Source organism: Haliotis cracherodii, unplaced genomic scaffold (genome assembly GCF_022045235.1).
Source record: "Haliotis cracherodii isolate W230 unplaced genomic scaffold, xgHalCrac1.p SCAF_3, whole genome shotgun sequence".
NCBI lineage: Eukaryota > Metazoa > Mollusca > Gastropoda > Lepetellida > Haliotidae > Haliotis > Haliotis cracherodii.
This window is the reverse complement of record NW_027266286.1, coordinates 42,339,394-42,627,751: the sequence shown is the minus strand read 5'-3', so window position 1 is coordinate 42,627,751 and position 288,358 is coordinate 42,339,394. Positions and strand designations below refer to the sequence as shown.

General features: G+C 39.8%; 2 protein-coding genes and 1 long non-coding RNA gene across 4 annotated transcripts; all 3 read left to right on the top strand.

Moving 5' to 3' along the window:
* Positions 1-54,616: 54,616 nt before the first annotated feature.
* LOC139474799 (silk gland factor 3-like) lies at positions 54,617-57,418 on the top strand. Its single transcript, XM_071257924.1, has one exon. The coding sequence runs from the start codon at positions 54,715-54,717 to the stop codon at positions 55,978-55,980; it is 1,266 nt and encodes a 421-aa protein (XP_071114025.1). The 5' UTR covers positions 54,617-54,714; the 3' UTR covers positions 55,981-57,418.
* Positions 57,419-72,542: 15,124 nt separating this feature from the next.
* On the top strand, positions 72,543-260,273 carry LOC139474497 (uncharacterized). Of its 2 annotated transcripts, none has more exons than XR_011653984.1 (5): positions 72,543-73,016; positions 121,737-121,787; positions 198,250-198,320; positions 254,391-254,469; positions 259,139-260,273. It is a non-coding gene; the product is annotated as an uncharacterized lncRNA (long non-coding RNA). The 2 variants fall into 2 exon arrangements; XR_011653985.1 differs by lacking the exon at positions 259,139-260,273 and adding an exon at positions 257,124-257,173.
* LOC139474013 (uncharacterized) lies at positions 249,023-250,417 on the top strand. The gene has a single exon (XM_071256870.1). It carries the CDS (start codon positions 249,023-249,025, stop codon positions 250,415-250,417), a length of 1,395 nt encoding a protein of 464 aa, XP_071112971.1.
* Positions 260,274-288,358: the final 28,085 nt, after the last annotated feature.

The following is a 288,358-nucleotide window of genomic DNA, read 5'->3' as shown; positions in this document are numbered from 1 at the left end:
ACATCAATAACATTTTCTGCCGAGCCCCCACCCTTCCTAGAGCTGTATCATAGGGGTTTGGTTTCCTGTGTATCCAGAGATTTCCATGTCTATCCGCCTGTACCTATTGGCTAGACTTTCAAACAACGTTATGACATGGGCTAACTCAGCTCCAGATACCGTTGACTGACAACATGTGGACCTCTGGTTTTCATAGGGCACAGCTTTAAAAGTACAGGGCAAATAAATGCGTATCCCTGTCGGAAATCTGTTTGGGGCTAAACCAATCCCTCGGATCAATTACAACATTCCAAATACGTACATTTCAACTATGTACATTTCAGTGGAGTTTTAATGTGTTCAGAATGTACTCTTTTCACTCGCAATAAATGTGACATGGTGGTTGTCTACACCTTCCATCGTCATACCATAAATACCACTTCCGGCTTCATCATCCAACCCGGGTCTTCGGGAATCGAACCCGGGTCTTCAAAGTAGCAAATGAACGTCTTACCCACTAGGTTAGTCCCTCCCCCAGGGGCATGTTTGAGAAGGTTAAATCTTTAAACATTTGTTTTGTAATAAAATAAAGATATAGATAATGCCTGTTAAGACAACTGTGTTTGGGAACTTTTTCAAGCCATAAAGTTATACCGAGTAAAAAAACAAAACAAAAAACAAGACTGCATTAAATACTCCCCATCAGTATTACTCACATCTAATAATTATTTAAATACTTTTAAATTTATGTAAACACCCATGATGGATTCTACATGAAATGAACGCGAACCGCAACAGATGCACACCAGCAAACACCTGGTGTTCGTATCGTTAACACCATGACACATGTTCGTCACTGTTTCACAAGGATATGAGATAATGCCAAACCTGATGACATTGTCCACATTCCATTATTGTCAGCCAAAATGAAGTAAGTACCAGAATTGTGACAAATGTTCCAATTATAGCGGAGGACCATTAATCACGAACAAGTTAACTGGTAATGTTTAATTACCTACTTGCTTTTACGGCGAAGTAAGCGGCACAATAATACATCATTAACTCTCCGGTGAGTAATATCAAGGAAAGGGTCTCGCAAACTTTGCTACCCCTTCAAAGTTAGAATTCAATTATCTGGGCGACAATTCGCCCATTTTTCACCCCAACCAGTAAATGATATTCTGTATGCAAACTTGAAATGGCTCTGCGTATAAGAAGAGCGAAAATATGTCAAGAAATTTTTCAAATGAAGATGCATCGGACCATTGTTCAAGAGAATGAAAGACAGACTCATGCATATTCACCATTGACAGATAGGGCCCGAAACTTCGTAATCGAATTTTAAAGCCATTTTAGTGTTGATATGACCCCGAAGCGCGACCTCTGGCAGCCATTGCCATTTACCTTCCGGTACTTGTCTCGCGGAATTCTCGCGAGAGTTCGCGATATTGGAATGTCAGTGACACGGGGAAAACTAACACAATTTTGCGAAACCTTTCTTCTGATGGCAATAGAAAGACAATGAATATGAATTAAGAATGTTAGATTTCCCTAAAACAGCGTGACTTTCCGACATCCCAGAAGTCTAAAATGAAAATGTTTTTTACCAGTTGTCACAAAAATTTGAACACTCGGAATTTCAACACTACCCTTCTTTCGTGTGAGAAAATCGTACTTAGATAAGCACAAAATATGTATCTAAATTTCAAATTTTCTAAAGATGTATTTTGCATTAAAGTTTATGCATTTCGCACATCTTAACGAAAGATATTCATACAAGGAAACCTCTTTTTTAAGGAACCTGCAAATCCGACCACATTGCATGGAAGGCTCGATCACACCATAACAATAGCACTATCGATGGTGTAGGAATTCTCTTCAGTTTCACGAGCACCAGGAGCCATCACTGTAACTATTACCACAATTCATAATTGTATATTTATAAACTTCTAATGTGTTATTTTCATTCAATTTATTCGGTCTCCTCACGTGACAAATATATGAGCGAAAACGCCCTTTAAACACTGCGTTTTAATTCCCTTTGTATTCTGAATTCGTCTCTCGGTTAATTTCGATGTATGAATAAGTCATGATGATAAATTATGTAATTTTGAAAATGTGCCACCAAATTCCAATCCTTCCCTGGTGTCTGAACTAGATATATTCAAGGAACTCGGTGTACTTTCATCTATCAGCAAATTGTCTTAGCTATCGTCTTTAGTAGTCATTAAACCGTGGGACACATTTGGCTTTAAAGAGAGACAAAGTATATAAAACGTCTTAACACGGTACTAAAACCTTAACTATCATTTAAACCATAATCTACTATAACAGTCGCTGAGTTGACCGTTCAATGAAATGCGCATGCGTAACGGTGGCTATCGATGGTCAATTAAGCGCCCTTGCTCGTGGGACAACCATTGTAATCCCGTAAAAACATGTTTTATATTTCTTTATATCCTCCAATAAATGATTTATACCCCGTCGATCAGTGTGCATTGTGGTTAAATCGTTTTATGACATCTTCGTGGTGTTAAAATTTGAACTTTGATCTAGAAATTCAGGTTCATTCTGGTTTCATTGCCAATTTAGTACCAACATTTGCAGACAGTCCTGCCCAATATCTCACAGTCTGTCCGGTGCACCAGGTATTTTTTGGCACAAATCTATTGCATGTTTTAAATAAACATTTCTTCTATCAGTGAAATTTATCTGTTGTCATTTAACTTATCTTCAGTCAATATGAAAACATTTCGCGACATCAGCAAACGGTTATTCACATTTTATTATGAAATGTAGAGAATAAGGTTAAATATCAGCATAGTTACTCTCTAGAGTTATTGCGTGTTAAATATTAGATGAAGATAAATGTACACATTTTAGTTTTGATTTGGACTTGCATGGGTAGTCAAAGAGTTTATCAAAATATACCTGTAAAATATACTGTTTCATAATTAATTTTCAACAAGAATGGTATACCTCCCTCTCGCCATCTAAATGTATACATTGAAAACAGTTTCAATCAGCATATATGTTAAATTATTCATTTCCTTTAAGATTTTTCAATTCATTGGTTGGTTGTTTAGTTGGTTGGTATATTGTTTAACGCTGCACTCAGCAATATTCCAGCTATATGACGGCGGTCTGTAAATAATCGAGTCTGGACCAGAAAAACCAGTGATTAATATCATAAGCATCGGTCCACGCAATTGGGATACGTTGATATGCATCAACCAATTCATTGAAGCCATATTTAGTCCTGGTATAGATGTGTTGGCTTTGTTTCTCAAGCTGGACAGTCCACGCCCACTGGAAATAAGGCCAGGGTTTTCTCATCTTGCAAACTACGGAATTTAGTATGGAGGTGAATGAGGTGAGTTGTTTATGTGTAAGACGTATTATGGCCCGATCAGAACCCCTTTGTGTGGAATCCTAGAAGGGCCATTGTCGCGTTGTCGCATTGTCGCCCTCTCTAAAACAAGCAAAAAGCACGCCAATGCAACAACGCGACATTATGGTCATTTGTAGCATTGTCGTGCTGAATAATATCTTTTTATTTTACAAAAGGGCGACAATGCGACAACGCGACAATGCAACAAATGGCCAAAATGTCGCTGGTAGTCCGGGCTTATGTCTGTTTTATAATTCTAGCCCACCGAGATACCATGCCACAGTTTAACATGGATACCCAACTCAGACACAATATGTGATGTCCCTTTAATGCCGACGCCAGGCAGGGCATCAACAAGTACAATCGTAACTAACTTTATTACAAGAAATATGTAATGCATAGTCTGAGGGCTACCAAAATATCTGTAGTATATGCCGAAGTTTTCTTATAAATCTGTCGTGCCTGGCTGCAGGTTTAGCATTGAATCGTGAGTTCAGAGTGAGGCCATTAGATTAACGATCAATTAAAACGTAATAACAAATAAACAGTGTATTCACACATGTGTGTCAAGCAGTCACGTCACTGTTTAACGACACAAAATAGTCACTTGCTGAAAGTCAGCCAGAGAAACTAATTGCCTGTTGTAATATAACTTTGAAATTTAAAGGAAACTCATTAAAATGAAATCTTGCAATACTTAAAATACCACATTATCCATGCCACACAATCATCGCATGACCATGCAGATATATCAGATGAAACTTGCACCTGCTGTCTTATCACGCAATATTAGCTGTACGGAACGGAGTTGTCTCCCTTACTTCATTAAACCCCTTGTAGGCTATACAAGAAACGTACGCCTATGGTATACCTTTCTTAGTTCCATCTTTGTTGGTTAATGGTGTCACCGAAACTCATCGCTGTGTTTTAAACACATGCAAAGAAAGGAAAATGAGAAACCTGCATCTTGAAGCATTTCTACTAAAAGCTCGAAATGGACAACGCGAAGTTAGGACAAAGATGCCTCAATATTCATTGGTATTTCTTGTGACAGTATTACTGAGCATAAAATGTTTCTGAAATGTTTAAATGTTTTAAATATATTCTTTAGGAAATTATAATGTTTATTATTCAAAATTCCCCACAGTATTCAGAAATCGATCTCCTTTTAAGTTTGGTGTTATTCAATACTTAATGAATCTCTAAATTTAAACGTGTTTTTTTGTATAGTGCGCTGTTTATTTAGAAGTATTTCTTTTTAGAGTAACGATAACAAACAAATATGACGGTTTTTTATGTTAGTGTTAATATATAAGTGCATTAAACTTGTTTGATTAGCGACACAGACAGTTGTTTTCGGCATTCAGGTTTTCGAACTAAAATACATAGTAATTACAAGGGATGTTTAAATATAATGTGGATATGAAATCTGTTTCATGTTTCAGATGTGCAGCATCACAGATTTTCTTGATTGACACATTTCTAGGAACAGACATCCCAAGTTTGGTCAGTTATTTTATTGCTAACAAGTACATAAAACATGTGTTGTTTGCCATCTGCTGTATGAACATCAGGAGTAATAAACATCTATTCTTCACCATACAGAGTACAAACAAGTACAATCTTAGTTTTATCTTCAATAATACGTGTTTGTTTTACACTAAATAAATAATCTTTAGTGACCGTCACCTATGTTTTTCGACCTGATATTTTTAGCGAGAGATTTTAGCATGATATTTTTAGCGAGAGATTTTAGCATGATATTTTTAGCGAGAGATTTTAGCATGATAATTTTAGCGAGAGATTTTAGAATGATACGACACTGATTGGGTTTTCTATGCGTGTATATGTGTATGGCGGACGTAATCTACTCCAATATATGACCGCTCTGAACGCACAGAAACCCTGAAATGGAAAGACATAAAAAAATAATGTTTCTCAGACACATTATTTTTACAGTCAGGAGGGTGGAACGCTTTTTATATTTTTCTGGGAATACGTTGACAACTGGGACATGTTGATCACGGCTCTTTAATGCAATGTCAATTGTCAAGCATAAATATATAGTGTCTGCTTCGTATGACTTGCGAAATTTGTATAAAGATTTATCTTAGTTATGTAAACGTTCACCCTCATTCAAGTACGACTAAAAAGTCATTCAAGACATTCAATCTCGTTGAAACAGAAGTTACAGAAAGTCAAAGTAAAACCTGTTGGTTGATTGTAAGCTTCGATTACAAGGAAACTATACCGTAATAAATCCTACACTAATTCTCACATGCCTTTTTCAATGTATACGAACACTCAATAAAATCTGCATTTAAATGTTTCTTGTGTGCATTATTCTGCATAACAGAATTCAATCAGAAATCGTGGTCAATGGAGGCGCCATCTCCTCTACACCCAGCTTGTGTGTTCGCCAGTAATGTCGTTCCCCTGGTACAATGCTGTAGATAAGACTAGGTGACACAAGGATATGCGCTATAATTGTTGTTATACCTGTATACACCACGCATAAGAGCGAGTGAGTGAGTATGGCTTTACGCCGCTTTCAGCAATATTGCATCAATACACGGCGGGGGACACTAGAAATTCACATATTCGACCTCCATGGGAAATCGAACCCGGGTCATCGGCATGAAGAGCAAGTGCTTTAACCACTAGGACACCCCCACCCCCATTCACACACACACACACACACACACACACACACACACACACATACACACACACACATATATGGCACATAGCATCCTTTGCTTTAACGTCGGCAACTTGCCAGCATTCATTAAAATAAGATGGTTAAAAGTTACAGTGTGTACAACATTTACTGTCATGATACAATTAATAACATTACCTGTATGATTTCTGAAGCTATCAATATAAACAACCTTTTCCTGCTTGTCATATCACATTCAAACATGTTTTATAATCTGTACTCTGCTGACGTTGTTGTCTCACTTGGGTGTGAAACCTCAGGTAGTTTAATTGAAGGAAGGATGACAAATTACAGGTATATCACTGATAGGAGGGTATAAACTATTTACACCATTTAAACCTTTACATTTGTATCAGCTTCAAACGTGTTTTTTGGTCATTCCTGGATTCATATTTATCAAGTATAAGCGCCAACCTGATTTTATAAACGAGCATAAGCTGCATTTTAAAGTTATACAATTTCATTTAAAGAATTGGTCTGAAGATAAAAAACATTCATCAATAAATCGATCTGCTGCGACCTTTCAACGCTTGCTTTTATGGCTTTTGCTATTCTTGTCGGATCCCCACACTGTATTCTGGGTAAAGTATGCACCGACATCAACCCTCGGTAAAGTGGCGGAAAATATGCTATTAGGGCAACAAAAACCCCGGTGATCCAAACAGCTTTTTTTATTTCTCGTAACCATTTCCGAAAAGGCCGCACTGATCCCAAACTTTCACTGAGACGAAATTAATGCCGTGTCTAATTAGCCTTTCTGTCGAGGCTATCAATGCAACGAGTAACAACGGCCATTAATACGCCTGCCATATTCGACCTTTCATAAACTCGCATTTGTAGCAGAAAGTTCTGTCATTTCGTTTTGACAAAGGAGAAATCTATCAGCTGATTTATTTTACAATAACTTCCCTGCTGGAGTGATAACAAGACGGCGAGAGTGACATTGATCGAGCGAGTAAACATTACTACGCTTAGGACGTAATGGGTTAAACTTAGACTGTCTCCCTCTGTTTACCCCACCCCTACCACTACCCCCGACACCAATCCAGCCCCCTACCTCACTCACACCCAAACCCTGTTTTATGCTTAACCACAAAAAAAACACTTAAACACTCACCCCAGCAGTATCTTCCTTATGAATATTCTTTATGAAGACGAGCTAAAACAGATTTTCCCCATTTTTTATTACTGTCTTTACAAATCGATAATTAAGCGAATTTGTAACATCAACTACGAAAACAAAGTGCGTGTTGTTTTTGCTCAAGAGAAATTCAAGACAGTTAATTTGTTTGAGTGTGATTGGTGTTTAGTTCTTCTTCTTTTAGCATTATTCCAGCAATTCGGAGGCGGAATCGAACCTGCTTCTTCGGCGTGATGAGCAAACGCTTAACCACTTTACCATTCAACCACTTACTTGTTCATAACGCCGACCTGTCACGTGTTTTTTTTTATCTTGGCTATACTATGAATATATTATTTGAAATAACATCTATCTTCGTTTAACATGTAACGATAGAGAGATATACATCACTCCCCTTCCCCCTTTTCAAGGCCTGACCCCCTCACCAGCCCCATCTCCTCAAGGCCTTACCACCTCACCCATCTCGCTTCCCAAGGCCTTATCTCCTCATAAATCTCTCTCCTCAAGACCTTACCCCCCTCACCCATATCTCACCTCAAGCATTTACCCCACTAACCAATCCATTCTCCCTTAAGCCTTACCCCCTCATAAATCTCTCTCCTCCATGCCTTACTCCCTCACCCATACTCCCTTCTCAAGGCATTGCCCCCCTCACCATCTCTCTCCTCAAAGCCTTAACCCCCCCCCCTTACCTATCCCCCTTAACAAGGCCTAACCCGTCACAATCTCTCTCCTCAAGGCCTTACCCCTCACACATCTCTCTCCTCAAGGCCTTACCCCCTCACCTATCACTCTCCTCAAGGCCTTATCCCCTCACCCACACCCTCACCCTCTCTTCGGGGTTTTACCCCTCTCATCCTTCCCCACTCCTCGGGGTATTACCCCGCCCCCCTCTCCACCCCCTCTCCTCCAGGCCTTACCCCCTTGCCAGACACATCAAACACAGACAACATTAGCTCCAGCTATAAGGTCTTTGCTCGTGACCCCATCTCTTCAATGTGCCCCTCTCTCCATTATTCCTTTAACTCTCCCCACCGACCCCCGTTTCCTGAAATTTACCGGAGACGCGTGACTTTTGAGTTAATTTTTCGAAACGCTTGACACCTCGACCTTCGTTACTTATGCCAGATCAGGCCCCCTGGATATCGTCCACCTAAACCGTGTTCCACATGACAGCTTCCAAATGTCCATCTGGTCAAGAAACCTAATCTCCGGCCGACCAATATGGCGTAAAATGACCACACTGGTCATCCTGTGGTCATCTTCTCGCTGTCCCCTCTCATTGCTCTTTGTTTACAGTGACTGTAGCGAACACTATCAGGTGACGTGGGACAATGAAATTGACATGCGTCGCGTGCTGCTAAAAGACAAGAGAGGTGACATGGACAACCTTTAGAAAACTTCACAGAGAAAGCTGTTGCGGTAAACATTCTCTCCAGTTTCACTGCCGCTGAAATATACCCTTGACCCGAACCAAGCTCTGCCTCTGAAGAGTGTCCCTGACTTTAATTTGAAACTCTACTTAAGTTAATCTAACTATAAATTTCAGATGATCAAACTGGACCGATGGTGTATCTATTCAGCATCGTGACAGATGTTGTCTTCATCGGAAACTGATGCAGGGTATTTCAGATCGCACCGGAATCTATTGTAGTTTGACAATAGGTGATAAATGCTGCCGTGCGTAATTACAGGTACCCCACAACAACTGTGATCAAATGCGTCCCTTAAGAGATCCCTTTGTGCGGAGAAAAAGTGTGAAGATACAGCGATTATCTGTTAAGCCTCATTTATATATAGAGATAACGGGCTGTGGTATCGGTAATGATAGGGGAAGGTCTTCAAATGTGATACGTTGTCATCATTTCCTTTAAGTCGACTGTAAGTTCAAGAAATCAACACATTACAGCTGGTCAAGCGCCATGCATTACAATTTCCATGTACAGTATTTATAAGAAATATACATTGAATCAACGAGATATTTACACTCCATTAACCAGAAATAGGTATATGACCACGAAATATACATTATATCAACAAGAAATGCACATCCACCTTAATATAAATTTGTGTATACATATATATCAAATCAACAAGCAATAGGCACGGTATTAGTTGAAAATGCAATGGTTGTATCAAACAGAAATATTCCGTTTTTACCACTGCGATCTATAGAGATATTTTGCGTTAACAAAAGACATGTGTATCTAAATGAAATAGACATAGTAAATTGTTTGATCTATGTTGACAAATAATTTATAAAATAATTTAATTTCCCAAATTGAGGACATACACTTTTGGAGTACTGAGCTGTTACGGTACTACTCAAAACATGTAGACAGTGTATGCTCATAAACTATTCAGACTTGTTTTTTTCTCGCACTTGCTGTCTATGTGCCATCACATCATTGAAATATATTCCAATGTCAAAATATCCCATTTCACATTTGACTTTACACTGTATGTATAATGACGAGGAAAACAATGTGTTGACTCATATAACTGTAAATAATGTATTGTAATGAAAACAATATGTTAAACTGGTCAAGTAATTTTACTGTATTTGTGAATTTCAAAGTGAAAAATCCCTGGAATAACATTTGCATTATCGACTCCAGTAACATTTGTTTCTTGTAATAAAATTTCGACAGCTTTTCGTAGGCACTGATGTTTAATCAGTCGTGTAATCTATTCTTATATTGCTCCAAGTGGATTTATAAGTGCAAATACATGTACATTTTAAGTTGTTTTTAGTCTTAAAATTACATTAAAAAGATAAAAAGTTCGGATCTAAGCTATTATTGTATATGTAATGACCGTGTGAGTATTTTTTGTAAAAACATTATATGTGTTTTTATCATCAAATGTTCAATGGAGTGAGTTCATCAAAGTGGACATACATCAATTACCATTGTAATGTATTTCATTTATAGTTGTATGTTAAATAAGCCTGAATTATCAGATGTTCGATGACAATTGTATTCAGTGGGCTATAATTTGTGTAGCATCTGAACGCAATTGTCACTCATTGACGCATCGATAATACTCACGGTACCGTCCCTAATGAATGGTAAAGACAGACTCCGAATTAACAATCAACTTTTTTTTATGATTTAATTATTAATTCTTCTTACCATAACCGTCCGGGTAGAGGTGTTTTCAGAATGATGGTGTAGGTACTAACTATACATGTTCAAAATTATATATCTCTAACATAAGCGAAACGAACCTCAGGATGCAATTTCGTAGGCACAGATACGACCAATTAGAACAGAGAAGCTAAGTTAAGCCTTTATCTTTTAAAAAACCCGTACGGGTCCGTACAAGAGCAACCTCGCCCATTTGCTGTAGTTTTCCTACAAGACTATTTACTACACAGATCTGGGCCCACTTGCACAAAGCGATCTCAGCGCTAAGATGATCGTAACGCCCATACTTTAACATAGGCTTACAATAGTCATGTTCCCTCTGTTCAACCACATGTGGCCACTTTCCAACTTGATCAAGTGTTTTGTACTGCTGTAACAATTCTTCCATATAGAACAACAAATATGAAGATATGAGTGTCGTACACTCATGTAAACACACCCCTTTACTTGATCATTAGGACGTTTCTTTAAAAACATATTGACGTGTTTATCAGCAACTCCCATTCAGAATTACAAAATGCTTAAAGTTTGGGGTTTTTTTCAAATGGTGAAGAAACACAAACCATCGAGGCCGAGTTTATCTGTTGAGACAAGGATGTGTGAGGTCAAGTTGAACAGTTCAGACAAGGATAGGCAATGAAGTGTCTGAAGGGTCACATGTAAGTGTTTAGATGGATGGTAGGCTAAGTGTAAGTGTTGAGATGGATGGTAGGTCACATGTAAGTGTGGAGATGGGTGGTAGGCTAAGTGTAAGTGTTGAGATGGGTGGTAGGTCAAGTGTAAGTGTGGTGATAGATGGTAGGTCACATGTGAGTGTGGAGATGGGTGGTAGGCTAAGTGTAAGTGCGGATATGGTTGGTAGGTCACATGTAAGTGTTGGGATGGGTGGTAGGTCACATGTAAGTGTTGAGATGGGTGGTAGGTCACATGTAAGTGTTGAGATGGGTGGTAGGCTAAGTGTAAGCGTTGAGATGGATGGTAGGCTAAGTGTAAGTGCGGAGATGGGTGGTAGGCTAAGTGTAAGTGTGGAGATGGGTGGTAGGTCAAGTGTTAGTGTGGAGATGGATGGTAGGCTAAGTGTAAGTGTGGAGATGGTTGGTAGGCCAGGTGTAAGTGCGGAGATGGATGGTAGGTCAAGTGTAAATGTGGAGATTGATGGAAGGCTAATTGTAACTGTGGAGATGGATGGTAGACCAAGATTTTGTGTTTAGATGGATGGTAGGTCAAGTGTTAGTGTGGTGATAGATGGTAGGCCAAGTATAAGTGTGGAGATAGGTGGTAGGTCACATGTAAGTGTGGAGATGGATGGTAGGCCAAGTGTAAGCGTTGAGATGGTTGGTAGGTCAAGTGTTAGTGTGGTGATAGATGGTAGGCCAAGTATAAGTGTGGAGATAGGTGGTAGGTCACATGTAAGTGTGGAGATGGATGGTAGGTCAAGTGTAAGTGCGGAGATGGATGGTAGGCTAAGTGTCAGTGCGGAGATGGTTGGTAGGTCACATGTAAGTGTGGAGATGGATGGTAGGCTAAGTGTCAGTGCGGAGATGGTTGGTAGGTCACATTTAAGTGTTGGGATGGAGGGTAGACCAAATGTAAATGTGGTGATAGATGGTAGGCCAAGTGCAAGTGTGGAGATGGGCGGTAGGTCACATATAAGTGTGGAGATTGATGGTAGGTCAAGTGTAAGTGTGGAGATGGATGGTAGGCAAAGTGTAAGTGTTGAGATGGTGGGTAGATCACGTGTAAGTGTGGAGATGGATGGTAGGTCAAGTGTAAGTGTGGAGATTGTTGGTAGGTCAAGTGTAAGTGTGGAGATGGGTGGTAGGTCAAGAGTTAGTGTTGAGATGGATGGTAGGCCAAGTGTAAGTGTGGAGAGGAGGGCCATAGATCAAGTGTAAGTGTGCGAGGTGGGTGGCAGTAGGCTTGGGCCCGGGGGAGACGGCATCACAAGCACCCCACTGGGTTTAAGTTAGTATGGAGTGTGTGCGTGTCGTGCTGAGTGTGGAAGGCAGTATGTGAGTGTAGCGCAGTGGGTGGTAAGCAGTGTGTAAGTGTTACCATTACACATATCTTATAACCCACAACTGTACACGTACACATGCCTTACCACCCTCCACGCTACACATACACGTGCCTTACCACCTTCCACGCTACACGTACACATGCCTTACCACCTTCCACGATACACTTACACATGCCTTACAACCCCCCCACGCTACACTTACACATGCCTTACCACCCCCCACGCTACACTTACACATGCCTTACCACCTTCCACTCTACACTTACACATGCCTTACCACCCTCCACGCTACATTTACATATGCCATACCACCCCCCACGCTACACGTACACATGCCTTACCAACCCCCACGCTGCACTTACACATACATTACCACCCCCCACATACCTTACCGATTTCCACGCCACACTTACACATGCCCTACCAACCCCCACGCTACACGTACACATGCTTTAGCACCCCCACGTTACACGTACACATGCCTTACCACCCCCCACGATGCACGTACACATGCCTTACCACCCCCCATGCTACACGTACACATGCCTTACCACCCCCCACGATGCACGTACACATGCCTTACCACCCCCCACGCTACACTTACACATACCTTACCACCCCCCACGCTACACTTACACATACCTTACCGACTTCCACGCTACACTTACACATGCCTTACCACCCCCCCACGCTACACTTACATATGCCATACCACCTTCCACGCTACACTTACACATACCTTACCGACTTCCACGCTGCACTTACACATGCCTTACCGACTTCCACGCTACACTTACACATGCCTTACCACCCTCCACGCTACACTTACACATGCCTTACCACCCCCCCACGCTACACTTACACATGCCTTACCACCACCCCACGCTACACTTACATATGCCATACCACCTTCCACGCTGCACTTACACATACCTTACCGACTTCCACGCTACACTTACACATGCCTTACCACCCTCCACGCTACACTTACACATGCCTTACCACCCCCCACGCTACACTTACACATGCCTTAATTACCACCCCCCACGCTACACTTACACATGCCTTAATTACCACCCCCCACGCTACACTTACACATGCCTTACCACCCCCCACGCTACACTTACACATGCCTTACCACCCCCCACGCTACAAGTACACATGCCTTACCACCCCCCACGCTACAAGTACACATGCTTTACCACCCCCCACGCTACACTTACACATGCCTTACCACCCCCACGCTACAAGTACACATGCCCCACCACCCCCCACGCTACAAGTACACATGCCTTACCACCCCCAACGCTACAAGTACACATGCCTTACCACCCCCCACGCTACAAGTACACATGCCTTACCACCCCCCACACTACACGTACACATGCCTTACCACCCCCCACGCTACACTTACACAAGCCTTACCAAACCCCACGCTACACGTACACATGCCTTACCACCCCCCACGCTACACTTACAAATGCCTTACCAAACCCCAAGCTACACTTACACATGCCTTACCACCCTCCACGCTACATTTACATATGCCATACCACCCCCCACGCTACACGTACACATGCCTTACCACCCCCCATGCTACACTTACACATGCCTTACCACCCCCCACGATACACTTACACATGCCTTACCACCCCCCACGCTACACTTACACATGCCTTACCACCCCCCACGCTACACTTACACATGCCTTACCACCCTCCACGCTACATTTACATATGCCATACCACCCCCCACGCTACACTTACACATGCCTTAATTACCACCCCCCACGCTACACTTACACATGCCTTACCACCCCCCACGCTACACTTACACATGCCTTACCAAACCCCAAGCTACACTTACACATGCCTTACCACCTTCCACTCTACACTTACACATGCCTTACCACCCTCCACGCTACATTTACATATGCCATACCACCCCCCACGCTACACGTACACATGCCTTACCAACCCCCACGCTGCACTTACACATACATTACCACCCCCCACGCTACACGTACACATGCCTTACCAACCCCCACGCCACACGTACACATGCCTTTTCACCCCCCACGCTACACTTACACATACCTTACCACCCCCCATGCTACACTTACACATGCCTTACCACCCCCCACGCTACACTTACACATGCCTTTTCACCCCCCATGCTGCACTTACACATACCTTACCGACTTCCACGCTACACTTACACATGCCTTACCACCCTCCACGCTACATTTACATATGCCATACCACCTTCCACGCTTCACTTACACATGCCTTACCACCCCCACGCTACACTTACACATACTTTACAACCTTCCACCATGTGCAATGTGCAAGTATGGCGTGGAGGGTTATAAGCCATGTATTAGTGTATCGTGGTAAGCCATGTATACGTATAGCGTGCTAAGCCAGTGAAAGTGTAGCGTGCTAAGCCACGTGTAAGTGTTACGTGGTGAGACACGTGTGAGTGTAGCGTGGTAAGCCACGTTCAAGTGTAGCGTGCTAAGCCAAGTGTAAGTGTAGCCTGGTAAGACACGTGTAAGTATAGCATGGAAAGCCACGTGTAAGTGTAGCGTGGTACGCCACGTTTACGTATAGTTTGAAGGGTGATAAGCCAGGTGTAAGTATAACGTGGTAAGCCACGTGTAAGTGTAGCGTGCTAAGCCACGTGCAAGTGTAGCATGGTAAGACACGTGTAAGTAAAGCGTGGTAAGCCACGTGTAACTGTAGCGTGGTACGCCACGTTTAAGTATAGTTTGAAGGGTGATAAGCCAGGTGTAAGTATAGCGTGGTAAGCCACGAGTAAGTGTAGCATGGTAAGCCACGTGTGAGTGTAGTGTGGTAAGCCATATGTAAGTATAGCGTGGAGGGTGGTAGGCCATGTGTAAGTGTAGCGTGGTTAAGGCATGTTTGAGTGTAGCGTGGTCGTGAACCACGTGTGATTGTGGAGAAATGAATCGCCTTTAAAGGTAGAAGGCTGAGGTACAAGCGTTGTAAAGACAAACAAATCAGCCCATTATTTCATGCATCCCTATCATCAATAACCCTCGTGGATAACGACTGTGGCTAGAACCCGTAGTTTCTTCTCATTATAAAATGGTTGTTATAAACCCATCTCGTCGTAATTCATAGCATGTCAATTTCAGAAAAGATATATCGTGTCATTGTCACGTGTAGCACATGTGCTTACTAGCACACAGGCTGCCTTTTGTCATACAGGAGAAGCCATAACTCAACGTCCTTCGTCAGGGTCATTAATTGTAATAGACAATACGGTATGTATTTAACAAAAGTGCGTGTTAAAAAATGTAAAAGGATCTTAAGATACAATTTACAATTAAAACAAAACATGCACTGTATTACTGCTAAGAATGGACATGACTTGATCGTTAATTGTAGAACTGACAAGTCTCGGGATTGGGAGCCACGCCCATAACAAAACTGTTCTTTCTATATCCAAACATGAACGTTTTGTCAAAAATAGAAATAACATCACAGTATGACTGAAAGCAAACAATGCAATTCCTACATGAATCGCTACCGCTGTGGAGGCTCCAATTTAGGTTGAATTAATCCGAATCTAGATTTCAGTGCTCTAAAACAAACAGGCCTGTTCTAGCAGTGAGTTCACTCCGTGGAAAGAGGGTGGCTCCCTGCCGGCGCACATAGGATGGGTAAATAAGGCAAGGGTTCTCGAATTCGGGACAATCTGCTGAGCTTCAGTGACGTCTCTTGAGATGTTCATTTCACATCTAATATGCTCCCTGGATATCGTTAATGAAGGGACACATGTGTTTATTCAAACACCTGTCTGGAAAGTAGATCCCCAGCACCACGTGCCTGTCAATCAACATGTGGGGTACGCGTAATTTATGAATTTAGATTGCTGTGACGTAGGTATCAGCTATCTACAATAAAATATATAGTGTATAGCAATACTATACAACGAGTTTCATTACCTAGTCATGAGATATATGCATGAAGTAATAGAGTAGATATATAAACATGTATATATACAAAAGATGTATATTTCAGAACTTGAAACTGACATCAATTAACATCAATGTATGATTATCGCAACACGTGTGTTTTGTGGAACATCTGCAAAATCCAAAATCTGATTACTATCTATTTGATTTATAAACTCGGTCACTGACTAAGTTCTTAAGTGCAAGAACATGCGTTATGGAAGAGTGTCAGAGATAAACAAATCAAGTATGTTAATATTTTTAATGTCGCTTGTCGTAAGAGGCGATTAACGGGATTGGGTGGTCAGGCTAGCTGACTTGGTTAATGCATGTCATCGATCCCAATTGTGTGGATCGATGCTCATGATATTAATCACTGGATTATCAGGTCCAGACTCGATTATTTACAGACCGCCGTCATATAGCTGGAATATTGCTGAGTGCGGCGTTAAACAACAAACCAACCAACTTTAAATGATCAGTTCCATGTAAAACAGAAATAATAATGAGTTGTTGTGTGATAGACAAATAATAATGTCACTAATTCAACACCAGTATTATTTTAACTGAGTTGATACTACGCATAAAGATTTAGACCGTATTTTACGTTTTGAACATACTTCTCAGAAACAAAAGAGGTTATTTAATCTGTGACACATGGTTCATAAGGATAGCAATGGCTAGATTTCACGTGAAATGTGGGTAACCTTTCTGGCTCGTTGGCATGTGGAGTACATGTGAAGTAGAAACGCCTCTCGTTTCACTGAAAATCTACAAAAAAAATATTTAGCACATGTACGCAAGATGTAGGTGGTTTACGTAGTCGGGTCAGGTATTTATCAGAAAGTATTTGATTGACATTATTGTTTGAAATGGGCAAGGCGTGACTGTTTGGCCTCCCCGAGTCTGGTTCAACTCATTTTTACATTTAAACAGCCGCGTGAAAACAAAACCAATGATTCCAGAGAAATATATTTTAATCCGTTTGTTTCAGCTTAAATGTATCAGAAAACATTATTTCAACTAACGTGATCCGAAATTAACATGAAATATACATCTATAAAGATACAAGTGTCGTAAAACATTTTGAAATTGATTGCAACTGATTATTCTTGTTTAGTTGATATTCTATTGACCTATACAATTAAAAACACTATAGTTAGATAAATGTCTTTGATATTTTGATATATTGTGCTTCTAACGTTTTTATCTTTTTTTTTTATAGTATCCATGTTGTTAAAAACATCTGTGACACGTTGACTTAATCCTTTTGAATGAAAACTGCTCAATCCTGCATACGGCTGTGTGGTGTTTCTGCATGGTTAGGTTAAACGCTTTTGCTACCGACAAAGGCCTCTTTACAAAAGCTTATCATGTGATTCCATGCGTGGACCTTCGTTCATTATCAATCCATCCTGAATATTTAATCGTTTATGGCCAATATGATCACCCAAAAAATGTATATTTGGATAGATGGTTGCGAAAAGATAACGGCCTGATCAGTTATCAAACATGACCAGTATGTTAATATATAATATGGAGTCACAAAATGTAAAAGTCCATAAAAAGTTTTGTTTGTCATAGCTACACATTTTATAGCAATATCAAAGTTTATTTTTCATCATGAACAATAAAATATTAAATCTGATCAGTCACGGAACTCTTGCACTTAATAGTATATTAAATAATAACAAAAAAAATAGCAATGTGTTTAAAAGACTCGTGCGTGTGAGGCGATGAATTTTGCACAAGGAAGCGCATACCATTTTCTATGAGATAAGAAAGTGGTTTAAACTCGCGTTTGTCGCTCGTGTATCTAATAAATCATGCTTTATCATTCAGTAGGAACGTATTGAACATAAATTGATAATGTTAACATTGTGCCCGTTAGTGTATTGATATATACCCCATTGGTTTATTAGAGAAACATAAGCGTCAAGGGGATGCTATGAACGTTTTTGGAAGACGTCTACTCTACTCGTTCGAAGGACAAACGTAAATTGTTCTTTCATATATACGTAAGTTTTATTTATTATTCAATATGCATTTGATCAGACGGGATATGGAATACGTGATTTGTTTATGAATATTAAAATGGAAGGGACTATTAGTAAGTCTCGATGAGCGATTTAGTCAGAATTAACGAAAAAGATTTGCGGTTTACGGGGAAAGTATTGAAATGTTTGTGGGAATTTAGCATTTAATTGTACCAACGAGCTGTTCCGTTTGAATAAATCTAATCAGCTTGTAGTAAAATTAGGGGACTCAAGACGAAAAGATGGGGAGAAATCTGATTTGCATGAAATTGCATCACAAATCATGATTTGCCGATTCATGAACTGTGATTATTCATACATTACCAGTCCCCCAATTATCCTAACTTGAAAATTATGCTGAAGGCACAAACGAATTCGGATTTTTTCGTGTGTACGAAATATTCATGTGCATATCTGCCTGTATTTCGCATTGTTCATTATTGTCTATTTGGATTGCAATTCGTCGCTGTATAAATTCCCAAGCCTACCAAGTTAGAATTTCATTTCTAGTGGGGATAAACGAAGAGAGTGAGAATATGGGGCTCAGAATTTCGGATTATACGTACATTCGCCGAATCTCCCCACGTACACTTGCAGGGAGTGTTCATGTGCGACGCTGGTTTTGTTTGCATAGTAAGTATTGCAAGTTGATTTCTTCATGTCATCGGTGTTTTGTCTCAGCATCGCTACCCTCACCCGGGTTGATGATGACGACTTTTGTAACGTGTATTGAAACTCAGATGTGGATGGTAGCCCCCATTTAAACTGCTACATCTTCACGACTGTTTTCGTTTTTCGTTTCGTAAACGTATGACAGTAAGGTAACTGGCAAAAGTAAGGTGAAGACTAACTCATATAAATAGTATTCCATGCATATCATATAAAATATTATTTGAAGCTAAAACTTGAGTTCTGTCTCGTTTAGAGAGAGGTGTGGTGAGAACTTGTATCTGTCTTGGGAAGACATATAAGGAAATATATTGACATATGTTTTGCAATGAGTGTACATGTGTACATTGTCTGTATAATACACGAAATATACCCTGAAAACATACCTCATAATATTGTACGAAATTAGAGAGAATATTATGTGTAGATTTCTTTGTTCTTCAATAAATGTCCGCATAGTGTGTCTATCAAACTGAAATACACACATATAAATAGCAAACTATTTTTTATACAGATTCAAAGATGACAAGCTTTTGACTGTTCTCTGATGTTCGATACATGGTAATATTGAACTATGTATGATAACTACAGGTTCTCAGTGATAGTTTCTACTGTCACAATGCTTATAATGTATATACCGTTACGTATATGTGTTGAGAATACTGGGAAGAATTAAACAGCAAATTTAATCCTCACGTGATTATGACATCGGCTCGTTGTAATATTACAGCTGAGACGTGATTGAAATCTACAATGAAATAATTGCCATTTAAGTCCTAATTTATTTCTTCAAACAGTTCAAACTTTTTCATTCGCATATAATTAGATATGTTAAATTCGTCTCATAAATTTAATAAATGCTCATGATTATAATGACAACATATGTATCATATACATGTATATCGATAGGTAGAATAGCTTCAGCGGATACCTATAAAGTTCACATGTGTGATGTAATGGTTAACAATGGTCTATTTTAAAAGATTCTATAAAATGCGATCAAAATATTTAAACCTTTTAAAACTGTAAGTATTAGGTTAACAAAAATATTAATAGAAATGAAATAGACATTTGGACTAAAAGGTCAGGTCTGTTATGCAACCGACTCGCAAGTCGACGTAACACATTCCTCTAACTGTAGCAAAGTTTCCGTTGACACTTGTAATGTACAAGTCTTATGCATTGTCATTCGCGGGAATATAAACAATGCAGTTTGGTCGATCCCTTGATTGACCTAGAGGACAAACTACCCTTAGCTAACGGAGAATGTCCGACTGTGACCACGCATACATAATGGGAGCCTTTGTGTGGGGTGGCTGGGGTCAGCAGTTAGCCTCGAGTTTGGCCCACCATCAGCAACACAGATCACTGTTAGATGCATATTCTCATGACATCATAGACACAGGGACTGTGATCTATATATAGGCAAATACATATACCGATATATTGTTTATTTATCCTAATTTACTTTAGTGTTTTGTATAACGCCTGACTTCTATTTTGTAAAATGATTATTTAAATTTTTTCAAAATGCTTAAGATTTTTAATTATTAGAATGTTAAGGGTTGAATATGTGTGATGTTATGCAGAATTTCTGTCTCTATCATTTTGTCAGCCTTTCAATATTATCCATAATAGTTATATTTGTGTTTCATTATTTGGTATCGTGTCCTGTAATGTTATCTGTTATTATCTAAATTAAAATTAAAAGCAAATACAAATTTCATAAACGTGTGGTCATCGTTAATTTTCTTATTTTTTCATTTACACTCAAAGTCCGATGTCAGTCTCAATCACTGTGAGTGTAACCTTGTCCAATTGCACATAAAGTAATATCAAATTTTGTAAACAGCTGTGACGAAATGTACACCATTGTGAAAGAATTTATAGCATGTTTGTTGGCAATTTAGGTGTACGATGCATCACAGACATATGTAAGTTTAAATTAATGTCATATGTAATGAAATACACATGTAAGTTAATAATGTAATTAATATGTATCGACATAAACACGTGTATTCCCTACAAGAACATAACTGTACATTCTCATGCAAAAGGATCAAGCGATATTTCAACCTGAAATAATTTAAACTTGGTATTTCAAAAGCCGTTCATTTTGAAATATATAATGATACTTAAGTCACTCATGGATTATGTTTATACGGCTTTTAAAACATAATGTTTAAACAAAACTATGTATATATAGTTATTGTTATGTGTGTGTGTGTGTGTGTGTGTGTGTGTGTGTGTGTGTGTGTGTGTGTGTGTGTGTGTGTGTGTGTGTGTGTGTGTGCATCATTTATGACAAGATTTCTAAAACATATATCAACGTTGACATTGCTTTGCAACCTATGCATGGTGTTAGCATCAACGGTCGAAAAGAATCAAAGACAGAAAATGGTAATATATGTTAATGCGAAAACGTAACAAGATTAATTTATTCATTCCAGAACTGGCCCTTGAAAACCTTACGTTAATTCCAATATATTATAGGGTAGGGTAAATAAGTGTCAAGTGCACGTTTAACATTGTAGAAATTATCGCGTGTGTGCATCTGGCATGTACACATTAATCCCAAGTGACATTCCCCATACATGCGCATTTCATTCTGCTATATACAAGCATGTGTTATTTGACTGACAGTTGACAATACATGTCTGTAATCCGTGTCATGCTCATGAATATTCATGCATTTTGACAATACCCACATGTTCGCAGATAACGTGTAAGAAGTGGACAACAAATATTTATATTGGTGAAATACTTTGAATTAAATAAAACAGTATACCGTGTTATAAATTCACAATGCCATTTAGAAAGTGGTCATGTGTAACAAATGTTATATTTGGGACAACACTTTTATAGTAAAGTACAGATTTTCGTCCTTTTTGGGGTTGAGTCCCGTCCGGGACTGGGTGCCTTACTCTGGCAGGCGTGGGTTCGAATCCCGGAAGGGACTCAACCCTAAACAAGGACGAGAATCTGTACTTTACTAAGACAGTGTTGTCCCAAACATGATATTTGTTACAGTATACCGTGTTGTTGGGAAATATAAACGTTAACGTGACTTTTGAAAAGTAACTTGGCATTCACTTCACTCTGATGCCTTCAACTCAAATGGGGGCGGTCGGGTAGCCTAGTGGTTAAAGCGTTGGCTCGTCACGCCGAAGACCCGGGTTCGATTCCCGACATGGGTACAATGTGTGAAGCCCATTTCTGGTGACCCCCGCCGTGATATTGCTGGAATATTGCTAAAAGCGGCGTAAAACCATACTCACTCACTCACTCACTTCAACTCAAATGGGTGATAGGAAAAGTGTAATTGCTGCATATTTAAATTCATAGCTATAAATGACGTGTTTAGAAGAGTATATCGGAGCATAATTACAGTTAGGTAATCCCGTCACGGATATTGACAGAAGTGTCTCGTCAAGCTAATTTTATTGCCATATGACAATCACATTTATCAAGCGCCCCCGTGGAGATTCCGTGGTAGAATAGGCCTCCGGCATCCAATTCTTCCATGCATGAGAGCCGACAAAAGGATCGGCTGGTTGAAATGTGTGACTTTGATGATTTATATGCCGCAAGTGGATCTGTGCTCATGCTATCAACCACTGGTTCCCCTGACACGACTTGATTATTTTCACATCTCCGTGTTATAGCTGGAATGTCACTGTATCCGGCGTAAAATAACACTCACTCGCGTATTCAGAAAGGTCAAGGTTACGTTTCTATTACGACATAAACTCCACTCTTTGTCGCTTGTGTGTATATGTGTCACGTGTGTTAATGTCTGTTTTTTGAGGATACATTCGACGAATATATACATCTTTGTGACACAGATGTTTGTTTCACTATATAACGGAAAATTATTACTTTAATCATATATTTAAAAATGTTTGTGGAAGCATTACGTGAAACAATACGTGAGCCAAGCTGAAGTACGTAATACATGACACTGTCAGTTGTCATGGTTGTAGTTGTATTGGTAGTAGTAGGTGTAGTTGCAGGGTCATCGCGTCCATATAAGAAGAAGTAATTCTACAAGTTCTTGACGTAGCTGTACCGACATCTGTAGTTGTCTAAGTGCTAGCAGTAGTAGATATATTGGTACGTGTAGTTATAGCGGCAGTACCGTAATAGTGACAACAACAACAACAATAATGATAATAATAATAATGATAATAATACCAAGTTGTCCGACTCCCCATTGTTTCTCGGTGCCTTAGGTTTGGTACCTCCCAATCTCTTGACTGACATCGGGAGAGTACCCGGGTTTGCAACCAGGAATACAGCCCATCTGACAATCTGGGTAATGAAGAAGGCTGCAGTGTTGGGGAGTCTTCTCATTCTCTGAAAAGTTCAGGGTGGGTTTTACTAGGCGGCGCTTCCTGGGAGAAGATCGCCATTCGCTGTCTGGGCTGCGTGTAGAGAGGGCAAGGGCCCCGAGCTGATGATAAACCTAACCAGCCTGACTGTGCCAGGATCACCCAAACACTCTTTGCTGCATTTATTTATTTTAATCTGTAAATAATAATAATAATAATAATAATAATAATAATAGCAGCATCAATAGTAATAGTCGCCGGAGCAGTTGTAGGTAAGCCTACAGGTTAAGGCGTTCGCTTGTCACGTCGAAGACCAGGGTTCGATTCTCACATTAGACACAACTGTGTTTAATAAGAAGCTCATGAGCGGTGTCACACAAGGTGACATTGTTAGAATATCGTTAAAAGCGCCTTAAAACCCATCGTTCTCACTTGACGTGTATAAGTAGGCTGTGCGTGGTATCCTCAGCCTTGTGACTGAAGCGCTCCAATATGTTTGGACGCGTTAGAACGCGTACACTTCTCGATTAGGTACCGGTTCGAATCCCTTGAGTTGGATAAAATTATTTGTAATGCAATGTGCCCATACTGTCTCATACTCCATCCACCTACCACTCGTTGCCTAGCAACTGTTCTTTCCTGTAACCTTCTGCAAGTATCCCCCTTACATATGCATTGATTTGAACCAAGTACCAAACAGCACTGCACGTGTTCACGAAACTAAACTCCATTACCAACCAGTGTCATGTTACTAGGAGAAAATGTTACACTGTTTATAGAAACAACATCTCTGGCATGGTGTCATGTTCATGACAACTTGTCATGTAGGTTTCAACTAGACATGTTTGTGGGACGAAAGGTTTAGACACTGCCATTGACGACTAGGGGTCTTAAAAGTATATTGAAACAGAGCGATGTGCAAATAATTCGTTGAGGACGTTTTTGTTTCCGCGTTAAAAACAGTTCAAATACCGTGCATTTTTATTCCCGCATTTCTGACGCACCTGATTACCCGGGGTGAAGTGCCATATATCTGTTTATATTATGGCCGAAATAGACATTGTGTAGTTCCTCCACATCCGGACTTTAGTCAACCATCACATCGTTTTATCTCAGAGCTGTTCAGCTTTAAATCGTTCCTTTTTTTCTACCCCATTGTTGATTCCTTAATCCACGTATATAGCGCTTGACTTTGTATCACCTAGAACCCTGGTTAAATGAAAGGTCTAACTAAGTCACGGTCGGGAATGGTAAATATTTAACAGCTGGGGAGAATGTCAATATTTTGACAGGGGTGGGAGCGGACAAGCCATCAACTTAGCTAGAGATTTAGGATACAAGTTGTAAATCGCAGTCGCGAACCTGCGAAAGGTTGTCAATGTCGCTGCTTTTCAATTACATTTCACGTGTCAATCACGGTGCTGTGCCACGGCAATGATTTCAAATATTCCCAATTTGTTTAAATTTCATTAAGCGTAAAATGCTAAGCATGTTTGTGGCGAAGTTGAGGTTGGCAGGCTTGAAACCATGGATACAAAACTAGGGAGGATGGTTAAAGCTCACCAGCGTTTAGTTCTCTCCCTACTGGGGTGTGAGACGGTTTTAGCCTTAATCCACTGCACACAAAACTAAGCCCCGTGCCTTTCTTCTCTAACGTCAGCGAGCCCATAAAACGCCACAGGTTCACCGTCCAACGATAGCCACCCCGTCTCAAACCCAACAGTATAAGATCTGTATAGAATTTCTCTCGGCTACACAGCTATAGCGCCACGACGGGCTTTTTCTCTCCCACCGCAGGAAGCTCTCGAAAAGCTAGACACCAAAGCATACAGGATTCGCTTCAAAGGGTCACATCGCGGGCTGTAGGTACTATCTCAAGTGTGAAAACACATAACACACAAGGGGACACCTAGATATCAGTGAAGTCTTCAACCACGAGCATATAGGGGCTAAAGGGGCATTGCAAATGGTGCGGAAACGAAACTCTATAGGGTTGAAGACGAGACTATAATACGAGGGCTGAATCAGCGGATTAAGGGCAACACTAGGGGATGATTAATGTAACACAGTTATGTAGATAAATCAAATAGGAGAGGTGGATCCGAACACGTATTTTATACAATTTGGATAAAAGACAGATAATTGAATTTGAAAAAAATAAATTTAACTTTTATTGTTGATTGAGGCCGTTATGGGTATCCATTCCAGGATGTAATTTTAGACATTGGGTCTTGCTGGTTATTGTCACAGAAACATGACTGTTTTTGAGCAGCTGCCTACAATTTCATGAAAAGTTAAAAACACAAGACGCGAATAAACAATAATTGTAAAATCATGCCAAGATTTGTAAATGAGTTCTTTTAGAGATCGATTTTAATTTTCAATTTTCTCTTCACATATATTTTTAGTTAATCGGTATTTACTTAGAAAGAAAACAGGTTTCCTTTACTTATATAGGTATCACTGTTTCGACTACATCACATATTTAGCACGAAGCTGTTGTATGAGACCCATACTGAATAGCATTACGATTGGCGTAACACTAAGATCCTTGCTAAGACCATGTGGTGAACACGGGCCACACATAGCTTTAGGATAGCGTATTCTGTTAAACGGGTTACAAACAGCCTTACGACACACGTAGCGCTGGCGTTATCTGTTGAACACTGACCACAAACAGCCTTGCGACAAACGTAGCGCTGGCGTTATCTGTTGAACACTGACCACAAACAGCCTTACGACAAACGTAGCGCTGGGGTCCTCTGTTGAACACTAGCCACAAACAGCCTTACGACAACCGTATCGCTAAGGTCCTCTGTTGAACACTGTACACAAACAGCCTTACGACAACCGTATCGCTAAGGTCCTCTGTTGAACACTGTCCACAAACAGCCTAACGACAACCGTATCTCTAAGGTCCTCTGTTGAACACTGTCCACAAACAGCCTTACGACAACCGTATCTCTAAGGTCCTCTGTTGAACACTGGGCACAAACAGCCTGACGACAAACGTAGCGCTGAGGTAATCTGTTGATTAGAGTCGCGTTCCACAAAGCGATGTCTCATACGTATGCCTCAACTCTCAGACTTAGGACCCTTTGTGGAACGAGATTCGAACCAACAGAAGAACCTAGCCCTTTGCATGCCGCCTTCAGTCAACACCACTGGCCTCTCTGCGTCAAACAAACGTCCCCCAAATACTCCCATGAATGAAACCTGTGTATGCTACCAGTGAGTGTGACAGTTTGTATGAGTATACATACACAAGATTCAGGCATGGTATATCGCGTCCCATTGCCGTGGTGCTTCGTGCCCTGTGTTGAGGAGCTACGATTTGGCCAATGATACATCATATCCTTAACGCGACGGCATCTGTTCGCAATGTTTTCCAGATAGCGCAACCTTGTGATGATTCACATTATACAAGGAATATGTCTTACTTTCAATCGCGGCACTAAGCAGGAACTGAGCTCCCGGATATGAAGTCATGCACTTTTTACTATTTGCGTACGAGGTGGTCTCTCATCCTTCAATGACAAATTTTGTTTCTTGTGTTTTCTTCTTTTGTTTTCTTCTTTTTTTTGTTTAACGCCGCACTCAGCGCACTCAATATTCCAGCTATATTACGGCGGTCTGTAAATAATCGAGTCTGACCAGACAATCCAGTGATTGATATTATGAGGGTCGATCCAGGCAAATGGGATAACGATGACACGCATCAACCAAGCGAGCCTGACCACCCGATCCCGTTAGTCACCTCTAACAACAAGCATAGACGTCTCTTACGACAAGCATGGGTGGCTGAAGACCTTTTCTAACCTGGACCTTCACAGCTCCAATGATAAATGAAAACGTAAACATATGACAACATAAATATATACAGTGTAATTCTTTATTTCATAAATATGCAGACAGTCCATATTCATTCCTAAATTGCTAGTTTGACAATATAACGAATACCAAATTCGCCGACGCCGACAAGACAGCAATCACTCCATTCTCAAAGCATAACGCTGAAATAGGAGCAATCGTCCCTATAAAGCCAATCTGGACAACAAAGCCTGGTTCTTATATATTCTTTATTTGAAGCGCATGCTCATAATGCACACGAGAAGATATAACGGTATCGAGAATACAATGTAGAACAATTAAATGCAACCACTGTACAGCATAGCAGATAGCAATGTCTATGTTTTGCATATGGGGCACAGGAGGTACGGTCGTCTAAGGTGCCCTTGTGTTGAGTTACTTGCCTTGGATAACGCAGAAATCCCGATTCCTATGATTGTGGGTTCGAATCCCGGTTCGCCCCGATTATGTTTCTAATTTTGTCAGCACCACACCCGTGCTCGTGGGTTTCACCAAAATGGTAAACGTCTGAGACCTGCATCGCTTTAGGCTTTCCTCCCACATTAAGCTGACACTGGAACTGGAATAATGTTCAAAGCGGCATTAAACCAACTCACACAGTCACATTTCTGATTCCATCGGGGTACTATAAAAACATAACGATGACTATACGGTTACAGCTGGTTAATAGTATTATGAAATGGTTCAATTAAAAAACTGCGAATTAACATACAAATTCATATTTCTGAAGAATACTGTTAGTCAATATGGTGGCATACCTGAAGGTAGCAATAACAAGTCAACATCTTGGATATTCCAACTAAATATTTCAACATAAATAACAGCTGGTAGGTCACGTTAACACACCATCTTTATCCACTGTTCAGAATGCACTAAAGACATCAATACTTTTTGTATCGGAATAATTGATTCATATGCTCCGATCGAAAAACCGATTTAAACTGATTCCTGAACTTGAATATCCTTTAGCTGCCTCCAGTGTCGATGCTATTACTTCAGATTTCTTTAAAATATCGTGTTGCAATTCTATGATGCTTCCAAAAGGCTTTGCACCCGGTAATCCAAAATCCAATGATTTAATACTGTCTATCAATACTTTGGCAGACGTAGTATTTCTTTCTTACCGACTCTCTGCTCCAACAAACTGGTAGCAGGCAGATTGTATAGACGTGCTCCAGTCGATAGCTCAAGGCCATTGGAGCATTTAGCTCTAACAAAATGACGACCAGTTTCCATATTTTGTCCCCGGCCTTATCCCCGTTTAAGTAAATTTTGATTAGTTTTTTGTGTGACTCGTACAATTACACCCCTAAATCATTTCTCAATGCCCACCATTGATTGGGGGTTATTGGCTAGGATATCGCTTTTGAAATGGCTTGCAAGCCAGTATTGTGCTCGGTCCTAACGCTTTTAAACATAGAATAGGACCCGCGCCTTCATTCGGCTATCAGAAATTCTCTTTATGGCTAAAATATATCACTGGTGAATGGCTCATTGTCGCTGATTAGAGGCAAGAGAAAAACGACCAACGATTTTCCTAACACGGAATTACCGCTATAAAATCCATATAGGCATTTATAGCTGACTCCAATGATCGCTGCGCAACAAATTTCGTTTACGGATTGAAATTGACTACTGTACATTTCATATGACGGTGATATGTACAAGACATGTACATGCTGTTTCCATTTCTCTCCATAGTATCGACTTGTTGTCATTACGTTTCAAATGAAACCCAATATAACTCCAGGAAGTTCATATGCATTGAGGGAGGCCATCGGCCTCGGGAAGTTGTCGATTTCATAACGCGCACGTCGTGATGTCAATGTCTGCGTACATGCAGTCGATCTGACTAAGACCACACACGTGGAACGGCTGATTAATTTCATGTCCTAGCCTGCTCTTAGCAATTCCTAAAGCAAACACGACAAGAACACCGCTGCCTCGTCGCATGACGATAGCGGGCATGCTGTGCAGGACAACAACGACAACAATAGCATAAATTGAGGTAAAGATTGCATGTTAAATGACCAACGTCATGATAACTGGAAAATTATCGATATGATATGTTTCCGTAAAAGATCAAATTGGAAACTTCTTATTGTCAAATTATGCAATGTTCCGGAATTAATAACTGTGAAAACATGTTTGTCCTGTCAGTAATTTGGTGAACGTCGTTTACTTTTCATATTCTTTATAAACTTTGGATCATCTTAACCTTTGCCCTTAAGACTATTTATTTCGAGTAATCGAGATTTCGTAATAAAATGATACTTTCACGTATGTTATAAAATTCCATTCGTGTAAGCGTACAGTTCTACAAAACATAACCCAAATTACGATTTAAGAGGACACAAGTCAATTAAAATTCTTGGCATGTTTAAATCAGTTCATTAAAAAAGCCACTTGACTCTGGTTTTATTACGTTGATCTTACTAACAATACAGACAGGGTGCCTCAGCTTTACATAACACCAGTAATATGTCTGGACCTACGCTGAAACTGGGCCCCAAACAGTGGCCCCTGACTCCATATAGGAAAGGCAAGCCTCGTCTGACTAGCTTGCGTTCTTATCCAAATACGAACGTCATTCACGAGATACGCCTATAGATCCCGAGGTCTTGGGGATCAGCGTGACTCAGTATAGATTGTAACATGGCTCCATGACAAGAAACGGAAAATCCTTTCACGACATTGTCGTTCGTTCGTTCGTGATTGAGTGTGTGAGTGAGTGAGTGAGTGAGTGAGTATGTGTGTGAGTGAGTGAGCGCGTTAATATTTAACGTCATATTGGCAGCATTAATCCCTATAAGACCGAGAACATTATACATATATATGTATTATAATGCTTTCAGCAATTGGGACTAGAACAAATAGCGTTATATCACATCATGAAGGTTAAAAACTGATCCCATCACCAGATTTTCTTCCTTTTTTTATAACGCAGACAACTAATTCATCCTCATCAGCAACCGCTGTATAATTTATATTAGGTCAGGAATGAAAACCTTTCCATTTCAAATCGAGTACATATCAAAAACAGATTTTTACCGGAGAAAAAACAAATACTGATCCCACTGAATGCGATCTTCCAAACAGTATGTTTTAAATAACGAGAAACGTATTTTTTGTATTTGTTTTCTGCAAAACGGGACATTGTGTACATTTTATATCAGTTCGATATATCCGTATTTCGACACAAGTTTATTGAAGTCAACTGTGTCATATTCTCTTATTTGCAATAACTGCAGTACACGACGAATGGCGGGAAAATCCATATATCATATATATTCAGTCGGACTTAAATCATTTCAAAAGTCACCTCACGTTTTACTCAAGGAGCATCGCGATGAGTATTTCATCTTCTAGCGTATGAATTCAGATGGTGCGTGTCTAAATATATATTGAGTAATCCTCTAGAAATTTCATGCTTTCTTTTCCATTTAGTCTGATGCGACTGCACATGAAATCTTACACGAAGAATGTTACATGATTGCATTGGAAATAAAACCTAACTCGGTCAACTCCCCCTAAACAACGAGCGCAGGGGTTCGAGACATGACCGTCTGTTGTATATCCTTCTGCAGCCCGGCCAATCATCTCCGCAATATCTCCCTAACCGTTAGCGATGTATCAGATATAGACAAGGATTACTCTCATAACGAGAGTGACACAATATGGGATAAAAAGTCAATGACAAGCCATCGAACGAAATGAACATCGGCCCGAAATAGAGCAGTTGGACCTGAGTTATGGCAGATGGGGTGATCTGCCGATAAGAGGGGGACAGAAATCGGTAATTGCTTTTCGGAAACAATAGCCAATCGTAGTTATACGTAACTGTACTGTCAATATAATTTGGCCCTTATCATCTAAATTGCCGGATAGATGAAATGAGCTTGAAATGAACACTGTGAAGGGCTGTCCCCTCCTCTTACTGTCGTCCTTTCTGCATGACATATGTCTCATAGCCTGTCATCGCTACTGAAATGCATACCGTGAGCAGGGAAATGTAAAAGATATTGACATTGAGAGCGAATGGCTTGTTGCAATTGCGATCACTTCCTGTAGTCAATGTATGACTGTTATACTGGCGAAGTAGGCACGATATTGACGGAAAGGACGAGGTCCATTTCCAGTGGGGAATCAGTGCATATATGGTTGATGTTAAAACAACATTAAGTCGATCTTATACACTTCAGTTGAAATGTACAAGATATTGACAATTTATGATAGTGAATCAGTGTATATGGTTGATATTGAATAGTTTTCTCGAATTAGAAATGAAATAATTTACAATGCAGTTGAAATGTACAGGATACTGAAACAACGGGCGCCAATTACAATTGTGAATTCGTCTGCAGGGTGTGTGTTAAACAATATCCTCAAAGTGCATCTTTTACACTCATTTGAAATGTACACGCTACTGGGACTCGTCACTTACATTACTGAATCAGTTTATAAGGTAGATTAAGCAAACTGCCTAGAGTCGATCTACAGACTTCAATTGAAATGTACAGGATATTGACAAGGACAAGCGTGACTGACAATAGTGATCGACGTTAGACATTATCTCCAAAGTGAAACTTAAACACCTTTGCTGAAATGAAACGATACTGACAAGACGGACGTGAATAGTATTTCCAGGTTCTGCCAAGAAAAGTACATACACGTGTTTCACATGTACCCCTCCAATGAAATATATTAACCTGTTGTCCATTTATTTCGCAAATTTCCAATGATCTTTCTATGGGTGAGTGAGTTTGGTTTTACGCCGTTTTTAGCAATATTCCAGCAATATCACGGCGGTGGACACCAGAAATGGGCTTCACACATTGTACCCATGTCTTCGGCGTGACGATCGAACGCTTTAACAACTAGGCTACCCGACCGCCCCTATTTCTATGGAAACAAATGAATGTTTTATAACACTTATGTTCAACACTTAAAAGGGATTGCATTGTGAGATTGATGTTGAAATAAATGTCAGCTTAAAGAGAGGCATACAGAAGTTTTGAAAGAGGCAACAGGTTTTTGTCCACAGTGTATATATATCTCTTCGTAATGATCATTTAAAGTGACATAAATGTCTTTTATATTTCATCGAGGCCAATAGTATAGATGGATCGCGTTATTCCGTTTCACGATAATAAATATATATACTACTGATAGGTTTCAATAGCTAGATTGTAATTAAGCGAATAAATAAGACCAATCAGTGAGTGAGTATTGTTTTACGCCGCACCAACAGTCTGGCAGCTGTTCGCGACATGTGTCCACGGTAGCTGGAAACCAACCTATTAAAACAGCATAGTTCTTCATTACACATGGGTTGTGCGTCGCACAGAATCTCAGCAATCACATTCACACATTGCAACTGTGATCTTGTGGGAAATGGCTAAATCACACAGTTTTATCTGCTGAATATTTCATTGTAGAATTTGCATTATGCAACACGTCGCTCGCTCTTCGTCGTAATGATACAATATAAAGTTTCCAGTAATCATTGTATAGCCGAGAAATTGAAACAGAACAAAACTGTTAATAAGTATCCATATTTGCCTTATATTTCATTTTTTGTCCATGTGTTCCGACGGTGAAAGCAGATACATTTAATCATTAATAGATCCAGAGCGATGTCGGTAAAGTATTTTGGCTCTAGGTTTATGCTTCGACAATGATGAACAGTTTTACTACTATTCAAGCATAGAATGTGTTAGAACCATGTTAAACAGCAAGCGTTCAACAGAACAATACACGTGTTAAAGTGAAACCTTGTTAAGTCGAAGTCATCAGTTCGATATATCGTTTGAGCGCTTGTGACATTTTAGTCCCGCGATAGTGCTTATCAACGCTTTGGTTCAATTTTAGCACACAGTTCGTCTTGAACTATTGATAACTCGATATATTTCGATTGTTCGACAACTTGTAGTCAACGAAATGTCACTGTATATAGTGTATGATATTTCCTTATTGCTTTCAATTTGTGAAGATTGCGAAGAATTTGTTCATTATTCTCGTCATTGCAAATTGTGTAAGTCGCGGGTTCCGCCGGTAGGGCAGGGCATGCTTACCCTTTTCGCGAACACCTAGTGTTATCACTAATTTTCAGTGATCCTTTCATATAATTCTACCGCTGTTTTGCCGCCTGCGTACAATGAAATCTGAAGGCCCCGATTTGATTCTTCACATGGGTACAATGTGTGAAGCCTAATTCTGGATTCTCCCGTCGTGATATTGCTTGGATAGTGTTAAAACGGCGTAAAACCATTCTCACTCACTCAAAGTTCGTCGAAGCATTTGCATGAAAATAAATAGCAAGACATCCAGCTGATGGCGTTGATCAGTGTTCACGCTTCCAGACACTGATAGTCTGGTACAGAAAGAATTATTTACAGACTGCCGTTATATAGCTGTAGTGTGGCGGATTGTGGTGCATGTGGTGCATGCTTGTCGTAAGATTCGACTAACGGGATCGGTTGCTCTGGCTCGCTGACTTGGTTGACGCATGTCATCGTATCCCAATTGCCTATATCGATGCTCATGATGTCAATCAGTGGACTGGCTGGTCTGGACTCGATTATTTACAGACCGCCGTCATATAGCTGGAATATTGCTGAGTGCAGCGTTCAACAACAAACAAACAATGTGGTTCCGTCAAATCTTGATAGAAATACTTTAATTTCCCTTCATTACGATATTATCGCGGTTAATATCTAAATATTGAGGTAAGTATGTTATTCGGGCTCGGGGAGCACCAGCTGTGGAATTGAGAACCCCTTTCTATTCCTTCACTGACACATGGCCCGAGAACAGAGGGGAAATATACACATGATTGTATCCACCTGGGTGGGGAATATACACATGATTGTATCAACCTGGGTGGGGAATATACACATGATTGTATCAACCTGGGTGGGAAATATACACATGATTGTATCAACCTGGGTGGGAAATATACACATGATTGTATCAACCTGGGTGGGAAATATATACATGATTGTATCAACCTGGGTGGGGAATATACACATGATTGTATTAACCTGGGTGGGAAATATACACATGATTGTATCAACCTGGGTGGGAAATATACACATGATTGTATCAACCTGGGTGGGAAATATACACATGATTGTATCAACCTGGGTGGGAAATATACACATGATTGTATCAACCTGGGTGGGGAATATACACATGATTGTATCAACCTGGGTGGGGAATATACACATGATTGCATCAACCTGGGTGGGGAATATACACATGATTGTATCAACCTGGGTGGGGAATATACACATGATTGTATCAACCTGGGTGGGGAATATACATATGATTGTATCAACCTGGGTGGGAAATATATACATGATTGTATCAACCTGGGTGGGGAATATACACATGATTGTATCAACCTGGGTGGGAAATATACACATGATTGTATCAACCTGGGTGGGAAATATACACATGATTGTATCAACCTGGGTGGGGAATATACACATGATTGTATCAACCTGGGTGGGGAATATACACATGATTGTATCAACCTGGGTGGGGAATATACACATGATTGTATCAACTTGGGTGGGAAATATACTCATGATTGTATCAACCTTGGTGGGGAATATACACATGATTGTATCAACCTGGGTGGGAAATATACACAAAACCGTTTCCATCATCATACGAAATCTCCACTAAAAGCAGAGTCCGTTGTAAAGCTCCAACTAAATCCTAAGCATGAGTTCACTAACAGACAGTAAGGGTAACAGGTGTTCGCGAAAGGGGGAGCGTATCAAACACAAACACATGCAAAGGCAATTCAATTGTATATACGTATCTGTCAAGAAGTTGTATATGCCATTGAAATTAAAGTACACATTATTATTATATTTCAGACGGCTTCGTAGTAGTCTCAATGTTGACTGTTTAAAGGAGACACGTGGTTCAATGCCACCTTCAGTCTCTTGAATAATATCTACCAAATAAGACGTCATGCTACGAGTAACATTTTTTATCTATATTCATTTTTTCAATCTTTGATAAAAGTACACTTAACATTGTTAAAGTTCATTGGTCTGAAGTGAGACGAAAATGCTTGGTTCGATGGCCCACATAGTGCTGTGAATGTTCTTTGGTGCGTTTCATTGCTTTTGTCTACAACGATATATCCTGGCAGTTTATTGACTTTATGTGAAACACATAGTACTGGCATCAATGGAATCAGGATCGATATGGTAGTTTATGTCCTTGACAAATGGCACCCGCTTGACTTAAGCCGAGAGATATGAACACGAGACAGTGCTGGTTTCTGACATTGTCTTGGAATTGTCTTGGTCTGCTGGTCAAAGATACAGCCCTTGCTTTGACCCGTGATGAAGGACAATTACATACAGTGTGACCTCAATCCGGATGTGGTCAGTATCTTCGCGCTCAGGAAAACTGATGGTAACAAATGGTCTTTGGAGAACCTTGTCTCAGCAATGTATTGTCCATCTTGAACATCTCCAATCCGGGCTACTTTCGATAGACGCTTTCTAGCTTGTGGAGTCCTTCCAGGATGAACTTTCTTTATGAAAGAGACACCTTAATACCTTAATAAACTCTCTCTCTCTCTCTCTCTCTCTCTCTCTCTCTCTCTCTCTCTCTCTCTCTCTCTCTCTCTCTCTCTCTCTCTCTCTCTCTCTCTCGCTCTCTTTCTCTCTCTCTCTCTCTCTCTCTCTCCATGATATTGGCATGGCTTGGATGACAGTCTCACGAAATGGCTGCAATATGATTGTATAATACTGAGTGAGTGAGTATGGTTTTACTCCGCTTTTAGCAATATTCCAGCAGAAATGGCTTCACACATTGTACCCATGTCGGGAATCGAACCCGGGTCTTCGGCGTGACGATCAAACGCTGTAACCACTAGGCTACCTGACCGCCCCTGACTGTATAATAACTGTGAAACAAACGTGACATATCTGTGGAAAGGGCGTGACGTGTCATGGATGTGATATGATTGTATAATAACTGTGACACACGAAAGTGAAATGGGTGTGTGGTGTTCATTCTTAGTGCCCACCAGTACGTGCAATACTGCTCAATAAAACGTCATTCCTTCGCCCACACCTTCACTTACTGTTTCACTCACTCACACGCACTTTCGCTTACTAATTCTCCAACCCACTCCCATTCCTATCAACGCACTCACTCACTCGTAAATTAAAGAATGTTCCTGTTTGTCAGGAAGGTCATTTGCATGTATACAGGTTAATGCAAAGTTAACATCATCTATGCAGCTCGAATGCACATCATTGATCGTATTTAATGCACCACATGCAGGTCACAGTGCAGATGCAACATCTTGTTGCCCTCGCTCTGAACACGGTGCATCCTGCACCCTGCACCATGCACCATGCACCTTGCACCTTGCACCATGCACCATACCCTGCCTCCACAACCATACTTGACAACATCATGTCGACACACACTAGTTCAGACTTGCACAGTACCAGCCGTGGCTGCCTTAAAGGGTCACTCCACTCCACTTTCCGGTACCCAGTTCCAAGCTTGGTCTAGACCTTGTAAAGGGGTAGCCTCGTGGTTAAAGAGATCGTTTGTCACGCCGGAGGTCCGTTTACGATTCCTCAAATGAGCACAATGTGTGAAACCCATTGTCGTGATATTACTGTCATATTGCTAAAAGCGCCGTAAAACTATATTCACTTACTCTGGATGTAATTAAAGCCAACGAAGACAATATATGGTAGCATTTGAGTGAACCAAAATGTTGTTTGTATAACTACAATCAAAATGGCTGGGACTGACATTTTGCCCGAAAATGATACCCTGTTTAAATTAAACTAGAAATTACAAGACAAGAATGATAAGATCATTATTACCAGCTAGGGAATTCATCTTACATCAGAGTAATGCACATACATAAACAAATTAATTATTAATAAGAACACGTTATTAGCCTGGCCATGAACCGGAGGATCGACAAACGGAGAAAAAGTATTGAAGAACGACGTTTACACTCCGGCACTGGTTAAGGTTGATTGGGCACAATTTATCTACCATTCGGCATCTGTCGACGAAGACATTTTTTTCTGGACTGAGTGATATCTATTGGATTTACAGAAGGAAAAGGAACATATTTTTGTAGATTATATGAAAAGGGGGAATTCTGTATATAGATGGATGAGACTGCTTCTTCGTATATCGGGAACATGCGTTCTTCAGTCTTAACTCTGCTTAGTAATGTTGCATTGAACGTATCGACTTTCACAATGATGTGAACAACGACGTCCACAACGATGTACACAATGCCTGAATTGAGTTTGGGGTTGTAAGTTTAGGAGTGACTTAACGCTGAGTCTGTATCTCAAGTTGATGATGGAGAACTGGGCCTTGAGAATTCTCTCTGTTGTGCTGGATGATGGGAGCATTTTAAAGATTAGGAATTCTGATATCCTCCACGAAAACAGGCAGATGACGCGAAATAGAAGATGGTGAAATAATGTATCAAATATTATTTAAAAAATAAAATCTGATCAAAAATGCTAAGTAGAACCCTGAAACGAAAGGTATGTTATTTATTACTTGACACTAACTTAATACAAAACACCAGGGGCGCAAAAACATAACCTTAGATTTCACCGGCTAAAGCATCAGCTATAATGTTATTGTCCGATGTCACAAGAAACTGGTATTAGAGAGTCAATTGGTCTACGGACAGGCACTACATGCTAATTGGTGCATGTCTACAGTTCGGCACTCCGGAGAACAGTGTGTCTATCATCCCCTACATTGGTTCACGAGTTTTGAAGTGTCCACCTTGATGTTTAGCTGGTGGGCTTGGTATACTTTAGTGTCTCGGTGTTCAAAGCGAAAATGACAATTAGTCTATTAATCGGAAACGACACAAAAAAGAACACCACTTCACTTCCAAAGGATAGTGATTGCGCGAGTAGCTGTTTATTAGTTCCGAAATATCTGCAAAATGTTAGTTATCCGTACTCGTTCTCATGACATTGTGTTAAATACCAATATCTTGTCCATTTCACTTTCACCCTTAAGATCAAAGAAAAAAGTCATAATTGTCTTGTCAATTTCAAAAAATGAAATAGACGAAGAAGGGCAAGAAATGTGTTTGTGTGCCCCTTGTTCTGTAATCTCCACACTGTAACTGTAGTGGTAGTTTTCAAGTGATGACAGGTTATGCTCAGTGAAGAATTTGCCTTTCCCGTAACAGTTGTTGATTTCACTGAAATCGACACAAATTGACGAGCCTATCAAGCCGATGAAATGAAACAGACACCGTTAACTACAACATTTACACCACGGTTTTCACTTTGAATTAAAAGTAGAGGCTCAGATTTGGCATTTTTCATGCCGTTCTGCCGGAATTATTGGTCTTTCGTTACCGCCTTTGACAATGCAATTACCACGTGGCAATCCAAACCAGTCGAGTGCGAAAAACGCACCAGTTTCGACTGAAATGAACAACGGGGATCGCGTTGAGTAATAGGTTGGGAAATTAACCAAGCCCCTCATCCTGTTTGTTTTGATCTGTAATTAAGCAATTAGTACACTTAATGTCATCTTAATTATTGACCGAATCTTCAAAAGAAAATTAGTTTGCGGTATTGGTTACAGCTGATTTGGAGGCTGTGAGAAAAAGGGGAAAGGCGTTAGGGAGGCTATGATATCAGCCTTCGTGCTCCTTCTTTGAATCGTTTCCCGGTAATTTGGAAAAGATCGACAAATTACAGGATATATGCTTAAATTGAAGTGTTCAGTGTATCAAGACAAGAGAATATAAGTCAAAGGGCAATGTACTTCAAATATAACATACCCTAACACTCTAATAAGAGAAATTATGTGAATCAATATACAAGAACAACATAATTGCATTTTTGTATTGCTCAACGGGATATTAATCAGTTAGCAGTCGTTATCAAGATAAGCCTCTCATCATAAGGCCTTCGGTATGTGTCCACCCCGCATAAAACTTACTCTGCATTTCGAAACAGAATTGTTAAACCAGATAGTTTGGTCATCACCAAAATATAGATTGGGGTGTTGGGAGGGGGTGGGGACTGCGTGGGGCTGGGGTAATCAGTGTTCTGTGCATCAATCAGGTCCACCCCACGTACTCGGGTGTGTGTGTGTGTGTGGGGGGGGGGGGGGGGGGGGGGGACTGCGTGGGGCTTGGGTAATCAGTGTTTTGTGCATCAATCAGGTCCACCCCATGTACTCGGGTGTGTGTGTGTGGGGGGGGGGGGGGTGGAGGGGGGGGGGGACTGCGTTGGGCTGGGGTAATCAGTGTTTTGTGCATCAATCAGGTCCACCCCACGTGCTCGGTATCACTATCCTACTCCCACAATTTTGTGATTTTAGTGGGAAATGATAATTTTCTTATCATAAAGCGTAGTTCCTGTTGAAATTAAAAGTTATTTGTAATAATGAATATATTAGAATATGTTTGTAACAGTTAAGTGGCACTCCCATAAACACTTTACATTTCAATGATAACTTCCTTCTCCCGAAATCGGAAATATATACAGGAAAGTTAATAATTTGCAACACGTGTTGTTGTCCATTACAAGGAAATATCTTCCGAATGTTTTCAAACACAACTGATAGACAGATAATGTCTGATTAAACTTACAAATGCCATTTTCCCAAAGAAGACCAAAGAACTCCTCGACAGTAAAATCTAAAATTAAACCACAACTCACTTTTCCGTACAATACACCCATCACGCAAGCTAAGACCCAAGACACTTAGTTCGCAAGAACTGTGTTTTAAATCAAATCCTTTCTCTTTGTATTATGTTGTATCTAACACTGCATTGTCAGGCTTCCATGGCGTCCGATTCTTGCACACAAATATGCAGGAATAAAAACCTTAGCCCAATATGAATTTCAATCGCCTCATAAAGAAACCGGGTGCCCCAGTCTATAAACAGTTCTTTGACGAGAGTTCTGTCTGGGTGGAGTGCTTTTGTCATATTTTCCCCGTGCGTTTTACCCACGGTTCACAAGATGTCATGTCGGTTTTAGGAATGAACTTGTGACATAATGTCATCGATTTCGTAATATCACAGACATGGTCTCAGCGCACGTGTTTATTAATAAACAGATTTTTATTCAACTGTTTTTTGTAATCATTTTAAGAAGTATATATACACATGCGACAAAGATCGTGTTGACATTAAACCCAGACATAAATCTATTGTCAATACACTACTATGAATTAACCCGCATCAACATAATGGGATATAAATTTAGATTAACTTTAGCTCATATATATTTTCTTATTTTTTTTAGTTTAATTGCGTAATACAATATGATAAAACGTATCAAAATTATGTTAAATGCATCTTTGATAAACGTGACCGCTCAAATCTAAATCTTAATGACGTCTTTGAGTTCAATTAAATGTTTGTTTGCTGGAATAATTATATAACGTTACAACGCATATCCTGACATTATTGAAACCATTTGTCGGAAACTAAATAGATATTCTTTATTATGGGTTTAAAAATAAATTAGTTCTTTATTGTTTGAATTTTAAATGTTTTCGTTTGAAATAACAGACATGCAGGAATAACAATCTAATTGAAATACAGCAAGAAGCGGGTATATATTTCACGTTTGCTGTGAAAGTAAACTGCGTGCCCCTGTGTGTTTGACGGCTTTCAGAAACATTAGAAATAAAAGTCTCTTTTCATTGTTTTTTAATCGAAATAATATCTGAATATCCCTTATAGGCTAAGTTATTCATGAAACTGTTTCTCTGTGAATAACAAGAAATTCATAGTAATTGTTATAATATATTGAAGAACATTGCAATACGCTGGAGTTGATCAAGTACACCACCTGTTTATATTGTATTCATGTCAAATAAATGCCCATTATTATTAATATTCAATGCAGAGACAAAACAGTCATAAACGGGTTTAAACATACCACCAAGTGAATGCTAAGTGTCCCTCTGTCTGTCATACGAGGCCTGTCTGACACGTATCACTGGTGAAGCAGAGCTAACGGTCCGCCTCTCTCTACCGAAATCCTACAACCAGGATTAGTTGTTTTACGTCTATTGTCTTATAGCTTTAGTTCATTCCAGTAATTGCAACAATACTTTTGCTATGCGTCACTGCAACTACATTGACATGCTTAGATGATCTTTTAGTGAGTGGCTGTGAGTTTTTTGAGAGCATAAATACGTGTGATGGAGAGAAGTGTGTGAGAGATTAATTGACGAAGGGCGAGAAAGAAGGGTGAGCGATTGGGAACGCGTACAAGAGAGCGAATGGAGAGAGAGGGAGAGGGAGAGAAACTGGAGAGAGAGAGAGAGAGAGAGGGGGATTGGAGAGGGGGATTAGAGAGAGACATTGGAGAGAGGGGACAGAGAGACAGAGAGAGGGGGAGGGTAATAGGGGATGTGTATCAACATGACTTTATGTCTACGTATTTCAACATGAAGCCCAATTCATTTCGTTCCCACGTGTACTCCATTCTCACTAAAATCTTTTCAGTTAGTTACTATTTATTTTTTTACACTCGGAGGGGATTAAGAATGGGGATGATGTGGTGTATAGGGGTATGCCGGCATGCGAGTTGGAACTGGTGGGTGTCTCTGGTTCTATGTGGTGGTGGTGGGTCAGGAACAATATGGGGAGGAGGAATATACATCTGAGAGAATGGGAGAGAAAAAAGAGATAATAAGAGAGAGGGAAAAGGGAGAGGGGCGTTTAAGGGAACGAGATGGAGTTTGGGAACATGGATTGGTACATGGGTGTGTTAGGATGGGAAAGGGAGGAGAGACAGTGGGGAGATGGGGAGAGAGCGAGAGGAAGTTGCAGTACCTATTTAAAGATGCAAGTGTGGATATCTGGAGAGGCAAGTAGATCGAGGGGAGAGGAACTGGCAGAGAGAGTTAAAGAGGGAGAGAGAGAGAGGGAGAGAGAGAGGGGGGGAGAGAGAGAGAGAGAGAGAGAGACATACGCCAGAGAGAGACATTTCCAAATACCCCACTGTCGTTATTACATGGTCACTTTCAACCAATTTTTCAATACAATAGCATCCTCTTTAAGGGAATGTTGCGCAAGGTGAATAATCAGCCCCCCACCTGTTGGGATGAAGACAATCGTCGATATTGGGATGAACAGTTTCATAATACTCTCCACAAACTAAATGCATCAACCACCTAGACCAATATAATTACACCTGTTTGTGGTGTTAATGGCCCTATAAAGGGATACATAGTGTACTTCTAATCCATGCGTCCTTACCCTAGTCGGTTCTCTGTGGGTGGGGGTGCCGCAATAAGGGTAGTAAATTATTACAAAGACTCCCATGCTGCGGTCGACCCTCCTTCGACCCACTAAACGTTTTGTTGCTCTCCTTATGCAATGTTTACAGAGTTGTGATATGTTTATAAAGTAGCGAAATTTCTTTGAAATCCGGGTGTTCTTTTAATGGCTACATTGTTATTGTATATCACACTTTTACCATGATGGTTCTCCGTCACACAGTCACGTATTTATCCAAGAATAATATATCAAATGATTCATAAATTTAATCTTAGTTCATATTTCTTTTTTAAACCATTTCCCGAAATACTGATACATGTTGCCAAGTGTGGCCAATGCATGGAAATCGTTATTATTGTCAAAGTGTAATAATTGCTATAAAATTAAATTACAATATCACTGTAACAGTTAGCCAATGTAAGATAGGTGTTTGTTTACGTTTATGTTGTTTTAAATGTCGATGGAGAAATATCAAGTTGATGTTATGTTTTAAGCAATTACTATTTTTAAAAAAGCGACCATCAAGCTGTGTTTTCACTCCCACGGTCCATGACGTCACACTTTCGCGGATCTCTATCCAGCGTCCATCTCTCCAGACGGACTATATTTACCCAGCCTTGCTCTGTACATGGACAGAATATCTAACGCCAAAATCCTACTGCTTTAATAAGGATAAGGAGAAACTGATCGGGAGAGCCAAATATCACGACCTCTTAAGTTTTCAATTAGCATAAACATTGTGTATACTTTGCCGGGGTTCTCGTAAAATATCGCATCTGAATATCTCATCAATCTGTTCCGCGAAACAAACCACACGTGACGTCACATATTTGTCGCATGATCTCACACCGGCCACCCTACAGCATTGTTTTCATGTTGTTCGTGGAAAACATGATAGTCTGGCAAGGAAAACGTCGTTTAACGCTGTTCGTTGCAGATGAAGACTATTTAAGTGTGCCTTCAGCTACAGACTTATTACACATGACTATATTTACATTGTTATTTAGTCATAGTGAATGTTGGCTGTATATAAGCGCGCACGCATACATACACACACGCACGCACGCACGCACGCACGCACACACGCATACACACAAAGATACACATACGCACGCACGAACGTTCGCATTATTAACGTTTTGGTTTGGGTAAACTGTGCTCTGTTGCTACATAGAGGATGGTGATGAATAATGGGATATTTATGTTGATAACAAAACATTAAAAGAGATATACTTTAAAAGATCAGTCAGTTTCCTTTGACAAACACAATAAGATACAAATGAAGATATTCTGTAGCTAGTGAATTTAACATTCGTAAGTAGCTATGGTTAACTGTAATTGAGCGACAAAGAAGGGGTTGGAAAGGAAGAGAGATCAAGACAGGAAGAGGGGAAGACAGGAAGAGACATAGAAGGGACGCAGAAGACGGGAGTAAGAGAGGAGGACAGGAAGAGACATAGAAGGGACGCAGAAGACGGGAGGAAGAGAGGAGGACAGGAAGAGACATAGAAGGGACGCAGAAGACGGGAGGAAGAGAGGAGGACAGGAAGAGACATAGAAGGGACGCAGAAGACGGGAGGAAGAGGGGAAGACAGGAAGAGACATAGAAGGGACGCAGAAGACGGGAGGAAGAGAGGAGGACAGGAAGAGACATAGAAGGGACGCAGAAGACGGGAGGAAGAGAGGAGGACAGGAAGAGACATAGAAGGGACGCAGAAGACGGGAGGAAGAGAGGAGGACAGGAAGAGACATAGAAGGGACGCAGAAGACGGGGGGAAGAGAGGAGGACAGGAAGAGACATAGAAGGGACGCAGAAGACGGGAGGAAGAGAGGAGGACAGGAAGGGACGCAGAAGACGAGAATTAAAGAGAGAGGGGGGACAGGAAGAGACATAGATGGGACGCAGGAGACGGGAGGAAGAGAGGATGACAGGAAGGGACGCAGAAGACGAGAAGAAAAGAGAGAGGGGGGACAGGAAGAGACATAGATGGGACGCAAAACACGGGAGGAAGAGAGGAGGACAGGAAGAGACATAGATGGGACGCAGAAGACGGGAGGAAGGGAGAGGAGGAAAGAGAGGGAGAGAGACACATAGAGAATTGGAGAGAGTGACAAAGGGATCGGCGAGGGAGATTGGAATGAGAGACATTGTAGAGAGAGGGAGAGAAGAGAGAGAGGACAGAGAGAGGGGGAAGTAGGGTAAATAGGGTATGTGTAGGAGCGAGAGGGGAGGATAAGAAAGCGATACCGACCTTCAGATATAGAAAAGTGACGGCACGCAGGGAAATAGAGAAAAAAACAAGGACAAAGAAGAAACAAAATTTATAAACTAAGATAGGGGAGGACGTGACAGACTGGGGGAGGGTGGGGTGAAAGTAACGAGAGGGAGCTGACAGTATAGAAGGGAACGTGCTACCATTGACAGTAACAACGAAAATGCATTACGTATTTCCTATAACAATCGGATACCCCACCCGCTCGTAATCTCGCTGATCAGTGAAGGGGGCACTTCAAATATATCGTCTCCTTTATCTCGAAACATCCTTTAACCCAAACTTGCACACTACACTCACTCCTTTATCTTTTAAGTAGAATTCGGTTAAATTAACCTTAAAATGTTCCAAGTGCAATATGAGAGTGACAACCAGTACACAAAGGCTGCAATTACCGCCTTTCGAAGCACATGTGTGCAGTAAGTCCAGCTAATGACGCTTTCCTCCCGAGTGTATAGTCGAGCTCACCTGTGCACTTTCTTAGCGACAAGCGTAAATGTTGTGCAATTGAATGTCAATGTACATATCATTAAACGTAGCATCTCTCTGCGGAGGTGACTGGTTTTTAGCTTTTCTATTCTTCAAATGTTTCTAAAGCAAAGCGGATTCACTTATCGCCCAGTGGGTGGCATATGTGGGCTATTGATATTTGACATCGTTGTAGATTTCATGTTTATTTCTTTATAGTTGTCAATAGCACCTCGTGCTTCAAAATCTTTAAAGCAATCTGTCCTTTAAAGGACGTTTTGACGCCGTTGTAACAATTTCTCCTTAGTTGTTGATGGTACTTTTTTTTACATGTATGGAAGACTTTTTTAATAAAAATCCTACCAGATTAAAAATGATGCTGAATGGTTTAATGTATTAACGTGTAAATGTTTATGGCAAAATACACCAGTGACGCCAAAGGTTGAACGTTGATGAAACAATCAAATTAATATGAGCATCCGAGTTAAAACGTTTACATTTTCCCTGAATCATCTATGTGTATGTTGCACTGTGTGTTGGGGGTGAGGGTTAGGATAAATATGGCACCACATTTTCATAAAAACTTTGTGTAATTACTTAGTACGTGATGCATTTTACACAACATTTATTTGATTAAATTGTTCTTAGTTACAAATAATACATCCTTGTTTTTATCATGCTTTGATGTAAAAATATTGAGTTAGATCAACAACAACAAAAATCGACAATGTCTGCGGCTAATTACTGTGCCTATAGTTCATTACACATTATTTAGAGATATGCTCGCCATTCAGTGTATGTCACGTGAATATTGCTGATGAGAATTTGGGTAATATAGTATAAGTCAGACACACGAAGAATTCAAACTGAATACGCCAAAGCGTCTCCAACACATATTTACAACGAAATGGAATACTGAGGATTTAATACATTCCATCACTCTTCTTGTCCACTTTTGCAACTCTCATTTCAACTCAGTAACTTGTTCACAAATAGGAATTGTGTCATCCGCATGTCCATTTTTGTCTAAAATGACTCATCTTTCAGTTATAAAGTATATGAATGTACAGGTTTCAAGATACAATTTTTTCGAATACATATTTGATTGGTTAAAATGCTTGGTACGAAAAGTCAAATTATAAAAAAATGTCCATACCTTACACCTTTTCAGTTTTATTTCTTCCCACAATGAATTTATGATATTAATATATTACCGTGTACAACTGTGTATGGTTTATGAAATAAAGAACTTTAGACATAACAGCATAATACTAATGAGCTTAAATGTTTCGCGACAGGAGTCCATTCCGGCCGACACGTTTTAATTAGTGCCTTGTTTGAGACATCGAGTAATAATTAGAGTAATCAGTAACTGTTAGATTCATGTTCTCCTAACAGATTGAGGCAGGCGACAATCAAAATGTTGTTTAGGTCCTTGAATAAAACTTGTTTGCACTGTCAATTCACTCGAGCCTCTCCCCCCTCGAATGTACTTCCATCGAGAACGGACGAGGTGTGATAACAGCCCTTTTGATCTGACCAGTACTTTTAAATATTGAAATTAGGCAATATTTGAAATAATGCATGGACATTATTTTTCATGTTTTTTTGACTTGGCAAAAGTCTCCTGTCTTTCTTCCACTTCCATGACACGATCAAGAGAAGAAGTTTGGTTTTCAACAATATTTATTTCCCCTAGGTACAGTGGAAGGGGATTGATAAACAGGTAGAGCCTATATAAATATATCTCCCTAACAAAGTTCGAACAAGCAGCAGTACTATATATGTTACACAGAAGTATAAAGTTGATCTTAGAATAGAAGTATGAGTATAATACCCAAACCGTTCGATCTTTCAACTTCAAAGGAAAATCTAATAACAAATCAATGAATTACCTAAGACATCATTATAACCATATGTGTTTTTTGTCAATATCTCCAATGAAAATCAACTTTGTTGCAAATACTGCTCATAGGGAGAAGACAGGACACCGTTTAATGAAATCTTTAAAGCTACAATTTGTGGCACATTTTTCCTGGCCTAAAACAAGGATAATTACCATTCTTATGAACAAATCTGATCCCTTTCGCATTGATGTCTTAATCTTTGCCGATTTGTTTAAATAATGCAGATCCTGTGCACCACAAGGGGAGACCATTCCTTGCCCTTTGACTAAATGATTTCCCATTTGCCGAAGGGGAACTTCTTTGTTGACCTCGGCTAACATCTGAAGAATGTTTATTCATACGCTCCAAATACACTTTCATATTTCGACTGAGGCTAATGATTCCGATAAACAATTATTATATGTCACAGATTTCATTCTTACAAAGTGTAACATGTAATTTCTGGATAATCCATAAGATCCTGTAGCGATACTTGAACTTTCTTCGGATATTAACGTACTATCTATTCATTTATTCATGATCATAAACACCTTCAAAAGGTACTGAAGCGTTTTATTACTCCATTCATCATGTGAAAAACTAGCGGTAAATTGACAAGAGTTGTTAATTACACTGACATGTCAATCATTACGATGAGTGACAACTAACAGTCCTAGTGCTGATCAATGACCCGTTATACCTTTCATGCTTCGTTTGTCATTGCAGATCCAGCCTGTAATTAGCCGGCGGTTGATGACGTAACTACCCCCCTCCCAAACCACATGGGGACGCCACCCGCCCGTCCGAAAACAGCATGACATTACACACCATGCCACGTGCCCATTGTCTAGAAGTACGCGCCATTGATGTTGATTGTCACTTTGGGCGATATATACACACTTGCTTGGATGTTTATTTCGCGTGTAATATATCATTACCAAGTATTGCCCTTCGTATAACCTTACATAATAGATTTGTACCGTTATTTTCTTCTTTATGGCGTAATTTGCGAATGACAATGCCTTGTTTAATTTCTGTGTTTATTATGTACATTGCTACTGACGTAACTGAACTTAGAAGAAGAATCTGAAAATAGTCGGTATGCAAGTGAGTTGAATGTTGATACCAACACCTGGAAATTTAATTTCGTGATTACTAATGTCCGCTGCAACACATATGCTTTGTCGTAACAATAAATAGAGCTCTTTATAGCATATACGTATATTCTGTACAATGTCCCTCAGTCAGTCTTGCTTGACAACAGTGTTAGTATATTTCTATATTTTAGCCTTTACAGTATTAAAGAAGTTATTATCCATAAACTGTGTCTACTTTGTTATACGTTAAACACCAAAAACTTAACTGATTATATGTGGACTTCGATTAACTGGTGATGTTAATGATACATATCTATCGTTTCTAACTATTTTAGTATCTAATACATTGGAATATATACTATTTAGAAGAGTCAAAGAACACCTGATGATCACATGTCTATGTTAACGTGCCATGTCATGAAAGATTATAGAATCATAGGAACACATCATGACAGATTAGCAAAAGACATGTGACACAATTGGGTGTTCTTCAACTTCTTTTGAGTAGAATATTTAACATAAGGGTTAAATTTAGTAATAAGATTGTTGTCAAAATTCTTTTCAATGACCGGTCAATCTGAACTCCATCATATATCTATTGAAGCATCCTACCCAGTTTATGAAAAACTCAGAAAACAATCCTCCCTTGAAATAATATCAATGTATCTGATCTGCTGAAAACGTCGGGAAAACTATGAAAATTGTTGACACAAAAACGTGTACAGATAGTTACCCGACTCATCATTTAACTGGGTTGTTGTCTAAACGCTGAAAGTCTATGAAACTAAGAAAAAAGGTCAATGCAAATAGAACTTATAACCTACATGTATCTTTGCACCCTTATGCAATAAACATAATCTTACCTCAATAGAAAAGAAGATTTTGAAAAAAATCACAGAATCATATTGAAAGTAATCGCGGAAAATAGAATCTCTGAGCAACATATGTGCGCTAATTACACTTCATTGTATACAAGGTGCTATTAAATGTACATTTCATTTAATTTCTGTCACAATTAAATTGTAATCACATATACAATCTGTTGTTCTAAAACGCATGTAAATGCTAATACCTTTGACTACATGTCGTTTACTTGGCATTGATTGCTATTATTCCATATTTCATAAGAATCAGTTCGGGTTTATGCATGTATATGTATAACTTATAATGTTTTTATTATTATCCGATACGGGATTTTCACTTCGACCAAAATTACTTCTATAACAAAAAGTAATAAAAGCGCTCCTATTAGCATGTCATCTTCATATATATATTATTAATTCAATTATGCAGCAATCCAAAAGAATAAATGATAATCTGTCTTATGATTTGTCATAAACGAATACCGACGACAGAAAAAAATGTGGATGCCAATCCTTATCTTGCGAATAATTCAAACTCTGAGATATATACTTCGTATTATACCTGGGTTATACATCTTCCTCACAATACACTAAACGCAATGCTATGATTTTTATGTTCGGCGGAAAAAATAAACGAAAGTGTACATTTCCACGATCTGTTCACATCTAAGTAGTCATTAGGCAGTTCCAGATTTTGTTTCACAAAGCTTTATTAGACCAGAAAACTATATTTCGAGTTAATACAAAACTAATACATATTTATGTAACCAGCGTATAGTCTCCTATTTCGCTGCGACGGCACGGGTGACGAACAATGTTAATGACGTAAGGGAAGACGCTCCGAGGATGCTTATTAGATGAAGACAATAAATATACAGGACACAACATAATATCAGTACATATCCGTAGCTTCACAATTTGAAGTTAATGTATAACCGTAAGTCGAGTGTGATGTATATTGCAGTGTTGACTGAAATTAACAACTGTGAACTAGATAGACATGACTGTATGTGACGGGATGTTTGACAAGTATAGGAGGTGCATGAGTCCGGAAAGTGTGTTAGAATCATTCAGTGTACACTGTATCGTGTAAATTTCATTTCTGGAGCCTTTTGAGTGGCAGTCTGTCGTGTACATTGCCAATAAATAATACAGACAAACGTGCGTGGCGGACAATAAGAAATTATTTCCAACTTTATGTGTTAGTAGTTGGGGTAACGGCAGAGTGAGAAAGACGTCTATTGTAACATGTGACTTCTAATACACACTTCATTGTGAGTGGTATTTTTTTTAAAGTTATTCAAAGTCAAATATACCCTTCATTCAAATTTTGAGAATGGTCGTTTCCACTTCTTGACCTGTTTCGATCAGGGAGAAAGTATTTTTTCATAAAGGGTGAAGTGTTTTTTCTATCAAAATGTACATAGTTATATAGATTATTAAATACTAACGTAAATGGATGGTCATTGCGTGAAGAAAATATTATAATGTCGTTTGATTGTTTTAATGAATAAAAAGCTATTTGATGATAACGTTGTATTCTATTTCAAATATCCTTTTGCAATTAAAAAAAATGTCATATTCACACATATCAAATACTATTTATTTGCTATATAATTGGGAAATGGTATAACTTATTGATGTTTATATCTTGCATTATATATCATGATATAACATGCCAAACATTTCCCATACATCTTGAAGAGATTCTTTTCATTTGTGTTTTCTGTTCAACTAAATCTGTAAAAAATTGTTAAATGTATATATACATTCAAAATACGTTGGATACTTATTACGTTGAACAAATGGGTTTGCAAGGAATGTATACAACATCATTATAACTTGTATCCAAACTTTTTTTTAAGTAAACAAAAAAGACAAAACACGTTTCATAATAAAAAAAAGGTTCATTGTACCATTCCGACATGAACACAAGCATGTGTCTCTGAATAACTATCAAATAGTGATGATACCAGGTTGTTTGCGAAAAGGTGACGACCATATTCTGCCCAACCGGTGACACCCGTCACAGACACATGCAAAGGCAAGTCAATTGTTCACATGAACAAGCACGGGGGCATTTGGTTCAACTCAAAGTAGGGAAATGCATCGGACATCATTTTTGAAGATAATAAATTGATTACCTGACGCATAAACATGGGAACATATGTTGGAAGTCAAAATAAGTCAGACATATTTTGTGTCTCTGATGTGTTAAAATTAGATATGTCCTCCACAAGTCTATTACAATTTTTTTAGATAGCTAATCATCGTACTGCTGAATGGAATATAGTATACATTATATTTTCATATTGGCACACATGGAAGAACCGTTTATCCAAACCTGTTAACTCTCATTCCAGAGGTCAACCATGCCTTAGTGGGACACTGAGTCAGTCCAATGAGTATATACTTTCACCTTGCGTTTTACGGTCGTACCAAAACGAAATAAAACAAGGAAATATTGAAATTAAAACTATAATTAAATAGACTGTTAAAAGGTAAAGCTGAAGGGACTTTGAAACAAACAAAACACAGTAACATGTGTTACTTCAAATGACTATTGTATTGATTCCGTTTATCTTTAGCGTGTATTCATAATTATTCATCAACGTAAACCTTACATTGTTGGGAGTATACAAATATATCGATTTTTGTCTGAATGTGCCTGTCGATCGGGAACAGTATAAATAAAATATGACGAGTTCTATCAGTTCTGTACCAAATCGACTGTCACTAAATTCTATGGTATCTTTATCCGATCTTTGACTTGCGTGTTGGGACGAGTTGAGGTATTGTTATGAACTGTTTTAAAGGCACGGCTAAATAGATAAATTCTGTTTGGTTAAAGTTGTTTCAGATATTATTCGTCTAAATGAATGAATATGTGCGATCAATGTAGCCAGTTTATTTCAAGTCGTGATTTATCTAGGATGTGTGCAGGTGAGCCTAGCTATTAGACCATAAAGATAACTAAATCATTTAAATGTGACTCCTCTGACAAGCAATGGTTACGGTCAAATGAAAATAATTACCATATTATGCTCCATGACTCAATGTTTAAACACACACGTTAAATAAATATAGATAGATAGATAGATAGATAGATAGATAGATAGATAGATAGATAGATAGATAGATAACAAAAATGAATTTACAGAAAGGTAATTTTGGTTGTTTATATATGTAATAAACAATTCGTCGCCACCGCCGTGTGTTTGTAAGTAGGAAAACAAGGATTCATAACTATACCTATATATCTATAACATTATGAATCTATAACGCTGAATACGGTCTTCAAGCGGTTCCTTCGCACCATAAGAGAAAATACATGTCATTCGAATTCAGCGTCCTGTTATATACTAGTAATTCTAGTGTGTAGTGAATATTATTTAAAACTGCAGTGAAATATATTTAAAAATGAAACAGAACGCTGAATTCGAATGACATGTATTTTCTCTTATGATGCGAAGGAAACTTCTTGAAGACCGTATTCAGCATTATAGATACATTATGTTATAGATATATTTACGAATCCTTGTTGTCCTGCTTATAAATACACGGCGTAGGCGACGAATTGTTTATTACATATATAAACAACCAAAATTACCTTTCTGTAAATTCATTCTCGTGTGATTTTTACTACCCGAGTTCAGCACACAAATAGCCATCATAGCCAATTCAGACATTTTTCTCATATCATTATTCACTGTCGTAAATAACACGTGTGTATATACCGCTCAACCAAGCGTAATGTATTACAGGACCCAGGGGCTTCATAGTCCCCAAACCATCCAGCATTGTATTGGGAATCGCTTAGCGTGCACCCAACCGAGACCTCATCCTCCCCAAGCATTTAGTGGTAAGTTAGTTTCAGTCCTCATACTCTATTAGGGCTGACGACAGACAGATAGGACACCCGTGGTTAGGGGAGTCGAGTTGCAAAGTAACCTTCACACTTCCCCAACAATGAAAAGCGCCATTGCTTGAATGAAATAACATTCGACGCGAGCTTTTGGAGAGCTATTTTGTTAAGTTTCTATACAACCGTCCTCGCAATATCGAACCCCCAATGAGACATATTTTCAAGGCTTCAGAATCGCCTTGTGGTACAATTTATCCTGATACAGTTAATTTTTAGGTAACCTCTAGTCGCCGACGGGTCATTTAGAAATATCTCCTGCCTGGGACATTAAACACAGGAATCTTTTGAGCTGTTGGTATGACAAGTATGACACCGGTTGATCCCGTTTGATTTGAATCTATTTGTTGGCTTATTGATTGAAATTCGGGCAGGGATTATGGCGATATATATATCTTTTTATTGTTTTAAAATAAATATTATTAAACAGTATTTAATTAGTTGGTAAACACTTTAACTGGAACAGAAATTGAATGCTTTGATTTGGTCACCCCACTTCACATAACCCAGATTGAGAGATGCAAGTGCATTTTCCATTACATGTATATTCCCGCCTTATAAGACACTTCTTGTAAAGGGTGCGAACGATTTTTAAGGTTATATCAATAGGGGTATTAATTCCAAGAGGATAGACACGAGAACATGGTCATACATTATGCGATTGTCCACTCGAGTGGTCAGGTGTCCATTTAGAGGGTGTAAAACCTCTTATTACAAACAGGCGTTCATCCTCTTTTAGTGACCGCGACTTTGCCCTGGTCTATTGAAACTGTATCTCTCAAAACAAAATGTACAATACTTGCCGCGCACGAGTGTCCACTCATATGAGAATAGGCGAGCGGTCCCTCCCGATAGATTTCCCTCCCCTTTGACTGCGGGTTGACGAGCGAGCGGACGAAGAAACGTTTCGCTGGCTTCATCTTGTTTAGAGAATTGACTGGCTTTTTTAACACATATTCAACATTCGTTTTGTGTGAGACACGCAAAAACGAAGACATGATTGCTAATATTTATTTTGTTTACCGCGAAATACCGTTGTTATTCATCCCAACGACTTATGTGTCTAGGAGTCCATGTCCACGGGCAGCGAGTGACAAATCTAATTAATCCACGATCTAAACATTCACCGCCCACTTTTTCAAAGCTAACGCCTCGACTGATCTCAGAACCACGCCTACAAACAATCGCGTCTCAGGCATAAACCTGTATTAAAACTGTGCCGAATCTCGCAAACCTCTCCCACTCCAAACTGACACACATTGTTCGTTTATTTTTCAGTGCAGCTCAGCAAACAAAACCTTGAAGTAGCGTAAGGCTTGTATTAATGCTGTGGATTTCGCTTGATCGAGGCCGAATGTATTGTCAACGGTGCGGTGTTGTCAATGCTAGCGACCAATGAGATGCCACGTGAAATTAACATGATAATTCACTCGACCGTAATGCCTGTCACTCATCCGCGCGGCGTCAGCCAATGAACGCAGAGGACATCCGTCATCGCAAATGATGTCTGGCGCTAAACTATCGTTGTTCACTATACATGAATAACCGACTGTGTGGTAGGCCGGAGTTCTCCTCAGTGATCAGCCTTATGTAGTTTTATTAGTGATAGTGAGTATGGCCGCTACAAGCACTGGACTTTATCTGTCTACAAGTGTTCCGTCTTTGGGCAACCAGAGTGTCGGTAACCACAGCATGAGGGATTTGAGGGAAATGCAAGGGCAAGTCCCAGTCAGCCAACCTACCCAATACTCGCCGAGAGATTTATCGGAGATGAAGTACATGCCACCCCAACATCAAAACGGACACCCTCTAAACCATCACCACAACCCCTGGGCTCTGGACCAGGGATGGCATACGATGGGTGTTATGCATACCCAGGATATTAAACCTTCTCACGGCAATGGACTAGTGGACGGACACACCAGTACTTTACATCACCGTCCACCACAACAAATGCATCCAGCCCACTCCTGGCACTCGCCCGTCTCCCCACCCCATCTCCAGCTTCAGAACGGGTCCCCACAGCTTCAGCACCCGGCGTATATGGGGATGAACGGGATGGGGATGAACCAGATGCACCCGGGTAGTCTCCATGACCCGATGCACGATCATCTGCACGACCCCGAGCCCGAGCTGGATCACCAAACCCAATCGGACGAAGACACTCCTACTTCGGACGACCTGGAGGCTTTCGCCAAGCAATTCAAGCAGCGTCGGATAAAGTTAGGCTTTACACAGGCCGATGTTGGACTCGCTTTGGGGACACTTTACGGTAATGTTTTTAGTCAAACCACAATTTGCCGTTTTGAGGCACTGCAGCTAAGTTTTAAAAACATGTGTAAACTTAAACCTTTGTTGCAAAAATGGTTAGAAGAGGCAGATTCAACTACTGGTTCCCCTACTAGTATCGACAAAATAGCTGCTCAAGGGCGTAAAAGGAAAAAGAGGACGAGTATTGAGGTCACCGTCAAGGGGGCACTAGAAAACCATTTTCTAAAACAACCTAAACCCTCAGCGGCGGAGATAACACAGCTAGCAGATCAGCTGCAACTAGAGAAAGAAGTGGTACGAGTATGGTTTTGTAATCGTCGGCAAAAGGAAAAGCGTATGACACCCCCAGGGCCTCTTGGTCCAAACGGTGAGCTAATGATGTGTGGTGAAGACGGCAGCCCCCCTATGATGCATGGGGGACACGGGAGTCCCCTCCACCACCCAGGGGGCAGTCCCCTGTCTCATAATGGTGGGGGGTCACCTGTGATGAACATGTCCCCCCACGGGCTCACTCAGAGCTCATTACTATCACAATCCCTCTCCCATCAATTTCAGCACTCCCCACCCCAACAGACTCGTGGCCTGACCCACTCTCCGCCGCTTCACTGAGCCCGGGGGGGTCGGGCAGCGTGCCCGCAGGACTGTCATTTCTCAGGCGCAACTATGGGATAGTATTATGATGTATATTGCAGATGTGAAATTGACGCCTCTGAATCAATTACAGAGTCGTTGTCATTGTGCGCTGTTCATTTCGTTGAGTGAATGAAGAAAAGAACGCTACCGGAGAGATACAAACTGGTATAATCAAAACAAAGAAACTCTTTCTCTCTCTCTACCATGCGACTTTGTGAATTTATTCCAAGGATGGGGTGTGTCAGTGCCGGAAGTCGTGGAACTGAAATGGACATCGTTGTGTGCTAATTTCACCTGGACTGCGGTAAATGTTTGACGTTAAACGTCAATCATAGTGTTTAGATATTTCCACAGAAAGGAAAGTCTTCGGTATGTATTACTCGTGCTTTAACTCTTGCCGAACTTTGATAAATATGACACTTTCAAAATGCTGTTAATTTAAAATACAGCTAGCAAAATATACAGCAAAAAATGTGTACGGTACACAGATATGTACCCGAGTTTCGATATGAAAGTGCCATACGTTTCTATGTGACATGCCGAGGTTTTGTACATAATTATAGAGCTCTGCTCAGAACTGATACGTAGTGTTAGACATGTATTTAAATTTATAATATGAGGTCTAGGGTTGATCTCAACTCTCCTGTTTGTGCTGTCAATGTGTCAACTGTTCAGAAACTGTTTTATGAAATAGGTTCTTGAGAATTTGTAGACATGTCAATATCTTCAACGTGATATGATCACTATTATCATTCCATAAGTTAATTATTTCACTGATTTGTTGTAATTTATTTACAAGGTTCAGATAAATTATTCAATTATTAATTATACTTTGTAAATTAAGAAATACAATGATTCACCTTCTTTCTCTTAGCCATTCCGATCAAAATCTGACCTTCAGAACAACTTATACGTGTTTCAGTTTCCGAGTCTTCGAATGGAGACAAAAATGATAATTTATTTCTTGTTGAATTTTTTCCCCAAATTCTGCTCATTACATTCTACCACGAGCTTCCAGTGTATGTTACTGTCAATCATGAAATTGAAAGCTCAGAAATGAACATTTATAACCGATTTTAAACGGTGGTGTATTATGATATTGTGAAATGGATTTGGAAGTAAACATTTGTAATATTGGAGCCTAATAGCTCGTGGACTGTCTCCTGTCGTGGAACACCATTCTAATAAAGATCGTAATGAGTGAAGCACTTGTTGTTTTTCAATTTGGGTTTATTTCACGTTCTTTTGAAATACACATTTTTTTGTCTTTCAACACCCACACCGCTCAAGCGTGGCTATGAAATCTACATATGCCAATATCATTTTCTGAAACAACACCAGCTCAAGCTTGATATTAGAAGTTTATTTTCACTGAACACTTACAAAAATAATAGCTTGTATGAAATATATTCCATTTCTAAGTAAAATAAACGATAGATAACAATGGCTATTTCGTTTATTTATCTTTATTTAACTCTATAATGGACTCAATTAACCTGCACTCATGAAAAGGTGACAGCTTCAAATCCGACAATTTCACAGCTGATAAACCGTATTTTTCAAAGAAATGTGTGAAATTAACAGCTATCTTCTTCAACAAACACCCGAAGAGAGTCATTTGATGTGGTTGTCGCATTAGCGACAGTTTGTTCAATGTTATTAGATTGTGTTCACAAATTTAATAAGCCGACTTTGCTTGTCACTTGCCTAGAGAGTATCCCCGTGGTCGCGGTGATTAAATGATTTGAGTTCGACAGGAATACGTATGAACTTTCCTCAATTATATATATATATTTTTAATGTCCTTTTCTATTTCCTAAATTGTACATACTCTTTACTTATCCAGAAAAAAATCAATAGGTAACATCCAGTGATTGTAAATGTATCACGATAAAAAATGCCATCTTATCAAAATGATGCGCAATTAGTCGTGACTAATTCCAACACTCAATAATTCCACAAATGTGTTAGTATCGACAGTTTGTTATCACCCGGATGGATGAATTATTAATAATTTGCAAATCAATCATTGTTAATTGCTGTTTATTTCCTATCCAGCGTCGCATCACAATAGCGCTAACAATCATATTAACAGATTTTACTTTTATGTGTGTTGGAAAGAATATCACTTAAACTAATTTTATCAAAATTATCCATTTCAGTGAGTTCTGGAAACATTTGACATTTCATGGATTAGAAAAAAATATAATGCCAGCTAAAACTAAACTGTCGACAGCACTGCGTTCGATTCCCCTTTAGCATGGGGGCCTTGTATATGACATAGGTACATTAAGATCTAAAAGACAAATAACAGGTATATGAATATATTTTAGATTCTTTTGCACATTTGCCTGTGGGTTATCTCTATAGTATGTTTGCTAAAGGGTAGCTGATTTATTTGTTCGTATCAGTGTAGAAGATTTTGAAATATGCATGTACCTGTCACGTACAAACGTCCTTGATTAAAACGTGCAGAAAAACTAAAGTATTTCACCGGTTAACCATACTTTATTGCTTCATCCGCTGGCATAAACATACGCAGCGACCGGGTAACTATAAAAGCAGGACTTTCACTGGAGGCAATTTAATTGAAAGCTGTACTCGTTTGAACTTTTTGAGGACAATTTATTTGGAAACTAAATCTGTAATAAGTTAGCAATGAAACAAACAAACCCAGGAATTTACAACATACAAAATGATGATAAAATGAATTTCATATTGTACTCAGTTAAATTGGCTGTATTACGATCTACTTAATTTATTCAAACTTTATATTTTATGAGAACCTAAAGCTGAATTGAAGACATTATTTCACTGTTAGTTTTCAATTTTCTAGCAAATTAAACAAACTCAAAGTTAAGTCTTAAAGTTTGTAGTTTCTCAGCTGTCAAGCAGGGTATTACAAAGGCAATTTAACTCGAAAAACGAACATCTATCGGGACGTCGTTGTGACAGGTATGATTTCCACTTTGTAGAGTGATTGAAATTTCAAGCATGAAATTCGACGAAATTTGTGATTGGGCGTCCATTATTCATGTAAATGAAACTAGTTGATAGTGCATGGGTCTTAATTGTTTGGGATTCCTCTCCTCTTCAGTGTGTTTGTTTTTCACACCAAGCTGAATGTTTATGGAGATTTCATTATAGCTCGCAAAGTGGCGAATATCTGTTGAGGCTGTTTAGTCTAGGAAGTGTTGAACCGTGACAGTGACCACCCTGTCTCCCGGTCCTCTGTTTTGAGGGCGATCAAGCGTAGCCACATGTCGGGCTCAGTGCGAATCGATATAGCAAAGTGTCTGTGGTTTATATTATTTATTAAATAATATATCAAGACGTGATTGACACTCATTCATTGCAAATTAAGATATTTGTCTTTCTCTTGAATATGGATTTCACGGTTCAAACAGCCCATACCGCCATAGGCCCACGTGCGATGAAATAGATGTTAGGTATATTTCACGTTGACTGATATTTACAAGGTGGGATAGGTGCTTATTCGTGAGATTTTGTCCCTTTGTTGTGACGTTCGCCTGCACCCATTGCACAATCGACTTTGTCAATTTCATTTTTAATGTAATATATCATTTTCAGTCTATTTATTGACACTGAAAGTTAAACCCACACTAGAATCTGTGCTGTGATTATACCTTAAGAGTTAGGACAGGGACATTGTGGATATAATGTATTAAGCATAAAGTGGTCAGTCATCTAATTAAATATGTATTTGAAGACACACACACACAGACACACACACACACACACACACACACACACAAAAACACACAAAAAAAACACACACATACAAAAACACACAAAAACACACAAACTCACGTATGAAATGCATTGTAATTGCGATTATTACCTATTCAATGTGTTTGCAATATAACAAAGTTCAGTTTACACAGAAATTCTGCAAGTGTATTCAATAAGCTAACATTGTATCCATCAATACCACGTGACTGACCACTGACCACCACCTACACTGGAAGATACCACAGATATAAATACAAAATAGCATAACACTTTCAAACAAATATATGTGACTCCAGACGGGACAGGGAATGTATTGTTGATAGGTGGCCATGAAATAACATAGATGCCTGTTCTTATGCAAGGTAAACAACATTTATTTGAATATCATGTCACATGCATTACTATATAATCAAATTTGATTTCATGGATATTAAATCATCCAATATGGGAAAATAGTTAAAGTCAATTTTCAGATCCCCATTTCATTAAAAAGGCAACTGTATGAATGATTACAAATCATGGCATTGATAGCCACACTATTTAAAAAACAAACGTGCATTTATTTAAATTAATTCCAAGAGATAGCAGTTAAGAAAATCTAATCATATATAATGGTACTTTTTACGAATAAAACGTAATATATGTTAAACTGTTAATATTATTATGTGTCGGTTTATTTATTTGTTTTCACTTGACAGTATACTTAGTATCAGTGTTGTGTGTTCAGAGCCACCAAGTATTTGTTTTTGAATATATTTGTCTCGAGGCATCTGGTAATAATATAACTGATCCCTTAGGCGCTGGTGAGTTGTACAGACACATTATACAACATTCCCCTCCAGGAGATGTCTTTAATAGTCAACTTACGTAGTCTGTGTTCGAAATAGACATCAAACTACTTGAACATCGCATGTGTTGACAATTTGTTGTTTTTACTCATTCATATTTCATCGGAGTTGTATTACGTGTTATGAACCTTGATACATGAGGACACACTGTCCACGTTAATACACACACGTCATTATAACAGCTATCAACAACTGTCCGTATATCTCTACCTCGAAGATAATCCATACTTGTCAATTTCAATGTAAATAACACCCTTGGAATAATTGGCAGTTAAGAGCAACGTATTGCTCATAACAGCTGTTGATGATCGTATTTAAGCATCATATTACACATGCTTTCAGAATATTAGCAAGTGGGTTTATAATGTCACAAATAGGACTGGGCTTAAAATCATGTTTTCATTTCTGAAATATACATTGCCGACCATGTCTGTTGTGCGTTCTACTTCGTACACATTCAGATCAATTTCATGGTCCTTTTGCAATTCCTTCTCAGATTAACTCAAGACATGATGTAAACCCATAGATTTCAATTACAAGTAGCAGATGTGATCATAAAATAAGCGAATACTTACTTGGAATTTTATCGTGGATTGTATTGTCGAGGTATTTAGAATGACAACGAAGCATAGATCTGGAGAAATATCTGTTCCATGTTCGAATATTGAGCTCAAATCTTTACTAGCTAGCGACCATTTAGGGTCGATCATAAATTGCAATTCGAACCGCCATAAAATTGATTTGCTTGAACTCGACTCGGGTCAAAGATTTATATCTACATATGGATGATTATTTTTTTTATGAATTAAGCTAAAAATGTACATGTAAAATGCCCTGTAACTAATATTCTACAAATTGAACATTTTGTTTTCCACAAAGATCGTAAGAAACTGTCAATGTATTCAGGGACATTATACAATATACGCCAACACAGGCTGGTGAACCAACAACCTATACTAACCATGTGTGGTGCTGAGAAATTGAATATTTGAAACAGCCCAGCTGAGAGGAAATTATTGATGATTATGTCTTAATAATTACCAGCAGCGAAAGGCAATTTGCGGAAAATTGTCATACGTAAGTCACGTGTGGAATCAGGCAAAGCCCTGGTGTGACCAGTGGACTATTACAATTACAGCCATACTCCTTTTTCCTCGTTTAGATGTATATTTTATAAGTATGTTAATCCACACTGTTTCAGTACTTTAACGCATTATTTTACATAAGTGTTTCATTTCAATTATGTTGAAACCCAAGAAAATATTTGAACTGAAATTTCAAATTAAATGGTCCACACATTGAAGGAAATTCGTGAATAGATTTTAATATTGCACACGTGCATAAGAAAAAATCGTATAAATTATCACATTTTCACAAAATGGATGCAGAATGATCGTTTAAAATTGGATAGATTCATGAAACTGCTACCCCACGCCTTTCGAAGTCATGGGTATATTTCTTTACAGATGACTGCATTGCTGATACAATTTCTTTCATTTAAATTTGCAGTTGAATCAAATCATGTAGGTTCTCAAATATAGTCATTCAACTTGAAGTTGCTGCGCACTAATGCATGTCAAATAAGCAAATATTATTGTTATTATTGTGGGGTTCTTTTTAAAAAAGAGTTAAAAAATGTATTATTGCAGTGAACATTATTTTCTGTGAACGTATAGTTCTTAATATTGGATATTTTCGGATGACTAACTATGACTGTAAGATTGATGCCAGTGTCAATTTTGTTTGGCAATATTGCAAATACAACTTATTAGAGTCAAATATACCAATAAGTCGTGTTTATTTCGCATAACAAATATCAATTTCATATTTACTCACACATGTTATTGATAATGTAAATATATTATTTGTAACGTTTAATATTGTCATTACCATATTAACAACAAATATATATAGACACGCAAAAAATGATTTGACACGCTTTACGAATATCCAATATTTAAAGATTCACAACATGTTTACATTATCAGAATAAGTTTTAATTTGATTTCATGCACGTACACCATCCGTATACGTCATTGAATGTCACCAATCTCGGAGAAATAGACAAGTTTAAACAGCTGATTCTGATGTGTTTCGGTTCGCTCGCCACAAAGAGGAAACAGATTCTACCGTGTCCCCGGCTTGATAGGGTCGTATTTGCTGGGTTAATTAACCTCCACTTTATCCAAATTTTGAGTGAAATCGAACTTTGGGGGATCTTCTTGACTTGCTCACTTTGAAGTTCAGAACACCAGTTCGTTTCACGTTGGATGCTGTTTCAAAAAACTGTATTTTTGCTGTATTTGTTTAAAACATGGATTAATCGCATGTGCGTGTTTCTGAAAAGTGATATCAGAGTTTAGTAGGGACGTATCATATGAAAGTATCATGTTATGGGTTAGCTGTACTTATTCAAAAACAGTAAAACGACACATATTGCCGGACTACACTGTATTGCAAGTGTAAACATTTATTAAAGAATGTAAACAAACGTACAGGGAGATAACGGTAATTTCTTTCCTCTGAACGTCATTATCATGACATACATAATATTACTACAACTGTAAACGTACCACAAGCACCTTCTTTAAGTTACCGATGTGTATATAGATACCCAAGTGTCCACATTCTTTGTGAAACGTATGCCTTAGACTTGTCACAACACGTCAACATATTAAGACAACACAAACGCAGATGTCTATTTCAAGATGGCTCGACTCCACATCGGAATTACAGGTGTCAACGACTAGCTTAAATTTGTACACAGAATCAGGAGATCAATGTTATGTATTCCACGTCATAGTGAAATAGATTACTTATCGCTGTATGGTGTCTGTTTCACGTCAGATAGATACTCATGTCCCATGGTACATTCGCAAATGACGTAGAATATAATGTATACCCTCAAAGGTGTTTCTGTCATTCAAGATGAAATACATTTCAAGTGGATATTTGAATAAACCGTTCAAGGTTCAATCATTCGGAACTGACCATAAAGAGTTCCGTGAATCAAAGTATTGATGTTTCAAATAAACTGTTTCGACAAAGTGCTATTATCAAACCGTTTGACATGGTGTGTTTAGAGAATGAGTTACCATGCTTATACAAATCTTCTGGTAATTGTTTTCAAAGCTTTACTGATCATAACAATTCAAATTCGTTAAAAAGAAACGTCGAATACACAACAAATAAAATACATTCGTGAGAAATATCCATCCAATCTATCACACATGACGAAAAGCGTAAGCCTATCATCAATCTTAATTGTGTATATTGAATAAAATAATAGACTGAATGATAGACATTAGTGTCCTTTAGTAGACTTATACAAGATGTTAGTAAAACATGACGAGTTGTTTTTCACCAAAATCCAAGACATGTTGCTTTCATAATTATTATATCACGGAGACATGCATAATTCGTGATACACGATGGATCATGTCTGTTCATGCACGTTATCCTCTAACTATACCATACAAACTGTTCAGACAGACGAACGAAAGGACATATGAATTCAGCATGCACACCAAAGGCTAATAATGCAGCCTTTGCATAGGTTCAGGCATCGCATTTCACAATTCATATAATAGTAATACAAAAACCTGTTCAATATTGTAAAATTTTGTTTGATACACGCTTGAGATGTTTCAAATTTTACTGGAACGAGTTCCTGTCCAAACTCAACATTTACCACTCGGAAGGGATTCCGCGTATTTCAGCTCCGTCAATACCAGTTGCTTCACATATAAATCCGTCTTTTTAATCGCCGATTAATTTCGTCGAACTATCTTCAAAGTAAACGGCACCCAAAGAGATTTTGTATGTGTATATTCCGCCAACTGTGAGTTGCGTTAAATGGTGTTTTATACACTTTGTACCTATCTCTCACATTTTATCTTTTAACACACTGTTGGACTGACGTATGTAACAAATAGCTGATTGGCTCTTACATATGATAACACAATGTATGGAGCCGAATCTAATCAAATGCATTCGTATAATTTAAAAAAAAACAAAACATGATTGAATATTGGTGCTTAATGCCTACATGTATTATCTGAAATTGCAATCTGCAATTTGACAATGATAGCTCATGATAACTGAACGACCTGTACGCAAAGTGATGTGTGACCTGCATGAGTTAAGCTTAGAGTGATACGAAAATAATAACGGTACAGACATGTGTTCTTAAGTCACAGAACCGTTGACTTGTACCAAAGATTTAACAGTAAAGATGTGAAATATACACTAAATGTACAGTTATCATCTCGTCTAGATATCTGCAACCACAAAACTATTTGGAACGTTTTCAATGGTGAACAATAACAGAAATGTTTTAAGTTATGAATGATTAGATTACATTTCCGTTATTAAAGCAAGATATTTTGACTACAGAACACGAGACTCGTGGCAGTAACCCAACCACTGCGTCAGCTGCACAAAATAAAGGTCATTATGTTACACCCTAAATCAGTTTATCTTTTTTCTAAATAAACATGACATTCCTCTGTCAACGTTTGCAGGTGTGGGTTCGTCATCTTGAACTGCATATTCCTATACCCAAACTAAACTTTTGAAAAACACGGTTGTCATTCATTCACCCACGTTGTAAAATGTCATTTTAGCTACATACAATTGTGTATATTTTCGGTATAACGGTTTCTTTTCTTTAGATAGAGGTCAATGTGACAGATGTTAAATGCAGATAAAGTAATTGACAATGGACAGCCTGACAGACGGATGGACAGACATGGACTGATACGCCAATCAATTGGGACTGATTACAAGCACGCGACTTGCTCGCCCCGGACAGTCAACACCCACCAATCAACGATCACAGCTACTAATAGAGAGTCGGGATATGCTGGGCGAAGAGAGTGGTTTATTTCCAAGGAGAAGAGGGAGAAGATTGTTATACTTCTCCATCACTGCCATGGTACAGAGGAACATATGTACATGTATATATGTTCCACGTCTACGTCTACAATATTTGGATACAAGGTACATAAGCATTGATACAGTGATACATATACAGAAGCGGCAAACACAACAAATTACATCACATTAGTAGCGAGAAACATAACGGTACACCGAGAGCCTCAATGTTGGAGACCCGTACACATATTGATAGATATTTGCAGGTATACAGACATCAACAGAGTTATGATAAAGAATTATCTATACATTTACAACTTAATGATAAAGACATAATTATGATAAAGATTCACTTTGATAATGATCAAGAAACAGGCAGATATAGCTATCTCTTTAACATACACACACTAACAGCGTAATACTAAAGACATACCATGTTAAAGATTCACTTCGACAATGATAAACAAAACCGATATAGCTGTGTATATAACATACAAACATTGACAACGTAATGATAAAGACATATCATGAATAAGATTCACATTGATAAAGATAAAAAAGATACAGATATACGCGTCGATGTAACACACAGATATTGACAGCGTAATGATGAAGATATATCATATCATGATAATGATGCACGTATACATTTATAGATACAAACATTAACAGCCTGATGATACAGAAATATATATAAACTAGTGATTTCATCAGGTGTATAAGTATTAAATATACAAAAAAAGAGTCCAGATAGTCGTGCTCTTTTATCCACACAAGATCTTTCGCCGTTCAACGGCTCTTCAGGTGTAAAGAAAACTTTAAGTTTATATATATATATATACATATATATATATATATATATATATAATTGTAAATATGTACATATATAAGTACGTATATACATACATTGAAACCTGTAAACAGTGTTAACCAAACGATATATATATATATATATATATATATATATATATATATATATATGTTTGGTGGTTTTATATATATATATATATATATATATATATATATATATATATATATATATATATATATATATATATATCAAAAGTCCAAAGAGGAGCTGTATAATTATATATATTTGTCGATTTAATAAGACTTACTCTTGTTTACATATTCATATACAAATACAAAAATCAATAAATAAGTCGCATTATCATCTGGAATGGGACGCAGTCCAAAATCCAGAATCCCAGTCAAATCAAGGTGGCAAGTAAAACAATCTACAGAGAGGCAGTGACACCAGATGTTCGCAAAACGAATAAGCGTATTTTGTCTTTTACGCCCAATGGAATCTGTTTCGGGGGATAATCGAGACAGGTTATTCTCTAGGGTTGGCGTTTTATATACCTGTGTCAGGCACGAATAATGGCAATTGTTAAATTGAGTTCTGTACAAGTTTATTCAACGGCCATTTGCCCCTGCGCCGCATTACATCAGCATACACTTATAATTTACGTCGTGTAAGCATTTTACCATGGAGGTTAATGTACACAACAACATACGTTATATTGTAGAGATTTATGATGTCATTTCAATTATTTCCCGTTGGGCATTATAGAAATGGTACGTTAATTCCAGGGAAACACTGGTTTGGATTGTGTTGAACGCAACATTCGGAACACGTGTGTGTCAATGTTTATTAACACATGGACCGCGACGCCAGATATGTATATGAGGGCGAAACTAGTCAATTTCAACCTCTCACACATAAGCACATGTAATTGCACTCTTTCTATGACGAAGAGAGAGAGAGAGAGAGAGAGAGAGAGAGAGAGAGAGAGAGAGAGAGAATGGGAGAAATGTATGTTTTTAAAAACTTATGCGCCACATGTGGAAATACTATAGTTTCATAAATCGTGTTCATTTCCAGTTTCACGTCTTTTCAATTGGTATTTTGTGCAATGTAGATACCCCTCACATGTTGTGATGAATAAAATCGTTAAAAATAGGATGAATAATTTGAAACTAAACGAAAGGCCAATATTATTTCACCTGAAAATGCCTAAACCACATGTTTAGTTTCATAATTTTTCATTCACCAATGTTAATTATGTTCAATCCCACCCCACTCCTTGCACCCATAAGAAAATTAAAGTTCTAGAATGACACACACACCCCACCCCCACCCACCCCACACACACCCCCACCCCCACACACCCCAACCCCCATCTAAAGTGGAATTGGTGAATGCATAATTATACGACTAAATATATGATGTAGGCGATTGCAGGTGTAATTATTAGTGTATTGCACGGGTGTTCAATTAGGCCTTTCGTTAAGTTTCAAATGTATCATCCCACTAACACGTTACCCTTTTTAGAACTGTAGAAGGTACGGATAAACAATTATTTGTTCATCTCTAAACCTCTAATATTCACTCTCGCAGATGTACATAGAAATATATCAGAGTAGACGGTTGAAATAAACAGTCCCTGACAGGAGAATCTAAACAATGGAGAAATGTTCAACTTCGATAATAAGGTTAACACGTAAATGTGTTTGCTGAACACCTTGTATATATCACAATCAACACGATTTCACGGGCCTATTTCACATGTATTTACCGATCTCCCATAGTTATACATGATTGTCAGTTTCACCGCGGAGGGAGGAAGACGGAATGGAAGGGAATCTATAGCAGTTTGATGGACAGGCGGATGATAGGATATCTCTCTTCCCTGCCCGGTTGATATTAACAGATGAACTTTCTCCGGAGACTAGATTTATGCACAGTATTCACAATGGAGTGTTGATACCAGATCAGATTCCTCTATGGAAACGGGTGGGCAAATAACACATCTCGTTTGCATATATTTTAGATATTACAGCACAATAAACCAAGGTGAAATATTACCCGTTTATCATAAAAAGGGTGTGTTAAAAAGGTTTAATTGATTAATGGGTATTTTTTGTAACCATGGAACACATCGATGTGATTATGATAGCCACTAACCACAAACAGTACATTGGGTTTTTTTTAAATCAGCAAACGATCACATTCACATGACAATGTTATATGTAATATTCCAAACTTGAAAATATTTCATTTGGGTTTTACATCATTATTTTGTAAAAAGGGTTATGTATAATATACATGCATAACAAAACACGCTCTCGCCTATAATTTTTTTTTTTTTGCGGACTACAGGATAGTGTTAAATCTGTCGTGATTATTTCATAACTTAAAAAGGTTGCTGATTTTTTTTATTGTTTCCTAACATCACAGATGGTGATAAACATGCTATTCAACGGTATTCTCGAGTGAAATCGACAAGCAAATCCCCATCTAGTGACAGGTGTCAGTCACAGTGGCCAAGTGCCGATTATCACCAAGAGTAACTGTTTGTCGATTTCACTCAAATTCTTGACAGTCATGGGCATAGTTTGCTTTTTTTCACTTGATGATTTTTTACCATCCATGGAGGACATACAACTCACAATCGAACTCTCAAATTATTTCTCACATGAAATTCACAAGTACGTCCCCTTTGTTGTCAATTGCAAATAGACCCAATTGGTACCGATACTCGGTGCCTTAACTTGTGTCAATTTCAACAAGCGACATGGTAGACAGTACTCCGCACGCTTGTATGTTGACAGACCACCCTTGTTAATTACAAGTCCATAGATGGGCAAGTTCGTACAATTACCCCAGGCTATTATTAGCAATCACTGTCTCAATGTTTGAAGTCAAATAGATAAATAAAGTAGTAACAACTTCAGTTAAATTGTCAAACATAGGCATATGGGAGGTTTTAATCACGACTACAGATTGACGGTTTGAAATAAGCAAGGGATTCAATAGATCCATGTCAGTACTCGACGCAAATGTCTCAATGATTTCCTTAATTTGAGATTGTTTGCCCAAAATGGAACTGAAGGACACCAAGCCTGTGCACCACGTGCTGGTCTTTAAGCACCTACTGATTAAGCCCACCCTCCCTGACTGGCCCTTGTTGAACATACACCCTTGATTATCCTCTGATTATCTTTGTCACCCCGTGTATTATCTCCCAAAAGCGTGCAAAGCATGTCAAAAACGGGTATACACGCTCTTTTATTGAGTTTGCCCGGCAGGGAGAACGGCGCAAAATTATGCTAAAGGCGAAAATGAAAGTTTGACAAAATCAAGTACTTTGAACCAAGTAGCTCTATTACATTGAAAGACGGGCAGACAAACAAATGCCTAAGGCCAGTCGTTACATAGCTACTTTGGTTCAAATTTTACAGTGCTCTTCAAGCATTTAGCTCCACGCAGTATGTCTGCTTTAAGCAAACACAACGGACAAATATCGACTCTACAATGCCATAAATCTGAAGAAACGGACCGTTGCTTCATCTGGTTCCTCGTTACTGGAAAGGACACACATAAAGATCTTGGGCTAACGACTGGGGCGCTACGGCCAAAGTGTTTAGCAATCGAACGAGAATAGGAGTGTTGGATGAAGACGTCCGATGCCTCCAACGATCAGTTTGCGACCATATAGTATTTGCCTGCCATCCGCCAATTGCAAACCCTGCGAGCAATTAAAATTGTACGTTTTATCGCTGCCTTAATGGTTTTAATCTTGTTTGTAAGGTTTAGAGAACATGGCTAAGTGCCAAGACACGCTGATTCGGACTTGTGTAGTCCATATTTTGTGTCGATGAGGTCACCCGGGATAAAACCTGTGCATCCTCGATTCCGTTTAGCCTGACCATAAGATATGATTACGTCAAGAGGTTGTTTAACGTTTATGGCAGGCATGTGTAAAAAAACACCCTTTATTGCCAATCTTATCGTATTGGAGGGGAGATGCTACGACCAGATTTTCTGACAATATTTAATCTTCTTCATCATCATCAGGGAGTTTGGTTCGTACGATTCCATGGCCTTGGGGTAGGACCCCTAGAACATCATTGCCACGCTGGGCTTGCGTCGTATGACGAACGTGAAACTTCTTAAGTTTTTCACGCTTTTATTACTTTTGTGTGCGTTATGTTAAACTTCATAACTATTTGATATTTAATAAACGTATGCAGAATATCCTTTAGGGTCTAAATATGACCGAACATTTGATATGCAGGAATAGCATTCTTAACTTTTAGAAAACAATTGTTATTTTCATTGGGTGACTAGGAAACAGTTTCTATTTCATAGAGAAATGAACACGTCAGGACGTCATTAAACAACCTAAAGTCATTGCTATAATGCTAACTTGGTTGAAAAATTGGAGCAACAATCAAACGCTGACTATATTACATCCCTGACGTATTTACAACTCTTGATCGTGAACTCAAATAAAACAACAATGACAGGGCCTTGTCCCACTCACGAACCTTTGTATCAAATATATGCAAGAAGCAAAAATCCCATTACGTGAACTTAGAAGTGTTAAAGAACTTCCACGTGCAAAACCAGGCCTTGATATCGCATGTGATATCTGATGCTGCATTCAACTAGAAATATTAATCAAAATAAATTTGGTGACATAAGACATTTGATAGTATTTCTTTCAGATTATTCACAGATAGTCTTCACATCCTTTAGTCTGTGTACATATATATTTCTGCCACACGAATGTGATATTTTGAAAGCATCTTTAGGGACATGACGTATTATGAGGTGCACATCGGAACACAAACAGTCTATGGACTGTATATCAGAGTAGAATCTCCCATCTCCTTACATTACATATTATGTGACATGTGATCTCGTGTTGCACATTTCAAGCCTTACAGATGACACTTGATAGACAGACATGTGCTAGCTATGTACAGTTGTCCATTTCAGCTCACTTTCTTTATGCAACACCGCACCCGTTCACGATAAAGCAGCATGAATGAACTGTATAATTGACTAAAACCATAAACCATATTAATTTTTGGCGAAACAAGATATGCCAAGTTGCTAAATCCCACTAAATATTTCAGTCATATGGATGTAACTTCGATCTATCTCCCGAATGTTCAATGAAATTTTTCATTTATTTTAATTTGCATGATAATGGCGGCGCGCGAACCGCCAGCATTGTTCCTCGCGACTTGGTAGATAGGATTTCCTGGAAGCACAAAGACTATTAAAGCGAGAGTATTCCTGTTATGCGCATGAAAGACACTTTTAATGAGAATATTAGGCGTCATTTATGTTTTATATTCTATATATGATATTGTTTATATTGTAACCTGCACGTGCCATCTGGTCCTTCATTCAAACAAATGTTGGCGGATTTCACTAACGCTCATTTATTCCCTCAAACACCAGATAGCCCCTATTTCACACTTCGAAGCAACATCATCGCGATAACTGTTTGTGGAAATATATCAACCATACTCTAAAGTGGCATTTGTCGTATAGATTATATACGTATAAATAGTATAAAATTTCATTAAGCATTTCCATAAACTATAATGACATATTGTTTATTCGGACTCCAACCTAAATAGCATTATTTATTATATAAGGTATCCGATCTAGTAACTCGGAACGTATTCCAAAATGAAGAATTTTAGAATTTCATAAAATATGTGGTCGCTAAATACGAGGTCCGGATTGTCAAGGTTCACCTGTAAGAAACTTCGAATTCGAAAATTAATTCTTAACTGGAAATGTCACTACTTCCTACTCTTAATAAAAGTGCTAAATGCTTACGATTGTAAAATAAAAACACACAAAACACAACACTGAAAACGGAACAAATCAGTTTTATTTCCCAATACTCGCAACACCGAGCATGGATGGAGCTACGTCTCGGAGACGGGCAACACCACGCTCTGTTTATATTACCGAGTTTTTTCTAACTCGGCAAATTCCTCAAATAACTGTTATTATAATACCCTCCGTATCCGAATCTAGTTTTGAACACAGTTGCAACTCTGACCTTTCATCCATTCTCAATATTTATCTTTCTGGCTACATACAGGGAGCGAGGAGTGGCCTCTTAGAATAGGGAAAGTGAATCTTTTCGACCGGTTTGTTTACATTTTGTTACGGGAGGGATTCCCGCGTTACCTTTCCCGTGGCAAGCATCCTTATCAAAGGGCGGACCATGTTGAGTTCTGCCATTGATCAGTTTGTGCTGTATAAAATATTAATACAATTGCATGACGAGAGAACCGCGTTGACTTCATTACAATTGCTAATAGGCTTTCAGAACCACTCATACAAACTTTGCATAACAGAATCTGAAGCTCACTGGCGGAGACTGCTCGTTCTATTACAGCTAGAGCTGGTGTTGTTTTGTGGGGCAATTACTACCTCTGTATACTGAAAATGACAGATTTCATCACGATTGTTGTCCAACCTACAAACCGTCTGCATGAAGGTACGCAAATGGCGGCCATGCACGATCAAGAAGAATCTTTAAAAGGCAACAGCACGTGCGCTCGAACGACAGGCGCTCGCCCCACAAGCGGAAATCGTCTGCTCGACGGTTTTCGTCCCGGCGGTATGCAGGTGTGGGCTGTATGAGGTTGGATGGTTTTTGGCGACCGCGGTTCTCTCGTGTCACGTGACCTTCAGATCAATCTGCTTTAAAGGTAAGTTATTAAACATAATTTCCCAATAGTAGTCTTACAGATCTTTGCCCTTGTGACAAGCTAGTGGAGTTGGATATTTGGGTTTCGAGGTGGAACCTGTTACTATTCAATAAGCTAGTTCAGCCTTGTTCTAGCTATATTAAGACCGTGGTGAAATTGTCCGAGACTATGTACGCTCATGCCCCAGAAATCAATTTACCACCGGCCTCACATTTCGACTGTGTGCGTTCTCGACTGGGGTCTAGATGGCTGCATTACGCATGCGCCGCACGTTGGCAAATGAAATATCACCCCCAGGAGAAAGACTAAACTTTACAGGTCTCCTCGTAAATGCCAGGAGCCATTCAAACAGTATTAGTGTAACATTGCTATGTGCCTTTAAGTGATGAAAAGTGTCCCAGAATAACTCAAGGTTCATCCCCGCGATATATAAATTGTTTGTTGATATACAGACAGTTGTTTAATGAATACCTATATTGATATGAAATTCAGATTTAATCAGTTAACCGATGTAGTTAATTGAGAGTACGATGTACCAATTTAGGCATTGTGGTTAGCGAATTAAATATACTGTCTACTTTGAAGTGTTAATTACAATATCGGTACAGTAATATGATCTGCGTGATTGCGTTCAACATCTATTTATGGCGATTTCTTTTGAGTCAATATGGTAGTTTTAAATGACTTCTTGCTTAGTTCAAATGGATGAAAACCACATATCCATGCATTGTGCTGTTTTTTGGGAATTCTCGTGTAGTTCACCACCTGCCTGTTTACACTTTAACAGTAATTTTAATTAGACATATTTTTATGTTTCTTTTCTGTTATTAAACCGAAATGCTGTGCATGTTTTATACCTCCATGCGACACGAATATTACCACATTTATATGATTTATGTGACAACTGAAAATAACCACATCCTGTTTTTAAACTACCGTATCAAAGGTGTTTCTCTTTTCACTGGGATGCATAACACACACAAGGCAAAGTGTTGGTCACGTGACATTTTCCACGAAAATTACCCAAAGCAATCGTTTTACTCAGTGTGACGTAAGTGTGTATTTCATGTAATTGCTGACTTACATACTCATGATTGCATGTATTGTAAAATTTAGAAATGATTTAGGTCAAAGGTGCTTTTCAGTATCTGACGATTTGTACACGGGCATTGTATAGTGGTTCGTTGTCTAATTAATGAAAATATAAATCAGAAGTTAAAGACGGGAGAACGAACCTTTATCGCCTCTGCCAGAACGATGACGATCCGAGTTAGAATTGGTGTTCAGCAACCCATTCTTGCCGCAAGAGGCGACTATGCTTGTCGTATGAGGCGACTATGCTTGCCGCAAGAGGCGACTATGCTTGTCGTATGAGGCGTACAACGGGATCGGGTGGTCAGGCTCGCTGACTTGGTTGATGCATGTCATTGTATCCTAATTGCGTGGATCGATGCTCATGATATCAATCACTGGGTTGTCTGGTTGACTTGATTAGTACAGACCGCCGTCATATAAAAAACAAAACGAAAAAACAACCTCTACCAAAGGGAGATACTCAGTTTTAAATAAAACAATGCCAAGTTTATTGCGCTTATATAACGATTTGAATGCACGTCCGGCCTGACGTATAGGCCGGTAGGTCTAGCCCACTGAGATACCTTGACACAGTTTAACCTGAATACCCCACTCAGACACAGTATACTGACTCCTAGCCGACCAGTTTTATCCTCTTAAGCGCCAGGCAGGGTAACAACAAGTATACAATCCTTAAAGTTCCTTTGATGTGAAACGGATGTGGATCGAACCACTGACTTTCCACTCTCCAAGACATGCCCCGTAACATTTATTCGTTAATCCGGAATTTCCAATTTGGTGTACGTTTCGGATTAACCGAGTTTCTCTGTACGTACATGTAGTTAGGTTAAAACATGTAACGTGAGCACTAAAGATCACAGTTGTTAATAATGATGTAAATCATAGAACTATGGAATAACAGTTATCAAGTAATATAACATACATGTTTACAAATAAGCGCCTCAGGCGCCGCGATTCGCTGTGCAAAGTTGCGTCCCTTGGGCACGCCAGAAACCTATGATTGTGTGTTCGAATCCTGGTTCGCCCCGATTATGTTTCTAGGTTTGTCAGCACCATACCCATGTTCGTGGGTTCACCGAAGTGGTAAACGTCTGAGGCCTGCATCACTTAGGGCTTTCCTCCCACATTAAGCTGACACGCCGTGATATGACTGGAATAATGTTAATAGCGGCGTTAAAACCCAACTCAATCACTCACTCACTCAGTCATCACCACATAATAGAATCACTGGTACTGTGTTGGTTTCGTTAGACAGTCAGATCTACAAAGAACAAATATGTAGGTCACGGTGACATATTTATTACGAATCCTTACAGTGCAGCCACACACACACGTATGTAGGCTAGTAACTATAGAAACTGCGTTGTTTTCTTCCAGTTTACTACCATGCCAAATCTGTTTCGTCATCCCAAAAATATCTGACCCGGATGTCGCCGAGTCATTATTTTAATTCTATATGACCAAGGATTGACGCCACTCGAGGTATAACATTATAGGATGTGCATTTGAGAAGATACACGATCCACTTGGAAGGATTACAAATAACTTGGTTGGTACAATTTAACTTGATTTTGTTGAGTCTCAACAGCTCAGAACGTCCTATGGTGATGTAATTTAGCCCTCGGGGAACCTCAATAGTGGGGATGAATCTTTCAGCGACAAGAATAGTGAGGGTCGGCTTTAAGATACACTGACTGGGTATTCAGCAAGGTGACCTCGCCCGACCTTACTTAAATTGGAAACGAAGGCGTCTAAATGAACAATAATGCTCAACAAAGGCGAGATTTTTTTCAAAGAAAACATGCGATATGTATAGAGTGTGTTTATCTATCCACGGCCGATGTGTATCGCTCAGGTATTCTTGGGGGAGGCACACGGGAGGGGAGACACTCAAGGAAGACGTGGTCTTTTGCGCAACGTCAGTTCTCTTCTCATAACCGTGACAGCTGTTCCCTTGCTTGATATCATCGCCCGGAAAACCCTGCCCCGAGGGTAGTGAGATTCCCGACAACTCCTTTGGACAATGATGCGTCCTGTCCCGACCCAGGACCTCTTCTCTGTGTAGCAGATGAGCTCACATGATTAGAGAAGATTTCCTCAAAGGAAATTGCAGCGCGTTGAAGAAGAACGAAGCGATAAAAAAGACACAAACGATAAAAGTGGGAGACGTTGGCCGGTCACGGCGCCTGCTTTGCGAGAGTGACGGCCTCGTAAAATATCACTCAACTGCTCGGGGTTGATGTCACCAAAATCAAGCCAGCCCTTCCTCAGATCCCGTCACATACCAAGTGGGCTGAGGATTCTAAATGTTGCCAAATCATTGCAACATTGCAACAATAGTACGAACCCCCAGGTTGCTACCGTTCGGCGAGGGAAGAAAAGGATATTTGAGACTGTTATTCAGTTGGGAGGTTGTATAAAGAAACTGTCGGTTTGAATTAAGCGTAAGCTTTCTAACTAATGGGAACTCGGGTTTGTGACTGCGATCAGCTTCGCATGTCTTTTCTATTCATTTAAAAACGACAGCGACACAATTTCGGGGACCCGTGAAAAAAATTCGTGAGAAAATTAGACGGTAGATAGTGAATAGCATGGGAATATTTTGGGCATGCAATTCAACAGGGGTTCGGCGGTCTCATACAAAAAAGCTTCCTCATCAAGGACCTATTCTGTTTTCCACATGCAAAAAATATTGATGGACTCAATTGATGGGAGTGGACCCCATATTAGTTTCGCTCAGAGTCCGGTTGAGTTTGCTGGATCAATTATATAATGCTCTTCATCATTATTATCAGTTCCTTTAATCTTGATTAACAATGCTTACATTACCTTTAAACGTCATTCGAAACCAGAGTATGGCGGATTCACGGTTAGGCGTTATAACGGGGTTGCACTGTAAGCAGGTGAGTATTTATTTAAAGTGCAGTAATTTTTCGGTTAATCTATGCGAACTATTCTGTGTAAATATAAATATTAAAAGTCGTAGACGTATATTATCCACATATTATATTATAGCGTCATTTTCGGTCGTATTAGATGGTACGGTTGGCCCAGTCGTCAAAAGCGCCGCAATTCACTGTACACAGTTGCGTCCCTTGGACATGCCAGAAACCTATGATCGAATCACGGTCCGCCCTGGTTATGTTTCTAGGTTTGTCAGCACCATGCCCACGCTTGTGGGTAAACGTCTGAGACCTGAATCACTTCGGACTTTCCTCTCATATTAAGCTGACACGCCGTGATATAACTGGACTAATGTTCAGGGCGACGCTGACCCCAACACACTCACTTCAGTCACATTACCTTATGGGTACCAGGATCCTATGTCCATGGGTTCGAACCTCGGATCAGCCCTGATGATTTTAGAGTTGTCAGCACATGCTTGTCCTCGTTGGTTCATTGTATCCCAATTGCGTGGATCGATGCTCATGATATCAATCCCTGGATTATCTGGTCCAGACTCGATTATTTACAGACCGCCATCATATAATTGGACTGTTTAACTTCCATCTATATGTCTGTAAATAATCCAATCAGGACCAGACAATCCAGTGATTAACATCACGAGCATCGATCTACGGAGATAAATGCAATACCGTTCAAATCGGTGTTAAATTCAACTCACTCACTCACTCATTAGTCGGTTCTAAGAATGACGGTGGGATAGTATGGAACCAATCTGCCTGTAGATCCTCTGGTGTCACTATTACCTCACTAACCCTGTCATAATTAATTATCTTAGCGATAACCACCCCAAAAATATAATTCGGTTGTTAACTTAACCACTTTTTATTTTATTTTAATTGTCTTTTATAAATTCTCTCAGATAAAAACATTTTAAGGATCGAAATCAGAACATCCCACAACACGATACTAATGCAAAATTAGGTCGTCCTAGTAGCATGCGCTGTCGCAAATTCACCTTACGTAATTAAAATTTGTCATCGGGAGTATACTAACAAGAGGCTCCGCGACAGACATAAAATCAATTGGACCAAAAAGATGCGATTTTTATCATATAAACTACATCTTTTGCCTGTTTTAATCACGATCATCTTTCCCATAGCGAATGCACTCTTTGTTAGCCAGTTTAAGCCAGCCGTAATCAGTCAAGCCTAAAATGTGTAATTTTGGAGGTGTTTTTCTAATGTCTCGCGTCAGTCTTAGCTGGTACCGCGTCTGTGCGGCTGTGGCGAGTAAATGAGGCACATCTCTTAAGCTTGTTCAAGTCGCTACAGGTCCTTGTAAGGATACCTTGCTATCTGCAAAATGAGGGGGTATTTTGTTCTCCTTGCGCCAGCACCGAGTAAGCAATATCACCCTCGGTAGCCACCCATGAAATTAATAACCTATTTTCGTCACCTATTGTTTCGTAGCCAAGCGTAAACAGCGGTTAGCGTCTAGAATATAATATTGTCAACATGCAGTATCGTATAGCACCAATGAAGCACCATCGTGGCAAATCTTCAGAATTCTATCTTTTTGTCCAATTGACTCTGCTTAATAATTCGCCTTGACAAAGTTCAATGAGGCGAAGTCCTCTCAGACCATAAATCACGAACACATCCGCGATGTTAATCTTTACTCTTGGAGTGAAATCTACTGCGGATGGACCCACTGGAGCAAACATCAACAATTATGCTTTATGGTCATTTCAAACAATCCACTTTCGTTTGTGCAATACTATGCCTTTTTTCAAAAAAATAAACGTGGCTTGTACTGCCACAGGATTTTGACAGTAAAGCAGGCTTTATGTAGAGTTTGTCACATCTACAATATCCATGCTCTAAACCAGTGTGATATTGTACCGCAGCCAGGCTTAATGTCAGGTTGTGTCATGCACGAAGGATTACCGGTTTGAAAAGGCAATAGCATTCTTCACAGTTTAAGTATTAGATTCACATAGGCAACGTACATTTGAAGGCTTTAAGCGTTTACTTTTCTAAAGAGTTGCTCATACACATGATTTTAATGGGGTAAATATTTTTGCTTCTCGTGGTATATTTGTACTGGATTGACGTAATTGAAATGATATTAGACATTAGGGTTAATATTCCTCACTGTTGATGGCTGGGGTGGTTTAATTTGTTTTTGACGTGTACGCAGGTCGTATCCTAGGAACATGTTCACATGGGAACAATGGGCGGTTTTTACCAAGGATAATGTTAGAGCCCTGTCGCAATGAGAACCTAACCATCCATGAGGTGCCCGGTCTCAATGAGAACCTCTGATGAGGTGCCCGATCTCAATGTGACACTAACTCCTGGTGAGATATCCGGTCTCAATGAGAACCTGACCACATATGAGGTGCCCGGTTTCAGTGAGAACTTCATCACTGATGAGGTACCTGGTCTCAATGAGAATCTCTCATGAGGTGCCTGGCCTCAATGAGAACCAATGATGAGGTACCTGGTCTCAATGAGAACTTCACCACTGACGAGGTACCCAGTCTCAATGAGAACTTCACCACTGATGAGGTACCCAGTCTCAATGAGAACTTCACCTCTGATGAGGTACCCAGTCTCAATGAAAACTTCACCGCCAATGAGGTACCCGGTCTCATTGAGAACTTCACCACTGACGAGGTACCCGGGATTTCCGATCTGTTCGAACAATACAGACAACTCCGCATATCACGAAGTCGGATATAGCGATATGATCGGTAATAACGATTTATATCGGTGGAATTATTACCAGTAATTCTAATTGAACCTATTGTGTTAGTGCTTCATGCTGAACTGCCACGTTTTCAGTGTGTTCCAATAGCAACGTGATGTCATATCAAAGCATTGTCGCAAATAGTTCAAGATAACGTCATCCATTGTTGATGACGTCACAGGCGGTGTTATGCGACGTCTGTCAAAATCAGGACTGTTAACAATCAGTCACCTTCAGCCAGCTCTTACGACAAGCTTGCTGTAATGGAGGCCTATACTGCCCAAGGGTCCGTTCCACAAAGCTCCAACATTTTGACATAGACTTAGGACTGTCGATGCGCTAAAATGATTGTGGAAAGTCTTGCAATCCATCCATCCAAATCAAAATAACATGCCCCTGAATTCACCGAGAAATAATATAAACTTATATCTGTTTTGTCCACAATCACGTTACTATTTTCTGATACCGAAGCGGCAAGGTTTCTTTTCTACATCAGATGTTGTTGAAGGCAACCTGGTACGAAATCGTCTACAGATGTTGTTAAAGGCAACCCGGTACGAAATCGTCTAAGGCGTTGTATATAACGATATAAATCATAGAACAGTGGAATATCAGTTTTCAAGTAATATAATAAACATGTTTACAAATAAGCAATCATAAGTACTCATAAGCAAATTATCACGGGTGGCCCAGTCGCCTAAGGCGCCGCGATTCGCTGTGCAGAGTTGCGTCCCTTGGGCAGGCCAGAAACCTGATTGTGGGTTCGAATCACTGTTCGCCCCGATAAGGTTTCTAGGTTTGTCAGCACCATACTCGTGCTCATGGGTTTCACCGAAGTGGTAAACGTCTGAGACCTGCATCACTTTGGGCTTTCCTCCCACATTCAGCTGACACGCCGTGATATAACTGGAATACTGTTAAAAGCTGCGTTTAACCGAAATCCGAGAGTGCACCACGTGACCTGTTCATGTCACCAGGGGTGTATTAACACGTGCAACATGTTTTGCACGGAATGTGTGCGGGCACTTATTTCAATCAGGCGAGATATCATAACAACTGTCAATTTTATCCGTCGCTTTCATCGCCTATATACGTCAACCATTTGGGGAACAATGTTGGTTATTGAATACTTTGAATGACGGTTGGTAACACATTTTGGAAAAATAACGGCTAAATAACAGCTGTTTTATTTTGTAAAAAGACGCTCTCTATTTTTTTGTTATGTAACGACAAACATTCTTTCTGCACGTGATTTCCGAGGTATATCACAACATGACTCTAAATTCAGATTATTTGAGAAGCACACCCAAGTGTCTTTTGATGTCAAATATATAAACACGAGTTGATAAAAGTCGAACAGCTTTTCCACTTGTGTCAACGAGTGTTGATATATTTGATATCAAAAGACACGAGGGTGAGATTTTATTTATCATCCAACATCATTCTTCCAACTTTTTTTCAGTTGGTAGTCAGTAATAAGCAGTGTCTTAAGTGTAAAAAAGTACTGCTAAGAGCTTTAGTAGGAGAGCCATTAGATGTCATTTGATTTTGTCGTCATGGTAACATGGTCTTCAAAGCATTGTGATGCACTTACATCTACAATGTAGATAGCACTTGATCTCAACCAAGCCATACCTCCTGTGGGAGCCAGTTTTGGATGATAAAGTGGGTTTATATCCTAATTTCTATATGTGGGTAACATATTAATCCCTATTATGATTATTGATCTGCGAACACTACACACGTGCTCGTGGGTGTTATCGAAGTGGAGTGAGTGAGTATGGTTTTACGCCGCTTTTAAGAATATTTCAGTAATATCACGCCCCGACGCTAGTAATGGGCTTCACATATTGTATCCATGTCTGGAATCGAACCAGTGCATTCGGCGTGACGAGCGAACGCTTTATTTTATTTGTTTGTTTGTTGTTTAACGCCGCATGATAGCGGTCTGTAAAAAATCGCGACTGGACCAGACAATCCAGTGATTGACATCATGAGCATCGATTCACGCAATTGGATGACGAGGACATGCACCATGTCAGCGAGCCTGACCACCCGATCCCGTTAGTCGCCTCTTAGGAGAAGCATAGTCACCTCTTACGGCAGGTACGGGTTTTCTGAAGACCTATTCGACCCCGGATCTTCAAGGGACAGCGAACGCTTTAAACACTAGGCTTCCCGTTTCTCATCAAAGTTAAAACACAGCCTCCATCACTTCGGGCCTCCCTCCCGAGAGAGTAAGTGAGTTAGCAGACAGACAGACAGACAGACAGTCTTATTTATGTCGCGTTACATTTAAAATACATACAACAACAACAGATTATATCATGTGTGATATGTTGTTTTACGTCGCTCAGCAATATTCCAATACTAATGCGGATCGGGACCCCAGAAACGGGCTTCACGAATTATACCCTTCAGGGGAATCGAACCCGGCCTTCGGCGTGACGAGAGAATATTTAACCCACCTCCCTTCCGAAAGAAAGCGTGATATGAAACGTCGAAAACCAAAACTCGCCTTCTGTAAGGATTAACTACAAAGGAGGATTACTATTTAGAAGGCGGGAGGGAGGGAGGTGTCCACTTGACAATAAACATATGCCTTGTGGTCTTAATATTAGGGAGACCCGGGTTCGATTCCCGACATGGGTACAGTGTGTGAAGCCCATTTCTGGTGTCCCCCGCCATTTGCTGAAATATTGCTAAAAGCGGCGTATAACCATACTCACTCACTCACTCTTAATATCAGCATATTTGTGGACGACCATATGACAGATGTATATCAACTGTTTAAATTACCCGGCTCGTCTATTAAGTAGAACGTAAACAGGGAATCATTCTCACAATAGCGAATTAATTGTTTATTTCAATATCACACGTGTCATACAAACCAGGTTTTTGATAATCAACACAGATGCGACACCTTTCCGGTGAGATGACGTCATAATCTCCATAATTTCACTAAAACAAAATAACAAACCTTTAAAACTATGTCATACATATACATAAACAATACGTTCTAAACCCATTAACATATTATTTACCAATGTATAATGCATGTGACATGTTAATATCATGAATATGTAAGTCGTATAATCTAATCACAGGCTCTGATGAATTAATGGTTCTGTGACCTACATCGTCATCACATGTTTACGGAAGTTTCAATGTCAGACTGCAGTGATTCATTTTCTCAGATGGGTAAATTAAAGACACCGCAGTCAGGGCCCCAGATTATGTTTTCGCCATTGAGAATTTACTCACATGTTTTCATTCACATTGGAAATTGATAGTTTTCTTTGAGTATTCAGATTATTTTTACACTCTTTTCTGTTAAATCTGTTGGGTATTATTAAACCAATGAGTGAGCGCCTCTTTGGTCTAGTGGTAGAGCGTCCGCTCGGGTGAGTGAGTGAGTATGGTTTTACGCCGCTTTTAGCAATATTCCAGCAATATCACGGCGGGGGACACCAGAAATGGGCTTTCACATTGTACCCATGTCGGGAATCGAACCCGGGTCTTCGGCGTGACGAGCGATCGCTTTAACCCCTAGGCTACCAGATCGCCCCTTCGTCCGCTCGGAGAGCGGAATGTCGGGGGTTCGATCGGCGGCGTGATACCAAAAGTCGTTAAAAGATGGTACTTGATGTTACCCTGCCTGGCGCTCGGCATTAAGGGGCTAAAACAAGGACTGGTCGGCCTGGAGTCAGTATACTGTGTCTGAGTCGGGTATTCATGTTAAACCATGGCATGGTATATCAGTGGGTTAGCACTGTAAAATCGGCATCAGTCCGGACTAGTACTAGCAGCCAAACACACTTGAATGCACGTCGCTGTAGAAGTTCAGTAATCTACGCGACGTTAAACCCCATTTCTACTCACCTAAACCAATGAGTAGAACTTTTTTTTGTAATGCTTCAAATAGTATATGTTACTATGCTACTCAAAAGAAGTTAAGGACAAGCAGCCACACACACACACACACACACACACACACACACACACACACACACACATCCGTGCATGCACGTCGCTATGTCAATGCAATAATCTCGGAAACAACGTTTAATCCTGTCACATCAACACGGTGTCTCACGGTGTCACAAGATGACGCATTGGCAAATTGCAGTACATACAATGTTAAATAATATAGTTCTTCAAGCTACTGTTCCATATTTGTGACGAGTTCGGAATGACGATGTTACGATGACTGCAAACACTAGCAATATTAGTAAATATAAAACGACAACACCAGAGAATAATCAGTCTCTACAGTGAATGTGAGTATAAACTAGAGCTGTATGTGAGCCTTTAACATTCAATTTGTGTGAGAATTTATTTAAATAATCTCATTGAAATATGTTTGACCAGAATAAACATGATCTGAAACACAGGATTACGTTACCAGGAATGCAGGAAATAGGCTACTATTTCTTACTATCGCGAACCTACCTTTCATGTCATAAACATTGTCCAAGGGTATCATTATTTACAAATAGTATTTCTAAGTGTGCCCCTCAGGCATCTGGTACTTATTGTAACTGTGCCAAAACGATTCTAAATACAAGACATTTCGAACCCACATATGTATGTTTTTATCAGCGACTCAATGGTTATGAGTAGGCATTGACCTCGTTTTGCTGTATCTAAAATATTTGTCCATATGTATGAATTAATACCGAAGGAACATGTCTCCTTGTCTGAAACCAAGCAACCTTGTCTCTCAACGGTGTGATAGGGGTGGAGTTGGGCTAAGGGGGTTTGGGTCGGTAGGATGGATGGATGGACGCAAGAATTGTGACCCCCGCGACATGATGGCCTAAGTTGAGGGCAACTGTCAAAGGAACCGTTATGGCTGTTACTCGTCCCGGCAGATTAGCGGAGAGGTGGGACCAGACAAGGGATCACACATCATCTGTTTATCATACTTCCTGGGCACGGCCCCACCCGATAGTATGGGCCAACTGGTGTGTTGACACTAGTGATTAGCTAAGGTAAACATAAACAAACTCCAGTCGGATCCGTGTTTCAGCACTTTCCGTTATTACGCCATGCGCTGAGAGAGACGTGATTGATCGGTCAGCGTGTACCTTTGTGTTGAAATTTTAGCCTGGTGACATCCATTATGACTTTTTTCATAAATTTGGAAACCAATCTGACATGATATTTATATTAGAGTTATTATATTTGATACCAAAATACACGTTGGTGAGATTATTTTTATCATCCAACGTCATTCTTTAATAGTTGAAGTTTGTGTCTTAGTGTCTTAGTGTATAACCAGCTTCAGTAGTAGAAAGACAAGTGATGTCATTTGATCGCGACGTCGTGGAAACCGTTGACGTCACAATGGTCTGCAAAGCGTTGTGATGCAGTTTCATTGCCGCGATAGGAGAAATCCCGATGTCTTCTGTGAAGACCAGTTGTGGATGATAAAGTGTTACATACCGTCGCCATAAATGTAAGACTGTAGGTCGTGTCTGTTATTTAAAATTGTTTATACCATGGGCGTATTTAATTACTATGTTACATTGTACAAGGACGTTTGGGGATTTGTGGAATGTGATACATAGAGGATGTAACAGACAATCACCCATATCATGTCGATATCACGTAGACTGACTTACATTGCTATGTCTCAAGTATAAAGTAAGGTTTTCCGCGCTTAATCCTGGATTGCATTTCATTTGCTGATGGTTATATTTCAGTAAAAGAATCAACACAAGTGGCTGACTCTTAAGGATGATCTGTTGAATCTATTCCCCATCCCCCACATAACACCTTAAGTTCACAGACATGGTTGTCCCCCTGGAGCCAAGGTACTGTGTGTATTGTTATAAGCGTGTAACGTGTCATGGTCCCTACCTCGTGAGGGTGGGGTGACAAGGGAGTTTAATAACCCCGGCTATGGCTATACGTCACGCCAATAGGGGAACTTTATACATACAGGAATTAACGTCATGCAGCTATAACACTAAAATTGAAATAAGGATTTTTATTCATTGGGCATCCTGCCTGTCAGTCATGTTTATTTCAATAACAAAATATCTTTCAAATTTCCTCGCCTTATATAAAGCAGATCCTGGTATCCCTAAGCTTAAGATCAATGTGTGCCAAGCGTAAGTGTCCCTGTCTCATCACTTTTGTTTTCAATAAAAACATGTTTGTTAAAAATATGTTATTATTCCCGGAATATCGGGGGTTTCGATTCCCGGCCACGTGTTACCAGAAGACGTTATAAGGTTGTACTTGTTGTTACCCTGCCTTGCACTCGGCATTAATGGGGCTAAAACAAGGACTGATCGGCTGAGTCAGTATACTTTGTCTGAGTCCGGTATTCATTCACACACACGCACGCACACGCACGCACGCACGTACGCACGCACGCACGCACGTTCGTGCAATAGTCTTGGACGCGACGTTATTATTATTTATTAGCTTTACCATATGGATCCTTCTATAAAATATGTTACCAATAAAACAAATGTTTTTGCATGTTGTGTTTTGTATAGTACTGACTCGACCTCATTCAAACATTCCAGTTTACAGTTTTTTCGGACCCCGTTATTCCGGAAACCTGGCCTACTGAACACTTTAGAACGTCTATTCATATATACACATGGAGACTATCCTACCCGTACACACGATTCTTTAGCCCGGAATATGTTTCCGTCCGGGCAATATCATATTGACGGTTCTGTCCGGAATAACGAGATTTCGTTGTATAGGCCCTCGTGTTCAAAGCTCATACACATTTGTCGATCACATGGATATTTCATCTGAAACTACCTGATGTTAATGTGTTAAATAGTTGTAATCGGCTTTTAATTATTTTAACATTAGCTTATAATACTGGACAACTAGAAATCATTAATCTATGTCATAACAAGTATTTTTCCCCATGGTTTTGAATTTATCAAACAAATTCAGATACTTTGGTAGTATCTCAATGCCATTTAAGCTTGTTAATGTATTACTTCAAGATAGATGATATGCATGTACAAATTCAACGCTGCATTGCTAGTGTTGCAACCAAATGTGATTGCATATCAATTAAAGCTACGGTATTAGGGCTGAATTGATATAAACACTGATACTATCTCACCAATTGAACAATTTGTTGTGGAATTTTATCATTTATCAGAAACATTTATACTTCATGAATTATTCACAAATTAATCCCTATTTGTATGCTGTTAGATGTGGTGAGTGGTGAAAATACCTTGAGGTGAAGAACGGCTCTAATTTATAAGAAAATGTTCGATAATAAACTATACGTTGTACAATATTTGGGGGGGGGGGGGGTATGACGGCCTATCTTTGATACTAGATTTGGGTTTGGTCATGCAGGAATTTGAATTTATGTGCACGTTGGGGCGCTGCTACCTGTCAAAAACTCATCATTTCTTGACATGTTCCCGTCTAGACGCTGGTCTGTGAGCGACGGAGAAAACATAACCGGCAGGTTTTTATCGACGAAACAGAGCCTGCCTAGCCCATATTTTGACTAGATTAATAACAATGTAGTAAATGTCACATCTTTTAGTTTGTAAGGCATGATAACAGAATGCGCGTCACACAAAAATCTTAAGAACAAAGAGAAGGATACTTGGAACTAGCACATTTGACGTAGAACATTTTAGTTCAGTGGGATGTGCCACGTATGAGGTTAATCCGGTGACCCTGCCCGTATTATGACAGACAAATAACAAAGGAGATAGACCCTCTCCTTGCAGTAGTCCATACCCAACCATTCAGATTTGTGACAAATACCAGACAGACTGATGTGGAGGAGTATTTTTAGGGAATCAAGTAAACGGATGGCTCATCTTTGAAGCCATTTGGACCCATATTCCATATTTTCTTTCAATTTTACCGTGTTTGTTGGGCGCTTGAAACGAATTTAGCTTGGTGGGTTTGGAGAGCCGTTGAAGTATTTTCAAGAGCTTTTATCTTACCTATGTGTTTGAAGACGTGTCCACTTCCAATTTCGTGTTTGCTCTGCCCTGGCTTATCATGATCCCTGCAATGGTGAATGGACACCCCCCTACAGGCCGTTTGTGAGCGTTAAGCTTGTGGATGTTAGTATAATGCATTGACCTTGAATATGTCTCATGAATGATTGATCGGTGTTGAATACGTGGAGATTATGAAATAGTCATCAATCTCCATATCATATTTATTTGTAGTGGTGTACTAAAGCTCCAAACACAGTCATGCAATGTGCATGTAAAGTATACCTCAATATTGCATGTACACACACTTGAGAATAATTCGCCATAGTGGTACTTGTGATAAAAGTTCTGATATTGTTAGATGTTATGCATTCAATCTGTATATATCTGTGCAGCAAATGAGACTAAGGACGTTCGCTTTGACATGTGATAAAGTGCCTGAGACTACACTACTTCGAGATCTTGTTTTTGTTTTTAAATTTTATATTATTACATATATATTTATGGACACGGGAGTACAATCAAATAAGCCCGCGCAAAATACATTTGGTAAGATTCCCACTGTATATTTTTAAGAGAGGAGTAAAACCTTGACAATTGTTTCAGATGAGAGTGAGTGAGTTGTGTTCAACGCCGCCTTTAACAGTATTCACGGCGTTTGAGCTTAATGTGGGAGGAAAACCCGAAGTAATGCAGGTCTAAGACGTTTACCACTTTGGTGAAACCCACGAGCACGGTTATGGTGCTGACAAACCTAGAAACATAATCGGGGAGAACCGGGATTCGAACCCACAAGCGTTCCCAAGGGACGCAACTCTGCACAGCGAAGTGCGGCTCCTCAGACAACTGGACCACCCGTAACCTCGTTTAAGCTGAGAATACTCTCGATTTGTCATATCTAGAACACAATAACACAGGGTTGACTACCGAGCAGAAAAGTTTTGCGGAATTCATCCTTAATAAACTATTGATGAGAGAGTGAGTTTGGTTTAACGCCGCTTTGAACAGTATTTCAGTTATATCAAGTCGTGTCAGCTTAATGTTGGAGGGGAGCCACAGTGATTCAGGCCTTAGACGTTTACTTCTATTATAAAAGCTGCAAACACAGATATTGCGCTGGCAAACCAAACCAGGGCGGATCGAGGATTCGAACCCGCAATCATAACATCCTGACGCATCTACGGGACGCAAACGTCGACTAATGAGGATTGAAAGGTTGCAAGTGATGGTTGTATGCCAGCATATACCGATGGGTAAAGACCCTGTTCTAATATTTGGTTCGATTACTAACAGGTCAAAGTGACATGGATGGATTATTGCTGTGGTATAAGTGAGTGAATGTTGTTTGACACCAAAGTCATTGATGGTCAAACAAAATTTACTTACCCATTCCATATGTTAAATGAAACACATGGGAGTCACACTTCGTTAAACTGAAGAGTTCAATGTTCCAGCCAAAACCTCAATCCTGTTCCGCCATTCAATCTTTGTTTGCGAGTGTAATTACGATACATACAGTTGGTGGGTATATACGTTACCTTCGATATGATTTGACACAAACTACAGGAACATTTTCTTACGTTTCTTCTGGGAAAGACAAAACTGCGGAGCAATGATAATGACAGTTACCTTTAGATCGGAATTTGGATACATCATTGTTGATTTATCTCCCCGAGGCTTACTAATTTCCTTGACAGGCCATCGAGTGCTTGACTTCATCGTATCTTTTGCACGATCAGGATTGTTTTTTTAAGTGTATTGAAAAATAACAGTCTCCCAAATCCCATTAAAGGTTAATGGATGTTTACATATTGACCGTGGATGTATTGTACTTTAGTTATTGTGAAGTACAGCGGAATGTTTGCGATAATCGAGATTGTGAAATATTTCAAGTGATATGACATCTCTGGTGTTGCTACCATTGTAAAGTTTGAGTTAACCGAGTTTTGGGATAACCGAGCTTCCTTAATTTTAGTTTATAATATATATTCTCAACACCAGATAATAACCTGTCTCGATTATCTGTCGAAACAGATTCCATTTGGCATAAAAGGCAAAATAGTGGTGAAAATTATATGAGAGGATCACTGAGGACACCAGGTGTTCCCGAAACGTTTAAGTTCGTTAGTCCTGCTCCACCGGTAACACCCACAATTCAGACAATTTTCAAAATCAAGTACGTGTTTTTAGCCTGACGCCGCACAGCAATACTGCATACGACGTCGGCCTGAAAACAATGTCGTCTTGACCAGACAATCAGTGACACGATGCCGAGTTTACAGATTTTTGTTAAAACTAAAGCCCGTTAAATTTCTCTGATGGTTTGTGGCTATAAAACTGCAACTGCCTTGAATGCATTCCAAAATGTTAGAAGAACCTTCGTCATCCTTCCATTTACAGACCAAGAAGAACATTTTATCAAAAATCCTCTTTAATACTAATACATCGCGTCAAAAAAATTCGATTCACATTGAAGTCATCCGTTTTCTAAATCAAATTATTTTCAGCATTTTGAATGACTACATGGTAAGTGCTGTATCACCTCTCCAAAACCGTGGGATGCTGATCATTACTGATCTATAATCTGTCGACGATTCCATCACGACGCGATAATCTGATACTGTTGAAAGATGATACATCACGTGTCGACGTTCATAAGAAGTTTAGTGAATCAATTACAATCACATATACAGCTCGTGAAATTAACACCTGTCTATAGCATCCCTGGCACAACCAGATCATCTGTCAGCTCTCCAACATGCCGTGAGGCTTGTAATAATTATGTCATTCCCCCATCACTGATCACCTTGACAATTCTGCCATGGGCAATCTATAGTATCCAGCACATGTCTTCATTTGTACCTATCACTGAAATAGACAATGACAGCTTACTTATCATGATTAAAGATTGACGGCCAGACATCCATCGATCTCATTTAACGTCTGAAATCAATTACTTCTGATTGGCTAGGGATCTGGAGCCTTTGATTTTATTGGCTGGAAATGCACTCGAGTCTCTTGATGTTCTTGTGTCCTTCAACCTCATTGGTCCAAAGTAATTTCAATCTTTGTATTCATTGGCTAAATTTATTCTTGATGGTGTTTGATGTTGCTTTGTCTATTAGCCATGATTGGCCTGGGACATTGGGACCTCTTGTTGTCAAGGATATAAACAGTCCTCGACTTCTTATAGTTCCCGCAATTACATTAAGTAATTGTTAAATTTTCTTTCTATGTGACTTATCTTTTATACCGACAGTGCAAGAGATTGGCGCTGCCTTTGGGGACATACGCGTGATGTTTGTACTATATTCGGATCGTAAAAGAGGCTACATGCTACGAGTCCTGATCCAATTTAGTCCCTATTACGACACACAGCCTTCTTGGAGGCACTTTCAAATTGGGGTCATGGGCAAACGTAAACAGCAATCATCAACGCTTACGGTAAGACGGTATGCGTTTAATGCATGCGCACGTAACATCAGCACCGTCTGTCCGGATGCAACAAACTCCCCTTTACGAGGGGTTTAAAATATTATTGTCATTACCACAATGACTTATTTGCATGAATAATAATGTTATTTCTACTGTTGGAAATATAATTGGCGAAGCTTAATCTTTTCGATTTATGAAGTGAATTGAGCTTATGACGCATGCCTCTTTACAGATTAACGATTCAGTAACCGTTTATTTCATCATTTCGATATTATTCATGGTGGGCTTTGGTAGTCCAGACGTTCGGAGTTTCACTAAATGATGTCTTGGAAATGACTTCCGGGTTGACGACAATAATACCACTGAAGGTAGTGAGGTTATACTGTACGCTTTACATTGTACGGTTCGTCGGCCCTCTCCATGGGTGTGTCTTGATTGCAGAACATATTTAACTTTTCACGAATTGTATGATATTTATTCTAGATATTTAATGTAATTTATTTGTGTAACGCAATAAAATTTGGTTTCAACATAGAACACCACCACATTATTCAAATTAAGAGTTGGTTGTGTTGGTTTACTTAAGTTAAGTATTGCGCACGTAATGCACACGCAGCACACATCTGCTCTCGTGGATGGGGATACTGACGTACTTCACGTAACCAATAACCTTTTATTGGTGTTTTAAGGTTAAAATTCAAATGTTTATGAAAGGCCATAGACATGACGTGTATACAATATTATGTATAACGTATATATATTATAATATCCCAATTAATAAAGTGACTGCTAAAGGGTTGCTTTCTCGAAAATTATATCCGGAGGTTATCCAGTTGGTCATCCGGATGCGCCACGGATACTCATCAATACCAGTTAATGCACAGACGTTATCCCCCACATTGAAGTGTTTATTTGAGTTTAGTATACGTGTATGATACAATACAAATTTTGAATCAATCCCATTCGATACGATAATACATGATATCATACTGCTTGTTCCAAATAGGTCGATGACATCGCAACATTGCACAATGGATTACAAACGCTCTTTTAAGCGTTTTAAACATGTTTACTCAATTGATTCCCCAGCAATTTATTTCCAAGAGACTTGAAAGACGTATTTCGCAGGTCAGTGCGTGATGTGTTGTGGTCAGTGCCTCTTTGTTAACACTGTCATGTTAACCGAACCCTAAATTGTTCTCGAAAGTTAGCCTTCTGATGCCCAGCTCACTAGAGTGCCTCGCAATGGATTTTCATGTCGGTGGGCCAATCACTCATGTCGTCTCCACGCCCGTACCAGCCGCAGATTTTGGTAATCTGAGGCAGATGCTATTGACAAAACAGACAAGTTAAAAGGCAGTGTTTTGGGGCATCAGCTAGCTGCCCGAGGCATCACTGGTGCTGATGGTGATGCTGAAGAGCTTGGACAGACGACAGACGACAAAAAAATCCACACGGTGTAAATTAGACGTGTTGTCTTGTGGCCAGAGCTCGCAGACTCTAATTCGTTCGGACTCATACGGAGTAGAACCGGATATGACCTGCTACGTGCTGGGTTATAGCATTCAAAACGAGTTCTGAATAAATGCTGACCAAAAGACGTGATTGTGGACCGGTCAAGATCGGGATTTGCCAATTTTTTATGTCGTCATGTATCTGTTTCAAGAGTATGGATGTATACAGAAGTTTTCAATAAGTGTACTGAAGAAGAAAAGAATCCATACGTCTGATTACTTTATTACGTTTTCATATTGAACAATGTTTTTTTTAAATAAAACATTGGAATGAACATATTTCAAAAACTCGCAATGGGTGTTAATCTTCCTATGTTTTGGTGTGATGAAAAATTAACGGGAGATTAGGCCAGGGGATCCTTTTCAATTTGGGCACATTTGATTCGAGCCATTCAAACACAATTTGGACATCTGCTGAGTGAATATATTTGCTTGTTTGTTTGTTGTTTATCGTCGCACTCAGCAATATTCCAGCTATATGACGGCGGTCTGTAAATATTCGAGTCTGGACCAGACAATCCAGTGAGTAATTGGGATAGGATGATATGCATCAACCAAGTCAAGTAGCCCGACCACCCGATCCCGTTAGCAGCCGTTTATGACAAGCATGGGTTGTTGAAGATCTATTCTAACCAGGATCTTCACCGGTATCAGCCGTTTATTAGAACAATGGGTTGTTGAAGATCAATTCTAACCCGGGTTGAAATGTTATGATTTACACACAGTCAAGTAGTTCATTGTTTCCCCAAGGCCAATGTCCCAGTTTCACACATGTTACTGGTTGCAATGTCGATGCCTGCTCTGAAAATGGCTTCAGACCGTGGGAAATAATCTGCATTAAAAGTTTTGTTTTTTTTAATTGAGCGAGTGAGATTGTAACTCCATCTGTTTTGTGTCAGGATGACGATTGTAATTTACATATTGTACCCATGATGGAAATCGAACCCGGATATTCCTAGGGTGTCAGTCATCCCGCCCAACCATTACTGGGTACAATGATTGGTTCGAATCGAACCCATCGGAACCTGATACGTCCAAGGGAGAGAACTCCACTACACGACGCCACTGAATAACCGCGAATGAATGATATTCCAGCCATATCTCTTCGGAGGCCTCAGAAATAGGTTGTATATCTCACTCACACACCAACGCCACTCACAGCCTAGGAACAACTGCAGGAACAAGCAATTAACTAGTTTTATTTTAGTCGAAAATATTTCGAACGTATATATTATTTATTGGAGGAGTTCAATTGTGTAAATATTTACCTTTGATGATTTTGTCTTTGAGAGCTGTGTGGCAGTGAGTTCGGAATTATTTTGGATTTTTTTTTCGACTTTTAAAGATGGACTTTAAGTGTTTGTCTTATGGTGTGGACTTAACATGGGGCATCACAGAACAGAACACAGTTATAAAGCTACGACGCCTTTTTACCATTAACAAGTGTCATAACCTCAGTGTATCTCACACACATTTTAAGTCAACAAAGAATTCATTTGATAACAATGATAGCATTATTATGGAAACGTCTTAAAGCATTCCACAGGTAAATGCGGAAGAACTCTATGACCTAATGCTATAAAAGAAAATATGCAAATTATGTAAGTTGACCTCCATCGAAGAACTAAGCAACACAATCACTATTGAAACCCATATCACATAATGCATGGTAAGCCGACGTGTATGAGCTATGCACTTAAGAATTTAAGTCTTTAAGTGTTCAAACTTAACTCCCGTGCCTTGGCTCCAAGCCGGCTGACACATTCATCTTGTTCGAGAGGCGCATGCGTATTCAGTTACGAAGCAGCGTAACCAAATTCCGGATCTTCCAATCGAACTAGTAGCGGATGCGGTTGGCTCGCGGTTAGGTGACATAGACGGGTGTGGATACGAAATGGAAAGTCTTTGGGGACAGTGGTATAACAGAACCTTGTCTCGTCACTTCGTTGATCCCCCGATCTTTACCCGCAGGCGTGCCATCTGCGGGTCTTAGGTCTGCAACTGACACCCTCAGAAGAAACCCGGCTAACGTCGTTTCTCCCAACACGTATCTGCTTTCGGCTCATTTTGTCTAAAATCCGATATTTAGCAGCGTGCGCATTGTTAAGAAGCCGGCAACACCGTTTAGGCCATTACAGAACGTTTCAGAGACGTTGTATTGAATAGGACCACTTACTGCTAAAATAGGCTGAAATCATATCAGCTTTTGAAAAGGATAAAACGTTTGAGAAAATGATAGGGTACTTAGACAGGGAGGCCTCCTTCCCCCAGTCATTTTGCCCCGCCTTCCGCCAGTGCCATGTGCCCTCTTACAAAAGCCCGTCTTAGGAACCCATGCCTTAAACACCGCCTTTGCTAGTCTTGGTGTTCATCGACTACAAATTAAAATGGCCTGGATTTAAACCGTTGTGATAGACTGAAAGAAAATTTAATTAGATGATGAAATCGTTTAAACAACAAAGCAGTTACGATAGCCTGTTGGACTTTTCCTAACAGTCTTATGTTACTATCAAAGATGTTATGGTAGTTCTGCTCTACTAAGCAGGTACTCCTAATTGCTACTTTGCTATAACATCACCTGCTGCATTTTGTTAAATGAAATTGAAATGTTCATGTCTTAATATAATACGCAATCACTGGAAAATGACATGATGAAATTTTATATCATAAAGGACAGTAATATATTTCACACATAGAGCGTTTTGGAACAGTGTTCAGTTACAGTGTTAATCACTGTACTCTCATCGAAACGTTCGTTATCCAATTACGCCATCAACCAATTACAACAAAATTCACATTTCCCAAAGAACCATTATATAAAATGTGAAAGAGATTTTTTCTTAATATGAAAATGACCAACCGTACTATTTCCAAATTGAGACTGTTCGTTCAAACAAAACGATTTCCATAATTTAAGAAAATAAAATAATATAAAAATAAACCATTCTGAACGCGAAAGATGTGTTCCAGAATTTCCGATTTGCAATTTATAATTTTGTCCTAAAATGGTGCTTATGCCATTTTACCATTTATTCCCGGACCAGATTGGTGATATTCAAGACACACCCTTCCTCCCTTCCCACACACCTTGTGTACTTTGTGTTTTATAATCGATGGCGAACCAATGGCGACGGAACACGTCATGGTAACCTTTCATTCAACAGCGGAAACGCTGTACCTTGAATACGACAGACGCTGCGCAATGTTTTCATGGGTTTAGGCCTGGGTATTTGGTTTACTCGCTTTGTTACGATGAATTTATACAGTAAACTAAGCGGCAAAAGAAAGTATAGGCAATTGGCAATTTGTAACTTTCCTAAAACAGCGATAACTAGTGTAAAGTGGGTATTGGGAATATGACTGCCCAGGAACAGGTACCAAAAAACATCTAACCCGAACGCGCCACCTTTGACGGCGCTCGTGCGGTGACAAAAAAATGGTGAAACAGGTTTACCGCCTATGGCATAAACTGCACGTGCATGTTAGCTGTATAAATGCGTTCGTCTGCAGGGTATAACCACACGTGATGAAAGCACACAAAAGAAATGCCACGACTGTCACAGGAGCAGAGAGAGAGAGAGAGAGAGCTATCGGTATGGCCGAAATGGGGGCAACACAGGTCCAAATTGCCAGAAGGTTTGGTTGTACACCATTGACAGTAGCCAGGCTGATTCAACGGTACAGGCAGACAGGGGGGACACAGGGCAGGCCTATAACCGGACGACCCCGAGTGACAACACCACTGGAAGACGGTCAGATGTGGCACATTCACCTGCGAAACAGATTCGTAACGGAGACGGCGACGGCAGCAACAGCGTTTGGACGGACATCCCATTACCCAACTACAACGACTTCGTGCTGCTGGAATCCGAGCGTATCGTCCTTTCCGAGGAATGGTACTGACTGCTCAACATCGACGCCTGAGGCTGCGATGGGCGAGGCAGTTTCGACCCTGGCAAGTGTGAAATTGGCGTCGAGTGCTGTTTACTGATGAAAGTCGGTTTAACTTGTTTCGAAATGAGAACGTGTTTATTGACGCAGAGGGGAATGTTTGGCTCCGGTGTGTATTCGAGAGGTCCATCCATTCGGCGGGGGAGGTGTCATGTTGTGGGGCGGTATTTGTGGAGATCAGAAGACTGATTTGGTGATTATACATGGAAACCTGAACGCTATGCAGTACAGAGACCAAGTGTTGCAGCCAGTTGTGCTTCCGTTCTTACAAAACCAACAGCAAGGGACATTGTTTCAACATGACAATGCCAGGCCCCATACTGCAAGACTGACTCGGAACTTTCTAAACCAGCAGAACGTTGACGTTTTGCCCTGGCCTGCCCACTCACCCGATATGAATTCTATTAAACTTGTGTGGGACCATCTTGACAGACAGATTAGAGCACGCCATCAGCCTCATGTCAACAGACAAGAATTGCAGCAGGCCCTGAGAGACGAGTAGCAACGGATTCCGGTCCACGTCATCAGAAGACTGACGTCATCGATGAGGCGGCGTATCACAGCATGCATTGAGGCAGCTGGAGGCCATACACGCTATTGAAGGTAACTGTGTCGACAATGAACTTGTAGTGTGTCTGACAATTTTTTGGTGACATTTCAGACAACTTTTGAAAATGAAATTTCTTACCCCACCATTGTTTACCTTGAGCTTACATTACCTGTGATTGCACAATTTCATTCAAACTGTGGTTGATCAATCATTTGTTACCCCTCCATAGATTATAATATAATTCACAACAAAACCTCTTCTTGTTATTTTTGGGGGGATCATGGGATCATACTTTCTTTTGCCGCCCAGTTTACTAAACAATGAAATGATAATATGTTTTGTAATGTGCTTAAGAAGTTAAGGGCCACTCGAGTCTTCCATGTTATTATTACAGATTGAGACCACAGAAAGAATCGAGTGGTCCTTTACTTCTTTTGAGAATATATATACTCAATTATAGCAGGTATAAATATATTTTTTTCTTCCTTAAACGAAGAGATGTAGATGCAGCATAACGGCGTGTCAGCTTCGTGTGCGAGGAAAGCCCGAAGTGATGCAGGTCTGGAATGTACACCACTCTAGTTGCACTATCGATGTACACTTATTTACATTGTGTGTGTGTGTTTGTGCGTGTGTCTGTGAGCGTTTGTTTGTGCGTGTGTGTTTTTATTTGTAACTGATGCGATATCCTCGTGTATTCAATTCCACAACTAGTTGGAAACAAACACAACCGAGTTTGTTTTAGTGGTAAGAACATTCGCTCGGTCCGCTGAAGGCCTGGGTTTGATTCCCAAAACGACTGCAAAGAGTGAAGACGATCATTTTGTGTACATGAACATTTAACACGACTGACATAGTATATCCATATATATCATGTATCTGTAACGGTACAAATAATATCGCTCACATGTTTCCAAAACGAACTCATGTTGCAATGCACTTTTCAATTTGTTATACAGCCGATTCTGTCATATAGCTGAAAGATCATAAACTGCGGACAAAAGAAAGGATACACTTGAAAACTGGATTTGACCAAAAAATCAAAGCGTTACTGGGCCGAAAACAGTTGCCTAAACACTGCAAACTTTAGATCCAAAACACAAGTATGATACCCAACCTAACATATCACCATCGAATAACCATTATTGTGTTTGGTTCAGTTTTAGCCACAATCAAAAATGGATGTATACTTTCTTTTGCCCGGTTGTTTATTACATAAAAGAGTCCGTATCATCAAGGATCTACTTTCGCATCCGCCTTTGTCAATCTGATACCAACACCTACATACATACCGTTGATGTTCCGCTGATGATACGAACCATATGATTGTTTGTTTGTTTGTTGCTTAACGCCGAACTAAGCAATATTTCCAGCTGTATGACAGCGGTCTGTGAATAATCGAGTCTGGATCAGAAAATCCAGTGATTGACATCATGAGCATCGATCCACGCAGTTGGGATACGCTGAGATGAAAAACATGAGTACAAGAATATACAGCAACACTCCTACCATATCACAGCAGGGGACACTAACTATTGGTTCCACCCATTTTAACCAAGTGGAATCGAACCAGGGTTTTCAGGGTGACGATTTTAACCACATTCCCACCTTCCCAAAACGGGATCTTAAGGTCCCAGGCAAGCATGTTGATCTTAAGATGCGACCAGCTGGATCGGGAGTACAGGGTGGTGCCTGGCTGAAGAGCGTGTCATCATACCCCGATGGCATGGATCGTTGTTCACAATATCAACCACTGGATCATTTGATCCAGATTCGATTATTTACAAACCGCCATGATATGGCTGGGATATTACTGAGGGCGGCGTTAAAAAACAAACAAACAAACCAATATGTCTTCATTGCATAAATGATTACGTATGTCGCTCATGCTTGTCCAACCGCCGTCAGTACATACACCATGGGTTATGGTTAAAAACTGAAACTGATAAGCAATTATACCTCACTGCCTTCATATTCAAACACCAAGTATAGCAACGTTATCCGGTGCAAAAGAGTTGAACCGCCTATTTCAGAAGCCTCCCTGCTGCTAACTGTCGTCATGATTTATCACTGACATTCTGCAACAGATGTAAACAGTCTTTGTTTGTGTCGGCCGAGGTCAGCATGCTATAACAAATGGTATTGATCGGTGTGTGTCTTTCCACAACGTGTTAATTGCTGGTGTATAGAAGTACATTTCAGATTTAGATACAGCTCTGTGCATTTAAGCGCCAAGCCACGCCATGTAAATACGCGTCAATAACTCTGAGTAATTAGCTGATTAACAAATTAATTAAAAATGTTAAAAAAATTTAGTTTCAGTAATAGCAATATTTAAATATGATTTTTATAATGTAAAATGATCTATGTATAACTGTAAAGTGTAGCGATGCAGATTCATCGTTATAAATTGATATTAACATCGATGTAAATTTTATAAAAATGACTTTTCAAGATATGACTCACGCTAATAACTCAACGTCTAATAATGTCAATAACAACCCGAATCAAAATTTATAGGCAATTGTCTTGTTAGTAGAACATGTTTCATGCCTGATTTTCAATGCGGCTAACACCATACAATGACATGTCCTAGTCCCCATCATCATTAAAATGCAATAACGTCATGCGAAGCTCATTCAGCGATATTCTTGGGGGTTTGATTTATGAGATCTTGTTTTCAAATTTTGCTCTCAATGTTCTATGATTTTAAGAGATAATCCATTTTGCCTGAAGGGTGATTATGTGATTATAGTCATTTTGTATACAATTGCACAATCTCCAGGCGTTCCATATGAAAATTTGGTGGTGTAATGATAGTATCTGCAATTCGTTATTCTTCAGGAGTTCATCCTCTGAAAATTATTTGGAAATTAGAATGAGAAGAATATTTCGTTTAAGAACTATTTCGGATTGGGCTGTAATTCTGCTGAATTTTTTCTAATATTTCCTTAATTCTGAAAAAAACTTTCTTTGAAGTGTCTTACGTCATAAAATTGTTTTTTATTGTCATTACTGCGCATACAGCATGACAGATGTATCTTATGACGGGCTGTCAACACAAATGACGTGTCAAGGTGTTGCAACGAAACAAACATCACGACATCAAACGTAAGTATCGTCTTGTAAACAACACACTGTCATTCTCGACATGTATGTAACTTATGTTTTCAAGACGCCATAATCCGCCCATGTGTGATGCTTCATGTACATTACGTTTCTGCGTCACCACCCTCGTTGGAATAAACACGCCACACCCATCACTACAGCATGCATATTGTCGCAAGTAAAGTATCTTTTTGCAAGGAACATGCAGCCTTTAACAATAATAATGGTTCCACTTCCACATAACGAACTGATTCTGAAACCCGATTTTCCCAAATAAATGAGTCCAGTGAATGATCCAGAGAATTAAATGTCACCATACCGAAGGGCGTAAATCGGTACTCATGATGTCAACCACTGGTTTGCTTCGTCCAGACTCGATTGTTGACTGGCCGCCGTCATATAGCTGTGATATTGCTGATTTTCTGCTTAATGTAAAAATGACACACGGAATTAATTGAAACAAAGAATTAGATTCCCATGAACCGAAGGAAGCTGTTATGTGAAGACATTTTTGTACTGTTACTCACGTTAACGCCCACCCGAGTTAACGGTAGATTTCCAACGGTCACGCCCTGTTCCTGTTAGAGGGCACACCACCTGCCGACAGTCAGGGCATCTGACAAGTGCACACACGTGGCTGAAATGAATGACCAGGAACTTAGCAAAAACTCATTTTCAGCCGGTGGGGAAATAATTCTTGCCCTACTTTATAATCTATAGCATCTTTCCTGGTATGTACATACACACACTGAGACCATTTCCTGAAGAATTGAGTTGATGATGGGCCTTTATGCTTTTGATATACACTTTGCTTAATGGAAACCGTCATCTTGACTGACGTCGGGATTAAGAGGGTGACCATGCCACTTGACGTCATGTGCAGGTGCCTTTTCTTCATTTGTAGCAACGGTTCGTCTCGTGTGTATACGTTTTTTCAGTAAACGGTGTTGAGATTTACCCCTTTGTTATGTATACATGTATATGAAAAAACAATCACCCTGAAAGCGGGTTTACAGGTCTTCATGGTTTCACAGAATAGAAATGTTTCGATCTGTGAGAAATAAATGCTAGATGGTACAAGTCTACAGCATACTGATTATTTTCATTTTCCAAAGACGTTTGTATACATGTAGGCAATAAACAATAAGAAAAGCGGGCATCTTGCGTAATATTCCGCGCTCAAAAGTATCAAATGACAAATCTTTATTTATTTTCAAATTCGTATTTCGTTTGTTGGCATTTAAATTTCTTTTCGTCAATAATAACGAGAACTCAAACAGTACCATCCTCCAACAAACTGATCGTGGAAAGGAGATTGAGTTTGACTACCAGTGTGAGGAGTTAGGTTGCCGAAACCCTAATACCTTCCGCTATATCAGTCGCGCTCTGACGCACACGGGTTAATTCAATTTAGTTTTCACCATTAGTGTCGAGACAAAGCGATGAAACTTCTTAACATGATTTCATTTATTTCCCTCTATTTCCTCGACTGTTTCGCCCTCATTCGTGCGGATACGTACCATGCGTACGGTGATGTACGCACAGAACGTATCGTATGCTGTTTTATGTTAACTTTTTCATCCTCACTTATGTAAATGCGTGCTTTGACACATGATTTATTCACATCGTATCTTTCGTTTCCAGAACGCTCTGTGTATATAAATGAACGTTTTCACTTATATTTGTACACGTACGCCCCTTACGTATTCTGGTTTATTCAGAAACAGGGCATATATACGTTTTGTTTCCATTCCTATTTTTAAAGATGCATCCTTTGAGGTTTTGGGCTATCAACATCGTATCCGACGTGTGTAGAGTATAAATGGCTGCACTCTTATTTGTGCTAATGAAGCTACCAATTACTACGGTTAACGTATGTTGTATCTGACGCTCCTTCAATGAGACAGAGTATCTTAAACTCTCATGTGTGAAGACACGTACTCTACGTATTGTGTTTACGTATCATAAACATCCAAAAGAGACTGCATAAAATAGATTTTTACAAACTACTTACCATTTACGTACATCGTATCTTACGTCTCCACACGAAACAAATGAACTTTTTTCCTCTATGTCTTTTGTGCACACATCGTCCAGATGACCAACCATGTCTGGAACTCCTACTGCTCTCCTGGCCCCAGTGATTGCTTATCTTAGCCTGGGAATGACATTAATCGCAATGAGAGCTATCTATATGTTTGATGTGATGTCGATCACACGCCAGTGTCATTAAGGTTCACTGTTTGTTTTTAATAAAGATTATGATTAATAGCTTAATGAGCCTGACACTTACACTGGAAGAGTGCGATCAGTCTGGCGACAAGGGCACCAGGAGTGGTACACGTGTGTTTCAGTGCAGACTCTGTGCCGTACTAAAGTTGCCTCAATTTGTTATGACACGAACATGGATACATGTCATTTAGACGTAGGTTAACAGCTTGCGGCCTATTTCAATTGGTGTGCGCCGTTGCAATGCATTCCCTTGTTTAGCATGTCACGCGTCATTGACGACGTGGGGATTGGTAAATACAAGTACTTACGTTTCTGTTCAATTTGAAAGAAAATGTTGTTTGTAATGTATGACTTGCAACATGTGCAATTACAGTTAACTATGGCCCGACACAAGCAACTATTGTGTGATAGGCATGTGCAGCGGTGTTAGTTGTAGTTAATACACATCACAGTTGGAGGTAGGGCAACACACAGAAGCCTCACACATGGATGGAGAAAATCAAATACTGGACGTTTGGCGCAATAAACTGACGCTGGCCCCATTCGTGTACCAGCCGCTTTAAAATATAATATTTTAATATTTCTGTTTTTAATTGCCTGATAATATATGAGTCAACCTATGATAGAAATACTGACATACCTCATGCTGTGACGTAACACAACAACCTGTTGAACTGTGCATTTATGTTTAATGTGATTTACATGCACGTGCTTCAGGGCCAAGACAAAAAGGAATACTATTCGTTGGACAACATATCTGAGCAGTTAGTCACATCCAGACCCGACATGGGTACTCCCTTTTCCTATCTTAAGTTGTGTGGTATATATCATTGTAAGGAGCCCAGAAATATAATTAAAAAAAATTCCGGAAATTGATTAACACCTTACTTATACATTTGCATCGGTTTGTTCGTATATCGTTGTTTCAGAGATTTACATGGGTGTGTTCGGATATCGTTGTTTCAGGGATTTACATGGGTGTGTTCGGATATCGTTGTTTCAGAGATTTACATGGGTGTGTTCGGATATCGTTGTTTCAGGGATTTACATGGGTGTTTTCGGATATCGTTGTTTCAGGGATTTACATGGGTGTGTTCGGATATCGTTCTTTCAGAGATTTACATGGGTGTTTTCGGATATCGTTGTTTCAGGGATTTACATGGGTGTGTTCGGATATCCTTGTTTCAGAGATTTACATGGGTCTGTTCGGATATCGTTGTTTCAGAGATTTACATGGGTGTGTTCGGATATCGTTCTTTCAGAGATTTACATGGGTTTGTTCGGATATCGTTGTTTCAGAGATTTACATGGGTGTGTTCGGATATCGTTGTTTCAGAGATTTACATGGGTGTGTTCGGATATCTTTGTTTCAGAGATTTACATGGGTGTGTTCGGATATCGTTGTTTCAGAGATTTACATGGGTGTGTTCGGATATCTTTGTTTCAGAGATTTACATGGGTGTGTTCGAATATCGTTCTTTCAGAGATTTACATGGGTGTGCTCGGATATCGTTGTTTCAGAGATTTACATGGGTGTATTCGGATATCTTTGTTTCAGAGTAGGCTCTGTGTATGACGGAAGAGGTAAGGTGAGGTTCGAACCGACAATATGCATGTGTAGATTTGAAAATGTGATTCGAATCTACACCCAGTGCCGCCAGTCAATGGAAAAAGCTTAGAAATTGTAGTCAGTGACATCAGCCATGACGAAAAAAACAACGACCTAATAAATAAGAAATCACTTAGTATTTTGTATCAATTAACTTTAATGGAAACGCATGTCCTTGTGGCATTGTAACACAGTTATTATAAATACATAAATTAGGTATAAATTTCCCCTGGTGTATTGAACTTCGTTGTGTCGAACTCTCTGGGAAATTCGAGTTATCCGGGGTTCGTGACATTAGGGGACAAGTATGCTTAATTTGGATACTTGGGGCTCCCAAATGAGTTCGAGGCAACCAGGAGTTCGACACAACGAGGTTTGACTGTAATATATTGAGTGACGTAATACTGTCAAGATAGACAGACAGGGTAATTCATTATCTCGCAGTCATGGTACAATCAAATCTTTGTCGAGTTATCCGCACTTCCATACAAACGGAGTACTTCTGGTAAACCTTTGAGTTGATCCGTCTTTGTTGCAACAATTAAATAGCATGTATTATTCGATATATCGAGATATTAATTCGAGTTAACGAGTTTTCCCTGTACATGGGTTTCTAACTTTTGTATGTCAAAGGATGTACTATAAATGGTCGAGGGGATATATGCGCGTCCCCAGGGGAGTGTATATTGTTATGTGGGCGTCCTTAGAACTCCCCCGACAACAAGATTTCCGTGCTCGGGCGTTATGCAGCAATGATTCATCCTTTGCAGTAGGGGAGTAGTTTGTGTTTTGTAAAGGCACAGTGGTTTATGTAGTTTGTTGTTCTTTAATCAACTAACTCTCTGCTATCCTCATACATTAGACCCTCTCTAAACTGTATCGTGGTAATTCGACATTCTGTACCCAACGATATTTCAGTTACTACTTTGGCACTTTCTTACCCGAAACCTCTTCAAAACGACACTCTGCATAATTCGACATTTTTTTATATAGTTTCCCCTCTTAACTCTTCTCTTTGTAATCAGACACTCTATACACACCACACAATAATGTTTTCTACACGTTGCCCTTTGCAAACAGGCCTCTCGGCAAACAACATTCTCCATATGCCAGCATTTATTGAATGTACTAAAGGATGCTGTTGCAACGTCCATCGTTATGATACAGAGTTACAGCAAGCTTGCTTACTACTGAAAAAAAGCTAAGGTCAACGCGATTCTTTCATATTACTATTAACAAAGTTGTGGACCAACCGATTCTTTCACATGTCTGTAGTTTTTTTGTCATGCCTTTTTTAGTAGTATATACCAATTAAAGATTAACTGTGGCAATATTCAAAAATTGAGTGGTCCTTAACCATTTTTAGTAGAATGGTAACTTTTTTGCTCCATCTATTTTTCATTTGTCATGACATGACATATCATCTATATTAACTTATATGAAAGAATTGAGTGGTCCTTAACCATTTTAGTGGTATAGTTTACTTGTTTCTCTCCATCTATTTTTCATTTGTCATGACATGACATGACATATCATCTGTATTAACTTATATGAAAGAATTGGGTGGTCCTTAACCATTTTAGTGGTATAGTAACTTCTTTCTCTCCATCTATTTTTCATTTGTCATGACATGACATATTATCTCTATTAACTTATATGAAAGAATTGAGTGGTCCTTAACCATTTTAGTGGTATAGCAACTTCTTTCTCTCCATCTATTTTTCATTTGTCATGACATGACATATTATCTCTATTTACTTATATGAAAGAATTGGGTGGTCCTTAACCATTTTGAGAAGTATAGTAACTTGTTTCTCTCCATCTATTTTTCATTTGTCATGACATGACATATTATCTCTATTTACTTATATGAAAGAATTGGGTGGTCCTTGACCATTTTGGGAAGTATAGTAACTTGTTTCTCGCCATCGCACATGACGGATTAACTTTAGTTATATGAAATAATCGGGTTGCCCTTAACTTTATTTGGTAGTTAAGTAACTTTTGTTTTTCCTCATCTGCATTCTCCATCCTTCCATAATCTAACACTCTGTATTCTGTCTGTGTACGATTTACCCCTCACTACTTTCTACAGAAACACCGGCAACTTATCAGGAATGAAAATATAATAATATTGTTGCCTTATGAAGAAATCTATTATTACGGTATGGATTAGGTAACCTAAATGTACATGTGCTAGCGTTCATGCACCACAAACATCATCGGGTCCCGCGCAGGTGTATTCACGCGGAGTTGTAACGGCTGTTTTGTTGTACAGTTCAATAAGTATTATCATATTTATTTCTAAAATAATACGCTGACATCAGTTGCTAATTAAAACCCGACGAACAAAAGTGGATAAATTTACGTGTGTTTTATTTTATAAATAAAAATCACTAATGTCCAGGTGATCAGATATCTGAATTTGTATTTCTAGGCGCACGTGTCGCTGACACAAATCGACATAAAATAACAATAAACGAAAAGATATGACGATTCATCATCGGGCATAATCGGACATTTCTAGTGAACATGGCGATACTGTCGAAGAAGCGATCGAGACACCTTCCAGCGCAGCTTTCTACCTCACTATGCATTATGAATTCGACGCAACTCCTCTTACGGTAGTTTCGCGACTGTCCCGTTCTCCAACATGTTACGGTGTTTATGACAGGGGACGTTGTCAACATCACCCAAGTTGCCATCATTACCGACAGCGTTGGCGTCACGGCTCACCGCCCTTCTCACTTGAAGCGATGACCCGTGGGCCTTGAATTGTACTGGTACGTCCCATCTCTTTGAAAGCAATGAAAAGGCCCGACAAAACACTATTTAGCGCAAGTTCTGGTGATATGATTTGGGCCGACTATGTGCTATGTTGTGGGTCGGCTTCGCTAAGCGCCTATAAATCCTGTAATAAATAACGCCAGTCTAGAGCTTTGCACCAATGTAGACAAGCAATTATGGCCGTACCACCATGACTAAATTTCTCGGCTGTGGGTTAACTCTGTATATGACGCCATTATATTATTTTTGCTACTGTAAACAATTTGTTTGACGTTTTCGGTTGAATTCCGGCGACTGAGAAATCTACTTACAAGATATTTGTGTCTTGCATCACCGATTGCAACTTTAATTATCCTTTATTATTATTATTATTATTATTATTATTATTATTATTATTATTATTATTATTATTATTATTATTCACGATAATAGTAACAATAATATTAGAAGTTCTAATTGAAGTAGTACTACTAGAAGTTGTAGTAGTAGTAGTAGTAGAAGTTGTAGTAGAAGAAGTGGTAGTAGTGGTAGTAGTAGTAGTAGTAGTAGTAGTAGTAGTAGTAGTAGTAGTAGTTTGTTTGCTATTTAAGTGGTCGTAGTTGTATTAGTAGGTGTGGTAATGGTAGTAGTAGTAGTAGTAGTAGTAGTAGTAGTAGTAGTAGTAGTAGTAGTAGTAGTAGTGGTGGTGGTGGTGGTGGTGGTGGTAGTGGTGTTGTGATGGTGGTGATAGTGGGAGAAGCAGTGATAGTAGGATAAGTGGTGTGGTAGTAGTAGTAGGAACATTGTTAGATGTGGTAGTAGTAGGAGTAGTGGTTGAGGTGGTGGTGGGAGAAGCAGTGGTAGTAGTTGTGTGGTGGTAGTAGTAGTAGTGATCGTAGGAACATTGTTAGTAGTGGCATTAGTAGGAGTAGTAGTTGTTTGTTTGTTGTTTAACACCGCACCCAGCAATGCTTCAGCTATATGATGGCGGCCTTTAATTAATCGAGACTGCACCAGTCACTCCAGTGATTGATATCATGAACATCGCTCCATACATTTAGGATACGATGAAGTACATCAACCAAGCTAGCGAGTCTGACCAACCGATCCTGTTAGTCGCCTCTTACGAATAGCATACTAATAGCTTGCTGGGGACTTATATTCCTACTCATGATCGTAAATGGCGGTGGTTGTAGTAGTAGTAGTAGTAGTAGTAGTAGTAGTAGTAGTAGTAGTAGTAGTAATAATAATGATAATAATAGTAGTAGTAGTAGGAGTAGTAGTAGTGATAATAATATTAATGATAATAATAGTAGTAGTAGTAGTAGGAGTAGTAGTAGTAATAGTAGTAGTAGTAGTAGTTGTAGTAGTAGTAGTAGTAGTAACCGACGTTTTAGAGTGTACGAGTGATAATTGTATCAGTGGTAGTGGATCATGGCAGTCTTGTAACTGTTATATCCTCTCCGTTGTATATGTTGGTGGTAATAGTAGTCGTTGTAGTAGTAGTAGTAGTAGTAGTAGTAGTAGTAGTAGTAGTAGTAGTAGTAGTAGCAGCAGCAGCAGGATCCGTGTTTGGTGTAACGCGTGGTTGGAGAAGTGCAGGTTATAGTGGTAATATTAGTAGAGTATTGTTATTATGAATAGTAGTAGTAGTAGTAGTAGTAGTAGTAGTAGTAGTAGTAGCAGGAGTAGAAGTAGTAGTAGTGGTATCAACAGCAGAAGAACTGGAAGTTGTACGTGGTGGTGATGATAATGGTGGCACTGGAAGAGATGTAGTTATGTCTTTGTCCGAATTAGTAGTTTAGTCAAAACATGAGGATTATGTTATAATATAACCATAGTATACACAAGACGATTATGTTACAACATGATAACTATAGCGTACACACGGATGCTATGTACAGTATTATAACATGATGACTGTAGAGTACACTTGGATGCTATATTATATCATAATGACTGCAGTTACAGCCGGAGGTTATATCATTACATGATGAGTGAAGAGTACAAATGGAGGCTATATTATAACAAAGTGACAGCCGGAGGCTATATTATAACATTGTGAGTGTAGTGTACAAATGGAGGCTATATTATAACATTATGAGTGCAGTGTACAAATGGAGGCTATATTATAGCATAGTGACTGTGGTGTACAAATGGAGGCTATATCATACCATGATGAGTGTATTGTACAAATGGAGGCTATATTATAGCACAGGGACTGTGGTGTACAAATGGAGGCTATATCATACCATGATGAATGTATTGTACAAATGGAGGCTTAATATAACATTGTGGGTGTAGTGTACAAAGGGAGGCTATATTATAACATCATGAGTGTAGTGTACAAATGGGGGCTATATCATAGCATAGGGACTGTGGTGCACAAATGGAGGATATATCATACCATGATGAGTGTAGTGTACAAATGGAGGCTATGTTATAACCTTTGTGAGTGTAGTGTACAAATGGAGGCTATATTATAACTTCATGAGTGTCGTGTACAACTGGAGGCTATATTATAGCATAGGGACTGTGGTATACAAACGGAGGCAATATCATACCATGATGAGTGTAGTGCATAAATGGAGGCTATATTATAACATCATGAGTGTCGTGTACAAATGGAGGCTATATCATAGCATAAGGACTGTGGTGTACAAATGGAGGCTATATCATACCATGATGAGTGTAGTGTACAAATGGAGGCGATGTTATAACATGACTGTAGTGTACAAATTGAGGCTATATTATAACATAGTGACTGTAGCGTACAAATGGAGGCTATATTATAACATTATGAATGTAGTGTACAAATGGGGCCTATATTATATCATAGTGACTGTGGTGTACAAATGGGGGCTGTATTATAGCATAGTTATTGTGGTGTACAAGTGGAGGCTATATTATAACATGTCAGTAGTGTAAAAATGGAGGCTATATTATAACATTGTGAGTGTAGTGTACAAATAGGGACAATATTATAACATGACGACTGTGTTGTTATAAATAGACGTTATATTATAGCATGGTGACTGTAGTGTACTAATGGAGGCTACATAATAGCATGATGAGTGTTGTGTACAAATCGGGGCTATATTATAACATGGTGACCGTAGTGTACAGTTGGGGACTATATTTTAACATGATGAGTGTAGTGTACACATAGAGGCTTTATTATAACATGGTGACTGTAGTCTACCAATATAGGCTATATTATAACATAGTCACTGTAGTTATAGCTGGAGGCACATGATGAGTGTTGTGAGGAAATGGAGGCTATATTATAACATGGTGACTGTACTGTACAAATGGAGGGTATGTCATAACATGATTGTAGTATACAAAAGATATATATAGTGTTATATATATATGTATATATATATATATATATATATATATTTATATATATATATATATATATATATATATATTTATATATATATATATATATATATTTATATATATATATATATATATATAGTGTATAGTGTATAGTGTTATATATATATATAGTACTGCCAACACTGGATGAAATGTAAGAATGTATGACTGTAGAAAAACCAGGTGTATTTCAAAATCCGACTGCATACATATAATGCAATTATCCTGAAATATTCCGCTTTTGTAAATTAGCCATTAATTGTAAATATCAACCAGAAAGCATCGAATTCAGTCAGCAGACTGGAATTCAAGTTAATGATCCAAATGTGCACTCTTTCAAGTTAGCATGACATTTATCAGTTGATTTCAAATATATAATGCACAACGTCTTCATTACGCCATTTATTAAGCAAGTTCCAATCGCGGGAGTTTCAAGTGTTATCCCGATACAGCTCTCAGCATTGTGTGAGACAAGGAGAATTGCAAAAGTCTGACTCCACCATTATTTATCACCAGTGAAGCATATTGAGCATTTCGCACAGGACAGTAGCAAAAGAGGATATCAACACGTTTTCTCAATGCCAATTTAATGCTATTTCACCGTCTGAGAAGTGAAATGAACACAAAAGCAGCTCGTAGTCATCGCCGCTATCAGACTAGTATTAGCACCTTCACGGAATCGACTTATATAGAGCGTCCAAGAATGGTGAATGGCGATCTGGCTGCCGCACGTGTCGACTCCCCCTCTTTACGACTTGGCTTCACAGCCCTTCACAAAACAGTCTCTTTCCCGAGCACAGCACCCCACCTGGGAAGTTGGGACTATAAAGGGGATATTTCTACTCTAACAATACCAGCTCGCCTCCACAATACCCCGCTCTCGTATGAATCGCTGACGCTCGTCCATTCCCTAACAATAGACGATTGTCCGACAGCTCGACACTCGAAATGAAGCTAATGCGCTGCTGTCACCGGCTTTGATGAATGGTGATAAACCTGGCAAATGTTCAGGGAAATGTGATATTTTTTTTTATTTTTATTTATCGCGTCAGTGAGAACGGCCGCGCTGCGCCGGTATTTCTATCTACCTCTTGAAACCTTGCCACCCCTGGTTTACTCGCTACTATGAAAGAACACGGCAGGGTACTCCTTTAAGGGGTGTATGTTTGATTGAATGAAATGTACATGAAATCGATTAGTCACACTCTCTTTAGCAAACTGTCACTTGAAGGTGTGATGGCTTACCATTGGCGTCTCTCTTTCAAGCTTACATATAGGTATAGCACGTAATAGATTTCAATGCGGGTAGCTATCATCGCTTATCAAAAGCAGCTTGATACTCTGCCTATCATATTGTGTACTCTTCTTTCAATGGCCTTCCTCAAACATTTACTCTTTCTATGTAAATGCGGGAGATTTGCAGAAACGCAACCGTTTGAATGGCAGGTAGACGGGAATAAACATTTTCTTATCTTGAAAAGAAAAAAATCTAAAATTTGAACATTGATGCTTTCTAAAAGAAACTCCCATACAATAAAGATATTAACGCTAAAGGAAAATGACGTGACATTGATATTTGGATCTGACATGGAACATAGAATTAAACGGCCGTGTTGGATACGTGTGTAAATAAATGAACTGGTCCATTCATAAATGTCGTTGATAATGCCTTGATCACATTTGAATCACTTTGTACACTCAGTGGACCAAAAGAACTCTCTGCACGGTTTATATATGATTTGCTCTGCAAGATTTCCAAGTCGTCTCGGATATATTGATAAACATTCCATATACAAACAGATGGTCCGAAAGTCCTCCAAGACTAACAGAGGTTTCACTGAACTTCAGCAAACCGCACACGAGTCTCAAGTACGCAGAGCGTAATCTGAAAAAGCTGTCCGTCCACCGCCAACCACTCCGTTAAACACCTTGTTCGTATCCCTCGTGAATACGACCTTTCTAAATCCAATAACACCACGAAAAGTATCTTCGATCGTTGCCTTAACACTATTTCTCTGCACTGCACTCGGAGGCAATAGCCGGGAACCAACTGACCGGGTCAAAACAAAGGCCCCTTCGAACAGCTGGTCAGAAAATGCCTTCGTTAGCGATGTCCTGACGATACTGAGACCAGCGAAGCGTAGTGAAGCAAGTTAACCGTTACCCTGCCAAGGGGCAAGTGAATTAAATCAGCATTAGAAAGACAAATCTCATATTTAGTGTTATGTGTTATGGAAGTTCTTTGAACAGATGAAATGTCTATTTTTAACGAATTGGAACTAATCATATGATGTCATGACCACAGGCATATTGAAGAATAAGGTTTTTAGAAATACATAGAGGAACATATTTGATATTCATGACGGCCACATTGATATTGATAGCATGAACACATTGATACTGATGATATAAACACATTGATACTGATGATATGAACACATTTATATTTGCGATTATAAGGAATTAGATATGTTCGATATTGTTATCATGAACACAGTTCTGTTGTTATCATGAACACATTGGCATTGATATCATGAACACATTGATACTGATGATGTGAACAGATTCATATTAAGGATTTCAACATTAAGTGATACATAGCTCTGTTGAATAATCATTGTAAGTCCGATTTCGTTAAAATGCTATTATGATGACATATTTACTTGATCGCGTCGTGTGTTTATATACAGTCAGTTTTGATGTTGAAATAACAATAAAATCCCTGAAATGTATGCGTATGATATGTATAATGTTATGTTTCATCAGAAACAATGAACCCCGGATACATCAAAATCTCAACCCTAAACAATACCATGTCAAGTCCGGAGCAGTGATGCTTAATGTTGCCAAACGTGTGTACAGTGAAAACTCGTTAATCCAGACCTCGGCCCAAGAGGACTTCTGTTGGAAACATGAATAATAATTCAGAGACAATACCAATGATTCGTCAATCCGGAAATTCGTTAATCCGGATAAATCTACTAGGAACGATCCCGTCTCGATTAACAGGGTCTCACTGTGTATCAATTATATTTGCTTCTTTAAAAGACAAGACACCAATGTGTGTCATCCATTTATTATCAAGCCAAATACTGGTCATATAACACGAAGGGATGCTATGCTAACATGTAACCGAGTGTCTCTGGATTGTCAAATCGAAACTTTAACACTAAAATGGTTAAAATTATAAGATAGGTTTCTTTAGTATAATAGGGCGGGCGTTTCACGGAAGCAGCGAGCCGAGTCAAGATAAAACTTTTTCGTGTTAACCCGTGCGTGAGAGTTGTCAAGCTTCTGTACTATATAGATAAAGATTTTTCACAATTTGGTGGCAGCTGAGTTTGATAGCAAGACGAGTTTTTGTCAAGTCAATATTCGACACCATTCAACTCAATTGGCTCTAGGGTGAATCAAAGTGTGCGGTTTGATTTAATCAAGTATGTCATAGGTGCGGGTAGGTGGCTGGAGTTACAATCATAGGCTGGTGACTATCTGGGACGTGATATCGCCATGGCTTTGTCGTCCCTACCTGTTTCGGACATTTCGAAAGGCTGTAATTAGGAACTGGCGTGACTATTTTCAGTGCCATCTGCCCTGGTTGGTGTATGTTCAGAATTAATGTGGTGTATAACTGATATATGGTAGATAGTGTTTCTATGCGGCCACTCCCGCCATTGTATACAGTGCCACTTGGTTAATACGGGTATCGTTATACCGAAGATATGTCTGTTTGGAAAAAGGTGTCGCGATTACATCAAAACTATAGATTGTAATGTCCGGTCAACCTTGACACCTTTAAATCTGGACGATTGTCTTAACAATCACTATCCGTCCCGATTAACGAGGTTTATAGAGTTTACCTGGATAATATAAAACTTAGGCTCCAATTAATTAATACGTTCATTACTTTTCAAGTGTATTTTATCATCCGTCTTCATGTCAGTGATAAAACGGGGCCATGATGATATGTAATTTGAAAAAGAATTTCTGTCAAGTATATATCGGTCAAGGTAGACACAATTTATGGATTGGCGACGTTGCGGTCTAGCTCTATACCGTTTTCAAGGATCTATACCGAAACGTCGCCTTCACAGTATTAAAGAAGTTGTTAACCATAAATTGTCACTACTTTGTCATCCATCAACTTCTAAGTAATGTCTATCAAACAACTTATATACAGTATATATCGGTCATCAGGGAAAATATTGTTTAAATATGAGTTTCATTGTTATACTCCCAATAGTGTTTTGCTAGTCTAACGTTTAGTATCTGACAGAATATAATTATGATGGAACCAATTACTCCATTTTTATTGAAAAGGAGACACGGTTATATGGGAGATTCCTGAACCTGAGGAAAATCTAGACTTGCTTCATTTGGGTCTTTTGCATTACAGACAGGGCTGGGCGGAAGGGGAAATAATATGGTTCAGAGACTGTCCGACAGACTAATTGTGTACCAACAGTGATGGGTATGACATATCAATGTTGTCTGACATGGCAATACCCGTTCATCGTGTCGTGCACTCGCGGGGTGACCCGTGAAGATGCCGGAGAGAATTGGTCTTCATCAACCCGTGCTTGTCGTAAGAGGCGATCAGGTGGTCAGGTTCGTTGACTTGGTTGATGCATGTCATCGTATCCCTATTGCGTAGATCGGTGCCCGCGATGTCAGTTGCTGGATTGTCTGGTCCAGGCTCGATTATTTACAAATCGCCGTCATATAGTTGTAGTGTGGCGTTAAACAACAAGGAAACCAACGAAACAAAAAAAAACGCAAACCATGGCAGATTAGAGATTCAACCTGTTTCAACTCTCCTGCCTTAGTTCTTTCACACGCTGAGATTATTAAGTAGAAATGCTGCGACAGCGGGTATACTCCCACGCCTAAGAGAGGCACATATTGCACGATTAGTGATAAAATAGAAATAAGGTAGAAGACGAGCCAGCTAGCGTCTAGTGTTCTAAAAGATGTGGTGGCGGTCGGGTAGCCTAGTGGTTAAAGCGTTCGCTCGTCACGCCGAAGACCCGGGTTCGATTCCTGACATGGGTACAATGTGTGAAGCCCATTTCTGGTATCCCCCCGCCGTGATATTACTGGAATATTGCTAAAAGCGGCGTAAAATCAAACTCAATCACTCACTCACTCACTAAAAGATGTTGTTGTCAATAGAGTGAATAGTATAATGAATCAGAGAGCATGGATTACCAAGTCATCTTACACGTCGCTATTTGCAGTGCAGTATGCCAGGATTTGCCGACTGTGGGTTCGAATCTCCGATGCGCGCCATCAGCACCGTCCTGCTCGTGTTTCCGCAGATGGTTGACTTAAAAGATCTGCACCTCTGCGATGTCTCCTCCAATAGTAAGGTGACGCGCCACGAAACACCTGATAATGCTGTTCAAAGCGATGTAAACCCATCATACTTACCTGTAAGATAGGGGAATTCTCATTTCGAAAATTAGCTGCACGATTCCTGATGCGTTTCACCCACAAACCTGGGGCACTGGTTGCCCAGCCATCTATGGCGCCACAATTAGCCGTGCAGAGTTGCGTCCCTTGGGCACGCCAGAAACCTATGATTGTGGGTTTGAATCCCGGTTCGCCCAGATTACGTTTCTAGGTTTGTCAGCACCATACCCGTGCTCGTGGGTTTCACCAAACTGGTAAACTCCTGATACCTGCAAAACCTCGGACTTTCCTCCTGCATTAAGCTGACACGGCGTGATATAACTGGAATACCGTTCACAGCGGCGTTAAACCCAACAAACTCACTCCCTCACTCATTTCGAAAAAGGGACATCGTGGTATGTGTGGAGATCACAATTGTGAAGACTCGTTAATCCGGACGTGCAATGCTTCGTGAAAAGTTCCTCGTTAATTTGTTCTTGGCGAACAAATCACGCAGTTATTTCGCTTTGTATATATGTCGACAGTAGCAAAGCATCTACCGAGGGCGGGTTTCCTGACTAAATGGATCCGGATTAACGAAGTTTCACTTTATTGTGTACAAATATGATTGCTAGTAAGCCTACGTCGCCGTTAGGTGTTGTAGCTTGTTTTATCGTCGAACACAATGGCCAGCTTATCCTCAACTAGCCGCATCCGTGGTCTTGTGGATGGAGCGAGTGCCCGGAGTGTGGACGGTCGATGGTGCGATGCCCTGTCGCGTCATACCAACAGACGTTAAAAGATGGTACTTGTTACCCTGGCGCTTGGCATTAAGGGGCTAAAACAATGACTGGTCTGCTCGGAGTCTGTATAATGTGCCTGAATTGCTGCCCTTGTTAAAGTGTGGGCTGGCACAATAAAAGCGGCAGTAGTCCGGACTAGTTCAGGCAGCCACATAAGTGTTTGCGCGTCCCCAAAGATGTTCAATAATCTTGAATACGGCGTTAAACCCAATTTCACCTCACCTTATCGTTTACGTGACTTTTAAGCTTTGTTATCCTCAACTGAACGTTATCCTCACTCACTTAACCGTAAGCATTTATGAATCTCCTTCAACTTTCTTGTCGTTGACAAACACATTTACAACTCGAGGAGAATATTCACAAAGTCGTAAATTTTGGTGTGTTTATTTGGTTAATTATGAAAATACCCTATGATTAAAATTACATGACAATTAACATATCAGAAAGCATCACAAGCAGCGTTCACAAACATACTACAATGGACTTTACAGAAAAAAACCGGTGTTACCTTCAATCGTAAAAAAAACCCGAAAAATTATGATACGTATACACGTCTTCAAACACTCAGACCTGCATCACAACCAGAAATATCTAACGGTGAATATTCATTTTCACCAAAACACATCATTTTAAATTCCTACCGCATCAACGCCCTTGCTCACACGTGTGACTCCAGGGCAACGCGAGTCGTTGATTCAAAGCATCGTAAAAGAACATCCCCTATAATTTCAGCTAACGAAATGTGTGACTCCAAAGAATGAGATGTTTCCAAAGGCTACACACGGAGTCGGTAGTCATGTGGCAACAGACGTGACAGAACTGAATGGCCAAAACGCATGTCCTTCCTATCAGTTTCATGCAATACTGCGTCCTAAAATCTCCTCTTGTTATTAAGGGGTTGTTTATTACGCTAATGAGCTCCCATAGAAGATAACATCAGTTTGCTTTGCTCCCTGTAGTCGACGCTAGTCGCCCAACCGTGTTCCCGTGGTTCGTCGGAGCGACTTGCGTACACTTCTATTCGGGTAAACTCTTTGTTCACTACAGCGTCAATGCATCATCGACTCAGTGGTTTTAAATCGACGTCACACGACGTGCAAAACATACTGTTGAGTTTTGTACGTGACCATGTGTCCATGGCATTTTCGATTGAAATACCGAGTGCTTAGTTTCAGGACCATACCCTTTTATACGGTAACACATGTTTCTGGCCTTGTGAATTTCAGCTGGAAAAATTCAACGAGGATGTACCGTCTGTTCCAGTCTCACGTGTCATTAGGCCATTTATTCTCAGCACATCTGCACTCAGCGAAACCCTCTTAATCCGGATGGTACCGTTCTCTTTGACCTAGTCGGTTTAACAAATTCCTTTCTGACACAAAAATGTACAGAGTCGTGTTGCTGTAGATATGTATTTGCAATGAAAAGCAAGGTTCCAGAATATCTTGAAATAGTCCGATTTAACAAATGTCCAGTTTAACGAAGACTCTGTACGGACTCGAGTTACTTTACAATGAAAATCGGCGTTCCAGAACCACTCGGCCCGGACTGACGAGATTTCACTGTGGCAGTCATTTGAACATGAAAGTTCATGTTAATGTACTCCTCGAAAGAAGTTAAAGAACACCCGATTCTTTCATATTACTATAGCAAATCTGGCATGTAATATATTTTCGGAAATCCAACACATATATTTGTGACTATCAGTGATCGTTACCTTAACCCTTCCCGTGTTAATGTTCATAAAGTACCTTACGCTACGTACAATAGTCATTAAAACATCGATACCTTTACAGTGAACAACGGCTTGAAGCACGAGTGATCAGTCTAATTAAGGGGGATTAAATGGCGTGAATTTGGATACAATGGACTAACTGTACTTGCTACGAAATAACAGTAATATTCTTCAAGGTTCGTTTGGCAGACGTTTCTTCACAACACAATTATATTCCACAGCTGGTGCGATTGTGTATATCAAATACAGTGGTCTTTGGTACGTTTACTTTTCCTGAACACCCTTTTTCAAACTTATCGACCCCAAGCTTTGCAGGTTGCGCTAATTGTGGGTTCAAATCCAAGATCAACTCAAATTGTAACCGCATTATTTCTCTCCACATACATACCATTACAAACCAACAGGAATACACCATAGAAACAGAAAGTATACACGTGATAATTTGAATTGACAAAAAAATACAAACTCCAACAAACGTTACCAGGCTGACCTGCTGTGAGATATTCATTGATACGCATGTGATATCGTCTGTGATACTCGAATCAAATACATCACCATCAAATAACCAGTTCTTGTTTTCTTTTTCATTTTTACCCACCATCAAAGATAGATGTATACTTTATTTTGCCCGTCAGTATATTTTACAGACGCGAATATCAAAGTATAAAAGTTATCAAGAGGTTTTCTTAACCCGAGAGATTCAATAGTTGCTAGAGGAAGCAAATGATCTCTAGGTGAAAGTGACCGAAGGATTTCTATCAAAGAGGAAATAGTAGTTACTGCAAGAGAAACCGTGTGGAGAAGGAAATATTGTTTCTCAGTAAGAGGAATAAGATAATTCGAAAAAGAGAATCACATAAATTTATAATTTAAGAGGAAACAAGTAGTTTCGAGGGAAAAGGGATCAGATAGGTTAAGAGGGCTCGAAATGCCCAAAGCAAAAAGGAATGATCAAATGTTTTAGGTCACTGTGATCAAATATTTTAGGTCACTGTGATCAAATGTTTTAGGTCATTATGATCAAATGTTTCAGGTGAAAGTTATCAAATGTTTAGGTCATAGTGGTCAAATATTGTTGTTTTAGTTCAAAGTGATCAAATTATTTCTGACGTTAGAATGACCAAATATTTGTGGAGCTTGATCAAAACGTATGATTTCATCTGATTATTGAAATAGTTTCATCGCATTTATTAATGATACTTTGAATCATACATTAGTATCTTAGGCAGTGATTTAAACAATCGAAGGACTATATAACAAGTTTCCTTGTGATTATGGAAAGAACTGGAAGGTTGGGTTTTTTGTTTTTTGTTTAACGCTGCACTCAGCAATATTCCTGCTACTAGTATGTGACGGCGCTCCTACTGACAAGTATATCCGGATATCCGTGATGATGGAGTGAGTGAGTGAGTGAGTATGGTTTAACACCGCTTTTGGCAATATTCCAGCGGGGGACACCAGAAATGGGCTTCACACATTGTAACCATGTCTGGAATCGAACCCGGGTCTTCGGCGTGACGAGCAAATTCTTTAACCCCGAGGCCAACCGACCGCCCCCCCGAGGTGATCGAAGTCTCCTACATTTTAAGTACAGGTTGACAATAGAATTCCAGATGCCAATACAACGAAGCACAGAGGCCATCATCACTTCTTTATTCTCACCACCGAGTGCTTAAATCAGTCACCTGACAGCGCCAGACCATGGTATCTATCTTCAGTTTGTGTCTACTGGAATCCGCAACTCCTAGAAGAATGTCTCGTGAATGTCTCACGGTGAATACTGATATCATGATGTCACGTGGTGGCAAATAGTAACCACAAAATTATTTAAAATGACTTTTAGAAATAATAACTAAATCTGCTCACGGTTCATCCCTGATTTTGAAACACAAAAATACAAAATAATGTCATTTTGATTCGCGGGGAGACTGCAGCATGCACGCTAACCCGTCACAAATTCTCCTTAATCACTTTTTGAAACACTATTCACGCTCCTAAAAGCTTTCCAAATTTTCTCACAAGCGCCATGTAACAGTTTCACACCGGGGTATAATGGCGGCTAAATAGCTTGCATCCGCCCCGCACGCGCATGTCTAAACAGAGCAACGAGCGCGAGCTCAAAATGGCGACTTCAACGGGGAAAATGAATTCCATCATTAGGGTCACAGCATGCTGCGGCAGCTGTCAGATCGCCAGTATCAAAACAATATCAACTAAGCCAAATTTAATTTCCACGTGAATTGCACACTCTGTTTTCGTGACATGCATTTCAAGGCTCTCTGTCCAACGTGGGCTGCTGGAGGCTTAGTCATCCGACATACTCGTCTTAAGAAAGCTCCAGAATGATTATTTTCAAGGAAAACAGAGAAAATCGTTTATACCGAGAGAGGTTTGTGTTAATCTCGACGTAATTGTCTCAGTGATATCGTGATATCTCAGTGATATCGTACAGACAGTCGTGTGATTGTGCTAATCTCTCTGAAGATATAAAGGCGACTGTACAGTAACAGCAATCTTCATTGGCAATAAAAGGATCATTGTCTTTTAACTCTACACCACATCGTCACGGAACATTGCTAATGACGTGGTTACTTACTAATTAATATCAATCATTTCAAGGTTGGTCGTCTTGTTGGATCATGTTTAGTCGTCTCGAATTCGGCTGTTACCCCCAGAGCCATCAGTGTTCCAGATGGTCACGTGACAAGCATGCAATATATGTGTCCAAAATATTAACAAACCAAATAACAAAGGACGGAAGGAAGGAACAAATGTATGTATGAACTAAGGAAAGATTTATTGCATGAATAAAAGAATGAATGAATGGCTAAAAAGTGGACATTGGTATGATGTGATGATATTTGTTTGTTTGTTGTTTAACGTAGCACTCCGCAATATTCCAGCTTATATGACGGCGGTCTGTAAATAATCGAGTCTGGACCAGGCAATCCAGTGATCGACATCATGAGCATCAATCCACGCGGTTGAGATACGATGACATGCATCAACTAAGTTAGCGAATCTGACCACCCCATCACGTTAATCGTCTCTTACGACAAGCATAGTCGCCTTATACGGTAAGCATGGGTTGCTGAAGACCTATTCTAACCCGGATCTTCACGGGTCGTGTGATGTGATGGTGGACTAGTGTAAACAATCTCTTCTCAACGAAAATTATTAACGTAAGCACCTGACCCCGATAAGTATTGAGTGAAAACATCGACAAGTACGTCAGACCTGTCTCAAATGTGTAACAATATTCATTACTGCACCATCTTTTTTTAATAACCCTAAGGAGAGTTTGAATTAGAGTTGCCCCAGCACTCAGTTGCTTTCCGCAAGAGGCGACCAAGCGGATCGGACGGTAAGACTCGGTGACATGATTGATTGCGTGTCATCGCACTATACTATATTCATTATATCAATCACTAGTTTTACTCGATTATTTACAGGCTGCAGTGATACAGCTGGAATATTGCCAAATTTGACATGAAACAAACGCTTTCTTTTAAATGAACCGTTTTGTTGCTACAGATACCAAAAAACAGTCCACACCGACACGAAGACTCAAGGACAGCACAATTGGTGAGTTGCCGTATTTCTTAAAATGGACGTACCGTGGAAGGTGGTGCATTAGCATATAAGATTGTGTTTGTGTTTTGGTAGATTAAAGACACGTGGAGGTGACAAATTACGGCGAATACTAATCGACCAACACTGGAAAAAACCCGGAAAATAACTGAATTAAGTGAATTAGCATTTTCCGATTGAACTACATCCATAAATAAACATCACTTGGTAATGTGTTTTTATTACTTTATCAAAGAAAATATGTTGTTATGGGGAATCTTTTCTCGTTAAAGCGTAATATTGAGTCAATTACTCATGCCAAATGTCAACATGCTAAAAAAGAAGTCTGTATTGATATTTCGAAAACGAGTGATACGTTAAATTATAATGGCGCCGTATTATCACCCATCAACATTATTTAATTATTTCACTTATCTCAAATCTCAAAATGATGCGCATTTCTGAAAACATAAATGGCGCACACAGCCAGTGACGACATTTACCATATGCTACATGTCATTAGCCAGACAACATGTTGTGTTCAGCTATCACAGTCGGCAACAGCTAAAACTATGAAATACTTCTAAAACGCCAGTGTTATGAAAAATCAATATTTATGCTTGTATAACTCCATCACAGTTGTATAAAGTCATGGAATATCCATTTCCAAATAATAGAAAAAAATATCATTAACAGATATACCTAAATGATAGATGACCTACATTTGAGCGTGGTTCGTTATAAAGGGTTTTGTGTCAACTTCGTTTACCAGCGTAATGAGTCAGATGCTATCGTTTGTATTCAGGACTGATCAGTATACGTGCAGTGTACTCAGGCTGTAACGAAGTCTAGGGGACGTTCAGAAACAGTTCGTATTATCCGAAGTTCCTTTTTTGCACGTTGTGCATCATGTAAGGATTTTGAGTGAGAATGGATACCCAGTTGCCATGTTAAAGTGAGTGAGGCTTTCGACTGTTGGTTATGGTGCTGACAATACTAGGTAATGGATATACGTCTGGGAATCGAACCTACGACCGTAGGTTTGGGCTGATTTGGGCACACGTTACTGACACCTTTAGACGTTGCGCACGGCATCGCCACAATTGTGCCTGGTCAAGATTTGATCATTGGCAGGGAAAAGGCAATATTCCTCTGACTGCGGCGTAAAATATCATTCAGCACCCTGTGGTTTTACCACAAGGCAATATGCAGGGTTGTCTCTTCGTTATAACAACGCTGGTTATATAGTCACATCTACAGTGACCCGATGCCTCAGACAAGACCTTGGGGTTCACGAGAGTAAACGCCTGTGGCCCGCGTGACTCTACGTGGGCTGGTACCCACATTCAAGTCACTCTAGTTTTAATACAGCCAACTGCGTTTAAACAGGGTAGCGTTATTTAGGACAAATTGTATGTCTGCTCTAGGCTAGGTATAATTTATATTAGGATATTCATGTTAAACTGCGGGCTAGCACTGTAAAATCGGCATTAGTCCGGACAAGCAGCACAACACACGAGCACTATATATAGTTGAACACAGAAGCGTCGCTTTCTTCCTGCAAATCGAACACATGTAAGCTTGTATATCATTATTAACTAAATAGAGGCAAATAAAGGCATTGATCGCTCTATTTGCCATGTCAGACCAAACAGTGGTAGCGGTTTCAATGGAGAGAATTCTCCTCAATTCACATCAAATCCATGTGTTCCCTCAGTACAAAGTCGCTGTCAACGCTAAGCCATATGCAACATCTGGGGGGCAACTCGTGATTGTTGTCATATTGACGCCGTTTGTGATCTCTGACACATAACATGTCACCATCACGACTAATGACATTTATGTTGATTGGTATCGCAATGATGTTACATACTTTATGGAAACATATATTCTATTTATTTGTTTCATTTAAACTTCAAATTGATGTTGCAATGGTACGTCTTCCGCATTCAAGGTCTCAATTGGGGCTTAGCGCGTATCATTGACCACGACTGAAAGTAAATATTGAATGTAGGATAAACACACTAGTGACATTCCTTGTCAAAGATATTTACACAAGTACCGAGAACACCAGGTGTTGTGACTCATTGATGGTAGGATGACGTTTTACACTGGACATTAATGATGGATGGGCACAAAAACTACAATAACACATGAAATATTGATGAAAGTGAGATTAGATTCATATGATACCGGTTGTTGCGAAAAAATACTTGATAGATATAACCAGTCATGGTAAGGTGGGCATGTGTGAACAAGGAGGGTAGAGACAGAACACCAGGTGTTGGGACACACACACACACACACACACACACACACACACACACACACACACACACAACGTTTACACACGCTAAGGAGGATAAACGGGAAATGCTCCGACAAAATATTACTAAATATAGAGAACACCAGGTGCTATGGAAACTTGTAGCATCTATGTCCTTAACTAAACTATTTTAGTCTGTATTGTACCGCTAGTTTCACAGCGAGTAACTGATCAATGTCATTGGGTGTTTAACGCCGCTCCTATTTGTCACGCCCTGGCAGACAGTTTCCACGTGGGAGAAAAACAGTTCTGTGTTGGATGTTGTGAAGTTTCATGTTTCCCACAATCAATAACTAACTAAACATGAATTGCCACACCTCATGTGGTCAATATTGTTTTAGTATCTATAGTATTTTCAAATGCATCCTTCATTCCAAATTCAATGCATTTTGTATGAATGTGTATCATTGTCCTTTTGTATTATCTCGACGGGCTTATGGTTTATTAATGTGTTCGTTCGTTTGTTTGTTGTTTGTTGTTCAATGCCGTTATATGACAAAGGACTGTAAATAAACGCGTGTGAGCCAGATAATCAAGTGATGACATGCATCGACCAAGTCAGCGAGCCTGACCACCCGATCCTGTTAGTCGCCTCTTACGACAAGCATAGTCGCCATTTACGGCAAGCATGGGTTGCTGGAGACCTATTCTACCCCGGAGCTTCACGGGTTGCCGCCAGGGTACCATGGCACCAATCAATCAAGTCAGCCAGCCGAACAACCCGACCCATATAGTCCCGTTCGACCAGCATGGACTGTCAACCACGTGACCTAAACCGGAATCCCAATAAGATGGTATATAAATGGACAAAAAGATATCATTATCTCCTACAGTTTGCATTACGTCCATAAACTGTAGAACCGTTTACCCAAAGTCATATGAACCATCGAACGTAATTCGAGTCATCCGTCTTTCGAAATAAACGGAGCGCCGATATTAGAGCAAAGTGTGGACAACGATTCTGACAAGTTGTCTTGAACGACATGTCGACAAAATAGGGTTCGAATTAACGATGTTTGACTATACTTCAGCACTGACAGTGACCTCCACAAAGCCCAACCCAATGATACAACACTTCGGTGTATAAAGCTACATGTAAGGTTTACAAAGGTTACGTCCCTTCACAACTGTGTAGACCCAAACCCTTGTCCGTCCCATCGCCTCAGAGGATCAATCCAATGGTGTCTTGTAACACGAAGAGCACTCGTTCAGATTTCACAGCAAACACATTGCAGTGCATCAACTGTTTCAATTAGAGTGGCATGCGTAGTGTCGACTTGACCGCAAACGTTGAAGCTATACGCACAGTGTTGCCACTATTGTCCCCTATTTTCACAGGTGCGTTTTCATCACAAGTTAATCAAACAGTATTCGCCAAGATAACTCCGAGAGCTCACGTGACCTCCTTTGAAGAATCTTCCTAACCGCGACCTGAATTCCCTCGTCTTCTCAACACCAAGAAATCTCGCTCAGTATATTTAATTATCGGTGCCTGTTCAAACGCTTGTAATGGGCCGTTGGTGTTTGTTCATTTTATTTTCGAGCACGGGATATGATTTTCTCTCGTTTATTGCCCTCCATGGTCCGTAGTGTGTTCTTAGGCGAGTATATTACAAAGAGCAAATGGCCTCATCTTCCTAAACGAACCGTCGTGGCTCAGCCATCTCATCTAATCTGATACGGAGGACGGTCTAATACGTTACGGAACTTTTTTATTTGCGTTTTCTGCTACACAGCAACTCCTTTGCCATCAAATCTGAAAAAGCAAGCACTACATGGAATCCATTTTTTCGTGTGATTACCCAACTAACAGCCCTAATTGACTTTGGATCCGTTTATGCAGGCCCGCGTTAGACGCCCAGCTACGTTGCCAAAGACAGTGTTGGAGAGCGGACATCTGGAAGTGAGACAATGCTGCCTAATTGTGGACTTTTAACCGGGACGGAGACCGATGCAGGTGTAATCTCCTGGAAGGGCGAAACGTGCTTGTAATGGTATATTTAACAGACGTACAAGTGTAAAATATAGGTTTACCATTGTGTGGGGGATTTTATTGGAATTTTATTTCGCATTGGAAGAAGGCTGAGGCAACCTCGATCATTAAATATGAGAAATGATCTATTTCTCAAGTTTCAGGAAACCTATCTCTGAAAGGGTTTGGATAAAGTTATGTAAAAAAGGGTGATGTTACGTTAAGGGATGCTGTTCGTAATATTACATTACAAGTAACACGTCTGGCTTTAAGTTCAGATGATATATTTCCATTCAAGATAAGGAGGCTCCGTAATGTCCGTGCACACAAAAGATGATCTTAATTGCCTTTGTTACCACGGATACTATTTATCGAGTTGTAGCCGATATTTAGTCTCATGGTTCTAAACTACATCCCAATCCTATTATGATGAACATATATCTGACTGATGAAATGAGGACACAAACAATAAGCCTTATCAGTGTCATTCTGTAAACATATACACCACATCGTTCATCATAACTACGATTGTTTTAGTAACAGGCGAAATGTTTGTGGAACGATGACTAGCGAGATCGGGTGGTCAGGCTCAATGACTAGGTTGATGCATGTCATCGTATCCCAATTGCTTGGATAGATGCTCATGATATCATCACCGGAATGTCTGCTCCAGACTCGATTATTTACCGATATAGCTGGAATATTGTCGAGTGTGGCGTTAAACAACAAACACCCATTGATTGCTTTAAAACGTAAAGCCAGCGAACTTGCTTCTCGTAGAAAAGAGGACTGACGTTATTTAGGCTTATATTACTCAGCATCAGCAACAATATCATCAAGTATTTGTGAATATGAAATCATATTGAGTATAGCATTCATACTTATGCGTTTTACAAACACTAAATCAGTCTAAACCCCGAGCGTAGCTTACAGGGTGATATTGGTTTTGTCAACTTCCATTCATCTTCGGCTGATAGCAATATAATGCATCAAAAGAACGAATTTGTAAACATGTATGCAAACGGGCGAAAAAAAAGGCGTTTTCATTTCCATGTAGCGTGCTCTTGACATACATATTTCATAACCTCGCTACCCCTCCATTGACTCGCTTCTGTTACAGCTCCCCAAAATAAAAACAGTCCGACATTCCGACCGTCACGCATGCGCAGAAGCCGTATGTTCCATCCTTCATTGGGTTTTCAATATACATTGGATCCCTGGGCTTTGGGAATCATAAAGGCCGATAATCAGGGACAGAACAGTTTCTGTATTCCATTCGCTTCCTTTATATTCAAGTCACTGTTTAGGCATTAGAAGACGGGTCCGTCGGCTAGCTTTATCGGAAAACGTGCTCCTAATCGCATATTTATATTATTCATGAGATTCGTTCAGTTCATTGTCTGTCTTGAAAATTAGGGAGAGAGATGCTCTCTCAAAAACTAGTTAATCGCGAAGCTGCTGAATTTTAACCACCGCGATTCAGTAATCCGATCTGAGCGCCGAGTCGTGAATAAATTCCTCGGTCCCCTTTTCTCTCTGAGACTAGGTTTCGACGAGACATGGGGAAAGCGTGCTTAGCTTGCCGGGCATACGGACGTTACTTCATCTTCTACCTTACAAAGTGCTTTCAATATATTTTTGTTCATATCTGAGGATAGCATTATATGAACGGATATCACCATCCATTCTCAAGGTAGGAACTCCTTTGAAATCTTTCCACTCCGTCACAGCATTGTGCAGAGGTCTGAAGCTTATCACCCCCATATGGGATTACGTTTGAGCATTGTTCTTTGTTCACGCTCGCCCCTAGGTAGGTTTCTCAAATTAGATTTTTTACCTGCCCCACTACTGGGACGAGCGATTGAAATATATCGCAGGCCACGTTTACTAAGTAAATACGCTTCACGAAATCTCCCACTCAACTACATCTGTGTAAATGTACCTCGCGATAGAGAGGATTACTTTTGAACTTAAACCTTATGAGCTTTTAAATTTAGTTTGTAATGTTATAGAGGTCAAATGGTTACCTTTAATTTCAATTATCAAAATTACAAAATGATCCGTTTGGATACTGAGTGAGGTGTGTTTGAAAATTTAACCTCTTTAGCACTTAAATGGTTAAACCTGGAGCCAGTGAAGAGCGATATCAGCTGTGAATCACCTCTTTTATATCATGCAATCAATTTGCATTTCCAATCTTTAATGTTTATCAGAGAAAACCTTATTGGGGGTAGACACACAACATCAAACATGCTAACACTTTGAATTATAATTCATGTTGAAAGAACTTAACCCTCTGTTTTCTCTATCAACTGATACTGTGGCAATGCTTACCCTATAGGCCGTGCAGTTTGAAAAGACCTACGCTCGATAATAGAATTATAGGATCATAAATTGTCGAAATTGTTTTATCATAGCATATAACTCCACGGGATGACAGCATATATAGAGCTTGTTAACACTGATGAATGAGACACGCGGATAAACTTTCATCTTAAGACTCAAATTATCCTCGCTAACAGCTTCCAAAAAATTGCGAATAATTATTTACACTGCTGACCTCTTGCAAGCTGTAGTTTGCCAATGTCAAATCATTTTCGCAATTATTGTAATTTGAACCCGTTTGATCTGCAGTGAAATCAGCACCGGCGTGTATATTTCGCTATAGCTGTCACCGATATAGATGACCGGTAGCCTATAAAATTATTCTCTGGCGTGAAAGTGACTGTTATTATAGAAAATTGCCTGTTACACTCTCGATGGCAGGCTGGGTGAAAAAAACGCAATTTGTGTTCTGTTTACATTCTGTGATCTATGAAGAATTTAAAGTATGGAAGAAATAAAGTGGGGCAGATTTCAAAGGCTGAAAGCGAAATTAAACATGTGTGAAATAGATTTGAATTGGCAAACATTTAGAAACTGACGTTTCATTTAGAAAACATAATTTAAGAAGGGAATTACATATGATGAGATGAAAATTACCTAATTGCCACAAGGAGACAGTGCCAATGGATGCCTGGAGCACAGTACTTATCAGCTCGCAGAGGGACCTACCATGCATGGGTGCGTCATGTTTTTGACAAAGCACAACCGATGTTCACGTAATTAACTCCCATTGATATACCCGACAGACTTTGATGTCGGGGCATTTGTTTTCGGAAAGTAAAATATCGACGATTAAAAACCAAACAGTGACCTTGACCTTGCAGTGCATATCCAGTTCACTGTGTGTCTGAGCGGTTTGCACTCGCGCCGTAATGGCCAAACGAAGATGCCACATTACTATGATCACCGTGATTCGTATTTTTTATATCAGTGTTTGTTGACGCTGTCGACAGCGAGTTGAGGAATATACTGTGGCAAGTAGCCATCGACATTAATATCCTGTAGTGTTTACAGACCCGTCAATGTGACACTGTGGAGAAACACAAACCTAACCTAGAATCAAGGACCGCTTAGTCCCACTGTGACGACACGCTTCAGTACGCAGTGGGGCAAATTAGGGCACCGTGGAATTTATTCATCCACGAGAGGTCACTGACCCAATTTTATTCGTGTGGGGCGGGCGTAACGTTTCACTTGGGGTGGAAGAAAAAGTCTTATAACAGTACGAGTTGGCCGAAATGTGGTAAATCTTGCCATACATTATATAAAGTCAGGCTATACTATACGATACTATGTCACATGACTTCGTAATCACCGTTGACATAAAGAAGGGATGGTTCTGTTTGGACTATTTTCATTGTATATCATGTCATGTTTCATATATCTAACGATATATTATCATCACACCACATCACACCTACCCCACCCTATCCTACCTTACCCTTCACCACACCACACCACACCACACCACACCACACCACACCAAACCACACCTACCCTGCCCTGCCCTGGCCTGCCCTGCCCTGCCCTGCCCTGCCTTGCCCTGCCCTGCCCTACCCTACCCTACCCTACCCTTCACCACACCATATCATGCACACCACACCTACCCTACTCTTCACCACACCATACCATACCACACCACACCACACCACACCACACCACACCACACCACACCACACCACACCACACCACACCACACCACACCACACCACACCACACCACACCTACCCTACTCTTCACCACACCATACCATACACACCACACCACGCCACGCCATTTCATATACACCATACCACACCATAACATACACACCACACCATACCACGCCACGCCACACCACACCAACCCTACCCTTCACCACACCACAGCATATCATACACACCACACCACACCACACCACACCACACCACACCATACCTACCCTACCCTTCACCACACCACACCACACCACAGCTACCCTGCCCTGCCCTGCCCTGCCCTGCCCTGCCCTGCCCTGCCCTGCCCTGCCCTGCCCTGCCCTTCACCACACCATATCATGCACACCACACCACACCTACCCTACCCTTCACCACACCACACCATACCACACCACACCATACCACACCACACCACACCACACCACACCACACCACACCACACCACACCACACCACACCACACCACACCACACCACACCACACCACACCTACTCTACCCTTCACCACACCATACCATACACACCACACCATACCACACCACACCACACCACACCGAACCACATCGCGTATCGCATAGTATCGTATCGTATTATCTTGTATCATATATCAAATACGACCCTAAGAACGTGTTTACCATGCTGCTAACTGCACAGTGACAAACACGCAGACAGTTGTCCATAACGTTGTAGATACTTCTCTATGACAATGACGTTTCAAAATCTAATGTTAATTATATTAAAACATGACATACCTAAGATGCAGCCTTGCGAATATGGACAGGCTTAGTGGTACCTGCATTATGAAGAATACCAGTACATGACCCGGTACATTAATACAGCATCATACAGCGGCTCCATCACCCTACTTAGGACATCAGGTACATCAGGCAACAGTCTGCCCCGTCATCAAAGCGGCAATAATTACATTGTGTTAAACAGTGCGATAATAAATAGAAATGTAAGTACATTATATGCAAAAGTGTTACACCCTGGATTGCAAACAAACACTGCGTGTGGCTTCATGGAGCACATACTGGTTTGTTCTACTGAGATATAGATCTGTCCTTATCACCGTACAGATGTCCACATTCTTGCTATAAATAACTGTCCTTGTTGTTTTTTCACGTTAAAACGTTAGATGATTATTAGTGCCAGTGAATAGCAACATTGTGTGCCTCGTAATGAATGTACTATTTCAGATTTGCAACCTTTGGAACAATAGGATTTGGGACATAATCTCAATGTTAATGTTGATTTTGTTGATGGTTCTGTACTGCTGGACGGTACAGAAACGAGTGTCAGCCAAGCGAAGTGCCATATCAAATCGGCCCAGCCTTAGTTTTTCAGGGAGAGGCTATCTGAACGACCACTGCATCGAGTCTGTATGCAGTGTGTTGAGAGGATCAGCAACCCTGCGGAGTCCTTCGGTCGGATGCAGTCTGCTTGCCTGCAAAGTGAAACAGAAGGCTTTCTGCTTGCTGCTCAAGACCAGTCACTTCCCACTTGAAACCGTCAATGGGTGATTTTGCATCAAAATGAAAATATGAAATGTAGAATATGCAATGATTGTAATGAGAATGTCAAACACATTGTCGGTGGATGCCCATCTTTGGCACAAACACAGTATCCTAAGTGACATGATGGGGTGGCTCGATCCTTTTATTACCGACTTCACCATGCTTTCGGTTTTGTTGCCGAGGTCCATCCAAGGTACGACCCAGAATATGTGGAGGGATAATGAAGAAGGCTGAAGTGTTGGGGACTCTTCACATTCTCCGAAAAGTTCTGGGTGGGTTTGACTAGGCAGTGCTTCCCGAGAGAAGTCCCATTCACTGTCTGGGCTGCGTGTAGAGGGGACAAGGGCCCTGAGCTGATGATGAGCCTAATCAGCCTGACTCACCAACCCAAACCCTCTTTGCTACATTTTCTATTTTAATCTGTCAATAATAATGATGATAATAATAATAATAATAATAATAATAATAATAATAATAATAATAATGCCAGGATCACCCACACACACTTTGCTGCATTTTTGCATTTTAATCTGTACATGATTATAATAATCATAATAATCATAATAATGGACATTTGTTAGGCGACGAAGTCACACTCGGATGCACGCTCACTGTGCTACATTATTACAATGGATCAGTGTGCACTCGTTTTCCATTCTCATCTCCCTGGGGAATATACAATTCATGCTGCCTTATGAGGCGCTAGAGGGTTTTCAGTTACACGACCATCTCACCCTGAGGCTGGCTGTTCACTACTGTGTGAGCAGAGGCCTATTTCGAACAAAGTCACTCACCGCAGTAGACACACCACGTGACATGGATTTCAGAATTCCGGCACCTATTCCAAATATCAAAATGTCTTTCGTCATTCATAATCAACATTCACTCTGTATAACAAGATGTAAAAATATAAATCAACACAAAACTTCACGGTGACAGTAGGAAATATAAGCCTGGTGTCAATTACAAATGATACAAACAACTCAAATCATGTAAACAGCGATTGCCGGCTAAAGGGCTGGCGAAATCTGGCATTTCCCCTTGCCCCTCGAACACGTCACTGAGTAATGGCACGCTGACGAAATTGCTTCTTATCATTTGTGCATTAATCGCCACAAAATCATCAATCAATCCCTTTAATCTCTACACAAAAGCAGAGCCCCGGCGACTGTCAATCAAAGGATGCCTGGCCGATAGGCAGCCCCTTCAACTCGCCCGTCAAGGACGCTAATTTACTAGAAAGATGTTGCAACCAGTCTCTTGTCAACTTTTTGTGTTAATTTACAGTCTAAATACGTTTCACTTGTCAATGGATAGGGATAAAAAGTTTGATTTTTTTAGTTTATTAGGCGGAATTATAGCGTCTCTTTGTTGTTATTTCGTATACGAATCTGTGTTGAACTTTTCGATATTTTTTACAGCTTCTTCATCACTGAACACGGAAGTTGAGTGTTGTAAACGCGTAAACAGGATAATATTTTGAAATTGACAGGGTGTTATTACTATATATGAATATTCAACACCACTGGATATTAAAACAATGTTTTGTATGTGAAAGATATGGTTATATGTGAACATAAAATCTCTGCTGTTAAGAGAGAAAACTTATGGATGTTAATTTCTATCTTTCTAGTATACGCTTACTCCTTCATCAGGTCGCATATACTCCGAACGTTGTGTTCCTCATAATAAAGAAGTTAACATCCATAAGTTATCTTTCTGATGTGTATCACTTCTAAATGCCGTTCAAAGACCTACTACTGCTGTTTTGTGTGCATTTGGCTTCAATTACTGCCTAGATAATTTTGCGTCTCCATCTCGTCATTTCACCAGTGCATTTAGATCAATTCGGACATGTCTACGTTTGATTGAACCATGCTAATGGACACGGTTTGGCTATTCTGCTCAAAATGAATCACAATTAACAAAATAACTGAAATCTTATTACCAATATAATGGATGAAATCGTTGATAAAGATTTATGATCACGCTTATATCACGTTCTCCCGTGCTGTTTCGTTTTCAATAAATGAAAATATATTGAAAATGTCTCAATATTTCCAGAAAGGAAAATAGCTAAAACATTCAAGAGAAACCTATTTGATGAAATAAAGCAGTATAGATTATATACGACGCAAGTGTCATATTTCCAATTGGCACATGCATTAGGTTGTCTGGGTATGCAAGTACATTGCGCCAACACCCGCCCAGCAAACTCTGTACATAGCAGTCGTGTAGAGCTTACCAACTCGTGTCACACAAATACGCTTGACAATTCGACTGGAGTTGTGAAGCTCCTGTCTGTCGCTCTATCAATTGTGAATAATTGGGTTGGATTTCTTAGACTTGTTTGGGATGTAAACGTAGCCAGTCGTCATCTAATTCCTTAGAAAGACTTGTGTATTTTCCAAGTGACCCATCCCCGGTTCTCTAATGTCTACTCGAGCCTAGTCAGACATACAACATATGTGCAATTGACCTGGGAAAACATTCGTCAATTTCCCCACCGTCTCACTGAAATAGACATCTCAATGTGAAATAGACAACAGCTGGGTGAGGACACGCGGTTATTGACACAGATATGTACACCACTTGGTGATACATTCTTCACGTAAAAAGGTTTTAACTATCTATCTTTCTACAGATGACAATGTTATTATTATTTTGATGCCACAATTCTGTGTAACGAAGCTGAGGTTAAGACTATATAAATATTTTAAATATAAAGTTCTTCTGAATCCAGTAATGATTTCCTCTGCAATAGAATATATTAAGATAAGGATTCGGTGTTTAAGAAACATACTCACTGAAAGTACCCAAAACATAAATGTTTTAATCGAGACACATATACAACTGGGGTATATTTTACCTATGATACAAATTATATTTAAGCAATCAAATAACGAGAAAGGTATTCATGAAAAATCTCTTCCCATGTACCATAAAATAACTCAACATTTCTGACCAATAAGAAACGCAACTAACATGTCCATTAAGTAGGTATATAGGTGAGTAGGTGCATCCTTCAACGTTACTGATTAATACACCTCCTGTGTCTTTTTTTTCTGGCTTTAATTCACCCCAAGCACGAACTGAATTGATTTAATTTCCCTTCACAACAGATGTTACAATACTGCCCATGAAGCATCACCTATAGATCCATCAGGTCACAGAGCTAAGGATTTGAAATTGATATCTAATCAATCTTAAGTATTTAAGAAAAAGGTTTACAAAACCCATCAAACCACGAACAGCCCGTACATTCACTGCTACTTACATTAATGTCGCTTCAATCGAAATTCGCCAATCATATGAACAATCACGATGATCTCAGTGTTAAACTGAGGTACGTTGTAACGGATATTTCGATACAAACGACTTTGGCATGCATGTTTTAAGGTTCAAAATTCTAATTTTGAATGCATAAATATTTATGAAACCACAAATGTTAATTCTATCGAAAAGTATATTTCAACACATCCATTGAATTATTTACGTACTATATCTATATTATTTTCAATAACACAACGCTCACAAAGCTCATCAAGTATGAATGCTACATTGTGACTCTAGGTTTTTAAGAAACACCAAGTGGCAGGAGTCGCATCATCGAGACCATCTAGCGTGGCTTCCCAGCCGTCAAAACCCCCATGGCGGTTTTATTTATGGCCATATCATTTTCCAGAAACACAATAAATCTGCTACATAGACATAAGCATGCCACACTCCATAATGCTGCTTTGTAATTGGATAATCCTACAGGTAGCCTGGGCCAAGATGTGTATTTACTTGCTTCAAGTCATAAATTATAGCCATTTTATTGAAATTGATAGCCAGAGTCCATCAAAATGTCAACACCACCAGTCCAGCTCTTCTCCACCCATTATTCTAAGGGAGGGGGATACGTCAGGATTGAAATATAATGCGTCTCATTTGAATTAAATTTATGTCCTTGGTTTGAATTCAGTTGTTGTAGTGAAGGGCTAGCATATGCTTCTGACGTTAGTGTGAAGACGGTTGTAGATGATTGTAATATTCACATGTGGATGGGGCGCTGGGGTAGCCTAGTGGTTAAGCGTTCGCTCGTCACGCTGAAAACCCGGGTCCGAGTCCCCACATGGGTAAAGGTCATTTCTCGTGTTCTCCCCCACCCACCCACCCACCCCCCACCCCCCTTTGCTATTGCTCAAATTTTGCTTAAGCGGCGTAAAACAATACTCACTCATATATAGCTGCATTATCACACATAATAAACACGGAATGCAGATACACATGCAATGTATTTAATACTAGAATTCTTGTTAATATTTTCGTAGAATGCTGATCAATAACCCAAGCGAATAATTAATCTTATTAATGCATAATGTAATCCCATGAATCCGTACAGTGCCGTTACCACTGAAATCGTCCGAATTAACAAAATTCCAGATTAATACATAACTGGTATAAAGTGATGCCCATTACTTTTACAAGGTGGATTACCGCGGTGTCTGGATTTACAGGGTTCCGGATATCACGGTTGCCCTGTTGGTGTCCGGATTCCACGCATTGTGTGAAGTGTTTCTATTAATAACTATGCACGTACAGAGCAAATGGTTCCAGCAAAGCCAGATGCTGAGCACGCTTGCAATGAATTACATTTTGTTTGACAGCTACATGCAAGGAATATCGTCCACAAGAATAAACTTGTGCATGTCATTTACACCCTGCACAAAACCCTGGTCTTTCTGTGGCAGTTTATGGTTAAATTCGCGTGAAAACTCTGGGAGAAATAACATCAATTTAACAAACAAATTAGATACAGGTGAAATATATATGAATTCAAATGAATATAATATATCTATAAATGACACATTTCAATTCTGTATTGCTAGTATGTCTATGACCAAGAAGATTTAAAATATACCAACAAAAATAAACAAAATTAATGTGGAATACGCCAAAATAAATATAATTTGCTCATAAATAATTAAATAATAATAATAATAATAATAATAATAATAGTAGTAGTAATAATAATGATGATGATGATGATGATGATGATGATGATGATGATGATGAAAAGAATGTGATGTTTAAGAAACTGGTATTCACTGAAGGTATCCATAAATAAACATATGTTATTTAAAGTAGTGTGGAGAAGGTTGGGGTGGACGGTCATGAACACAGCAGGCAAATACACATGCATTGTATTCAGTACTAGATTAAAATTCTGATTATAATTAAAGTTACCTATGTAATAACTATTGCAATCCCATTTTCCGCAATGATTAAAATATGTATAATTGAGCATTGGCGTGACCTTTATAGTTAACCCCTGAAATAAAAATGTGAAAAGAATAGGAAGGAAAAACATCATCTTTCCGCGATGTAAAATAAATTGTGATGTAAATATAGTTATGATCATGATATTTGCTACATTATAAATACCAAGCATGAACATGAAAACTCGCTTTCAATATGGACAATGTCACGTCGACAATTACCGTGACCTGGTCAGTGGCCCGTCGTTTAGTGCAAAGTCTGGGCAGTATAATCTGCACATGTGCTTCCACACCATTGTTACTTATTTGCATAAATTGTCTTTGATGTTGGTGCATGGTGGTCTAAATTGGTCAAATCATCAGGCAACAGCCGCTAATTGCTGCTTAATTGTTGCAGTGCGGTTTATTACGCCAGCTACTACATGTTCATTGCAGCGCCGTTTGTGACCCACACTAGGTTTCTTGACAATCGTCCAAATGTAGGGATTCAATTACATCTTAAACGATCCGAGATTGAAATATCAATATTTAGTCCTTGATCGGTTGCCAGGCACCATTAAGTATGGGCATAATTGGCTTGGAGATGCGATTCTTGATATGTGTCTCCCGTGACAGGATGCGCTGGTGGTGGATTCGAATACAAGATCAGATCCGATTATGAACCCTGGTTTGGGACCAGCCGGCCCCGTGGGCTTCATCGAAGTGGTAGCATCTGAACCCTGTGGCTCTATAGCTGCCCGATATAATGGTGACACACAGTGATATAGCTGAAATACTGTGCAAAGCGGCGCTAAATCTAACTTAGTCACTACGATATGTCATGGTCGAATGCCCTGATTATAATCCTTGGTTTGTCAGCACCACACCCACGTTGTTATGGCCATAAACAACCTTCGTCGTGTCGTCTTTCTTGCTACAAGCCATACACCATTACGGCCCCCGAGGGTATACCGCGTTATTCTTGGTCCCCAGTAACCGATGCTTATCGACATGATCGGGTGGTCAGACACGGTGACTTGGTTGATAACATGTCAACGTACTAGGACGGCGCGGATTGGTGCTCATACTGTCAATCACTGGTTGTCTGTTCCAGATTCGGTAATGTACAGCCCACCGTCATATAGCTGACATTTTGCTGGGTGCAGCGTAAACAACAAACACGTGATCTGAGAATAACATAAACATAACAAACTTGATCTGAATAACATAAACAAGATAATATATACTTGATCTGTGGATAAAAAACATAACATAAGTGTTCTGTGAATAACATAAACATGATATACTTGATCTGTGAATAGCATAAACATAACAAACTTGATCTGTGAATAACAAAGACATGATATACCTGATCTGTAAATAACATAAACATGATATACTTTATCAGGGAATAACATAAACATGATATACTTGATCAGTGACTAACATAAAAGCACACTTCTTATATTATGTTGCTGGTCTAGATCATCTATAATCTATCGCACGTCACTATAGATTCAAAACTTTTGAAAGCACTTTTTTTAGAAGTATATTCTGAATTTGTATCCAACTTGTTATGTGAAGTAAGCCACATTGCAAGCATTGATGGAAGCACTTGATTATGATTATGACCTCAAGTACTTCATACCAGCACGTACACACGTTAAACACTGCACTGCTGCAGATACTGCTTTGCATGAAGTCAGCGTAACCACATGTAAGAATGCAAACAAACGTATGCTACCAAAAGAAATCCAAATGTTGATTTTTTTTAAATTATATATAATAGTCGGGATTATGTGTCTCGTGAAAATAGAGACATAGACATGTGGCAAATTGTAGATAAGTATTGATAAATAACATAATTTGTTTACCACAGCATGTATCATTTACTGATCAACATCCCGTCTTTCCATTTAGACGTCGAGATTTGAGATGAGCAAATTGCTTGCGTTCAGCTGGAGCGGGAATCGGGCTGTATGGGTTGACTAAACGTGGCAGAGATTACTGGTACTGACATTTGATTGACCTCTCACATTTATGATTCTTGAAGAAAACCAGAAATATCAACCCCTCTTCGATGGCATATGTCAAACCTGCTTCGGTTTATTAATTTAAAGGCAGTTGATAAGTGAATGAAAGTATCCCTGACTTGTGGTTATATCGCATTACTAGAGCTAATACATCACGCGTCACTTTGATTTCATTCTGTTTCTAACTTGTATAAACAAGGTTACACCGCAGTTACACGTTTTTGATTTGAAATTTGATGTGGTAAGATGACAGTTTCTCCAGCTGTAAATGTCGGAAACTCAATACACGCCATCCTGAGGAGGCACTGATTGTTTCCGTTGTTCTTGAGTAAACGATAGATGCATTTTAAGCTTACTGCTGGGAATGTTTAACTTACGTCAAAGTAAAACAATTGTACCCTTGCTTGTTGTAAGAACTGGCTGAAAGGGGTATCAATTATTGCAGTGTGTGGTCAGGTTCGTAGTGTGCGACCGTACGTCGCCGACGTGGGAGTTGCTCATGCTATCAGCCACTGATTTATTTGTGTCCAACCTCGATTCCGTACATATCGTAAACTAACTTCTTCTTTCTTCTTCCTCTTCTTCTACCTCTTCTTCTTTCTTTTTCGTCTTTTTTTCTTCTTCTTCATCTTCATTTTCTTCTTCTTCTACATCTGACCTTGGAGCCAAAAATACTCATGCAGTTTGTCTTAGTACTGTGACAGTTGGCACATGGTAAACCCATTAGTACCACCTTTGGGATTGATTTAGTATGGAGAGTAGGTATCTTTTAGCTACATCTGCAATACCAGATATATTTCTAGTTAAATCTATGGAACTAAACTTGCAACATTGTTTTCCAATTGTTCGAAACATACAAACCTTTTTCAAGCTTTTTCTGGGACATTTTTTTTTTCGATAAAATCCGAGTCCCTCCCTCTCCTTTTGTGTTGTTCTTTGTTTATATAAACCGGTTTTAGCGAAAGAGATCAAATCGTCTATATGAGAGTCAGCTTTAGCTTTCACAAACTTTTATTTGACTATTAACTATTTTCTAACGAGGAGACACATTTCAAACATATCCTCTCAACTTGTGTAAAATATCTCTTTTCACAACGCCCTCGATTAATCAGATTTATTCAGGAGCAATTCTTCACGAAATGTCAACTATTTCAAAGAGTCAAGTATTCGTCCTTTAACAAAGGGGGAGAACCACATGGTGACATCGAATGCCTGCCGTAATATTACAAGGTATAACAGACCCCGTCACATGTTTATCTCTATCCCTCAATTGCTCATTTCGCAACAGCGTAAATCAGGCATCTTATAAGCATGATCCTGTGTTCGAATCCCACAACATCTCCATTCAAGCCGTCGGATTATAGGCTCAACACAATGACGCTAGTCTTCATGGCAAATCAAACTTAAACCAGGCTGTGAAAAGCTACCGTGTAACAGACCCTGACACTTAAATGGTTAATTACGGTGTCCAGCGGTGGTCAGTTTTCAGCAGGTGATGTCCGTGTCAATGGGTGAGGGCTATTGACACACACTGTGTAACTAACGCCGTGTACTCAATGACCCCCGTCGAGTATTTGCACTAACTACTACACTGCATTCACTTTTGTCTTGCTCCTCACCCGGCGTCCACATACCTGTCACTACGAAGCTATTTTGATAGCATTCTTGTACAGATGCCATCATACCTTAATCAGAAGCCCTCGTGTGGAAGACCTTTCATTAAAATTGTCTTTAACTAAGAAAGTCAAAACATACTTACAATTAAACAAGTATTGCCAATATCTATGAATATCGAAACTTATTCTGGTTTGGAAGTAGGTGTTTGACAAGGTTACTTTTTCTTTCTTAGTTTTTTACTTTAAATCACAAATTATCCATAAATCTTGTTTTTGTACTGCATCACTTACTGTCTGATTATAGTTTAATGATCCTGCGTGATTGTTTGATTTTTTTTTATTATTTTAGCATATTAAACGTTATTGGACAAAAATATATACAAGACTTAGGGCCGATATGGGATATATCTTGAACGACAGGTTTTATGGGTTAATAACGTTAAGTGTGTTGACAATATCAGTTCGAAGTCAATCGTAACTTATCCATCCTTTACCATTAATACAGAAAAGGTGCGGCCAACATTTGACCCTAACGCTTCAGAAACTGACTGAATAAAAAGTATCAAGGCTCTCTTATGACCATGAATACGAGTGAAGCACAAAGTTCGAATGGGTGAAACTGAAAAAGTAACATTTCTAAGTACAGTCCACTATTGTACACCAGTTTCGAATAAAGCCGTAAAGTCTGGATAGAGGAGAGGTATGACTGAATACCAACTTAGGTTGATATGCAAACAAAACACAGGTAGACATGCCAGAACCGCAATGACTGGATTCAGATACATGACAACACCGATCTATTTCGAATATCAACCACAAGAATGATGATTGTCTATGTAGATGTACCTTTTTAAACGTATATATTTGATGTTTGTCTTATGTAGATGTATCTTGATAAACGTATATATGATGTTAGAACAAAGTATAGATCTGATTCATATTCGTTTACTCCCGCAAACCGGCTTGCAACAATGTCACATTTGACCTATACCAAAAGGTTGGTGATTAATAATTCTGTTATCAACTAATCATATATTGTAATAAACCGATCACGTAAATTCATTCACACTATTTTGTCAACTAGATGACATTTTCAGAAATAGCAGCATTGAGCTCCACGCTGACATTATCAACTTGATAATATTTTCATTCACGCGATTAATTTCTTTGAAGGGGACATCACAGAATGATCGCTGCTCGTGGGATAAACCATCATGAAGATGCATGCTTGAATGTCGTATTGTATTACGAGACCTTGTCAACTTTAATGGACACTGACATTTATCATAAGTCATACAACTCTCCGTTGCCTTTAAATGACCCCTGACACTTAAAGGACAATGCTGTTTTCTTTTCATCGAAATTCGCGATGCTAGTCTTAGAGCGAAAAATCCCTTGGCATGTTGATATTCAGATTTCGATAAGACTGTATGTTGAGGGGCGGTCGGGTAGCTTAGTGGTTAAATCGTTCGCTCGTCACGCCGAAGGCCCGGGTTCGATTCCCGACATGGGTACAATGTGTGAAGCCCATTTCTGGTGTCCCCCGCCGTGATATAGCCGGAATATTGCCAAAAGCGGCGTAAAACCATACTCACTCACTGTAAGTTGATGACAGTCATGTGGATATGTCCCAACTGAATAAAGAAACCAACCGTCCCATTATTTCATAAGGCTATCTGATTCAACCTTCTTCCGTATTCAGTTTCAGGAAAACGTTAATTGATTGTTAAAATGCAAATACTGCTGTCTCGAAGTCGGTTGTGTCGAGTTTATCGATCTTGGAATACATTACGGTATCACATTGTCTAGACAACATCGAAATCCTCAGATGAAGGGGGCAGGGATGGCCCAATCGTCAAAGGCGCCGCGGTTCTTCCTCCGGGCACGCCTGAAACTTATGATTGTGGGTTCGAATCCTGGTTCGCCCTTGATTATGTTTCTAGGTTTGTTAGCACCATACCCGTGCTCGTGGGTTTCACCGAAGTGGGTCACGTCTGAGACCTGCATCACTTCAGGCTTTTCTTCCACATTAAGCTGACACAGATATAACTGGAATATTGTTCAAAGAGGCGCCTAAACCCAACTCACTTAATCATGGCCTAGGCCCGTGAAGATCCGGGGAAGAATAGTTCTTCAGCAACCCATGCTTGACGTAAAAGGCGACTATGCTTGTCGTTTGAGGCGACTAACGGGATCGGGTGGTCAGGCACGCCGACCAGGTCGATGCATGTCATCGTATCCCAATTGCGTGGATCGATGCTCATGATGTCAATCACTGGGTTGTCTGGTCCAGATTCGATTATTTACCGCCGTCATATAGCCGAAATATTGCTGAGTGCGGCGTTAAATAACATACAAACAAACAAACAAACAATCATGGCCTGAATTCATTTATAATTACATATTGTCAGTTTTCTGTAACAACTGACATTGTAATTTATTAGTATGTGGATCGGGAAAGAAGTATTCATTGAGAAACTTTATTATTGTGTGTCAACATTCAATAGACAAACATATATAAAGTTGTATATTCGTCTTCAATGTCACCTAAACGGAAACCGTGCACATTCTGTTCCTCTTAAGGTTCCCACACATCTCGAGTAGAATGTACCGACTTTGAAATGACCAAGTAGTCGGAAAACGACGTCCAGGCACATGGAAAATGGGACAATAAAAGTGAAGAAACCCTTTCTATAAACATAAGGAATGTATATCGCCGTCTACCCGAGGATGTCTTATAACTGATTCACGAAGGTTTTTGTGCGGGAACTCCATCTTTTGATGTCCAAATACGACATATTTCATAAACATTTCTATCTTTTTTGACGAAAATGGTGGATCCGCACGCCATGATATTAATGAAGGGTGTTCCAATTGGCGTTGTTCCCCAACTCACTCACGAATAACCAACATTTGTAAACTTCGTCTGTAGACTAAACCAATGTAGTAATGTGTTTATACCGAGGTTGTAAAAGCTGTACTAAATCATTTACCGAAATATGATTTTTGCTATCGATCTGCCTATTCAAAACAGATCCACAATAGTTTTTGTATTCATGATTTATGTTCTTCGATTACCATAGTATAATAGATTTTGCTTTTATTATGGTTTATTATATAAATAGGTCACGCAATACAACCTTTGTTATTGGGCAAATTAAACCGTGACTTAGTCTAGGTCACGTTTTCATAGTCATCGGGAACTATTGAATAGATCTTTCATCACAGACTAGTAATGAACCTATTACATGATGACAGTGGTTGGCAAAAAAATATATATATCGTAAATACGTCAACTCCAGTCTTTGTCTGTCAACTTTCATTTGATTATAGCATAATTTGTTTAGACACACACACCGTGCAGGATAGTCAACATTAACGTAATCTGTGATCAAACGCGTTTCATACTCCTGAAAACACAACTGCTGTAAGATGACACTACGGCGAGAAAAAAACTGTATTACAGATTTTCGATAACCGAAACTGATACTGTCATGTTATCGAAGAAGAATAGCCAGTTTTACTTTGGGTTTTTTTCTAATCATACAGTTATTGATACCAGGATCATATATCTGACAGGGCAGTTTTGGAAGGTTAACTGTTGCGTGGCCTTGACACACGGCGGTAGAACAAGCACGGTTAAGTGACACGCAGCTCTAATTTGTCGTTCAAGGAACGTGGGCATGGCAGCATTAGTTGGAATTGTGAATGTGAATATACAGGCCCATGACTCAATCTTCAGCGTCGCACCAGACTCATTTGTCCATTGTTATATCTTCGACGCTACATAGTGTCTCTGTTTCACGTGTGCACGCGCAGCTCGTGCAAAGCGGGCCAGAGCATGTGCCAATGTCCTTGGTTCCAAACGGAGCACTTTTGGCCGAGATCAAAAGCTCCACCAGCAATAGAAATCCGATAATGCAATTTATTGGAAAATTGGTGTCTGCAATTGGCAAAATTATTAATTAGCGCGAGTTGGAAATTTGGAGACGGTGTACTAACGTAATTATCCTGTGAGACGGAACAGGGCCGGGGACGCAAAAAGTGATCCCACGGTTAATTCGGATCCTTGTGCTAAAATTGCATCGTTTCGGGTTCACATATCGCGGGTGTGGGGTTCACAGATAGCGATAAATTTTGCAAAAGACGTGAAAGACATTGCGACTGAGCTATCTTGGAAAAAGTGTTTCTTAAAAGCATGAGAACCCCACTTGAGTCGCGTTAGGTGAAGGTGTAAAGGCAAAGATATAAATCATCACTAGAAGTGCAATATTAATTTTCTTTTCCAGGAGGGACGCGTTATGCCTTCACAAGACACTTCTCCAAGGACGTCTTGGTGTGTTCGCAAATAGAGGTTTAGTAATGGGTTTTACAGGCAGGGTGATATTGACTAAGCATACTTTCCTCCCCAGTTCTACTTCATAATGTCCCTCAATAGAAGAAACCAATCAGGACGGTAATTAATATGAGCACAATGCACAGTGGAAAATTATCAGATATATCGCGGAGGACCGGGTGATAATGAAAAAATCGCCAAGCACCGAGATTACGTAGTTTCTTCTTGTGCGTGCTGAGCGGTATTTTGGAAACGTAACCGAGTGTAATTTATTTAAGAGAGAAGCGAACGTTATTAGGTGGCAGAGAGTGTCCGACTGATCACAACTCTCCTTGCTATTGTTCGCAGAAAATAATTTCGACAAGACTTCACCTCGGAGGGACTGACAGGCAATGGCACATCCGGGACCTTCCCTGGCCACACACGTTGCATATAGCACGTGCAGGGGGAGAGGGGGAAGGGTGGAGAATTGGGGGCCACTAGTCGCTCGTTTTAATAAGATTTGCTGGGGAGGATTAGTATCGGTGTGAATACTGCCGGGGCTGTGTCATAGCTAAGCTGAAAGACTTTCAATGACGCGACCAGAGTTGTATTCACCATTCAAACAATAGTCAGTCGGCCTTCTCGCTCGATCAGCCGTTTTGTTGCAGTTTCAGCCTGCCTTTATGGCTCGTCGGCTATTGACTCTGTTTCGGCTCGGCGGAAATAAATAACCATTGAAAGACGCGCATTCAGCCGAATGTATCATTTATTATTGGCGTTCGCGTGAAGACGGGGCGGTCATGTTGCCTCGGCCGCATGTTCGGGTGTGAACTACCGGTAACGAGAAGCTACCCGCCCTCTGTCGGTGTGTACCTGCAAATCATGGGTTATAGCCCTTGTCAAACAGAACACGGTCAAGCGAACAAAGCGGCCCTGCACGGCAGTCCTCATCAGTTCTATATTGTGACATGCTGACGCAGTATTGTTACATTTTGATTTATGAAAACCATCGGAAGTAGGTTTCTATAAACCGCGGAAGTGCTCTTTGATATCCTTCGATTCGGGGACGCCTTTACGCAAGCTGGTGATTACGCTCCAAGAATAACCCACTAAGTTAGTTTTCTCAGGCATACGTGGTCTTAACAATACAGAACCAATAGGATATGAAAGTCATTGATTTCAATCACTGATATGACAATATAAAGATACGAACTTACTCATTCACTCATCCACAAATTGTTACATTCGCTCACTTTGTTAATTCGTTTATTCATTTCCACAACAATGATTCCTTCTCTCGTTTTCTTACGATTTCTCTGTGAAATCGCCCAGGCGAAATAACCCATATGACAATCCCGGAAATATTTGAACAAGATATGATTTAATAAATCTGTCCTTTTCTTCATCGTGAATTTTATTATTGGTACCAACTACTGTTTGTGCTGAACGATTACGGTGAAGCATGTATTATTCCAGCAAAAGGGATGTCCTTAACTACCATCATGGCACGTGGTCCTCTGGCTGAACTGATTCTAACAACCGCGACCAGGACCATTGTACACAAATGTCTTTATTTCATCTCCGCACACTCACCGTGTATTGTAAGGAGACGTAGACCAACGGTAATTAATGCAATAAATAGTCATTCGTATTTATCATTTGAACCTTAAAATGTGAGCCGTTGACAATTGTAAAAATGGGAGATGAACATTTATGAAAAAAAAAACGATTTTAGGGTTTCCACAGGTGTGAATTCAAGATGCTGTAAAACCTCTTTTACTGGAACTGCCTACTTCGAATTATCGGCTAACACACAACTCTGTCCCATGAGAACACTACCGTCTTCGAATCTCCGTTAAACTGCAACCACTGATAACTCGACATATGTTATGGTTCCTAGTCTGTCATACACACCCTGCAACAAATATGTCAAAAAGAAGTCCATGCAAGTCTATAATTGTTGGCAAGTCTAGATAACTGCAGTTTTTTTAAATAAAGACGGTATCTTGGCTCTTATCATATTTTATTACGATAATTTAAAAACTGATTTTTTCTGTAAAATATTTTCATATGTTCTTGAGATGGTTCCTGGAACATCGGGTTCAGGGTGTCTGCTGGTATGCATTTACAGAGAAACTCAAACTGTTGTCAAAGATATATATCAAACAAAACGAGAACCAATCAAAATTGTACGATATGTAACTACTGCTTATGGCCAAAGTAAACGAGAGTAAAGCTGTGACTGCATTGTAACTTCGTTTCGTGACGTCATAGCACTGAAAGACATCATCAACGGTATGTCGTACGTCATAAATTAAGGGAAATACGTACTAGGGGCACGGTTTTATGAGTTTGCTACAAAGTATACAACCTAACATATTGAAATTATCTTGTTTTGTTACAGATGAACGTTTTATCCACCTTATCAGGTTAAACATTTTAGACTTTTTATGCAAATCTCTGTCTCTGTAGCAAAGTATCAACTTGACGCTGAACTTAGTGGCGACAAGCAACTGGAAGTTTTTATATATACTTGAAAAATTAACTATATCATGTAGATGTGAGGACACTGTCAGCAACAACAGTGTTGTAAATACCTTAATAAACTATTTCCCCTCTCTCTGTGTGTGTGTGTCTCTCTCTCTCTCTCTCTCTCTCTCTCTCTCTCTCTCTCTCTCTCTCTCTCTCTCTCTCTCTCTCTCTCCCTCTCTCTCTTTCTCTCTATCTTTCTCTCTCTCTCTCTCTCTCCAGTATAGATATATACAGTTAAGTTTATGTTTGCCAGTTTGGACAAGTATTTTCTCTGGGCTCTATAGTTGACCTTTCGAGCAATGTCTTAGCCCCGATGAGGTATTTATTATGATAGAAACGTGTTTGATTGACTCTTTTTGCACTTTCCGCACTATAAACACACCTTATTCGGCACGTGTATGGATTCAAGGACACAATCCTGTCTCAATCATTGCCATATCAATCTAAGTTCCACATCTCGCGGCTGAAATCACCATCAGTACAAAAAACGGCCAAATCATCTAACCGTACATTTTTCAGTCTAACATATCAGTAATCGTCCTTTCCAACGGCGGGGCCTGGAAGTTAATTTAGTGTTTTCCTCCATCGAGGAACGAGCCGACGTGTTAGCACACGCCTGGTGTATTATACCTATACTAAAGAAAGCGGAGACACACATAAAATATACATGTACTCAATCTACTGAACAGTCAGAGCATCGACACTAAACGTGTAACTCGAATCTGAAGCATTTCCTTCAGACCAAACCCCAAGTCACTTTGGCTCAAATAAACATCTCCGGTATTTTAAGGTTACAACCTTAATTCACAGTCGATTAAATTATCACAACAATAAAAGACGTTACGACTGCTTTCGGTTAAACGGTTCGGATTCCTTCATATAAATTTTCGACTCGTCCTCTGCCATTTTGAAAAAATCGAAGTCTCTCTTATCAGTTAACCTTTGCTTGTCTGTCACATTATTTACTGCAAATGACTTCACCAGAAAGGCTGTTTGTCAGTAGTGTGTCAAATTATGTCACTGTCGCTATTTGCTGTGCGTCTGAGAAAACAAGAATTATTGTAACAGAAAAAAACACTTTTTATATAAATCAAATGATACGGCCTAAACTGTGTCCAGCGCTGGGCTTGGCGTTTTATGACCAAGGGTTTCATGCGCCTGTGGCATGAATGACCGACCATTTCTATTGAAAAAGGGGAAAATTAGCTGTGTAGCCTTTAGACTCGATGTCACTTAATGGCTTAATTTTACCGTTATGTCCCAATTTTGTCGATCACGCTGAATGAAATTATCTCCCTTTATCGAGCCTCGCAATCGTACCGTCTCTTTAAATGATAACTGAATATTGTACAATGTTCGCGTTCAGACATTTACATCTCATAAAGTCCAAAGACGGAATAAAGGGCACAATTTTCATTTTATATAATCTTCATTGCCGACGTAAAAAGTGTCACCCTATCGAGGCCCCCTTGTGAATAATTTGAACTTATGACGGAAATACTTCAAGAGATGATTGCTTCATGCGCAAACAATTGAATTTTATGATACCTTCTTTTCAATCGATGAATATTTCCGTTTTGTAAGCCATTTCAAAGCATTTCAACATTTCTTGAACTTGCAGCTTTGGCCCTTTAAATAATCCGTTTCTTAATGTTATACGATTGTAAAGTAACTATCGAAGGATCTGGCTCATGGTTGGCTAACTAACGGATCCTACGGCGTTTTTATTACTTTAGCGGGTACTTACATCAAACAATAAAAAATAAATTTAAAAAGGCGATATGAATCAGTGAATATATATTAACGCCTGTGAGTATTATTCCATTTTATTTCTGTAAGGCTTTTAGCTTTTGAGGACCCCATTTTACTTGATGGGTACAGATGCGAAGTCCGTATTGTACAATGGTTATTATATACAGTGAGGCTACTCGTTACGTTAGTGCATCTGGTGACGTCAGACAGTAACTTAATGATCAGATGATGAATCAAGATGTTTTTATTGCGTTTTTTATCTTAAAGTTCAAATGTTTCTATTTAACATATTACTAACTCTCTCGCTTCAACAGTATACATACACACATTGTACAACACATTAATAACCTGTCTGATACACGTGAGTTGTTTTACTTCAATTTAATGATAATTTACATTTGATTCTTTGCAGAGACACACACAACCATCCAGTTGACATGATTTATCACAAGAACACATCACCAAAAAACGTCATTTGCAATTTGAAGGGGATTAAAAATAATGCAAAAACAATTTGATATTATCAACTGGCACCTCCTACGTAAGTCCCAAGTTGCGTAAGGAACTCTGTCTGTGTGGACGGATGTTCACTAAGGAAGTGGCGATAGCCCCAGGCGGTGTCTGTCATAAACAGCTCCCTCTACACAAATCCACAATAACATGATTTCACGAGTCGTCGGGTCCAAATCAGTTCCCTCTATTAATTCCAATAACACCGGTTCCTCATGTTCGGTGAGAGGTAGTAATTTGATGAGTCTCAACCTCTTCGTAACGTGTCTCCCTCGGGAGACGATTAAATTGTTTTATTCGGATGCACAAGTTCTTCAAATTTCTCCAAATTAACAACTTTCTGGAATCCCGACGAATGATTTCCTAGTTTTTTGCCTAATTTTGGGAATCGCGAACATACGTTTTTGCTTCTTCTTGTACAAAGACTTAGGCTTGTTGTTAGGGATTTGCACACTATTTTGAAAAGCGTTCAAAAGCAAAGGAGGACTTCCGCGCTATTTTGGCATATAACTCGTAATTGTGAGGCAAATAACGTAATATCCATAATATGTTTCTTTTAATATTTTAAAAATACCAGAATTCTGTGCATCTTTCAGCATAACATTCAAACAGAGTGAAGTCAGTCAGGTATTATTGTTCATACTCGTAAATATCCCAGCTATATCCAGTCAAAATCAAGCCCCAGTCAGACAAACCCCTGATTGATAACATGAGCAATAATATGCGCCATCAGGGCACGAAGTCACACAGTCGGCCACATCACAGAGCCTTGACCACACACCCACCATAAAACCCTTTAAAAGCTTTACTGTTGAAACCCTAATCAAACATCTTCTGAGAAAGAGAAGAATTGCCTACTTCTTGCCAAATGTCCTATCAACACACTTGACTCATATGTTATTTATGAGGAAGTCCAGTATTTCACATATTGTTTTCTCAGCAAACTTCATATGACATTTGATTTTTCGTTCTTGACAAGGTATCCTGTACCTCTGAAGATAGAGACGTAACTATATGTTTGGTCAGCAGGTTTAGGGGCAGTTGCCCCATGGATCTAGGAGTGACGCTTTCTGGAATAGTGGTGTGTTTTTACACAAATGAACCTGGTTGGTTTCTGAGATTGTAAAAAGTCAAGGAAACCCTTTGTGCCTTTGAGACTCCACATGGTATTAAGTCAACTTGTCTCAGACGCTTTTTGTGAATATATGGAAAGTCCTCCCTTGATTGTATTCAGGATTATGGCAAACCTTTGAGACATGGATTTGGTGGTACATTTGATAGGCCCAGCAATATATCTGTCTTTGTACGGATTTTTAAAGAGCTTTGGAATCCAGTACAATAGAAGAGATAGTATTGATGCATGGTTTTGGCAGATTTCTTCTTCCTCAGTTAACATACCGGCCTGACATGTGGCGTCATTTGACATGTCACTAACACTAAGTTCTTTGATCAAACAAGCTCTGTGGTGATGCTTACATGCAATGGTTATTTTGAAGAATTGTCAGTTGTAACACCTACACACGTTTCATGAAGGGCACTCTTAAATACAACACTAATATTTTTGTGTCAAAACAAACTGTCACTATAACATCATACAATGCCAGACTTTGGATGACAGTTGGCTTGGCTGACTGACTTACCCATCCTGAAAGACATTCAACATGTTCATCTTCTCTATTGCACCATATTTCGGCATACACTTCGACAGCATCCATTATGATTTTAAAAGTTGTGATCGGTAGGAGGCTGCTCACAATGTGTCGGGCGACATTTGAATAACTGACGAAGGTTGTTATTGTCAACAATAGAGACGTCACCTGTGATTATTAGATGAGCCCTGGCAGCCACAAGTAGTGGAAATTACATCCTGAGCCCATGTTTTGCTGTACGGTCATATTCTAAAAGCTAGGCAATCTAGATCAAACTCGGGGGCACGGGTGGTCCAGGCGTCTTAGGCGCTGCGATTCGCTGTGCAGTGTTGCGTCCCTTGGGCACGTTCGAAACCTATGATAGTGGGTTCGAATCCCGGTTCGACCCGATTATGTTTCTAGGTTTGTCAGCACCATACCCGTGCTCGTGGGTTTCACCGAAGTAGTCAACGTCTCAGACCTGTATCACTTCGGTCTTTCCTGCAACATTCAGCTGACACGCCGTGATATAACTGGAATACTGTAATGCGGCGTTAAACCCAACTCACTAACTCACTCACCCACTCAATCACTCACTCGATCACTCACTCACTCACTCACTCACTCACTCACTCACTCACTCACTCACTCACTCACTAAATCAATCAATCACTCACTCACTCACTCAATCACTCGATCAAAGTAAACCAAGTCTAGTTTCCTTGATTCCGCATAAAAACAGCAGAGGAGGAAAGGTTCTTTGAAAGAAAAAGAATAAAGAAATGTTTTCGAAGACTCAATGTTTTAATCTCGTGGTTCCTGAAATTTGAAACATTGTGGAACATTGAGGGAAACTGATTTTTTGTCTGAGAATGTTACTTGTATGTGTAAAGCATCAATTCCGTCGTTTGTAAATTTCAAATTCAGGAGCATGCGGTCTTTTCCTGATTTAGTGGAGTATGTGTCTGGTTTGGCCAAACGTTTCGGAGCATTATGAAGAACTATGCCCCCTAGTCAATACTGTGGGTTCTTCCTGTTTGTAGACCCATACATCAGCAAAAGTAGCTGGGGTCGTTTGATTTCTTTCAACGACACAGACTATAGCCTTGTTCTTCCTTTGTGCAGTCCCAATGGTTCCAGAAGAAGGGGCATTACATCTTCCAAATCAATGGTATCATTAGGCCTTTGCACACACGCATACAAACGCCCACACGCACACTTAATTTTATGTGAGGCGTTTTAGTAGTTTATCCTGTAATATTCCCAGCAACACAAGTTAGTATGGTGCAAAAAGCGATCACGATTTGTTTAATGTGTATACATGACTGAATATTAAGTTCAGTAGCTCACCTTCCTCCGGCTATTGACTTCTTTTGCGGGAGTACTCTGGCACATCCACGTCTGTATTCGTAATTTGACAGTGAAGCGCATGCTTTCCGACGCCAATTGTTACATGGACGATTGCGTTCAGATAGACAGAACCGCCGACAATGGTATCTGAACCCAAATTCGATAGAATTGTGCAACATTGTGAATTTCGTTTTACATTTCGTATGCATTAAAAACAACGTTTTCTTGATGTGGACATTACGTTTTACATGACAATATAAAACATCATGTTTGTGTGCACCCGTGCAGATCCGGGTTAGGTTAGCTCTTCATCAATGATGCTTAGGCGATTAAAGGGATCGGGTGACTTGGTTGATGCATGTCATAGTGTCCTAATTGCGAGGAATTGTGCTCGTGATGTCATACCCAGGATTGTCTGGTCCAGACTCGGGGCGGTCGGGTAGCCCAGTGGTTAAAGCGTTCGCTCGTCACGCCGAAGACCCAGGTTCGATTCCCGACATGGGTACAATGTGTGAAGCCCATTTCTGGTGTCCCCCGCCGTGATATTGCTAGAATATTGCTAAAAGCGGCGTAAAACCATATTCGCTCACTGGTCCAGACTCGATTACTATTACTCTTACTGTTAGTAGACCATACATCAGCAAAAGTCGTTTAATTTTTTCAACGACACAGAAACAAATCGTGTTTGAATGAGCTTTAACGCATCTTATGATGATATATGTCTGATAAATCCATACATGATACCGAAGCAAAACATTTTAAAACTGAACCACACAGACGATCTGAAAGACAGTATTATTGCCCTACCTCAAGCGGTTTTCTGTATCTAAAATTGACGGCCTTGCCCTGGCCTGAACCTGTGTTGTGTGGGAGAGATCCGGGAATCTTAACATAGGATTAGGAGCTGACACCTTCCAAACTCGCAATAAACGTATACATTACGTACACAACCTATTGTTCTTGGGATCATGAGGCCCAATCTCCACCAACACAATGCCCTATCTCCCTATTTACAGAAAATTTAGATATGGGTCGTATAATTGATAGCTCTAAGTCAATTAATTAGCCAAACATTCTGTTCCGCCATCAGCGAGGCAGCAGAGATCACAATGACAAAGTTCATGTAACTTGAGACAAGCGCCGTTTATTTGGGTTGGTTTATCGACTTGTTTGCAGTGTTGCAGGGCCTTTTGAAACGTAAACCTTTATGTTTGAATTGTGGAAGATTGGTCATGTTTTTATTTGTAAAGTTAAGCGTTTATTTTGTAATGACCCTTCTGCTTTGTTTTAATTTAACACTATCAAATATTTTTATTTATGTAGTAAGTTGTCATGCAAAAGGGGTGTGTAAAAATTGATTTTTTTTTTGTTTATTGTGCGATATGACAATGGAATATTTCGTATAGGGAATACAGTTTTCATTATTACCTGGCAACTCATTTGAACGACTAACATTTTCTAGAAAAGTTATAATTTCATTTGAAAAACTATTGCAATTCATTGCAAATTCCTCTTATAGAAGATTTCTCACTGTGTGAGCCAACACAGTGCAGACAGAGTTTCATACTTAAGTTATTTTCCGCTGTTTAAGGAAACAATATCCTACCTCAAAGACAACATGATGAATGCAAGAATGTATCTATCATGACTACAGTTTAAAAACGGAAACATTTCATAGCTTAAATTCCAAGCCCATCATTTGTGTTCATAAATGACAAGCAAACTATCCTCTTTGCCATCGATCTCTCCCAAATCCGATGTCTGACAACGAAACACAGATTCCGGTATTACTTACATAGCAACAGAATAAAATGCAACATGACCTTATTCTGCTTTGTATGTGTCAGTAAAAATGTAGATTGCAATCAATCATTGAAATGGAGATTTCGATACGAGAGACAGAATACTCTCCGACTCCAGAGACACCGTTAGTCAATTTGCAGATAATGGTCTTTCGTATACTTAACAGTACCTTAAAGGGCAAGTTCACACGGAAATGAACCATTTTTTCTTGTACTTTTTCCACATTAAAAGTGTTAACATAGAAGTGTCATAGACAAAAATATAAAAACATCATATTTAATTAACATATTTTTTGCACTAAAACGATTCATATTTTTCACATTTACCAAGTGTTCTATTTCCATAACAAAAACACCATGGCTTATGCCCCTTGCAATATGACGTCATTGGTGCCAATTGATAAACATTATGACGTCATCATGCTTTGTTAGAGCCGCTTCACGTGGTGTAGGTACAGTTTTGTGATTCTAGCTTCTCAGATGCCAGCCAGAATTGTGTTATGCTGAGACACCACTGCGCCGGAGTGTGTCGTAGACCATGTTGTTTTACCGCAAACTGGTCCTTGATATCTTTTGCGTTGAGAATAGACAGGGACCCAGTTGAATTGGCACCAATTACGTCATAATCTAAGGGGGATAACTCAGGCCTATTTCGCTCGTAAAACGAAGGCCTCATAACGGCATATCACTTTCACACTATTGTGAGCTTCCTACTTTCACTGTGAAAAAAAATGAGTGTATATTTTCAAACACAGATACTAACTAATTCTAAAATTGCGTTTTGTTTAGAAAAAGAAAGAAAGTGATTTTTGCGTGTACACTTCCCCTTTAAATGGTGCAATCGACATATCTTTGACGAGTAGGGATGCGTCTCATCATAACACCAGCTGACATAAACACTTGTTAATTGCATGGTGCAATCATATGTCCTGACGTCTGTGATTCTGAATGTATCATCCACGCAAAAGTGTTCCCATTCATACATAATCATGCCAGCGTGCAATAAGGCCATCGGTCTCGTCCTCCCCACCAATGATATATCATGGTAAGTAAGTTATACATAATTATATATATGTTTTCTATTTATTCCAGTAATATGTGTGTAAATATATGGTAATAGCACCGAAAGATTGTTTGATGTCCCACATAATACCACCACATTAAACCTGCGTGTTGAAAACCTGCCAAAACCTAGTTCCGCCACCCAAGTAACCGTGGTCAAGCGAGTTCAAAATTGTACTTTTCTGAAAGAAGCGTACGAGAACAGAATATTGTTAAAGCGTTATTCCCATTAATTAACTGACAAAAGCCTAACTCAACTCTTTCGCCCGTTAACGAAAGACCTTAACGCCTTAATGTCACCGATTCGTTATTCTCCCTCCCAACTTAACATGCCTGTGCAGTAAAAACAAAAATACACTGACAAAAGAACGCGTAACGTGTCTTAAGTATACTGCAACTGTTACAATTAATTACAGTAGCAACATACTTCAGAGTTATCGCCCTTAGATGAGGGGCGTTAACGCCCTGAGGTTACCTATTTTCTCCCTTCGACCTAAACATACTTGTGTAGTAAAAACAAAGAAGCATTGATATCAGATAGAGTAACCTTGCTCAACATAAATCAAAAACATATTAGGTCAGTTTCGTGTGTAGATCAATGAGTACGCTACATATTTCGTAACTATTTGCAAAAAAACACTATCCAACGCAAAAATATAGCAGTGATGTTTACCACTTCTAATTTACGTTCAACGAAAATACAATACCACACTTTCAGATTCGTTACTCCCAAAACTATGTTACTTTCTAATCATCGCATGCCATGGTCACGTAGTGTCGTGGACATTATTTGTTTCAACATAATTGGATAGCTGAGCGCTCCATCTTGGAAATCCTTTTGATTGGATGGAGTGGAAAAACAAACTTGGCAGAAAAAATTGGTAATGTTGGTACATGGGGGATTTGATAATGAAAACAAAACGGAAGCAAAAACGAGACAGGAGACTCGTTTGAACATCGGTCTATTTGAAAACTTTGACAACTTCCCGAACTAATCCCGTGGGAGAACTACTTTTTGTTGTAGCGAAGAAGAAGAAACCTCTTAGCTCCTGCAAATGCACGTTCTCATTTTTAAAACACGAGGCCAGGTTATTGCTCAACGCTCCTTCAAAGGGCCGTGTAGAATCGCCTGTTCTAAACGACTTAGTACAAGTAAGGGAGCTGTAATTGGAGTGGTTGTCACGGAGTCCACAGCCTCGATTAAAACATGAACATGCAGACCTCGAACCCGACTGAATGAAAGTAATATTTAAGTATGGTTGCATTGTTTACATTTCTACGTACATATATACAGAATGTTCATTGTGGTTATACAACAACAATGTTAACAAAAAAAACATAAAAACAGGTTACAAGGTAAGGTATTGTTACTAAAACATCTGGTGTTCAAGAAGACTAAATTAATGTATATCGTTTCCGAGCATTCTGTGTGTACGTTGATTTAGTTACCTCCTTATGTACCCTGTTATATTCTGGCAAAATCATGTATTACATAAAACTAAATGTACAAAGAACAGTTCATAACTCTGTGAATGTAAATGCAACGAAATGGCCTCATCATTTTGTCTTAGACAGTAGAATATCTTAAACATCAATCTACACTATTCAGCATGTAGCCAGAATGATATAGTGTATTATAAATGTATTCTTATACTGGATAATAAAACAAAAAAGAATGCATGCTTCTATTCGGTGTAATGTATGGTACCTACATGTATCTTACTTGAATTCAGTGCATGCTAAGGCATGCCTAATTGAACTTGGAGTATCTTAACTCTGGTGCACGCTAACTTACCTTCAGGGTATGCTAAATACATGTTCATGTGTCCTACCTTAACTCTGGTGCAGGCTAACTTACCTTCAGGGTATGCTAAATACATGCTAATGTATCCTACCTTAACCCTGATGCAGGCTAACTGAACTGTATAGCATACTAAATACATGCTAATGTGTCTGCCGTAACTCTGATGCAGGCTAACTGAACTGCATAGCATACTAAATACATGCTAATGTGTCTACCGTAACTCTGATGCAGGCTAGTTGAACTGCATAGCATACTAAATACATGCTAATGTATCCTACCTTAACCCTGATGCAGGCTAACTGAACTGCATTGCATACTAAATACATGCTAATGTGTCTACCGTAACTCTGATGCAGGCTAACTGAACTGCATAGCATACTAAATACATGCTAATGTATCCTACCTTAACCCTGATGCAGGCTAACTGAACTGCATAGCATTCTAAATACATGCTATTGTGTCTGCCGTAACCCTGATGCAGGCAAACTGAACTGTATTGCATACTAAACACATGCTAATGTATCCTATCTTTACCCTGATGCAGGCTAACTAAACTGCAGTGCGTGCCAAATACAAGGTTATGTCTGACTGCTATGGTCCACAGAACGCGCACTACATCCGTATATATGTCGTTGTTAAGACATATATTAGAGATGTCTTCATGTCCAGGTGTTGAAGGCCTCTCTCCAGCACCAAAGATGGACCAGACAGGTCACATGCTAATGAAGATGCATAGAACAAATGCAAGAATACCATGTCGGTTACTTCATCGTGTGTGTCCTGAATGTGCAGATATTATGTTCGCTCTCCCCGAGTACTGAGTCACTGACACTGTGGGATGGACACTGTGACCATCTTATGACCAATCTGCCAGGATTTCCCTGTGTCAGTTTGAAAGAAGGCCCCCTGCCTCCTCCAGCCCGGCCAGCCTCTGTTACCACATCTGCTACAATTTGATGCTTCTATCTTGCACGTCTTCGGTTCAACGTGACCAAATTACCAAAAGCGTTTCTCGCAGAATTCCTGCAAGCGGGCCAGAAGTCGGCGGTAATTGCCTCTTCGATGCTTGCCTTGCCCGAATTGCGTGAACGGAATACAGTGAATCCCAAAAGGTGGTTCTGGCTAAAATTGTATGTTACCAGCGATGTAAAGCAATTAGAACGCTCTCGTAGGAACTCTTGCAACGAGCGGCCTGGCTTTTACCATTTGCCCCAAGTCAAGATGCTGGCCTTTCAATCAGTTACCTCCCTTTGATTGTTTGCTACCGTAACCTTGGGGGATTTAATCGGACGGAATTGGACTGCAGTATACTGGCTATCATTTGGGAGAAGTCGAAGTTCAAAGGATTCGGATCATTATCAAGACAGTTAATGCGGTACATCGGGGACATAGTGGTACAAATTTAAGCAAATCGCGTTAACGAGAACATACTTTTCACGGACATCATCTGTCTTCAGTTTTATGTCATTTTACAATCCCATTTGAACAGTAGTACTCCCTATTTCAAGACGATAAATTAAAATCAATTGTAACTTTATGTCTAGAATATGAATGACGCGGAATTAAATTACCATGAGATCTGTGTGAGGTATTGAACAGGGAGGACACGTCAAATCCGAAACGTTTTGTCATAAATCGATCTTTTCATGAGAAAGAGTTCTTACAGTGGGTATAATTGGTCGTCAACCCGCGATACGCCAATGCTATTCTTCATATACTTGTCAACGTTAAGATGCATGTGTACACGCTACAGACATGTACCCATAGCGTAAGGTAAATGAATCACGAAGCAATAGAGAACGTTTTCGTTCCATAGATTTGCTCTCGATGAGATTTATTAGGTAAAATTTAATGTACATATTCCAGTATAAAGATAATCATTTGACAAATAAATTTATAATATGTATTTTATATGTAAGCATCTTTTCATCATAATAGTAATATTCATTAAGTAATGTCAACAAAACTTTTATCCTTTTAAGAAACTAATTATATATGTATATAATTTATTAAACCCAATAAAATGTAAAAGGTAGATTATTAAGAAAAAAGTATAAATTACACATATGAATCTGAATATTTCGTCTTATCAATTACTGATTCGTCCACACAATAGTAATAACTAGTCTTATTTTTATTTTTCGCTTTGTATATCCTTTGCACATGTTTTCGCCTTTTTTTAACCATTACTCAACGGAAGCCGGTAATGAGACAATACATCTGTTTATTCGCGAATCTCAATATTGGACAACATCCGCTATAAATATTTTGCTTTCATCTTTATCAATAAGAAGAGGTAGACATTTATTTCATTAATCTATTTCATACATTATTCATAACTTGAAAGAATATGGTTTCTTTTCTAAATAAACTCATTCAGGACACTGTTTCGTCTCCTCTACCATTCATATCAGTAAAAAATGCTAATACCGACATACTTTTGTTACAAATTAACAAATCTCTCTCCCCGACCACGTGCGCGATTGTCACCTGGATTGAAATTATTATCAAATAAAACTATAGAGACGAACGTGAAATATATTTACTTTGGTTTGTTAGTTTCGCGCGATAAACCTCTGTCTCGAGAAACAGGCACGCTTTGAGCATCCGTCCTACTAGTAACGCTATCGATAAAATTCTATAGACGAGCTCAGCTCAGGCTCGTTTGAGAGGGGCTGTTAAATTTGTGATCGACTTGGCTTCATTTGCTACAGAAACGGTCCTCGGCGTATCCTTCTCCGTACTCGTCCATCTCAGACTAAACAAAGCTTCTTCGTTAGAGAATAAAATGATCCCTCCCTAGTTTTTTCCAAAGCGACTAACGCGATTGTGTTGCGTATTTTTGGGCCTTATGCGTCGAAGTCGGTCGATTAGAAATATCATATTGGTGAATTAGCAAAGGTTGGTAAATGCCATGGTTCGATATTGACCCATTGGCCAGAAAATCGAGCGAGAAATCGGGATATATTTCAAATGAACAGTGCAATGAAGGCTTAATCACACATGCGGAAGGACTATTTAGAAACGATGATAAATTAATTTCCAGCATGGCAGAGAGTGTATGGGACGCTAGGGTTATTTCAACTTGCTTCACTATTGTCTCTCACTGTACCATTGTGTTCCAAGTTGGACTGTAATTTGCAATTTCGTCAATTTATCGTTTTTTGACATTTCAATTTGGGACTAATCCTATCTTTTTCATATCACTCAATGATTGAGGACGGAAATAGGCAACGATCATTGAAATTCAAGCTCTGGTGGAGAAATGCAATTTTTATACATCATTGCATATGTCTTGACAAAGTCATCCCATTCCTTTGTCACCGTTAATTAAATTTCCGTTTCAATTATTTCAAAAATGAACCATCCCACTTAGCTCGTGTTTATTGCTGTTTTCATTTTACTGCAGTTTATACACTAAGTAAATATACAATGCAATCACCCAGCATCTACCAATAAATATTTGTCATATAATTGAATCCGCCACGGGGAATCGTTATTTAGACTCTAATAACAAAATACACAACCATTTTATAAATACATTTAAACTGCGAAATTGTGAAATATGATGCAACTTGAAAAAAGTATCAAATTAATAAATTATGTTTTGGAGTATTAGAAGTGAGCGTTATTGGCACCAATCAAAATACCAGGTGTTCATATCATCGAGGTCGCAGGTGTCAATCATTACTAATATTTGAAATGGCAATGATAATATACGAATGATTAGACATGAGGAATTATAGCCTTGGCCGTATATACCACACACTCGACACGTTAATGTCACACAACTTATAATAATTTTATTGGTCATTGTACGTGTAATTTTATACGGGTATCCGGCCTATCTAAACTGGGCCTGAAATTGCTCTAAAACCTGAGCGCATTTCACTATGAGCGTATATCGTATTGACACTGATTTGAGCACAGCAAAATATTGTTCTTAATTATAATATATGTTATATTTATTAATATTTATTTTTAATATTATATATGTATCTCCTATAATCATTTGGCGACATCATGGTCTGAAATTAGCTGTCAGATTATTTATTTTAATATTCGATACTAACACGCATAGCAGTAATTATGTCAAACCACAATATTCATATCACGTGTGCCCCACAGTACCATAACGTTGAAGCATTAAACAACAAATATAGTGTTGTACGTCAGTCAAATATATTTTACGAAACACGACACAGGTCATTTTATCAAATAATTCATCCTGTAGCTTTATTTAGTTACATCGTATTTCATGACAGGTTGTGATTGAATAGAAAACATATTGAATTGAGAGCGGTTGAATGAGATAGCATGTAACAGAAGCACACATAAAGATTAAAACCTATTTAAAGAAACGAAAAGTGTTATTAGTGTCAATACATTAGAAGTACTCGTCAATGATTACAATCCTAAATCTAACCCTACACGACGAAAGACCCTCATTGTACTGCAAGGCAAATAGACATTTAATTTTACAGACATATTTCTGCCAAAGTGTTGTCTATAAAATGACGCATTGTTCATACTTCCAAGCGTCCCAGTCCGTCGGTTAAGCGAAAGGTGTCAGTTCCTAAACACCGACATGTCAGCTCACTTTGGTCGTATCGAAATTGAAATATTGGTTAAAGCAGTCCGGTAGATATGTGTATTCCCGTGGGAGGCCTGATCACCACATATGAATATTCATAAGGCTTGGAACATATTGTTGCGTTGCATGCGACATCGATTATTGCCCGTCGGGGGACAAGTCACTCTGATTGCCATGTTTATCGCGAGCTTTTCGAGTCGTCTTTATTAAGCTTTTCGTACGATTTTTCTACAGTTTTTTAAAAAGAAGCTATTATTTTCGCGATAAAAACTTGAAATTTGAAAAATCGATTCGAAAGAAAAAAGAAAACTGGTAGCCTATTGAATGATATTTTCTCTTCATCTCAAATCTATTCCTCCATTGCAGAATGCTCTTGAGGATCTGGTTACAATTTTAAGGAGATCGGTATCCGTGTTTATAAACTTCCGATCCGAAACCGTTCCGATATTAATGCAGGCCCGCTTTTAAGAATTGAACAAAGAAATATTAACCCTACCACTGGACTTTTATATCTATTTATCTCAACCCTAAATATATATGTTATATCTCGTTTCTTTTGAAAATTACTGAAATGAATACACATATATATTTTTGGTATGGATTTCAACAGGAGTTTCATACCGTATATATACCCGTAACCTATATTTAATATGGAAAATACAAAAAGCCTTTAGTCACGAGGGAGGGTTTTCTTAAGTTTGTTCCCCCGAACAGAGGAAGTTATGATAGTCGTTGACCTGTTGACATTGTCGTTTATATATTGTATAGCTATACCAAACCTATACTAACATACTGACAAAAGCTACAGACAAGCGTAGTGAATGCTGTTATGGGTAATTTATTGCCGACAAGGCCTGCCTAAATCCCTCAGCATAAGTAACAATAGACCCCAGACATCAAGCAAACACACACATTATGGGGTTTTAAAACGATACAAAACCGTGACTCGGAAGTCAAAGTTTTGGCCATGTGAACAAGGGAAGGTTCTATGGGTAATCCATATATCGATATAGACACACCACTGTAAGTGTCTAAACATTGTCGCTGCCAATTCAGTCATTTTCCTCGGTTCTACCTACCTTGTGTTCCCGCTAAAAGGAAAATCGCACTAAAACAGGATGCGTTTTGTATATCGCCGTGCAGGTGTTGAGAGAGGGCTGAGATTGCGAGAGTCTCCAGTACCCTTGTCCCATGTCCCCTATACCTGGCTACGCTAATTACAGGTGAGCGGGCCTTTCACACCTGGACGCGAACGCCTCATGCTTAAATACAAACCGTCATTACTTAATTTGCATATATTAAAACAAATGTTTTCCGTGTTGTGTTGATTTAAGATAAATATACGTTGTCCTTGACAAGGAAGATAGAGGTAAACCTGACAAACATATAGCATTTATATATACACATTTAAATACATATTTTGAAAATATGCAAATAAGACATTTTTTAACAATGAAATGAAATAAAATAAGTTCATTTTTAAAATGGGTTTGCATTGACATCTGATAATAAAAGACATTTTTCGTTGATTCGTTTTTTTCAACATTTTCTTTCTTTGCAAAATATTATATTTTTTGTATTGTACACTGAAACAATATACAAATAATACTAATGAATTACATATTTCCTTCCTGGGCATAATATTATCTTTTAATGTATCATTGTGACAGATTACCATATTTTCATGCAGTGTTGGCGTATAAAAATAGTTATTAGCACCACATATTTACATTGTATGCAACATATATCAGGTTAAATATTTATTTATAATTGATGAAAGATACGTTCTATTATAATATTACTGCTTTAATAAGCTATATGTTCTACACTGATTCATAGTCATATGAAAAATAACTCTGAATGGTGGGTGGTAGGTAACATCAAGCAAGTGTGTACTCAATAAAATCTACATACGCTTAGACCTTCTTATTAATGCAAATATGCTTAAAAATAGGAAACTGACCCATTTCTATCAACCAGTGCCCCAGATTATTCAACGGTGATTTCAAGCTTTTATGGTCAACACATGTTCACAGCCTTACACTACCGAACTTTATCAATTAAGGAGCATATTTGCATATATTTCCTTGCATAGTATTTTATTTATCAACACACTGGGGCAGTTAATGGACATGTAGTGCAACAATTCAAGTGAATATATGCTGCGCTCGATTAGTTGGACATAAAGGTCCAAACAGCCTGTTGCGCGTCCAAGTTCAGTCATGTTGTTGTGTTGTTGTCGGGCAATCTACACAGGCACGTGTTGCCCGAGCGGATGACTGTTTATCAATATCGTAAGCGGGACAGCAGCAACAATGTTAAAACGATATTAACGGTATTGTTCCTGGGGTGTTTGAAGAAACCGACATCTATATACCTGGAGCAGATGGTAACGACACCGTGGATGTGCTTTGTGCCTTTTTGATTGCTGAGTAGAGCTTGTGATGAAGATATCGACGATGTTGATGATGCGGGAACAACGGCGGTTTTGTTGGGATGTCACCGATACCTGAAAATACCCTCAAAGCGTTCGGGATGTTCTTTGTGATGTTAATGTTTTAAGTTGTTGCGATGAATTTTTTTTATATTACTGTTGATTTTGATGACGATGATGATGATGGTGGTGATGATGATGATTAGCATGACGACAACGAGGAGGAGGATGATCAGGATCATTATAAAGATGATTACAACGATGATGATGATGATGATGATGATTAATGTTTGTCCTTTATTCTGCAGGACGCCTTATCATTTTACATGTGTTGGTTATTCGTCTGTGAAAACACCGATGAGTTGTCTGTACACGACTGTATGTTTGTGTATATCGATCGATACTATAGTAGTATTGATTTAGTAGAGTCAGGCCATTCTATATCCGATAGCACATGTTCCTTGTGATCGATAGATTTACTGCCTGTTTCTCAGTGTTGTCCGAGGTCTCGTTGACTTACCAGCTTTCCATCGTATAAGTTCTACTCCACAGACTCCATCGTCAAGCAGGTTCTGTAAAACACTCCTCGAAACTCAATTCGTAAACACTTCGTTAACAATAAAAACGTAAATATGGTATGTTTATTTTCAAAGGATATAAAACTGTACCTGTAGTGTGCAAGCTTTTAACAGATCGAGACAGTTACAGAACGTTCACATCAAATACATACATGCACACGGTCATAAAGAGTACGATGACAGCAAGACTTAAACATGTGGTTTCGAACGAAATATTTTGACATTGATTGCACTAGGAATCACTGATACCACAGATGGCTCCTAAAGGGCATTCGTTTGTTCCTATTTTGGGTTGGCACAACAAATACACATGTCAGTGATACATCCCTCCCACAAAACAACTATCCAAAACTATCGGTTCTAGTTACAGAGATATCGTGCCTCTAGTGTAAATCGGACAATCCGTTAGGTTCAAAGCTCTTATAACATACATCACTGGCTCTCCAGTCATCAGCCTTTACATATGATTAAAAAGGAGTTAAGCTACCCATTATTTTTTAACTGTTCAAAAAGCGGTCCGCTTGCTATTTTGCCATGATGGAAGTAATAAATAATATCTTTGCGACCCCCGAACCAGGAAACGACACATGTACTAGGTACTCTTCAGAGAAAAGAGACAATATTTCACCCGCGTCACCTGGACCGAATTTCATAACATAAAATGAATTCAGACTCCGACAGTCAGTAAACGGACTCACCTTCTCACAACCGTTGCTAAGAAGGATTACTGAAGAAGATAAACGGCGGTGTTTTAATGCCATGCGTACAATTTTTATTTGCCCATTCATTTCGTTGTTTTCAGAGGACGCTGTCAAAATTATTTCGCAAGAGCCATACTTGAAAACATATGTCCAATAAGTACCGCTTTGGCTTGTCAAAATCCAGAGCAAGTGAAAAATAGCTGACTGTTTGGATTCGTGATTGTGACAGGTAAGAAGCTAGCCACGTAAAGCTCGCACTTCACAAATCATACTGAGGTGAATTTGTCATGCTGGCTTGTCGTGATTGTGTTAGGGGCGTCTTGAGGAACAGGACAGGTGTTTTGGCGGTGAACTTCAAAGGCTGTCAGGTAAAATAAGTCATGAGACTGACCGACAGAGTCACCTTTGTCCACTAGGCATTATTGAGGGGACTAAGACAATGCCAGTCCCGCGAGGGAGTTTTATGAGCAGGTATTATATACAGCCCATGGAATAATCCATTATGACTGCAACCTTATCCTTTGTAGGCTAACACTGACCACGTGTAATTAGGGCGTCTCATGTACAGTGGGGTGTCTGTTTTAGACACCCTGGTGTAATTTACATCTGGAAAATAATAGCATGCATAATCACCGTGTTAGACTCTAGAAAGGTACAAACACTAAAACTGTTTGTTATTAATATATTATCATAATATTTAATTATCCGCAGATGTTTATGCTTAATTGCCTATTGAGCAAATAATAATACGTTGCAGTGTTTTCTTAATCAAGGTAAAGCTACTTCTTGGGCGAAAGAAATGACAAGCTTTACTGATACTTTTTTCTTTCTTTGCTCCGGAAGTAAATCCATTTATCAATTATTTTCCGGGTCGTAGGTCAGGTCAAACCTGTTGACCTCGGGTCTAAAAAGGGGCGTGGCATCAGGTAGATTCTATGATATCGATTATCCGGGGACCTGGTCTTATTAAGCTTGAAAGGGCTACGCAATAACCGTGGTCTTTTATGTTCTCTTGATTGACACAGCGGCTCCTTTGAAGTGAAATTAGTTTCACGCCTTCCAGAATTTAAGCCAGATATGTACCACTGTCTCAGGAGAAATGGGAGGCTTGTCGTTTTCCTGTTAAAGATTACATTCAACAATTGGATTTTTTAGGAAACTATATTGGTTTAACAGGGTTCTTTAAAACATGTGCTCACGTTTTTAACCACAGTGGAATTTCATAAAAGAAAATTTGCATATTGAAAAGATTTTTTCGCTTCTGCCTCCACGTCTTCGTTCGATGCTAACAATCATATTTCTTTGAAAATTGCTGCTTGTGGCTTCGCAAATCAGCCTATAATGAATTATCACGTGAGGAAATATTGTCTTCTATCGCGTAAATCAATGGCCTAATATCATTATCAAAATCTGTTATCTGCGAAAAAGGCGCCGTAATTTTCTTTCATTCTATCACTGCCTCGAAGAAAATATTTCTGAAGTTGAACGGTCTGGACTTGTTTGTGAATTTCTAAATTAGTGCCAAGTGTGATTTTAAGAGAAATGTATGAATAATGCCATTACAAAGAAACCTTATTATTACATATAACAGCTCATTTGTATTCGGAAGTAGTCCTCGTATAATATAACTAAATAATACAGTTAATGTTGGAAATGATCGAACATCAATATAATATATTAATATATTTCACTATTACAATTGCTTACATCATATTCATTAATTCACACCAATTGTTTGCTTTTTTTGTATAAACATTTGGAGGCAATTCAGTACATGTCAATCTGATTAAACGTGACAAAATAATTCTCGATTTGAATTAAAAAATGTTTAACGAAAGGTCACGTCTAAGTACATGTATAATATATCCCAAATGGTTTGTTTTCCATTGTGATTTTTTCATGTAAATATTTACCCAAAACGTTCCCATATGAATGCATCGAAACTAACTGACATCCTATATGATAATGATACATGCAACACAATGTCCTCCTTCGGACACTGAAACCACCAAAGAAGAACGGAATCTACAACTCTGAGAAAATAACAAAGTGAAATGCGATCCAGATGTTAATTTCACTCGGTGCGTGGGAAATCCGAAAACGGTTCATACTGCTTTTATGTTCAATGATTGATGCATAAAAATCAAATCAATATTTCATATGGACAAGTTAGCGTCGCCAGTTCTTTGGTGTCGCATACCCCTACTTCTTTTATACATTTTATTGTTTAAATATTTATGATTGTTTCGCTTAACTGGTTATGTAACCTTTAGGTTTGTGTCATTGCGTATGTATAAAGCAACAACAATCACAACGTCCGCAATGAACTTATAGTGGAAATTTATTCTACCAATAAGCAGTAAACTGGCCCCAACAATCAATTTTTCATGTTAATATTAGTTTATGGTGGCTCGCATCTCCCTGCCGTGTGTAAGCTTAAACAATTTGTAAAGCATTATTAGTGTAGCTTTTGTGCTGTCTTGTGGTTATGACACGATTAATATTATCTGCTTATAAAAGATATATACACATAAAATCATTATTGACATTTGGGAATATTTACATTCATAAAGTACTCTGTGACACTGGCATATGTTTACAAATGAATTAACAGACATGAGCGTTTGTTAATTTAAACAAGAACTAAATAGCAAGCCTCTTGCATGGATTAATGTCACTTTCGACAGACCTGAAGCGTGGTAAGCAAAGGGAGGTTACTCTCGGATTCTCGGCCCACCTTGCATTGCCGGTAGCGTGAACCTCGTTTATTTACTCTCAAGTTTCCCGTTAAGGTAACTCTATAACTACGAATGCTTTTTGTAGAAAATTGCGAAATTAATTTGATTTGAAAAACATCAGTCGTAGTACTTTGGGACTCAAATTCGTTCGATACTCCATTCGTCGCACGCATAGAATTGATTGTAGTTAAATTGTGACACTCAGCAGATGCTCGCAATGAAATAACCCGGCAGACTCGGGAACCAAATATAATTTTTCTTTCTACAATACAACGCTAATTCAATACTTCCCATTGTCAAATGGACTTTTTAAAGATTTATGTTGGATTTCTTCGTTGCTGTTTCACTGTTTTAGTCGTGAATGCACGTTAAACGACTTTTCGTCTGGTCTACCTTATGATTGTTTGAAATCTTTTTCAACGTACATGTTTTTTGTCTTAATGTGAAACAGTACATGACGATTAGATTTCACAATTTTGAACCACGCGATGATCTTAAGAATTAGATTTAAATTAAATTTCCTAAAAGTTTATATGTAACATCTTCACATTGAGTCATCATCATCATCATCATGATAATAATAATAATAATTTGGAATAGGCCCGTATACAGCCACAGACCTATCCATGCCAACAAACCTGATCTTGTCCTTTTTGATAAATCCACTGAAATCATTTATATCATTGAGTTTTCTGTCCCTTTTGACACTAATGTGATTGACAAGATTTAGGAAAAACATGGCAAATATGCAGACCTCGCTTTCGAAATGTCACGCTTGCATCCCATGTACCAAGTTGTCCAACTCCCCATTGTTCTTGGTGCCTTAGGTTTGGTACCTCTCAATCTGTTGACTGACATTGGGTGAGTACCCGGGTTTGCTACCAGGAATACAGCCCTTCTGACAATCTGGGAAATGGAGAAGGCTGCAGTGTTGGGGAGTCTCCACATTCTCCCAAGTTCTGTGTGGGTTCGAATAGACAGCGCTTCCTGGGAGAAGTCCCATTTGCTGTCTGGGCTGGGTGTAGAGGGGGCAAGAACCCTGAGCTGATGATGAGTCTAACCAGCCTGACTGTGCCAGGACCACCCAACACCCAAACCCTCTGTGCTGCATTTTTTATTTTGATTTGTAAATAATAATAATAATAATAATAATAATAATAATAATAATAATAATGGACGTTTGTAAGGCGATAAAGTCACACTCGGATGCACGCTCACTGTTCTACATTATTAAGTGTGTATGTATGTATTCATCTGTAAAATGTATGCTTTCATCAAATAATCAGTCAGATACTGACAATGTAGAAACATCAAATATTATTTTCTCGCATCATATTTTATAACTGTTACCTACACAATTTGTGTCACGGAATTCATAACATCTTTTGAGTTTGATATATACACAAAATGAAAACGGAAAAAATTACAATCACCATTGAATGTGAAATAATGACTCTACAAAGTACAACCTTCTCTGCTTGTTTAAACGAACGCCCTCTGCTACACACAGAGACCACCGTGGAAGAGAATGTACGATGAATTACCTTAGAGTTATATTCCCCTGTGTGAGATCCCTCCGACAGTTAAAGATTCATATAAAACAGTAAAACTTAATTCACAGTCATTTCACATAAAACGTAAATGTAAACAAACACACAAGACACATGTGTTACAAGTATAATGTTGTGTTTAATTAGTCTATTTTAATTATCGCAATTGTGGTGCACTGAACATCATTTTTCGTATGGATCAAATCTCAGTCTGCTCCTTGCGTGTCAGCGATGGCCAGTTATACGACTGTAAGCGGAGCCCCGGGCCATTCATTCAAGTGTGTTTATGAACATAGTTGCAAAAGGATAGCTTATCAAATTAGCCACATGGGCTCAGTGTGATACGACATTGATATTCAGTCGAGCGATTATTAAGAATGACTAATGTTTGATTTGTCCGATGGTTTAATTCCATCGATACCAATGACCTCGAAATTGGATTTGTGTTTAATTCACCTTTCATCGTACGCTTCTTAATGTTGTTTAGTTCATAGCTTCTGAATGTAGGTTTTATTTTCTATGGTGAACATTCCCAACTCAGCAGGAGTCTGTTCCGCCAATTTTACGCGAAGTAAAATATTATTTTTCAACGATGTAAGCGCCACAAAACAGGAGGCTTTTTATATTCTCCACACGATAATAAAGTCATTTCTGTCGGAGTGTGTGCATATGGGTGGTCAATTTCAACATAGCTTTCTTTATTTCGTGTCATTGAGAGGACTTGTTGTTTCACGCATGAAGAACTCCTTCAAAACGTATCAGTGTGTGTTTGAGCAAGGATTTCCCCAAAAGACAATATCCACCTGTTTTGTTCGGTTGTTGAATGTACGGTGAAACCCCGTTAAACCGGACTGTGCAATTGTTGGGACACTTGTCTCGGAACACTACCGTCTGGATGAACGGGGTTTCACCGTACTCGACACCTATTGAGTTGGTTGGAGCTACGGCCATTTGTAACAGTATCAGTTTTATCACAGATTGAATATTTTATCATATGGAACTGTATACTCGTATCGTTTCCTTACATGAACAATAGCTTCATTGTTCACACTTGCTGCGCATTACCGGCATACACCTTGTCAGTAGTATACATGGGTACCCGTAAGGTCCATATACATATAATGTTAAAGAAAAGGAGTGTACGAATTACTGGATACATGCTGTTCACACTTGCTGCGCATTACCGGCATACACCTTGTCAGTAGTATACATGGGTACCCGTAAGATCTATATACATATAATGTCAAAGAAAAGGAGTGTAGGAATTACTGGATTCATACCGTTCACACTTGCTGCGCATTACCGGCATACACCTTGTCGGTAGTATACATGGGTACCCGTAAGGTCCATATACATATAATGTTAAAGAAAAAAGAGTGTACGAATTACTGGATACATACTGTTATGATTCTGGGATTGAATAGAGAGTGAGTGAGTTTGGTTGATCAGTGTTTCAGTTGATGTGGGTCATAACCAGGGCGAATCTTGGATTCGAACTCAGACATGCAGGCTTCAAACACGCCCTGTGAACGAAACACTGCACTTGTGGGTTTGAATAGGCTCTCACGTCCTTCCTCGTCATCACGCTACACATAAATATCACTACCTGCAACAAAAGATCTGTCAGATATGTACATTTTCGCACAATAATCATACTATTAAACCTAACCATAAAGCATGTTCATGAATAAAAGATCTGATTCCATATCCCAAGTGAAACAGTGTCTGTAATTTTATTGCACAAAAAATACCCCTGTCCATGTATATTTCATCGGCGAATGTCAATCATCGTATTAAATCCTCCCACCCTCGATAAAACCTTTTCTTGGATAATACCCACCTAATATTACAGTCAATGGGGCACGAAACTAAAGCAGCCATGTCAAGACTTGACGAAGACATGTGTACAGGGACAAACCTCAGTGAGTCTTTTCACGCCAGAAATGGATTAGCTGTTACAAAGTCCCATAAAACCCCTCGTATATTTAGCAGTGTACACTACAATCCATTTAGTATACTATGATTGTTCATCGGAAGAACGATCGTGCACTTAGGATGCCACCCTCCACGAGATTCTAGAGGGATTTGTGATCTTTTAGATAAAGGATCATTGTGGTGTAGTCTATTTCAAATGACTGACAGGTGTTACAAGTGATAGCGGATTTTGTTCGTTGGGACCTCGGCAACTAATAGTCGCTCATTGATACGAGTAAAGAGGTGATTTGAAAATCTTAAGAAATGTAAGGGATAATTTCCACTATTGACGTTATTGAAGTTTTAATGTTACCAACACCTTTGAACTTTAAGACCCGATTTTCGTGTTTATTTCAAGTAAAGTAGAAACTGTCGCGGGACGTTTTGATGGGATAAATATGTCCAAAGAAGCTTAAGGTGACAATATCAGTGTCTACGATAGCATAATGACTTTTTACATTGACACGTTCGTGTTTGTTACACAGAGAATAGTTCCTGTTTATCGTGTGTTAATTCTAAGAACACAGGTATAACGAATTCTGAAAGATTTTGATGGTCCAAATTTGATATACCCATGGGCAACACCATTAATCACCACTGTATCAGAATTGGCTTCGTAATAGACATGTTGTTCAGTGAAACCCTGTTAATCCGGACTGTACTGTACGAGGGTAAATTGTCGGGTATAACACAAGTTAGATTTAACGAATTGTGAAAATTGACGGCCCGGATGACGGTATTTGGACGGTGTCCAGACTAACCGAGTTTCCCTATATACAACTTCATCACGAACCGGTTATCTCGACATCAATGAAACATTCATTCCATTCATGTCAAAGAGCGCGAATGATAACACATTCGTTTGCAGGTCTATATCTGATCTCTACTCAATCAAGATAGTGAGTGCAATGTTGTTGTTTTTGCGCCGCTTTGAACAGTAGGCTAGTTATGGCGGGATACGGTCTAACGGTGTTTCGCTATATACAACTTCATCATGAACCGGTTATCTCGACATCAATCTTTCATTTAATCCATTCATGTCAATTAGTGTGAGTGATAACACGTTTGTTATAGGTCTGTGTCTGATATTTTCCCTATCAATATAGCGAATGAAATGGTGTTTTTGATCTGCTTTGAAGACTATGCTGGTTAAGTCATGGCGTTGGTTACACAGTGTTGCGATACACACGTTCTCTGGTCACACCGAAAACACGGCTACAACATGTATGAAGCCCAGCCACCATACTCCATGGGATTTGATAAAACAGGCAAAACTCGCGCACTCCCACACCATTACTGATCGTCTGGTTATGTCAAAGTTTTCTTTTTCGTTATTCGTGTTTGTCGCTGAAAGACAATATGTCATGGTCGCTTTCGTCCTAAGAAACGATATACCGACAAATACACGGATAGCTAAACAACATGTTGCATTTAAGGAACCAATTTACAAAGACTAAAAAAGTTGTTAGTGGTGTTTGAAGTTCATCTGCTGATGATTACTCCCATGCATGTTTCAAGACAAAACATACTTTTTTAACAACTGTATTTAACTTTAAGCAATTTACATTATTTCGCTATTATCATCCGGAGAGAAAGTGCAAAGAATTTGCAATTCCATTGGGTTGCGGACGGTGTTGAAAGGTACCTACACGTATTTTGTCATCAATTGCTTCATTGGAAGCTAGGTCCTAGATCTTTCATGTGACAAGGAATACGCTTATTACTTTGTTTTCGGTTCTAACTAACCTTTGCAATTGTTTAAGTGGTAGTGTTTAGCGAAAGAAATCGTTGGCTATTGCTATTTTGGCCTTTAAACAGACATGGGAGCACTTCTTCCAATAGGATCGGGGTCTTTGAAAGCGGAATCCATCATCTTCTTGAGGCCGCCAACGATTGCTTGTCACATCGCAGACGACGCAGAGTGAATTAAGACTTAAACAAAAACGATATTGAGCAGACCAAAAACTCGCCATACATCAAATAGCCACACAATACACTCATAAAACAATGAAATGAATTATTGCAAGTGTTAATCTAGCCACGGTGATCTATTGTTTTTAATTCATTACTAGAAGCGTCAGCAGACGAGTTTTGAGTTTCACGTTAAGCGCAGACGATGAGACTATACGCAGCAGACGACTTCCGTCGGTCGCTATGGAATTCTGGGAATGGCGGTAGGTAGTTATCGGTTGAATCTCATTACATCATATAAAGCGATTGCGACTTCAGAAGTATCAGTTTTGAGTGTATTATATCTATGAAAGAAGTATCCTTGTCGGCGGTGGGGCTTGCTCGCCAAGGCTCAGATGTCCTCGATGATACAATATCTAGCTCAGAGTCCTGATTGAGCTGAGGCATCCATGTGTGGTACCCCATGTTGCGAAAGATTTGAAAACTACAAAACCGCGACACTGTCTTGAGACGCTGCAGAAGCGTCTGTCGGGTCTAGTCTTTGCTTGATATATTTGTCTTTTAACAGAAGTCTTTTTCTCACAAGACCTAGATTTTACGACTCAATAAAGCATGAAAAATTCTTTATGGGCCGGCGGCTACCATTCAGAGGCCGTCACAGGAACTCCGTGCCTTGCAGGACGTCGTCTCGTGATGTCGAATAGTAAAGCCATTTCGCAGTGGGGCTCATCCCAAATCGGCCATGAAAAAGCCAAAACGAAATAGCAGGGTTCTAGATGGCAAATTGTTCCTTACCTACTGCTTAGATACAGTAGATTAACAGACAGCGTGGGTCTTTATAATGGATCCGGCGTTTAGAGTGGCGTAACGCATTTTGTGTAGCAGTTGTTCTCCAAATATCTCTTGTGTTTGTGGACATAGAAAGGGAGAGTATTGGAGGTGTTGGACTCCCCGGCGGTTATTCTCATTCAATTCAACTAGATACCCCGTGATGAATACATCGAAGTTCTCAGAAGATTAGAACAGAAGAATTCATCGGAATGGGTGATTACCTTCAATGAAGGACGTGTTCTTTGGAAGGGAATGTCGTTTCGCGAATTTCTGACAACACTTTATCTCCTCGACCGAGCAATAAAGTAAAGGTTTTTGTGAAATCGAAAATAATTTAGGGTTTTTGATAAATTTACGGGAAATTAAGTTTTTCGGGCTATTAAATGCAAAGTGAATGATATTAACGATAGTTTGAATGTAATTCTATGATGAGAATGCTCTTAAAACTAGTTTTATGTCCTCATTATTGTTAAGGTAAAACTACAATCGTCAGAGACTCCGTCATAATGAGAACACGGAGATTGTATCTGTTTGAAACATCACACTGTAAAAGAATACAATGTTCCATTTCTTTTTAAATCTAAAGAACTGCCCCATCGCGTTTGTCGAGGCATCACTCTACGCGGGTTTTTGTCCTACATACAATGCTTTCTAATCCACAAACCCAGATGACCAAAAACATACTTGATCCCAAAGACGGTTGTACTACTTACTGTATATCAATAGCGTTGCAATGTTACCATGTCGGTTTCATTTAAAATACAACTTAGTAAAACGAAATAGCAACCTTATATTAAAATTCAGGGTCAGGAACTCAAGGAGTCAGTAGTCTCAACAGTGAATTACTGTCTGTATGCCCTGAACACGGACTCCATACTGTTATTGAAAGTAAGGATGTCAACAGATATATTATCATTAATACCAAAGTCGTTCAATTCGCTGTGTAGCGTTGCTTCCCGCGCCGTAGAATTTTATGACCGTTGGTTCGAGTTGCACATGAACCTTGATTATGTTTCTAGGTCTGCCAGTATCACGGTCGTGCTCCTGGGTTTCACCAAAGTGGAAGACGTAAGGGTTTCACCAAAGTTTCCTCCCACGTCAAGCTGATCTTACATCATGATATGACTTATATTTGAAACCATAAAACCAAAGGTTGTCTTATTGTCAATGGCGTTATTATTCGAAACAACAGATATCTTCAGACCCATCATTTCCATCATCATCATCATCATCAGTAGCATCATCATCATCATCACCATCATAAAAATCATCATCATAAACATTATCTTGGTCATCATCTTCTCCATGACCCTCTTTATCGTAACTATCAACACGTCACCATTACCGTTATAATCACCATCATCATCATCATCACCGTCATCACCACGGGTAAAGCAGTAATAATTATTTTAATGGTATTTAAGAGGAGTAGTGGTGACGCCGCACTCTTCAAAACAAATTCCTACTTCCTAATTCACACAATCTACATTTGAAGCCAGAAATCGAAACATGACCCCTTCGATACGTTATCGGAACACCTGCCACGGAAACTGAAACCAAAACCGTTAGACTATGTTAGATTTCGGTAGTGAAAGCACTTTCCGTGCACATATTTGACATTTCATTACCCAGTATTTCTGTTATTCTTCAGAAGTGCGTAAGGTGTAGTCTATCTATCTTTTCCTGGACGCAGCCCGCTCTCATTCGTTGACAAGATTGCGGATGTAGGAAGAATGTGATCTACTCAAATGGTGAGCCAGTTATGCATAGGTCACCTAATACATATTTCATGTTTCTGTTTTGTAATGTTAATTAATACCAAGTGGATACTAATGAACCGAATGCTTCCGCCAGTGATAAGATCCCGTGTATGGACACTTTCGTGTTGGAAAAGCACCATTTGTTAACGAATTGATAGTTTTGTGGGACACTTCCCTTTTGTTTTGTGATGCAGATTTATTTGGTTTCCATGTCCTTCTGTATCTATGTGTCTCATCTGCATATCGTACCCTCCTGAATACATATTACGTTGGATGTTATGTTGCAAGTATAATCGTGTGGCAAGGACTCTAAATGTGTGTTTTATCTAAACTTCCGGTTGTAGCTTGATTATAACGGAGGAAGTGTGATAATTTTCCCATTTCCGAAGAAAATATGTCAATTTTAGTTCAATATGTAGTTCTCTAATAATCAAAGTGCTAGGGCACATGACTTATTAGTCTTGTTCTATGTTATTGAAGTTTCACTATAGTTCATGTTTTTGTAGAAACAAAGTCCAATGAGCAAGCTATTTTAAGATATTCGTCTCCCTCATTCGACTTACTCATGGTTCCTGCTCGTTATACAAATACTCTTAATAAGGAAACTAGTATCTGTCGGCGCGATCGTACAGCATGTTAGTGAGTTAATGAGTTTTCGCCATGCCACACAATTAACCATGTCTCATTGTCACCACCACCCTTCAGATCAGGTCTGACGATAGCATTGGGCACTGGGGCCAAAACCTCCACGAGGATGTAAGTTTTAACAACGACCCGTGTCGTCATGACACATTATCCATCAGGTATACCCTACCCTCGTGGTCACCCATGCAAATCTGACCATGCCAGGTAGCCATTGTACCCACGCAATACCCAAATAAACACCAATTGCCAACCCTGTGGGGACTGCGTAAGAAGAGCTTCCCGGCTTCCTAAAGGTATGCTGGTCGTCAGAGGTGATCAGGCCCGGTGACTTGCTTGATTGCTTACCATAGTTACCCCATGGGACTGGTCTTTGCTCACAATATCCATCACTGGATTGTCTAGATTGGATAAGTTACAGGCCGAAGTAATCAAATAGGGTTCGCATTTACCCTTGTATATAGGATTTATCTATGGGATAATGTCGTTGTGTTTTCTTGAACCCCCTAACTCGATTTAATTTAAGGCGTTGTACATTAGCAGAATCCGTAAACGGGCTGATGTCTAAAATAGGCACTCGTTTTGAATCGAATTCGGGTGACTCGAATGTTTTCAGTGATTGCCGGGGCCCCATTTCAAGAAGCTATCTCAGCACTATGATGATCAACTCCCATTATGTAACATAGGCTTAGTCATAACGCAACGATCGCTTTGTGGAACGAGGCCAGGCCTTACTGTTAGGTATTTTGACAAGCATTGAAAGTTTATTTCCCGTTTTAAACGAAGCCAACAATGACATATTTTAAAGAAACCACACGAGTGGTGTGATGTAATCAAAACTACAGTTCGTTCACAGAAGACGGGGGAACATATTTATTTGTTTAATGATTCGTGATAACCGCCTACCGAGAACCTTATCTTGGAGAAAATGATAACAGTATCCGCCAGACAACAATGGCAGACGGACTCAATAACCCAGGACTAACGCCGCATAATAACGACATGTCACCTCCAGCTTTTCTCAGAAAACTGATAATCTGTGAAACTGATATTTTCTCACCCCAAAACGTTTCGTTTTCAGGTCCTCTGTTTCACGTTTGATACCATGTGGTCACTACAGGTAGCCTTCCCCGGTCAATGTAGTGGTTGTGGCTTGATTATAACATAGGAAGTGCGATGACTCTCCAATTTCCACAAAAGATGTGTCAATTCTAGTTCTAGAGCCTATGTGGCCTCTCTTCTCGATCCATGTATATTGTAGCTGAATATATCTCTAATAGTGTACACACTACAACCACCACGTCACTGTCATCCCAAAGGACTTTAGTCAAAATCAGTAAAGTTATCATTTACTTTGAAGTAATACCGTAATTTGAGCAACGCATTTCTAATTTGTACATTTCACCTTTAGTACCGTTAAACATAAATGTTTCCTATTTCTTGTGATAGAAGTTGTGTTTTTCTTTGTGAAAATTATACTCATGAATATTCATTTCTACGATTCACGTACTATGCTATACTAAGTTTATATGTTACGAATTCATGATATAGTGTTCGTTTTCATGCTACGATTTCGGTACACAAACCTCCATTCATTCAAAACCTTTTCGAAATACAAGTGTAACACGTATGTATAAGATATGTGTAACATTTCGCTGTATTTCAGACAAAACGCTATTCTGACCCAACGACTTTACCTCTCAGACATACACTGGAACCATCTGAGGGTAAACGTATCATACATAGTTTATGTTGTAACCTCTTCAGTTATTACGCTTCACAGAATAGGGTGGCGGTCATGGTTGCAAAGAAACTTTTTCAGTCAAGGGGCAAATAACTCTTGATAGTGTCAGGTAGCTTTAGTTGTGTCTTTCAAGGCCTGTTACAGCAGAGCCAGCATTAAGGCTATCACAAAGCTTGGGTAAAATACATCCACTGCGAAATGAAACTGGAGGTTAGAAATTTGTGACACCTATTTAAACCAGCCATTCTGGATAGAAGTCACATATAATACGCCGTCTGACATTAGCCAACACCTTACAAAGCATTTCTAAATAGCGGGCGTCCTCGTTTGTGGTGTGCACAAAAGACGATCCCTATAGAAGTATGAATCTAGACATAACTACACTACTTCTATTTTCTAGCTGTCAAAACTATTGTGTGTTTGAAAAGCTATCGGCCACTTGCAACACAGTTTAGTGTGTGAAGGCAGAAATCTTTTCACTATTTATTATATACAGTAAAAGAAGGCCTGGGTGTGTCAACAACCTTCACACTATGGCTCAGTTTGGTTGAAGTAACGCGATTGTAAGGGCTTGTATTGAAGAGCGTGTGAGCCGTTTGCTTCGACATTACCTGACACAACTTGACCAAATACTGATGTAATTAATCTTGTCTTGTATCATCGTGCCCTTCACCTTGTATCGGTCTTCACAACGAGGCGAATGTTCGTTGCCCCGTTCCTATGAATTCAGTGCGAGTTGTTGTGTGCTTGTGTAATTGTAGTTCTCTACCCTGCAAAACTTGATGAGGGACCCTCGCCTGGCCTCGATCTTCTAGGACAGAGAAAGTAGTGATGACAGGGCAATATATTGTCAGTTTATCTGCACTGTATCGGCAATAGTTCAACCCACCAACCTGTATACTGCTTATACTCGTGGCAGTGGGGATCACCCACAAAGTAATGTAGTGAATCAAAGAAACACATACAGGAACTGAGTACCGGTACACACGCAAGGGATCGGAACAGTGGGCGGGGACCGTGAAGATCCGGGTAGAACAGGTCTTCAGCAACCCATGCTTGTCATAACAGGCGACTATGCTTGTCGTAAGAGGCGACTAACGGGATCGGGTGGTCAGGCTCGCTGACTTGGTTGATTAATGTCATCATATTCCAATTGCATGGGGGGCGGTCGGGTAGCCTAGTAGTTAAAGCGTTCGCTCGTCACACCGAAGACCCGGGTTCGATTCCCGACATGGGTACAATGTGTGAAGCCCTTTTCTGGTGTCCCCCGCCGTGATATTGCTGGAATATTGCTAAAAGCGGGGTAAAACCAAACTCACTCACTCACTGGATCGATGTTCATCATGTCTATCACTGGATGGTCTGGTCCTGACTCGAATATTTACGAGCCGTCGTCATATAGCTGGAACATTGCTGAGTGCGGTGTTTAACTGCAAAACAAACAGTGGGGCGAGAGATGGGGGGTGGGGGCGTGGGGGCGTGGGGGGTGAGCGGGTGAGGGGGGGGGGAATGTACACTACTACAAAAACACGAGGATGGACGGACTTAAGTTAACACGTAAAGTGTCTGAAAAGATGGTATGTATCCGTTAATTAATTACATTTTCGACACATAAGGGTGCGAATATTTACCCGTTAATGTACAGTGGGTTTAAGCGTTAACGAAGAACGACAGTCAACGTCAGTGGTGTACATCAAGGTGTCATCATACACCACGAATCCTCTTCCATGGATATTCAGTGAAACTTTGAAAACATATCGCCTTATCCGTACTTCGATAGAACGGAGGACCAATATGCAAATAGAGCAAATATGTATCTTGAGGTCATAAATATACACGTTTTTAATACGATCCAGCGAGTTAGTTAAGTTAACTGGATACGGCTGTCATGTGTGACGTTTATACGAAGCATGAGGGTATTTCTATTCACCGATTGTTCAAGCGATGAGAACGCGATAAATCAACCTTAAAACTATGCACTGTCATACAATAGGAAATTCATAGTAATATAACTGCACTGTAGTATGTCGTATGAACAGCTGGACGCCAACGCGATGCACTCAAACCCCTCTTCTTTTTATCATCCCGTATATTTCATATCCGTCCTCAAATCTGCTGTATAACAAAGCTAAAATAATACTCAAATTAAAAAAAACATAACTGACAATTTCCATGAAGCACAATTAAACATGTCCTTGGTATGGGATAGTGACATTCTATTCAGGATGTCGTGTTTGTGTCATTGTATTTCCTGTTACGTAACGCACAGTAGTCGACTGCGGCGCCCGCGCCTAAGAAGGTCTCCACTCCCTCACGTATATACGTAACGACGTGTTATAATCTCACCAACATCGAAGGGAGTGGCGAACATATCAATCATGATGTCAAGATAATTCCTATTTGTTTTATTGAGATCTTCACGGGCTGGTGGGGTGGCCTAGTGGTTAAAACGCTCGCTCGACACCACGAAGACCCGGTTCGATTCCCCACATGGGTACAATGTGTGAAGCCCATTTCTGGTATCCCCAGCCGTAATATTGCTGGAATATTGCTAAATGCGGCGTAAAACCACACTCACTCACCCACTTCAGGAAGTAAGTAAACATACTTACAGGTGAGCGATTTATTCCGTTACTTGAATCAATGACGTCATGGCCATCAAGGTCAAGGGACACTGAATAGTGGTTCTGGTTTTAATTAAAATGTTCATCCAAGTTAGCTGTTAAAGCAACATGCCCTCTGAATCAGAATAGATGCAGTCTCCATGGAAAAGAAGTGGAAGATGTAATTATCATTGATGATAGAAATGTCGGTTGAAGCAGAAAAAATGTGAGAAGGGAATAAAATACCCAGGTGATGAGCAAATGAATTAGCATTTGTTAGTAGCAACATGTTGCTGTGTTTGTATTGGACTTGTCGGTGATGCAGTTCATAACAGGAGTGACATGTGTCTATGAGTACAGAGTACGGAACCGCTGATAGTATTGTACACCTGTGATGAAATGTACATGTAGGCAATGGTGTTTGTTTCACTTACATTCCACCAGCGTGGTTCTCTTCTCAATATACATCTATAAGTAGTTGTGTGTTTATCTCGTGGGTATCGCTCGTCACTCCCACTCGACAATCATACACCGATACACCGACATATTGACTTGGTCACGTCCCATCTACAATAAACCCGATACACCGACACATTAACTAGGTCACGTCCCATCTACAACCAACCCTATACACCGACACATTGACTAGGTCACGTCCCTTATACAACCAACCCGATACACCGACACATTGACTAGGTCACGTCCCTTATACAACCAACCCGATACACCGACACATTGACTTGGTCACGTCCCTTGTACAATCAACCCGATACACCGACACATTGACCTGGTCACGTCCCTTATACAATCAACCCGATACACCGACACATTGACTAGGTCATGTCCCTTGTACAATCAACCCGTTGACTAGGTCACGTCCCATCTACAACCAACCCGATACACCGACACATTGACTAGGTCACGTCCCTTGTACAATCAACCCGATACACCGACACATTCACCTGGTCACGTCCCTTGTACAATCAACCCGATACATCTACACATTGACCTGGTCACGTCCCTTGTACAATCAACCCGATACACCGACACATTGACTAGGTCACGTCCCTTGTACAATCAACCCGATACATCGACACATTGACTTGGTCACGTCCCTTGTACAATTAACCCGATACACCGACACATTGACCTGGTCACGTCCTTCGTACAATCAACCCGATACATCGACCCATTGACCTGGTCACGTCCCTTGTACAATCAACCCGATACATCGACACATTGACCTGGTCACGTCCTTCGTTCAATCAACCCGATACATCGACGCATTGACCTGGTCACGTCCCTTGTACAATCAACCCGATACACCGACCCATTGACCTGGTCACGTCCTTCGTACAATCAACCCGATACATCGACCCATTGACCCGGTCACGTCCTTCGTACAATCAACCCGATACATCGACCCATTGACCTGGTCACGTCCCATCTACAACCAACCCGATACACTGACACATTGACCAGGTAACGTCCTTCGTACAATCAACCCGATACATCGACACATTGACCTGGTCACGTCCCTTGTACAATCAACCCGATACACCGACACATTGATTTGGTCACGTCCCTTGTACAATCAACCCGATACACCGACACTGTGACTAGGTCACGTCCCTACGTACAATCAACCCGATACACCGACACATAGACCTTGTCACGTCCCTTGTACAATCAACCCGATACACCGACACATTGACTAGGTCACATCCCTTGTACAATCAACCCGATACATCGACACATAGACCTTGTCACGTCCCTTGTACAATCAACCCGATACACCGACACATTGACTAGGTCACATCCCTTGTACAATCAACCCGATACACCGACACATTGACTTGGTCACGTCCCTTGTACAATCAACCCGATAAATCTACAAAATTGACCTGGTCACGTCCCTTGTACAATCAACCCGATACACTGACACATTGCCTAGGTCACGTCCCTTCGTACAATCAACCCGATACACCGACACATTGACCTGGTCACGTCCCTTGTACAATCAACCCGATACACCGACACATTGACTTGGTCACGTCCCTTGTACAATCAACCCGGTGACTAGGTCATGTCCCATCTACAACCAACCCGATACACCGACACATTGACTAGGTCACGTCCCTTCGTACAATCAACCCGATACACCGACACATTGACCTGGTCACGTCCATTGTACAATCAACCCGATACATCGACACATTGACTTGGTCACGTCCCTTGTACAATCAACCCGATACACCGACACATTGACTAGGTCACGTCCCTTGTACAATCAACCCGATACACCGACACATTGACCTGGTCACGTCCCATCCACAAACAACCCGATACACCGACACATTGACCAGGTCACGTCCCTTGTACTGTTAACCCGATACACCGACACATTGACTAGGTCACGTCCCTTATACAACCAACCTGATACACCGACACATTGACCTGGTCACGTCCCATCTACAATCAACCCGATACACCGACACATTGACTAGGTCACGTCCCATCTACAATCAACCCGATACACCGACACATTGACTAGGTCACGTCCCTTGTACTATTAACCCGATACACCGACACATTGACCAGGTCACGTCCCTTGTACTATTTACCCGATACGCCGACACATTGACTAGGTCACGTCCCATCTACAACCAACCCGATACACCGACACATTGACTAGGTCACGTCCCTTGTACTATTAACCCGATACACCGACACATTGACCAGGTCACGTCCCTTGTACTATTTACCCGATACGCCGACACATTGACTAGGTCACGTCCCATCTACAACCAACCCGATACACCGACACATTGACTAGGTCACGTCCCTTGTACTATTAACCCGATACACCGACACATTGACCAGGTCACGTCCCTTGTACTATTTACCCGATACGCCGACACATTGACTAGGTCACGTCCCATCTACAACCAACCCGATACACCGACACATTGACTAGGTCACGTCCCATCTACAACCAACCCGATACACCGACACATTGACTAGGTCACGTCCCATCTACAACCAACCCGATACACTGACACATTGACTAGTTCACGTTCCATCTACAATCAACCCGATACACCGACACATTAACTTGGTCACGTCCCTTATACAACCAACCCGATACACCGACACATTGACCTGGTCACGTCCCTTGTACAAGCAACCCTCTACACCGACACACAGGCTATGTTCCAATATCAGAATAACCTCACTCATCATTATCAACAGTATGCCTGCACCCACCACCATCATCAACATCACCATGACCTTCTAGACAAGCACCGTCATCAACACCAACACACACATGGTGACCCAAATCCAACGCCATGACACGACCACTCAACCAATCCCCAGTTGACCAAAGTCCATCTGCCATCCCACCTTACCATCCTTCGTTACAACTCCCAAATATCTCCCTGCCGCCATCTGTTCTTCTGTCACCCCAAGCCACCTTCTCCTTCATCAACGACATCCCATTGGCAATAATTTGAAGGAAAATGGCCTTACCGGCCCTTGGTAGTTTGGCGACCGCCACTCTGAACTGGATAGGCCTGCGACTCAGTTAGTGCCTCGCTAAATTGTTCCCCATTTGATGATAAGAGGCCAAATTGCCACGCGCTCAGGGGATACCGTAGCCTGCGGCTACTAAAATACGGTTTCCCATCCTTCTCTCAGTGGGAAAGAGGACTCAGGGGTTTATTAAATGCTTTCAGGTTCAAATGATTTCAAACCATGTTGATTTTTTCACCCAAATTTGATTTCCACTGCAAATTGTATTTTCATTGCAATGAAAAAATAATAGTTGACTCAGATTTATAGAAGTAAATTAAGCATGTGGGTTTTGTGTAACCTCGAAATGGATTCTGTTAATATTTTGCATCGTGGATGGCATTAAACCAGTCCAAGATGTGAATACTGAAAGATAATAGACAGAGAAAGATCTTTTTAATCAAGCGGGCATTTACAACCGTAAAAGCCAAATATGGCTGTCGTGTTTAATAAAAACTTCTCAGCAAATATATTACGCAATAAGTTGAATCTTTTTACGACACGTATATAAATAGCTCAGAATACGGACTCCGATATGTGGTGTATAAAAACGACTGATGACACATATTCTGCTTTATGTAGACACGTAGTCTAAAAGACGTTCTTTGCGATGGTTACAAAACACTAATTTTCATGATCCTGTCACAACTAATCACTAGTTTCTTCAAGAACGAAAAAACTTTTTTCCGAAAAAAAATGCAAAACAGGAAAAGACTTCAATTATATCATCTTCAACAGAAATGTGGCTTCCGTGGTGTGTACATTTGAATCGGCCTAACGTAATGGCCCCACGAATTTACTTGTCATACAAATATACCCAAACGTTATGCAGCGTTCGTTTCGACATCTTTCCCACCAACCCCAGCAATTTGGAATCGACATAATCATTCAATTAGTCCTTTGTAGGTCTCTACGTTCTCGACCGCTGCCAAAAAGTACACGTTGTAGGGTGTTATTTCGCCAATAGTGGTAATATTTTACGCCAGACTTACGTTCAAACGTTTAAGATTAACGCGCATGTGCTTTGCGTGGCTGACACGCACGCTTACGCATTCCTTTAATTATGACATCCCGCTAAACAGACAAGTGAGTTTGGTGTAGGAAGGGGAGACTAACTCGCATGAAGCACATTAGCATCAATTACCTCTCACACAGTGTGTGATGGGCACTATAAAGAACCAAATATTATTCTCTGGAATTTATGGTTGCAAAACGGATTCGCTGATTTTATTAATTTCTACAGCGATGATTCGCAGGCTAAATGATTGAAATGACGCTCCGCACGTGTGCGAAATTATACCCAATAACGGCAACCGTGACAGCTAAAAATACGTGGCCAAATTACTCGTGACAGCATGGATCGCAGTCTCTTGTCTGCGCAGGCAACGAGGTCAAAAGAGCGCTCGAAAATCGAAAATCCGCAATGACGCTCTTGAAATGATTGGGACAACAAAAGACCAACGAGATATCGGGGATTTTATAAACATAACCCTTCCCGTTTCTCCACCACATTATGGCTCATAATAGCCATATCGATAACAAACTCGACGGTTTCTGGATATCCAGAAAGAGCCTTGCACAAAAGGACGGGATTTCTTTGCAGCGGAAAGAAACGGTGACTTTGACTTGCTAATTACTGTCTTGATCGTTCACTGTCTCGCTTTAAGCGCTTCCATCTGGGTTGCACGTGCTCTGCATGCCGCCCGTGGTAAAGACGTGGGTAACAATAGTTCATTTGCCACATTGAGGCGAGAGTAAATGGTTTACCCAGTGTCCAAAATGATATATGTCGGCAGAGGTGGCGATTATATCTGGTAGTTTTCGAAAATTGTCCAGTCTAATCAATCAGACTGAAAAAAATGTGGTTCTCAGTTCCACGGTATTATTTGCAACATCTAAGAGGCATGACCGAGTTATCAGTCGTTGATGTGCTGTAGCTTTAATCTTGTAGAGGTAATTGTAAAGGATTACATCCTTTCAAGTTCTTATGCTCTCATATCACTTTCACTCCTGATTGCTGAAATAGCCTACACTGTTCAAAGAATGGTTTAGTAGCCTATGATGATTACAGGAACTTCATGACCCTCTGTTTGCGTTTACATATACCACTGACTGGAGAAGGAGTGAGCTGTGTTTACCCTGTGAACAGTATTTCAGTGCTAGCATAGCGTGTCATCTCGACGTGGGAGGAAAGTGCGAAGTGATTCGTATCTCAGATGTTAACCGCTTTGATTTGTTTGTTTTGTTTGTGTTTAACGACGCACTCAGCAATATTCCAACTTTATGACGGCGGTCTGTAAATGATCGAGTCTGGACCAGCCAATCCAATGATTGACATCATGGGCATCGATTTACGCATTGGGGTACGATGACATGCATCAACCAAGGCAGCGAGCCTGACTTCCCGATCCCGTCACTCGCCTCTTTCGACAAGCATAGCTGCCTTTTACGGCAAGCATGTCTTGCTGAAGTCCTGAAAGACCTACCCGGATTTTCACGGGTCAAAATGGACATGACGTCATTTTCAATGCTGAGTTCGTGAGCTCAACGCTGAGAAAAGAGTTGAAAGATGATGAATGTTGTTTAAGATCAGAAATGTTAAAGCTATATCACCGCAGCTTCCACTTAATAGTGTTGGACAAGACAAAACAGGGTCTGATAGAAGGAAAATCGACCCAGGTCGCCGGGAGAGGTGACAGAAAATTGTGATATTTACACCATCACATTGGAAAGGATTATTTTTGAAAGCCTTGAAGGGAAAAGTCAAAGTGCATTAGACAGGAGTACATTTTGTCTGATCTACTTCTGAACACTCCCAATGTGATGTCACCTCTTTTGTCCTGGAACTGTGTTCAGTCAACGTGTGTAATGGCGTGAAAAGACAAACCAATGGCAGAATGTGTCTTCAAAGATCAACATTATCGGGGTCTAATGTGATACAAGCACAACCAGACCACATCTGAGACTCAGTCCGCGTTCCTCTGAACGCGTCCATCACATCTATTTTGCTCAAATCAAAACAGTAAGGAACACATGACATATTTTCAGCAAGGTTTACGTTTGAGACAAACGCCGTACGTAAAGTGATGTTTCCACAGCGTATTTCACAAAAGACCCTTCGCAAATGTATTTGCATCCAACGCCGTTTAATCCTTGTTAGAAGGGCACCTCTTCTCCAACTCTGCACTGAATAAATTCCCACCTCATATACAAACTGTACAGCCTGTCACTTTATTATCATGCTATTTGGTCATTAGGTTCACTGTATCCAGTGCTCAAACACCACTATAATCATTTTCACATTTGGCATCTGAAAATGGTCAAATGTATTTGGATAGACGCTCATATTGACTCACTATCTCTCACACGACACTGTGTTGGTTCTCTATCGATCTCCCGATGTCATACTCATAATATTCATACGAACGGATAAATAATTAGAAGGAAATATGGTCTAACGAATTCATTAGGGATGGAGGATCGGTTAACAAATGGTTGGTCTATTAGGGATCGGCGTAAATTGTCTCGATGCCAAATACTCTTGATTTGACAGTCATGACCTCAAACATTGTGTAACATTGACATTTGGAAAGGTCAAGGACATTTGTCATCTGGAGCAAGATGTTCAAATAAGAATTAATTTCATGAATATTAAACGTTTCGGTCATGCATAGATAGGCGAAGCTACTTAATGATATTTATTGATAACTGTGGTGTTAGTAGACGTGGATGTGATTAAAGGGCTAGGATAAAGTAACGCCATTTAAATACCAGTATTTTAGGTAGCAGGAAAATATTATGTAATAACAGTGGTAGATGTAGTAGTTGACATGATAGTTGCTAAGTAGTAGTAACAGTGGCAGTATAATAGTATTAGCTCTGTTAGTAGATATAGAAGTAGTAACTGTATTAGTAGAATAGGTATAGCCGTTGTCGTAGAGTTAGGAGTGGTAGTAGTAGAAATAGAAGTAGCTGCAGACAGAGAATAGTAACACCAGTGGTAGTTGCAAGTGTGGTAGATGTGGAAGAAACAATATTATCGGGAGTGGTAGCAGCATCAGGAATCGGGGTAATATAATCAGCAGCAGTGGAGCGATTCCAGAGAGCAGCAGAAGGGAACATAGTAGAAGAAGCTTCAGTAGCAATAGTAGAACCACAGAGCAGCAATCGAAGCACCGCAGGGCAGCAATTGAAGCACCACTGAGCAGAAATAGAAGCACCACAAAGCAGCAATAGTAGCACCACAGAGCAGCAATAGTAGCACCACAGAGCAGCAATAGTAGCACCACAGAGCAGCAATACAAACACCATGCCTCAGCAATAGAAGCACTACAGAGCAGAAATACAAGCAGCACAGAGATGCAATACAAGCACCATAGAGCAGCAATACAAGCACCATAGAGCAGCAATACAAGCACCACATAGCAGCAATGCATGCAACAATAGAAGCAATTGAAGCACTACAGAGAAGCAATAGAAGCAGCACAGAGAAGCAGTAGAAGCCATACAGAGAAGCAATAGAAGCACTACAGAGAAGCAATAGAAGCACCACAGAGAAGCAATAGAAGCACTACAGAGCAGCAATACAAGCAAGACAGAGATGCAATACAGGCACCACAGAGCAGCAATAGAAGCACCACAAAGCATCAATACAAGCATCATATCTCAGCAATAGAAGCACCACAGAGCAGCAATAGAAGCACCACAGTGCAGCAATAGAAGCACCACAGAGCAGAAATAGAAGCACCACAGTGCAGCAATAGAAGCACCACTGAGCAGAAATAGAAGCACCACAGTGCAGCAATAGAAGCACCACAGTGCAGCAATAGAAGCACCACAGAGCAGAAATAGAAGCACCACAGTGCAGCAATAGAAGCACCACAGAGCAGAAATAAAAGCACCACAGTGCAGCAATACAAGCAATAGAATGAGTAGATTTAGCAGACTCAATGAAAGTAGTAGGAGTAGCAATAACAACAGATGTAGCAGCAACAACCACGTAAGCACTGCAAGTAGAACATCGATAAAAGTAAAAACAGCGGCAATGCAAGAGCTGCAATGCAAGAGCTACAAGAAGAGCGGCAATACAAGTAGTAGAAGTAGCAGCAGCAATGAAAGCACTACAAGGAAAACAACTATTGAAGTAGAAGAAGTAGCAGCAGTATTGGCAGTCTTGGAAGTAGCAGCAACAATAAAAGCACCGAAAACAGAGCAGCAATAACAATTAGAGCAACAGCAGCTATAGTTGTAGCCACACCTACAATAACATAACTGTACGAAGAGCAGCAATATAAGTAATGCAAGTAGCAGCAACAACAATGAAAGCACTACAAGCTAAGTAGCAATTAAAGAGGTAGAAGTAGCAGCAGCAATGGCAGTCATGGAAGCAACAACAAAACCAGAGCAGCAATACAAATGTAAAAACAACAGCAACTATAGAAATAGCATCAACAGCAATAAAGGAACCGCACGTAGAGGGGCAATAAAAGTAGTAACAGTAATGAAAGAACTAAGAACAAAGCAGCAATTAATGCACTTCAAGTAGAAGCAACAATGAAAGCAGTACAAGTAGCAGCAATGTAAATACTTTGTTAGAAGTCATATGGAAAGCAGCAGTAGCACAAGCATCAATTGAAGCGATGAACGGTATTGCACAAGGGGCATCTGTAGCAGAAGATCGTGAACAGAGGACGTAGACGCTGTGCCTGTTGCATGCTGATGGGAAGATAGATGGCTCTGCACACCATGCCCTTCAAGATGCAATTAAAGTCTTTGTCCAAACTGCCCTTAAATTGAAGGATACTATAACTTTGAATGGTGTCGGGTGGGTGTTCCCCTGTGTGATGGAATGAGCCTCGTGTCATGGTAGTGCTAGTTATGGTAATATTGATGAGGGATCTCACGGTCGTTTATTTTTTAATAGTTATTATCATATGCTGAATTTGCGCTACCGAGGATGATGTCAAAAAAGATGCATCACTGCCCTTACTTTATGAATCATGTGCACCATCGGGGGGACATATCTGACACATTTAGACCCACGAGTAATTCTGTCAGTTGACAGACCCTGAAAGTGTCAACTGAAAATCGTTCAAAAGCTGAGACCAGAGCTCTGATTAATTGTCAGGAAAGTATCACATATTTGCATATCATGAAATATCCCACCGGGAAATTTTGGTCATAATTTATCACTGACGAAAAAGCGCAAATTTGTGAAGATGAATGAAAGCCTACACTTGATCTTAAACTCTCCTGAGAATCTACACGAGAATGGCCCAGCGATTTATGAATTGTTCGGTCAGGCGACCCAAGAGTTTCGAAATCAGATTCCTTGCCAGGTCTCATCCATCTCAGACCGTTATCTACCTTTAGCTGCATGTGTGGTATTAGTCTCAGTAATGTGGGCGTGGCCATATCGGGCTGGCTTCGATTTCTTACCCGTTTCGGCGTCATCGACGTTAGACGTAATGTTTATACTGTGACTTTAAATTATGGCATCGTCAATTGATTTATCTGCAGTAGTAGAGGCCGCGGAGAAGGAGTTGCTGCAGCGGCTGGAATGACGGTGTAGCAACTGCAAACACTGAAGTAGCAGCAGCAGCAGCAGCAGCAGCAGCAGCAGTAGTAGTAGAAGTAGTAGTAGTAGTAGTAGTAGTAGTAGTAGTAGTAGTAGTAGTAGTAGTAGTAGTGGTGGTGGTGGTGGTGGTGGTGGTGGTGGTCGTAGGAGGAGGGGCAACAGCAGCAGTAGTAGCAGCAGCAGTAGTCGTAATGATAGCAGTTGTAGTAGCAGTAACTGTAATAGTAGAAGTAGAAACAGCAGCAGTAGCAATGGTAGTAGCAATGGTAGTAGCAATAATAGTAGTAATAGCAGTAGAAGTAGTAGTAGTACTAGTAGTAGCAGCTATCATGGTGATGTAGCAGTAGCAGTAGTTGCAGTAGCAGAAGCAGCAGCAACAGTAGTATTGGAACTACTAGAAGTTGCAGGTTTTTATAATTATCCTAAGCGGGAAATACACTATTCATTACTGTCAATAATTTAAATAACATACATTTATGCCTATTTGTCCTTAATTTGAGATTCAGCAGCTGTTGGTGGGTCGCCAGTGGTTCAGTTGTCCATGGCGACTGTGCAGTATTGCGATCCTTACCATGCCTTCTGTCGACCTACTCCCATGGTGTGGCCTGGTCTGTTAGGTCTATAGTGCCTACGTGTATTTTACAGTATTGGTTAACTTCACAATCCACATCCTTTAGAGACAACCTACGACCGGAGAGCGGAAGGTCCGGAGTTCGATCCCCGGCCACGGCATACCAAAAGACATTAAAAGATTGTTCTTGTTGTTACCCTGTCTGGCGCTCGGCATTAAGTGTCAAAAACAAGGACTGGTCGGCTCGGAGTCAGTATACTGTGTCTGAGTGGGGTATTCATGTTAAACTGCGGCATGGTATCTCAGTGGGCTAGCACTATAAATGGGCACCAGTCCGGACTAGTACAAGCAGCCACACACACGTGCATGCACGTCACTATATAAGTGCAATATTCTTGGACATGACGTTAAACCCCATTTCACCTCCCCACCATCCTTTAGGTCAACTTGTTTAGTTTCATCTGTCATGGGTGTGTCATACACACACGTGGACGTCATGACGTCACCAACTGTCGGTGACGTCTTTGACATCAGGCCATTGACGCGCCGTCATGCTTACGCAGTGACGGTTTTGTGGTTGTATTTTTGTTACATTTAACTGTGGAACTTTGTTTTATATTCAAAACTCCCTGACAGAAACACAGAAAACTGACAAAGGTACATTACCTGACGACCTTTTTATTATGTGTTCTTGTTTAAGAAAATTTGTTTCATATCGCTTCGGAGTCATGACAAGTGACAGATTTGTCGGTTTAATGCGATGACATGAACTTCATCTGACATCCCATGAAATAGACATCTTTCTGGTTTGACAGGCTTAATTATTGATACAATATCTCAACTTCCCTTTGACATATGACGAAACCTCTGAACCTTTTTACACGGGACGGTATGCCATTTTCAGATACTCATGATATTGGTCTAGAATCGAGATGCAACTTTGGGAGGCGATAGCCACTTTCGCAACCCCGTATCACATAAACTGTCAATGTATCCGAGACACAATATCTGATAAAAATTTGAAATAAATCTCCATCTCCGTTGAAATCGACCAGTGGCCTCATCTTTCTCATAAGCCATACATCAGGCCAGAAAGCCGGCTGCCCTGATTAGCGTGGCACGTTCCCTCATGGACTTTTAAATTAGGGAACGATAAAGGGACGCCGTTTTCGTGGTCCCTTCGGAGGTATTTCTGATCAGCCCTCAGTGGAGACAGATGAAGGTAATATTTCATCTTCAATAACCCCCGTTCCTCGTGCCGCGACCTCTTTCTGAGTTTTGGCAGGGAAATTTGACAAACTATCGGACCGATGGTACGAGTCTCACCACGGGGTGACGTCGCTGGAAATATTTGGGAAGATTTGTCATTCTGAAATGTAACGATTTGTCGAAATGGATGACACATTATTGCAATTATGATATATCGAATGGGTTATCCGGGTGAGAATATAATCCCATATATCTGTACTTCATTTGAGTGGGATATGCAGTCTTCAGTAAATTGTACAACTTTTAAGTTGTTATATCTGTACGACATATTATCAATATCATTTCATTATTGCTAACAGAGAATACAACGAGGTGTATTTATCGCGTTGTGATTTATGCACATTTACATATAAAATACATAACTATGTTATCATGTACAATTGTATGAACATTCATGAAATCAACTAATCGTTTACAGTTTCTGTGATTTGTTTATAATAAACACATGTAAGTAATCAGTACGTCGTTTTTTTATGAAAACCATATTGAAAGAGGTTCTACATTAATATTAAAATACGACATATGTGTAAATTTAAAGTATCGGTTTTAAACCATCTAAGTGGCGAAAATAATACGGTATTGTACGATTGTACAAAACAAACCAATGTGATCAGCCTCTTCATTCACGAACATTCACGAAAGTTGATACGTGAAATATGGCTGATTGGCATTTAAGAGTCCGTGTGTACAGCACCCAGGCGTTCAACTTACCTGTGCGCGGATATATCAGTTTCTTTGTTGACCAGGTGTTGAATAATTTGCATAATTGTTCAGGTGATATATTTCTCTGCTGTGGTATGCACTTCCCGAACAATGGTGCACAATTGGCAACATGAGATACAACGAGTGTCAGAGTGATGATATTAGCATTTAGAACTTAACGATTTATCATGAATGAGACATAATGACATATTTTGTCGTTTTTATACATACACAAGATAACGTACATTGCAATATTCTTTGGTTAAATTTAAAACATTCTTTGAGTGTATGCATTCATTTAGTCATATTATATGCAGTTAATTGCAATGTAATAACTGGCTGTTGGTCTGCTTTATTTATAAAATGCATGGAAATATTTCATATTTTCGAAACTAATGTTTCTGTAAAACCTGAAATGTAATATCTGAATTATTTTACATTTTCTATAAAATATGTGCACAAAAACATTGTTCTTTAAGGAGACCGGTAGTGCAGCAATATATATAAAACAATATATTCCGCTATCAAATATATTTAAGAGATAAGCTTTTCTGAGGATTCAAATTTTACATTAAGCTCATATATATCATAAGTAATATTAATCCGACTATTATATTTTAGCGAAGAGTGGCAGTGCCTAATAATGTATCGTTATATGTATACATTGTAATATTTCACCGATGTTAAATATTTATTTTTATGCTAAATGTTAAATGTTAAATGTTTGAAATAGACACCGTGGCTAACTAAACCCCACCCACACAGACACACCGTTTTCTTAGGCTCAGTGCATTTCTACTACGTTGTTCGAGAGACAATAGATAGCTGTGGCTTATCGGGTTGAATTGGGGGTAATCCCTTGAGGCTGAAACTTGTCATAAATTTTATATCGGCACCGATTTTCCCAGAGCTCCAACGGGTTAGTTTCAAATTTCAAAACTAACCTCCTTACTGTTTACCAATGAACCAAAGCAGTGACGCGCTCTGGTCTCAGTTTACAAAACAGAGTGTGTTAATTATTTAAAAACGACAAATATTTCACGTGTTGTTATCCCATTTCAAATAGAATATTAGGAACCTATCAACGAAGATTGGATAGCACGGTTGATAAACACTGCTGAAATGTAACAGGCTTCACCTTTCCTCATCGATTGCTGTCAATCAAAAGTGAAGATGATATCGATTAGGTTAATGTTTGCGTGTCCTGAATTAGAGTGGTCAGGGTCATTCATTGACCACTAGTGTCCGGCTGATTGGAGAGATTCATTTTATGTAGCGGGGAATGTAGCAGGGATTAAACGCATTAGCGAAATAACAAGGATGCGATAAAAAACAGTTTGTACCTCGTAATTGCGACAATTCTTAGAAATTATTCAACTCAATGAAGGAATTAAGCCATTCCTTGATATGAGCTCACAAACGTCACATATGACTGATAATAAACCAAAGCTAAAATATGATTTTATATTATTGTATTGGTAAAATTTAATCATGTCAATCGAATAATGCAGTAAAACGCATACGCATATTTTCATAACACAATTGCACAATATTGTGATGACTGGATTCACAAGTTTATGATATGTTTGACAGGACAAAGAGGAAGTATATTCATTATTAAAATTCATACACGTCATGTGCACATCTATAGCAAATTATGCATTCCACGTTCCGCTCCATGTGACAGGATGAACATCAAAATACAGTCTCGGGGTCACAAAAAGAATCATCCAATGATGCAATCAGCGTTATCTATACTGTCGGTCACGCCTATTCCTCAATGTCATGTTTCATAGCCACTTGAAATTGATGTTAATTTTTCACACAGTATTATTTACAAATATATATTATAGCTATATCCTAAAACCATTTTACAATTCGCGGTTGGCAGATGGTTACCTGAAACTATGTGTTTTAATGACAATGATTAACTTCGTAACAGCAGGTGTATAGGTATTACAACGCTGATGCTATATATTCTCCTTATATATTACAATATGTTGAATAACGGATTATGTACGAGTTTTGTTCAAACTGTTTATGAACGAGGAAGAGAATTAATGGATGTCAACTTCTTAATGAAGAAGCTGACATCCATAAATTCTCTTCCTTATGTGTATCACTTCTAAAAATGTCATTCAAAGACTTGTTTATGAATGATTATTATTTTTTATTTATTTGTGAATGACCTTTATTTATAATGTGCATTTGTTCCAAACATATTACTGCTATACCTCCTGGAAACAGTCGAGCTAGAAGGAGTAAATTTTTAAAATGGATATATCAATGCAATCCCACATCTATGAATATCGTGATGGAATAATGTCAAACGAATAAACATTCAACGGCATTTTACATGACGATCTGTGGTATAGTCCAATCAGTATAGGAATTTAACAGATGAAATTCTCGAAGAATTCCGGCCAGCAACAGTCTCACAAACAATGCCTTATGACACCATATGAATATATTTTCCGATCCGTTGCTGGTAGCGATTGTATGGGATACCTTGTCTTCGCCAATGAATATTTGATAAATTGTCATTCATTTGCTAATTATATGGGTTGGCGCACTTTCACGATGCGACGGGACTGTCGTTTGGTGAGAGTAAATTATGACAGTTTATGAATATTTCATATTTTCGCGGCCCTAGCTGTCGCCCTTTGCCGAGTTTTCATCGCCCTAGTGTGAGATATTCAGAGATTGTTTAGACAGGTCTTTATATTAAACCACTTGGCTATGGTATTAACAAATCAGCAGTCATATTCATTTCGAATCTATTTATAGGTTAATTTTTACAAATAGAAAATACGCTACAAAAATATTTTCGGTACAGAGATTGGAAATAACGAAATTGATAGTAACATTATGAAATATATTTATCTGTCCATAACACTAGATAGTTATGCTATCGATGGGTATGTCAGTAGCATCATATCACGAAATTGACATGTGCATTATCTTTTAAATTCATCAGTCCATGCAACATGATGTATCTGTAGACATTTGGCATTTCGGTATATTTTATCCATCTTTTTTCCCACATCTTGAGACCCACATATTTGAAACTTCTACCAATTAGGAAAAGTAAAGTGTATACTTTTGCTTGAAATCCATTTGAAGATATTCATAACTTTTAAATTGATTTTTCTTATGTATATATAACATGTTAAGACATATATATTTAACCATTTTCCTTTGTTATAATCATAATGGAATTTCGTGAAAATAGCCTAACGACCTCCCGCCTGTATCCTCACCCACACCAACACACTTTAATTTCATATATTCCTTCCACTCAGACAGCGCTGAGTTCCAACCAATTTAGTACCGAAAGACCTCAGCGTTTAGGTTCACGCAAAAGAGGAGTCTAACTCGTGAACGCTAATCCTGAAATACTTACCTCCCTTGGGTAAGCACTGTCAACTGTCAACCACCGAAAGCTTCTCTCAAGACACCAGTTTGTTTTGTTAAGCGTCATTTAAATATCCATTACGACGGCAAATACAAATACAGCCAGACACTGCAAATTGCTGAGAGTAATTGCCGTTGTCCATATCATATTACAAGGCGTTTTTTCGCGAATTGTGTACCTATTCTCTCTACTTACGTTGGTGCCATCGTGTCCACAGCGGTGACACGTGGTTAAAGACGTGTTGTCGTAATTTCATATCTGATAATGCTATAACTAGAGTGGTATTTCATACGAATTAATACTGCATTCATCATTGCGGTGCAAACCAATGATGTTGTCTTGTTGGATGTATTAATGATTATCAAAATTGACAAGGTGGTTTTTCGGATTCAATTAAACACTCTGATAGATTCGCACTGTTTGTCACAATACATTGTATAATGTCAAGTGTATTGTGTTTCCTGCTGTTGACCTAAAATGGCGGATTTCGTCTGTGGTTTAAGCATTAAACGTAATACAAAGGCGATGTTTCGTTAATGGATAATACATTTGGACTTAAGCAATAATATTATGTTCCTGAATGAATACAAATAGGCCCGATCAATTACACACATATGTGTATAGACATATGCAGTATTGCAGTGTATATATACATACGAAATATCTGTTTTAAAGCGTATCTAATGTATTTATGTATGTATTCACACATTTATCCAAAATTTACGACTCGCACATGAATAACTACATGTTTTTTCTGTGTTTTAGCGCAGTGAGAATGGATACGTTCAGCAGGCACACGACATTAACTGGCACAGGACTGATGTACGGATATTCAGGTAAGATCGTTTCTCCAACGCAAGTACAAGTAGTACCTGAAAACCTCTATCGATTTGGGCAAAAATGCACGGGCTGTACGCCATTGACTTAAACCTACATCACTGAACTGTGTATACTGAGTCTTCAGGTTACCTTACAGCATTGTCCATCAACCGATGGTAAACCTACATACAAATCAATGTACAATGTATATATATATATATACACACACAAGGGCGAGGGCCACCTGTTGGATAACTTTGGCCCAATCCCATTGACCATTTTTGTCAATAAAATATGTTTTAACCCACAAGAAACTATATATACCGATATAAATATATCCAGGGAAATGGCAAACATCGTACAAGTGCACGTGGGCCTATTTTAATATTTTCTTGAGACTGGGAGCAATCTGAGCGGTGTTCTACATCCGTATTTGTCAGTGTTGAAGTCGCACCCGTCACTCATGCTTTGTATATGACTTGTCCCCGTCTCACCCTATGTCTAACTGACATTGCAAGCCTGTCTCTGTCCTGTGCCATCTTTCATGTTGATACCCAGAACTAACAGTGAGCTTCAGAGCAATCACACTCGTGGTAAGGAGTCAGCGAGATGTCAAACTCGGGTCCTCCACGTGACAAGACGTAATTTAAGCGTGTTCTGTATCCAACGACATAGTGCTTTGTCCTACTGTAGTACGTATGTGTTTGGGACAGTGGAATGACTTCGATTGCCTTGTCACCCATCTTTTGTCCTCGGAAGAACCTCTGTTATTTGACTGTCATCAAACAGTCTTTTTAAGGTCTCCAATAATCGCCCGGTCAATCACAACTGGACAGGCATACTCAAGCTTGGAGTAGAACAATAGGCATTCATTCCAGCTCACGTCCCCCTCGTGGGCTGAGCATGACTAGGAATCTATACTGCTAATTTCCTCATTTCTGGCCTGTGCCATGTTGACGCGAGATGTGAGATATCTATGTACAGCCTTCAGACCTTTAAAGTCAGGTTTTTTATTGAAAACTCTTCCTTCATGCTTTTCTTTAGGACGAAATTCGCCAATTGTCTGGCTGTAAAAAGGTTTGAATCATGCCTTCGACTTAATGATGCCTTAAAATACGTTAAGACCTTCTTGAAACAATAACCATTAACACACAAAACACTTCAAACTGCTCAAGTAGTTTGGCTGTTTTAAACATCATTTAATCCATATCTTTGCTATTGATGCTTTGTATGAAATCAGTTTCATCATAGCTGTATGATGAAATGTCTTTTCATCAATTGTAAGTGATTAGGGGGAAACGAATGATGTCAAAAACAACGCTTTGATGGTGCTACTGAAGGCTATATCATTTGTCCAACTGAAGTACACTGGTGATCCCATATTTCATTCGGCTGATGAGCTCAGAGAGGATGCTAGTATTGCCTGCATTATGAAATCCTCCCACCGTCCCCCCGGACATAGCGCACGTGTTGGGCTTGCTATACAGGAGCCTAGTATTGTTGTGGTCGGTGTGTGTTGCTGTCGGCGTCTTCAGATTATAAAGTAATATATTTCGGATTATCGTATGGATTTCAGTACATGTGCATTTGACAACTTAGTCTGAGTATATCGGACGTATATTTGTTTGTTCAGCTGAAGATACCGATATTGGCCTGGTTATGTTGTCAATAAATGTCTGGCGTTGTAAAAGGAATTTTGTTACTGCTGTATGACGGCATGTGTGGTTTATGAAATACAAGCGAAGTAAGAAAATTAAACATACAACGGAAAAATGCTCTGTATATAAATAATATACAATACTGTTGACTTAATTAGGGCTTTTTCTTTTACTTATTTACGACAAAAACCCTCCATGATGATGTTCACACCGATATGTTTATATGTATTCAATTCCGCATGACCTTATAAATCATAGATGTAATAAATCAGCTTATATGGTTCTCTTCGCGAAAGTACATTCACAGCCCTTAAGCCTAAATGGTCATTTGCAACCCCTCTTAAGTCCATTAAAACAAAATCGACCAGTTTAAAATGCCATTTTTATAACATTGTTTAAAATCAAATATCTTCAGTTCCAAAAAAGTGCTTTCTCCGTTGCGATACTGGTGGAACAAATTAGAAAAAGCGGGATTAATCACGTTTACGAATCTTTGATCTCAAAATTCCAATTTCGGCATAATGACTTAAGATTAAGATGCCTATTTGGAGGAATTGGTTGATTTCAAGGGCGATTTGACCAAACGGAGAGACGCTTGTTTTCGCTGTTATCTCCCGAAACCCTTCCCTTTGATATGAACAAGTGTTTTGCTTCCTCTTGACAACCCTAAACCCAGTTGGACAACTCCAGAGAAATACCTTAAGATGGCACCTTAGTCTGCCCTGAAACCGTAAGAAAACGTGAAATTGACGCTATTCGGACCGTGGGGTATTCTGATTACTTTCGTTTGATCATTTGTGTGACTTGGGGTCACTAGAATACCATAATCTGATATGCAGATATACGAAAGATGGCTTTAGAATAATGTTAGCAGGCTTACCAACGTCACTCGGACTCTTGGTGTTGTGGATAGTGACAGTTCTTTGAGCTTAAAAAGTAAAACTCAATACTCAGGCGAATACATACAATCCGCATTAAACAAAAGAAATGGGTGACTTAAAACCACAAAGGTTCTTTAGGGACAAATTGGTTATTTACCATGTGGAGCACGTCCAATGCAGATGTTGACACTTGCAATATCAATTCATCATGGCCAATTCAAAAGTTCGATAGCAGTGTCTTGAGTTTATGTCAGTTGTCCTTGTCGAACCATGAAACACTTCTCAGAGATGTTGAAACATCTTGATGCCCTGTCGATGAACAAGTGAATAAAAAGCAGGTTAATTTATCATGCATCACATGCCACGACTTTTTAAGATTCTTAGATAATTGTTTCAATGGACATAAGATCTTTAGATTGAAACTTGGATTCAAATGAGATACCTCCCAGGACAACGCACAAATGTTCTGAAATTCCCATGGAATACTGTCTCGGTTAGTGGGTCTCCTAAGACATTCACATTGCATTGTCCATGGCCATTTCTCAAAATCTCGGCGTTCCACGATGCTGAATCCAGCCCTCTAACACAGTAAAGTCGTTAATAATTGACAGAACGAGACGATTTGGATCTTAAATTATACATATAATTGTTTCCTTACGACTAAATAACTTGTTCCTTCATTCATAACGAAAACCATTTCACTCAATGGCAACAAGAACAGCCAATTCATCAGATGTTGCTAAGGTAGACAACTGATTCAGTGACAATGGTGGATAGTTTCCCATGTGCATCATAAAAAATTAACCAAAAAGTATAAGTTCCCACGTTGATTGTGACTACCAACAGACGACAAGCGGTTAGGGCTCGTTTGAAATGGCCAACACTTAAAAGAAGGAGGTGCATTCATGCATACAATGAATACTAAATAACTGTGTGGTGGGAAAAACACTTCTCGATTGCATTTCATTGTGTTTTCCTTTTGTTCAATGTAGTTTCATTTACTAGCAAAATCATATTCATTACCTGCATTGAGAATGTTTACAGTAATCATGTTATTGTATACCCGTACATGTTGATCGATAAAGAGCGGGGGCGATGGAATAGCCTAGTTAACAAAGTGTTCGGTCGTCACACCGAATATCCGGTTCGAATCCCCACATGGGTACAATGTATGCTATCCATTTCTGGTTTCCCCCGCTGTGATATTGCTGGGGTATTGCTAAAATTGGGGTACAACTATACTCTCTTACTCACTCACTATAAAGAGTCGGTGTGTGTGAATGGTTTAACGCAGCTCTCAACAGTATGCCAGTTTTATCACGGCGTGTCAGTTTAATGTGAGATGAAAGCCAGACATGATGCAGGTCTCTGACGTTTACCACTTTGATGAAAGCCACGGGTATTGTGCTGACAAACTGAAAACATAACCAGGGCGAACCGGGATTCGAACCCACGACCATTGGTTTCTCGCGTGCCCAAAGGGCGCAACTCTTCTCAGCAATTTGCAGACCACCCGTGCCCCCAGATCTATCAAGAATGCTAATGGTACGAATGTGATTGATAATTCTTATTTGACTGAACAGCTACTATGTTGTTTTTCAAATGTATTGCCCCTTTAAACGTTGTGTCGGCTGTTTCTCAGTGACATATGTTAATCAATTAATGAAAAATGTCGTATTTTAGGTTTATTCAAATTCGTATCTTTGTCACAATAAGGGGTGAAGACTGCCCGACAAAATGGAAGCCACAAATTCACAAACCTGATTGAGATAGATTTCAAACGGAATTCTTCACGTGAGATTTCGGGTTCGAGTGGGTGCCAAACAACCCATGCAGGTTGTAAGAGACGTAATGGATGCTCTAGTTGACCTGGCTGATTGCGTGTCACCATACCCAGACAACGCGGGTGGTTGCTTATTATATCAGTCACTGGATTATCTAGTCCAGACAGGGCTATATACAGCCTGCCTTCATAGCGGGGGGTGGGGGTGGGGATGGGGATGGGGTGAATGGCCTAGTGCTCACGCTCGTCACGCTGAAGACACGGGTTCGATTCCCCTCATTGGCACAATGTGTGAAGCCCATTTCTGGTGTCCCCCGCCGCGATTTTGCTGGAATAATGCTAAAATCGGCGTAAAACCGCACTCACTCACTCATAGCGCTGGAGTATTGCCGAATGCGACGTTAAACAACAAACAAACACACAAAAATCGGTGGGATGGACATACCATAGCCACAAAAGGTACCGCCTTCACGCATCGTTGTAAATGTTACAATGATGACCCCAGGTGTTGCGTAACTTATCCTCTGCACAAAGTCTGCGGTATTCGTATTAAAGTCAGCAATATCATAGGGGTGGTTATATACGTATCTAAAACATGGAAAGGGTGATTGTGAACTGAACAGAAGGAAAACTTTCAACAATTGTCACCCATAGTTACCATAATGACCCCATGGTGTTCGCGAAGCGCGTCAGTACGTCCTGTCCTACCGGAACCTTATCTACAAGGGCGTCTTGGGTATCCGGAAAAAAACATGTCTCCAGATATGTGTATTGACTGCAAGATGAAAGTAAATATGCTGATAATAATTGGAATGGTAACATGATTTTGTTCCCCTCTTTCAAATAACAAACTTTATCACATCTTTAATTTCAAACATTGACCCACGCGTCAAAGCAAGAACATCATCACGGTCTAAAACGTGTTCCTTCATTTTATCATAAAGAGCAACGTTTCATACAGCATATACTTGTTATCTGTAACCGAACCAACACATATCTCGCTCCACTACCCTTATTTTTATGGTTAATAAAGTTACAATAAAGTCCTGTCGGCAATTTTACACCGAGCAGATTCCCCTGTATCTTGAGTGGTAACCCCTTTTTTCTCGTAACAAGTCAATTGTCGGGGTTTTGTAGAAATTTCATTCACGTTTATTCCAGGTTATGACCCTGAACGGTTGTCATAAAACCAAACTCCAAGAGACATGAGGTTTTTCTGTCGGGTTTAGTCCATAACCCATCTGGTTCAGCGGGTAGCCACAAAGGTGTAAAATTTCAATTAAGCAATGACGAAACTTTGAAAAACGCTAAAACGGACATAAAACTGGCGTGTGGTATATGGGGTATTACACGAAGATTGCAATGTGACGTTGACAGCGTGAATCATTATTTCTAAGGACAGTTGCTGAGTCGAGGCAAGAAACAATGTAATGTCGACATTGCCTATTGGCCTCAAATGCCTTAAATCTGCTGACACAGCAGTTAGCTGTATTCTCCTATTCATCTTTGCTTGATGACTTGGTTTAAATAAAGCATTAATGCATCCTTGCATATTCTCTGGTGTATTGTAGAGTTATATGATTTAGTTTTCATGTACACAGTTATTTTGTATTCGAAGTCAAACCAGCTGTACTTTAAACCATTAACATGAACACCCGCCACGTGAAAATATTATGAGTAAAACTCACTTTAGGTGGGACTATCTGAAACCAGAGCAAGAAAGAAGCCTGGCAGAAAACAAGTTCTATTTTGGATCCTAAAGTGTAATACTGTGGTTTTTGTTTGGAAAACGATTTTTATTTGTGATGCATATAGTTATGTCAGTTGTTTGGTTTAAGTCTTTTTTTAATCCCCTTTATTGTCATGTTAACGCAAATACCTCCGCTCTAAATGTTTATATTGCCGGGCAAAAGAAAGCATACACTTGAAAATTGGATCGTAACAAAAAATGACTATGCTGACCTGAGAGAGATTGATTGATACGGTGCATGTTACATCGCCTATGGTACCCCTATCTAGTAAATCACTATCGAATAACCATTTCGTGTTTCGTGTTTAAGCCACCGTCAACCAGGGGTGGATACAGTAAACTACGTTTATAACGAACTCAAAGGGACCACTAATATTAGTTCGTAATAACCGTAGTTCGTTATAAGCATATATACGGTATATATACAACAAATAGACGGGACTAAAATATAAGTTAGTTATATCGGTCAGTTAGTTATCAGCGTGTTCGTTATAACCGTAGTTTACTGCAGTTACTTTTGACCAGCACGTTGTTATGAGACACAGCGAAATGTCTGCATTGACATTTGCAGGTACAACTCCTATATCATTGCAATGATTCTCTCCCTCCAACATGCTCAAAATATATTTGACTGATATAACACTTGTTTTGTAATTTATAAAAAAACATTCACTAACATGGATTATATTTGTCTTTCTTTCGTCACATGTTTTCGCATTCCTCACAATCCTGTGCTTAAGTAAATTATATTTTAACTATGTTGTCATCAGGCACATTTAAGCACATTACTCCATGTGATATATAATTTCACACTGGAAACTGTCAAGGATGCTTTCTACCCCCAATCGTTTTACGCCTAGAGGGTTACGCCGCACGCCTTGCTATGTATGACATCCTAGAACTACTCATAAAGAATTTATCCAACGTTTCATCTTCCTATGTCTCAATGTACAATAGACCCTGCAAACTTTCCTCTGCTGTGAAATTGCATCCACGTGTGTTTTGTAAAGTCGCGTCAATACAATATTCAATGATTAAACTTTGATCGCTTTAGTTGCCCAGTGTATTGCTTTGATTCTAGTCAGATATTTTATTATGTACGGAGAATCAGTCTTGAGTTGACTCACTGGTCATGGATTATTTAATTCATAACTTGACTCAAACAATAGGTTTACGCTTGGTTAGTTCTCACGCGCCACCACTGAAGGTAAAAAGCTTAGAATCGATGAACATACCATGAGAAGTTAACCTCTTAACAATTCTTCGGGTTAACCATGTAGGTTGAAAGGGTTTCATCTTTTAACATGACGGATCTGTTTTACTTAGTTTTGTGATATTTTAGTACGTTTACACTTATGCCACGAAATAATTAGACTGAGAGGACATCAAATATTGCTTAACACTCTACACTGTTGAGAGGACACAATTCGCATAAACATAAGTCGATATAAGCCAAATAAAAAGGTCATTATGTCTATATCTGTTGTTATATCTTAAAGAATGCTATGTGTTTGACACCATACCCGTGCTCGTGGGTTTCACCGAAGTGGTAAACGTCTGAGACCTGCATCACTTCGGGCTTTACTCCCACAATAAGCTGACACGCCGCGATATGACTTGAATACTGTTAAAAGCGGCGTTAAACCCCACTCACTCACTCACTCACTCACCATGTGTTTGAATTTCAGAATATCATACCGAATGACAGGCAATATTGGTTTCTATCACATTAATTTTATTAAAATCCTTTTCAATCATTCAATCCTGTTACAGATATGTATATATTCACATACTCACATTTTGATAGGGATAATCAGATATGTCAGATATATCTAAATATACACTTGACATATTATGAGAATCAGTTTTATTTTTCGTGGAAAGATCAACGTCCCTATCAGGAGTGGAGGAGTATATTATATATATATTCCTAACGAGATCCCCGAGAGGCGATGTTTTCGGACTAACGGTTTCAGGGTATATGGATTTCTTTTAAGAAGTCACATTCATTTGACATCACTTTTCTGACAGCTTCTGGATTATGAGTCTATCTTCATCACGACGCCTCATCACGGCGCTTCATCACACCGGGTGACCGAGTATGTATACTGTCGATCCGAACAATCTGGAACACACTTTAGATGCGCAGACACGCTTGCACGTAAACATTTATCCTTTCCGCACAGAGTTAAAGCGTGCAAACCGATGAACCCATTTCAAGGTAAATTACACAAATTGTGAACATGACAACGGGCCAGAGCACTTTTCTGATGCCATAAGTGCCGAGTTTTTTAAGGAACATTTTCGCTGTAAGGTAATGGAGCAAAAATCTATTGGCATTGTTCCTCATGCTATGCAAACAGATGAAAATCGTGATATGATTTAAAAATCTGTCGTTTGTCTTGGAGATAAGAGTAATAAATGGTGAAAAAGGTTAGGTTTCACCGTATTAAAACATTGTTAAATAACAATGTTCCCGACTTGATGAAAGTCCAAACATACCACTACGATGTAAATTATGAATGTCAATAAATAAACGATTAATTTGTTCTAATTAATGCACGTTATAGATGTGTATCGTTCGGCAAATGTTAGTGAAACGAATTATTTTATGAATAAATAGAAAGTATAACGTCAATTCGTGTGGCTGTTTTTAAAAAGATGTTGAAATAGCTGACCCTATTAAAAATAATGTTAATCAATAGCTTACCCAGTGAGTCTTGCAAATCTTTGGTTGTATATGTCTCCGTATATTTTCTCGTAATCAAACCTTTTTTTAACTTAATGTAAATCTTTTCTTTGGCCGTGTATGTCATGTGTGCATTATGGTATCATTACGCATGACAGAGTTGTCATGCTCGGTGCCAATACATTCCTCCATCGCAGATATGCCAAGCTTGGAACGCTAAAACCTTTATGGAAATTAACTAAAAACATCTGCAAATATGTCGCGGATTAAAACGGGATTTCAACTTAATTACGAGGCTCTACTGCTATTTGATGTCACTGTAATGTGTAACACATTGACGATTTAAGCTTTTTAGAACACATCCAAGAACTAACTCCTGTCATGTAACATAAAAAAATATTAACGCAATGTTTGAAAAAGTGTGTTGTGTATTATAGAGCGCAAATTACTTAGTCTTTGATAACGTTTGTATCAGTGAATTTTGATCATATTTCAGTCGGTTAATTGGTGTGTATGAGACGATATACATCTGCAAGTTTTAACTTTACGACACTTGTACATTAATTGATCAAATGAATTTTTAAACATTTATACTTTCTCTCGTAAAATGCCGGCATTGTCTGAAAATTGTTCAGTAATTGATAGGGGTTTCCTCATTGAAAACTATACGCTTGAAGTAGATCTGAAATCAGTATTTAAATCCGTTTCGCTGATTTTGTCTCTCGCTCCGTGACGGAGGTGTAGCTTTATCGCTGGTCGTTAAGACCCCTCAGACCAGTTTGTCGACACTTTATTATCCATCATATATTTTTATGGCCATCTTTTTGTAACACACGTACAGAGAATAAATCGTTTGCATTGTGAAACGTGTCTCTGTGTACAAAAACAACCCAAAACGATCTCCAAAGTCTCCAATTGGGATATGTTGATATTATGAGCTTTTAAACAGAATAACTCTTTCGAAAAAAAAGCAGTACAAAAAAGCCATGGGTCGAGACTGTCGAAAGTTATTTTTTCGTTGCGCTCAGCCGATATTCATTTACACAGCAACTATAGCACATTAACGATCCAAACTTTATTTTTAAACCCTGTCATTTTAAGAAGTTACATTTAATCGATTTTCTTCAACTTGAAATATGAAAACGCGCTCGTAATTCGCATGCAACTCAGGTAAGCCTTGGTCGAAGCTGTCGCCATAAAAAGACTCGCTTCATCTTGGGTGAAATGTTACCTCACTGTGCACGCTCCCCGGGACTATAAAAGCTCGCGCATTAGGGTGCTCTAACGACCTTTTGATACCTCTTCCGCGTAGGGATATAAGGGAACGCCACTCCTTTATGAGTCTAAACGTTCGAGCCGACCGATAACCCAACTGATATTGGCAATTGAGCAAGGCACGGCCACAAAGCCGAGGCAGCGAAGCACGACCATAAATCACAATTTATGACCACGTCCTCCGTAAGACACACAAAGATAGTGTCGACGACTGTCGATTCTGTGAGATATCAACTGCCATGTTTGGTCCCCGATCTTTTAATGGTAGCTCAATGGCTATCCTTTTTATCAAGCGGGAGACTCAAACTTTTCAACTTTCTTGCAAGCTTAAGAACATTTCACCAACTTTGTAAAACATCTGTGTACGTTTGTTCATTTTGGACATGCTAGGGGCAGCTTCATTAACAGATGTCTTATAACATTATTTTTTTATCAGCATGTATGTACATTGTAATCCTTTCGTGTTATGTTGTATCTGTCTATTTTAAAACATATGTTAGAAATTATGCGTTAATTACTTAAGACTGCGATAACCCGCACAGGGACGGTAGGTCACCGTGACTTCGCAGGTCGATTTTTACTAACATCATTATTCAACGATGATTATAAATTCGATACTTGGATGTGAATGCCCGAGTATAATGATAGTGGGCCAGCATAGTTGAGCAATATAAAGACCGTGCATTTCTGAAAAAGTGAATTCGAAAACACCACTATTTACACTTAAATATTTGTAATTTTGTAAATAAAGGCGCAGGACTTTTATGAAATTGACACCCCCTTCCATTTGATATAAGTTCTTTGTAAAGACTCAAATGTGTTGAGCATATGCTACACGATTTTACACTTGAAGAACTTTTCCTATTAATTCCTGTAAATGTTAGACGCCAGTTTGTTTTGGTTACCTTTATTCAGAGTGTCTGTCTGCCTATATGTCTGGCTTTCTGCCTGGCTATCTGTCTGTCTGCCTATTTGTCTGGCTTTCTGCCTGGCTATCTGGCTGGCTGGCTATCCGCCTGTCTGTCTAGCTATCTGTCTCTCTAGCTAGCTGTCTCTTTGACTATCTATCTGTCTGGCTGTCTGTCTGTATGGCTATCCGTCTGTCTGTCTAGCTAGCTGTCTCTCTAGCTAGCTGTCTCTTTGACTATCTATCTGTCTGGCTATCTGTCTGTATGGCTATCTGTCTGTCTGTCTAGCTAGCTGTCTCTCTAGCTATCTGTCTCTCTGGCTTTCTGCCTGGCTATCTGCCTGCCTGGCTATCTATATGTCTGCCTGGCTATCTATATGTTTGACTGTCCGTCTGGCTGTCTAGCCAGCTGTCTCTCTGGCTATCTGTCTCTCTGGCTTTCTGCCTGGCTATCCGTCTGTCTGTGTAGCTATCTGTCTGTCTGGCTATCTGGCTGTCTGTCTAGCTATTTGTCTGTCTGGTTTTTCCGTCTGTCTGTCTAGCTATCTGTCTGTCTAGCTATCTGTCTGTCTGGCTATCCGTCTGTCTGCCTGGCTATCTATCTGTCTGGCTGTCCGTCTGGCTGTCTAGCTAGCTGTCTCTCTGGATATCTGTCTATCTGGCTTTCTGCCTGGCTATCTGTCTGTCTGGCTCTCCGTTTGTCTGGCTTTCCGTCTGTCTGTCTGTCTGTCTAGCTATTCGTCTGTCTGCCTGGCTATATGTCTGTCTGGCTATCCATCTGTCTCTCTGGCTAGCTGTCTCTCTGGCTGTCTGGCTTTCTGCCTGGCTATCTATCTATTTGGTTATATGTCTCTCTGTCTGTATGTCTAGCTTCTGTCTGTCTGACTATCCGTCTGTCTGCCTGGTTATATGTCTGTCTGTCTACGTAGCTGTCTCTCTGGCTATATGTCTGTCTGGATTTCTGCCTGGCTTTCTGTCTGTCTGGTTATCCGTCTGTCTGTCTGTCTAGATATCTGTCTGTCTGGCTGTCCGTCAGTCTTTCTAGCTAGCTGTTCCTCTGGCTGTCTGTTTGTCTGACTACCTGTCTGTTCAGCTGTCTGTCTGTCTAGCTAGCTGTTTGTCTATTTGCCTATCTATCTGCCTGAGTATCTGGCTGTCTGGCTGTTTGTCAGACCAGCTGTAGCTGTAGTCTGGCTTGGTATCTGCATGTATGTCTGCCTGACTACCTGTCCGGCTATCCGTCTGTCTGGCTATCTTGCTGTCTGGCTTTTTATCTGCCTGACTACCTGACTTTCTGTCTGGCTATACGTCTGTCTGGCTGGCTGGCTATCTACCTGTCTATCTGTCTGAGTCTCTGTCTGTCTGGCTATCTGGTTGTCTAGACGTCTGGCAGGTTACTTGTCTGGCTATCTGACTGTCTGGCTATATGACTGTCTGGCTGTTTGCCTGTCTGGCTGCCTGACTACCTGTCTGTCTTCCTGATTACCTGTCTGTCTGGCTATCTGGCGGTTCTCTGTCTTGTGCATATTCTGTCAGTCTGTCTGGCTGTCTGTCTGGTTGGATACCTGACTGTCTGTCTGATTATCTGGCTGGTTGGCTATCCGGATGTATGTATGTATGTATGTATGTATGTATGTATGTATGTATGTATGTATGTATGTATGTATGTATGAAAACTTTACCAAAAGTTTATGTAATATATTATAATTATTCAAAACTATGATATTATCTTTTCAATCTTTACACACTAAAATGTTTGAACGTTCAGAAGAAATTATCTATATATTCTTCAAATTGGTTTAATCTTTGTAACGGAACTTTTTTTCTATCATCTTTGAATATTCTAACTGCAGTAAATTTTAGTTTGTAATATTAATTTAAGTTATGTACATATTTCTCAATATGCATATTAATTTTAAGTGATAAATAGGCTACTTCAAATTCATCAGGATGGTCACAAGAAAGTAGAGTATCTCGTTGTTATGGTCTGTTCTAGTGAAGCTAACTTTTCCCTTAGTCAATTCAGCTGTATGTTTAGCGGGACAGCTAACAGATCAATGAGTAGTCGTCATGATCACGGATCCGTGCAAATGAGTCGGCTGCAAGTGGTCAGGCTTCAGTGGTCAGCGTAGTAACACAATACCTATAATGCATATATTTTCACCTTACTAACATTATCTATAGTGGAACACGTTTAATATTCACTAATTTGACTTGTACCATATGTTTCCATGTGGTGTTTATATTATGGGGAACAATTGGCTTGCCTATTCATGTGTTTGTGGTGAGTGCCACCGGTGGGGCAGGATACGCTGACCTTCTAGCAAACCCCCGGTGTCATCCCTATTTGATAGTGATTCATAAACATGCTCATGATACAGTCGGAATTGTTAAATCAATTATGGATATGGAAAGGGTTTTGTGACTTTTATTAGTATTACGGAGGAATTATTATGAAAGGACGAAGTAGGATAAAGGTCTTTTGTGGCCAACTAGAAGTTTTAAAGAAATACATGCACGAATCTGATCGGTCATGTTCAAGTCGTTAATAACTAGGCATTTTCTTTCTTTCACTTCTAAGTTGTAGCCTTCCAATTCCATTTCAATTTCCCCCGGTCCGTGAAGACCCGGGGTAGAATAGGTTTTCAGCAACCCATGCTTGCTGTAAAAGGCGACTATGCTTGTCGTAAGAGGCGACTAACGGGATCGGGTGGTCAGCCTCGCTGACTTGGTTGATGCATGTCATCTATCATAATTGCGTGTGTCTATGCTCATGATATTAATCACTGGATTGGCTGGTCCAGACTCGATTATTCACAGACCGCCGTCATATAGCTGGAATATTGCTGACTGCGGCGTTAAACAACCAAACAACCAATATCCCCCGTGTACAGTCCGGGTTAGAACACGCCGTGATATAACTGGAATGCAGTTAAAAGCGGCGTTAAACCAAACTCACTCACTCACTCACTCACCGGGTTAGAACAGGTTATCAGCAACCTATGCTGGACGTCAGAGGCGACTAAATGGATGTTAGCCTCGGTGACTCGATTGAAACACAAATACAATCCATTTATATTAATTCAAAAAATTTAAAACCTGTTCTTAATATACACTTACAGGACACAAATCGTCATTCCAAAACTTTTCAAACTATCCAAACGTAGAATTTTCAGGAAAAGATGCATCTCTCCAAAATGTTCACAATATATTTCCCATGCCACACAATCTAAAACAATCCCAACATTCTTTAAAATGAAGCCATTGGACTGTGACATGTTGGATGTTTCTGGTTTTTTCCTCGCTTGGAATGACAGCGTGTACACGCACTTCCTGTGATGTCAATTACATGAGACGTGTAACGTTGAACACACACATGCCGCGTAAGGTCAGTTTCTTATCACAAACGCGTGTTAATGTCAAGTGAATATGGAGTACTCTGTCACTGCAGTCCTTCCTGTAAACATGCAACACTATATTTAACCCAAGCGGTATTCAAATATTAAATAACCCAGGTTTTTTTATTTTGACATACCACCTTCGTTAAGTCATGTTTTGTACGCTTCACTTTTAAATATACTTAGCACAATAACTTTTTCATAAATATTGACCTATCGGAAAGCCAGCTTAGACACTTTCAACGCTGCTCCGATCCTAATCCTGACATTTTTAGAATAATTTACAGTTTCTGATGTCAGTAATTAATGGCTAATTCCTCAATGTTCATAAATAGTTTATATACTTTCAAAAGAAACAATACTGAAACTTTCAGTTGTCAAGTTGGTTGGTAAAATATACCTTAATATTGTTTTTAATTTAAAATTTTATTTGAAGGAAGTCAATTCACAGAAAAGTATGCAAAGTTGTGACCTATCTCGGTTGAAGTGACCTCTCGGCGACAGAGGTCATTTGCGTCAATGCGACCTTTGATAGCTACGATCTTTACAACGATCTGGTGGAGGGGCTTGATGACGTCATACACATCAAATCCAATCGATCCCTTTTTATTAGTCATTCGTTCAGGAAAACACTTCGGGTTTCAAGAATTGCTAACATATGGTCTTTTCAGTATCCTTCGATATAGAGGATTGAATCGGTTCAGTATTGTCGGACCATTGTAACAATACAGCCTTAATCAAGGTTTAAAAGAGCAGCTTCCACCGACCCCTATTGTCGCAGCACACAGCGCCCCCTATTGTCAAACAAAACAACATATCCCGTCAGATCGCGTTGACATCTCGCACGTCACTTCCTTTGTTCTCGCTATGTCACGTTGACGTGGTTTGACAGCTCAACTATATTTCATTAATAAACGTTACGGAGTTGTCTATTCAACACACCTGGGCAGATTTGGTGAAAAAAATCCGTCCATCTGTGAAGCGAATATTGGGTACAGTTTTATAGCAATTGCTGCAGAACCACAATCAGCCCGCCATGACAAACCAATTCGATATCGAGGCTCCGGGGAGTGATCAATCATTGGTCCTTACAGCTTTTGACACGTCACGTGACGCACTATCCCATCATTATTTCTCGCGAGACTACTTATTATAGCACGTTTTGTTCTTCCTCGCCACTGATGATAGAATTTCGGGCGGATTGTCGTTTCAGGGAGTTTTTCCCCATATGTCAGATCCGCAACAACCCTCGCAAAATAAATAACCCTCTCTGGATAATTTCTCCCGTCATTTCCGACGATTGGTCGAAATTTATTGGGGCATGGTGTGCGAACTCGCTTATAACTCAAACCGAATTCCGCAATGTGTATGCCGCGCGTCCATCGTCCTTCTATTATCAGTAACAACAGTCATTTGCAATTAGCCAAGATACAGTTTCCGCCAAACCAGATTACTCTTCCTATTCCCCTACATCGTGATTCTACGACATCGTCTATTATCTTAGCAACGTCGCATCCTCTCCGCTGCCACCAAATGGAGAAGGCTTATCACGAGACCTAATGACCACACCAGACTTTGAAGCTGTACAGGGACCCTGCGGACCCTTCTTAGAAGAACAGTTCATTGAATACAGGCGATAAAATCTAGATGTGCCCCTCGCAGGGACAGTCCAAACATCTTATGGGTTACGGGTTGATATAAAAGTGATATTCTACTGGGAAAGCTTATTGGGATCAATTTGCCTCTCGCCCACTATTGAAGGGTCTTCTGGTGCTAAGAGAGCATGCCTGGGTCTTGTATCTCTGTTCAGAGGCAGCTTCCTATGCGATAAACGTAACATCGTCTTGCAGGTTATTCCATATGACAGGAGCATTTGGCACTGCCATTTATTTCTCTTTGATTTATTCTCCAATTGACATGAATAATGGCAAGGAGAGTCTTTGTTCTCAGCTGATTCCAATAGCAAACACGTTCATGCTATGATATAACCTACAAAGAAATCCGTCTTCACTAACAGTGATGTTAATTGGTATAAGCAGTGTTCTTAGATCAGAAAATATTAATCTGTTTTTTTTGTCACAGATCCTATATTCCCTTGAATGAGTGAACACATAATGGATGTCTGATTTAAATAATTAGTATGTCAAACTGAGACTGCATCGACCATTTGTCCATTTTTATATTGCTGGAATATTGCTAAAAGCAGCGGAAAGTCATACTCACTCACTCCACTCACTCTTTGAAGATGTTCTGTGTGACAGAGTGGCCGTCGTGTGACTGGAATACGTTTGTGCGGCGTTAGGCAACAAACTAACACTTACTTTTGAGTGCAAATTGTGTGTGTGGCGGTGCTTGGGGCATACGTTCCCTTTCGGGAACACCGGGTGTCATCACTGATTTTCTGTGATCCATTCACATGCTTTTACTACTATATTTGGAATCTGTTTCGTCAGAACAAACACTTATTTTTTGTTTGCAATTTGTGTTAATGCCGGCTGCTTGGCACCTGATTTTCCCTTTACGACCACCGGGTGTCGTCACTGATTTGCTGTGATCCATTCATATACTTTTTACCACTATTTTACTTTTACGGCCAATGGAATCTGTTTCGGCATATAAATCGAAACTGGTTATACTCTCGGTTGACGTTTTATATTTACGATGCTTATAGCAATATTTCTACAATGTTCCAGCACTGTCACAACGCCAAAGTCCACGAATGGGCATCACACATTGTGAGCTTCCGTATGATTACCTGTATTTGGTACTTTGCTGACACACGCATGCAAATCATGATGGTATTGGTATGAGGCACACTATTTCTTGTAGGTAGATGCTAGATTTGGAAGGGAACTTGCTGGGCCGGTAGTTGAAGGCCCCACAATCCGCTGTGCGGTTGCCTCCTTCACTTGTGATCAGTTAATTAAGGATTCGATTACCCGATTCGCACCGATCCTGATACTTCGTTTATCAGCACCATACCATTGTCGTGTGGCCTATGACCTGCGCCTCTTTCAGCAGTCCTCCGAATCAAGGTCACACGCCGTAATACGTGCTGTATTGACGTTGATTGTTGTTAGACGCCGTACTTAGAAATATTCCAGCTATATGACGGCGGTCTGTAACTAATCGAATCTGGACCAGACAATCTAGTGATTGACATCATGAGCATCGATCTACGCATTAGGGATACGATGACCTGCATCAACCAAATCAGCGAGCCTGACCACCCGATCCCTTTAGTCGCCTCTTACAACCACAGCAAGAATGGGTTGCTGAAGACCTATCCTAACCCGAATCTTCACGGGGGTAATAAATAACTGGAATACCGTTTATAATGGCGTTAACCCCTTCACTTCTGCTGGAATGTAAGCCATACGGGTTGCCTTCATCTGGCAATATTAAGAACAATGGTTCGATATCATGATTTCATCAGATCGTCTTACTAACTTAAGGCAAAACATCTTATTGTCGATATCATTATTGAGGCCATCGACATGATTGAACTTACAAAGTCGACACACTATCTCAACAACATTGGAGCGCAATTACAATGATAATGCGCTATAAGTATTCGTCTACGTTATGGGAAATTAACATCCCCACCTGTTGCACAGTCAAACAAAAGCAAAATTTTTCCCATCATCCCTCCCATCAGTCAACCATGGTCAGCTGATATTCTGATCAAGTGATCGGTCCGTTGTACTCAACGACGCCAAATGTAAATTTAATTCGTTCTGCCCGTGCAAGCTTACATTAGAGGTGGGCTATGGTTTGTAAGCAGTTATTGTTTCCAAAATGAAGTTGATATGATCTGAATGTGCTATCAGCGTGGAACTATTTGCATCAAAGCAAAGAACGACGATAAACCTCGCCGTCAGCAACAGCTGTCGTCGTATCATGCGGGACATACGATCGTTTCACTGGGCTTCAATGAAGAGTGGGTTTAGATAACAACATCGTTTGAAATATTCGAATTAACACGTTATCAGTTTTCTGGCATTAAAATCCTTCTATCAATTCAGGTTTATTTGTTTTTAATCAGACTGCTTTTATCATTCCCGTAATATTTCCCTACATTTACGTTATGTTGACACGCCCTGCCTGTTTTCTGTTTAAATATTATTGTAAATGTTCATTTTGAAATTGCATTCACATTTTGTATTAGGCGCATATAAGTACCACACACATATGGGGCGGTAAAGGTGATACCCATTTTCACATGTTCTAAGAATAACAAAAAGCGTTATGCTCTGTTGTGTATTTCCTTCCGATGTCAACAAAGTATTGTTTTGTATTATAATCACACAAATACGTCACACATCGCTGTACGCATATATTAAGGCAGTCTGGGATATATTGATCAGTTGTCAGCTTTCCTGTTATAACAACAGTAACTTAAAAAACGCTATATTTGTAGTTTGAAACTTGTCATTCAGAGATCCATTTGCTCCAAAGTTTCGATATAGACTAATAATAATATCTCAACGATGGACAGTGTTCCTTATTTTTGAGGGCATGGTGTCCATCTAGAAAAGGCCCGGTTCCAAAAAGCGAAGTTAGTGCTACGTCTGTAGTTAAACTGGCCCGATACAGGTCAGTTCACTCTTAACTTAAACTACATGTATTATGGAAACTAGCACTAACCTATCCTCTTGTTAGGTATTGCATCGAATATTCCCTTAAGATAGCTTTCCGACCCATTGGATCACGTGAAAGTTCTAAATGTGGCAGACATGCCTATGATTATGACAGACATGTTCTTCTACACTGAATATTTTATAAATGATCGAAATGAATTCTTCTCCACCCTCATTGACAAACTGGATATCGAAAGTTATGTTCGAATTGAACTTCTGGAAGAAAATGATATGCTCGCACTATTCTGGGGCTCAGTAAACTTACAATCTGGAATTATGAACCAGTTTAATATGGGAAAACATATCATTGATATTCTGTGAATATGTCTTAAATTTCAGAAAGGTATTAGAATAACCTCAAATTAATCTGTTGTATCCTCTTAGTGCTCACTTGTGTACATAGTAGATAACGAAAATATATGCGTGTGTGTGTGTGTGTGTGTGTGTGTGTGTGTGTGTATTTTATGTGTTAATAATGCACCCATCTATATAAATACAAGCACAATGCATTTGCTCTGAGAATAACCAGAGATTTTGTAAATCTTTGGATGTAACTTCTAGAGGAAATAAAGAAATTCATACATTCATTCATTCTTTGTGGAACATTCATTCATGTATGCTGACTCCGAGCCGACCAGTGCTTGTTTTAGCCTCTTAGTTCCGTGCTACAGGCAGGGTAAGAACAAGTACCATCTTTTAAGGATCGAACCCCGGCCTTCCGCTCACCGGGCGGACGCTCTACCACTACGCCACGGAGGCGGTCTGTCAAGGCTGTGACTGAGCAAACTGTGTGTCATCTTACCACGATCGTTGCTCGTGGATGGTTTGTCTGTTCCAGACATGATTATTTACAGGCCGTTTTGATTTATCTGGAATGTTGCTGGTTGTGACACTATCCAACAATCACACATCTCTTGACAGTTACATAAACAAATGGGGGCGAGGGATAGCCTAGTGGTTAAAGTGTTCGCTCGTCAAGCCCAGGATCGATTCCTCATGTGGGTACAATAGGTGTGAATTCCATTTCTGGTGTCCCAGACATTAGTAGAATAGTACTAAACATGACTAAAACCTTATCCACTCACTCACCCCTAAGCAAAGAGGGGGGTAGGTAACCCCGTGGTTACGGTGATCGCTCGTTAAGACCCGGGTTCGATTCCACTCATTGGTACATAATGCGTGAAGCCCTTTTTTGGTGTCCCACTCAGTGATATTTCGGGAATATTGCTAAAAGCGGCATAAAACAACACCCACTCACTCACTAATTCACTCATGCATCAACAAAGGGGGCGTTGGAATAGCCTAGTGGTTAAGGCGTTCACTCGTCACGCCAAAGACCCAGGTTTCGATTTCCCACACAAAGTGTGGAAAGCCCAATATCGCTTGAATGTTGTTAAATGCGGCGTAAAACAATACATACTCACTCATACAAAGCCCAGGAAGACACAGATGATTTTCACTGCTATTTTGCATGACGCAAATTGAATCTGTTTCGGCGGCTCATCAAGACCTGTTAATTCTCTTGCACTGACGTTTCTTTCATTTAGTATGTTGCAAGCAAACCACGACCTGGCAAACGACCTGGCAAATCTTAATTGACACTTCTATCATAACCTTAACCCATTGTTAAATTTGGATCGATGTGGCTTCCAATTAAGTTTTCACATGACAGATTTCCAAAACTCTGATAACGAACGATCGCACATATACAGCAAGTAATTTGAAATATATTCTCATCAAAAGTACAATAGCGTCAACTATTAAAACGTTTTATTTCGTAATATAAAATATGGTCTTTGACTCTTCCACAGCTTCACTGAAACTCAGATAATCAGGTGAGACTCGTGCGTGCATCTGTTGATATAGGTTGTGTGCAAATGAGTTAATATTTAGCCATTCCTCGTGTTTTGATAACTTCAGTCTCTCATAGTAAGTCTCTGCTTTTTTTTATATCACTCAATTTAAATGTTTGGAACTGCCATTTATCATCCAAAACTGCCTCCCACAGGAAATATCGTAGATATCGCTGCAATGAAATTACAGCACAATGCTTTGCAGATCATTGTGACGTCACTGGTTACCATGACGTCACAATCAAAAGACATCATTAATGGCTCTGCTACTGAAGCTGTTAGCAGTACCTTTTACACTGAAGACACTGCTAATTACTGTCTACAAATTGAAAAAAGTTGGGAAAATGATGTTGGATGATAAATAAAATCTCACCCTCGTGTGTTTTGATATGAAATATATCAACACTCGTTGATAAAAGTGGCGAAAGTCCTCGGCAAGGCTCGGAAATTTTCCTCTTTTATCAACTCGTGTTGATATATTTGATATCAAAAGGCACTCGGGTGCGATTTTCTATATAACATTGAACCGTTAATCAGATTAAGGGACAGTGATACCCGGTGTCCCCTTCACACGTGTGTGTTGGGTTTGTTGATCAGCTATTGTCTGGGCATCAGCTGACCTGTTTGTTAACGTGAATTTATATGCAAATGAAACGTGGGCCTGACAGGAAACGCTTGTTGAGTTGGTCCAAACAGAACATGCTGTCATTATTCGTTCTACCCCGTAGCTTGTTCTCATTGACAAGAGATCAGTAAAGTTTGATTGTTGATACCATGTTAACCGAATTAGCAACAGCTGCTTGTGTAGGTACACTTTGTCAACTGCCAGGGCATGAACATCCAAACATTTCAAAATAGGACTTTTAATTCCGGTTTTTAGACCTTCTATTGTTCTATATCATACAGTATTAATTCTGAAATAATTGACTGTGATGAGGTTGTCAATAGAAACAACATTGATGCTCTACTTGTGATAGTGCTTGAGTGAATGTTGAGTCAGTGAGCGAATATTGCATTCATTATTTTAGCTGTTTGCCAAACATAGAGGCAAGACAAAACTCCAGCGGTATGTTAGTCGGTTTTAGTTGGTAGGCCTTTCGTCGTAGATCATAGGTAGTAGGTCATAGATAGTCAGTGGTGGGTAGGAGGTGACGGGCGGAGGCTGATTTTGCTGGGGCGTTGCAGAAAACGGATATTGTGATGGGGTGTTGCAGAGATGGAGTATATTGTTGGGGTGTGGCAGAGAGCGGATATATTGTTAGGGTGTGGCAGAGATGGCGTATATTGTTGGGGTGTGGCAGAGAGGGGATATATTGATGGGGTGTGGCAGAGATGGAGTATATTGTTGGGGTGTGGCAGAGAGCAGATGTATTGATGGAGTGTGGTAAAGATGGGATGTAATGATGGGGTGTGGTAGACAGGGGATATATTGTTGGGGAGTGGTAGGGTGGGGATATATTGATGGGGTGTGGTAGAGAGGGGATATATTGTTGGGGTGTGGTAGAAAGAGGATATATTGATGGGGTGTGGTAGAGAGAGGATATATTGTTGGAGTGTGGTAGAGAGAGGATATATTGATGGGGTGTGGTAGATGGGGGATATGTTGATAGGGTGTGGTAGAGAGAGGATATATTGTTCGGGTTTGGTAGAGAGGGGATCTATTGATGGGGTGAGGTAGACAGGGGATGTATTGTTGGGGAGTGGTAGGGAGGGGATATATTGTTCGGGTGTGGTAGAGAGGGGATATATTGATGGGGTGTGGTAGACAGGGGATGTATTGTTGGGGAGTGGTAGGGAGGGAATATATTGTTGGGGTGTGGTAGAGAGAGGATATATTGATAGGGTGTGGTAGACAGGGGGTATATTGATGGGGTGTGGTAGAGGGGGGAATATGTTGATAGGGTGTGGTAGAGAGAGGATATATTGTTAGGGTGTGATAGAGAGAGGATATATTGTTGGTGTGTGGTAGAGAGCGGTTATACTGATGAGGTGTGGTAGAGAGGGTATGTATTGATGGGGTATGGTAGGCAGGGGATGTATTGTTGGGGTGTGGTAGAGAAAGGATATATTGTTGGGGAGTGGTAGAGAGGGGATGTATTGATGGGGTGTGGTAGACAGGGGGCGGTATTGTTGGGGTGTGGTAGAGAGAGGATATATTGTTGGGGGTGGTAGACAGGGGATGTATTTATGGGGTGTGGAAAAGAGGGAATGTATTGATGGTGTGTGGTAGAGAGGGACTGTATTGATGGGGGTGTGGTAGACAGGAGATGTATTGTTGGGGTGTGGTAGAGAGGGCATATACTGTTGGGGCGTGGTAGAGAGGGAATATACTGTTGGGGTGTGGTAGAGAGTGGATGTATTGCTGGAATGTGGTAGAGAGGGGATGTGCAGCTTGATCGTGGATAGAGAGGAACTGATATTGTTTGGGTGGGGCGCAGGTACTGCAGGTGGGGGGGGGGGCACAGAGAAGCAGATGTTTAGGAATTGGGTCAGAGGGGAGAAGAGATGTTGGGTTTTGGGAAGCGAGGAGAACATATTTGGGAATTGGATTAGAAGGGAGCATATATTGATGGGGTATGGTAGAGACCAGTAAATGTCGTTTGGGTTGGGTAGAAGTGAGCAGATAAGGGTGAATGTTGGGGTGTGGCAGAGAGGTGCTGGCGTTTGGGGGAAGGTAGCACGTATTTTGGGCTGGGGTAAAGAGGAACTGTTATTAATGAGTGGGATAAAGACTAGCTTATTGTGTTTTTTGTGCTTGGGTAGAGAGGAGTTGCAATGTTTGGGGCTGGGTAGGGAGAAATGGATAGATAGAGAGCGGCTTTTTTGTTGGGATGGGACAGATGAATCTTTTTGTTGGGATGGAGAAGACAGAAACTGTTTTGTTGGGATGGGAGTAGAGAGGTACTGTTTTGTTGGAATGAGGTAGAGAGGTACTGTTTTGGTGGGGTTGGGGTAGTGAGGTACTGTTTTGGTGGGGTTGGGGTAGGGAGGTATTGTTTTGATATGATGAGGCACAGAGGTACTGTTTTGTTGTGGTTTGGGTAGAGAAGTGCTGTTTTCGTGGCGTAAGGTAGAGAGGTGCTGTTTTGTTGGGGTTGGGGTAGAGAGGTGCTGTTTTCTTGGCGTAAGGTAGAGAGGTGTGCAAATTGCCTGGCCAATGTAGAAAGAAACAGAAGGTTAAGAAAGGGTAGAGTTTACTGTGGCGTTGTAAGCGGAACAGGTTACGTTTGTGACATCAAACTACCATATCACTATTTTAACCTGTAATATATAAACATGTTGTCTTCTCGAGAACGCTATCATGATGATCACCAATTACGGAACCCAGTGGGTACTAAATAAAGAATCACTCCATCAGTACACAAGCCCCTGTAACCTGCCGGCTGTCGTCATCAGAGACGTAAACACAAATCAATAGCGTTTGCCCTCGTTTCACTCAGAAGTTGGGCTCCATCTTGAGCCAACTTTACCCCCTTTGTCTCCCATAGTAGACTGCCTGGTCTGTCTCGCGATTTACTTCAATTAAAGTGCCGGTTAAATCTAAACCAACCGATTTGTTTGGCTCCCACATCTTTGGCTGCTTCTATAAGATCGATGGTTCTCTGAAGAGCGTGAGCATTCCAAGAAGTTAAGAACAATTACATTGAGGTATTTGTAGCAATGGGAGCTTGATTCATTGTCTTGCCAGGCAAAATAGCCCGTTTAATCCATTGCAACTCACGAAGCCTTGTAAAGAGCAGTAACGGAAATGGTATGGTCCTGTCCGTGGCTTAAATGTTTATCGACTAGACACACATTGCAAACTTCAACGCTTACCACGAAATGATAACTTGTTAATTTAAGTTTGAGGTGGGTGAATATAAGCCCCACAATACACCTCCGGATGTAACGATGTCGGAACATTCGATACAACTATGCCAAGCTTCCAGTACTCTTAATATAGATGAATATACGCGTCGTTAAATTCACTCACTCACTTAATTTTGAAAGTGATAGATAGTCGAACTTTTTAAAAATTGGCAAAACATTCGATCCCTTCATTCGTTCCTTAAATTCGTTTCCCCTTATGGGTAAAGTGTGTGATGCCCATTATTGGTGCCGTGTGTATGTTATTAATAAAATACTGCCAATTGGTTAAAACTGCTAAAAACGGCGTAAAATCATATTCACTCATTTTCAGTAACTTACTCCGGACAACAAGAAGAGCTGTAACACCCCTTTCGGTTTGACTATTATGTCATATAGTGCTGCTTTTTACACTAAATGTAAAGACAACACACTCACGGTAATAAACAAACGCTTGTTTATTCGTGAAAAATCCACACTGACAATTCTTCCAATAGCACTCTCGTTCAATGTCGAACAATTCTAACGCAACAAATTGCCAACATACGAAGACAATACAAAGCAAACATGCTTCCAAAAGGGCGTGATGTGTTCACCTTCCCCGCGAACACCTGGTGTCCTCCTGGCATTACAGCTATTAGTGGACGCTGGCATTTCATGATTTCAATCAGCTCTGCTATTACTTGTTTGGTACATTAGCAGAGTGGGGCAGGGCTGTTGGGCCCCTCTATGGCATTGACATTTAAATGTGGTATTGGCCAAATTAAAGGGTGTTGAGCTGTCAAATATATATTATTGATATATTTCTGGGCCTCTGGTCAACTGATGACTACATCATTAGCGAAGTGAGTTCACACCCCAGTGCAATCAGAGCCCCGTTTGGATAATACGATCAGATCTATTTCCATCTTTCTGCATTGACAACAGACGCCAATATATCGGTTATTACGAACTATGTCTATCTCGAACTCTACACCGAAAGTCTGCTTTTGCAGTACATGTGTTTAAATGATAAAATTCAGTGTTGATTGCAACATGAAGTTCCAAACAATCTTGATTCTTTATTCTTTCTTATTCTTGTTTCAACTCTCATGTACAAACATTAGATTAACTGTAACAAATAGAACGGATTTCATTGAGTATATGGCTTTTCAATTTGATTAATTTACACATTAACTTCATATTACAGCAGTATTATACTAAGTTGGGCTTGTTTAATTTACAAAGGTATGAACATTTAACAATAAGGTGTACAACACAAACCTGGAAATTGCACTAAGTACACAATAGTCCAATAAATGTACAGAAACAATGCCTTAACTGCACTAGATAAACAGGAAGCTTACAATTTCATATACCTTTCATAAATTTAGGCCATGAGAATATTATGAACAAATTTGAAGCCTAGGGTGTATTTCCATGAGCCAAGTCTAAACCAGCCACAAACCCTCAATTATGAAGAATTAAGATACTGTGTATGGTAGAAATTAAGAAGATGCATTTCTAAACAAATTCCTATTTATGAATTTTCAAATGAGTGACTAAATGTGCCATACCATTACTGTTGACTTCACTGGCTCCTAGCATGACTTCCTCCTGTATGCTGCTTAAAGCACATGGTGACATGACCACACCAATCTGTGCTTATCTCCCTTCTTAATAAGGTTGATGTAAAATTGGCACATGACCAAAAAATGAAACATAACATTCTAACCCAGGAAATTAAATAAACATCCGAACCATAACATATATTTGATATTGTATATTGCTGTTGTTATATGTAATACATAATTTGTGGAAATTCTAGAAACCAGATTTCATACCTCCTTCACCAATTAAGCTATCATAATTGATAATAAATAGAATTACACATTTTGACCATTACATTCAGTCTACAGTGTTATGAAGAGTAGAGATATAATTGTTCAAGTTCCAGATAATACTGTTATACAGAATCGACATATCCGGAGTCTACTTTAGCATGTACATGTCTCCAACTGTTCCAGTCCAGACTACACTGTTATACAGAATCGACATATCCGGAGTCTACTTTAGCATGTACATGTCTCCAACTGTTCCAGTCCAGACTACACTGTTGTACAGAGTCGAGATATCCGGAGTCTACTATAGCATGTACATGTCTCCAACTGTTCCAGTCCAGACTGGGCGGTCGGGTAGCCTAGTGGTTAAAGCGTTCGCTCGTTACGCCGAAGACCCGGGTTCGATTCCCGACATGGGTACAATGTGTGAAGCCCATTTCTGGTGTCCCCCGCCGTGATATTGCTGGAATATTGCTAAAAGCGGAGTAAAACAATAGTCACTCCAGTCCAGACTACACTGTTATACAGAGTCGACATATCCGGAGTCTACTATAGCATTTACATGTCTCCAACTGTTCCAGTCCAGACTACACTGTAATACAGAATCGAGATATCCGTAGTCTACTATAGCATGTACATGTCTCCAACTGTTCCAGTCCAGACTACACTGTTGTACAGAGTCGAGATATCCGGAGTCTACTATAGCATGTACATGTCTCCAACTGTTCCAGTCCAGACTACACTGTTATACAGAGTCGACATATCCGGAGTCTACTATAGCATGCACATGTCTCCAACTGTTCCAGTCCAGACTACACTGTTATACAGAGTTGACATATCCGGAGTCTACTATAGCATGTACATGTCTCCAACTGTTCCAGTCCAGACTACACTGTTGTACAGAGTCGAGATATCCGGAGTCTACTATAGCATGTACATGTCTCCAACTGTTCCAGTCCAGACTACACTGTTATACAGAGTCGAGATATCCGTAGTCTACTATAGCATTTACATGTCTCCAACTGTTCCAGTCCAGACTACACTGTCATACAGAGTTGAGATATCCGGAGTCTACTATAGCATGTACATGTCTCCAACTGTTCCAGTCCAGACTACACTGTTGTACAGAGTCGAGATATCCGGAGTCTACTATAGCATGTACATGTCTCCAACTGTTCCAGTCCAGACTACACTGTTATACAGAGTCGACATATCCGGAGTCTACTATAGCATGCACATGTCTCCAACTGTTCCAGTCCAGACTACACTGTTATACAGAGTTGACATATCCGGAGTCTACTATAGCATGTACATGTCTCCAACTGTTCCAGTCCAGACTACACTGTAATACAGAGTCGAGATATCCGTAGTCTACTATAGCATGTACATGTCTCCAACTGTTCCAGTCCAGACTACACTGTTGTACAGAATCGAGATATCCGGAGTCCACTATAGCATGTACATGTCTCCAACTGTTCCAGTCCAGACTACACTGTTATACAGAGTCGAGATATCCGGAGTCTTCTATAGCATGTACATGTCTCCTACTGTTCCAGTCCAGACTACACTGTTGTACAGAGTCGAGATATCCGGGGTCTACTATAGCATGTACATGTCTCCAACTGTTCCAGTCCAGACTACACTGTCATACAGAGTCGAGATATCCGGAGTCTACTATAGCATGTACATGTCTCCAACTGTTCCAGTCCAGACTACACTGTTATACAGAGTCGACATATCCGGAGTCTACTATAGCATGCACATGTCTCCAACTGTTCCAGTCCAGACTACACTGTTGTACAGAGTCGAGATATCCGGAGTCTACTATAGCATGTACATGTCTCCAACTGTTCCAGTCCAGACTACACTGTTATACAGAGTCGACATATCCGGAGTCTACTATAGCATGCACATGTCTCCAACTGTTCCAGTCCAGACTACACTGTTATACAGAGTTGACATATCCGGAGTCTACTATAGCATGTACATGTCTCCAACTGTTCCAGTCCAGACTACACTGTAATACAGAGTCGAGATATCCGTAGTCTACTATAGCATGTACATGTCTCCAACTGTTCCAGTCCAGACTACACTGTTGTACAGAGTCGAGATATCCGGAGTCCACTATAGCATGTACATGTCTCCAACTGTTCCAGTCCAGACTACACTGTTATACAGAGTCGAGATATCCGGAGTCTTCTATAGCATGTACATGTCTCCTACTGTTCCAGTCCAGACTACACTGTTGTACAGAGTCGAGATATCCGGGGTCTACTATAGCATGTACATGTCTCCAACTGTTCCAGTCCAGACTACACTGTCATACAGAGTCGAGATATCCGGAGTCTACTATAGCATGTACATGTCTCCAACTGTTCCAGTCCAGACTACACTGTTATACAGAGTCGACATATCCGGAGTCTACTATAGCATGTACATGTCTCCAACTGTTCCAGTCCAGACTACACTGTTATACAGAGTCGACATATCCGGAGTCTACTATAGCATGTACATGTCTCCAACTGTTCCAGTCCAGACTACACTGTTATACAGAGTCGACATATCCGGAGTCTACTATAGCATTTGTTGCTTCTTTTTTTTTGTTGCTGTTTTTGGTTGGTTTTTGTTTTTATTCTTTGATTTTTGTAAAACAAATTCTTCTTTTTTCACTGTGAGAGGGAGGTCACTTATAAAGCCCGATTCCCGACATATGATTTCATGAAGGACCTCGTTACATTAAAGCATCATCACTTCTAATAATATAATAATTTAACGTATCATATTAACAAAAAGCTGTGTATAATAGTACACTGTAGGCGAAGGCAAATACATGTATGTTCAACACATGATAATCCACCTTAACTTTTAGCTCAGAAGTTATGCTATTGTACAGGGTTTAACATAAGTTGGTACATATAACGAACCCATACCACAAAATCGGTCACATTCGCTACCAATTACAGTTGGATAAAACCGTACCGACCGATGTAAAAATAGTATATTATTCTCACAAGTGCACCCATTTCACCAGTATGATAAGCATTAACATATAAATGTCTCGCCGCCTCATACGGTTTTATCGATGATTGTGCCAATATTAACATTATTGATAAAACAATGGGACATAATTGTTTTTTTATTCATACACATATTATTTAATTCATCCAAAAATGACTCCTTAGGTCATTACTTAATAGTTCGTATAAACTAGTAGTCAGCATGGTGGATAAATATAATTCTTATTAGACAAGTGGCGCTATTACCATAAACAGATTTCACTGTCCCACTTATTTGAACCTGGTAATACCAGAGTACCTAACCGTGCTGTGTATAGGATTTGCTAAAAGCTACACCATTAATAATATAATCCTCCCGCGAGGGTCTGTAACATTTAGTTATCCTTGAAACAAATTGCCCATGGCCAAACGTTGGGGGTTGCAAAGTTCATTTATTATCAAGGGCTCCGTTTCGTGAGATAATTTGGTAATATTTCTACTCTCTGACACCCTGGCTGTGCCCCTGGTACGACTGTTCCGCTTGTACCTCGCGATACCAACTTCCCGAGAACAGATAAAAATAACAGTGCAGTCTTCTATTATTACGGACTTCATATGTTATAACAAAGTATTTATTCAATAAAAATATGTTATGTACAGAATGATGCAGGTCTCAGACGTTTACAACTTTGTTGAAACCCGAGAGGACGGCCATTGTGCTGACAAACCTTGAAACATAATCGGGCGAAGCGGGATTCAAACCCACAATCATAGGTTCCTGGCATGCCCAAGAAGGGCAAATCTGCACAACGAATTGCGGTGCTTTAGACGACTGGGTCACCCGTACCCATTCATTAGGACGAATATGTCAAAATTGAATGCATAAAGCATTATTAAGTACTCTGCACAACGAATTGCGGTGCTTTAGACGACTGGGTTACCCGTACCCATTCATTAGGACGAATATGTCAAAATTGAATGCATAAAGCATTATTAAGTACTCTGCACAACGAATTGCGGTGCTTTAGACGACTGGGTTACCCGTACCCATTCATTAGGACGAATATGTCAAAATTGAATGCATAAAGCATTATTAAGTACTCTGAATATTTATATACCGGTGTTTGTATTTCTGTATTTCTTGTAGTTACGCCGTTTACTTTCCTACAAGTTTACTTTTCCTTCCATCACGGTGAGGTACTTGACAGATGGGACTCACAAATTGCACCCATGTGAGAAATCGAACCCGGGCATTCGACGTGACGAGAGTCACTTTACCCACTAGGCTACCAAACTTCCTCTGTAATACGTACGATAGATGGACCCATAAATGTCCATAATTAAGACCACCGGATAACCAGGTGACGGTGTCTGCTATCTCGCCATATAAACAACTGATCAAAAGAGAGTAAACACTTGAAACTTGGATGTAACAAAAAAATTACAAACGTTATCAAAACCTTACTAGGCTTAAAACAGTCTCCGAGGCACTGCAAACTTCAGGTCCATAACACATGTATCACACACATCACCATTGAATTTCATTTTAGCTACCATCAAACAACCTTATACATGGAGGCACTCTTTAACGTGTGTCATACTCCAGTAATATCAAGGATGGTATTTCTGAGTCATTACGTCCCGAGCTCGAGTTATCAAGTTGAAACCACTGTTATTAATTGAAAAACCTATTGAATGCAAAACCCTGAAGTACAACGTCATTTAAACTAGTCATGGGGAGGCCGCAATTTGGTAAAAGAAAAATCCGTTTTACTTTTAATATCTTCCACATGTGTCTCTTGACTTTGTACTTTCCATACGCCAGTCATTAGTTTTTATTAGCATTTTTCGAAATGTTTAAACATGTTCCATAAATGCTTCTTACACGAGTAGAATACTAATTCCCTCCTCTCTGGTGTACCATTTATATATTAAGTGCTTATGAACCTTGAACATCCACACGAAGATTTCAATCACTTTAAAATCGTGACAAGTGTTTCTGTTTTCATGCTATAATTCGAAACAGTTTACCAAGACCTCAAGCACAATGTGCATCTTAACAGCAATCTGAATACAAACATTGCTGCATAAGTCTTCAAGCATATAGCTTCCTTCACATACAACTTTAGTTTCGTATCTTTCAATGCAGGCACACGTGCGTGTCCGGTTTTCACCGATCCGAAGTTGAGTTCAGCCAATCAGAAACGACGTAACGTAACCGGACCTAAATTACCAGCCTTATCAAAGATCTCGCTTATTGAGTGAAAACACTACAATTAAAAGCTATTTTACATTGTGTTTTCAGCCATTGACGAGTGCAAGTAAAATTTGCGAAGCTATAAAGTTTTCTGTTATCTTACTTTAGCCGCGAGAGGCTAGAGATAGCGTTCCCCGCCCTGAGAGTCCAGTCACTTGGCTGTCTCTCACAGTATTGATTGAAGAGGCCGGTGGAGTGTTTGCTTATACTTAATCAGGGGGCATAATCGAAGCGCAAGAAACACATATTTCAACTCAGTGACGCGTCGAGCTTGATTGACAGTCTCGCGGAAATGGGGGGCAGTGTCAATTGAGCGCAGGGGGACGTTAGTGCTGAAATCTTAAGTTTTTGGAAAGTTAAGACAGCTTCATGTACACATCTCAGCATGTACTTCGAATGTATTTATTATTCCAAGGGAAATTCATTTTGCACAGCTGATTAGCAGTAAAATATGAAAAAAAAATATAATATTAAATGAAGTACATACGATAATAAGAGTAAAAATATGTAGAAAATTGAACACTATCACAGTGACGACAAGGAATAGTATTTTAAAATATATGTTTTTTTTATCACAGCAAGAGTAAACTGTAATAAAAAAGGTGATGACAGGATAATGTTTGTGCTACAATGCGTGTATTACATTCCAGATGTCCTCCGCTGTGATATTGCTGGAATATTACATACACTCATCCACTCTTCGCAACTTTTGTATTATAATATATTGTAATTAGGATGATATGTGAGCAGGGTGTGGTCTTTTATGAGCTATATCATTACATGAATGGACATTAAGCAGAATGATATCAAATAAATGGTCTTCGGTCATATAGGTATTATAAGATACACACACAAAATTATTGAATCAATTTTACCTTATTTTATCAAAAAGCATTTATTTCACTACCGTTTTTTTCACCAAAAAACAACCATTAATTAAATAACATGATATCACCAACTACACATCTCCCAAAAGCAATACTTCTCTATGACGTCTTACGTCTTCAAGGTATGTCATCTATCAAACAAAGGCGACTGACAATATTTAAGTGGTAGTACGATCAATACAAACTCCTGTTGAAAAGACAATGAGAACCAACTTTAGTATGTCTGATTTTCCTTCCGGATTGCCAGAATGTATCACATCTGTGGGTCGTTAATGGCAAGGTTCCGTGGAATTATCATCTATAAACTGTTGCTAATATCACAGAAGATTCGGGGCACACGTCATAATAACGGATAATATACATCCTCTGTGTCTATGTCACACCGAGATTACATATGATTGATTCACAGAGATTCGGTCGTGTCACAGATAATTCTCCTATATCATTCATAGCTCCCGTGGAATTATTTTATGTAGCGACCCAACGTAATATTCCAGCTGTAATTCACGATCATTGAGCAGGTTCTGCTGTCGGAAAACACTGAATAATCAAAAACAAAATAAAAGTATATTGTTTTAGCTCAACTGACTGAAAATCAAGTGACGTATCCAGGACGACAAACATGGTCTTGTCCTTTTTTAATAAATCCAATGAAATCATTTATATCATTGAGTTTTCTGCCCCTTTTGACACTAATGTGATTGACAAGATTGAGGTAAAACATGGCAAATATGCGGACCTCGCTTTCGAAATGTCACGCTTGCACCCAAAGTACCAAGTTGTCCGAATCCCCATTGTTCTCGGTTCCCTTTGGGATAGTACCCAGGTTTGCTACCAGGAACACAGCCCTTCTGACAATCATGGTGTTGCTGAAGGCTGCAGTGTCGGGGAGACTTCACATTCTCCGAAAAGTTCTGGGAGGGTTTGACTTGGCAGCGCTTCCTGGGTGGTCCCATTCGCTGTCTGGGCTGCGTGTAGAGGGGGCAAGTGCCCTGAGCTGATTTTGGTTGGTTGGTTTGTTGTTTAACGCCGTACTCAGCAATATTCCAGCTATATGACGGCGGTCTGTAAATAATTGAGTCTGGACCAGACAATCCAGTGATTAATATCATGAGCATCAATCCTCGCAATTTGGATTGGTGACATGCATCTACCAAGTCAGCGAGCCTGACCAACCGATCCCGTTAGTCGCCTTTTACGACAAGCATGGGTTGCTGAAGACCTATTCTACCCCGGAATCTTCACAGGTCCTGAGCTGATGATGAGCCTAACCAGCCTGACTGCTAGGATCACCCAAACCCCCATTGCTGCATTGCTCATTAATCTGTACATCATCATCATCATCATCATCATCATGATAATAATCATAATAATGAGACTCCTTATATAGCGCCAAATCCACATTAGAATGTTCCACTTGTGTCATATGAACATCAGTGATGCATGTAGGCTTCTGAGGGACAGTGAGTGATTTGACGTTTGAGAATGTTTGTATATACGTTAGTCAAGGGACATTGGTCAGTTTACCCCGATTAGAGATGGTGGGTGAGTGAGTGAGTGGTTGTGTAGGTGAGCAGTCTGGACCAGACAAACAACATGCTGAAGTTAAAAGCAGCTGTCCAAGCCGTCAGTCAAGACACATAGTCTCGCCTCTTCATCCCACTGTAGTCGGCTCGTACAACAATCAAGTAACTGGGGGCCTATGCTGACCCAGAAATCCTACAATCTCTTCTAGAACAGATAGTGGGTGACCATACATGCATATCAATACATTCAATACCCTAAGTATTGGCATGTAGAGCAGCGATATTCTGCATAGAAATATGAAGTTGGAAATAACAAACGAAAACAAATGACGAGATAGATAGATAGATAGATAGATAGATTGACAGATAGATAGATAGATAGATTGACAGACAGATAGATAGATAGATAGATAGATAGATCGATAGATAGATAGATTGACAGACAGATAGACAGACAGACAGACAGACAGACAGACAGACAGACAGATAGATAGATAGATAGATAGATAGATAGATAGATAGATAGATAGAGAGACAGATAGATAGATTGACAGACGGATAGATAGATAGACAGACAGACAGACAGACAGACAGACAGACAGACAGACAGACAGACAGACAGACAGACAGACAGACAGATAGATAGATAGATAGATAGATAGATAGATAGATAGATAGACAACATCAAAGAATATTGAAATTTCACAATATAAACTGCCGGGCAAAAGAAAGTTGAAAAACTGGATATCACCCAAACAATTATCAAAACTGAAAACATTTGCCGAAACAAGGAACACGTTAGGTCCAAATGCGACAAGACACTCGTATCAAATACAACACCATCGAATAATCTTTTTATTTTATTTTTTTTAACCACCAAGAAACATGGGTTTCCTTTGACCGGTAGTTTGTTTCAAAATAAACTCATTATATTTGATACATTAAAACCAAACAATTAACTAGTACTACAGCGGACGCGTACTTAATAACAAGGAATACCGTGTACCGTACAATTACCTTAAAGTCGTACTAATCAAATTTCAGTCGACATAATCTTTATTTACGTCGAACGCCATCTGGGAACAATTCAGAAAACGCGCTTGATTAAGGGGAGATTACTCTTGATTAATAGTCCCTACAATTACCGCAATCAAATTAACCCCGACTAGACCTGCCAAAATTGGATTAACTAGAATGTAAAGTCGAATCGATCTCGCATTGTACTAAACTTTTGAGGAATACCATTGCCGTAGGAGTCCTGTAAAGTTAAAATGACATTGCTGTCTCTTGTTGAGGAAGTTGAGAAACTATCTCCTTACAACTGACACCCGGAGACACAACACAGGGCGAGGTGTGTGACAGTCTAAAATACATGCCTATCACTTTATATGGTATGTCATAATCTGCATTAGATGTGATTCTTGAAAGACGTGGAGCTTAGGATTATGGATGCATCAGAGTGACAGCTTTAGAAGATCATCGCTGTTGCTAACAGGTTTCAGTCGGTGAATGGCTTAGGAGGCAAGGCAAGGGTGGGACAGGGAGGGGGAGAAAGACTTCATCGAACATTAGCGTAGAGTTACGCCGATATCAATACAAAGTAATCATAAAGTTCAACTATGGGTTGATTAAAATCAGAGAGTTCCTGTGTAGGCAATTACAAGTACGATTGTCAGCCATGATTATCTCAATATAGACTGTTCTTATCTCAGCATAGACTGTTCTTATCTCAGCATAGACTGATCTTGGTGGAAACAAAGTGGTGACTTGGCTGTTATATATGGGTAACATGTGTCCGTTTGGTAGTCTGTACGTTGGTGAGGTGATTCAACATCGCGTTCAAGATTAATGCACTTATATAGCGATGAGCCTTAACGTGTGTGTGGCCGTGGCTGTTTATACTGGTAATGCCGATTTATAGTGCTAGCCCACTGAGATACCATGCCGCAGTTTAACATGAATACCCCACTCAGACACAGTATATCGGCTCCGAGCCGACCAGTCCTTGTTTCAGCACCTAAATGCCAAGCACCAGGCAGGGTAAGAATAAGTACGATATTTTATCATCTTTTTGTATGATGCGCCCAGGGTCAAACCAATCATCTTGCAAACATCTACAGTCATAGCTTTCTTAGATTATCAATAACTACTTTATTGTTGCTCATCAACAAATATCTAAGTGTGCAATTCTTCTCAGCGGACTTGACTTATCCCCCTTTGGTAACAGGGACTTTTTTATTCTTTAGCAACAGATTACACCATTCCAAGAAATCAAATTTGAAAAATCAATGTTCTCGTTGACGAAACCTGTTGGTATAATCTTGCTGTCGAACGCGATTCCTTGAATTCAACGACATTAAATTTGTCTGTTTTATTTTACAAATCTGTAACCTGGTATCAGTTGAAGCTTCTGATCAATGAAATATTGAACATGGAACATCTTTGAAATATTCCGAAGGGAATTACAGTTAACTCGCCCAGCACTTACAAACTCTGTGTAGTATCAGAGCGTTGAGAAACTGGCCATTATAACAGGCACGAACCCACAGCTTCGATACAGTGTTAATCTTAAAGGTGGAGCATGGTATTATTTCATTATTGCTCGCCGGCAAACCTTTCATCTTTAATTCAGATCCTGACATGATGCGAAACATACTGATTAACTATTCACGCACGGTGGACAGGCGGAGTTTTAAAACTTGTCATCTAGGCTTCCGGATCAAAATAGCGATCATAACAAAAAATGAGATGAAGTGGCAAGATATTGATTAAAACTTAGTCACTATCGTGCCTTTTTGGTCCATTAGTTCAAATTATAGACAACCGTTCGTTTAATATCCCTTATCAGATTGATGGGCTCAAAGATTTCATTTCAGGCCACATTTTTGGCCAAGCCGGGTGCGTTGTGAACTTTTGACTTCCCGCGCTTTCAAGAAAGGGTCGTCTGCTGCTCCTGTCGTCTGCGCCAACTGTCAGTATCCTCGCTGCACGCGATGAACTCATCTTTAAGACGCAGAGTGTAAAGTAGGGATGACAGGCAAGGATGAATTTGGCATCTGAGAACCTAAGAAAGAGGTAGCTACAGTCGGGACTACTGTCGTACGACATCACGCAATCCTGGTCAAAACTGGGCAACTTGGACAAGCATCACGCAATGAAAGAGTCTATCAGGGAGGTGGTTTGCGCCTCTGCAGACAGCAAAACCCCGTGTGCTTAGCAGGAGGAAGAGGGCTTATAAAACTAATGCGTGGAAGTTAAAATGAGCAGTCTTTATTGTTCCCTGAGGTAGCACCAAATTTCCACCGTAATGATTTAGCCCCGTTGGCGAACTGGAAGCGACGAGAGTCCCTCGCCAACGGCCCATAGCAGTCGAGGAAGGCTTCTTCTCTGATCACGGTGGAAATTCGACAAATGATCTAATGAGCTCGACAACAGCAATATGTTTCTATTCGCTCGGCTTCGGAATACACAATAAGATGGCGTGAGCCTATCTGCCGCCGAATCAATAAAGAGGTTCCGCAGTGGCCATCCCCCAAGCCCTGTACTGTCTTCAACTGCCGGCTGGAAGACCAGGATTTTATTAAATGTTCGCCATGGCGTCTCCAACAAGGTCTTTGACAGCTCTCGTCGGAAATATGCTTTCGAGAAAATATGTTTGGCATCAATCCGACGTTGCCTTTTTAAATGGCCCTCATCATCCCTTGTCAAAATCTTAAAATGAACACCGCCAGATTTTTTTGAAAAAGTCGGAAATCGACTCCCGGCAATGTATCTTGAGGGAGATTGAATTATCCTCGGTGTTTGCTTGGGCCACGGACAAAGCTCATCAAGCCAAGGGCCTTTGGAGAATCGTTCAAAGCAGCCTGGATCAAAACAGCCACTTTGGACGGACGTTTCATTTAATTTGCCTATCCTGATAAAAGGGCCGTTAGGATAACATGCGGTATAGATGCATTGATAAAAGTATCACGAGCCCAAAGATTTAGGGTCGCCAGAGGACCCATAAGCTTTTCACCAGCTCCAATTTCATAATTGATACTTTTATGCCCAATTGGCTGCCTTGTTTATATAGAAGCACCGACACATATGAGACCAGCGACGGAATTCTTGATGGCCCAGTCCCCAGCGTCATCACTGCCACACACGCGCGTGGTCTCCAAACTTTATGAGCAACTTATAATAGCAGAATTCTCGTCAACGTTTTCTCCTCAATTTTGACTGCCACACGCTAAGGACACTTTGTTTAATCTAATTTTCCTCACTTCCATTTAAATGTTTGGATGGAGCACAATATTGCACAAAGGCGAAACCCAAACGTTGAATTCTTGGAATATTTCCCACCAAACGTAGATATAATGTATATAAAATAAGTCATGAATATTCCATGTCATTGCCTTCAGTATCTATGACTTATATATATGTGTGTGAAAGCAAATCCAGCGAGGCACAAAGTTTTCTTGAATTCTTGCTACATACAAAACAACTGATATTCATGAGATTGTTTTGATGAGGCACATTTGTAAATCGATATGTGTGCACTTTGAACTTGAATTGATATGACCATTTGTTACCAATAATAGCTATTCAATATCCTAGGTGTGTTCATTCATGTTGTGTTAATAGCAAATATCAGTTATGTGAATTTAGGCGATTCCACAGTGTGGGTATAGGGGCTCCGTTCCTCGCCCACATAGAACACCTATAAACTGCCGGGCAAACGAAAGTATACACACATGCTTGGTGGTGTTTGAAAATGAACCAATCAAGAAATGGTCATTCGATGGTGATGTGTTTGAGATGGGGATCAAAGTTGTGTTTTGGACCTTACGTCTTCAGAGTTTCGGCGCCTGCTTTCAGCTCAGTAACGTTTTGATAACGTTTGTAATGTTTTGGTCAAACACAATTTTTGAATGCATATTTTCTCTTGGCCCAGTTTTTTTTTAACAAACACACACCACCATCACCCGTTTTAGATATACACCTTTTACTGAATGTGTCCTCAAAAGACAGAAATACGCTTAACACTGTGTTTCGATATTCGTTACAAAGTCCTTGCAGTTCCCTGCAAAGTTTTATTTTCTTCCTAGATCCAAGTCGGGCTTGATGTCACACGATAGCCGATCTCCTTTAAGTGCCATCACGTGTAGTTAAACACTTCCAGTTTCTCATTAGGCGGTGTTTGATACGAGTCACGTGACCCTGATCATTAGCTTTTTGGTCGGTGTACATTACCACCAGGCAAGAGCGGGTGCTATTTATCTCTTAAGGAGTATCCTCTTCTGATAACAACCCTCAAAATCCACTTCTGCCCCTCCTTAAGTCGTCTGGAGGGGTGTGCCCACACTTAATGTCCTATGACGTCACAGCTCGTGTGCAGGTGCAATTGACAAAACGAGCTCGGGCTTTGACAAGGGTGCATGCTTTCACCCCTTTATTTGAGATTTGTTTTCTGATTTAATGAGCCGATCTTGAAAGACACTTGTGCAATAATACACAGTTTGTGTAAACCTTCGACGGAAACTGCGCTGGAGTTAATTTGTCTTTAATCATACATGGTGAATTGTTTAGTTCGTGAGTCAACATGGACGTGGAAGACCAATTTGTGAAAGATGCTTCAGATACAATGATGCAGCCTGTGCGTGTTTATTTGCACGAAATGCTGTACAATATTTACATACGTATTTGACACCAGCGAACTACCGTGACACGTCATTAACTCGAAGTCCTCGGGGCCATCCAAACTAGGTCGAGTTGTACGTAGTTCGAGACAAGCGGAGCGTTAATAAAACCAAAAAGCCCATAACGATTCTTCCTGAGCCCTTTCCGAAAAGCGACATTAGCGCTTAGATTATAAATCCCATACTTTAACTTTGGCTCAGGTTAATCGTGGAGTTAAGATCGCTTTGAGAAACAAAACCCTGGGCGTAAGGTTGCATCGTCTAAAATGATAAATCGAGTTAATAGACTTCGAGTTAATGAGTTTACTTTATTCCATATAGATTAACCGGCCGTATTCACAGAGCAATGTGTGTTGTTGGTGAGCCAGGTTCTATGTTTGTCTGCCTGATACACAAACAAAACGAGATGCAATAACACCCGCCCTGATGTCATGTTGTGGAACAGATTAACGGTCAAATTTAATCACCATCCATAAAAAATAATAACAAAACATATATATCTTATTACAAGTATGATACGTACATGTACCATCGTGCATGAAAGTGATCCATATTATGTCATTTTAAAACTTTTAAAATAAAATGAGGGTTTTACAATATTAATGTTAGGATCATGCTAATACCGGATATGTTACATCGTGCATGAAAGTGATGCATTTTATGTCCTTTTAAAGCTTTGAAAATAAAATGAGGGTTTTACAATATTAATGTTAGGATCATGCTAATGTCGGACATGTTAATACATCAAGCAACTATAGCCTTTATTCTGTCGTTGTCAAGTTTCAAAATTGTAAAATGATCAATTTTGGTAAAAGTGGCTAAGATAAATGAACAAGGCCGAGTTTTTCGAAATTCGAACTTCACGAGTCTGCAAACCAAAATCTTTTTTTCTGTCCTTTTATACTACTATTTTATCTACATCTCCTGAGAAAATCAGGTTGTTTCAAAATAACTTCCTTATTTTCAGATATTAACAAGCACTCCTGAATAGACACATCTGCAAGTGTTGAAAAGCGTGAAGTAGACTTTCAATTTATGTGAACATATCTGATAGCTTTAATGAACAGAATCACCCGTTTTCCTTAATTTTTAAATCGTGTAGATCATGTGTCCCAGAAAGACACCTCATCGGGCCTCCCCTTTAGTAATCTGTATTTAGTCATCCTCCCTCACTCACTCGTTGGCAGCGGAGTTCCAGTAACGAGATCCCCTTGTTATGTACTGTCTGCCAATACGTATATCCAGATGCTCCCTGTACGTGTTCTGGTTAGAAGACAGTATCGATCCACACACGGACAGGTTTAGGACAGAATCAATAATACCGAGAATAACCAAAACACGCAGCTTAACAATGTCATATCTCCTGACAGATATTGGAATCCTTACAAATATAATTTTTTTTAAAACTACCCAAGTGTTACGAGCTACTCCTCTGTACCTTTTTGTGGTAGGTTTTACATCGTTTAGACATTTGTTTATAGAGTATTTTTTCTGTTTCTTTGTTTTTCTTTTCGATTTTTAATTGGATTTGTTTCGTGGTTCATGGACAAAGATGGTCACGTTGTCTGAGTGCGCTAAAAGTGGATGTAAAAATTCGATGTGCAGAGTTGCGTCCTTTAGACGTGCCAGGATCCGCTGGTCTTGGGTTTGAATCACATATCATTAACATTGGTTTTACGTCACAATACCTGTGTCCGTGTGTTTTAACAAAGTGGTTACAAAGAGTAGCACCTTTCTCCTAAATTGAGCTGACACGCCGTGATATAACTGAATATACCGTTGAAAGCGAAATTAAACCAACGCATCCGCCCACCCATCCTCAACCCCACCAACTCTTAACACAACCCACCTCCACACCCACACCCACATCCACACCCACATCCACACCCACACCCACTCCCACACCCCAATAGTGAGAGACAGTACCACAACGGGGACAGTATTCAACCCACGTCCATGTGTTTCTGTACATGTTTTCGAAGGCTCCAGAAAGTGTCATCATGTTCATGTTCGGCCAATCATTCATGAGAAGCAAGAATATATGATTATTTGAATAATTGCTGCTTGTAAATCTGTATCATTAAAAGCTTGCATTCAATCTCAATTAAACTGTCCTCCAAGAGCAACGCCCGTGCCGTTTCACCCACTGACATATATTCTTAAACACCCAAGGCCAGGATCAAGACGCGCCGCAAGATCGAATAACCAGTCGTGAATGAATTAACATATAGCTGCTTCTAATTACGCAAAACGGCTGTTGTTTACTTGTCGGACGGGCAGTTACGCTTGTCCCAATTGTAACAATAGGGGAAGTTTCATCATTGCTGGAGTGTGTTAAAACGGGATTTTTAATTTAACGCATGGGATATGTGTTCTTGAATTCTTATTGGTATAAGTTAAATACTGTCATATTTTTAAATAGTGTACATTCATAGCTGAAGTTGTCGGGATATGAATATTCCTCCCAAATAAATTGCTGGTGTTTCTGGTTTATTTAAGTCATTCATAAATTTTCATTTCAAATAATGGGTACTTTCTGTAACAAGTGAATTGAGTTTGGAAATCCCGAGTAGGTAGCTGCGAGTTGTTTTTCTGTGTGTATGGATAATATTAATTTGTTTGTTGTATTAACATATTCTGATGTTTTTTTATATGCGATTTCCATCGTTGACTAAGTTTGTTGTTTAACGCCGCACTCAGCAATATTCCTGCTATATGGCAGCGGTCTGTAAACAATCGAGTCTGCACCAGACAATCCAGTGATCAACATCATGAGCATCGTTCCACGCTATTGGGATACGATGACATGCATCAACTAAGTCAGCGAGCCTGACCACCCGGTCCCGTTAGTCGCCTTTTACGACAAGCATAGTCGCCTTTAACTGCAAAGTGGTTTGCTGAAGACCTATTGTAACTGGAATATTGCTGCGTGTGGCGTTAAACAACAAATGTGAAAATGAAGAAATGTCTCTATCTCAACTAGGGAGTGAAGTTTTGATAATTTATTGTTATGATGACATGACATCTTTGTGGTTAAAGTGTTCGGTCATCACCATTAAGGCTCGAGTTCGATGCCTAAAATGGGTAGGATGTGTGATCCCATTTATTGTGTGCACCGCGTATTATGCACTCGATCATGGAGTTTTCAATCGGATGGTCAGGTTCGCCGACTTAGTTGATGCATGTCATCGTATTCCCACTTGCATAGATCGATGTTCATGATGTCACTCATTGGATTGTCTGGTCCAGACTTGGTTATTTACAGATCGCCGTCATGTTTGTTTGTTTTGTTTGTTTGTTGTTCAACACCGCACTCAGCAATATTCCAACAATATGACGGACGGCGGTCTGTAAATAATCGAGTCTGCACCAGACAATCCAGTGATTGACATAATGATCATTGATCCACACAAAGAGGATCGGTGACATGCACCGACCAAGTCAGCGAGCCTGACCACCCGATCCCGTTAGTCACCTCTTTCGGCAAGCATAGTCGCCTTTAACTGCAAGCATGCCATTGGGTTGGTGAAGGCCTATTGTAACTGGAATATTGCTAAGTGCGCGTTAATCAACAAACAAACAAGGTTCGATCCTTGTCGTACAGCCAGTCAAAACGGGAATGAAGTGGTGATAATGTGTGACGTGGCTGTTTGTTGCCGTGGATCTTTTCTCGGGTTGTAGACAAATGGTTTGTCTGGATCTCGTACATGCGTCAATCAGTTACTCACTGACCCGTGAAGATCCGGGCTAGAATAGGTCTACAGCATCTCATGCTTGTCGTAAGAGGCGACTAACGGGATCGGGTGGTCAGGCTCGCTGACTTGGTTGAAGCGTGGCTCGATGCTCATGATATTAATCACTGGTTTGTCGACGCCATTCTCGATTATCTTTAGGCCACCATCATACAGCTGGACTATAGCAGCGTTTAGCAACAAACCAAACTACAGTTTCAGAGTTGCCGGAGTGACGCTCGATATTGTACTGTTACAGGTTGGCTGGTTGGCTGTTGTTTCTTTTACGCCGCACTCAGCAATATTCCAGCTATATGACGGCGGTCTGTAAATAATCGAGTCTGGACTAGACAATCCAGTGACTCATCAACCAAGTCAGCGAGCTTGACCACCCGATCCCGTTAGTCGCCTTTTATGACAAGCATAGTCGCCTTTTACGACAAGCATGGGTGGCTGAAGGCCTATTCTACCCCGCATCTTAACTGGTTCTGCTACAAGTAGAATCAGTCAAACATTTGAAAAGGACGTCATATTTTTTAATAATCCAAATGTGTTCCAAATAGTTGTACCTAGATGCAGCCTAAACAGATTCAGCCCTTCCTCTCATGCTTCCTAATGCCCAATGGCAATTAAAGATACTTATCACCACACGAATATCGGTGACCTTTAACCGAAATGATAAATTTACGAGTGTTTATATATTGCGTTGAAGATGCTGATACAGCTGACGGAAACAAATGATTACTATTATCATTATACCTTCAAAGTCGCTGATGCGTTCAGAGCCCATGCGTGCTGTCTATATTTAAGTACTACGGTTAGAAATCAAATTAAACAAGACCTCTACAGAAAGTTGACAAAGGGGAAATGATGTCCTACCCAAATGTCCATGTCACCGGTTACTGAAAATTAAGTGTTCCTGTCAATACATTAACATATCGCCTGTTAGTTTCCTCTGTGATGGCGAAAATTGCTCCCGTAGCAGATGTCCGCCTTTGCCTACCACGGTGGCCTTGTTCGCACTCATTCACTTATTGAGTTTAGAAGACTCCAGGAAAAAGCCTCAGTTGAGGCAATTACCAAAACATGATTAATTCTGGACAAATATATTCTTCCCATGGAGAGATGTTCAACGACACCAACTCTGGAAGCAACAATAGAAGGCGGCCCATAAGGTGACCCGTCCCAAAGGGGTTGCAAACTCTGATCGCCCCCATCATATTTTCTGCTCAATTAAGTTTGCAAACTTGGAGTTTACTTTACCATTGAATCGCCTAATCTCTTTAGTAGCCCAGCCTCGGGCAGTTACGAAGCGGCCATTGTTCGGTCCATTACATCTCTCAAGGGGCTGGACTACTCCGAGCCGAATGGCGACCACGAGAAAGACCACAGCCAGGAATCAGCAATCAATATTAGGCTGATGTTGAGCGTCATTTGTATCGGTCATTGAATATGGCAGGTGCAGTCAACCATACCTGCTAACGCGTTTTAATCGTCAATAAACATGTCTGACTTGACGAGCATGGAGTGTGGGCTCCCATAGCTTTCCTTGCATGTCCTAGGGTCATCTTTATTAGATGTTGGGTTCAACTGACGTGTTAATTTACTCACGTTTGTTATTGCAGTTTGATGGTTATGGCACACAGTCTGCTTTATGGCTGGTAGTCGTGGAGGATTTACCGAGAACTTGTCTGTTATTTAATTTATTCTTGAAATCATTAAAATAGATTATGGAAATAAATGAATACTTGTTCTTATCTTTACCTGTAAATTTCGCGGGTTTAAATAATAAAATGTGTCGAATTTGCATTCAATTAAGCGGTTAAATTTGATTTATACCATGGTTTAACATACAATGGAAATAACATTATTTGGAGTCAGTTTCTTCAGGACGAGTGTTCAGACCAAGTCAATTCTGTCGTTACATTATTCAGTGCCGCTTGGATGGTTTGATATGATGTAGTTTCTGAACACAGGACTTTACTGGACTGAGTTTGAACGTCTGTTCAAGTCGTTACAGTGATGGTTTCCCAACATCACAGTTCCATTCTGCCATCGTGTAAATTTACTCCTAAAGTTAAAAAAAAGGAATAGTATTTTTACCAAAAGTATAGTATCATTCTGAAATTAAACGCATCAGATGTGCGTGGATGTGTGGAATAAACCGACCAGGACTTAAATGACAAAAGACATGAAGTTAATAATTTTGTTGAAGGTATGTTTGTGTAGCATAACATAGGTGTCTAGATGCCGCCAGTGATCCATTCAGATATTTTTCACCACTATTTTGTCAATGGAATCTGTTAGGGCTGATAAGGGGACTGATATTCTCCAGCGTTGACGCTTTATATTCAAGTTGAATGTGTCGTGTTGTTAACTGCATAATAATGACATCAGGAGTAGTCAGTATGACGTCACAAGGCACCTGACCTAACCGCCTTGGTCAATCAGATATTAGCTTTCAAAAACCGTCATTTATTCAGATTACGTATAAAAATAGATTCAGGCTAACAGGATTAAGCTACATCAGGTTGCATCTGTTCAGACTGTCTCCCAGGGAGACCCTGAAACAAAACTATCTGAAACAACTAAGAAATGGACAACACTTTGGCAAGTCTAGATTTCTTCACATTCGGAAATTCTCTATGTTCAGAAATCAGGATAATGATAATTTATGTATTTTTTGTTCCTTTCTGGTATATATTAAAAGAAATGTCATCAAAATAAATCTTTAAACATATTTATTTCAGAAACTGCCAATGTTCTTACTGTTAAAACGGTATAAATCATAGAGAGTTATCAGCCGGTTCGTCAGCTGGTTACTATATAAGGAACATGTTGCAATGCTAAGGTATAAAAGCTCTTGATATCTCACTTTGAAACCTGTTCTTTGCACGTGGACTAATGACATAATCTATTAGCACAATCTCTCATCAATCAGAACTCTGACATTTCCATTCAGACTCCTTCCATAACAAAGACGGTACGACACACAACCTCCCTGGGAACACGTGCCTTTAACGTTAAACTTTGGAAACAGTGTTTCAACACATCGTACAGATAATCCATTTCATGCGTACTCTGTGAGCCTTTATTGCCATCATCCTGAGATAAAGTGATTAAAGTGTCAGCCACAGACCCGTGTGGTGTGTTCCACGCCAATGGACCAAGTCGTAAAACAGTGAACAATTAACGATGCTGTATTAATAGGTTATTGATAGTGAGATAAGCACTATCGACAAATCCATCGTACGTATCGTCATATTCCCTTGAACAGCTGGTCTCGCTAAGCGTGTGCGATCGTCATCATGGCTATCAAGTGATGATAAAACTAACGGGATTAACGCGATTAGATGAAAATGCAAATATTGTCGATGGTTTTCCCGATCCTCGTTGAGAATGCTCACAGTGGACAGATCGTGATAGGAACAATAGCTGACGGGCAATGTTTTCTGTCAAACGTTGAAATCCTCACATGATAATGATGAAATACATTGATGGAGCGTTACGGGACTAGGAGTGTGACAAGGGTCTGCTCCCTTCCCCTTCTTTTTAATGATTCTGTCTGAATAGCTGAACACGCAACTCTGTTCAATTGCTTTCTGGTTTCAGTAATTATCTGTCAGTGTTATATATATAATTTCAATTATGAAATGTCTTCAGGTTTAAGAAAATATGACTGTAAGACAGAGCGAAAGTTGTAACTATATAGTTACACATTGTACACATCCCTGAGATACAGATGCAGTCTAGTCTATGGAACGCCTACACGTATATAAGAGCATAAGTGTATTTAATAATTGATTCAGTTGAGACATCCAGAGGGATGGCTATACTCAGTTTGAAGGAGTCAAGGATTTAATCCAGCGGTGAAGACCATCATACCTGCAGTACATACGTTGTTAGATGCTGATACCATTGGTGCGCATTGCAAGTATTGACAGCAATAACTCACAGTACTCCTCTTTCCACACAAAAAATTATCAAAAACTTTAAACAATGAATAAAATCTGTGTCGGGTTGGCATTAAATAACATAAGTCTTGAATATAATGGTAAAGGGGATCCAAGACATCCCTGACACATTATTACGACATTGGCATATACAGGATAATTGAATATGTAGCATTTATTATTTTCCAATACATTACAATTTTCAATATGCTGAACATAATTTAAACTTAAATCTGACACTTAACTTTTGAAACTGTTCTATTTTACATTAAATTTCATGACATCCTCGCGTGTTCGATTTAGAGGTTTGCCAGACAGCCTGGGATCATGATTTGTAGTGCATTCGCCAGAATCATATTATAAACGTCAGTTTTTATATTTTAAAAAAGATGTCATTTATTTAGAATAATTGCATTTGCTACTTCAATTGTTGACGGAATAATGCTGTATATTTGTTGAAGTCGTTAGTATTGTAAATACCGCCGTGCTATCGATTAATGCGGTGTCAGTTTCATTCATTTCATTCAGGTCTTTGTGTCAGCGTGTTTCTGCGGTAGACCTAGGAGATGGGGATTTAGAGATAAGCCAGAGTCAAGGGACTGTTCTTGTATGTCAGTTCAAACATATCTTTCATCTTCAAATGTCTCAGGTACTTCAGACTATTTATGATTAATATATGCCATATCAACAGCATTTCACTGTTCCATTTGTCTCCGGTTTCTTAGAGAGTGTTTGGCTAAAATCAAGGCGACACTGACTCCCTGTATGGATCCTACTTATTATTCCAGTCAGGCCAACTAACTTTTTTCGATCTCAGACGAAGGGGGGTAACTCTTAAACAGTCATCACAAGTCATTGCGCTAAATTGATCTCTGAAGAAAGAGTCAGGCAGGCGCCCAATCAGCTCAGATCGATTCGTGCGGAGAGGATCAGAGGGGTATCGAGGGACTTTGCCCCATCAAGGGGTTCCAGCTGAACCCTGACCTCAGCTTCAGTATACCACGGCCAGCCAATAACGGTGGCAGATTTTATTTGGCGGAGGCTTGAAGCATCTGCTAGAGTCCTGATACCGCAATTTTGACTGCTTTATCTTGGATTAGACCGGTCCCTTGAGATAATGTCTTTGCCCGTAACCATGTATCCACGATCGGAAAATTATCCTTCGGAAGGCCTTATCAATAGCATGAGCTAAAGACATTTGCCTGCTGCTGCGACTCCCATCATGGGGGATACGGGCAGACGTCAAAATGACAAATTGATTGAAAGGCAGACGACAGCCCAGTCTAGTGGCGCGCGCGGGAAAATCCATTGGGATTTGCCCAACATGATCGCCAAGCTCCAATGCTAACAAGCGCGGAGTGGGCCAGATATTAATATGCTCTATGATGAGCCATCTTCTGGAGAATGTCAGAAATGTAATGGGCGATTTGACGAGATAGTGTCAGCGCAAATTTGAAAACTTAGACAAACGAGGATTGCAAGGCAGCATTTCGATGTTTGCGGAAGATCCGGTCGCATATCTTGCCTCATCTTCAACTTCTTGTGGCCACGAGCCCTACTCTCCAATGGGACCGGCCAGCCTCGATCTGAGTCTCAACCAAAGACTGATATGTATGCATCAGGGCGCACGCGAGCTGAGATGCACGTGCATTCGCATATTGCTCTGGCCAAAATAAATTGGAGGACACCAGAGTTCATATCCTGCAACTCACCTCCCCATCTGTCGTAGTGTATAGTTCCTTTATTTCACAAGATGTTCGGTGCGAAAGTTTCACTTTTATTTGATTTCATTTGTGATAACCCGGAATTGCATTCAACTCACGATCCTCGTTTGTATACTCGGGCCCCGTCTCAGGTTTACAAAGTCACAAAGACAAATCGGGAAGTTTCTTTGTCTTCTGTCCGTCTGTCGGACTCGGGGGTCCAAATCAGGGTTAAGAAAGGATTAAATCTATGACACCACCAGGAATCTCCGATCAAACCTTGGTGCAATTGCTATGTATTTGACTGGTCGGAAACGTGTTTGTTGAGGAGCGGAACAGCTAAATGAAAGCCCCTTAAAACACGGATGATTAAGATGGGATTTGATTAACCATTTCCATTGTGCAGTTCCTCTTACAGGTGACACATTGTTGAAATGCTCTCAGGGCTTCTGTCCCATTTCTGAAAGACTTATTTTTGTTAAAAAAAATAATATCCGTAAAACTAATGGCCAGGATGCAATTGACAATACTTCAGTTTGTGGTTGAAACGTTAATGTTATAACCTTTGAAAGTTTTGACTGTAGACCAGCTTTGTCATATGCTACTGAAAATGTTAGGAACCACACAATTGTTTTATACCACTAAAGTTAAGTAATCCTTTGTAGCATGAGTGAGTTGGGTTTAACGCCGCTTTTAACAGTATTACAGTTATATCACGGCGTGTCAGCTTAATGTTGGAGGAAGCCCGAAGTGATGCAGGTCTCAGACGTTTAACACTTCGGTGAAACCCATGAGCACGGGTATGGTGCTGACAAACCTAGAAACATAATCGTGGCGAACCGGGATTCGAACCCACAATCATAGGTTTCTGGCGTGCCCAAGGGACGCAACTCTGCACAGCGAATCGCGGCGCCTTAGACAACTGGGCCACCCGTGTCCCCTGTTGTAGCATGACAGAATAATTATAGTAATATGAACGTATTGGGTGGTCCTTAACTTTATTTATTACTGTATATTATATATTGTTTGCATTTACCGTTATGCAATTCACCAAGGAACACAGTGTGATTTTACTGTCAAATCTCCTTCATCAACCACCAGCTTGTCAATCGCCGTGTGGATTCAAAACCATGTTGTGTTATAACTTGTACCTAATTAGAACCTTGTTACAATTTCAATAGTGTTTCTTTGATACACTGTGGAGGTACACCAGGGTGGAAAGTCGAATTTTGACAAAAGTTTTATTTATCACAACAACATACAACAACAACTACAACCACTGCCACAATCACTTTTACAACCACAACCACGGGCACACCCGCTGCTACAACCAAGGCAACAATCACTGCTACAACCACGACCACAATCACTGCTACAACCACGACCACAATCACTGCTACAAGCACGACCACAATCACTGCTACGACCACGATCACAAGCTATGTTACAACCACGACCTCAATCACTGCTGCAACGACGATCATAATGATGGCTACAATCATGACCCAAATCACTGCTACAACCACTGCTACAGCCGTGACCACAATCACTGATACAACCACGACCTCAATCACTGCTGCAACGACGATCACAATGATGGCTACAATCACGATCCAAATCACTGCTACAACCACTGCTACAACCACAGACACAATCACTATTTCAGCTACAACCACGACCACAACCACTGCTACAACCACGGGCACAATCACTATTTCAACTACAACCACGACCACAACCACTGCTACAACCACGGACACAGTCACTATTTCAGCTACAACCACGACCACAACCACTGCTACAACCACGGACACAATCAATATTTTAGCTACAACCACTACCACAATCACTGCTACAACCACGGGCACAATCACTATTTCAACTACAACCACGACCACAATCACTGATACAACCACGGACACAATCACTATTTCAGCTACAACCACGACCACAATCAGTGCTACAACCACGGACACAATCACTATTTCAGCTACAACCACGACCACAATCACTATTTCAGCTACAACCACGACCACAATCAGTGCTACAACCACGGACACAATCTCTATTTCAGCTGCATCAACAGACACAATCACTATTTCAGTTACAACCACGACCACAATCAGTGATACAACCACGACCACAATCAGTGATACAACCACGGACACGATCTCTATTTCAGCTACAACCACGGACACAATCACTATTTCAGCTACAACCACGGACACAATCACTATTTCAGCTACAACCACGACCACAATCTCTTCTACAACCACGGACACAATCACTATCTCAGCTACAACCACAGACACAATCACTATTTCAGCTACAACCACGACCACAATCAGTGCTACAACAACGGACACAATCTCTATTTCAGCTACAACCACAGACACAATCACTATTTCAGCTACAACCACGACCACAATCAGTGCTACAACAACGGACACAATCTCTATTTCAGCTACAACCACGGACACAATCACTATTTCAGCTACAACCACGGACACAATCACTATTTCAGCTACAACCACGACCACTATCTCAGCTACAACCACGGACACAATCACTATTTCAGCTACAACCACGGACACAATCACTATTTCAGCTACAACCACGACCACTATCTCAGCTACGACCACGGACACAATCACTATTTCAGCTACAACCACGACCACAGTCACTGCTAAAACCGCCACCACAATCACTGTTTCATCCTTGACCATAACCACTGCTACAACCACAACCACAACCACTGCTACAACCATGGACACAACCACTGCTACAACCACAACCACAACCACAACCACAACCACTGCTACAACCATGGACACAACCACTGCTACAACCACAGACACAACCTGTTGCTTTTTACGATCTTAAAAACATTCACGCGAATCAATTTACATGTCCTTCCTAAAAGGTTTCATGTACATGGTATATATAGTTTGACCTCGTTAGTATGGAACTGATTAATCTGGAAACCCCGTCTTTCGGATGTTTACTGTTAGGAACATGTATACACGCTAAAAGAAACCGGAGACTCCTTAACCCGGACTATATCACTGCGAATGGTACCGTCTGAATCAACGAATTTTAATTATATGTCAAAATCGTGCCAGACTGAAACGAAGCATATTATAAAGGAAAACAGTAGATCGTATAAAGTACAATAAAATTATTTCCAATCATAACAATAATAGGTAAACCTTTCAAAATCACAAAACATGCTGAACACGTTTCGATGCTTTAGAATTTAATCAGACCTAAGGACCGTCATCCTACAGTCGTTGTACGAAAACTACAACTCCCAAATGTCATTCTATGCATAGCAAAATAAATGGAAAGTCATTGCAATATACAATTAGAAATCGAAAGCAAGTTTTTTCAAACTACCGTTTTATAAGTTACGAACAAGTGCCATACCCAGCTCACTCGCTAAAATGTACACTGTCGAAACCGTTATCCTAAACAGTGAGCTAGGTATTTGGCGTTACAGTGTGAGAGATCGTCGTCCACATGCGATGGGCCTAGCGTTAACTATGACCCGCACGTGCCGTTCATACGTGTTTGAAAGGTCAGCTTCAAGGTCATGTTCTAATTTCACTCGCCATATGTGTTTTGGGGAGTTTTAATAGTCTCATTTGCGGACAAAATATACCGGAAAACACCACATAATGAAGTAATCAATTACGATATAGTCGTCAGGTGTTTCCCCACCGTACAGGTGCGCGAAGGCAAACTTTACCAGGAAGATTAAAAGGAAAGGATAGGATTCATTTCGGGTAAAAGGTGTGTTGTCAGTGTTTGATTTACCGGCGAGCAAGGGACATACATCTTGTAGTTTTCGCTTCGCACTCCTCGGGTAATAACACCTATTGAAACGCAGGTTTAATCTGTATTGATATACCTGCCACACTTACTTGTGACAGGTGAAAATCTCTTTGATGATTGCCGGTACACTTTATCATGTAAACAATACTAAACGAAATACCGGTTTGAGCCAAGAGCAGAATACCACTGGCCTTTTTCGCGTTACCCCTGTCCAAACATAAGCCCTTTAAATAACCCACTTGTGGCTAAAATATATATAGATATAGGTGGAAGGACAGAAACTAGGCTTAAATGCAGTGTGATCTCTGTTTTCCCAGAAAGCGAATAGCGTAATTACGGAAGCAAACATCTTTCATCTTTGGTGCAAGTTCATATATCACAGAAAATATATCACTTTTTCACTTCGGTTCACAATCGGTTCACTCACAGTTGATATTAATGTTATCATTCCTACTTCAATTTGCCAATACCGGTTTCGAGTATTTACACATGTGTGTAGAAATATGTTAATTTAGTTGGTTTGAATCGCTGGTATTTAATTGGCCTTGGCGGATCCAGGAGGCGAATCGTAGTGGGTTTGATCTTCATTAAACGATCTTACAAAAGAAATATTCAATTATTTAGAATAGGTTCTGTATAAGATACGTACTATTTTCATCAGTTTGATTATCTTTACAAAAACGGATATAATAATAAAGACTATATATAATTAATGTAAAGATATGAAAAACGTGTTTCCCTATCTAGCGATGTGTGTTTTAAGTAGCTATAAACGTGTGGGGCGGTAATATGTGCAGGTATCTAATATTAATATATGAAATATAAGTTGATTAAAACGTATTTTACTGTTCTACTATTATCAAAAACATTCATTATTATGAAAATGTTTTTCTCACTTGAGGTATACCGGTAAATACCACTTAAATCAAACAACGCCATGTACCAATTGATATGAAATGTAACCCGGTTTTCATCGCGAATTGGTGTAATTTGATACCGGTTAATCCCACTTATTAGATATCTTTCTTTGGTGTGTCGGCTCTCCTTATACCCATTAACTTGACTAATGCTATATCCCGTATGTTAATTAACATTAGAATCTAGTTTAGCACACAATAAAAATGCATATGTTGCAGACTTAGTTCTATTTCTTTGCTTCATGTCGTGGTTTTTCAACAAATATGTAAATACAATTTGATTTTATGACGCTACGTCATAAAATCTTGAACTAATCATATCAGAGTCATAAAAACACATCTCTTAAAATTCAGAGTGCCCTTAACTGTTGGATTCAAAGTGTGTTTTTAACATAGCATTCCATAAAACATATACGGCTGTAATTCATTCACGTACAGTTCAGAAAATAATCAAGATTCCAATTTGAATTGGAAGCCCCTATATGGTATTTGTGTCGCTTGGCATATGAGGAAAATAATGAAATCCGGAGGTTTATTCCTTTTTATTACTCAAAGAAATCTGTCACAAAATAGCACGGAAGAGGATCCGTCCTTGAGCAGTGCGTACCTTGTTTCTGGATTGGACAATATCAGTTGGTCTTAAGTATGTCGGTGCTACAAAAGAACCTATTTGACGTGGTATTGCTGAGACACACGGAGAACCAATACTGTAAAATAACAAGAAAAAACTGGAATATAACTATTTCTCATGAAGCTCTGTCTTTGTTTAGGAAATAATACGACAGCCATAGATATCTCTTCGGAAATAGACTCCCGGTTTTATTTGTCCTTCTACCATAGGGGATGTTTAGCGTTTTTGAATGTTAAACCTGTTCTTGGGGACACGGGAAGGACAGCGGTGGGATAATAAAAGGATAAGAACATCTTGTTCGCAGATTTACCATTGAGAGAACATAAGTCCAAGATCAAGACAATAATCACAAGAACAAATCTTGTGTGTTCCGGTTTTCCTCACAGCGGGTGGGGATTTGTCTAACAATATCACGATAATGTTCCCTTGCTTGCAACAGTTGAATTAGATGGTGGGTGGATTAACATGTTGGCCGGGAAACGTCTTGTGAAGTGCGGGAGAGGTAGATGGACGGGCAGTTTCCTTAAGGGTATGAGAGGTAGATTAAAGGTGCAACTCAGGTGCAAGGTTTTATGCTATTGTTACTACTAATGTCTTTCTTGTACTGTCTGTTTTACAATACATCAGTACAATGGGGATTATTTTGTGGTTTCCTGTGTCTGAGGACCGTGGAATCTGACAGTTGTTGTATTCAATTATATGTTATTCATTTTCCATTTTTTGAATGAGTGAGTTGAATTTACGCCGCTTTGTAATTGGAAGGCGACTGACGCTTCAAAAACCGTATAACGTTACACAAATGATTCGAATATCTTCCAGCAAACATTTATAAAGAACAACCCATAAAAAATGACAAAACTCTTTTAATAAATATAAGACATATATGCTAAAAACTTACGTTTCCGAAATATAATCAGCACCATCAAATAAAAGTCATCATAAATATCAATAAACAGCTCATAAGTTTAATTTCATTTTTATCTTTTATTCAATTATGGTAATCATAATCAAAATAATACTAAAATAGACTTAAGTTTGATTTGTGACATTTGTAATTATTAGTCAGAAGCTGATCAGTATGGAAGAACGAAGATACCAGATGATACCTATTCTATTGTCTCCATTCTCGTTTGTCTAAAAAACAAATTTTATTACCATGGGATGGTTTCTTGCAAAACTTGAATATTTATCACAATTAATACACTTTGACAGTGTGCCAGGTATGGCATTAACTTTGACGCCGCTGATATTCTTGTCAGGTTTAGAAATAGAACCACTGGTGTTTTTGCCTCCGAAATAATACGCCCTCGGATACATAAATGTGCGGTTGCTTTCTCAAATGAAGAGATATTTGCCTGGCCAGAAATTAATCATGATAACATTCGAGGAAATCAAATTTTGAAGAAAACCACAGCGCTTCCTTAGTCATTTTTCATGTTAATTGTAACAGAGTCAGTATTCTTGCATCTTTCAGACTATAATCGCAGAGGGGATGCATGATGAAGGGGAACTCTGTAAGACAGCATGAAGAGGACGGTGATGAAGAACAAAGGGTTAGGATCACACTGTATGGTTATTGAACATCATATACACCCTATTTTATTTAATGGTTTTTTTTAGAAATTCGGAGTGGGTCGTGTGTGGGATGTTTACATGATGCATATCCTAGGTGATATTTCAACAGAAGTATGGAGTGTTTAACGCCTCGTCTTTTGGCTTCCTAGATCAAAGTGTTTTGGGGAGGCGTGTAGTGATGAATAAAGTAGATATTGGACCGACAGTTCAATATTCTGATTTTTTTTATGGGGTTGGCTGTGTGTTTTTGTCGGTCACTGCTTAAGGTATACACTATTTTTCTGTGAAAGGGGTAGCCAAAGAATTATACTACACAAATGAAGTAAAGGACACCCCGATTATGTTTCATATTAGTATGGTTAATCTGTCCTGCAAACGAATCGGATGGTCCTTAACTTCTTTTGAGTAGTATAATTTCAGGACAGTTGACATGTCCAGCGGAACTTTCTTGAGAACAAATGTTGTTTTTTGTCAAAACAATCCCAGCCAGTTAGTAGTTGAAGTAATAAATGAAACAAAAGATCTGGTAGATCAACATTTAGTCCAAGAAGATTATCTTATATTTAAAATTATATATACCTACTAAATAAAAAGTGAAATCCGAATGGAGCCCAGAACAATGCTGGGGAAATCTAGACTTGCTAAATCATTCTAGACTTGATTTGGATTCATGTTTAATTTATTATCTTGGGCCTGGAAGACTGAAGAAGTGGTTGTAGTATTTGTGCTTCTAGTGGTAGTGAGGGTGGAACTAGTAGTAGTAGTAGTAGTAGTAGTAGTAGTGGTAGAAGTAGTAGTAGGGGCGGTGATTGTAGTGGTAGTCGTAGCCGAAGCCGTATATGAAACGTCGTAACGTACGTGCTTCATGGAACAGTTAACGTTAATGTTCGAGGAATCTTTCAGATTATTCATACGATTTGCTGCTTGTTATGCGTCATCCCGTTCTTTTGGATAACGTCAAGAAACATCTCAGTTGAAATGTTCCAACACACATTCCATCCTGCAACCTTTAACGAACAAGAACCGTAGCAATTAAATCACGCTTCTCCCCGTGTAGCCGGCCCACGGTCCCTGAACATGCCCGCCCCACCGACTGTTATAATTACGCAAGGGTGAAGCTTTTATTCTCTGCTACAGGCGTTGATAGGGCAGAGAAGTGCAAAACTATCCTTCACTGGTTAAAAACTCGCATTCCCGTGACATGACATTTAGCCTCGTTTTGGATGCAATGACCTCGTTTTCACTATGGACTCAGCCAATCAAAATGGGGCTTTACTAAGTGTTCCACGTCAACTTACAGCGGATGTCCCTGACCCTGTGACAACAACATGTCGTCTTCTTTGAAGTAGTAGGTAAATACACTCAAACCGGTTTTATGAGATTGCCGAGTAAACGGAGAGGGTTAGGCTACATGTCTAATTGATGCGTGCACGTGGTGGACGTGGCACGTGCAAGCATTCCGAAAATGCATTGTTATTTCTGTTCTATGTGTTTTGATTCACAATCGTCTAAATGTAAAATAGGTGTTTTCCCATTAACATCAATATAATATGATATTTGGCAATTGGAAGATTGAACATGAGTTGACGCTGATTTTAATCAGGAGTTTTTACAAGTAATGTAACATTTCTGTTACGAACAATTAAAATGGCACGTACACATTTGTGCAAAATATTATGTCAGACACGTAAGTGAAACTTTAACATGATTTATTTCGATCCTTAATTCCTGTCGACATGTAACTATCACTGCATCATTCTCCCGACATAAACTGACACGCTGTGTTATTGTTGAAATAAGAAAGTATACACCCATGTTTGATGGTGACTAAAATGAAACAAACAAGAAATGTTTATTCGATGGCTAAAACTGAAACAATGAGTGAGTGTGTTTGGTTTTAAGCCGCTTTTAGCAATTACTCAGCAATATCACGGTGGGAACACCAGAAATGGGCTTTCCACGTTGGTTCTGCTACACCAAATCAGAACCAGTTGGGACAGTGCGGTTTTCGTAGGGAGCCTTCAGTGCAGATCGAGAGATATCTGCAGGCTGTGATTGGAGGATATTGTGTAAGATTTTTATGTCTTTTAAATGTACATCCATCCAGTTATTAAAACTGACCATGTTTTTTTCTATATTTAGTACTGTCTTTTTCAACATGATGACTTATGCTGAATGTGACCACAGCTATTTTCAAGTAGATGACATTTGGTGCGAAACTGGGGCGGGGTGGGGGGGGGTGGGGTGGGGTGGGGGTGGGGGGGAGTTTAGCTTCCTGTACTCGGAAAAGGAGCTAGCTAAGCGAGTCATTTTTTTGTTTTTATTACTGCTCTAAGGCCAAATTGTGCACACAAGTACAGGTAATAGCTGTTGAATGTTAAATATAACGTTACTATAGAAGTCTATGGGAAAATATTTGGTTGTATGTAACCTGTGACCCAGGTTTTCGTCGTGACGAACGAAGGCTTTAACCACTAGGCTGCCCCACCTCTCCTAAAAATGAAACAAACAAGATATGGTTATTCGATGGTGATGTATTGGATACGGGTTTCACATTTGTATTTTGGACCTTAAGTTTTCAGTGTTTCGGCGACTGTTTTCAGCCGAGTAATGTAATTTTGTTTTGTTTAAGTCAAATCCAATCTTCAGGTGGATTCTCTCTTTTTGCCGGACTGTTCATATTCCTCTTCAGAGACTCAGGATATAGGAATTTAAACTCTTGTGGTCTTTGTACACAACGTTTCAAGGTAACCATTGGACTCTTCATCGTGACCTTGGTTCAAAAAGTAGCTTCGAAATATTTTGTACAAAGAATTCGGAAATTGAAATCCCTGTATCGTGTGTCTGTATTAACTACCAACTTCTAAATGCCTATCAAAAACCTGGGCCCCGTTCAACAAAGCGATCTTAGCACTAAGACAATCGTAACTCCCATACTTTAACATAGACTTACGACAGCCGTAGTGCTACGGTCGTTTTGTAGAACGGGTCCTGACCATGTATCATCCCAAACGGGCTCCCACAGGAAATATGGCTTGGATGAGATCAAGCGATATCTACATTGTAGATATCGCTGCAATTAAATTGCATCACTATGCTTTGCAAACAAATGTGACGTCGTTGTAACCATGACGTCACAATCAAATGACATCACATATGGCTCTGATACTGAAGCTGTTAGCAGTACGTTTTACACTTAAGACGCTGCTTATTACTGTCTACAAACTGTACAAGTTGGAAGAATGATGTTTGATGATAAATAGAATCTCACCCTTGTGTCTTTTGATATTAAATATAGCAACACTCGTCGATAAAAGTTTAAAACTCCTCGGTAAGCCTTGGTGTTTTAAACTTTTATCGTGTAGATATATCTGATATCAAAAGACACTTGGATGAGATTCTCCGTTTATCATCCACAACTGGCTTCCAAATGAGATATCGCTTTGATGAGATTAAGCGATTTCCCCCGGAGATATTTCTACCATGAAATTGCATCACCATACTTTGTTTTCTTTTTTATAATTTTTGTTGTTTCAAGTGATGTAGAGTAACACAGTATTCCGTTCAAACATCACACCACTTTGCAGACCCTTTGTGATATCATCGTTACTATGTCGTCACAATCAAATGACATCACTAATCTCTCTGCTACTGAAGCTGGTTAGCAGAACTTTACACACTTAGACATTGTTTATTACGATAATACAAACTGAAACTGTCCACAGAATGATGTATGATGACAAATATAATCTCACCCTCGTGCATATTGGTATCAAATATATTAACATGAGTTGATAAAAGTTACAAACATTTAATTGTCGATTTTTATGAGGATCGTTAAACTTTTATCGATGAGTTGTGATGTATTCGATATTAAAAGACTCGGGTGAGATTCTCTACATATCCTTTTACATATCCTTTATATCCACAGTTATATGGTGCCATGTATTTCAAAAGCGCGTTTTACTCACTCACTCACTCACTCACTCACTCACTCACTAACACAATGCTGTGGATTAGATATGGATGCAGCAAATGTTACATCCCTCAATTATGTTTATTCAAAGATATGTAGTGGTATCTATTTCAAGCCCCCAAATCATTCCTTCAATCACTCGATCACTTCTAAGTACTGACGGGGGCACGGGGATCATAGGTCCTAGGTCTCAGGCGCCCTGTGATCGTGGGTGCGGATATTGTTTTAATGTGTTAGCACCTCACGCTTGCTCTAGGTTTTCACTTCCGGCTCCCACATAACCCCGCCGGTTCAGACCGATCCCCGGCCGCGTCATACCAAAAGACGTTAAAAGATGGTACTTGTTGTTACCCTGTCTGGCGCTCGGCATAAAAGGGGCTAAAACAAAGACTGGTCGGCTCGGAGTCAGTATACTGTGTCTGAGTAGGGTATTCATGTTAAACTGTGGCATGATATCTCAGTGAGCTAGCATTATAAATCGGCATTAGTCCGGACCAGTACAAGCAGCCACAGACACACATAAGTGCAATAATCTTGGACGCGACGTTAAACCCAATTTCACCTCACCTCACCCCACATAACTGTAATACTGTTCAAAGCGGCGTTAAACCAGAATAACTCACTCACAATGTAGTTTCGTGTTGACCTCAAACACATGTTTTATCTTTCAGTCATCCACCACACGCCGAAATCCTCATCACCCAAGTCCGTTTTGCTGCAGCAGAGAGAGTGTGTGATAGACCTGTAACTACTCAGTGACACCTCTCTACTCCGGACCCCGTTAATCCAGAAACCGTGTCTTCCGGACGATTGTTATGATGAACTTTTTACACAAAAGGACACTTGGGATTATCCATGAGTTAATCTTAAAACGTGTTAATCTGACAATCTCACAAATATGAACGAGGTGTTAGTGGATACCTTACAGAAGTGAGGGGTACTATCCATCATTATTTGGAACAGGCCGACGAGAGTCAACGAAGTATCACTCGAAGATGAGTCAAAACAAATAATGTTTGGGGGAATCGTGCAAAAAGCGGTTTACTCATGTTACTGTTGACATGTCAACACTTGTTGTATTTACAAAAGACCATGTACGCTAAAACGGATAAGACTTTCCAAGGATGAAACCTAAAAGACACGGGGAGGGTCATATTTCGTTAAGAACGTTACGGGGTAATACAATAATCTTCTGTTATTAATGGCATGCCCTTAACCGTAAATCAGATACATGCATGTACATATATGACAATCAAAACGTCGGAGCCTTTGAGTAGTCATAATCATATCTCTGTCACATGAAAAGAACCTGGGTCAAATAAAAAGGAAGGAACAGTTCACTGAGGAGCATTTGAGGACACGGGGGCTTGTTCCCTGTCAGAAGCTTGATTCAGGGCAGTCTCTCCGGACAAGTTCGGGTGAAGGGTCTCGTACACAAATACAGACTTTATCAAAAGGTTTGTAAGTTGAGCCCTTAGGGGTGTGTGCGTGCGTGTGTGGGTGCGTGCGTACGTACCTGCGTGCATGTGTGCGTGCGTGCATGCGTGCGTGTGTGTGTGTCGTGGGTCTAAAGTTAGTATGCTACTCCACTTTTGATAGCGATTTGTTTCTTTCCATTACACAACACTGATTCTCATAATAAACTACGGTTATAACGAACTCAAAGGGTCTACTAATTGTAGTTCGTTATAACCGTTGTTCGTTATAAGCATATATACAGCATAACTACAGCAAATAGTCGGGACCAAAAAGTAAGTTCGTTATATCCGTCAGTTTGTTATAACCGTGTTCGTTTTAACTGTAGTCTACTGTTTATCGCAATCAAAAGTTGAGTGGTTTATATGCGTTAGGAACTAATATTGATTTATTACAATCATTTATAAACAAAGATACCACTGAGATATGTAGGACGGTGATTATGAATAATGACTTATTCGTCACGGCAATGTTAATACAGATGTATAGCAATAACAACAAACATAGTGTTAACGTATATATAGTAATCAAAATTGAATACATGACACTTTTGTAAGGATAGCAACTTCTTTTATTCATTGTCACGACGTTTCGGAGCTACTTCCTTCTCCTTCACTGGGTCGTTCACCTGATGGAGGAGCGAGAAGTAGCTCTGAAACGTCGTGACAAAGAATAAAAGAAGTTGCTGTCCATAAAAAAGTGTCATGTATTCATGTTCTTCCAGCTTCTACTTGCCTTTCAAAGACTTCAGTAATCAAACTTGTTTTTATATTGTTAATTATCTGTGATAAGAACAGTGTTTCTGTCAGAATTGTTATCTCGATCGGCCAGAGCAGCGAGAATCACCAGACGGGATGAAGCTGTCGATGTGACTAACTGCATCACATGATACAATATATTGCCCGCACTGTCATTGTTTCCGCACTTAACTTTCACATGTTGTACAAAAGCTCACCAGGCTTTCATATCCTTCTTACAACACATTTCAAACTGGTACTACTTTCATACGTTATTCGTGTTGTGATATGACCAATTTCAACTAGTGCAACATACCGTGTGTTAACGTAAGCACGCTTGGAGTAGCCAAATGTTTCTGATCCTGTGTTTATCTAGTTTAATTACACGCTACATACAGCTGTCGTTTACAAAACAAAATGCTGTGAAATTTGTCATATTACAACTTAATGGTCCGATATAAAGCGGCTTTTGTGTTGGTAGATTTCAGGTTTTGATACGACGTGTTTCTGTACGTTTGAAATAATGTAATGTGGGTTTATAATGTCCTTCGTATGAAGACAATAAAATATGAAAACAGAGTTCTGTTGTGTCTTGTTTCCTTGAATCCAGACAGAATGGCACAGTGCTTACATTTATGATAACATAAAACAATGAACAATATACCACGTGATTATGGAGACAATAAACAATATGAGGACCAACAATGAACAAAGCGAACCCAAGCTTTTGCCCGGTCTCCTTGCGTGATGCCATAATTGTAAAGGCGGTTCCTACCACACACTTGTGTGTAATGAAATTTGCAAGTTATAGATTTAGAGATGAAACAGCTTTATATTTATAATGTACCAACATCTAAAAGTTACTTCTTGTCCCTTATCAGGTGATGAAGACATCAGGGATGAAGAACAAGAAATAACTTTAAAAGTCCTTGGAAACAAATAAAGAAGAGTCCCGTGGGGTTGCGCGTTAGATTTCGCCCCCAGTAACCGAAACTGCAGCGCAAGAAACTACACGACATTAGAAACGTTATGAAAACGCGATACAGTAAACTACGGTTATAACGAACTCAAAGGGGTCACTAAATTTAGTTCGTTATAATAAATATATACAGCAAATGGCCGCGACCGAGAAGTAAGTTCGTAATATCAGTCAGTTCATTATAAGCGTGTTCGTTATAAACGAATTTTACTGTGCTATAACTATAGAAACACTGCAAACTTAAGGTCCAAAACACAACTTTGATACCCGTATCTCCATCGAATACCCATTTCTTGGTTGTTTCATCTTGGGGGCGGTGGGGGAGCCTAGTGGTTAAAGCGTTCGCTCGTCACGCCGAAAACCTGGGTTTAATGTGGGAAGTCCATTTCTGGAGTCCCTCGCCGTGATATTGCTGAATACAATTTGCTTAAAACCAAATTCACTCACTCACTCACTCACTCATCGTTTCATTTTCGCCATCATCAAACATGGATGTATACTTTCTTTTTACCGACAGTTTATATGAAGCTACGTTTCGGTGAAATATATCCATTTATGTCCTCCACAGCTAGCAGAACCCAGTGTTAACCGGACTGAGACCATTGATGATGATGATGATATTTCATATTTGAATTCCTACTATTTGACTTTTAAGATTTTCATGGAAAGTGATCGACGTCATACAATCGTACCTTTCCGGTTATTATTATTATTATTATTATTATTATTATTATTATTATTATTATTATTATTATTATATATGAAAACATAATATATATCATTTTATGGAGAGACATCAGTGACACGACACGTCCAATTGTTACATTAAACATCGTATGCACTATATTTCGTTTGTTTCAACATCTAAAAAAATGAAACAAATTTGCATTTGCAATATCGACATGCACTCAGATATACACTCAAATGGCTTTAAAGAAGATGTTTCGTTGCTTGAAGCCAAATATGAAAACAACACTGCACTGATGGGTACAAATTGTGTATGTTTCTTGCACATGAAACGCATCATAAAGCAGATGTAATCAGCGTCTGGCCCTGCGGGTAAATCTAACGTTGATGTTAGACACACATGGGTATATGCCTACCTGTCTCTCTCATAAAATCTGTAGGGGTATAGAGGGGTAAAATATATTTCAACAAGGATCAAATTTACTGAAAAGGATGTCTAATTTATAGGCGAAACATTCGTGCAACCAGTGACATACAGTACATCAGTACAACGAAGGATAATCGAAACCTGTTCGGTATAGCCATAGTTCGATACTCACACGAACATTTGGATTTAAATTACATAATAAGATGTGGTTGAAGGTTGTTAGTGTTCTATATCAAATACAGAGCAAACTTAACCCAAAGAGAGCAATACGAGTATCTCCTACGGCGACACGTGGTCGTGTAGATAGCGTTGTCAGTATTATTATTATATTTATTATTTATTTTATCTTATATTATTATTATTTTATTTATTTATTTATTTATTTATTTATTTATTTATTTATTTATTTATTTATTTATTTATTTATTTATTTATTTATTTATTTATTTATTTATTTATTTATTTTTATTATTATTATTGTGGGATATTCCAGTGGCTAGAGAGTTCGCTCATCACGCCGAAGACCCGGGTTCGATTCCCCACATGGGTACAATGTGTGTAGCCCATTTCTGATGTGCCCCGCCATGATATTGCTGGAATATTGCTAAAAGTGTTGTAAAGTCATACTCACTCACGCACTCACTGTGATTCTGTGTTCGCTACAGCTTATTGTTAGTTTAGCTCGACTTTGTGACATGGGATTCGTTCGCACTTCAAAGAATATTTCGTATTGTATTACTCAAGGTGTCATACCGAATTTGTAAATATTATCACCGTCTTCATCACCATCTTCATCAAATGTCTAAATGGGTAAGCGTACGCTCATCCAGTACAAGGCCTCGGTCCGAATCCTCATCGTTGTGTAATGAATACATGGTGGAGCGTCTGCCGCGAGTCCATTTTCTCACACTGATCAACAGAACAAGCACTATTATGATTCATATGCAAAATAAAGCAATAAATTGACAGAGGAACATGCTTAGCCATCAGTGTCCACAAAGGATGGTTGTTTGTGCGTGTCCATGGGTCAAGTAACGGGTCACGTTTATAAAGTGTCACGTCTACCAGTGAGTATCTCAACCATCGTGTCTAACAGCCACAAGACTATCGTATATCCGCAATAAGAAACACGTTGACTCAACCAAGACGAATTTGTAAGTTTCCCATGTCAAATCCACACCAAGCTTAACCCTAGGAGCAATAGGTCAACACCATTTGAACAAATATGTTTCTCATATGATTTAAACTTTTATATACATTTCAAACTCTTCTCAACATCAGGGGGCTTCGTTGGCTTGGTCGTTGAAGAGACCGTCCTTAACAAAGTCACGTGTGAACGTTCTCACAGTCTCGTAACCTTAACGAGACGAGAATGGCCCCCAGGTCAGGTGACAAGCAAAGAGCGTGAAATCTTTGGCAGGGAGTGTTGTACCTGTACAAAAAACGGGTGTATTATTGCGATGCTAAAATACAATTATTTTTTTTAATTACATTTTTTAGCCGTGAGCATTTTATTCAAAGTTGAATAAGAATCCTTCGGGGACTTATACGTAAGATTTGTCTTTCAATTATAAATCTTGGATTTTAGAAAAGATTAATTTATTGCACGTGGGAAAAAACAATTTGCTTAATTTAATATCCGGGGGTAATATGAAAAGCGGAACCCGGAAAATATGACGGGAGTGACACTTTTATGTCGTAATTTTGAACGTAAATCTTATTTGCATGAACATTTTAATTAGGGTGTATATGGTCTTATTTCAATAATTGCCTTTCAAAGAAATTCATTGACGAGACATTTTCCTCATTGGCACGTGATATTTTACGTTTCTTGGTATCTCAAAAACTTCGTTCGTTTTAGAGCTTGTTTGAACTTTCGGAACACCCAATGAAGCAGAAAGAAACAGGACTACGTCATCAGTTGGTATGAAGAGCTATTGTAAGTTTACAGGTTTTAGTTCATAAGAATCATGCGATGGACAAGTGGATATGTGAGATGTCATTTGGCTAGGATATGCATTAGCACGACACTGTAACTCCGCTCTCGAGACTCAATGGAGGCATAACGGGACACCATAGAACATCGTTCTCAGAACGGAAGGCGGGACATTTTCTCCTCCTTGCGAACTTGAACATTCTCGGGACCGTCTCATGAAGCGTAATTGGATAAATACACAATAGAATGGCGGCAAGTCCAACTGGCTCCAAGAGATCCAAAATCCGATTTCTATGTTGACTTTTGAGAAATTGTGGCCCAAAGTTTCCGAAATCATCCGACGGCAATCGAACTCCTCTCTGAGATCATTGTCACCTCTCTAATCAGAGTTGGTTGTCGGTCAATAAGCCGACACGAGTCGCCGTCAAAGTTGTCATCGGCGTTTTGTGCCGTCCATTATGCCGGCTCACAGTCGTTCGTGCCCCCGCATCGCCAGAGTCAGTTAAAACGAGCTTTGCCCGGCATGGAAAATTATTTCTCTCCCTCTGGATGTGTGTTATCTCGGCCACGCGCAATGATATCAAATTTCCTGAAAAACACCTTCATATTGTCTCTTGGAGATAATTTGAAAACGGGGCGATTCAGCTCGATCGTTTGATATTTTAATTCTGTTTGAGTGACGTTTAAAGAAAAGACCTTGATCCTTACAGTCACATCTTGGAGCATCGTCCATGGCTCAAGGCGTCGGAGGAACGGACAGACGGAAAGTGATGACATTCTGCTAGTATCCACTAACTTTCCACACAATCTGTGGCCTTATCGATCTCGCCAGGCAGTACAGAACCAGAGAGGAAATCGTGTTTTCACGGCTTATTGAGGGTTTGCGAAAGGAAGTTTGCCTTTTTACGAAGAATGTTATCTAATTTGGAACAATTTGGACAGGTAATTGGGAATTCGGGTAGCGTGATTTTTACGAATTATTGCGCAAATTCAACATGACAAATTGATCAAATATTTACTCTAAAATGATTTTCATTGATAACGCCTCAACTCCCCCACGTGTCAAATTGTTAATTCTGACTTGCTATTCCACGCGTATTCCGTTTGATGTTTTTATTCACAGATATGCAAATTAAAGGTATAATTTGAAAATGAATATAAAGTTAGGTCCCGGATGAGCAATAAAACAGTCTACACAATCATATCGAAATTATTAAAATCAATGGAGTGGTCTGTCTTTTATTGTGTTTCCTCTGTGGACGAAACGGCAGAATTAACTTTCAAATGTAGTTAGCTCTCTAACATATCAGTTTAATAAACGAAGTATGCTAAGTTGTAAATATGCAAAGAGTGTTGATTTCGCCACGCAGGGCTATTGACCTTTGAGCAGATGAATAGAATAATTAGGTTATAATCCGGAAATACTCATAATCATTACAATATTAAAATTAACGTCAGAAATGAAAAACAACAAAATTTATAGAAATTCGGAACAACTTGGTACATGTTGCGCTTATACCACGTACAATATGTATCTCTGTTCCTAGAAAAAAAAATTGTGTACTCTGTCGCGTTGTGATAATTGGTCTTTGCGAACATACTATCATTTAACTAATCGTACCACTCACTATATAACCAACGACTTCACAAACGTCATCTGAATCATCACGTTAACTGTAACCACTATTATTATAATGTACAGATTGCCCTTGCCCCCTCTACACCCAGCCCAGACAGCGAATGGGACTTCACCCAGGATGCGCTGCCTTGTCAAACCCACCCAGAACTTTTTGGAGAATGTGAAGACACTGTAGCCTTTTTCATTACCAAGATTGTTAGAAGGGCTGTATTCCTGGAAGCAAACCCTGGTACTCACCCAATGTCAGTCAATAAATTGGGAGGTACCAAACCTAAGGCACCGAGAACAATGGGGAGTCGGACAACTTGGTACTTGGGATGCAAGCGTGACATTTCGAAAGCGAGGACCGCGCATGTGCCATGTCTTTCCTCAATCTTGTCAATCATATAAATGATTTCATTGGATTTATCAAAAAGGACAAGGTCAGGTTTGTTGGTCTGGATACGTTGATTGACATTCATTTTTTTTTATTATTATTATTATTATCATTATTTTTATTATTATTATTATTGCAATTTAGAGCTAATATATGATAAATAATAAGGCAGCTACAAACTTGTGTTATTGATAAACAAACTAAAAACACAGTGCATCAATTCACTTCAACCTGAATGCAACATTGCCACTGCTCATAGAGGGCGAACAGAGGTATCATCAAGAAGCGTAAATAACCTTTATGCACAACGCTTAAAGGGTCTACCTCCAATTAAGTTTGAGACTTGCTACTGCTGGTAACCATCGACACCGTACGATAAATAGAAGGAAGGAGTTACTGGTATTAGAATTATTTCTTAGACCAATTTCATATCGACCTTGACCTTCACACTCGACGAGTACTTCCGGTTCTACCGGACATGGTCCCCGCCCCTAAAATGGTCGGGGACATCATGATGATATAAACTGAAGCATTTTTAACGACTTCTAACGATTTTGTGCCTGTTAACTGAGAACAAATGTCAATGTAGTGAATTCGCTAGTTACTAAGAGTTTTATTGATGTGAAGTATTCGTTATGAACAAAGAAATAACTATTAGTCTGTAATATTTCTATCAGGTCCCGAATGAATATCTATTAGTATCTATGCGAAACCCACCTGTGTATTACGTTAGCTCACGACAATTTTATTAAAATCAGATCTTTTGATCAGATAATATATCTGTCTGCGTGATGATCGGAGGTCATAGGTCACGTCAGGCGAACCCTGCGCGAACTCTTCACAATCGAATCTTTACCAACTTGATTCGGAAATTTCGAAAAGACGACACAGACCACACACTCAGAGATGACAGGATGTATAAAATATACACAACAATATAGTAATCCGGCTTTATTTTGTTTTCATTTCGAACCCCCTATTATATTCGTTTTCGAGATCATGAAATCAGATATGTCTGTCTGAATGTTTCGTTCACCTGTAGGAGAAGTCGAAAGCCTCGACGCTGATTGGCTGACCTGACACGACCTCCTGTTAAAGGTACTGCATCGGGGTAAAATATCTGGTTTAATCAGATTGGAGTGACACTACACCTGGCAATATTCCAACCGTATCACGACGCGGGGGACCCTGATCGTCAACGTGACGTGCGAACGCCTTAACCACTGACCCGTGAAAATCCGGGTTAGAATAGGTCTTCAGTAACCCATGTTTGCCCTAAAAGGCGATTATGCCTGTCGTAAGAGACAACTAACGGGATCGGTCGGTCAGACTTGGTGACTTGGTTGATGCATGTCATCGTATCTCAATTGCTTGGATGGATGCGCGTGATGTCAATCACTGGATTGTCTGGTCCCGACTCGATTATTTACAGACCGCCGTAATATAGCGTTAAACAACAAACAAACTTTAACCGCTAGGCCAACCCTACACCATCGATTCCTACTAATGAAGGGGGCACGGGTGGCCCAGTCGTCTAAGGCGCCGCGATTCGCTGTGCAGAGTCGCGTCCCTTGGGCACGCCAGAAACCTGTGATTGTGGGTTTGAATTCCGGGTTGCCCCGATTATGTTTCTAGGTTTGTCAGCACCATACCGTGCTCATGGGTTTCACCGAAGTGGTAAACGTCTGAGAACTGCATTACTTCGGACTTTTCTCCCACAATTAGCTGAAACGCCGTGATATAACAGGAATACTGTTAAAAGCGGCGTTAAACCAAACTCACTCACTAATCATGAAGACCGGTGATAGTTAAGAACCGCACCTTCAAATTTGAGACGAAATCATTACGTCAGTCGTTTATACCGCAACTGCAAAAGTCACAAGTATATTTTCTTGGGTCAAATTCTTCCCGTACGTTCCGCGTAGTGTAACGCCAAGTCTATTCCCAAAGTAGTTTTTTTACCAGAATATTGGGAACTAGTGTGCTATCAGTCCCCACAATGTATCCACATCACACCAAGTAAATAATAATAGTTGCGCGACAGATAGTATAGACTAACATCTAGTCTCTGAAATGAACATTTCGTACAGACAAAACAGTTGTTCAGTTATCTTAATAAAAATATAATAAACGGGAGCCCAGTGACTCTCTTCATTTTCAGATACTGCAGTAATCTAGACTTGCCAAACATTATAGAGTTGCATGGGCTGTATTTGATATAAATTTGTATCAGGGTCTCTAAGACAGACTACAGGTAGTATCCAACATGAAGATACCGGCGTCTGTATTTAAGACTCTACAAGACAAGCCAGAGACGCCACTGTGAACAGGGCAGTAGATCGTCACACACAACCCTTGGTCACATATTAGGTTTATGAGAATCTTAACTTTGGTATATCAGCTAACGGTGATGAGACCCTTTTTGGCGCACATGACCTGTATAATTTAAGAAATTAACAAAATCGTTATGAAAGTTATCGGTCATTATATTGTGAGACAAAAATACTTTTTACGTTAAAGTATGTAAAAACCTGAGTATTTTAGTAAGTTTTGTTTTCAACATGAGCAAGTCTTTGGCCCAGGCTGATCTTTCTAAATGTAAATAAAGACATACAATCATAAGCTTTAAAAGGCACCTTAGGCAACGGTGCCACAGCTAGATTCATTTGGTTCTTGAAACATCGACCTTTTTGGCTCATATGGCCATACTTTTGTGCTTGATCATGTTATAGATATAAACAAACGTATACGTTTAAGAAAGAAAGAAGCAAACAATGAATATGCCTGATAAGTTTCATATTTTTATTTGAAAGATTTCCGGAATTTAAATGATCCTTATCCTACGTCGCCCTGAGATATATAACTGAGAGTTCAGATTAAACTGTCAACGTGAATATAGTTTAGAGCAGTGAATTGCCACACAAAATCCTTGATAGTTTCTTTCAGATAATCATAACTTCTGAATTTCAAAATTACCAGTCATACCGATCTAAAGATCAAATTTCAATCGTAAAGAAATTATTGATTCAGTCGTGTTTGCAATGCATTTAGTTATAATTATATTATGATAAGAATTACCCACGCAATTTCAGGATGGGGGACCCAAGAAAGTATTTCACACCCATATCTTGAATCGAACCGGGAGCTCTGGCATGACGAGTCATTGCTTTATCCGCTGGGCTACCCAACCAAAACCGAAATGCACACCTGTAGTCCGCTGGTGAATATTTCATGATTCGGTCATTATATCTCATGACTTTGACACTGTATTTCATGATTCGGGCACTGTATCTCATAATTCGGGCACTGTATCTCATAATTCGGTCACTGTATCTCATAATTCGGGCACTGTATCTCATAATTCGGGCACTGTATCTCATGATTCGGGCACTGTATCTCATAATTCGGGCACTGTATCTCATAATTCGGGCACTGTATGTCATGATTCGGTCACTGTATCTCATAATTCGGGCACTGTATGTCATGATTCGGTCACTGTATCTCATAATTCGGGCACTGTATCTCATAATTCGGGCACTGTATCTCATAATTCGGGCACTGTATATCATACTTCGGGCACTGTATCTCATAATTCGGTCACTGTATCTCATAATTCGGGCACTGTATCTCTTAATTCGGGCACTGTATCTCATGATTCGGTCACTGTATCTCATAATTCGGGCAGCTGTATCTCATAATTCGGGCACTGTATGTCATGATTCGGTCACTGTATCTCATAATTCGGGCACTGTATCTCATAATTCGGGCACTGTATCTCATAATTCGGGCACTGTATCTCATAATTCGGGCACTGTATCTCATGATTCGGGCACTGTATGTCATGATTCGGTCACTGTATCTCATAATTCGGGCACTGTATCTCATGATTCGGTCACTGTATCTCATGAATCGGTTGCTTTATCTCATGACGCGGTCATTGTATCTCATGATTCGGTCATTGTTTCTCATGATTCGGTCACTGTATCTCATGAATCGGTCATTATATCTCATGATTCGGTCTCTGTATCTCATGATTCGGTCTCTGTATCTCATGAATCGGTCAGGGTATCTCATGAATCGGTCAGAGTTTCTCATGATCTGGTCCGTATATCAACATTTCGTTCAGTTATTTCAACCTTCAATAATAATAAAGTAAACGCCCGACACCGTTTTTGGCTAACGTTATTGTAACCAGACACTCGTGTTAATAAATTAACTAAAACCCCTTAAACTGTACATTAAACTGAGCCCCACCACGTCATGCTTGTTGTTAGAGCCGAGTAAGCCTGTGGCCCGGCTAATTGCGTGTCATCGTACCCCGTACTGTTGACCAAGCTTTTTCCCAGGTCCCCATTAATTAATGACAGACGCGATATAGTTGGAATATTGTTTGTGAAGTTCGGTGTAAAACAACATTCATTCACTCTAATGCAAACAAAAAATCAAATTATTTCTGATAACGCTCGTGTGTGTGATAGTGTTCCACATTTTTCCCACTGCCGGATTCGCAGACAAAGGGAGATAAGTCCTACCAGTTTGCTCAAAAACTCTCTCACTTTACTGACAGCCAATCCTGCGCGGCACGTCCCAGTTTCTTATCGATCGAATTCCGCCTACGAATACAACCAATCTAGTTTAAAACATTCACGACCACTATATACAAATGAATTTCGTTTTGATAATTTATTAAAAGATTCAACACAATTTGAGGTTATATCATTCCTAAGATTATCGTTATGGTTATTTGATGATGATGTTCATTAATCATCGGGGTATTTAAGCGGTCAAAAGATGCGATCTTTTTCAAGATTGTAAAATTAAGAGGATAGTGTTTTATTAATAATGATTTCACGCTGCATATATAATATATATCTACGAAAACTGTCATCAATAATCTTCATATATAGCATTATTATGCATAAATTATTCATATCATTGGGATATATTATAGGTCTATGTACTCATGACTGTTGATATACAACTGTACAATGTTACACAATTTGAAAATGTTTGTAATACTTCTTTCATGTTTTTCTATAAATTTAATTTGATTTCGATCAGATGCTTATCGCGTGCGTCACAGTCGTATATGGTGTCGTTTTTACAACGCTCCTGTTGTTGCGGGAAATGTGACATGCTGCACGTACATTAGCGAACGTGTGTTTATATAATCATAAAGCTGACGTACGAAGCAATTGTGATGTTATTTTGAATAAAGAATACCATATTCTGAAACTGTTCAATCATGTGATGTATCGATCTAATTCCGACCTAATTGTGCCGAGAATAATAACTTTTCAAAAGCATTCAGGTTTTGATTATTTAATTTTCTGTTTTAATTATTTAGCATGGAAGAATAAATCACGAAAATATGTAGTAAAGCAATTTCATTAATGTGATGAAATGTTTCTTTTTCTCGATGTTAATACTATTATCCACATTTTGTCCATAATTGTCGAAAGAAAATCAATATTATTCTTGTTCGAAACTTTGAAAGTGTCGGTCTGTATATACAGGGTAATTTATTCATACTTCTTATAATACTTTTCAAAGCGGCGTTAAACCCAACTCACTCGCTCTTTCTTCCTGTAATGTTGGGCTTTCGATATGAAGGTTTTCTTGCATTAGGTATGGTCTTTAAAAACGCATCGTATTATGTAGAGTTTTCACTTACATGCATATCTGAAGTTCACTTTTTAACACATCTCGGTTTTTTAAGTGAACCCACGTCCAAATAATATAGGTCAAGTTTAAATGTACTTTCGAAAATATAAATATTCAGAGTTGTAATGTAGATGTTGATTCTATTGCATTCTGTGTACGTAATCATACACCGCAGTAAAAGAAGCATTTTATAAGAGGACAGCTTTCCTGTCACTTTCTATCATGAAACGTGCTTGTTATTTTGGAGCTGTAATCTGATATAAATGAGAATGTGAATGGGTTTATAGTCTCGACATTTTTTTTAAATATACACTTTTGTTACAAACATATACAAGGAATCTTCAAAATATTTCGCATCGAAAGATCTACGGTCTGTGCAGTCATGTGTACAATGATAGGTGAGTTGGGTTTAACGCTGATTTGATACAATGATACAATGATACAATGAACAAAGGAACAAACTATTCTAGTTTTTAAGAGATGTTCTCAGTTGTATATGGAGATCCTCATTCATGTTTAGATAATATCTTGATGTCGTAAAGAACCGCGTCTTAAATTATATATCACGAGTGGAGGTAAGCCCCTACTCCTGGCTAAAGAAACATCACTCCCTCATCAGTAACACCTTGTGTATAACTTGTGTATAACATGTCATATTTGTAACGTAAACATATGTACGACGAATTTTCGTAAAGACTTCTCAACCAATAAGAGCTGGGGTAACAGCCAATCAAATTCGAGCAAAGCGCAACATCCTTTCAGGGATCGAGTTTTGGTTGGCATGGAGGCCTTTGCAAGTTGTACCTATGTGGGGAATCGAACCAGGTCCTCCGGTATGACGGCCAAACACTTTAACCTCTAGACTACCTCTACTGCTCCAAATCTGGGTAGATGAATGCAATCTATTCAACGTCCTTGACAGCATCTGTCCTTCAACTTCCTCGACATTTTGCTGTATAATATTGTCTGGCAAAAGGACTCATGAATATTTATTATATTAATTCGTTTCCTAGTTATACGTAAATTGATGACTCTGGTGACAAAACCTCGATATTGATCCACAACAATCGATCATTGTCTTACAGAATTAGAACGAAAGACAGTGCAATTCAAACACGATATACATCAGTTAGGCAGATAAAAACTCAAGTCACAAGCTGATCTGTTTTTAATTGAAAACAATTTAGATTCCTGGCTCTGTCTTTAGAGACTGGTCTCCTTTAGAGGTTAACTGACGTTAGGTGAAGATGGCCACCACGGTGATGTCACCCTATCGGTGAGGTCATCACTTCCGGTGACGTCGATAGGATTGTTGGGTACTGCTTGACTGACAACTGAGTCTAAGGTAGAGTAGCATGGAGATACGGACCTCAGATAGCCACCGAACTCATTAAAGACGGACGACTTTGGGTGCTTTGGGCTCTTTGTGAGGGAGACATTAGCTGGGAAAAAGAGAAAAAGATCCTTAGATGTTGGACCGGTAGAACTTGACTTTTGCTATCATACTGATATCTTGATGAGATTTCTTTCTTTAACCATAACGGCCAACCTGTTCTTGGATTTCGATTAGGATGGCTTGAGGCCGTCTCAGAAGGTCACCGTTGCAATCATAACGAACGGTACCCGTATATTGGTAAATTTTTATGTTTAGATGCGAGGGGACGCACTGTCCTCATAGATGCTGTATTGACGTTATACTGTCATCAAAGAGACTAATTCTATTACAAAAGCCTATTCAGAATGTACCGGGGTTATTCAGAATGTTATATACTCGTCGATCATTCTAAGCGATGAGAAACGTGTGTGACTATGTGATTTTGTATTCAATAATCAGAAATGAAATTGGTTCAGTCTGATATTACTTAAACTGAAAATATAATCACACAAAATTACGAATGTACGGCAGTGCGTCTCTTCCGTGATAAAATAAAATAAAATAGTGTTCCCAAGTTGACATATTTCAAGATTTTACCAAAAGTGGTTCGCATCATTAAAAATCTGTATGTGGCATCTGTAATACCCTTGACATATGCTGATAGTAGTTGTTCCATCAACAACATGTTCCATCAAAACAACAGTAATTCAGAAAGGTTACATCTATATTTCAGGTTCATTCAGAGGGAGGGGGATCGGGGGTCTGGGATTTTATCGAAAAAAAAAATTATATTGACCCCAAACATTCTTGAAAAAAATAATTAGAAATTTCCTGCCACAAAAAAAATACATTGTTGCAACGTGTTTTCTTTTTAAAAATCAGGCTTGTGGTTTTAAATTTTAAAAAACAAACCTCTCCCCTAGCATTTGGTCGGTCGGTCCCATATCCGGTGAGGTAAAGGAGCCGGATACTTTGTTATCATCGACCAACCACAATGAATGGGGTACCATGTGCACACATCAACCCTTCCCGGGCGCAGAGAAGAGTTTTAAGTTCTGTCCACTTTGGGAGGCACGGGTAGCCCAGTCGTCTAAGGCGCCGCGATTCACTTGGCAGAGTTTCAGAAACCCATGATTGTGAGTTCGAACGAATCCCGGAATTATGTTTCTAGGTTTGTCAGCACCTTACCCGTGCTCGTGGGTTTCACCGAGGTGGTAAACGTCTGAGACCTGCATCACTTCGGGCTTTCCTCCCACATTAAGCTGACACGCCGCGATGTAACTGGAATACTGTTACAAGCGGCGTTAAACCCAACTCACTCACTCTGTCCACTTTGGTTACTGGTTGTTGACGCGGAGCACAATCATTCAGCGTGACATTCTTCTCTGATTTATATTGAAAAGAGTTATATCTGGTCCGCATACTATTCACAGCATTCATCTGACCTCAGTCCCTGTTGTCACCTCGGTCGGCATTGGGAGGACTCCATATTGGAACTGGATTCACTATTTTCATATTTTCATTAACTGCTTTTCTCAAAATCGCCCGTCATAAAGTATGAATGTATACGGACGTATGACTGTGGAGATTCCAGGTTCTAACATGTCACCAGCAGCCTATCCTGGCCGTAAGAGGCGACTAAATGGATCGGGTGTCAGTTGGCATCGCACACCGACGGAGTGGATCGTTATATTCAATATCAATCACTGGATTGTCTGGTCCAGACTCGATGAAAAACAGGCCCTTGTCATCTTGCTGGAATACTGAGCGCCGCGTTATACAACTAACAAACCGTCGGTGTGATGTTTACCGTGAAATCATGCACGATTCTATATCCACTTTTCTAGGTTTGTGTAGGTAACGGAATATGCCGATAGGGATCCGAGTGTATTTGGCAGTCAGAGTCACCTGCCCTTGTCAAGTACTTCAAACGTTTGGGTAGTAAAGTGTGAACAACCCATGGTGAAATATGACAATGCCGTCGTTAAGGGGCAAAGTGTCCAACGAGTCCATACAAGGAACGATATATCTGAGAGCTCAAGTTTGTCAGGAGAGCGGAAGGTCTGGGGTTCGATCCCGGGCCGCATCATCCAAAACATACGATGGTACTTAAATAGTTGTTACCCTGCTTTGCGTTCGGCATTAAAACAAGGGTCAGTTCTCGGGATCAGTATACTGTGTGTGAGTGGCGTATCCATGTTACCTGTGGCATTGTATCTCATTGGGCTAGCACTATCAAACAGGAATTTGTACGGACTGGTACAAACACACACACACACACACACACACACACACACACACACACACACACACCTTTTCATCTCCCATCACCTGACCTGGTTTATTAGTACCATACTCGTGACCAGGGATATTTAAATAGTCGTTAATATCCACAAAATGTGTCTCTTTCGGCTCCCCTCCGACATTTCAACTGACACGCCGGCCTAAAACAGATAAAAAAATTCGAACGGAGTTAAACCAAAACTCCTAACACGTCAACCAGTGAGAAACTGATGCCATCTAAGCCACTTATCTTTTTAAAAAAAATAAGAATTATCATCTTCATAATCCTCATTTGAAAGACAATAGGACATATCAGTGTATTGATGCGTGCGCAAAGATATTTTTGGTAAGATTTATCAACAAAAGCAGCCTAAGTTTTGGTTAGAAATTGATTTCAGGAAGGTGTGTCAGTATCCTGTAATGTGCCTCGTCCTAAGTAACACTCACGATCCTTTAGTAACGTATGTTACTCTGAACCGCGTCGAGGTTGACTGCTTTAATTTCCTTGAACAGTTGGTACCGTAATTAGCAGGATAGGGAGTAATATTTCACGTCATTTCAAGAATGAATAACGGGCGAGGGTTAATTGCAGTCAGAAGGAAATCAAACTTGAGCTAATATCATTACACAGAAATTGCGGTCGCTCCATCAGAGTCGCTGCCATTTTTTTCTCAAAATGGCCGCGTGGATTTGGCAGATTGAGCACGACTTGCCGTAAAGCGTTCTTTGTGCTTTCAAAATGTCGTAAATGACGTCCATAGCTTCTCAGACAGTTGTTGGCCAATATATCACTTCTGTTTTATGCTCTAAGGTTAAACTGCGCAACCAAACAGGTCTGGCGAATTAGCCGGTACGATAAATCACCCTATCATCTGCCATTGTTACAAAAGACGATTTACAGAGGAGGGAGATATCGGAAATTATTCTCTCCTCCGCGCATGCGCTATTGATCTCTTTAGAAAGCGAGTCAATTGGCAACGACGTTACGACGATCGTTGCCGCTGCGAAGAGGGAGAGCAATTGTTACACTTCATTAGACCAACGCACGAGGACCCAGCCACTTAGAGCCGCACTAGATAAGGTTTATTTGATTTGTAATAATAACGAGTCTTAAATATCTGTCCTCTGAGACTATAGAGGATTAGCGTAATCTCGTGGAGCAAATGACCCGTTTTGGGTCGAGGGCGCGGTACTATTTAGGAACTCGCCCGAGTGTCCCCGAACTCTCAGCCATCGTGGAGATCGCAGGGAGAGATAGCTCCGGCCACTGATAGTCCACGCTAGTTATCCTTCGTAGCCGATGATTGGAGACCGTGCTGCCTCATTAAACAAAGCGAATAAATATTCCTTTCGCTTCATATCGCCCGTCACAAAAATATGTCTTTCACGCTCGACTTCTTCACTTCTGTCTAGTGGAATGGAAACAGTGCACAATCATGGCGATGGAACTATCCGGGCTTGAGACATTGCACTGGGTCATGTGATGGTCAAACGGTCAAATTGTCATCAAGTAGACACATTCATTAGACACGGGTCAGTCTTAATCAGGCTCAGGGTCTCACCGGTTCGTGGTCTAACGTCTCTTATTTCACTAAATAAAGTTTGGGTTATGTTGGACGAGGCCCTGTCTCACAGCTCGGTGCTGACATGGGATGTTTTGATTCTGGATATTGGTCGATGGTTTTATGACTATAATAGCTCCGAGGTGACGTGTTCCAAAACGTCATAAAAGTGAATTATGAGCAGGTAATTTAGTACAGTTTTGTTACAGCTGACATATATGCACCCATTCACACGTTACAGTTACCATTAAGGTCAATCTGTTTTTAAATCAGTCATTTACATATTTAAAGTCGTATTTCTGTGTGAGAATTCCAGAAACATATATGAAAGGAAACTGGAAGAGTCAGGTCTTATACGTTACTTCATGATGAAGGTGTGGCTCACGAGCACAAACCAGGGGCCGTATTCATAAACATTTTAGAGCGCTGAAGAGGTATTAAATCTGAGAAAATTCTAAGAAATGCCAAAAGTTATTCTTAAATCAAAGAATGTTCTTAACGAGTCAAAGAGTATTCTTGATTTATTAATATTATTTAGAAATACGGCCCCTGGGTTCAAGCCAGTGTACGACCACCGGAACAAGGAAGCCAATATTGTTTGGAACTCTTGTTATGTTTTAGACCACTGGGCCTCCCTTCAAACAAAAACAAGATTTCGTCATGGTCAGTTAAGCTGGTCAAACCATATATACAGTATACATATACGGATCCCGAAGAGGTGATCGGGCATGGCAGTGGACAAATAAATACACACGGCAAACTTTCATGAGCACACATAACATGCCGATCAAACGCATATTGCTTGCAGACTTTGCAAACATCTAGCACTTAAAAGTTACCTTTCTGGATGTACCCTTGTATTTCCTAAGCGCCTCCGTGGTCTAGTGGTAGAACGTCCGCCCGGAGAACGGAAGGCCTGGGGTTCGAGGTACTTCTTGTTACCCTGCCTGGCGCTCGGCATTAAAGGGCTAACACAGGGACTGGTCGGTTCGGAGTCAATACACTGTGTTTGAGAGGGTATTCATGTTTAACTGCGGCATGGTGTCTCAGTGGGATAGCACTATAAAATCGGCATTAGTCTGGACTAGTACACGCAACCACACAGACGTGCATGTACGTCGCTATATAAGTGCAGTAATCTTGGACGCGACGTTAAACCCCATTCCACCTCTCCTTACCTTCTATTTCTTATTACCTTTCTATTTTGGTATATGCCACGACATCGATCTATTCCGATTAATTTAGGATTGTAATTGTAAAAAGGGAAGGAAATTAATGGAACAATAGAACAGTAAACAAAACTAACAGGGAAGCAAAACTCCCAGTCAGTCACAAGAGACGCAGTGTACGTGGTCGAACCAGGAGTAAGTAAACCAATACTAGGTTCGGAATGACAAGCCAGTGTCATACGGGAGGTGAAATGGGGTTTGATGTCGTTAAAGAGTATTGCATTTATCGCGGCGTGCACGTGCGTGTAATGATATTAGCTCAAGCTTGATTTCCTTCTGACTGCAATTAACCCTCGCCCGTTATTCATTCTTGAAATGACGTGAAATATTACTCCCTATCCTGCTAATTACGGTACCAACTGTTCAAGGAAATTAAAGCAGTCAACCTCGACGCGGTTCAGAGTAACATACGTTACTAAAGGATCGTGAGTGTTACTTAGGACGAGGCACATTACAGGATACTGACACACCGTCCTGAAATCAATTTCTAACAAAAACATGGGCTCCTTTACTTGATAAATCTTACCAAAAATATCTATGCCCACGCACAAATACACTGATATAATTATCCTATTGTCTTTCAAATACAAAAGTAGAGCATTATGAAGATAATTCTTATTTTTTTAAAGTGGCTTAGATGGCATCAGTTTCTCACTGGTAGACGTGTTAGTGAGTTTTGGTTTAACTCCGTTCGAAAAGTTTTTTTCTGTTTTAGGCCGGCGTGTCAGTTGAAATGTCGGAGGGGAGCCGAAAAAGACACATTTTGTAGACATTAACGACTTTTTAAATATCACTGGTAACGAGTATGGTACTAATAAATCAGGTCAGGTGATTGGAGGTGAAAAGGTGTGTGTGTGTGTGTGTGTGTGTGTGTGTGTCTAACATGGAAACCCCACTCAGGGGATATTGACTCCGAGCCGGACCACTCCTTGTCTTATCCCCTTAATTCCCAGCGCCAGGCATGAATCAACTTCAATATCAAGTACCATCCATTAAACGTCTTTTGTATGACACGGCCGGGGATCGAACAACCGACCTTGCGCTTTCCGGGCAGGCGATCTATCCAGTGGACCACGGAGACAGTTACCAGAGCCAGACTACAGCTGACATTATACATGTGTTATAAGTTCGTCATGCTCCGCGCATCGACATAGGAGCACCAGCGGGGCATAGGAGCCGCACCTTGGGGATTAAAAACAGATCGTAAGTGAGTGGGTGGGTGTGTTTTTTCTTTCTTTTTCAAAAACAAAATTCCAATTACCAAACACCAAGAATGGGCTTCACAAATTGTACACATAGATGGATGTTTTGCTCGTGTATTACGTGAGACCCAACAACTTGACAACTGCAAGAACGCGGCGTCTCAAACAGATGACCGAAATATTGCATTCTGAACCTATAACTTATTACTGCATGCCAGAGGACGCAAACTAATATGTATGCAACACTATATTTGTCTCAAATCATTTGATGCCAGAACAAAAACACAAAAACGCCACAAACGACTCCCTGTGTCCTTGTGATGTTGCAACCGAAGACTGCGATCAAAACGATTGCATAAATTTTACGTCAAAGGAAAAACCGCACAATATTCAAAATTACGTTTATGAGGATCATTTTAGTGGTTATGTCTGAAAAATAGTCAGTGTTGTCTCACATCTCCATATCATTTTACAGCAAGAGTTATCAACATGGCTTTTTCCCGTTTTACGACATCGGTGCAGATGCAACGGCTTCCAGACACGTGTCATGCCATCGTTCCTTTATTTATTGAATCCGTTACTGGTGTTAGGGACTTTCTCTCAAATTGGAGGAATCTATCTCAGGCATTTTATTACCCACTCTTAATCTAGGCTCTATGTTTCATTATCGGGGATTCGTTGTCTTGTTCCAGAAACCACAATAAACGGCAATCCCTTTTTACGATTAGATCGTTATATCTGTTTCGTAATCATAGCATGGCCGCCATGTTGTAATCCCAGCATGGGTTATCCCCCTTTGCATGCCGACGCCGTTTGAACGCAAATGACTTCGCTTAAACTTTCTGCGAGGGTGTTATTCATTTAGTGTAATGTTACAACGTCTGAGCCAGATTTCTCCATTCCTTCAGAATCGAAAAAAGGAATCGGGAAAGATTTGTAGTACGGGATAGAAGAGGTGATACCGCTCTGTCAGCGGTAATACTAGAGGTTTAATTGGACAAGATGCTATGGGAGTGATTAAAATGATTTATGATATTTGACAATATGGTGTCAATTTCATCAACCCACAGAGGAAATATTATCTTCTCTTTGAAGTTTGAGCGCAATAACGTGTTCCTTAAAAAGTACTCCTCTTTGATAAAGCATTTTATACCGAGATTATTCGACAAGATTTAAATAAGTTATTTAGCCGCATAAAATCAATTGGAATCATATTGAAATTTGTAACACAGCAATGTAAAACTAACACCTTCTAATGTAGAGAGTAGAAAAAACTATTGGAGAGTTGTTTTGTGATTAAAGTTGATTGAGCGCTGCACTTGAAAATGACGTTGATAAGAGATCCTTTAGGAAGATTTAAGGATTCAAAATTTGATGATTGCGTTTGATATCCAAAGCAACACAGTGATTTATGAAATATGAAATCGAACCTTGAATATTGTTGTCTGATATTTTCTCTGGCTGTCGTTTGCCAGCTGCCGCTTGTCGATGGACCTGAAGACAATTAGAAAGAAGACACGCTGAGCACAACAGAAAGAAAATACCATCCTCCCTGCTTGAGAAAAGAAGTAAAAGCAAATATATTGATGAAGGTTTTGTATTTGTGGACGTCAAAGTCGCCACAATGCGGGGGATGTGTCCTTAGACGTGCCAGATACCTCGCCGATCTGATTTTTAGTTTGGCAGAGCCGCACCTGTGTTCGCGGATTCCACCAAAGTGCTCTCTCTCTCTCTCTTATTCTCTCTCTCTCTCTCTGTCTCTGTCTCTCTCTCTCTCTCTCTCTGTCTCTCTCTCTCTCTCTCTCTCTCTCTCTCTCTTAAGATTTGATTGGTTATGTTTGTTTGTTGTATAAACGCACTCATCTACGGTCTATAAATAATCGAGTCTGGGCCAGATAATCCATTGATTGACAAAATAAGCATCGATCTACGCAATTGGGATACGATGACATTCATGAACCGAGTCAGCGAGTCTGACCACCCGATCCCGTTAGTCGCCTTTTACGACAAGTATGGCGTGCTTTCTGTATTTAGAACAAGACATTGCGTCAACACACAATGAATGGCATCACCTGGCATCCCATGCGGGGTCATGCGGGGTCACGTCAGAACGACCTTTCATCCGACCAATCAGAGCATCGCTTACCAGATTATAAAAGTGACAGTCGGAATGTGATGCAACCTCGAAAACTTTATTCCGAACGATAGTTAGGGGTTTAACGACTGAATTCATACAATCTAGACCTTCTATTAGCCATTCCAGAATTTCTTTTGTTCAGGTTTCAAATTTGTAATCGAGAATTTGTCAAAATATGTTTCGAAGCGTAGTCGCCAATTTGAAATTAGTGCCGTAAAGCACGAGAAAGCTGCCTTCTGATTGGTCATTCCATTGCTCGGTCAAAGTTCGCGCAAGGTCGGTCTGACGTGACCCGTAATCGGATGTCCTCAGATCTTTGTTTAGCGGTAGCGAGAACTGAGGTCTGATTTTAATGAGATTGGGACTGTCCTTGGTCTATTCAGTTGTTATTCTATATGGACCTGCGGCCTTTCATACAATAAAGAATTGAATTGACTGACCCATCATTCGTAAAAATCAACTTTACACCCTTGAGCGACCTGCATGTACGTTTACCCATTTGCCAGTTTGTAGTTCAATTCCGGGATATTTCAAACTGCATGTCACTGTGTCGGTGGTGTGAAAAAGATGTAATTTTGGCAATGAATTCCCCAATTGTGTGCGAAACTACAGCTGGAGATACCACCTCATATATAACTCGGCCAAAAAAGAATCCGTCCAATCTTTCCTTTGAAGAAGGAAACGGGATTCGTCACCTAACCAAACGCGACCCCAGTGTAGCCGCTGATGTCGCTTACATTGAGGTAAAAATGACGTCAACGTATAGCTCGGATTCCGGCAGCCCGTTTGTTTGTTTGTTTTATTGTTTGGTTGTTTGTTTAACGCTGCACTCAATATTCCAGCTATATGACGGCGGTCGGTAAATAATCGAGTCCGGACCAGACAATCCAGTGACTCAAGAACTTCGATCTACGCAAATGGAATACGATGACATGCATCAACCAAGTCATCGAGTCTGACCACCCGATACCGTTAGTCGCCTCTTACGACAAAAACAGTCGCCTTTTACGGCAAGCATGGGTTGCTGAAGACTTATTCTATCCCGGATCTTCATGGATCCGGCAGCTCGTAAACTGTTAGTGCATATGTGGGACGTAAACCTGGAATCTGTGGTGCAGTGTACGTACCAGTGAGTGTCCTGTTGCGAAAGTGAAGGGCCCGGATGTAGAGATCCTGGGCTTCTGTGATGATGCGGGATCACCCTGACCTTGGACGATCTCTAGTGGTGCTGTGGGGTCGATGTCGTGCACAAAGTCAGGAAATTGTGCTCTGGATAACGATTAAATGATTTGCCATTAATTCTTTCGATTCACCAGCTTTAAGTCTAACAACAACGTTGTTTCCGGTAGTATTGAGTCTTGGCATGGCGATTTCCAAAACTGAATGATTTGTGAAAACGACATGTATCATAATTTTGCTAAAGAAATCCGGGACACATTCCACGACTTGTACGTGAAAACTGTTCTTTAGTTGCCCAAGAAACCGAATCATGAAAATGGCAAAGGTCATCGATATTAACTCTATTAAAGAAAAAGTATTGTTACCACTATGCGTTTATTTTGATGTATTAATATGTTACACTCAGCTTCCTGTTTCCTGAGCCCAGCACTTTGCTTGGAACATCCTCCTACTTGTGACAGGGTTGATAGTTCCAAGCACTCACCTTGACATGAAGACATGTGCAATTCTGGCCATACGTTACATGAAAACCTATGCAGTGTCCTGTGTAAAACATGGCAGTACGTAACATGAAGACCTATGCAGTGTTCTGTGTAAAGCATGGATGGGCGTAACACGGAGACGTGGGCAGTGTCCTGTGTAAAGCATGGATGGACGTAACATTAAGACGTGGGCAGTGTCCTGTGTAAAGCATGACCGTACGTAACATGAAGACCTATGCAGTGTTCTGTGTGAAAAGCATGGATTGACGTAACATGAAGACCTATGCAGTGTTCTGTGTAAAGAATGGATTGACGTAACATGGAGACGTGGGCAGTGTCCTGTGTAAAGCATGGATGGACGTAACATTAAGACGTGGGCAGTGTCCTGTGAAAAGCATGGATGGACGTAACATGAAGACGTGGGCAGTGTCCTGTGTAAAGCATGACCGTACGTAACATGAAGACCTATGCAGTGTTCTGTGTAAAGCATGGATGGACCTAACATTAAGACGTGGGCAGTGTTCTATGTGAAAAGCATGGATGGACGTAACATGAAGACGTGGGCAGTGTCCTGTGTAAAGCATGACCGTAAGTAACATGAAGACCTATGCAGTGTTCCGTGTAAAGCATGGATGGACGTAACATTAAGACGTGGGCAGTGTCCTGTGTAAAGCATGACCGTACGTAACATGGAGACGTGGGAAGTGTCCTGTGTAAAGCATGGATGGACGTAACATTAAGACGTGGGCAGTGTCCTGTGTAAAGCATGACCGTACGTAACATGAAGAACTATGCAGTGTTCTGTGTAAAGCATGGATGGACGTAACATTAAGACGTGGGCAGTGTCCTGTGTAAAGCATGACCGTACGTAACATGAAGACCTATGCAGTGTTATGTGCAAAACATGGCCAAACGTTACATTAAGACGTATGCGGTGTTCTGTGTAAAGCATGACCGTACGTAACATGACGATGTGGGTAGTGTCCTGTGTAAAGCATGGCTTAACGTAACATGAAGACCTATGCAGTGTCCTGTGTAAAGCATGGCCTTACGTAACACGAAGAGGTTTGTTCAGTCTGGTCGCACGTTACATGAAGACGTGGGCAGTGTTCTGTGTTAAGCCTGACCGTACGTAACATGATGACCTATGCAGTTTTCTATGTTTGTATCTCATAAGGAGTCTTTACAGTTCACTTCACCGGTCAATCATGGCGCGTTTTCATGACTTTGTTCGTCCCAAAAAAAAATGTCGACGTAAGATTGCGTTTTATGGTAGACATGTTGAGGAAATATGTTCCCATTCGCGTGAAAACAAGTAACTTTCCCTTGCATGTGTTTGTGACGGGTGACATGTGTGGGAAAGGATACGCTCCCCTTTGATGATAAATACATGCTTATGATATATAGTTGGAATCAAAAGTTGACTATTATTTATTATGACTATGGAAATGTTTTTGTTGCTTTCATTATCCGCCTAAGTCAGGAGTTTGAAATTTTGAGGCGACCATTTTCACGTCCGCCATTTTGAATCATCGCGAATACTTTTGCCAAGGCGCTGAACGATTTATTGAAGCGGCAGTAAGTCACACTGCCTTGGCCAGTATGACAACCGTGTGAACATTGGCACCATGTTCCCACAGGGGTCTCTTTGGAGGAGAAAAATGGAAGACTGCAATTGCTATGAACAGGAAACAAGTATTATAATCGAATTAGGGATTAAGTAGTGGTGGATACTCAAATCATATTATCATCTCTGAAAAGTTTTTGAAGTTTATTGAAAGACGTTTTTGACTTTATTTTTCAAAAATAACAATTTGGAGATTCAACTTCCTTTTAATGCAGCTTTCCATGGCGATGGAGGCGCGGGTATATATACAAAACTTTTCATATAGGTCCACCATACATGTCCCCGCAGATTTCCCACTTAGAATAAATCCCGAAACACTCTGAATAATTAATAATCAATATTTAATAAATCTAAATTTGAGAAAAAATTGTTAAAACACTCGACCTTACGCCACATGATGTTTTGAGATGCAAATATATTTAAAAGGTTTTCGAAAGGCCAGGACTGGTGAAAGGCGTTGAAGGCAATTTGGGAGCTCCTTCCATATAAAATACCCGTGTATCATCTAAGTCAGAACAGTAAATTACTTCTTTGGGATAAATAGTCCCAGCACCATTGAGCACATCTGTGGATAAATGCAGTTTATTGAAAGTTATTTTTTTAAATCGAAAGCGTCCATTGACCGATATTCCATGTTGATATATGGCAGAGAAAAGTTTCCACGTTACCAAACTTCACATATTTACATATTTCGGTTAGTTTGTCATTATCGCCCTCCCCCTATTAAACAGGTACTAATGACATTTATCTCTGTGTGTGTGTGATAGGATCATTTTGTATTTTTATTAATAATAATTTAAAATATTCTAGAGTGCCAAATCAGATCCTCGGTAATATCGACTATTGACGAGTTAGAAGTAATGCTTGCAAGAAGTTTACAGATAATCAAAATATGAAAGATGAGTGTGCCTGCGTTTGTTATACGGATCTTTTAAAAAATATATAAAAATTGTAATCTTTAATTATGTCTGTTTCAGAAAAATTCCAAAAAGACACAATCCACGGCACAAAATGAAAGCACAATTACAACCTCCTTTGTACTCTCAACAAATCACATAAACTTATTAACTGACTACAACAATTGTACAGTGTTGAATACTGCAGCCTCCTATCCCTTAAACAAAGCATGTGACACAAAACCTTATTCTTAAATAATACATCCCCGTGCATGAACACGGCATAAATCAGGTAACACTATCAGGCTATTATAACATGAAAAATGTATATGAAAGCGCACTTCAACACACTCATTGGGCTGTCATAGATCGCGGACATAAAACTTCAGCGTTAAACCTTTTATAATCCCCTCCTTGTTTGAGAGAGACCAGTTTATACCCCCTTTGTTTCTTTAGTGACAAATGTTAGACGCTGGATCGCCATACTGAGAGATTGGCGCGGAAGAAACGCTGCCCTGTCCCTGTCTTGGCAGGCAACAGAAGGTTGAACAAATTATTTATGGTTACATTAAGACATTTTATCACCCTGAAAGGGTTAGTCGGTACATGAGATGTACCTGGGAGAATCTGGGATTTTAGATTTCAGTTTTATCTTAACGTGGATGGTCGGTTGCTTCAATATGTTTGTGACGTCGCGATGATGTGTTAGACCCCAAACCATTACCACAATCTGTGTATTAAGTTTCTGAATTACACGGTGTCCGTGACATGAATTTTGAGTATTGTTTTACGCCGCTTTTAGCAATATTCCAGCAATATCACGGCGGGGGACACAGAAATGGGCTTCACACATTGTACCCATGTCAGGAATCGAACCCGTGTCTTCGGCGTGACGAGCGAACGCTTTAACCACTAGGCTACCCGGCCGCCCCATGACACGAAAGAGTTGACAGTGGTTAATTGCTCTGTGTACGATTTTGTGTTATTTGTGCCATTAATAGTGTGTGTGTGTGTGTGTGTGTGTGTGTGTGTGTGTGTGTGTGTGTGTGTGTGTGTGTGTGTGTGTGTGTTTGGTTTAACCCCAATTTGAACAGTTTTCCAGTTATATCATGGCATGTCACCTTAATGTGAGAGAAAACCCTTTGGTGAAACTCACGAGCACGGGTATGGTGCTAACAAACCTAGAAACACAATCGGGGCGAACCGGGATTCGAACCCTCAATCATAGGTTTCTGGCGTACCCAAGGGACGCAACTCTGCACAGGGATTGCGGCACCTTAGATGATTGGTCCACCCCGCTATGTTTTTGTTTTTTTAAATGGTCACCCTGCAAAGATACTGATCAGGATTATTGTTAAGAGTTGTACATTAATTGTCACGATCGTTTCTTCTGGGGTACTAGTAAGTAAAAGGCGAGAATGCTTGTCGTAAGAGGCGACTAATGGGATCGGATGGTCTGGCTCGCTGACTTGGATGAAGCATGTCATCGAACCCAACTGCGTGGATCGATGCTCGTAATATCAATCACTGGATTATCTGGTCGAGACTCGATTATTTAAAGACCGCCGTCATATAGCTGGAATATTGATGAATACGGTGTAAAGTGGTGTAATGCGGAATTAAGTTGCATAAAATTACCCATTGCATAAGTAAATATTTTGTTTCTTTCTCTATTGAAGTCGTCTTTATCATAATTATCAATATCCAAATATTGAATTATCACTCAGTATAGAGTTGTAATAGAGTGTCCATGCCGATTGAAAATTAGTTTCTACGACAACAGTAAGTGTTCCAGAGATATTTTCCATTCATGGTGAAAACATTGCCCCTCATTTCTCTACTTAGTACCAGGCGTTCTCGTTCTATGTAGTTAGTTGTTTCCTTAAAATGAATCTCCTCGATTAATTGACACAACTGACTTCCTACGGTCACCATTGGTTGTCCTTCATGTGACATATTTGTTATTTTTAGTCAACATACATTGGTTTTTTCATGAAA

Coding starts and splice junctions, on each gene's coding strand:
- LOC139474799 (XM_071257924.1), top strand. CDS start 54,715: ATGGCCGCTACAAGCACTGGACTTTATCTGTCTACAAGTGTTCCGTCT.
- LOC139474013 (XM_071256870.1), top strand. CDS start 249,023: ATGGCTACAATCATGACCCAAATCACTGCTACAACCACTGCTACAGCC.